Raw genomic sequence first — 244,665 nt, forward strand, 5'->3', positions numbered from 1 at the left:
ACAAGATATTTTTTTGAGGTTTTTTGAATTTTTGTGATAAATTCAACATGGCCGCCAAAACCACTTGAATCATGGGAAATATTTCCATGAACACATAATCAGCTCATTGAGCGGATGTTGTATGCCAAGTTTTGTTTAAATCTGGCAAATCGTTCATAAGTTATAGTGTACTTTCACTTTTTACTAAATCCAAGATGGCTGCCAAAGGAAGCCATTTTTCAAAAATCTGCTTCAGTCACTTTGTGAAGCTATCAACAGAGATACTATATGCCGAATTGTTTTTCAAACAAGCAAGCAGTTTTTAAGAAGATAATTTTTTGAGTTTTTTGCCATTTTTGTTATAAATTCAACATGGCCGCCAAAACCACTTGAATCATGGGAAATATTTTTATGAACACATAATCATCTTATTGAAGGGATGTTGTATGCCAACTTTGGTTTAAATCTGGCAAATTGTTCATGAGTTATAGCGTACTTTCACTTTTTACTAAATCCAAGATGGCTGCCAAAGGAAGCCATTTTTCAAAAATCTGCTTCAGTCACTTTGTAGAGCTATTGTCATAGGTGCTGCAAAGCAAATGTCTAATTACATGAATGAACCATTTTTGAGAAGAAGATTTTAAAAGTTTTTTGTCAATTTTCGGAAAATCCAATATGGCGGCCAAGGTCACATGACCGCTAAAGATTTTATTGCTGATATTTGCTAGACATGAGCCAATGATGCCACACAAAAAAAACGGAAGTTCCTAGACCCTCAGAAAGTGGTGCAATTGAGCACTTCCGGTTTGTGTTCTACCTAAGATGGCGGCCAGGTCATGTGACCTACATGGCTGATTTTGGGGTATGCACCACAACTCATGGCCCTTCATCAGCATGCAAAATGCCTAATCAATCGCAGCATTATTTTTCAAGTTACAGTGCTTTAAAAAACGGTGGAAAAATAATAAGAATAATAATAATAATAATAATAAACATAGCAATTACAAAAGGGTTTCCGACCCATAGGGCTCGAAACCCTAAATATAGCTGCATAGCAGCGATGACGGGTTTCGAGCCTGCGTGGCTCATGACAAATTGCACTTGCTCGATGTGATTATTTGACGAACGTTTCATGTCTAGAATGCAAGATAGCAGACAAACTACACAACATATGGATTTGATTTCACAGGAATATGATAAACTTAATGCAAGGACAAATAGTTCATGAGTTATAGAACTTTTTCTCTTTTACTAAATCCAAGATGGCTGCCAAAGGAAGGCATTTTTAAAAATCTACTTCAGTAACTTTGTAGAGCTATCAACAGAGATACTATAAGCTAAATTGCTTTTCAAACAAGCAAGCAGTTTTTAACAAGATATTTTTTTGAGGTTTTTTGAATTTTTGTGATAAATTCAACATGGCCGCCAAAACCACTTGAATCATGGGAAATATTTCCATGAACACATAATCATCTCATTGAGCGGATGTTGTATGCCAAGTTTTGTTTAAATCTGGCAAATTGTTCATAAGTTATAGCGTGCTTTCACTTTTTACTAAATCCAAGATGGCTGCCAAAGGAAGCCATTTTTCGAAAATCTGCTTCAGTAACTTTGTAGAGCTATCGACAGAGATACTATATGCTGAATTGCTTTTCAAACAAGGAAGCAGTTTTTAACAAGATAATTTTTTGAGGTTTTTTGAATTTTTGTGATAAATTCAACATGGCCGCCAAAACCACTTGAATCATGGGAAATATTTCCATGAACACATAATCATCTCATTGAGCGGATGTTGTATGCCAAGTTTTGTTTAAATCTGGCAAATCGTTCATAAGTTATAGTGTACTTTCACTTTTTACTAAATCCAAGATGGCTGCCAAAAGAAGCCATTTTTCGAAAATCTGCTACAGTAACTTTGTAGAGCTATCAACAAAGATACTATATGCTAAATTGATTGTCAAACAAACAAGCAGTTTTTAAGAAGATAATTTTTTGAGGTTTTTTGCAATTTTTTGATAAATTCAATATGGCCGCCAAAACCACTTGAATCATGGGAAATATTTTTATGAACACATAATCATCTTATTGAAGGGATGTTGTATGCCAACTTTGGTTTAAATCTGGCAAATTGTTCATGAGTTATAGCGTACTTTCACTTTTTATTGAATCCAAGATGGCTGCCAAAGGAAGCCATTTTTCAAAAATCTGCTTCAGTCACTTTGTAGGGCTATGCTCATAGGTGCTGCAAAGCAAATGTATAATCACATGAATTAGCCATTTTTGAGAAGAAGATTTTAAAAGTTTTTTGTCAATTTTCGGAAAATTCAATATGGCGGCCAAGGTCACATGACCGCTAAAGATTTTATTGCTGATATTTGCTAGACATGAGCCAATGATGCGACACAAAAAAACCGGAAGTTCCTAGACCCTCAGAAAGTGGTGCAATTGAGCACTTCCGGTATGTGTTCTACCTAACATGGCGGCCAGGTCATGTGACCTACATAGCTGTTTTTTGGGTATGCACCACAACTCATGGCCCTTTATCAGCATGCAAAATAGCAAATAAATTGCAGCATTATTTTTCAAGTTACAGTGCTTAGAAAAAACGGCGGAAAAATAATAAGAATAATAATAAACATAGCAATTACAATAGGGTTTCGACCCATCTGGGCTCGAAACCCTAATAATAAACATAACAAAAACAATAGGCTTTCAAGCCTGAAGGGACTTGAAAGCCTAAATATAGCTGCAGAGCAGCTATTAACGGCTTTCAAGAAAAAGGAGCCATAACACCATTAAATTTGGGGAAAAAAAGATTGAAGATTTGATTTGTGCAATGTATATAGGTGTAGGTTACACGAAGTTCTGGCCCAATGCCTTCATTGTAGCGCTATTTCCATGTCTCTAACTTCAATAGTGCTCGAGATATTATATGCATATTTAATGAGCTCTATGACCATATATAGTCAACGGATATGTTGGCCAATTCTCTTTTCTATTGCCTTCAATATAGTGTTTGTTCCATGTTTGTACATGGAATAGCGCTTGAGATATTAGAGACATGCATATTAAATGAGTTCTATGACCATATATGGTCAACGGATATGTTGGCCAATTTTCTTTCCCAGTGCCTTCAATATAGCATTGGTACCATGTTTACACTTGCAATGGTGCTTGAAATATTGGAGACATGCATATTTAATGTGTTCTATAACCATATATGGTCAACGAATATGTTGACAATTTCTCTTGTCCAAAGCCTTCAGTATACCGTTAGTTCCATGTTTGTACATGCAATGGTACATGAGATATTGGAGACATGCATATTTAATGAGTTATATGACCATATATAGTCATTGAACATGTTGACAATTTCTCTTGTCCAAAGCCTTCAATATAGCAATGGTTCCATGCCTGTATGTGCAATAGAGCCTGAGATATTATAGATATGCATATTTAATGAGGTATATGACCTTATATGGTCAACGAATATGGTGCCTCATTCTCTTGACCATTACCTTCAATATAGCGTAAGTTTCACGTTTGTACATGCAATAGTGCTTGAGATATAAGAGACATGCACATTTAATGAGTTCTATGACCATATATGGTCAACGAATATTTTGGCCAATTCTCTTGTCCATTGCCTTTAATATACCGTTAGTTTCACGTTTGTACATGCAATAGTGCTTGAGATATAAGAGACATGCATATTTAATGAGTTCTATGACCATATATGGACAACGAATATTTTGGCCAATTCTCTTGTCCGTTGCCTTTAATATACCGTTAGTTTCACGTTTGTACATGCAATAGTGCTTGAGATATAAGAGACATGCATATTTAATGAGTTCTATGACCATATATGGACAACGAATATTTTGGCCAATTCTCTTGTCCGTTGCCTTTAATATACCGTTAGTTTCACGTTTGTACATGCAATAGTGCTTGAGATATAAGAGACATGCATATTTAATGAGTTCTATGACCATATATGGTCAATGAATATTTTGGCCAATTCTCTTGTCCGTTGCCTTTAATATACCGTTAGTTCCATGTTCGTACATGCAATAGTTTTTGAGTTACAAGAGACATGCATATTTAATGAGTTCCAACATGGCGGCCGAACCACGTGACTAATCGAAAATCTGCTTCAGTCACTTTTAATGGCATGACATGTAGAAGGTATATACAAATTTTCAGGCAAAATGGTGCAGCCGTTTCAGAGAAGAAGTCGTTTGAAGTTGGCGGAAGAATAATAATAATAATAATAATAAACATAACAAAAACAATAGGCTTTCAAGCCTGAAGGGACTTGAAAGCCTAATAATAATAAACATTACAAAAACAATAGGCTTTCAAGCCTGAAGGGACTTGAAAGCCTAAATATGCATTTGACAGTATACTAGTGAAACGTTAAAATTCCGCTATAAAGCAACCTGTTGATTTGATATGTTTTTTGATTTTGTTGAGTTTTTGAATCCTGATTTTTTGTGACAAATGATTTAAAAGAACTTTTAAGTTGGAACAAAATTCAAAACATCCTACAAGGAATTTCCTGGAATGCAGTGTTGAAACCAAGAAATCTGATATGGAATCATTGCTAAAGTAAATGTCAGTGTTGGGACAGCGAAAAATGTCAGAAATGACGGACCCTTCATCATCAGAGTCACGATTTTCAGTTTCTTTGTGTATGTCACTTGGCATCACAAAGAGATCTTGTGACTGAGAACAACTAGGACTTTCAACTGAAAAACCTGAAAGCGAAAAAGGTACACTTGATAATAGTGAATAATTAGGCGACTTGGCAGTGAAATCTAAAGATGACGCGAGTCTGACACCGTGGCTGAAGTTTCATTGACTGCGAAGTAGAACTTTCACATAAACATGTGGCGGTGCTACACCAGAGTTTTGGGTTGGTTGATGTGAAGATGGAAGTGGGGGGTTTGAAGGAGGGGTTTGTACCCTCTCTTCATCATTTTATATCATGATTTCTGTAGTATTAATATTGCTTTCTATGTTAGCTTTTTTAGTTCCTGTTTGATTTTCTTTCATTTTATTTAGTTTTTCCCGATTCACTGGCGATTTAGAATGAGCACGTTTCTTATTTGCATTTTTCAATTGGTCACTTTCCATCTTGAGAATTGCTTTCTTCTCTTTCTATGTGTATTTTCAACTTTCTTTTCAATGTCATGTGTGATACTTTTACCATTGTTTTTACCAGTATTATTTGCGTTATTTAATTGTTCACTATTTCTGTTCCGTGTTCACATTTGTGACACGATCATTGTTTTGTGTATCATTAGACTGTGGACAGTTTTTACGTGTGTGTCCGATTGTTTACAAAGAAAACAAATAAATTCATCGGTGGAGATATAAATATTGTACACTTGACCATCATGCTGTATTTAAAAACACAAAACCCTGTCTACGGAAAGACTGAACATGTTTCAATGTCGGCCTTTTACAGCTGAGGGGGATTGTTCGACCACAGCTCATTGCACGACCATACTGGGCAAGGGCACTAACAATGCAATCATTTGGCATGAACGGGAGAACATTTGATAAGATTACCTTGGTAGATGGTCGTATCAACGGCTCTACAGCCACATGTTTATCAGCGATGTCAATACCACTAGAACAAACAAATTCCACCCATGACACGTCAGCTAGAAAAATTACAACAGATCTGTTCATGCGAGAAGCTGCAATGATTAAATTTCCGTTGATTAAATCGGCGAGCGCCTCAACGTACGCTTGAACAGAAACGCCTTTCAATGTTTATGCCGTTTACCTTGCCACACCTAGAAATCAAAACACCCCCCAAAAAGCCAAAATAACCCGGTAAAAGAACACTAATACTTATAAAAAAAATTTACAATATTTACAAATACCTGGCTTGAAAGACGATTCCTGTGACAGCACAGAGAGAACCAAAATCATTAGCAACTTTCAATGACACAGAGCGATGCAAAGTATGCCACATCGCTAGTATAGTATAGTATATTTTATTTGACACTAAATATATATTTAGGTACATGATCTGTTTTCATATATGTTGTGAATTACACAATGTCTCTACCAAGATGTTGGTACATTTCTTTAAGCATCCTTAAGCATTATGAGTATTTAAATAAAACTAATCCAGCAATTGAAGCCAAAATAGTGGCACCACCAACACATCTCATAAAACAAGGCACAGATGGTGTGTATTTCACTGCCCAAGAAAGGGCAGGTTCAACCAATGACTCGTCTACTGACTCTTTCATTGGCTTCTCTATTTCCAGTCCATACTGCATTATTATCTAGAAACAGTAAAAATAAAATGGAAATTATAAAAGATGCATAAAAAAGATCTTAAGATATACAATGTTGAGTGAAATAAGGTCTATATCCATACACAATCATTTTAATATCAATGAAACGCTGTTTACATATTTCGTGAATATGCCTACTATTACTATTAACATTAATCTATTCAATTAATCATAGCAATACTACATTAATTTGACCTCATTACATTGAATACGCTTAAGACACAGATTTCAACCAAAAACTAATCAGGTATGCACATTATCCCAGAACATCTATGTACCAAGTTTCGTTAAAATCTGTTGAACAGTACATGAGAAACCAGTACAAGTAATTGAAAAAAGACACTTAATATGCAAATTATGGCCACTTAATATGCAAATTAGGTAATTGATATCATGGAATTTCAATAAAAAACTAAACATATCTGCACATTTTTCCAAAGCATCAATGTATCAAGTTTCATTAAATCCTATAATTGGTTCTTGAGATATCAGTGGCACAGACACACAGAAGCACCACAGAGAACAGCGAATACCGGTACTCCAACTGATTGCATCGCACACGAGTCAATGACCAACATATATGATTAAATCGTTCCAAACCCATCAATTTCTACAGGATAGTGGTAAGTTTTGTCTAAACTTTAAGATGATACACCATAAATACATTGAACAGTGTGGCATACATTGTACTATAATATAATCAGGTGTGCCACTAATAACTCTGACATATCATTTATATGTCTCAGCAACACACAAACTGTGCAAAGAAGCCTAAATAAACCACAATATATTTAATTTTAACTTTTTATATTTACTACTTACATGTATTTACCCCCCACTATTCAGACTGTGGTACTGTACAGTGTCATCCACTATTTAGACTGTGGTACTGTACAGTACGTACAGTGTCATCCACTATTCAGACTGTGGTACTGTACAGTGCCATGCACTATTCAGACTGTGGTACTGTACAGTGCCATCCACTATTCAGACTGTGGTACTGTACACTGCCATCCACTATTCAGACTGTGGTACTGTACGTGCCATGCACTATTCAGACTGTGGTACTGTACAGTGCCATCCACTATTCAGACTGTGGTACTGTACGTGCCATGCACTATTCAGACTGTGGTACTGTACAGTGCCATCCACTACTTAGACTGTGGTACTGTACAGTGCCATCCACTATTCAGACTGTGGTACTGTACGTGCCATGCACTATTTAGACTGTGGTACTGTACAGTGCAATCCACTATTCAGACTGTGGTACTGTACGTGCCATGCACTATTCAGACTGTGGTACTGTACAGTGCCATCCACTATTCAGACTGTGGTACTGTACGTGCCATGCACTATTCAGACTGTGGTACTGTACAGTGCCATCCACTACTTAGACTGTGGTACTGTACAGTGCCATCCACTATTCAGACTGTGGTACTGTACGTGCCATGCACTATTCAGACTGTGGTACTGTACAGTGCCATCCACTATTCAGACTGTGGTACTGTACGTGCCATGCACTATTCAGACTGTGGTACTGTACAGTGCCATCCACTATTCAGACTGTGGCACTGTACAGTGCCATGCACTATTTAGACTGTGCTACTGGACAGTGCCATGCACTATTCAGACTGTGGTACTGTACAGTGCCATCCACTACTTAGACTGTGGTACTGTACAGTGCCATCCACTATTCAGACTGTGGTACTGTACGTGCCATGCACTATTTAGACTGTGGTACTGTACAGTGCAATCCACTATTCAGACTGTGGTACTGTATGTGCCATGCACTATTCAGACTGTGGTACTGTACAGTGCCATCCACTATTCAGACTGTGGTACTGTACGTGCCATGCACTATTCAGACTGTGGTACTGTACAGTGCCATCCACTACTTAGACTGTGGTACTGTACAGTGCCATCCACTATTCAGACTGTGGTACTGTACGTGCCATGCACTATTCAGACTGTGGTACTGTACAGTGCCATCCACTATTCAGACTGTGGTACTGTACGTGCCATGCACTATTCAGACTGTGGTACTGTACAGTGCCATCCACTATTCAGACTGTGGCACTGTACAGTGCCATGCACTATTTAGACTGTGCTACTGGACAGTGCCATGCACTATTTAGACTGTGGTACTGTACAGTGCCATCCACTATTTAGACTGTGGTACTGTACAGTGCCATCCACTATTCAGACTGTGGCACTGTACAGTGCCATGCACTATTCAGACTGTGGTACTGTACACTGCCTTGCACTATTTAGACTGTGGTACTGTACAGTGCCATCCACTATTCAGAATGTGGCACTGTACAGTGTCATGCACTATTCAGATTGTGGTACTAGACAGTGCCATGCACTATTCAGACTGTGGTACTGTACAGTGCCATCCACTATTCAGACTGTGGTACTGTACAGTGCCATCCACTATTTAGACTGTGGTACTGTACAGTGCCATCCACTATTCAGACTGTGGTACTGTACAGTGCCATCCACTACTTAGACTGTGGTACTGTACAGTGCCATCCACTATTCAGACTGTGGTACTGTACAGTGCCATGCACTATTCAGACTGTGGTACTGTACAATGCCATCCACTACTTAGACTGTGGTACTGTACAGTGTCATGCACTATTCAGACTGTGGTACTGTACAGTGCCATCCACTATTCAGACTGTGGTTCTGTACAGTGCCATCCACTTTTTAGACTGTGGCACTGTACTGTGCCATCCACTATTTAGACTGTGGTACTGTACAGTGCCATCCACTATTCAGACTGTGGCACTGTACAGTGCCATGCACTATTCAGACTGTGGTACTGTACACTGCCTTGCACTATTTAGACTGTGGTACTGTACAGTGCCATCCACTATTCAGAATGTGGCACTGTACAGTGTCATGCACTATTCAGATTGTGGTACTAGACAGTGCCATGCACTATTCAGACTGTGGTACTGTACAGTGCCATCCACTATTCAGACTGTGGTACTGTACAGTGCCATCCACTATTTAGACTGTGGTACTGTACAGTGCCATCCACTATTCAGACTGTGGTACTGTACAGTGCCATCCACTACTTAGACTGTGGTACTGTACAGTGCCATCCACTATTCAGACTGTGGTACTGTACAGTGCCATGCACTATTCAGACTGTGGTACTGTACAATGCCATCCACTACTTAGACTGTGGTACTGTACAGTGTCATGCACTATTCAGACTGTGGTACTGTACAGTGCCATCCACTATTCAGACTGTGGTTCTGTACAGTGCCATCCACTTTTTAGACTGTGGCACTGTACTGTGTCATCCACTATTCAGACTGTGGCACTGTACAGTGCCATGCACTATTCAGACTGTGGTACTGTACACTGCCATGCACTATTTAGACTGTGGTACTGTACAGTGCCATCCACTACTTAGACTGGTACTGTACAGTACGTACAGTGCCATCCACTACTTAGACTGTGGTACTGTACAGTGCCATGCACTATTTAGACTGGTACTGTACAGTACCATGCACTATTTAGACTGTGGTACTGTACAGTACCATGCACTATTCAGACTGTGGTACTGTACAGTGCAATCCACTATTCAGACTGTGGTACTGTACAGTGCCATCCACTATTCAGATTGTGGTACTGTACAGTGCCATCCACTATTCAGACTGTGGTACTGTACAGTGCCATGCACTATTTAGACTGTGGTACTGTACAGTGCCATCCACTATTTAGACTGTGGTACTGTACAGTACGTACAGTGCCATGCACTATTTAGACTGTGGTACTGTACAGTGCCATGCACTATTCAGACTGTGGTACTGTGCAGTGCCATCCACTATTTAGACTGTGGCACTGTACAGTGTCATGCACTATTCAGACTGTGGTACTGTACAGTGCCATCTACTATTCAGACTGTGGCACTGTACGTGCCATCCACTATTTAGACTGTGGTACTGTACAGTGCGATGCACTATTCAGACTGTGGTACTGTACTATACAGTGCCATGCACTATTTAGACTATGGCACTGTACAGTGCCACCCACTATTCAGACTGTGGCACTGTACAGTGCCATCCACTATTCAGACTGTGGGACTGTACAGTGCCATCCACTATTCAGACTGTGGTACTGTACGTGCCATGCACTATTTAGACTGTGGTACTGTACAGTGCCATGCACTATTTAGACTGGTACTGTACAGTACCATGCACTATTTAGACTGTGGTACTGTACAGTACCATGCACTATTCAGACTGTGGTACTGTACAGTGCAATCCACTATTCAGACTGTGGTACTGTACAGTGCCATCCACTATTCAGATTGTGGTACTGTACAGTGCCATCCACTATTCAGACTGTGGCACTGTACAGTGCCATCCACTATTTAGACTGTGGTACTGTACAGTGCCATCTACTATTCAGACTGTGGCACTGTACGTGCCATCCACTATTTAGACTGTGGTACTGTACAGTGCGATGCACTATTTAGACTGTGGTACTGTACAGTGCCGTGCACTATTTAGACTGTGGTACTGTACAGTGCCATCCACTATTCAGACTGTGGTACTGTACATGCCATCCACTATTTAGACTGTGGTACTGTACAGTGCGATGCACTATTTAGTCTGTGGTACAGTACAGTGCCATGCACTATTCAGACTGTGGTACTGTACTATACAGTGCCATGCACTATTTAGACTGTAGTACTGTACAGTGCCATGCACTATTCAGACTGTGGTACTGTACAGTGCAATTCACTATTCAGACTGTGGTACTGTACTATACAGTGCCATGCACTATTTAGACTGTAGTACTGTACAGTGCCATGCACTATTCAGACTGTGGTACTGTACAGTGCAATTCACTATTCAGACTGTGGTACTGTACAGTGCCATGCACTATTCAGATTGTGGTACTGTACAGTGCCATGCACTATTTAGACTGTGGTACTGTACAGTGCCATCCACTATTCAGACTGTGGCACAGTACAGTGCCATGCACTTTTTAGACTGTGGTACTGTACAGTGCCATCCACTATTCAGACTGTGGTACTGTACAGTGCCATGAACTATTTATACTGTGGTACTGTACAGTGCCACCCACTATTCAGACTGTGGTACTGTACAGTGCCACACACTATTTAGACTGTGGTACTGTACAGTGCCATCCACTATTCAGACTGTGGTACTGTACAGTGCCATGCACTATTAAGACTGTGGCACTGTACAGTGCCATGCACTATTCAGACTGTGGTACTGTACAGTGCCATCCACTATTCATATTGTGGTACTAGACAGTGCCATGCACTATTCAGACTGTGGTACTGTACAGTACCATCCACTATTCAGATTGTGGTACTGGACAGTGCCATGCACTATTTAGACTGTGGTACTGTACAGTGCCATCCAATATTTAGACTGTGGTACTGTACAGTGATATCCACTATTCAGACTGTGGTACTGTACAGTGCCATGCACTATTTAGACTGTGGCACTGTACAGTGCCATGCACTATTCAGACTGTGGCACTGTACAGTGCCATGCACTATTCAGACTGTGGTACTGTACAGTGCCATCCACCTTTCAGATTGTGGCACTGTACAGTGCCATGCACTATTCAGACTGTGGTACTGTACAGTGCCATGCACTATTCAGATTGTGGTACTGGACAGTGCCATGCACTATTCAGACTGTGGTACTGTACAGTGCCATCCACTATTCAGATTGTGGTACTGGACAGTGCCATGCACTATTTAGACTGTGGTACTGTACAGTGCCATGCACTATTAAGACTGTGGCACTGTACAGTGCCATGCACTATTCAGACTCTGGTACTGTACAGTGCCATCCACTATTCAGATTGTGGTACTAGACAGTGCCATGCACTATTCAGACTGTGGTACTGTACAGTGCCATCCACTATTCAGATTGTGGTACTGGACAGTGCCATGCACTATTTAGACTGTGGTACTGTACAGTGCCATCCAATATTTAGACTGTGGTACTGTACAGTGATATCCACTATTCAGACTGTGGTACTGTACACTGCCATGCACTATTCAGACTGTGGTACTGTACAGTGCAATCCACTATTCAGACTGTGGTACTGTACAGTGCCATCCACTATTCAGACTGTGGTACTGTACAGTGCCATCCACTATTTAGACTGTGGCACTGTACAGTGCCATGCACTATTCAGACTGTGGTACTGTACAGTGCAATCCACTATTCAGACTGTGGTACTGTACAGTGCCATGCACTTTTTAGACTGTGGTACTGTACAGTGCCATCCACTATTCAGATTGTGGTACTGGACAGTGCCATGCACTATTTAGACTGTGGTACTGTACAGTGCCATCCAATATTTAGACTGTGGTACTGTACAGTGATATCCACTATTCAGACTGTGGCACTGTACAGTGCCATGCACTATTCAGGCTGTGGTACTGTACACTGCCATGCACTATTTAGACTTTGGTACTGTACAGTGCCATCCACTATTTAGACTGTGGTACTGTACAGTGCCATCCACTATTTAGACTGTGGTACTGTACAGTGCCATCTACTATTCAGACTGTGGCACTGTACGTGCCATCCACTATTCAGATTGTGGTACTGTACAGTGCCATCCACTATTCAGACTGTGGTACTGTACAGTGCCATCCACTATTCAGACTGTGGCACTGCACAGTGCCATCCACTATTTAGACTGTGGTACTGTACAGTGCCATCTACTATTCAGACTGTAGTACTGTACGTGCCATCCACTATTTAGACTGTGGTACTGTACAGTGCGATGTACTATTTAGACTGTGGTACTGTACAGTGCGATGCACTATTTAGTCTGTGGTACAGTACAGTGCCATGCACTTTTTAGACTGTGGTACTGTACAGTGCCATCCACTATTCAGACTGTGGTACTGTACAGTGCCATGAACTATTTATACTGTGGTACTGTACAGTGCCATCCACTATTCAGACTGTGGTACTGTACAGTGCCACACACTATTTAGACTGTGGTACTGTACAGTGCCATCCACTATTCAGACTGTGGTACTGTACAGTGCCATCCACTATTCAGACTGTGGTACTGTACAGTGCCATCCACTATTCAGACTGTGGCACTGTACAGTGCCATGCACTATTCAGACTGTGGTACTGTACAGTGCCATCCACTATTCAGATTGTGGTACTGGACAGTGCCATGCACTATTTAGACTGTGGTACTGTACAGTGCCATCCAATATTTAGACTGTGGTACTGTACAGTGATATCCACTATTCAGACTGTGGCACTGTACAGTGCCATGCACTATTCAGACTGTGGTACTGTACACTGCCATGCACTATTTAGACTTTGGTACTGTACAGTGCCATTCACTATTCAGACTGTGGCACTGTACAGTGCCATCCACTATTTAGACTGTGGTACTGTACAGTGCCATCCACTATTCAGACTGTGGTACTGTACAGTACAATTCACTATTCAGACTGTGGTACTGTACAGTGCGATGCACTATTTAGTCTGTGGTACAGTACAGTGCCATGCACTATTCACACTGTGGTACTGTACTATACAGTGCCATGCACTATTTAGACTGTAGTACTGTACAGTGCCATGCACTATTCAGACTGTGGTACTGTACAGTGCAATTCACTATTCAGACTGTGGTACTGTACTATACAGTGCCATGCACTATTCAGACTGTAGTACTGTACAGTGCCATGCACTATTCAGACTGTGGTACTGTACAGTGCAATTCACTATTCAGACTGTGGTACTGTACAGTGCCATGCACTATTCAGATTGTGGTACTGTACAGTGCCATGCACTATTCAGACTGTGGTACTGTACAGTGCCATGCACTATTTAGACTGTGGCACTGTACAGTGCCATGCACTATTTAGACTGTGGCACTGTACAGTGCCATGCACTATTCAGACTGTGGTACTGTACTATACAGTGCCATGCACTATTTAGACTGTAGTACTGTACAGTGCCATGCACTATTCAGACTGTGGTACTGTACAGTGCAATTCACTATTCAGACTGTGGTACTGTACAGTGCCATGCACTATTCAGATTGTGGTACTGTACAGTGCCATGCACTATTTAGACTGTGGTACTGTACAGTGCCATGCACTATTTAGACTGTGGTACTGTACAGTACCATGCACTATTTAGACTGTGGTACTGTACAGTACCATGCACTATTCAGACTGTGGTACTGTACAGTGCAATCCACTATTCAGACTGTGGTACTGTACAGTGCCATCCACTATTCAGATTGTGGTACTGTACAGTGCCATCCACTATTCAGACTGTGGCACTGTACAGTGCCATCCACTATTTAGACTGTGGTACTGTACAGTGCCATCTACTATTCAGACTGTGGCACTGTACGTGCCATCCACTATTTAGACTGTGGTACTGTACAGCGCGATGCACTATTTAGACTGTGGTACTGTACAGTGCCATGCACTATTTAGACTGTGGTACTGTACAGTGCCATGCACTATATAGACTGTGGCACTGTACAGCGCCATCCACTATTCAGACTGTGGCACTGTACAGTGCCATCCACTATTCAGACTGTGGGACTGTACAGTGCCATCCACTATTCAGACTGTGGTACTGTACGTGCCTTCCACTATTTAGACTGTGGTACTGTACAGTGCGATGCACTATTTAGTCTGTGGTACAGTACAGTGCCATGCACTATTCAGACTGTGGTACTGTACTATACAGTGCCATGCACTATTTAGACTGTAGTACTGTACAGTGCCATGCACTATTCAGACTGTGGTACTGTACAGTGCAATTCACTATTCAGACTGTGGTACTGTACTATACAGTGCCATGCACTATTCAGACTGTAGTACTGTACAGTGCCATGCACTATTCAGACTGTGGTACTGTACAGTGCAATTCACTATTCAGACTGTGGCACAGTACAGTGCCATGCACTTTTTAGACTGTGGTACTGTACAGTGCCATCCACTATTCAGACTGTGGTACTGTACAGTGCCATGCACTATTCAGATTGTGGTACTGTACAGTGCCATGCACTATTTAGACTGTGGTACTGTACAGTGCCATCCACTATTCAGACTGTGGCACAGTACAGTGCCATGCACTTTTTAGACTGTGGTACTGTACAGTGCCATCCACTATTCAGACTGTGGTACTGTACAGTGCCATGAACTATTTATACTGTGGTACTGTACAGTGCCATCCACTATTCAGACTGTGGTACTGTACAGTGCCACACACTATTTAGACTGTGGTACTGTACAGTGCAATCCACTATTCAGACTGTGGTACTGTACAGTGCAATCAACTATTCAGACTGTGGTACTGTACAGTGCCATCCACTATTCAGACTGTGGTACTGTACAGTGCCATCCACTATTCAGACTGTGGTACTGTACAGTGCCATGCACTTTTTAGACTGTGGTACTGTACAGTGCCATCCACTATTCAGACTGTGGTACTGTACAGTGCCATGAACTATTTATACTGTGGTACTGTACAGTGCCATCCACTATTCAGACTGTGGTACTGTACAGTGCCACACACTATTTAGACTGTGGTACTGTACAGTGCCATCCACTATTCAGACTGTGGTACTGTACAGTGCCATGCATTATTAAGACTGTGGCACTGTACAGTGCCATGCACTATTCAGACTGTGGTACTGTACAGTGCCATCCACTATTCAGATTGTGGTACTAGACAGTGCCATGCACTATTCAGACTGTGGTACTGTACAGTGCCATCCACTATTCAGATTGTGGTACTGGACAGTGCCATGCACTATTTAGACTGTGGTACTGTACAGTGCCATCCAATATTTAGACTGTGGTACTGTACAGTGATATCCACTATTCAGACTGTGGTACTGTACAGTGCCATGCACTATTTAGACTGTGGCACTGTACAGTGCCATGCACTATTCAGACTGTGGCACTGTACAGTGCCATGCACTATTCAGACTGTGGTACTGTACAGTGCCATCCACCTTTCAGATTGTGGCACTGTACAGTGCCATCCACTATTTAGACTGAGGTACTGTACAGTGCCATCCACTATTCAGACTGTGGTACTGTACAGTGCCATGCACTATTCAGACTGTGGTACTGTATAGTGCCATGCACTATTCAGACTGTGACACTGTACAGTGCCATACACTATTCAGACTGTGGTACTGTACAGTGCCATCCACTATTCAGACTGTGGTACTGTACAGTGCCATGCACTATTTAGACTGTGACACTGTACAGTGCCATACACTATTCAGACTGTGACACTGTACAGTGCCATACACTATTCAGACTGTGGTACTGTACAGTGCCATCCACTATTCAGACTGTAGTACTGTACACTGCCATGCACTATTTAGACTGTGGTACTGTACAGTGCCATCCACTATTTAGACTGTGGTACTGTACAGTACGTACAGTGCCATGCACTATTTAGACTGTGGTACTGTACAGTGCCATGCACTATTCAGACTGTGGTACTGTGCAGTGCCATCCACTATTTAGACTGTGGCACTGTACAGTGTCATGCACTATTCAGACTGTGGCACTGTACAGTGCCATGCACTATTCAGACTGTGGCACTGTACAGTGCCATCAACTATTTAGACTGTGGTACTGTACAGTGTCATGCACTATTCAGACTGTGGTACTGTACAGTGCCATCCACTATTTAGACTGTGGTACTGTACAGTGCGATGCACTATTCAGACTGTGGTACTGTACTATACAGTGCCATGCACTATTTAGACTATGGCACTGTACAGTGCCACCCACTATTCAGACTGTGGCACTGTACAGTGCCATCCACTATTCAGACTGTGGGACTGTACAGGGCCATCCACTATTCAGACTGTGATACTGTACGTGCCATGCACTATTTAGACTGTGGTACTGTACAGTGCCATGCACTATTTAGAGTGTGGTACTGTACAGTACCATGCACTATTTAGACTGTGGTACTGTACAGTACCATGCACTATTCAGACTGTGGTACTGTACAGTGCCATGCACTATTCAGACTGTGGTACTGTACAGTGCCATGCACTATTCAGACTGTGGTACTGTATAGTGCCATGCACTATTCAGACTGTGACACTGTACAGTGCCATACACTATTCAGACTGTGGTACTGTACAGTGCCATCCACTATTCAGACTGTGGTACTGTACAGTGCCATGCACTATTTAGACTGTGACACTGTACAGTGCCATACACTATTCAGACTGTGACACTGTACAGTGCCATACACTATTCAGACTGTGGTACTGTACAGTGCCATCCACTATTCAGACTGTAGTACTGTACACTGCCATGCACTATTTAGACTGTGGTACTGTACAGTGCCATCCACTATTTAGACTGTGGTACTGTACAGTACGTACAGTGCCATGCACTATTTAGACTGTGGTACTGTACAGTGCCATGCACTATTCAGACTGTGGTACTGTGCAGTGCCATCCACTATTCAGACTGTGGTACTGTACAGTGCCATGCACTATTAAGACTGTGGCACTGTACAGTGCCATGCACTATTCAGACTGTGGTACTGTACAGTGCCATCCACTATTCAGATTGTGGTACTAGACAGTGCCATGCACTATTCAGACTGTGGTACTGTACAGTGCCATCCACTATTCAGATTGTGGTACTGGACAGTGCCATCCAATATTTAGACTGTGGTACTGTACAGTGATATCCACTATTCAGACTGTGGTACTGTACAGTGCCATGCACTATTTAGACTGTGGCACTGTACAGTGCCATGCACTATTCAGACTGTGGCACTGTACAGTGCCATGCACTATTCAGACTGTGGTACTGTACAGTGCCATCCACCTTTCAGATTGTGGCACTGTACAGTGCCATGCACTATTCAGACTGTGGTACTGTACAGTGCCATGCACTATTCAGATTGTGGTACTGGACAGTGCCATGCACTATTCAGACTGTGGTACTGTACAGTGCCATCCACTATTCAGATTGTGGTACTGGACAGTGCCATGCACTATTTAGACTGTGGTACTGTACAGTGCCATGCACTATTAAGACTGTGGCACTGTACAGTGCCATGCACTATTCAGACTCTGGTACTGTACAGTGCCATCCACTATTCAGATTGTGGTACTAGACAGTGCCATGCACTATTCAGACTGTGGTACTGTACAGTGCCATCCACTATTCAGATTGTGGTACTGGACAGTGCCATGCACTATTTAGACTGTGGTACTGTACAGTGTCATCCAATATTTAGACTGTGGTACTGTACAGTGATATCCACTATTCAGACTGTGGTACTGTACAGTGCCATGCACTATTTAGACTGTGGCACTGTACAGTGCCATCCACTATTCAGACTGTGGTACTGTACAGTGCCATCCACTATTCAGACTGTGGTACTGTACAGTGCCATGCACTTTTTAGACTGTGGTACTGTACAGTGCCATCCACTATTCAGACTGTGGTACTGTACAGTGCCATGAACTATTTATACTGTGGTACTGTACAGTGCCATCCACTATTCAGACTGTGGTACTGTACAGTGCCACACACTATTTAGACTGTGGTACTGTACAGTGCCATCCACTATTCAGACTGTGGTACTGTACAGTGCCATGCATTATTAAGACTGTGGCACTGTACAGTGCCATGCACTATTCAGACTGTGGTACTGTACAGTGCCATCCACTATTCAGATTGTGGTACTAGACAGTGCCATGCACTATTCAGACTGTGGTACTGTACAGTGCCATCCACTATTCAGATTGTGGTACTGGACAGTGCCATGCACTATTTAGACTGTGGTACTGTACAGTGCCATCCAATATTTAGACTGTGGTACTGTACAGTGATATCCACTATTCAGACTGTGGTACTGTACAGTGCCATGCACTATTTAGACTGTGGCACTGTACAGTGCCATGCACTATTCAGACTGTGGCACTGTACAGTGCCATGCACTATTCAGACTGTGGTACTGTACAGTGCCATCCACCTTTCAGATTGTGGCACTGTACAGTGCCATCCACTATTTAGACTGTGGTACTGTACAGTGCCATCCACTATTCAGACTGTGGTACTGTACAGTGCCATGCACTATTCAGACTGTGGTACTGTATAGTGCCATGCACTATTCAGACTGTGACACTGTACAGTGCCATACACTATTCAGACTGTGGTACTGTACAGTGCCATCCACTATTCAGACTGTGGTACTGTACAGTGCCATGCACTATTTAGACTGTGACACTGTACAGTGCCATACACTATTCAGACTGTGACACTGTACAGTGCCATACACTATTCAGACTGTGGTACTGTACAGTGCCATCCACTATTCAGACTGTAGTACTGTACACTGCCATGCACTATTTAGACTGTGGTACTGTACAGTGCCATCCACTATTTAGACTGTGGTACTGTACAGTACGTACAGTGCCATGCACTATTTAGACTGTGGTACTGTACAGTGCCATGCACTATTCAGACTGTGGTACTGTGCAGTGCCATCCACTATTTAGACTGTGGCACTGTACAGTGTCATGCACTATTCAGACTGTGGCACTGTACAGTGCCATGCACTATTCAGACTGTGGCACTGTACAGTGCCATCAACTATTTAGACTGTGGTACTGTACAGTGTCATGCACTATTCAGACTGTGGTACTGTACAGTGCCATCCACTATTTAGACTGTGGTACTGTACAGTGCGATGCACTATTCAGACTGTGGTACTGTACTATACAGTGCCATGCACTATTTAGACTATGGCACTGTACAGTGCCACCCACTATTCAGACTGTGGCACTGTACAGTGCCATCCACTATTCAGACTGTGGGACTGTACAGGGCCATCCACTATTCAGACTGTGATACTGTACGTGCCATGCACTATTTAGACTGTGGTACTGTACAGTGCCATGCACTATTTAGACTGTGGTACTGTACAGTACCATGCACTATTTAGACTGTGGTACTGTACAGTACCATGCACTATTCAGACTGTGGTACTGTACAGTGCAATCCACTATTCAGACTGTGGTACTGTACAGTGCCATCCACTATTCAGATTGTGGTACTGTACAGTGCCATCCACTATTCAGACTGTGGCACTGTACAGTGCCATCCACTATTTAGACTGTGGTACTGTACAGTGCCGTGCACTATTTAGACTGTGGTACTGTACAGTGCCATCCACTATTCAGACTGTGGTACTGTACGTGCCATCCACTATTTAGACTGTGGTACTGTACAGTGTGATGCACTATTTAGTCTGTGGTACAGTACAGTGCCATGCACTATTCAGACTGTGGTACTGTACTATACAGTGCCATGCACTATTTAGACTGTAGTACTGTACAGTGCCATGCACTATTCAGACTGTGGTACTGTACAGTGCAATTCACTATTCAGACTGTGGTACTGTACTATACAGTGCCATGCACTATTCAGACTGTGGTACTGTACAGTGCAATTCACTATTCAGACTGTGGTACTGTACAGTGCCATGCACTATTCAGATTGTGGTACTGTACAGTGCCATGCACTATTTAGACTGTGGTACTGTACAGTGCCATCCACTATTCAGACTGTGGCACAGTACAGTGCCATGCACTTTTTAGACTGTGGTACTGTACAGTGCCATCCACTATTCAGACTGTGGTACTGTACAGTGCCATGAACTATTTATACTGTGGTACTGTACAGTGCCATCCACTATTCAGACTGTGGTACTGTACAGTGCCACACACTATTTAGACTGTGGTACTGTACAGTGCCATCCACTATTCAGACTGTGGTACTGTACAGTGCCATGCACTATTAAGACTGTGGCACTGTACAGTGCCATGCACTATTCAGACTGTGGTACTGTACAGTGCCATCCACTATTCAGATTGTGGTACTAGACAGTGCCATGCACTATTCAGACTGTGGTACTGTACAGTGCCATCCACTATTCAGATTGTGGTACTGGACAGTGCCATCCAATATTTAGACTGTGGTACTGTACAGTGATATCCACTATTCAGACTGTGGTACTGTACAGTGCCATGCACTATTTAGACTGTGGCACTGTACAGTGCCATGCACTATTCAGACTGTGGCACTGTACAGTGCCATGCACTATTCAGACTGTGGTACTGTACAGTGCCATCCACCTTTCAGATTGTGGCACTGTACAGTGCCATGCACTATTCAGACTGTGGTACTGTACAGTGCCATGCACTATTCAGATTGTGGTACTGGACAGTGCCATGCACTATTCAGACTGTGGTACTGTACAGTGCCATCCACTATTCAGATTGTGGTACTGGACAGTGCCATGCACTATTTAGACTGTGGTACTGTACAGTGCCATGCACTATTAAGACTGTGGCACTGTACAGTGCCATGCACTATTCAGACTCTGGTACTGTACAGTGCCATCCACTATTCAGATTGTGGTACTAGACAGTGCCATGCACTATTCAGACTGTGGTACTGTACAGTGCCATCCACTATTCAGATTGTGGTACTGGACAGTGCCATGCACTATTTAGACTGTGGTACTGTACAGTGTCATCCAATATTTAGACTGTGGTACTGTACAGTGATATCCACTATTCAGACTGTGGTACTGTACAGTGCCATGCACTATTTAGACTGTGGCACTGTACAGTGCCATGCACTATTCAGACTGTGGCACTGTACAGTGCAATGCACTATTCTGACTGTGGTACTGTACAGTGCCATGCACTATTCAGATTGTGGTACTGGACAGTGCCATGCACTATTTAGACTGTGGTACTGTACAGTGCCATCCAATATTTAGACTGTGGTACTGTACAGTGATATCCACTATTCAGACTGTGGTACTGTACACTGCCATGCACTATTCAGACTGTGGTACTGTACAGTGCAATCCACTATTCAGACTGTGGTACTGTACAGTGCCATCCACTATTCAGACTGTGGTACTGTACAGTGCCATCCACTATTTAGACTGTGGCACTGTACAGTGCCATGCACTATTCAGACTGTGGTACTGTACAGTGCCATGCACTATTTAGACTGTGGCACTGTACAGTGCCATGCACTATTCAGACTGTGGTACTGTACAGTGCAATCCACTATTCAGACTGTGGTACTGTACAGTGCCATGCACTTTTTAGACTGTGGTACTGTACAGTGCCATCCACTATTCAGATTGTGGTACTGGACAGTGCCATGCACTATTTAGACTGTGGTACTGTACAGTGCCATCCAATATTTAGACTGTGGTACTGTACAGTGATATCCACTATTCAGACTGTGGCACTGTACAGTGCCATGCACTATTCAGGCTGTGGTACTGTACACTGCCATGCACTATTTAGACTTTGGTACTGTACAGTGCCATCCACTATTCAGACTGTGGCACTGTACAGTGCCATCCACTATTTAGACTGTGGTACTGTACAGTGCCATCTACTATTCAGACTGTGGCACTGTACGTGCCATCCACTATTCAGATTGTGGTACTGTACAGTGCCATCCACTATTCAGACTGTGGCACTGCACAGTGCCATCCACTATTTAGACTGTGGTACTGTACAGTGCCATCTACTATTCAGACTGTAGTACTGTACGTGCCATCCACTATTTAGACTGTGGTACTGTACAGTGCGATGCACAATTTAGACTGTGGTACTGTACAGTGCCATGCACTATTTAGACTCTGGTACTGTACAGTGCCATGCACTATATAGACTGTGGCACTGTACAGTGCCATCCACTATTCAGACTGTGGCACTGTACAGTGCCATCCACTATTCAGACTGTGGGACTGTACAGTGCCATCCACAATTCAGACTGTGGTACTGTACGTGCCATCCACTATTTAGACTGTGGTACTGTACAGTGCGATGCACTATTTAGTCTGTGGTACAGTACAGTGCCATGCACTTTTTAGACTGTGGTACTGTACAGTGCCATCCACTATTCAGACTGTGGTACTGTACAGTGCCATGAACTATTTATACTGTGGTACTGTACAGTGCCATCCACTATTCAGACTGTGGTACTGTACAGTGCCACACACTATTTAGACTGTGGTACTGTACAGTGCCATCCACTATTCAGACTGTGGTACTGTACAGTGCCATCCACTATTCAGACTGTGGCACTGTACAGTGCCATGCACTATTCAGACTGTGGTACTGTACAGAGCCATCCACTATTCAGATTGTGGTACTGGACAGTGCCATGCACTATTTAGACTGTGGTACTGTACAGTGCCATCCAATATTTAGACTGTGGTACTGTACAGTGATATCCACTATTCAGACTGTGGCACTGTACAGTGCCATGCACTATTTAGACTGTGGCACTGTACACTGCCATGCACCATTTAGACTTTGGTACTGTACAGTGCCATTCACTATTCAGACTGTGGTACTGTACAGTGCGATGCACTATTTAGACTGTGGTACTGTACAGTGCCATGCACTATTTAGACTGTGGTACTGTACAGTGCCATGCACTATATAGACTGTGGCACTGTACAGCGCCATCCACTATTCAGAATGTGGCACTGTACAGTGCCATCCACTATTCAGAATGTGGCACTGTACAGTGCCATCCACTATTCAGACTGTGGGACTGTACAGTGCCATGCACTATTCAGATTGTGGTACTGTACAGTGCCATGCACTATTTAGACTGTGGTACTGTACAATGCCATCCACTATTCAGACTGTGGCACAGTACAGTGCCATGCACTTTTTAGACTGTGGTACTGTACAGTGCCATCCACTATTCAGACTGTGGTACTGTACAGTGCCATGAACTATTTATACTGTGGTACTGTACAGTGCCATCCACTATTCAGACTGTGGTACTGTACAGTGCCACACACTATTTAGACTGGTACTGTACAGTGCAATCCACTATTCAGACTGTGGTACTGTACAGTGCAATCCACTATTCAGACTGTGGTACTGTACAGTGCCATCCACTATTCAGACTGTGGTACTGTACAGTGCCATCCACTATTCAGACTGTGGTACTGTACAGTGCCATGCACTTTTTAGACTGTGGTACTGTACAGTGCCATCCACTATTCAGACTGTGGTACTGTACAGTGCCATGAACTATTTATACTGTGGTACTGTACAGTGCCATCCACTATTCAGACTGTGGTACTGTACAGTGCCACACACTATTTAGACTGTGGTACTGTACAGTGCCATCCACTATTCAGACTGTGGTACTGTACAGTGCCATGCACTATTAAGACTGTGGCACTGTACAGTGCCATGCACTATTCAGACTGTGGTACTGTACAGTGCCATCCACTATTCAGATTGTGGTACTAGACAGTGCCATGCACTATTCAGACTGTGGTACTGTACAGTGCCATCCACTATTCAGATTGTGGTACTGGACAGTGCCATGCACTATTTAGACTGTGGTACTGTACAGTGCCATCCAATATTTAGACTGTGGTACTGTACAGTGATATCCACTATTCAGACTGTGGTACTGTACAGTGCCATGCACTATTTAGACTGTGGCACTGTACAGTGCCATGCAATATTCAGACTGTGGCACTGTACAGTGCCATGCACTATTCAGACTGTGGTACTGTACAGTGCCATCCACCTTTCAGATTGTGGCACTGTACAGTGCCATGCACTATTCAGACTGTGGTACTGTACAGTGCCATGCACTATTCAGATTGTGGTACTGGACAGTGCCATGCACTATTCAGACTGTGGTACTGTACAGTGCCATCCACTATTCAGATTGTGGTACTGGACAGTGCCATGCACTATTTAGACTGTGGTACTGTACAGTGCCATGCACTATTAAGACTGTGGCACTGTACAGTGCCATGCACTATTCAGACTGTGGTACTGTACAGTGCCATCCACTATTCAGATTGTGGTACTAGACAGTGCCATGCACTATTCAGACTGTGGTACTGTACAGTGCCATCCACTATTCAGATTGTGGTACTGGACAGTGCCATGCACTATTTAGACTGTGGTACTGTACAGTGTCATCCAATATTTAGACTGTGGTACTGTACAGTGATATCCACTATTCAGACTGTGGTACTGTACAGTGCCATGCACTATTTAGACTGTGGCACTGTACAGTGCCATGCACTATTCAGACTGTGGCACTGTACAGTGCCATGCACTATTCAGACTGTGGTACTGTACAGTGCCATCCACTATTCAGATTGTGGCACTGTACAGTGCCATGCACTATTCAGACTGTGGTACTGTACAGTGCCATGCACTATTCAGATTGTGGTACTGGACAGTGCCATGCACTATTTAGACTGTGGTACTGTACAGTGCCATCCAATATTTAGACTGTGGTACTGTACAGTGATATCCACTATTCAGACTGTGGTACTGTACACTGCCATGCACTACTCAGACTGTGGTACTGTACAGTGCAATCCACTATTCAGACTGTGGTACTGTACAGTGCCATCCACTATTCAGACTGTGGTACTGTACAGTGCCATCCACTATTTAGACTGTGGCACTGTACAGTGCCATGCACTATTCAGACTGTGGTACTGTACAGTGCCATGCACTATTTAGACTGTGGCACTGTACAGTGCCATGCACTATTCAGACTGTGGTACTGTACAGTGCCATCCACTATTCAGATTGTGGTACTGGACAGAGCCATGCACTATTTAGACTGTGGTACTGTACAGTGCCATCCAATATTTAGACTGTGGTACTGTACAGTGATATCCACTATTCAGACTGTGGCACTGTACAGTGCCATGCACTATTCAGGCTGTGGTACTGTACACTGCCATGCACTATTTAGACTGTGGCACTGTACGTGCCATCCACTATTCAGATTGTGGTACTGTACAGTGCCATCCACTATTCAGACTGTGGCACTGTACAGTGCCATCCACTATTTAGACTGTGGTACTGTACAGTGCCATCTACTATTCAGACTGTGGTACTGTACGTGCCATCCACTATTTAGACCGTGGTACTGTACAGTGCCATCCACTATTCAGACTGTGGCACTGTACAGTGCCATCCACTATTTAGACTGTGGTACTGTACAGTGCCATCTACTATTCAGACTGTGGCACTGTACAGTGCCATCCACTATTCAGACTGTGGCACTGTACAGTGCCATCCACTATTCAGACTGTGGGACTGTACAGTGCCATCCACAATTCAGACTGTGGTACTGTACGTGCCATCCACTATTTAGACTGTGGTACTGTACAGTGCGATGCACTATTTAGTCTGTGGTACAGTACAGTGCCATGCACTTTTTAGACTGTGGTACTGTACAGTGCCATCCACTATTCAGACTGTGGTACTGTACAGTGCCATGAACTATTTATACTGTGGTACTGTACAGTGCCATCCACTATTCAGACTGTGGTACTGTACAGTGCCACACATTATTTAGACTGTGGTACTGTACAGTGCCATCCACTATTCAGACTGTTGTACTGTACAGTGCCATCCACTATTCAGACTGTGGCACTGTACAGTGCCATGCACTATTCAGACTGTGGTACTGTACAGTGCCATCCACTATTCAGATTGTGGTACTGGACAGTGCCATGCACTATTTAGACTGTGGTACTGTACAGTGCCATCCAATATTTAGACTGTGGTACTGTACAGTATTATCCACTATTCAGACTGTGGCACTGTACAGTGCCATGCACTATTCAGACTGTGGTACTGTACACTGCCATGCACTATTTAGACTTTGGTACTGTACAGTGCCATTCACTATTCAGACTGTGGCACTGTACAGTGCCATCCACTATTTAGACTGTGGTACTGTACAGTGCCATCCACTATTTAGACTGTGGTACTGTACAGTGCCATCTACTATTCAGACTGTGGAACTGTATGTGCCATCCACTATTCAGATTGTGGTACTGTACAGTGCCACCCACTATTCAGACTGTGGCACTGTACAGTGCCATCCACTATTTAGACTGTGGTACTGTACAGTGCCATCTACTATTCAGACTGTGGCACTGTACGTGCCATCCACTATTTAGACTGTGGTACTGTACAGTGCCATGCACTATTTAGACTGTGGTACTGTACAGTGCCATGCACTATTTAGACTCTGGTACTGTACAGTGCCATGCACTATATAGACTGTGGCACTGTACAGTGCCATCAACTATTCAGACTGTGGCACTGTACAGTGCCATCCACTATTCAGACTGTGGGACTGTACAGTGCCATCCACTATTCAGACTGTGGTACTGTACGTGCCATCCACTATTTAGACTGTGGTACTGTATAGTGCGATGCACTATTTAGTCTGTGGTACAGTACAGTGCCATGCACTATTCAGACTGTGGTACTGTACTATACAGTGCCATGCACTATTTAGACTGTAGTACTGTACAGTGTCATGCACTATTCAGACTGTGGTACTGTACAGTGCAATTCACTATTCAGACTGTGGTACTGTACAGTGCCATGCACTATTCAGATTGTGGTACTGTACAGTGCCATGCACTATTTAGACTGTGGTACTGTACAGTGCCATCCACTATTCAGACTGTGGCACAGTACAGTGCCATGCACTTTTTAGACTGTGGCACAGTACAGTGCCATCCACTATTCAGACTGTGGTACTGTACAGTGCCATGCATTATTTAGACTGTGGTACTGTACAGTGCCATGCACTATTTAGACTGTGGTACTGTACAGTGCCATCCAATATTTAGACTGTGGTACTGTACAGTGATATCCACTATTCAGACTGTGGTACTGTACAGTGCCATGCACTATTCAGACTGTGGTACTGTACAGTGCAATCCACTATTCAGACTGTGGTACTGTACAGTGCAATCCACTATTCAGACTGTGGTACTGTACAGTGCAATCCACTATTCAGACTGTGGTACTGTACAGTGCCATCCACTATTCAGACTGTGGTACTGTACAGTGCCATCCACTATTTAGACTGTGGCACTGTACAGTGCCATGCACTATTCAGACTGTGGTACTGTACAGTGCCATGCACTATTTAGACTGTGGCACTGTACAGTGCCATGCACTATTCAGACTGTGGTACTGTACTATACAGTGCCATGCACTATTTAGACTGTAGTACTGTACAGTGCCATGCACTATTCAGACTGTGGTACTGTACAGTGCAATTCACTATTCAGACTGTGGTACTGTACAGTGCCATGCACTATTCAGATTGTGGTACTGTACAGTGCCATGCACTATTTAGACTGTGGTACTGTACAGTGCCATGCACTATTTAGACTGTGGTACTGTACAGTACCATGCACTATTTAGACTGTGGTACTGTACAGTACCATGCACTATTCAGACTGTGGTACTGTACAGTGCAATCCACTATTCAGACTGTGGTACTGTACAGTGCCATCCACTATTCAGATTGTGGTACTGTACAGTGCCATCCACTATTCAGACTGTGGCACTGTACAGTGCCATCCACTATTTAGACTGTGGTACTGTACAGTGCCATCTACTATTCAGACTGTGGCACTGTACGTGCCATCCACTATTTAGACTGTGGTACTGTACAGTGCGATGCACTATTTAGACTGTGGTACTGTACAGTGCCATGCACTATTTAGACTGTGGTACTGTACAGTGCCATGCACTATATAGACTGTGGCACTGTACAGCGCCATCCACTATTCAGACTGTGGCACTGTACAGTGCCATCCACTATTCAGACTGTGGCACTGTACAGTGCCATCCACTATTCAGACTGTGGTACTGTACGTGCCTTCCACTATTTAGACTGTGGTACTGTACAGTGCGATGTACTATTTAGTCTGTGGTACAGTACAGTGCCATGCACTATTCAGACTGTGGTACTGTACTATACAGTGCCATGCACTATTTAGACTGTAGTACTGTACAGTGCCATGCACTATTCAGACTGTGGTAATGTACAGTGCAATTCACTATTCAGATTGTGGTACTGTACTATACAGTGCCATGCACTATTCAGACTGTAGTACTGTACAGTGCCATGCACTATTCAGACTGTGGTACTGTACAGTGCAATTCACTATTCAGACTGTGGTACTGTACAGTGCCATGCACTATTCAGATTGTGGTACTGTACAGTGCCATGCACTATTTAGACTGTGGTACTGTACAGTGCCATCCACTATTCAGACTGTGGCACAGTACAGTGCCATGCACTTTTTAGACTGTGGTACTGTACAGTGCCATCCACTATTCAGACTGTGGTACTGTACAGTGCCATGAACTATTTATACTGTGGTACTGTACAGTGCCATCCACTATTCAGACTGTGGTACTGTACAGTGCCACACACTATTTAGACTGTGGTACTGTACAGTGCAATCCACTATTCAGACTGTGGTACTGTACAGTGCAATCCACTATTCAGACTGTGGTACTGTACAGTGCCATCCACTATTCAGACTGTGGTACTGTACAGTGCCATCCACTATTCAGACTGTGGTACTGTACAGTGCCATCCACTATTCAGATTGTGGTACTAGACAGTGCCATGCACTATTCAGACTGTGGTACTGTACAGTGCCATCCACTATTCAGATTGTGGTACTGGACAGTGCCATGCACTATTTAGACTGTGGCACTGTACAGTGCCATCCAATATTTAGACTGTGGTACTGTACAGTGATATCCACTATTCAGACTGTGGTACTGTACAGTGCCATGCACTATTTAGACTGTGGCACTGTACAGTGCCATGCACTATTCAGACTGTGGTACTGTACAGTGCCATCCACTATTCAGATTGTGGCACTGTACAGTGCCATCCACTATTTAGACTGGTACTGTACAGCGCCATCCACTATTCAGACTGTGGCACTGTACAGTGCCATCCACTATTCAGACTGTGGCACTGTACAGTGCCATCCACTATTCAGACTGTGGTACTGTACGTGCCTTCCACTATTTAGACTGTGGTACTGTACAGTGCGATGTACTATTTAGTCTGTGGTACAGTACAGTGCCATGCACTATTCAGACTGTGGTACTGTACTATACAGTGCCATGCACTATTTAGACTGTAGTACTGTACAGTGCCATGCACTATTCAGACTGTGGTAATGTACAGTGCAATTCACTATTCAGATTGTGGTACTGTACTATACAGTGCCATGCACTATTCAGACTGTAGTACTGTACAGTGCCATGCACTATTCAGACTGTGGTACTGTACAGTGCAATTCACTATTCAGACTGTGGTACTGTACAGTGCCATGCACTATTCAGATTGTGGTACTGTACAGTGCCATGCACTATTTAGACTGTGGTACTGTACAGTGCCATCCACTATTCAGACTGTGGCACAGTACAGTGCCATGCACTTTTTAGACTGTGGTACTGTACAGTGCCATCCACTATTCAGACTGTGGTACTGTACAGTGCCATGAACTATTTATACTGTGGTACTGTACAGTGCCATCCACTATTCAGACTGTGGTACTGTACAGTGCCACACACTATTTAGACTGTGGTACTGTACAGTGCAATCCACTATTCAGACTGTGGTACTGTACAGTGCAATCCACTATTCAGACTGTGGTACTGTACAGTGCCATCCACTATTCAGACTGTGGTACTGTACAGTGCCATCCACTATTCAGACTGTGGTACTGTACAGTGCCATCCACTATTCAGATTGTGGTACTAGACAGTGCCATGCACTATTCAGACTGTGGTACTGTACAGTGCCATCCACTATTCAGATTGTGGTACTGGACAGTGCCATGCACTATTTAGACTGTGGCACTGTACAGTGCCATCCAATATTTAGACTGTGGTACTGTACAGTGATATCCACTATTCAGACTGTGGTACTGTACAGTGCCATGCACTATTTAGACTGTGGCACTGTACAGTGCCATGCACTATTCAGACTGTGGTACTGTACAGTGCCATCCACTATTCAGATTGTGGCACTGTACAGTGCCATCCACTATTTAGACTGGTACTGTACAGTGATATCCACTATTCAGACTGTGGTACTGTACAGTGCCATGCACTATTTAGACTGTGGCACTGTACAGTGCCATGCACTATTCAGATTGTGGTACTGTACAGTGCCATGCACTATTCAGACTGTGGTACTGTACAGTGCCATCCAATATTTAGACTGTGGTACTGTACAGTGATATCCACTATTCAGACTGTGGCACTGTACAGTGCCATGCACTATTCAGACTGTGGTACTGTACACTGCCATGCACTATTTAGACTTTGGTACTGTACAGTGCCATCCACTATTCAGACTGTGGCACTGTACAGTGCCATCCACTATTTAGACTGTGGTACTGTACAGTGCCATCTACTATTCAGACTGTGGCACTGTACGTGCCATCCACTATTCAGATTGTGGTACTGTACAGTGCCATCCACTATTCAGACTGTGGCACTGTACAGTGCCATCCACTATTTAGACTGTGGTACTGTACAGTGTCATCTACTATTCAGACTGTGGCACTGTACGTGCCATCCACTATTTAGACTGTGGTACTGTACAGTGCGATGCACTATTTAGACTCTGGTACTGTACAGTGCCATGCACTATATAGACTGTGGCACTGTACAGTGCCATCCACTATTCAGACTGTGGTACTGTACAGTGCCATGCACTTTTTAGACTGTGGTACTGTACAGTGCCATCCACTATTCAGACTGTGGTACTGTACAGTGCCATGAACTATTTATACTGTGGTACTGTACAGTGCCATCCACTATTCAGACTGTGGTACTGTACAGTGCCACACACTATTTAGACTGTGGTACTGTACAGTGCCATCCACTATTCAGACTGTGGTACTGTACAGTGCCATGCACTATTAAGACTGTGGCACTGTACAGTGCCATGCACTATTCAGACTGTGGTACTGTACAGTGCCATCCACTATTCAGATTGTGTTACTGTACAGTGCCATGCACTATTCAGACTGTGGTACTGTACAGTGCCATCCACTATTCAGATTGTGGTACTGGACAGTGCCATGCACTATTTAGACTGTGGTACAGTACAGTGATATCCACTATTCAGACTGTGGCACTGTACAGTGCCATGCACTATTCAGACTGTGGTACTGTACACTGCCATGCACTATTTAGACTTTGGTACTGTACAGTGCCATCCACTATTCAGATTGTGGTACTGGACAGTGCCATCCAATATTTAGACTGTGGTACTGTACAGTGATATCCACTATTCAGACTGTGGCACTGTACAGTGCCATGCACTATTCAGACTGTGGTACTGTACACTGCCATGCACTATTTAGACTTTGGTACTGTACAGTGCCATCCACTATTCAGACTGTGGCACTGTACAGTGCCATCCACTATTTAGACTGTGGTACTGTACAGTGCCATCTACTATTCAGACTGTGGCACTGTACGTGCCATCCACTATTCAGATTGTGGTACTGTACAGTGCCATCCACTATTCAGACTGTGGCACTGTACAGTGCCATCCACTATTTAGACTGTGGTACTGTACAGTGTCATCTACTATTCAGACTGTGGCACTGTACGTGCCATCCACTATTTAGACTGTGGTACTGTACAGTGCGATGCACTATCTAGACTGTGGTACTGTACAGTGCGATGCACTATTTAGACTCTGGTACTGTACAGTGCCATGCACTATATAGACTGTGGCACTGTACAGTGCCATCCACTATTCAGACTGTGGTACTGTACAGTGCCATGAACTATTTATACTGTGGTACTGTACAGTGCCATCCACTATTCAGACTGTGGTACTGTACAGTGCCACACACTATTTAGACTGTGGTACTGTACAGTGCCATCCACTATTCAGACTGTGGTACTGTACAGTGCCATGCACTATTAAGACTGTGGCACTGTACAGTGCCATGCACTATTCAGACTGTGGTACTGTACAGTGCCATCCACTATTCAGATTGTGTTACTGTACAGTGCCATGCACTATTCAGACTGTGGTACTGTACAGTGCCATCCACTATTCAGATTGTGGTACTGGACAGTGCCATGCACTATTTAGACTGTGGTACAGTACAGTGCCATCCAATATTTAGACTGTGGTACTGTACAGTGATATCCACTATTCAGACTGTGGTACTGTACAGTGCCATGCACTATTCAGACTGTGGTACTGTACAGTGCAATCCACTATTCAGACTGTGGTACTGTACAGTGCCATGCACTATTTAGACTGTGGCACTGTAGAGTGCCATGCACTATTCAGACTGTGGTACTGTACAGTGCCATCCACTATTCAGATTGTGGTACTGGACAGTGCCATGCACTATTTAGACTGTGGTACTGTACAGTGCCATCCAATATTTAGACTGTGGTACTGTACAGTGATATCCACTATTCAGACTGTGGCACTGTACAGTGCCATGCACTATTCAGACTGTGGTACTGTACAGTGCCATCCACTATTCAGATTGTGGTACTGGACAGTGCCATGCACTATTTACACTGTGGTACAGTACAGTGCCATCCAATATTTAGACTGTGGTACTGTACAGTGATATCCACTATTCAGACTGTGGTACTGTACAGTGCCATGCACTATTCAGACTGTGGTACTGTACAGTGCAATCCACTATTCAGACTGTGGTACTGTACAGTGCCATGCACTATTTAGACTGTGGCACTGTACGTGCCATCCACTATTTAGACTGTGGTACTGTACAGTGCGATGCACTATATAGACTGTGGCACTGTACAGTGCCATCAACTATTCAGACTGTGGCACTGTACAGTGCCATCCACTATTCAGACTGTGGGACTGTACAGTGCCATCCACTATTCAGACTGTGGTACTGTACGTGCCATCCACTATTTAGACTGTGGTACTGTATAGTGCAATGCACTATTTAGTCTGTGGTACAATACAGTGCCATGCACTATTCAGACTGTGGTACTGTACTATACAGTGCCATGCACTATTTAGACTGTAGTACTGTACAGTGCCATGCACTATTCAGATTGTGGTACTGGACAGTGCCATGCACTATTTAGACTGTGGTACTGTACAGTGCCATCCACTATTCAGACTGTGGCACAGTACAGTGCCATGCACTTTTTAGACTGTGGCACAGTACAGTGCCATCCACTATTCAGACTGTGGTACTGTACAGTGCCATGCACTATTTAGACTGTGGTACTGTACAGTGCCATCCAATATTTAGACTGTGGTACTGTACAGTGCCATGCACTATTTATACTGTGGTACTGTACAGTGCCATCCACTATTCAGACTGTGGTACTGTACAGTGCCACACACTATTTAGACTGTGGTACTGTACAGTGCAATCCACTATTCAGACTGTGGTACTGTACAGTGAAATCCACTATTCAGACTGTGGTACTGTACAGTGCCATCCACTATTCAGACTGTGGTACTGTACAGTGCCATCCACTATTCAGACTGTGGTACTGTACAGTGCCATCCACTATTCAGATTGTGGTACTAGACAGTGCCATGCACTATTCAGACTGTGGTACTGTACAGTGCCATCCACTATTCAGATTGTGGTACTGGACAGTGCCATGCACTATTTAGACTGTGGCACTGTACAGTGCCATCCAATATTTAGACTGTGGTACTGTACAGTGATATCCACTATTCAGACTGTGGTACTGTACAGTGCCATCCACTATTCAGATTGTGGCACTGTACAGTGCCATCCACTATTTAGACTGTGGCACTGTACAGTGCCATGCACTATTCAGATTGTGGTACTGTACAGTGCCATGCACTATTCAGACTGTGGTACTGTACAGTGCCATCCACTATTCAGATTGTGGTACTGTACAGTGCCATCCACTATTCAGATTGTGGTACTGGACAGTGCCATGCACTATTTAGACTGTGGTACAGTACAGTGCCATCCAATATTTAGACTGTGGTACTGTACAGTGATATCCACTATTCAGACTGTGGTACTGTACAGTGCCATGCACTATTCAGACTGTGGTACTGTACAGTGCAATCCACTATTCAGACTGTGGTACTGTACAGTGCCATGCACTATTTAGACTGTGGCACTGTACAGTGCCATGCACTATTCAGACTGTGGTACTGTACAGTGCCATCCACTATTCAGATTGTGGTACTGGACAGTGCCATGCACTATTTAGACTGTGGTACTGTACAGTGCCATCCAATATTTAGACTATGGTACTGTACAGTGATATCCACTATTCAGACTGTGGCACTGTACAGTGCCATGCACTATTCAGACTGTGGTACTGTACACTGCCATGCACTATTTAGACTTTGGTACTGTACAGTGCCATTCACTATTCAGACTGTGGCACTGTACAGTGCCATCCACTATTTAGACTGTGGCACTGTACGTGCCATCCACTATTCAGATTGTGGTACTGTACAGTGCCATCCACTATTCAGACTGTGGCACTGTACAGTGCCATCCACTATTTAGACTGTGGTACTGTACAGTGCCATCTACTATTCAGACTGTGGCACTGTACGTGCCATCCACTATTTAGACTGTGGTACTGTACAGTGCGATGCACTATTTAGACTGTGGTACTGTACAGTGCCATGCACTATTTAGACTCTGGTACTGTACAGTGCCATGCACTATATAGACTGTGGCACTGTACAGTGCCATCAACTATTCAGACTGTGGCACTGTACAGTGCCATCCACTATTCAGACTGTGGTACTGTACGTGCCATCCACTATTTAGACTGTGGTACTGTATAGTGCGATGCACTATTTAGTCTGTGGTACAATACAGTGCCATGCACTATTCAGACTGTGGTACTGTACTATACAGTGCCATGCACTATTTAGACTGTAGTACTGTACAGTGCCATGCACTATTCAGACTGTGGTACTGTACAGTGCAATTCACTATTCAGACTGTGGTACTGTACTATACAGTGCCATGCACTATTTAGACTGTAGTACTGTACAGTGCCATGCACTATTCAGATTGTGGTACTGTACAGTGTCATGCACTATTTAGACTGTGGTACTGTACAGTGCCATCCACTATTCAGACTGTGGTACAGTACAGTGCCATGCACTTTTTAGACTGTGGCACAGTACAGTGTCATCCACTATTCAGACTGTGGTACTGTACAGTGCCATGCACTATTTAGACTGTGGTACTGTACAGTGCCATCCAATATTTAGACTGTGGTACTGTACAGTGCCATGCACTATTTATATACTGTGGTACTGTACAGTGCCATCCACTATTCAGACTGTGGTACTGTACAGTGCCACACACTATTTAGACTGTGGTACTGTACAGTGCAATCCACTATTCAGACTGTGGTACTGTACAGTGCAATCCACTATTCAGACTGTGGTACTGTACAGTGCCATCCACTATTCAGACTGTGGTACTGTACAGTGCCATCCACTATTCAGACTGTGGTACTGTACAGTGCCATCCACTATTCAGATTGTGGTACTAGACAGTGCCATGCACTATTCAGACTGTGGTACTGTACAGTGCCATCCACTATTCAGATTGTGGTACTGGACAGTGCCATGCACTATTTAGACTGTGGCACTGTACAGTGCCATCCAATATTTAGACTGTGGTACTGTACAGTGATATCCACTATTCAGACTGTGGTACTGTACAGTGCCATGCACTATTTAGACTGTGGCACTGTACAGTGCCATGCACTATTCAGACTGTGGTACTGTACAGTGCCATCCACTATTCAGATTGTGGTACTGGACAGTGCCATGCACTATTTAGACTGTGGTACAGTACAGTGCCATCCAATATTTAGACTGTGGTACTGTACAGTGATATCCACTATTCAGACTGTGGTACTGTACAGTGCCATGCACTATTCAGACTGTGGTACTGTACAGTGCAATCCACTATTCAGACTGTGGTACTGTACAGTGCCATGCACTATTTAGACTGTGGCACTGTAGAGTGCCATGCACTATTCAGACTGTGGTACTGTACAGTGCCATCCACTATTCAGATTGTGGTACTGGACAGTGCCATGCACTATTTAGACTGTGGTACTGTACAGTGCCATCCAATATTTAGACTGTGGTACTGTACAGTGATATCCACTATTCAGACTGTGGCACTGTACAGTGCCATGCACTATTCAGACTGTGGTACTGTACAGTGCCATCCACTATTCAGATTGTGGTACTGGACAGTGCCATGCACTATTTACACTGTGGTACAGTACAGTGCCATCCAATATTTAGACTGTGGTACTGTACAGTGATATCCACTATTCAGACTGTGGTACTGTACAGTGCCATGCACTATTCAGACTGTGGTACTGTACAGTGCAATCCACTATTCAGACTGTGGTACTGTACAGTGCCATGCACTATTTAGACTGTGGCACTGTACGTGCCATCCACTATTTAGACTGTGGTACTGTACAGTGCGATGCACTATATAGACTGTGGCACTGTACAGTGCCATCAACTATTCAGACTGTGGCACTGTACAGTGCCATCCACTATTCAGACTGTGGGACTGTACAGTGCCATCCACTATTCAGACTGTGGTACTGTACGTGCCATCCACTATTTAGACTGTGGTACTGTATAGTGCAATGCACTATTTAGTCTGTGGTACAATACAGTGCCATGCACTATTCAGACTGTGGTACTGTACTATACAGTGCCATGCACTATTTAGACTGTAGTACTGTACAGTGCCATGCACTATTCAGATTGTGGTACTGGACAGTGCCATGCACTATTTAGACTGTGGTACTGTACAGTGCCATCCACTATTCAGACTGTGGCACAGTACAGTGCCATGCACTTTTTAGACTGTGGCACAGTACAGTGCCATCCACTATTCAGACTGTGGTACTGTACAGTGCCATGCACTATTTAGACTGTGGTACTGTACAGTGCCATCCAATATTTAGACTGTGGTACTGTACAGTGCCATGCACTATTTATACTGTGGTACTGTACAGTGCCATCCACTATTCAGACTGTGGTACTGTACAGTGCCACACACTATTTAGACTGTGGTACTGTACAGTGCAATCCACTATTCAGACTGTGGTACTGTACAGTGAAATCCACTATTCAGACTGTGGTACTGTACAGTGCCATCCACTATTCAGACTGTGGTACTGTACAGTGCCATCCACTATTCAGACTGTGGTACTGTACAGTGCCATCCACTATTCAGATTGTGGTACTAGACAGTGCCATGCACTATTCAGACTGTGGTACTGTACAGTGCCATCCACTATTCAGATTGTGGTACTGGACAGTGCCATGCACTATTTAGACTGTGGCACTGTACAGTGCCATCCAATATTTAGACTGTGGTACTGTACAGTGATATCCACTATTCAGACTGTGGTACTGTACAGTGCCATCCACTATTCAGATTGTGGCACTGTACAGTGCCATCCACTATTTAGACTGTGGCACTGTACAGTGCCATGCACTATTCAGATTGTGGTACTGTACAGTGCCATGCACTATTCAGACTGTGGTACTGTACAGTGCCATCCACTATTCAGATTGTGGTACTGTACAGTGCCATCCACTATTCAGATTGTGGTACTGGACAGTGCCATGCACTATTTAGACTGTGGTACAGTACAGTGCCATCCAATATTTAGACTGTGGTACTGTACAGTGATATCCACTATTCAGACTGTGGTACTGTACAGTGCCATGCACTATTCAGACTGTGGTACTGTACAGTGCAATCCACTATTCAGACTGTGGTACTGTACAGTGCCATGCACTATTTAGACTGTGGCACTGTACAGTGCCATGCACTATTCAGACTGTGGTACTGTACAGTGCCATCCACTATTCAGATTGTGGTACTGGACAGTGCCATGCACTATTTAGACTGTGGTACTGTACAGTGCCATCCAATATTTAGACTATGGTACTGTACAGTGATATCCACTATTCAGACTGTGGCACTGTACAGTGCCATGCACTATTCAGACTGTGGTACTGTACACTGCCATGCACTATTTAGACTTTGGTACTGTACAGTGCCATTCACTATTCAGACTGTGGCACTGTACAGTGCCATCCACTATTTAGACTGTGGCACTGTACGTGCCATCCACTATTCAGATTGTGGTACTGTACAGTGCCATCCACTATTCAGACTGTGGCACTGTACAGTGCCATCCACTATTTAGACTGTGGTACTGTACAGTGCCATCTACTATTCAGACTGTGGCACTGTACGTGCCATCCACTATTTAGACTGTGGTACTGTACAGTGCGATGCACTATTTAGACTGTGGTACTGTACAGTGCCATGCACTATTTAGACTCTGGTACTGTACAGTGCCATGCACTATATAGACTGTGGCACTGTACAGTGCCATCAACTATTCAGACTGTGGCACTGTACAGTGCCATCCACTATTCAGACTGTGGTACTGTACGTGCCATCCACTATTTAGACTGTGGTACTGTATAGTGCGATGCACTATTTAGTCTGTGGTACAATACAGTGCCATGCACTATTCAGACTGTGGTACTGTACTATACAGTGCCATGCACTATTTAGACTGTAGTACTGTACAGTGCCATGCACTATTCAGACTGTGGTACTGTACAGTGCAATTCACTATTCAGACTGTGGTACTGTACTATACAGTGCCATGCACTATTTAGACTGTAGTACTGTACAGTGCCATGCACTATTCAGATTGTGGTACTGTACAGTGTCATGCACTATTTAGACTGTGGTACTGTACAGTGCCATCCACTATTCAGACTGTGGTACAGTACAGTGCCATGCACTTTTTAGACTGTGGCACAGTACAGTGTCATCCACTATTCAGACTGTGGTACTGTACAGTGCCATGCACTATTTAGACTGTGGTACTGTACAGTGCCATCCAATATTTAGACTGTGGTACTGTACAGTGCCATGCACTATTTATATACTGTGGTACTGTACAGTGCCATCCACTATTCAGACTGTGGTACTGTACAGTGCCACACACTATTTAGACTGTGGTACTGTACAGTGCAATCCACTATTCAGACTGTGGTACTGTACAGTGCAATCCACTATTCAGACTGTGGTACTGTACAGTGCCATCCACTATTCAGACTGTGGTACTGTACAGTGCCATCCACTATTCAGACTGTGGTACTGTACAGTGCCATCCACTATTCAGATTGTGGTACTAGACAGTGCCATGCACTATTCAGACTGTGGTACTGTACAGTGCCATCCACTATTCAGATTGTGGTACTGGACAGTGCCATGCACTATTTAGACTGTGGCACTGTACAGTGCCATCCAATATTTAGACTGTGGTACTGTACAGTGATATCCACTATTCAGACTGTGGTACTGTACAGTGCCATGCACTATTTAGACTGTGGCACTGTACAGTGCCATGCACTATTCAGACTGTGGTACTGTACAGTGCCATCCACTATTCAGATTGTGGCACTGTACAGTGCCATCCACTATTTAGACTGTGGTACTGTACAGTGATATCCACTATTCAGACTGTGGTACTGTACAGTGCCATGCACTATTTAGACTGTGGCACTGTACAGTGCCATGCACTATTCAGACTGTGGTACTGTACAGTGCCATCCACTATTCAGATTGTGGCACTGTACAGTGCCATCCACTATTTAGACTGTGGCACTGTACAGTGCCATGCACTATTCAGATTGTGGTACTGTACAGTGCCATGCACTATTCAGACTGTGGTACTGTACAGTGCCATGCACTATTCAGACTGTGGTACTGTACAGTGCCATCCACTATTCAGATTGTGGTACTGTACAGTGCCATCCACTATTCAGATTGTGGTACTGGACAGTGCCATGCACTAATTAGACTGTGGTACTGTACAGTGCCATCCAATATTCAGACTGTGGTACTGTACAGTGATATCCACTATTCAGACTGTGGTACTGTACAGCGCCATGCACTATTTAGACTGTGGCACTGTACAGTGCCATGCACTATTTAGACTGTGGTACTGTACAGTGCCATCCACTATTCAGATTGTGGTACTGGACAGTGCCATGCACTATTTAGACTGTGGTACTGTACAGTGCCATCCAATATTTAGACTGTGGTACTGTACAGTGATATCCACTATTCAGACTGTGGCACTGTACAGTGCCATGCACTATTCAGACTGTGGTACTGTACACTGCCATGCACTATTTAGACTTTGGTACTGTACAGTGCCATCCACTATTCAGACTGTGGCACTGTACAGTGCCATCCACTATTTAGACTGTAGTACTGTACAGTGCCATCTACTATTCAGACTGTGGCACTGTACGTGCCATCCACTATTCAGATTGTGGTACTGTACAGTGCCATCCACTATTCAGACTGTGGCACTGTACAGTGCCATCCACTATTTAGACTGTGGTACTGTACAGTGTCATCTACTATTCAGACTGTGGCACTGTACGTGCCATCCACTATTTAGACTGTGGTACTGTACAGTGCGATGCACTATTTAGACTGTGGTACTGTACAGTGCGATGCACTATTTAGACTGTGGTACTGTACAGTGCGATGCACTATTTAGACTCTGGTACTGTACAGTGCCATGCACTATATAGACTGTGGCACTGTACAGTGCCATCAACTATTCAGACTGTGGCACTGTACAGTGCCATCCACTATTCAGACTGTGGGACTGTACAGTGCCATCCACTATTCAGACTGTGGTACTGTACGTGCCATCCACTATTTAGACTGTGGTACTGTACAGTGTGATGCACTAGTCTGTGGTACAGTACAGTGCCATGCACTTTTTAGACTGTGGTACTGTACAGTGCCATCCACTATTCAGACTGTGGTACTGTACAGTGCCATGAACTATTTATACTGTGGTACTGTACAGTGCCATCCACTATTCAGACTGTGGTACTGTACAGTGCCACACGCTATTTAGACTGTGGTACTGTACAGTGCCATCCACTATTCAGACTGTGGTACTGTACAGTGCCATGCACTATTAAGACTGTGGCACTGTACAGTGCCATGCACTATTCAGACTGTGGTACTGTACAGTGCCATCCACTATTCAGATTGTGTTACTGTACAGTGCCATGCACTATTCAGACTGTGGTACTGTACAGTGCCATCCACTATTCAGATTGTGGTACTGGACAGTGCCATGCACTTTTTAGACTGTGGCACTGTACAGTGCCATCCACTATTCAGATTGTGGGACTGTACAGTGCCATCCACTATTTAGACTCTGGTACTGTACAGTGCCATGCACTATATAGAATGTGGCACTGTACAGTGCCATCAACTATTCAGACTGTGGCACTGTACAGTGCCATCCACTATTCAGATTGTGGGACTGTACAGTGCCATCCACTATTCAGACTGTGGTACTGTACGTGCCATCCACTATTTAGACTGTGGTACTGTATAGTGCGATGCACTATTTAGTCTGTGGTACAATACAGTGCCATGCACTATTCAGACTGTGGTACTGTACTATACAGTGCCATGCACTATTTAGTCTGTAGTACTGTACAGTGCCATGCACTATTCAGACTGTGGTACTGTACAGTGCAATTCACTATTCAGACTGTGGTACTGTACTATACAGTGCCATGCACTATTTAGACTGTAGTACTGTACAGTGCCATGCACTATTCAGATTGTGGTACTGTACAGTGTCATGCACTATTTAGACTGTGGTACTGTACAGTGCCATCCACTATTCAGACTGTGGCACAGTACAGTGCCATGCACTTTTTAGACTGTGGCACAGTACAGTGCCATCCACTATTCAGACTGTGGTACTGTACAGTGCCATGCACTATTTAGACTGTGGTACTGTACAGTGCCATCCAATATTTAGACTGTGGTACTGTACAGTGCCATGCACTATTTAGACTGTGGTACTGTACAGTGCCATCCAATATTTAGACTGTGGTACTGTACAGTGATAACCACTATTCAGACTGTGGTACTGTACAGTGCCATGCACTATTCAGACTGTGGTACTGTACAGAGCAATCCACTATTCAGACTGTGGTACTGTACAGTGCAATCCACTATTCTGACTGTGGCACTGTACGTGCCATCCACTATATAGACTGTGGTACTGTACAGTGCGATGCACTAATTAGACTGTGGTACTGTACAGTGCGATGCACTATTTAGACTCTGGTACTGTACAGTGCCATGCACTATATAGACTGTGGCACTGTACAGTGCCATCCACTATTCAGACTGTGGCACTGTGCAGTGCCATCCACTATTCAGACTGTGGGACTGTACAGTGCCATCCACTATTCAGACTGTGGTACTGTACGTGCCATCCACTATTTAGACTGTGGTACTGTACAGTGCGATGCACTATTTAGTCTGTGGTACAGTACAGTGCCATGCACTTTTTAGACTGTGGTACTGTACAGTGCCATCCACTATTCAGACTGTGGTACTGTACAGTGCCATGAACTATTTATACTGTGGTACTGTACAGTGCCATCCACTATTCAGACTGTGGTACTGTACAGTGCCACACACTATTTAGACTGTGGTACTGTACAGTGCCATCCACTATTCAGACTGTGGTACTGTACAGTGCCATCCACTATTCAGACTGTGGTACTGTACAGTGCCATGCACTATTAAGACTGTGGCACTGTACAGAGCCATGCACTATTCAGACAGTGGTACTGTACAGTGCCATCCACTATTCAGATTGTGTTACTGTACAGTGCCATGCACTATTCAGACTGTGGTACTGTACAGTGCCATCCACTATTCAGATTGTGGTACTGGACAGTGCCATGCACTATTTAGACTGTGGTACAGTACAGTGCCATCCAATATTTAGACTGTGGTACTGTACAGTGATATCCACTATTCAGACTGTGGTACTGTACAGTGCCATGCACTATTCAGACTGTGGTACTGTACAGTGCAATCCACTATTCAGACTGTGGTACTGTACAGTGCCATGCACTATTTAGACTGTGGCACTGTACAGTGCCATGCACTATTCAGACTGTGGTACTGTACAGTGTCATCCACTATTCAGATTGTGGTACTGTACAGTGCCATGCACTATTTAGACTGTGGTACTGTACAGTGCCATCCAATATTTAGACTGTGGTACTGTACAGTGATATCCACTATTCAGACTGTGGCACTGTACAGTGCCATGCACTATTCAGACTGTGGTACTGTACACTGCCATGCACTATTTAGACTTTGGTACTGTACAGTGCCATTCACTATTCAGACTGTGGCACTGTACAGTGCCATCTACTATTCAGACTGTGGCACTGTACGTGCCATCCACTATTTAGACTGTGGTACTGTACAGTGCGATGCACTATTTAGACTGTGGTACTGTACAGTGCCATGCACTAGACTCTGGTACTGTACAGTGCCATGCACTATATAGACTGTGGCACTGTACAGTGCCATCAACTATTCAGACTGTGGCACTGTACAGTGCCATCCACTATTCAGACTGTGGGACTGTACAGTGCCATCCACTATTCAGACTGTGGTACTGTACGTGCCATCCACTATTTAGACTGTGGTACTGTATAGTGCGATGCACTATTTAGTCTGTGGTACAATACAGTGCCATGCACTATTCAGACTGTGGTACTGTACTATACAGTGCCATGCACTATTTAGACTGTAGTACTGTACAGTGCCATGCACTATTCAGACTGTGGTACTGTACAGTGCAATTCACTATTCAGACAGTGGTACTGTACTATACAGTGCCATGCACTATTTAGACTGTAGTACTGTACAGTGCCATGCACTATTCAGACTGTGGTACTGTACAGTGCAATTCACTATTCAGACTGTGGTACTGTACAGTGCCATGCACTATTCAGATTGTGGTACTGTACAGTGTCATGCACTATTTAGACTGTGGTACTGTACAGTGCCATCCACTATTCAGACTGTGGCACAGTACAGTGCCATGCACTTTTTAGACTGTGGCACAGTACAGTGCCATCCACTATTCAGACTGTGGTACTGTACAGTGCCATGCACTATTTAGACTGTGGTACTGTACAGTGCCATCCAATATTTAGACTGTGGTACTGTACAGTGCCATGCACTATTTAGACTGTGGTACTGTACAGTGCCATCCAATATTTAGACTGTGGTACTGTACAGTGATATCCACTATTCAGACTGTGGTACTGTACAGTGCCATGCACTATTAAGACTGTGGCACTGTACAGTGCCATGCACTATTCAGACTGTGGTACTGTACAGTGCCATCCACTATTCAGATTGTGTTACTGTACAGTGCCATGCACTATTCAGACTGTGGTACTGTACAGTGCCATCCACTATTCAGATTGTGGTACTGGACAGTGCCATGCACTATTTAGACTGTGGTACAGAACAGTGCCATCCAATATTTAGACTGTGGTACTGTACAGTGATATCCACTATTCAGACTGTGGTACTGTACAGTGCCATGCACTATTCAGACTGTGGTACTGTACAGTGCAATCCACTATTCAGACTGTGGTACTGTACAGTGCCATGCACTATTTAGACTGTGGCACTGTACAGTGCCATGCACTATTCAGACTGTGGTACTGTACAGTGTCATCCACTATTCAGATTGTGGTACTGTACAGTGCCATGCACTATTTAGACTGTGGTACTGTACAGTGCCATCCAATATTTAGACTGTGGTACTGTACAGTGATATCCACTATTCAGACTGTGGCACTGTACAGTGCCATGCACTATTCAGACTGTGGTACTGTACACTGCCATGCACTATTTAGACTTTGGTACTGTACAGTGCCATTCACTATTCAGACTGTGGCACTGTACAGTGCCATCCACTATTTAGACTGTGGCACTGTACGTGCCATCCACTATTCAGATTGTGGTACTGTACAGTGCCATCCACTATTCAGACTGTGGCACTGTACAGTGCCATCCACTATTTAGACTGTGGTACTGTACAGTGCCATCTACTATTCAGACTGTGGCACTGTACGTGCCATCCACTATTTAGACTGTGGTACTGTACAGTGCGATGCACTATTTAGACTGTGGTACTGTACAGTGCCATGCACTATTTAGACTCTGGTACTGTACAGTGCCATGCACTATATAGACTGTGGCACTGTACAGTGCCATCAACTATTCAGACTGTGGCACTGTACAGTGCCATCCACTATTCAGACTGTGGCACTGTACAGTGCCATCCACTATTCAGACTGTGGTACTGTACGTGCCATCCACTATTTAGACTGTGGTACTGTATAGTGCGATGCACTATTTAGTCTGTGGTACAATACAGTGCCATGCACTATTCAGACTGTGGTACTGTACTATACAGTGCCATGCACTATTTAGACTGTAGTACTGTACAGTGCCATGCACTATTCAGACTGTGGTACTGTACAGTGCAATTCACTATTCAGACTGTGGTACTGTACAGTGCCATGCACTATTCAGATTGTGGTACTGTACAGTGTCATGCACTATTTAGACTGTGGTACTGTACAGTGCCATCCACTATTCAGACTGTGGCACAGTACAGTGCCATGCACTTTTTAGACTGTGGTACTGTACAGTGCCATCCAATATTTAGACTGTGGTACTGTACGGTGCCATGCACTATTTAGACTGTGGTACTGTACAGTGCCATCCAATATTTAGACTGTGGTACTGTACAGTGATATCCACTATTCAGACTGTGGTACTGTACAGTGCCATGCACTATTTAGACTGTGGCACTGTACAGTGCCATGCACTATTCAGACTGTGGTATTGTACAGTGCCATGCACTATTTAGACTGTGGCACTGTACAGTGCCATGCACTATTCAGACTGTGGTACTGTACAGTGCCATCCACTATTCAGATTGTGGTAATGGACAGTGCCATGCACTATTTAGACTGTGGTACTGTACAGTGCCATCCAATATTTAGACTGTGGTACTGTACAGTGATATCCACTATTCAGACTGTGGTACTGTACAGTGCCATACACTATTCAGACTGTGGGACTGTACAGTGCCATCCACTATTCAGACTGTGGGACTGTACAGTGCAATCCACTATTCAGACAGTGGGATTGTACAGTGCCATCCACTATTCAGACTGTGGTACTGTACAGTGCCATGCACTATTTAGACTGTGGTACTGTACAGTGCCATGCACTATTTAGACTGTGGTACTGTACAGTGCCATGCACTATTTAGACTGTGGTACTGTACAGTGACATCCACTATCCAGACTGTGGTACTGTACAGTGCCATGTACTATTTAGACTGTGGCACTGTACAGTGCCATGCACTATTCAGACTGTGGTACTGTACAGTGCCATCCACTATTCAGATTGTGGTACTGGACAGTGCCATGCACTATTTAGACTGAGGTACTGTACAGTGCCATCCAATATTTAGACTGTGGTACTGTACAGTGCCATCCACTATTCAGACTGTGGTACTGTACAGTGGCATCCACTATTCAGACTGTGGTACTGTACACTGCCAGGCACTATTTAGACTGTGGTACTGTACAGTGCCATTCACTATTCAGACTGTGGCACTGTACAGTGTCATGCACTATTCAGACTGTGGTACTGTACAGTGCCATCCACTATTCAGACTGTGGTACTGTACAGTGTCATGCACTATTCAGACAGTGGTACTGTACAGTGCCATGCACTATTCAGACTGTGGTACTCTACAGTGCCATCCACTATTCAGACTGTGGTACTGTACAGTGCCATGAACTATTTATACTGTGGTACTGTACCGTGCCATCCACTATTCAGACTGTGGTACTGTACAGTGCCTCGCACTATTTAGACTGTGGTACTGTACAGTGCCATCCACTATTCAGATTGTGGTACTGTACAGTGCCATCCACTATTCAGATTGTGGTACTGTACAGTGCCATCCACTATTCAGATTGTGGCACTGTACAGTGCCATCCACTATTTAGACTGTGGCACTGTACAGTGCCATCCACTATTCAGATTGTGGTACTGTACAGTGCCATGCACTATTCAGACTGTGGTACTGTACAGTGCCATGCACTATTTAGACTGTGGTACTGTACAGTGACATGCACTATTCAGACTGTGGTACTGTACAGTGTCATCCACTATTCAGATTGTGATACAGTACAGTGTCATCCACTATTCAAATTGTGATACAGTACAGTGCCATGCACTATTCAGACTGTGGTACTGTACAGTGCCATCCACTATTCAGACTGTGGTACTGTACAGTGCCATCCACTATTCAGATTGTGATACAGTACAGTGCCATGCACTATTTAGACTGTGGCACTGTACAGTGCCATCCACTATTCAGACTGTGATACAGTACAGTGCCATGCACTATTTAGACTGCGGCACTGTACAGTGCCATCCACTATTTAGACTGTGGCACTGTACGGTGCCATGCACCATTTAGACTGTGGTACTGTACAGAGCCATGCACTATTCAGACTGTGGTACTGTACAGTGTCATGCACTATTTAGACTGTGGCACTGTACAGTGTCATGCACTGTTCAGACTGTGGTACTGTACAGTGCCATGCACTATTCATACTGTGGTACTGTACGTGCCATCCGCTATTTAGACTGTGGTACTGTACAGTGCCATCCACTATTCAGACTGTGGTACTGTACAGTGCCATCTACTATTCAGATTGTGGTACTGTACAGTGCCATCCACTATTCAGACTGTGGCACTGTACAGTGCCATCCTCTATTCAGACTGTGGTACTGTACAGTGCCATGCACTATTCAGACTGTGGTACTGTACAGATCAATCCACTATTCAGACTGTGGTACTGTACAGTGCAATCCACTATTCAGACTGTGGTACTGTACAGTGCCATCCACTATTCAGACTGTGGTACTGTACAGTGCCATCCACTATTTAGACTGTGGCACTGTACAGTGCCATGCACTATTCAGACTGTGGTACTGTACAGTGCCATGCACTATTTAGACTGTGGCACTGTACAGTGCCATGCACTATTCAGACTGTGGTACTGTACAGTGCCATCCACTATTCAGATTGTGGTACTGGACAGTGCCATGCACTATTTAGACTGAGGTACTGTACAGTGCCATCCAATATTTAGACTGTGGTACTGTACAGTGCCATCCACTATTCAGACTGTGGTACTGTACAGTGGCATCCACTATTCAGACTGTGGTACTGTACACTGCCAGGCACTATTTAGACTGTGGTACTGTACAGTGCCATTCACTATTCAGACTGTGGCACTGTACAGTGTCATGCACTATTCAGACTGTGGTACTGTACAGTGCCATCCACTATTCAGACTGTGGTACTGTACAGTGTCATGCACTATTCAGACAGTGGTACTGTACAGTGCCATGCACTATTCAGACTGTGGTACTCTACAGTGCCATCCACTATTCAGACTGTGGTACTGTACAGTGCCATGAACTATTTATACTGTGGTACTGTACCGTGCCATCCACTATTCAGACTGTGGTACTGTACAGTGCCTCGCACTATTTAGACTGTGGTACTGTACAGTGCCATCCACTATTCAGATTGTGGTACTGTACAGTGCCATCCACTATTCAGATTGTGGTACTGTACAGTGCCATCCACTATTCAGATTGTGGCACTGTACAGTGCCATCCACTATTTAGACTGTGGCACTGTACAGTGCCATCCACTATTCAGATTGTGGTACTGTACAGTGCCATGCACTATTCAGACTGTGGTACTGTACAGTGCCATGCACTATTTAGACTGTGGTACTGTACAGTGACATGCACTATTCAGACTGTGGTACTGTACAGTGTCATCCACTATTCAGATTGTGATACAGTACAGTGTCATCCACTATTCAAATTGTGATACAGTACAGTGCCATGCACTATTCAGACTGTGGTACTGTACAGTGCCATCCACTATTCAGACTGTGGTACTGTACAGTGCCATCCACTATTCAGATTGTGATACAGTACAGTGCCATGCACTATTTAGACTGTGGCACTGTACAGTGCCATCCACTATTCAGACTGTGATACAGTACAGTGCCATGCACTATTTAGACTGCGGCACTGTACAGTGCCATCCACTATTTAGACTGTGGCACTGTACGGTGCCATGCACCATTTAGACTGTGGTACTGTACAGAGCCATGCACTATTCAGACTGTGGTACTGTACAGTGTCATGCACTATTTAGACTGTGGCACTGTACAGTGTCATGCACTGTTCAGACTGTGGTACTGTACAGTGCCATGCACTATTCATACTGTGGTACTGTACGTGCCATCCGCTATTTAGACTGTGGTACTGTACAGTGCCATCCACTATTCAGACTGTGGTACTGTACAGTGCCATCTACTATTCAGATTGTGGTACTGTACAGTGCCATCCACTATTCAGACTGTGGCACTGTACAGTGCCATCCTCTATTCAGACTGTGGTACTGTACAGTGCCATGCACTATTCAGACTGTGGTACTGTACAGATCAATCCACTATTCAGACTGTGGTACTGTACAGTGCAATCCACTATTCAGACTGTGGTACTGTACAGTGCCATCCACTATTCAGACTGTGGTACTGTACAGTGCCATCCACTATTTAGACTGTGGCACTGTACAGTGCCATGCACTATTCAGACTGTGGTACTGTACAGTGCCATGCACTATTTAGACTGTGGCACTGTACAGTGCCATGCACTATTCAGACTGTGGTACTGTACAGTGCCATCCACTATTCAGATTGTGGTACTGGACAGTGCCATGCACTATTTAGACTGTGGTACTGTACAGTGCCATCCAATATTTAGACTGTGGTACTGTACAGTGATATCCACTATTCAGACTGTGGTACTGTACAGTGCCATACACTATTCAGACTGTGGGACTGTACAGTGCCATCCACTATTCAGACTGTGGGACTGTACAGTGCAATCCACTATTCAGACAGTGGGATTGTACAGTGCCATCCACTATTCAGACTGTGGTACTGTACAGTGCCATGCACTATTTAGACTGTGGTACTGTACAGTGCCATGCACTATTTAGACTGTGGTACTATACAGTGACATCCACTATCCAGACTGTGGTACTGTACAGTGCCATGCACTATTTAGACTGTGGCACTGTACAGTGCCATGCACTATTCAGACTGTGGTACTGTACAGTGCCATCCACTATTCAGATTGTGGTACTGGACAGTGCCATGCACTATTTAGACTGTGGTACAGTACAGTGCCATCCAATATTTAGACTGTGGTACTGTACAGTGATATCCACTATTCAGACTGTGGTACTGTACAGTGCCATGCACTATTTAGACTGTGGTACTGTACAGTGCCATGCACTATTTAGACTGTGGTACTGTACAGTGCCATCTACTATTCAGACTGTGGCACTGTACGTGCCATCCACTATTTAGACTGTGGTACTGTACAGTGTCATGCACTATTCAGACTGTGGTACTGTACAGTGCCATCCAATATTTAGACTGTGGTACTGTACAGTGATATCCACTATTCAGACTGTGGTACTGTACAGTGCCATGCACTATTCAGACTGTGGTACTGTACAGATCAATCCACTATTCAGACTGTGGTACTGTACAGTGCAATCCACTATTCAGACTGTGGTACTGTACAGTGCCATCCACTATTCAGACTGTGGTACTGTACAGTGCCATCCACTATTTAGACTGTGGCACTGTACAGTGCCATGCACTATTCAGACTGTGGTACTGTACAGTGCCATGCACTATTTAGACTGTGGCACTGTACAGTGCCATGCACTATTCAGACTGTGGTACTGTACAGTGCCATCCACTATTCAGATTGTGGTAATGGACAGTGCCATGCACTATTTAGACTGTGGTACTGTACAGTGCCATCCAATATTTAGACTGTGGTACTGTACAGTGATATCCACTATTCAGACTGTGGTACTGTACAGTGCCATACACTATTCAGACTGTGGGACTGTACAGTGCCATCCACTATTCAGACTGTGGGACTGTACAGTGCAATCCACTATTCAGACAGTGGGATTGTACAGTGCCATCCACTATTCAGACTGTGGTACTGTACAGTGCCATGCACTATTTAGACTGTGGTACTGTACAGTGCCATGCACTATTTAGACTGTGGTACTGTACAGTGCCATGCACTATTTAGACTGTGGTACTGTACAGTGACATCCACTATCCAGACTGTGGTACTGTACAGTGCCATGCACTATTTAGACTGTGGCACTGTAGAGTGCCATGCACTATTCAGACTGTGGTACTGTACAGTGCCATCCACTATTCAGATTGTGGTACTGGACAGTGCCATGCACTATTTAGACTGAGGTACTGTACAGTGCCATCCAATATTTAGACTGTGGTACTGTACAGTGCCATCCACTATTCAGACTGTGGTACTGTACAGTGCCATCCACTATTCAGACTGTGGTACTGTACACTGCCATGCACTATTTAGACTGTGGTACTGTACAGTGCCATTCACTATTCAGACTGTGGCACTGTACAGTGTCATGCACTATTCAGACTGTGGTACTGTACAGTGCCATCCACTATTCAGACTGTGGTACTGTACAGTGTCATGCACTATTCAGACAGTGGTACTGTACAGTGCCATGCACTATTCAGACTGTGGTACTCTACAGTGCCATCCACTATTCAGACTGTGGTACTGTACAGTGCCATGAACTATTTATACTGTGGTACTGTACCGTGCCATCCACTATTCAGACTGTGGTACTGTACAGTGCCTTGCACTATTTAGAATGTGGGACTGTACAGTGCCATCCACTATTCAGATTGTGGTACTGTACAGTGCCATCCACTATTCAGATTGTGGTACTGTACAGTGCCATCCACTATTCAGATTGTGGCACTGTACAGTGCCATCCACTATTTAGACTGTGGCACTGTACAGTGCCATCCACTATTCAGATTGTGGTACTGTACAGTGCCATGCAGTATTCAGACTGTGGTACTGTACAGTGCCATGCACTATTTAGACTGTGGTACTGTACAGTGACATGCACTATTCAGACTGTGGTACTGTACAGTGTCATCCACTATTCAGATTGTGATACAGTACAGTGTCATCCACTATTCAGATTGTGATACAGTACAGTGCCATGCACTATTCAGACTGTGGTACTGTACAGTGCCATCCACTATTCAGACTGTGGTACTGTACAGTGCCATCCACTATTCAGATTGTGATACAGCACAGTGCCATGCACTATTTAGACTGTGGCACTGTACAGTGCCATCCACTATTCAGACTGTGATACAGTACAGTGCCATGCACTATTTAGACTGCAGCACTGTACAGTGCCATCCACTATTTAGACTGTGGCACTGTACGGTGCCATGCACCATTTAGACTGTGGTACTGTACAGAGCCATGCACTATTCAGACTGTGGTACTGTACAGTGTCATGCACTATTTAGACTGTGGCACTGTACAGTGTCATGCACTATTCAGACTGTGGTACTGTACAGTGCCATGCACTATTCATACTGTGGTACTGTACGTGCCATCCACTATTTAGACTGTGGTACTGTACAGTGCCATCCACTATTCAGACTGTGGTACTGTACAGTGCCATCTACTATTCAGATTGTGGTACTGTACAGTGCCATCCACTATTCAGACTGTGGCACTGTACAGTGCCATCCTCTATTCAGACTGTGGTACTGTACAGTGCCATGCACTATTCAGACTGTGGTACTGTACAGATCAATCCACTATTCAGACTGTGGTACTGTACAGTGCAATCCACTATTCAGACTGTGGTACTGTACAGTGCCATCCGCTATTCAGACTGTGGTACTGTACAGTGCCATCCACTATTTAGACTGTGGCACTGTACAGTGCCATGCACTATTCAGACTGTGGTACTGTACAGTGCCATGCACTATTTAGACTGTGGCACTGTACAGTGCCATGCACTATTCAGACTGTGGTACTGTACAGTGCCATCCACTATTCAGATTGTGGTACTGGACAGTGCCATGCACTATTTAGACTGTGGTACTGTACAGTGCCATCCAATATTTAGACTGTGGTACTGTACAGTGATATCCACTATTCAGACTGTGGTACTGTACAGTGTCATACACTATTCAGACTGTGGGACAGTACAGTGCCATCCACTATTCAGACTGTGGGACTGTACAGTGCAATCCACTATTCAGACAGTGGGATTGTACAGTGCCATCCACTATTCAGACTGTGGTACTGTACAGTGCCATGCACTATTTAGACTGTGGTACTGTACAGTGCCATGCACTATTTAGACTGTGGTACTGTACAGTGCCATGCACTATTTAGACTGTGGTACTGTACAGTGACATCCACTATCCAGACTGTGGTACTGTACAGTGCCATGCACTATTTAGACTGTGGCACTGTACAGTGCCATGCACTATTCAGACTGTGGTACTGTACAGTGCCATCCACTATTCAGATTGTGGTACTGGACAGTGCCATGCACTATTTAGACTGAGGTACTGTACAGTGCCATCCAATATTTAGACTGTGGTACTGTACAGTGCCATCCACTATTCAGACTGTGGTACTGTACAGTGCCATCCACTATTCAGACTGTGGTACTGTACACTGCCATGCACTATTTAGACTGTGGTACTGTACAGTGCCATTCACTATTCAGACTGTGGCACTGTACAGTGTCATGCACTATTCAGACTGTGGTACTGTACAGTGCCATCCACTATTCAGACTGTGGTACTGTACAGTGTCATGCACTATTCAGACAGTGGTACTGTACAGTGCCATGCACTATTCAGACTGTGGTACTCTACAGTGCCATCCACTATTCAGACTGTGGTACTGTACAGTGCCATGAACTATTTATACTGTGGTACTGTACCGTGCCATCCACTATTCAGACTGTGGTACTGTACAGTGCCTCGCACTATTTAGACTGTGGTACTGTACAGTGCCATCCACTATTCAGATTGTGGTACTGTACAGTGCCATCCACTATTCAGATTGTGGTACTGTACAGTGCCATCCACTATTCAGATTGTGGCACTGTACAGTGCCATCCACTATTTAGACTGTGGCACTGTACAGTGCCATCCACTATTCAGATTGTGGTACTGTACAGTGCCATGCACTATTCAGACTGTGGTACTGTACAGTGCCATGCACTATTTAGACTGTGGTACTGTACAGTGACATGCACTATTCAGACTGTGGTACTGTACAGTGTCATCCACTATTCAGATTGTGATACAGTACAGTGTCATCCACTATTCAGATTGTGATACAGTACAGTGCCATGCACTATTCAGATTGTGATACAGTACAGTGCCATCCACTATTCAGACTGTGGTACTGTACAGTGCCATCCACTATTCAGATTGTGATACAGTACAGTGCCATGCACTATTTAGACTGTGGCACTGTACAGTGCCATCCACTATTCAGACTGTGATACAGTACAGTGCCATGCACTATTTAGACTGCGGCACTGTACAGTGCCATGCACCATTTAGACTGTGGTACTGTACAGTGCCATGCACTATTCAGACTGTGGTACTGTACAGTGTCATGCACTATTTAGACTGTGGCACTGTACAGTGTCATGCACTATTCAGACTGTGGTACTGTACAGTGCCATGCACTATTCATACTGTGGTACTGTACGTGCCATCCACTATTTAGACTGTGGTACTGTACAGTGCCATCCACTATTCAGACTGTGGTACTGTACAGTGCCATCTACTATTCAGATTGTGGTACTGTACAGTGCCATCCACTATTCAGACTGTGGCACTGTACAGTGTCATGCACTATTTAGACTGTGGCACTGTACAGTGTCATGCACTATTCAGACTGTGGTACTGTACAGTGCCATGCACTATTCATACTGTGGTACTGTACGTGCCATCCACTATTTAGACTGTGGTACTGTACAGTGTCATCCACTATTCAGATTGTGATACAGTACAGTGCCATGCACTATTCAGACTGTGGTACTGTACAGTGCCATCCACTATTCAGACTGTGGTACTGTACAGTGCCATCCACTATTCAGATTGTGATACAGTACTGTGCCATGCACTATTTAGACTGTGGCACTGTACAGTGCCATCCACTATTCAGACTGTGATACAGTACAGTGCCATGCACTATTTAGACTGCGGCACTGTACAGTGCCATCCACTATTTAGACTGTGGCACTGTACAGTGCCATGCACCATTTAGACTGTGGTACTGTACAGTGCCATGCACTATTCAGACTGTGGTACTGTACAGTGCCATGAACTATTTATACTGTGGTACTGTACCGTGCCATCCACTATTCAGACTGTGGTACTGTACAGTGCCTCGCACTATTTAGACTGTGGTACTGTACAGTGCCATCCACTATTCAGATTGTGGTACTGTACAGTGATATCCACTATTCAGACTGTGGTACTGTACAGTGCCATACACTATTCAGACTGTGGGACTGTACAGTGCCATCCACTATTCAGACTGTGGGACTGTACAGTGCAATCCACTATTCAGACAGTGGGATTGTACAGTGCCATCCACTATTCAGACTGTGGTACTGTACAGTGCCATGCACTATTTAGACTGTGGTACTGTACAGTGCCATGCACTATTTAGACTGTGGCACTGTACAGTGCCATGCACTATTCAGACTGTGGTACTGTACAGTGCCATCCACTATTCAGATTGTGGTACTGGACAGTGCCATGCACTATTTAGACTGTGGTACTGTACAGTGCCATCCAATATTTAGACTGTGGTACTGTACAGTGATATCCACTATTCAGACTGTGGTACTGTACAGTGTCATACACTATTCAGACTGTGGGACAGTACAGTGCCATCCACTATTCAGACTGTGGGACTGTACAGTGCAATCCACTATTCAGACAGTGGGATTGTACAGTGCCATCCACTATTCAGACTGTGGTACTGTACAGTGCCATGCACTATTTAGACTGTGGTACTGTACAGTGCCATGCACTATTTAGACTGTGGTACTGTACAGTGCCATGCACTATTTAGACTGTGGTACTGTACAGTGACATCCACTATCCAGACTGTGGTACTGTACAGTGCCATGCACTATTTAGACTGTGGCACTGTACAGTGCCATGCACTATTCAGACTGTGGTACTGTACAGTGCCATCCACTATTCAGATTGTGGTACTGGACAGTGCCATGCACTATTTAGACTGAGGTACTGTACAGTGCCATCCAATATTTAGACTGTGGTACTGTACAGTGCCATCCACTATTCAGACTGTGGTACTGTACAGTGCCATCCACTATTCAGACTGTGGTACTGTACACTGCCATGCACTATTTAGACTGTGGTACTGTACAGTGCCATTCACTATTCAGACTGTGGCACTGTACAGTGTCATGCACTATTCAGACTGTGGTACTGTACAGTGCCATCCACTATTCAGACTGTGGTACTGTACAGTGTCATGCACTATTCAGACAGTGGTACTGTACAGTGCCATGCACTATTCAGACTGTGGTACTCTACAGTGCCATCCACTATTCAGACTGTGGTACTGTACAGTGCCATGAACTATTTATACTGTGGTACTGTACCGTGCCATCCACTATTCAGACTGTGGTACTGTACAGTGCCTCGCACTATTTAGACTGTGGTACTGTACAGTGCCATCCACTATTCAGATTGTGGTACTGTACAGTGCCATCCACTATTCAGATTGTGGTACTGTACAGTGCCATCCACTATTCAGATTGTGGCACTGTACAGTGCCATCCACTATTTAGACTGTGGCACTGTACAGTGCCATCCACTATTCAGATTGTGGTACTGTACAGTGCCATGCACTATTCAGACTGTGGTACTGTACAGTGCCATGCACTATTTAGACTGTGGTACTGTACAGTGACATGCACTATTCAGACTGTGGTACTGTACAGTGTCATCCACTATTCAGATTGTGATACAGTACAGTGTCATCCACTATTCAGATTGTGATACAGTACAGTGCCATGCACTATTCAGACTGTGGTACTGTACAGTGCCATCCACTATTCAGACTGTGGTACTGTACAGTGCCATCCACTATTCAGATTGTGATACAGTACAGTGCCATGCACTATTTAGACTGTGGCACTGTACAGTGCCATCCACTATTCAGACTGTGATACAGTACAGTGCCATGCACTATTTAGACTGCGGCACTGTACAGTGCCATCCACTATTTAGACTGTGGCACTGTACAGTGCCATGCACCATTTAGACTGTGGTACTGTACAGTGCCATGCACTATTCAGACTGTGGTACTGTACAGTGTCATGCACTATTTAGACTGTGGCACTGTACAGTGTCATGCACTATTCAGACTGTGGTACTGTACAGTGCCATGCACTATTCATACTGTGGTACTGTACGTGCCATCCACTATTTAGACTGTGGTACTGTACAGTGCCATCCACTATTCAGACTGTGGTACTGTACAGTGCCATCTACTATTCAGATTGTGGTACTGTACAGTGCCATCCACTATTCAGACTGTGGCACTGTACAGGGTCATGCACTATTTAGACTGTGGCACTGTACAGTGTCATGCACTATTCAGACTGTGGTACTGTACAGTGCCATGCACTATTCATACTGTGGTACTGTACGTGCCATCCACTATTTAGACTGTGGTACTGTACAGTGTCATCCACTATTCAGATTGTGATACAGTACAGTGCCATGCACTATTCAGACTGTGGTACTGTACAGTGCCATCCACTATTCAGACTGTGGTACTGTACAGTGCCATCCACTATTCAGATTGTGATACAGTACAGTGCCATGCACTATTTAGACTGTGGCACTGTACAGTGCCATCCACTATTCAGACTGTGATACAGTACAGTGCCATGCACTATTTAGACTGCGGCACTGTACAGTGCCATCCACTATTTAGACTGTGGCACTGTACAGTGCCATGCACCATTTAGACTGTGGTACTGTACAGTGCCATGCACTATTCAGACTGTGGTACTGTACAGTGCCATGAACTATTTATACTGTGGTACTGTACCGTGCCATCCACTATTCAGACTGTGGTACTGTACAGTGCCTCGCACTATTTAGACTGTGGTACTGTACAGTGCCATCCACTATTCAGATTGTGGTACTGTACAGTGCCATCCACTATTCAGATTGTGGTACTGTACAGTGCCATCCACTATTCAGATTGTGGCACTGTACAGTGCCATCCACTATTTAGACTGTGGCACTGTACAGTGCCATCCACTATTCAGATTGTGGTACTGTACAGTGCCATGCACTATTCAGACTGTGGTACTGTACAGTGCCATGCACTATTTAGACTGTGGTACTGTACAGTGACATGCACTATTCAGACTGTGGTACTGTACAGTGTCATCCACTATTCAGATTGTGATACAGTACAGTGTCATCCACTATTCAGATTGTGATACAGTACAGTGCCATGCACTATTCAGACTGTGGTACTGTACAGTGCCATCCACTATTCAGACTGTGGTACTGTACAGTGCCATCCACTATTCAGATTGTGATACAGTACAGTGCCATGCACTATTTAGACTGTGGCACTGTACAGTGCCATCCACTATTCAGACTGTGATACAGTACAGTGCCATGCACTATTTAGACTGCGGCACTGTACAGTGCCATCCACTATTTAGACTGTGGCACTGTACAGTGCCATGCACCATTTAGACTGTGGTACTGTACAGTGCCATGCACTATTCAGACTGTGGTACTGTACAGTGTCATGCACTATTTAGACTGTGGCACTGTACAGTGTCATGCACTATTCAGACTGTGGTACTGTACAGTGCCATGCACTATTCATACTGTGGTACTGTACGTGCCATCCACTATTTAGACTGTGGTACTGTACAGTGCCATCCACTATTCAGACTGTGGTACTGTACAGTGCCATCTACTATTCAGATTGTGGTACTGTACAGTGCCATCCACTATTCAGACTGTGGCACTGTACAGTGCCATCCTCTATTCAGACTGTGGTACTGTACAGTGCCATTCACAATTCAGACTGTGGTACTGTACAGTGCCATCCACTATTCAGACTGTGGTACTGTACAGTGCCATCCACTATTCAGACTGTGGTACTGTACAGTGTCATGCACTATTCAGACAGTGGTACTGTACAGTGCCATGCACTATTCAGACTGTGGTACTCTACAGTGCCATCCACTATTCAGACTGTGGTACTGTACAGTGCCATGAACTATTTATACTGTGGTACTGTACCGTGCCATCCACTATTCAGACTGTGGTACTGTACAGTGCCTCGCACTATTTAGACTGTGGTACTGTACAGTGCCATCCACTATTCAGATTGTGGTACTGTACAGTGCCATCCACTATTCAGATTGTGGTACTGTACAGTGCCATCCACTATTCAGATTGTGGCACTGTACAGTGCCATCCACTATTTAGACTGTGGCACTGTACAGTGCCATCCACTATTCAGATTGTGGTACTGTACAGTGCCATGCACTATTCAGACTGTGGTACTGTACAGTGCCATGCACTATTTAGACTGTGGTACTGTACAGTGACATGCACTATTCAGACTGTGGTACTGTACAGTGTCATCCACTATTCAGATTGTGATACAGTACAGTGTCATCCACTATTCAGATTGTGATACAGTACAGTGCCATGCACTATTCAGACTGTGGTACTGTACAGTGCCATCCACTATTCAGACTGTGGTACTGTACAGTGCCATCCACTATTCAGATTGTGATACAGTACAGTGCCATGCACTATTTAGACTGTGGCACTGTACAGTGCCATCCACTATTCAGACTGTGATACAGTACAGTGCCATGCACTATTTAGACTGCGGCACTGTACAGTGCCATCCACTATTTAGACTGTGGCACTGTACAGTGCCATGCACCATTTAGACTGTGGTACTGTACAGTGCCATGCACTATTCAGACTGTGGTACTGTACAGTGTCATGCACTATTTAGACTGTGGCACTGTACAGTGTCATGCACTATTCAGACTGTGGTACTGTACAGTGCCATGCACTATTCATACTGTGGTACTGTACGTGCCATCCACTATTTAGACTGTGGTACTGTACAGTGCCATCCACTATTCAAACTGTGGTACTGTACAGTGCCATCTACTATTCAGATTGTGGTACTGTACAGTGCCATCCACTATTCAGACTGTGGCACTGTACAGTGCCATCCTCTATTCAGACTGTGGTACTGTACAGTGCCATTCACTATTCAGACTGTGGTACTGTACAGTGCCATCCACTATTCAGACTGTGGTACTGTACAGTGCCATCCACAATTCAGACTGTGGTACTGTACAGTGCCATGCACTATTCAGACTGTGGTACTGTACAGTGCCACGCACTATTTAGATTGTGGTACTGTACAGTGCCATCCACTATTCAGATTGTGGTACTGTACAGTGCCATCCACTATTCAGATTGTGGTACTGTACAGTGCCATCCACTATTCAGATTGTGGCACTGTACAGTGCCATCCACTATTTAGACTGTGGTACTGTACAGTGCCATCCACTATTCAGATTGTGGTACTGTACAGTGCCATGCACTATTTAGACTGTGGTACTGTACAGTGCCATGCACTATTCAGACTGTGGTACTGTACAGTGTCATCCACTATTCAGATTGTGATACAGTACAGTGCCATGCACTATTCAGACTGTGGTACTGTACAGTGCCATGCACTATTCACACTGTGGTACTGTACAGTGCCATCCACTATTCAGACTGTGATACAGTACAGTGCCATGCACTATTTAGACTGTGGCACTGTACAGTGCCATCCACTATTTAGACTGTGGCACTGTACAGCGCCATGCACCATTGAGACTGTGGTACTGTACAGTGCCATGCACTATTCAGACTGTGGTACTGTACAGTGTCATGCACTATTCAGACTGTGGTACTGTACAGTGCCATCCACTATTCAGACTGTGGTACTGTACAGTGCCATCCACTATTCAGACTGTGGTACTGTACAGTGCCATCCACTATTCAGACTGTGGTACTGTACAGTGCCATCCACTATTCAGACTGTGGTACTGTACAGTGCCATCCACTATTCAGATTGAGGTACTGTACAGTGCCATCCACTATTCAGACTGTGGTACTGTACAGTGCCATCTACTATTCAGATTGTGGTACTGTACAGTGCCATCCACTATTCAGACTGTGGCACTGTACAGTGCCATCCACTATTCAGACTATGGTACTGTACAGTGCCATGCACTATTCAGACTGTGGTACTGTACAGTGCCATCCACTATTCAGACTGTGGTACTGTACAGTGCCATGCACTATTCAGACTGTGGTACTGTACAGTGCCATCCACTATTCAGACTGTGGTACTGTACAGTGCCATCCACTATTCAGACTGTGGTACTGTACAGTGCCATCCACTATTCAGACTATGGTACTGTACAGTGCCATCCACTATTCAGACTGTGGTACTGTACAGTGCCATCCACTATTCAGACTGTGGTACTGTACAGTGCCATCCACTATTCAGACTGTGGTACTGTACAGTGCCATCCACTATTCAGACTGTGGTACTGTACAGTGCCATCCACTATTCAGATTGAGGTACTGTACAGTGCCATCCACTATTCAGACTGTGGTACTGTACAGTGCCATCTACTATTCAGATTGTGGTACTGTACAGTGCCATCCACTATTCAGACTGTGGCACTGTACAGTGCCATCCACTATTCAGACTGTGGTACTGTACAGTGCCATCCACTATTCAGACTGTGGTACTGTACAGTGCCATCCACTATTCAGACTGTGGTACTGTACAGTGCCATCCACTATTCAGACTGTGGTACTGTACAGTGCCATCCACTATTCAGACTGTGGTACTGTACAGTGCCATCCACTATTCAGACTGTGGTACTGTACAGTGCCATCCACTATTCAGACTGTGGTACTGTACAGTGCCATCCACTATTCAGACTGTGGTACTGTATAGTGCCATCCACTATTCAGACTGTGATACTGTACTGTACAGTGCCATGCACTATTCAGACTGTGGTACTGTACAGTGCCATCCACTATTCAGACTGTGGTACTGTACAGTGCCATCCACTATTCAGACTGTGGCACTGTACAGTGCCATCCACTATTCAGTCTGTGGTACTGTACAGTGCCATCCACTATTCAGACTGTGGTACTGTACAGTGCCATCTACTATTCAGACTGTGGTACTGTACAGTGCCATCCACTATTCAGACTGTGGTACTGTACAGTGCCATCCACTATTCAGACTGTGGCACTGTACAGTGCCATCCACTATTCAGACTGTGATACTGTACAGAGCCATCCACTATTCAGACTGTGGTACTGTACAGTGCCATGCACTATTTAGACTGTGGCACTGTACAGTGCCATCCACTATTCAGACTGATACTGTACAGTGCCATCCACTATTCAGACTGTGGTACTGTACAGTGCCATCCACTATTCAGATTGTGGTACTGGACAGTGCCATGCACTATTTAGACTGTGGTACTGTACAGTGCCGTCCAATATTTAGACTGTGGTACTGTACAGTGATATCCACTATTCAGACTGTGGTGCTGTACAGTGCCATGCACTATTTAGACTGTGGCACTGTACAGTGCCATGCACTATTCAGACTGTGGTACTGTACAGTGCCATCCACTATTTAGACTGTGGCACTGTACAGTGCCATGCACTATTCAGACTGTGGTACTGTACAGTGCCATCCACTATTCAGATTGTGGCACTGTACAGTGCCATGCACTATTCAGACTGTGGTACTGTACAGTGCCATCCACTATTCAGATTGTGGTACTGGACAGTGCCATGCACTATTTAGACTGTGGTACTGTACAGTGCCATCCAATATTTAGACTGTGGTACTGTACAGTGATATCCACTATTCAGACTGTGGTACTGTACAGTGCCATGCACTATTCAGACTGTGGTACTGTACAGTGCAATCCACTATTCAGACTGTGGTACTGTACAGTGCCATCCACTATTCAGACTGTGGTACTGTACAGTGCCATCCACTATTTAGACTGTGGCACTGTACAGTGCCATGCACTATTCAGACTGTGGTACTGTACAGTGCCATGCACTATTTAGACTGTGGCACTGTACAGTGCCATGCACTATTCAGACTGTGGTACTGTACAGTGCCATCCACTATTCAGATTGTGGTACTGTACACTGCCATGCACTATTTAGACTTTGGTACTGTACAGTGCCATTCACTATTCAGACTGTGGCACTGTACAGTGCCATCCACTATTTAGACTGTGGTACTGTACAGTGCCATCTACTATTCAGACTGTGGCACTGTACGTGCCATCCACTATTCAGATTATGGTACTGTACAGTGCCATCCACTATTCAGACTGTGGCACTGTACAGTGCCATCCACTATATAGACTGTGGTACTGTACAGTGCCATCTACTATTCAGACTGTGGCACTGTACGTGCCATCCACTATTTAGACTGTGGTACTGTACAGTGCGATGCACTATATAGACTGTGGCACTGTACAGTGCCATCAACTATTCAGACTGTGGCACTGTACAGTGCCATCCACTATTCAGACTGTGGGACTGTACAGTGCCATGCACTATTCAGACTGTGGTACTGTACAGTGCCATCCACTATTCAGATTGTGGTACTGGACAGTGCCATGCACTATTTAGACTGTGGTACTGTACAGTGCCATCCAATATTTAGACTGTGGTACTGTACAGTGATATCCACTATTCAGACTGTGGCACTGTACAGTGCCATGCACTATTCAGACTGTGGTACTGTACAGTGCCATCCATTATTCAGACTGTGGTACTGTACAGTGCCATCCACTATTTAGACTGTGGTACTGTACAATACGTACAGTGCCATCCACTATTTAGACTGTGGTACTGTACAGTGCCATCCACTATTCAGACTGTGGTACTGTACAGTGCCATGCACTATTCAGACTGTGACACTGTACAGTGCCATGCACTATTCAGACTGTGGTACTGTACACTGCCATGCACTATTTAGACTGTGGTACTGTACACTGCCATCCACTATTCAGACTGTGGTACTGTACAGTGCCATCCACTATTTAGACTGTGGTACTGTACAATACGTAGTGCCATGCACTATTTAGACTGTGGTACTGTACAGTGCCATGCACTATTGAGACTGTGGTACTGTACAGTGCCATCCACTATTTAGACTGTGGCACTGTACAGTGTCATGCACTATTCAGACTGTGGCACTGTACAGTGTCATGCACTATTCAGACTGTGGCACTGTACAGTGCCATCCACTATTTAGACTGTGGTACTGTACAGTGCCATCTACTATTCAGAATGTGGCACTGTACGTGCCATCCACTATTTAGACTGTGGTACTGCACAGTGCGATGCACTATTTAGACTGTGGTACTGTACAGTGCCATGCACTATTTAGACTCTGGTACTGTACAGTGCCATGCACAATTCAGACTGTGGTACTGTACTACAGTATACAGTGCCATGCAGTATTTAGACTGTGGCACTGTACAGTGCCACCTACTATTCAGACTGTGGCACTTTACAGTGCCATCCACTATTCACACTGTGGTACTGTACAGTGTGATGCACTATTCAGACTGTGGCACTGTACAGTGCCACCCACTATTCAGACTGTGGCACTGTACAGAGCCATCCACTATTCAGACTGTGGCACTGTACAGTGCCATGCACTATTCAGACTGTGGGACTGTACAGTGCCATGCACTATTCAGACTGTGGTACTGTACAGTGCCATGCACTATTCAGACTGTGGTACTGTACAGTGCCCTCCACTATTTAGACTGTGGTACTGTACAGTGGCATCCACTATTCAGACTGTGGTACTGAACAGTGCCATACACTATTCAGACTGTGGGACTGTACAGTGCCATCCACTATTCAGACTGTGGGACTGTACAGTGCAATCCACTATTCAGACAGTGGGACTGTACAGTGCCATCCACTAATCAGACTGTGGTACTGTATGTGCCATCCACTATTTAGACTGTGGTACTGTACAGTGCCATGCACTATTTAGACTGTGGTACTGTACAGTGCCATGCACTATTTAGACTGTGGTACTGTACAGTGACATCCACTATCCAGACTGTGGTACTGTAATGTGCCATGCACTATTTAGACTGTGGCACTGTACAGTGCCATGCACTATTCAGACTGTGGTACTGTACAGTGCCATCCACTATTCAGATTGTGGTACTGGACAGTGCCATGCACTATTTAGACTGTGGTACTGTACAGTGCCATCCAATATTTAGACGGTGGTACTGTACAGTGCCATCCACTATTCAGACTGTGGTACTGTACAGTGCCATCCACTATTCAGACTGTAGTACTGTACACTGCCATGCACTATTTAGACTGTGGTACTGTACAGTGCCATTCACTATTCAGACTGTGGCACTGTACAGTGTCATGCACTATTCAGACTGTGGTACTGTACAGTGCCATCCACTATTCAGACTGTGGTACTGTACAGTGTCATGCACTATTCAGACAGTGGTACTGTACAGTGCCATGCACTATTCAGACTGTGGTACTCTACAGTGCCATCCACTATTCAGACTGTGGTACTGTAAAATGCCATGAACTATTTATACTGTGGTACTGTACAGTGCCATCCACTATTCAGACTGTGGTACTGTACAGTGCCACGCACTATTTAGACTGTGGTACTGTACAGTGCCATCCACTATTCATATTGTGGTACTGTAAAATGCCATCCACTATTCAGATTGTGGTACTGTACAGTGCCATCCACTATTCAGATTGTGGTATTGTACAGTGCCATTCACTATTCAGATTGTGGCACTGTACAGTGCCATCCACTATTTAGACTGTGGTACTGTACAGTGCCATCCACTATTCAGATTGTGGTACTGTACAGTGCCATGCACTATTTAGATTGTGGTACTGTACAGTGCCATGCACTATTCAGACTGTGGTACTGTACAGTGCCACGCACTATTTAGACTGTGGTACTGTACAGTGCCATCCACTATTCAGATTGTGGTACTGTACAGTGCCATCCACTATTCAGATTGTGGTACTGTACAGTGCCATCCACTATTCAGATTGTGGCACTGTACAGTGCCATCCACTATTTAGACTGTGGTACTGTACAGTGCCATCCACTATTCAGATTGTGGTACTGTACAGTGCCATGCACTATTTAGACTGTGGTACTGTACAGTGCCATGCACTATTCAGACTGTGGTACTGTACAGTGTCATCCACTATTCAGATTGTGATACAGTACAGTGCCATGCACTATTCAGACTGTGGTACTGTACAGTGCCATCCACTATTCAGACTGTGACACTGTACAGTGCCATGCACTATTCAGACTGTGGTACTGTACACTGCCATGCACTATTTAGACTGTGGTACTGTACACTGCCATCCACTATTCAGACTGTGGTACTGTACAGTGCCATCCACTATTTAGACTGTGGTACTGTACAATACGTAGTGCCATGCACTATTTAGACTGTGGTACTGTACAGTGCCATGCACTATTGAGACTGTGGTACTGTACAGTGCCATCCACTATTTAGACTGTGGCACTGTACAGTGTCATGCACTATTCAGACTGTGGCACTGTACAGTGTCATGCACTATTCAGACTGTGGCACTGTACAGTGCCATCCACTATTTAGACTGTGGTACTGTACAGTGCCATCTACTATTCAGAATGTGGCACTGTACGTGCCATCCACTATTTAGACTGTGGTACTGCACAGTGCGATGCACTATTTAGACTGTGCTACTGTACAGTGCCATGCACTATTTAGACTCTGGTACTGTACAGTGCCATGCACAATTCAGACTGTGGTACTGTACTACAGTATACAGTGCCATGCAGTATTTAGACTGTGGCACTGTACAGTGCCACCTACTATTCAGACTGTGGCACTTTACAGTGCCATCCACTATTCACACTGTGGTACTGTACAGTGTGATGCACTATTCAGACTGTGGCACTGTACAGTGCCACCCACTATTCAGACTGTGGCACTGTACAGAGCCATCCACTATTCAGACTGTGGCACTGTACAGTGCCATGCACTATTCAGACTGTGGGACTGTACAGTGCCATGCACTATTCAGACTGTGGTACTGTACAGTGCCATGCACTATTCAGACTGTGGTACTGTACAGTGCCCTCCACTATTTAGACTGTGGTACTGTACAGTGGCATCCACTATTCAGACTGTGGTACTGAACAGTGCCATACACTATTCAGACTGTGGGACTGTACAGTGCCATCCACTATTCAGACTGTGGGACTGTACAGTGCAATCCACTATTCAGACAGTGGGACTGTACAGTGCCATCCACTAATCAGACTGTGGTACTGTATGTGCCATCCACTATTTAGACTGTGGTACTGTACAGTGCCATGCACTATTTAGACTGTGGTACTGTACAGTGCCATGCACTATTTAGACTGTGGTACTGTACAGTGACATCCACTATCCAGACTGTGGTACTGTAATGTGCCATGCACTATTTAGACTGTGGCACTGTACAGTGCCATGCACTATTCAGACTGTGGTACTGTACAGTGCCATCCACTATTCAGATTGTGGTACTGGACAGTGCCATGCACTATTTAGACTGTGGTACTGTACAGTGCCATCCAATATTTAGACGGTGGTACTGTACAGTGCCATCCACTATTCAGACTGTGGTACTGTACAGTGCCATCCACTATTCAGACTGTAGTACTGTACACTGCCATGCACTATTTAGACTGTGGTACTGTACAGTGCCATTCACTATTCAGACTGTGGCACTGTACAGTGTCATGCACTATTCAGACTGTGGTACTGTACAGTGCCATCCACTATTCAGACTGTGGTACTGTACAGTGTCATGCACTATTCAGACAGTGGTACTGTACAGTGCCATGCACTATTCAGACTGTGGTACTCTACAGTGCCATCCACTATTCAGACTGTGGTACTGTACAGTGCCATGAACTATTTATACTGTGGTACTGTACAGTGCCATCCACTATTCAGACTGTGGTACTGTACAGTGCCACGCACTATTTAGACTGTGGTACTGTACAGTGCCATCCACTATTCATATTGTGGTACTGTAAAATGCCATCCACTATTCAGATTGTGGTACTGTACAGTGCCATCCACTATTCAGATTGTGGTATTGTACAGTGCCATTCACTATTCAGATTGTGGCACTGTACAGTGCCATCCACTATTTAGACTGTGGTACTGTACAGTGCCATCCACTATTCAGATTGTGGTACTGTACAGTGCCATGCACTATTTAGATTGTGGTACTGTACAGTGCCATGCACTATTCAGACTGTGGTACTGTACAGTGCCACGCACTATTTAGACTGTGGTACTGTACAGTGCCATCCACTATTCAGATTGTGGTACTGTACAGTGCCATCCACTATTCAGATTGTGGTACTGTACAGTGCCATCCACTATTCAGATTGTGGCACTGTACAGTGCCATCCACTATTTAGACTGTGGTACTGTACAGTGCCATCCACTATTCAGATTGTGGTACTGTACAGTGCCATGCACTATTTAGACTGTGGTACTGTACAGTGCCATGCACTATTCAGACTGTGGTACTGTACAGTGTCATCCACTATTCAGATTGTGATACAGTACAGTGCCATGCACTATTCAGACTGTGGTACTGTACAGTGCCATCCACTATTCAGACTGTGGTACTGTACAGTGCCATCCACTATTCAGACTGTGATACAGTACAGTGCCATGCACTATTTAGACTGTGGCACTGTACAGTGCCATCCACTATTTAGACTGTGGCACTGTACAGCGCCATGCACCATTGAGACTGTGGTACTGTACAGTGCCATGCACTATTCAGACTGTGGTACTGTACAGTGTCATGCACTATTCAGACTGTGGTACTGTACAGTGCCATCCACTATTCAGACTGTGGTACTGTACAGTGCCATCCACTATTCAGACTGTGGTACTGTACAGTGCCATCCACTATTCAGACTGTGATACTGTACAGTGCCATCCACTATTCAGACTGTGGTACTGTACAGTGCCATCCACTATTCAGATTGAGGTACTGTACAGTGCCATCCACTATTCAGACTGTGGTACTGTACAGTGCCATCTACTATTCAGATTGTGGTACTGTACAGTGCCATCCACTATTCAGACTGTGGCACTGTACAGTGCCATCCACTATTCAGACTATGGTACTGTACAGTGCCATGCACTATTCAGACTGTGGTACTGTACAGTGCCATCCACTATTCAGACTGTGGTACTGTACAGTGCCATGCACTATTCAGACTGTGGTACTGTACAGTGCCATCCACTATTCAGACTGTGGTACTGTACAGTGCCATCCACTATTCAGACTGTGGTACTGTACAGTGCCATCCACTATTCAGACTATGGTACTGTACAGTGCCATCCACTATTCAGACTGTGGTACTGTACAGTGCCATCCACTATTCAGACTGTGGTACTGTACAGTGCCATCCACTATTCAGACTGTGGTACTGTACAGTGCCATCCACTATTCAGACTGTGATACTGTACTGTACAGTGCCATGCACTATTCAGACTGTGGTACTGTACAGTGCCATCCACTATTCAGACTGTGGTACTGTACAGTGCCATCCACTATTCAGACTGTGGCACTGTACAGTGCCATCCACTATTCAGACTGTGGTACTGTACAGTGCCATCCACTATTCAGACTGTGGTACTGTACAGTGCCATCTACTATTCAGACTGTGGTACTGTACAGTGCCATCCACTATTCAGACTGTGGTACTGTACAGTGCCATCCACTATTCAGACTGTGGCATTGTACAGTGCCATCCACTATTCAGACTGTGATACTGTACAGTGCCATCCACTATTCAGACTGTGGTACTGTACAGTGCCATGCACTATTCAGACTGTGGTACTGTACAGTGCCATCCACTATTTAGACTGTGGTACTGTACAGTGCCATCCACTATTTAGACTGTGGCACTGTACAGTGCCATGCACTATTCAGACTGTGGTACTGTACAGTGCCATCCACTATTCAGACTGTGGTACTGTACAGTGCCATCCACTATTTAGACTGTGGCACTGTACAGTGCCATCCACTATTTAGACTGTGGTACTGTACAGTGCCATCTACTATTCAGATTGTGGTACTGTACAGTGCCATCCACTATTCAGATTGTGGTACTGTACAGTGCCATCCACTATTCAGATTGTGGTACTGTACAGTGCCATCCACTATTCAGATTGTGGTACTGTACAGTGCCATCCACTATTCAGATTGTGGTACTGTACAGTGCCATCCACTATTCAGACTGTGGTACTGTACAGTGCCATGCACTATTCAGACTGTGGCACTGTACAGTGCCATCCACTATTCAGACTGTGGTACTGTACAGTGCCATCCACTATTCAGACTGTGGTACTGTACAGTGCCATCCACTATTCAGACTGTGGTACTGTACAGTGTCATGCACTATTTAGACTGTGGTACTGTACAGTGCCATCCACTATTCAGATTGTGGTACTGTACAGTGCCATGCACTATTCAGACTGTGGTACTGTACAGTGCCATGCACTATTCAGATTGTGGTACTGTACAGTGCCATCCACTATTCAGATTGTGGTACTGTACAGTGCCATCCACTATTCAGATTGTGGCACTGTACAGTGCCATCCACTATTCAGACTGTGGCACTGTACAGTGCCATCCACTATTCAGACTGTGGTACAGTACAGTGGCATGCACTATTCAAACCGTGGTACTGTACAGTGCCATCCACTATTTAGACTGTGGTACTGTACAGTGCCATGCACTATTCAGATTGTGGTACTGTACAGTGCCATGCACTATTCAGACTGTGGTACTGTACAGTGCCATCCACTATTCAGATTGTGGTACTGTACAGTGCCATCCACTATTCAGATTGTGGTACTGTACAGTGCCATCCACTATTCAGATTGTGGCACTGTACAGTGCCATCCACTATTTAGACTATGGTACTGTACAGTGCCATGCACTATTCAGATTGTGGTACTGTACAGTGCCATGCACTATTCAGACTGTGGTACTGTACAGTGCCATCCACTATTTAGACTGTGGTACTGTACAGTGCCATCCAAAAGAAAAATTCCAGCGATAACAACAGGGCTCCAGCCCTGAAAGGGCTTGGACCAATAAAAATGTGAACACAATGATGAAATAATGTAAAAATACTAATGATAAAATAATATAACAAGCAGCCTGTCGGCTGAGATAGCTCTGCTGTTAGCAATGCACACTTCAATTAAGAACTGAAGATATCCTTAGAAAATGAACAATATGTATAGTATCAAAGCAATCAGACTTGCTGTTTTCAACAAGAATTCAAAAACGTCACTTTTTACCAAAAATGACAAAAATATTCATTATAATTAGAGAATTGAAGATATCATCATGAAATGAACAAATCTGAGAGGTCTACCTGAGGTACATATATATATAATATCAAAGCAATTATACTTGCGATTTTTAACAAGGAAAAAATATAACTTTTTACCAAAAATGACAAAAATATTCATCAAAATTCGTCGACAGTGGAGCTTATAAATTGACAAGAAAAATCGGCTTGTGGCAAACGACTCTGCTGCAATGGCGCACGATGATTTTGTTTACAGTTTGCCAATCATCTTTGACCTTTAAGGATCTGCTTCTGATTGGCTAAGAATGATATCACTACTCGTGTTTCATCATAGAGGTCAACATTGCATTTTTTATCAGACTGTATGCTCATCAATTGTGGTGAAAGTTATCATTCAGCAAGTTCTGGCTATTGAAATGTCTCGCTTTATGGATATTGCGATGGTCTTGAAATAGGAAGAATTTTTTCCAACGACAGAAGAATAATTTTCATAACAGAAATGCAATAGCTGTGATGAAAGATGGTAAAAAAAAATGAAAGTCTTCAGCATGACATTGCAAAATTGCTGGCCCCAGTTATGAAGAAATATTTTATGAAGCTAAAACAACATGCTTTCAATCACTCTCCCCCCAGGTACGGGTTGCTACGATATTGCAACATTGGTTTTATTGTCGATGACGCAAAAGCCGAATGAGTGTGACACTTGCTTCGTGGCTCTCCATACACTGTAAGATTTGCTTGAATCGTTTCTATAATTAAACACAAACCAAACGATCCTTTTTAGGGCCAGGACATATTTCAAAAAGAGAACTTCCATTTCTGCTTTAATATACATTTTTGTTGACATGCTGGCTGTTATGTTTCTGATAATTATCTTGAAAAAATAAATGTAAACTGCATAAACAGTGGTGAACGTGCTGCTCTATTTATGTCACAGCTATTTCGCATTCACTCCTTGTTTTGTGCAATTGACATGTATATTTCAAAATTTTTATCAGAATCACAACAGCCTGCAAGAAAGTCAACTATTAATACAACGAACAAAAAAAGGTTTATGGTATTTTATTTTATTACAGGTGTAGGTATGCTAGGATATGACCTCAATTTCTTTATTTTATCAAAAGTGGGAGTGGGTGATTGTCCGGGCATGGACTCTTAGCCAGATAAATACTGTATCCAATTATTTGTGCTTCATGAACATGGTGTTAACTCTCTGAACTTGATGTTATTACCTTCTCAGCAGTCATTTGTCCAACTGCAAGTGCTCCATTTATATTATCAGCAGTGGCAAAGTGTACTCTCCCATAGATAGGATCAATGTGCCTGCAATAAAAACAGTTGTAATAAACAATAAATGACAATATACAACAAGCCATGCATGGCACAGTCCCCGTTAGTTATCAAATTTAAGATATATAGTTTTGTTTATAGTAATTTAGCTGGAATATAGCCATGTCAAGAATATGATTTTTTAACATTAAAATTGACATTTGTATCTGATCGTCAAACAAGTACTTGTCCATATTGAGAGATATTGTTCTGGAACAGCATTCAAAATCAGCCATTTTGAATACATGTACATGTATATATATAACATGATGTATAACGAATATATAAAATTTGAACATAATCAGTCAAAGCATCTCAGAGATATGGCTCTAGAAGCCCATTTATTAAAACAAAATCGTGCCAGTCAGCCATCTTGAATCCGATCTGAAAAATAAAATGACGTGCATCAGGAACCCGTAATGTCTAATGTATGTACCAAGTTTGAATGAAATCCATCCATAAATGCCTGAAATATTGATATTTGATGATTTAGCACAAAAATGACCACCATTCGGTCATTTTGAATAGGATTGTCAAACCAATATATCTGAATATCTATGACATGCTTAATGAATATTAAAAATTTGAACATAATCGGTCAAAGCAAGTCAGAGATATGGGTCTAGAAGCCCATTCATTAAAACAAAATGGCCGCCAGTCAGCCATTTTGAATCCGATCTGAAAAATAAAATTGTTTGCATCAAGGTCCCATAATGTCTAATGTATATATCAAGTTTGAACAAAATCTATCTGTAAACAGCTGAGAAATGCTTGATTTTGATGATTTTTTAGCACAAAAATGGCCGCCATTCGGCCATCTTGAATCAGATCATAAAACAAATTGATGTGCATATGTATAATATCATGTATGATGTATGTGTGAAGTTTGATTCGTCCAGGCACTTCTAAGATACAGGTCTGGACGCATGCAAGGACGGAAACACGGACGCACAAGGGTCAAAACATAAGTCCCCCTTTTCGGACTGCGTCTCAATTGGGACTAAAAATTTGAAACCAATCAGACCAATACAATACATATAATTGCTCAATTTCTATTTTTCATGAAATCCAAAAAGGCAACCCAAACCATGTAACCAGCAATAATTTGATGATTTGAGAATTTGATTTCATAAAATTTTTTAATCCTCATTTTATCCAAAATGGTGCTAAAATCATGCGACTGCTAAAGATATTTGTTATGATTTAGCAAGTGCATCAGCCAGTAATGCTACACAAAAAAATCAAGATTCCTAGACCCATAGAAATGATCATTTCTGGGTTTTTGAAAATCAAAGATGCCAGACAATACAACTGACCAATCAGAAAGCTGGAAGCTGTTTGTTGCTGTTGAGACAAGCACCTATGCATATACCCAATTTCAGGACTGTAGTTGCAATTCTTATTAATTTTGTTTACCCACAATGCACTATAAATTGATCCTTTAATCTAGTTCTTCTCAAGAATGATAAGACAAATATTTTGCATGTATATACATGTAGTCCATGATATTGCATAGTTTGATGATCTGAAGCAGTTTCAGGCTTAAACAAGATAAGTCACTGTTTGAATTATGAACCAAACGAAAATGATGTGTATCAAGGTCACGTTACATGTATGTTCAACATACAGAGAAAACAAAAGTTATGATTTTCACCAAAAATGGGTGCAAACCTGAAGATACAATATTCTCCTGTGGAAACATAACACTGAACAAGACCAATCAATTCACATATCTAGGAATCACATTTAACTCAAATGGAACCATGACAAAGACAATGGAACTTCTAACCGACAAAGCCAGAAAAGCCGAAAGAAGCATAGAAGATATATACAACAAACAATACAATAATATAAATTTGAAGACAAAACTTTTTGAGTCCTTACAGCTTCCAATCCTGTTATACGGATCAGAAATATGGGGAATAAACACAATCAAAGAAAGCTTAGAAAGAACTCCTGTTTGCTGAAGAAATACGGATCATGATGTAATATTCAGGAATATTTGAAAATGTTAAACAAATTATGAATAATCTAATAAATAAGGAGCCACCAGTAGTCATCTACACACATAGACATCATATACCTACAATAAGCCTACTTAAAAATATGCATAAAAAGAAACATTAAAAAGAAAACTGAAATAATTCATAAAACATTGGGGAAAGTGAAATGCAACGAAAATAGTGAACAAATAAATACCCAAAATAAACTTATAGGGCATTTAAAAATATTTTAGAAATTTAGTTAACACGGAAAACGTAAAGTAGCAAGAACTATGTAAATTTCTGACAAACAATCACAATCACAATCTACATATCTAAAATTCAAACCACTATCTTAATATCAATATGTGTGTCAATAAATATTATATTTATTTATTTTTAGTTACGTATATTAATAAGGAAGGCATCACAATCTTTAGAGTCCCTTTGATTGGTTCGTATATCCCGAAAATTGACATGGTAAAATTACAACCATCGTACAGCTCAGTACCATAACAAATAATAATTTACGGCAGACTTCTCGTAACTGGGGCACTTCTGGGGCACGTCGCACGCGATGAGTACCAACCAAAAATACACACAGGACATTTTAAGTGGCTCGAAACAAAACCTATTCGCTAATTTTCGTTTCGAAAACATCTACGATGGCTTAAAACCCTGCAGCCCGTCCCGCATGTTTTTTTACCAGGCAGGAGACGCCGGTCAGCGTGGCGTTGCCCCAGTGGTTTCCACTGAGTATCCAGTAGTTAATGCCGACATCACGGTCTATACATTCCACATGAAGCATGGTATTCAGCTTAACCATATTTTCTTTTTTGCTCCATGGCTTAACTTAATAGGAACAGTAACTCGAGCAATAAATGTGCCTTCCGATTTGAGTGATATCGTGCCATGTAATATTCAATAAAAAAAATAGTGAAACAGGAGGCCCAAGCTGAGTGCCCACATATCAGGTAATGGTTTATTGAAACACTTGAAATTCCTCAGAAGGAATTAAAATGGTTACACTAACTGCTAAAACACATATATAAAACATACAAATTTTACAAGAATTACTGTCTAAAGCACAACAATGGTTTAATAAATAAATCAACAGACTACAATTACAAAAAAACTATTAATAAATGTTGGTAATAATATTGGGAAAAAAAAAATAGATGAAATAATAATAATAAAAAAAGCAATAAACAGTAAATCAATGAAAGATGGAAATGAGAAAAAAAGACGTATTAAAGGAGAAAAGTATTTATGTTAATTTACCAGAAGATGTTGCTGTCTAAGGTTCGTGTTATTTTTGATAATTTGGGCAACTGGTATTTGTACATTCAGATTTGTATCACCCATTAATTTTAAAAATTTGTTGTAGTCACTCATATTCGTGAAATTTATAATGTGCTTAGTAATCTCTTCAAATAATGCTTTTCGTGATTTTTCGTAAAAGAGGCATTCAATCATGAAATGGTACTCATCTTCTACTTTGTTATTTGAACACAGTTCGCAGATTCTTTTTCCTATTTCGGTTTTTGGTTTGGTGTACCTCCCTGTTTCAATTTTTAGTTTATGATTGTTCAGACGGAACCTACTTAGACATTCACGTAGTTCGGCATTCTTTATTTTGATCACATAATTTTCTAAAGTAAATTCATTTTTGAAATTTTTATACGTTCTCAGTTTATTTCTTCTGTTATTGTTATTTTGGTTAACATCAGTCCCTATGTTAATTTCCCTTTTCCAGTATAATTTATATATTTTTTCAACTTCCAAACCTAATTTCTTGGTTTCTCTCTCGTTCAGTATAGTTGTTGTTTTGATAATTTGTGGTTGGTTTATTTGAGTTAACAGTGTAGTTATGGCACTGTACCATTTGCTGTTTGTTTGTTCATAATTGCTGCCTCCCTTACCAATTCATTTGATGTATTCATTACTCTGTTGAAGTATTTAATTAATTGTTTGTTGATGAATATGTCAAGTGGGTATTTTCCCAGTTCCCCATAAATACCCAAGATTGATGTGTTCTTCCTGACTCCTAAAACAAAACGACAAAAGTTTAGGTGAATTTTATCCACACTTGATTTGTATGTGCTTTCGTGACCCCAGATGTCACTTCCGTAAACTAGTATGGGTCTAATTAGTTTATCGACAAGGGATAGCATTGTAAGTGGATTTAAATTTGCCTTATGTCCAAGTTTTGCTTTTAAACTAAATAAAGCTTTTTGGCCTTTTAGTTTTAATGTTTTTATTGCCTCCTTAAATTTTCCGTTGGAACTTAATACAACCCCTAAATAGTTGTAGTGTCTAACCACATTAATTTCTTTACTTTCATAGAAGAAGATATTGTTGTCTAATAGACGATTATTTTTATTGAAAACCATTATTTTTGTTTTCTCTGTATTAACAGTCAGCTTCCAGTGTTTTGTGTATTAAGTGGAGAGATTATCTAAGCTCTTTTTCTGAAAGGATGACAATGTCGTCTGCAAAGAGGAGGCACCCAACTTTACTGTTTCCCAGTGTGGGTGGATTACATGTTGCAGTATCAAAAATTCCTGGTAGGTCATTAATAAACAAATTGAAAAGAGTTGGACTTAAGTTACACCCTTGTTTAACCCCAGTATGTGATGTGAATTCAGTTGTTAATCCATCATTAACCTTGACTTTATAGTTTGCTTTACTGTACATGTCTTTTATAATGTTATAAATATTGCCTGTTATGCCAGATTTTAATAATTTTAAAAACATTCCTTCATGCCACACACTGTCAAATGCCTTCTTAAGGTCTACCAAACAAGCATATAGTCTTTTAGGGTTTTGTTTGTTCTTATTTCCTGTAAGATCTTTTAGATTTTTGTTATGATGTAGGTACTTATTAATTATTGTTTTTAAAATGAAGAGGTTGTCTGATTTGCGACAATCTCTCCTAAATCCAAATTGCTTTTTAGAAACAATATTATTTTTTTTCTAGGTATGATGTTATTCTTTGGTTAATTGTACTTGTAAATAATTTCCTTGACAGCTTGATAGGACTATGCCTCTATAGTTTGAAGGATTTCATTTTTTTCCTGATTTAAAAATTGGTACTATATGAAACCCGAGCTCCATGATTTGGGGAATTTATTGCTATTATAAATGATATTAAAAAGTGTTTGCAGGGCATTGATGAGGTGTGATTGGCCGTATTTTAGAAATTCATTTGAAATCTTATTTTCGACAGTTGCTTTGTTATATTTTAATAACTTTATTGCTTTTATGATTTCACTTTGCAGGATTGGTCCATTAATATCTGGATTATCATCCATGTCTCTCTCCAAGGCATTTAGTTCAGAATTAATGTTATTGTTTAGAGTACTATTGTCTTCCGTTGGTGGATTTAGCAATTTATTAAAGTAATTTAACCATTCATTTGGTGTTATTGCATTATGTATTTCATTACTGTTTCTATCATCATCTAAATCTCGTAATAATTTCCAGAATTTAGAGGAATCTTTAAACTCTCAAGTTCATTTAGTTGCAAAACTTTAAATTCATTTCTCTTTTTTTTCAGTGATTTTTTTATATTCCTTTTTAATACAGAAAAATCTGCCTCTAATAAATGGATCTCTTGGATATTTCTTCAGAAGAGACGAAATATTTCTAAACTCTTTTTTAAGTGACCAACAGTCTTGGTCAAACCATAATTGCTTTTTTCTTTTTGGGTTTAGTATTCTTTTTCCTTTTTGGTGTTATTTTTTTCAGGCTTTTGTCAGCTATGAATGAGACTAATGAAATAAAATCAGAAACAGGCTTGGTCGGGTCTTCATAGCTGTAATTTGTGTTGATAAATGTATTAATTTCACCATCCTTTGCCATTTGTAAAGTTGACAAGAATTTATCTTTTCCCTGATCATCCCAAATATATTTTGCTGGCATTGGCTGTAGATTGTAGTCACTATTAACTATTGTAGGTTGTTCAGCCATATTATTTACTTTTAGTGAAAGAGAGATCGAGCAGTGGTCTGAAATGTGTGTTATGTTTTGTATTCTAAAATACTGAATGTCTTTGTACAAATGTTTTGATGTTATTGCAAAATCGACAGTGCTGCTATCTCGTGGGGTATGACAGGTTAGTTTTCCCATGGAATTGCCAATGGTTCGTCCATTTAAAATTACTAGGTTACAGTCGAAACATAATTTAATTAAGTAACGACCAAATTTATTAATACTGCATTTTGAATTTATGTCCTTACTATTTCTTATTCTGAAATCGTCTTCAATATAGCCATCGGGAGTAGGTAAGTACTCACTGTTTTCATCAATAATTGTGTCATTTAGGTTGCTTATATGTGAATTGAAGTCTCCCATAAATAATTTCACTCTCCAAGTGTTCAAATAAATCTGTATCATTATTTTTATATATAGGTGAATTTTCTGGTGGAATATAGATACATCCTATAAACAAGTGTTTACCAGTTGTAAGAACGGATTTATCAATTTTGCACCAAAGGAAATTTGATTTATTGTTGTTTACAACAGTAATGTATTTAGTAAATTTGTTTTTGAATAAGACAGCAACACCTCCTCGCTGGCACTTAGCAGTATTTTTATAACGATCCAAACGAAAAAATTCATAATCAGCTAAGGTGGTTGGCATACGGACCTGATTAGTGCTATGAAGCCATGTCTCTTGTAGACATCATGCGCTGTTACAAATTTAGTAAATTAATTCTCATTCAGTTTGTCTCTACTAAGCCCATTAATATTCCAACTACCTACATAAGGTGTTGCAATAGTGTAAATATAATAAAGCCAGACACCGATTGTTTCCTTTGCTATGTAAAATCAATGTACAGAATACTCGAATGAAACAACTAAAGTAAACTAGGATATATTAGAGCCAATGAATTCGTAATTTCCGACGAAAAGGGGCCAGGAAAAAATACCCCTCATAACAAATCACCGTATTGAGGGGGCAGTGAACAAATGAGACACCGATTGTCAAATTGTTTTGGTAATCATCGCATGTCGATTCATTTCATTTGTACAGGGTACTCTGACACAAAAATAAGGTAAACCAGCCTACTTAGTGCTAATGATTTTGTGATTTCCCACACGAAGAACGTTCTCAGAAATAATACGACATGCTGATCAGCACACCAACAATCGGCACCAAAATTGGTCACAGCTAGCGCTGTCACGGTAAATTCGGTATGTTTCACGAGTTTTTTTCTCTCCAAATCCCAACATATATTTACACATGTAGGCGAATCTTGTCAGCTCTGTGTAAATAGATACTTTTTCTGGGAATGTGCCCCATTTTACGTACGAGAAGCCCTTACACAACGCAGTAGTCATCAACACACATAGACATCCTATACCTACTAATCGACATGATAGCTTCGTAATTTGGGGAAGGTGGGGGTGAAAGTGCACCATGCAAGTTTCCAAATGTGTAAAGGAAAATAAAGGAAAGAAGTACAATTCAATGTTGGTAAGCGATACAAAGGAAATATCTCCTTACGGCAGCGACTTGATACAACTACATTGATGCTGGAGGTCACCATATTTGTTCTCGCGTTCAATAATACGATGATAAATCAGGATTCACAAGTACAACGAATTTACACAATATTTTCCCATGAAATCGAACCTACCAACCGTTTTCATATCTTCAACACTGCCATGGTTTTGGCGAGGATGAATCTCACAATCATTATTTTCTTGACTGGGCTCACACAGGTTTCAATGTTCCGTGGCTTGAATGTAATTGTACACCACACGTGAATGTAAACTAGCTTGCACAGTAATTCGTTTCACAGTCATTGAGGTTATACATTTGTTCAATTACTTATTTATTTATTTACTTATACGATAATAAAAAAATCATACATGTAATTTCTTAGACCTTTTCATAATGTAAACTGATACATTTCATCTCCCGAGCACTTGCTTTGTTTTTGTACAACACACTGGAAATAACAAAATGGCTGACACCATCATAATTGCTGGTCATAAAAAATAGAATACGCATGCGCAACATTATGCAAATTAGTCCACTCACCGATTCCTATTAGTTGTATTCATGCAATTGTGCAGAATAAGATAAATAAACAAATAATTAGAAATACATAAAAGATAGCCCCGCTGTTAGCAATGCACATTTCAATTAAAGAACTGAAGACATCATTAGAAAATGAACAATATGTATAGTATCAAAGCAATCAGACTTACAGTTTTTAACAAGAAGTCGAAAATATCACTTTCTACCAAAAATGACAAAAATATTCACCGAAATTAGAGAATTGAAGATATCATCACGAAATGAACAAATCTGAGAAAGGTCTACATGTAGTATCTATATATGTAATATCAAAGCAATTGAACTTTTGGTTTTTAACAAAAAGTCGAAAATATCACTTTTTACCAAAAATTACAAAAATATTCACCAAAATTAGAGATTTGAAGATATCATCACTAAATGAACAAATCTGAGAAAGGTCTACATGCAGTATCTATATATGTAATATCAAAGCAATCAGACTTGCTGTTTTTAACAAGAAGTCGAAAATATCACTTTTTACCAAAAATGACAAAAATATTTACCAAAATTAGAGAATTGAAGATATCATCACAAAATGAACAAATCTGAGAGAGGTCCACATGTAGTACACCTATATATGTAATATCAAAGCAATCGGACTTGCGGTTTTTAACAAGAAGTCGAAAATATCACTTTTTACCAAAAATGACAAAAATATTCACCAAAATTAGAGAATTGAAGATATCATCACGAAATGAACAAATCTGAGAATGGTCTACATGTAGTACCTATATATGTACTATCAAAGCAATTGCACTTGCGGTTTTTAACAAGAAGTCGAAAATATCACTTTTTACCAAAAATGACAAAAATATTCACCAAAATTAGAGAATTGAAGATATCAACATGAAATGAACAAACCTAAGAGAGGTCTACCCAAGGTACATATACACCAAGTATCAAAGTATTCAGGCTTGTAGTTTTCAAGAAGAAGTCGAAACAGTAAAACATTGACACGGACAACGACGACGGACAATCACTCATATGATAAGCTCCGCTTGACAAAGTCAACAGCGGAGCTAAAAATACTAAATTTTAATTAAAATGTAAAATAAAACAATGAATTGCAGCAGCCAATCATTAGTAACATTCTTACCAAGTTACATAAAAATCATTTTAATGCTTCTTGAGATATAACTTAAATAGCTTAAAATTCACACATTATTATGCAGATGAGCTCATTAATATGCATGGATGTCAACCAAAAAATAATCAAATCTGCACATTGCCCTAGACAAGCTATATACCAAGTTTCATTGAAATCCGAACATTGGTTCTTGAGATATCGATGGAACAGACACACACACACACACACACACACACACACACACACACACACACACAGACACACATACTTGTATTGCTATATGTTCCGAGGACTTCATTGGATTAACTTTTAATATAGTTGAATTAACTTTTAATATAGTTGCGATATGAACTCGATTAAAACACGTTCCTATATAGGGTTGCGTTTTAATTGGAGTTTAATTAAACTCAATTACAATGCAATACAATGGAGAATTGCATTTTAATTAAGTTTAATTAAACAAGAGTTGAATATCCTGTGACTGAACATAGAAATGTTTGCGAAGCTTAGGTTTAGTATCGGGGTAAGGTATGGTACAATTATATTACTGTAAAATCTGTATTAAAAGCCGCGGCTTCTATTAAAATGGTACAATGCAACAGAGGGGATGCGGCTTCTATTAAAGCATCTACACATATGAGAAATGGTGAATTTTTGGTTCTCAATTGTTCAAAACGAATGGGTGCGGCTTCTATTAGGGATGCGGCTTCTAATACAGATATTAATATAACCTGAACCATACCTTCCCCCGATACTAAACCTAAGCTACGCAAAACATATTAATAATCGAATTAAAGTATTAATATAAATTATGTTTTCCGAGGACTATGAAAAAGGTCCTCGGAAGGTGTGTATGTCCTCGGAAGTAGCTATATATCTGTATTTTTTTCCTCGCAACATATAGCAATCCAAGTACACACACACACAGACAGACAGACAGACAGACACACTAACTGCAAAGACTCCCTTTTTGTGCTTCGAACACGGGAGTTAAAAATTGAACAGTGGGATCGTACTTGTATTGAACAATACCATCTAAAATTCTGTCGTTATTTACTGAATGTCAATAACAAATGCAGCAACATTGGCAGCAGAATGTAAAGTGACCGATTACCATTGTTATCAATTATTCAGTACAGAGCAGTCAACTATCAAAACCTGATTGATTCATAATGGGCCAATACCATTGCATATGATGCTATAATGGAACTGAAACAAAATTGTTACATTAAACTGGCTACATTATCTAAATATAATCAAAAACAACTACAATATATTATTTACAATCCAAAAAAGAATTGTAACTTCTTTACGGTTATAATATAAAGGTTATTATTATGTACAATTGAATTTAATGATAATTGAACAGAATCTGTCAATATACTTCTGTGTTCCATTTTCGTATCATAAAACGGTGTGATTCTATTACATTTTTTTGGGTTAAAATATCATTCAGCCATCTCGGATCATGAAACAAATGCTTGTGCGTATGTCTGATACAATGTCACATTTGTTCAGGATTTAATAATTTTCATAGCACACTCATTCAAATTTATATTTTGCTATCTTTTAAGACTGAATAACCAGAGATGGTTTAAGCATCATGAATTGTTCTGCAAAATCACACATGTCACCCCTGTCACTGTCATTGACCAGCAAATAGTGTTACTGTCATTGACCAACAAATAGCGATACTGTCATTGACCAGCAAATAGCGTTACTGTCATTGACCAACAAATAGTGATACTGTCATTGACCAGCAAATAGTGTTACTGTCATTGACCAACAAATAGTGATACTGTCATTGACCAGCAAATAGTGTTACTGTCATTGACCAACAAATAGTGATACTGTCATTGACCAACAAATAGTGATACATTCATTGCACATCAAAGAGTGTTACATTCATTGACCAACAAATAGTTTGACTGTCATTGCCCAACAAATAGTGTTACTGTCATCGACTAATAAAGTGTTACTGTCATTGACCAACAAATAATGATACTGTCATTGACCAGCAAATAGTGTTACTGTTATTGACCAACAAAAAGTGATACTGTCATTGACCATCAAATAGTGATACTGTCATTGACCAACAAATAGTGACACTGTCATTGACCAACAAATAGTGATACTGTCATTGACCAACAAATAGTGATACTGTCATTGACCAACAAATAGTGATACATTCATTGACCAACAAATAGTTTGACTGTCATTACCCAACAAATAGTGTTACTGTCACCGACTAATAAATAGTGTTACTGTCATCAACTAACAAATAGTGTTACCGGTACTGTCATTGACTAACAAATAGTGATACTGTCATTGACCAGCAAATAGTGTTACTGTCATTGACCAACAAATAGTGATACTGCCATTGACCAGCAAAGAGTGATACTCTCATTGACCAACAAATAGTGATACTGTCATTGACCAACAAATAGTGTTACATTCATTGACCAACAAATAGTGTTACATTCATTGACCAACAAATAGTTTGACTGTCATTGCCCAAAAAATAGTGTTACTGTCATCGACTAATAAATAGTGTTACTGTCATCAACTAACAAATAGTGTTACCGGTACAGTCATTGACGAACAAATAGTGTTACTGTCATCGACTAACAAATAGTTTGACTGTCATTGACCAGCAAATAGTGTTACTGTCATTGACCAACAAATAGTGACATTGTCATTGACCAGCAAATAGTGTTACTGTCATTGACCAACAAATAGTGATACATTCATTGCACATCAAATAGTGTTACATTCATTGACCAACAAATAGTTTGACTGTCATTGCCCAACAAATAGTGTTACTGCCATCGACTAATAAATAGTGTTACTGTCATTGACCAACAAATAATGATACTGTCATTGACCAGAAAATAGTGTTACAGTTATTGACAAACAAATAGTGATACTGTCATTGACCATCAAATAGTAATACTGTCATTGACCAACAAATAGTGATACTGTCATTAACCAACAAATAGTGATACATTCATTGACCAACAAATAGTGATACATTCATTGACCAACAAATAGTTTGACTGTCATTACCCAACAAATAGTGTTACTCTCATTGACCAACAAATAGTGATACTGTCATTGACCAACAAATAGTGTTACATTCATTGACCAACAAATAGTTTGACTGTCATTACCCAACAAATAGTGTTACTCTCATTGACCAACAAATAGTGATACTGTCATTGACTAATAAATAGTGTTACTGTCATCAACTAACAAACAGTGTTACCGGTACTGTCACTGACCAACAAATAGTGATACTGTCATTGACCAGCAAATAGTGATACTGCCATTGACCAGCAAATAGTGTTACTGTCATTGACCAACAAATAGTGATACTCTCATTGACCAACAAATAGTGATACTGTCATTGACCAACAAATAGTGTTACATTCATTGACCAACAAATAGTTTGACTGTCATTGCCCAAAAAATAGTGTTACTGTCATCGACTAATAAATAGTGTTACTGTCATCAACTAACAAATAGTGTTACCGGTACTGTCATTGACCAACAAATAGTGTTACTGTCATCGACTAACAAATAGTGATACTGTCATTGACCAACAAATAGTGATACATTCATTGCACATCAAATAGTGTTACATTCATTGACCATTAAATAGTTTGACTGTCATTGCCCAACAAATAGTGTTACTGTCATTGCCCAACAAATAGTGTTACTGCCATCGACTAATAAATAGTGTTACTGACCATCAAATAGTGATACTGTCATTGACCAACAAATAGTGATACTGTCATTAACCAACAAATAGTGATACTGTCATTGACCAACAAATAGTGATACATTCATTGACCAACAAATAGTGTTACATTCATTGACCAACAAATAGTTTGACTGTCATTACCCAACAAATAGTGTTACTCTCATTGACCAACAAATAGTGATACTGTCATTGACCAACAAATAGTGTTACATTCATTGACCAACAAATAGTTTGACTGTCATTACCCAACAAATAGTGTTACTCTCATTGACCAACAAATAGTGATACTGTCATTGACTAATAAATAGTGTTACTGTCATCAACTAACAAATAGTGTTACCGGTACTGTCACTGACCAACAAATAGTGATACTGTCATTGACCTGCAAATAGTGTTACTGTCATTGACCAACAAATAGTGATACTGCCATTGACCAGCAAATAGTGTTACTGTCATTGACCAACAAATAGTGATACTCTCATTGACCAACAAATAGTGATACTGTCATTGACCAACAAATAGTGTTACATTCATTGACCAACAAATAGTTTGACTGTCATTGCCCAAAAAATAGTGTTACTGTCATCGACTAATAAATAGTGTTACTGTCATCAACTAACAAATAGTGTTACCGGTACTGTCATTGACCAACAAATAGTGTTACTGTCATTGACTAACAAATAGTTTGACTGTCATTGACCAACAAATAGTTTGGCTGTCATCAACTAACATATAGTTTGACTCATTGACTAACAAATAGTATTAGACCTAGTATTGTGCATCAGACCTATAATAATAATAATTTTTATTCAAAACGAATATCTACTACAGAGAGTAAATTTATGGTTGTAAAACAAAAACAGAAATATTACTTCACGCAACTAATATCACAGATAGCACATTAAATACATATAACGAGGAGGAAACATAAGCTAATGTTATTGTTTAGGACAAAGCAAAACTGAAGTACAGTTCACTCCACCAAAATCATTAATAAAAATGAAATGAAAATTAGTATAAGAATAAAACTACTAAGCTACTAAATATGCCATTGCATTAAAACTACCTGCAGACTAATTTGATGGAGTTGCTATGTTTCATCTCTTAAGTTCATACTTGTATGTATGAATTGTGCAGTTTGCAGTATTCCTGCAAAGCTTGTCATAATTAATCAAAATTTTTCTTCATTTTCAAGAAGTCAGATTTTTTGTTCTGTATATATTTAAATAATTTATTACGGGGTACGTCATATTTACTGCATTCTATTAAGAAATGGTACTCGTCTTCAATTCATTATCTGTGCAAAGTTTGCATATTCTTTCATTTCTAGCAATTTTCTTTTGCCTACCAGTCTAGTAGTCTGAGTAGATCATGGTCAGAAATTCTAAATTTGCAAAAAGATCGCCTTAATTTTGAATTTTTTTAAATCATTTATAAATAATTCTCTATATTGAAGGTAGTTTTAAATTTTCTGTATGAAGTTAGTTTGTTTGTTGCTTCATTCATTCTGCTGTCATTAAATAATTAAATATTTTTAAAATAATTAACTCTGAGTACCTCCCTTACATTGTATCTTCTTTTCATGTTGTTTTGATGATTCTGAAAAGTTGTATTTTTTAATTAATAATTGGTACAATTAATTTATCAAATAAATTCAATGCTGTGCTAATTTTATAATGTGATAATGTTAATAAAGACTGCTTTAGTGGAAACATAGCTTTCTCTTTTAAAGTATTGGACGCAGTTTTGAATTTTCCATTCAGTGTGATAACTATACCCAGGTAATTAAAACTGTCTACTGTGGCAATTTCATTTCCCTCATAAAACACTGACTTCTTATTCATTGTATGATTTCTTTTATTGATAGGCTTACTGATAGTTTCCAAGAATTGCTGTATATTGCCAGTGCATCTATGCTGCACTGCATAGCTTCCTGAGTCTGTGATAAGATTAGGACGTCATCTGCAAACAAAATGCAGTTTAGTTTTTGGCTGTTTAGTTCAGGGGGGTTGCCATTTGCAGATTTTATTTTTAACGGCAAGTCATTAATGAACAAACTAAATAAAGTTGGACTTATCATTTACAGTTATGTTTAACCCCCTTAAATGAATCAAATTCATTTGTGAGCCCTTTATTTGTTTCAACCTTGTAGGATACTCCACTATACATATTTTTATGAGTTTTATTCCGGTGTATATGTAACATACATATAATTTTTTACTTTTTGAGTATTCTGAATGAATATACTTATCTACTATAGATTTTAGGATAAATAAACAATCTGTAGTGGGTCTATTTCTACGGAAATGGAATTGATAAGGAGAGTATAAATTAATTTTCTCTAAATATTTTATTAATCTATTATTTAGTGTGGCAGCTTACCCAAGCAAGTGGACAAAGCCACTGCCCTGAAATTATCTGGGTCTGATCTTGATCACTTTTTGTGTACTGGTACAATAATGCTACCCTTCCATCCCTTAGGAAATGTTCCTGATTTTAAAACATTATTAAAAACAGCAGTAATTGGTTCCATAAGATAGTTCTGGCCATACTTCATTAATTATTTTGTCTTCGCCAGAGGATTTGTTTAATTTTAATATCTTGACTGTAGCTTTTAATTCACCTATACTACTGTGTATCAGACCTAGTATTGTGCACCAGACTTAGTACTGCGCACCAGACCTAGTATTGCGTACCAGACCTAGTATTGCGTACCAGACCTAGTATTGCGTACCAGACCTAGTATTGTGTACCAGACTTAGTATTGTGTACCAGACCTAGTATTGTGTACCAGACCTAGTATTGTGTATCAGACCTAGTATTGTGTACCAGACCTAGTATTGTGTACCAGACCTAGTTTTGTGTACCAGACCTAGTATTGTGTACCAGACCTAGTATTGTGTACCAGACCTAGTATTGTGTACCAGACCTAGTATTGTGCACCAGACCTAGTATTGTGTACCAGACCAAGTATTGTGTACCAGACTTAGTATTGTGTACCAGACTTAGTATTGTGTACCAGACCTAGTATTGTGTATCAGACCTAGTATTGTGCATCAGACCTAGTATTGTGTATCAGACCTAGTATTGTGTACCAGACCTAGTATTGTGCACCAGACTTAGTATTGTGTACCAGACCTAGTATTGTGTATCAGACCTAGTATTGTGTACCAGACCTAGTATTGTGTATAAGACCTAGTATTGTGCACCAGACTTAGTAATGTGTACCAGACCTAGTATTGTGTATCAGACCTAGTATTGTGTACCAGACCTAGTATTGTGTACCAGACCTAGTATTGTGTATCAGACCTAGTATTGTGTTTCAGACCTAGTGTTGTGTTTCAGACCCAGTATTGTGTACCAGACCTAGTATGGTATATCAGACCCAGTATTGTGTACCAGACCTAGTATTGTGTATCAGACCTAGTATTGTGTACCAGACCTAGTATTGTGTATCAGACCTAGTATTGTGTATCAGACCCAGTATTGTGTATCAGACCCAGTATTGTGTATCAGACCCAGTATTGTGTACCAGACCTAGTATGGTGTATCAGACCTAGTATTGTGTACCAGACCTAGTATTGTGCACCAGACCTAGTATTATGTATCAGACCTAGCATTGTGTATCAGACCTAGTATTGTGTATCAGACCCAGTATTATGTACCAGACCCAGTATTGTGTATCAGACCCAGTATTGTGTACCAGACCCAGTATGGTGTATCAGACCTAGTATTGTGTACCAGACCTAGTATTGTGCACCAGACCTAGTATTGTGTATCAGACCTAGTATAGTGTATCAGACCTAGTATTGTGCATCAGACCCAGTATGGTGTATCAGACCTAGTATTGTGTACCAGACCTAGTATTGTGTACCAGACCTAGTATTGTGTATCAGACCTAGTATTGTGTACCAGACCTAGTATTGTGTATCAGACCTAGTATTGTGTACCAGACCTAGTATTGTGTATCAGACCTAGTATTGAGTACCAGACTTAGTATTGTGTATCAGACCCAGTATTGTGTATCAGACCCAGTATTGTGTACCAGACCCAGTATTGTGTATCAGACCTAGTATTGTGTACCAGACCTAGTATTGTGCACCAGACCTAGTATTGTGTATCAGACCTAGTACTGTGTATCAGACCTAGTATTGTGTACCAGACCTAGTATTGTGTATCAGACCTAGTATTGTGTATCAGACCTAGTATTGAGTACCAGACTTAGTATTGTGTATCAGACCTAGTATTGTGTATCAGACCTAGTATTGTGTATCAGACCCAGTATTGCGTACCAGACCTAGTATGGTGTATCAGACCTAGTATTGCGTATCAGATCTAATATTATGTACCAGACCTAGTATTGTGCACCAGACCTAGCATTTTGTATCAGACCCAGTACTGTGTACCAGACCTAGTATTGTGTACCAGACCTAGTACTGTGTACCAGACCTAGTATTGTGTACCAGACCTAGTACTGTGTACCAGACCTAGTATTGTGTACCAGACCTAGTATTGTGTATCAGACCTAGTATTGTGTACCAGACCTAGTATTGTGTATCAGACCTAGTATTGCGTACCAGACCTAGTATTGTGCATCAGACCTAGTATTGTGTTTCAGACCCAGTATTGTGTACCAGACCTAGTATGGTGTATCAGACCCAGTATTGTGTACCAGACCCAGTATTGTGTATCAGACCTAGTATTGTGTATCAGACCCAGTATTGTGTACCAGACCCAGTATTGTGTACCAGACCCAGTATGGTGTACCAGACCTAGTATTGTGCACCAGACCTAGTATTGTGTATCATACCTAGTATTGTGTATCAGACCTAGTATTGTGTATCAGACCCAGTATTGTGTACCAGACCTAGTATTGTGTACCACACCTAGTATTGTGTACCAGACCTAGTATTGTGTATCAGACCTAGTATTGTGTATCAGACCCAGTATTGTGTATCAGACCCAGTATTGTGTATCAGACCCAGTATTGTGTATCAGACCCAGTATTGTGTATCAGAGCTAGTATTGTGTATCAGACCTAGTATTGTGTACCAGACCCAGTATTGTGTACCAGACCTAGTATTGTGTACCAGACCCAGTATTGTGTACCAGACCCAGTATTGTGTACCAGACCCAGTATTGTGTACCAGACCTAGTATTGTGTACCAGACCTAGTATTGTGTATCAGACCTAGTATTGTGTATCAGACCCAGTATTGTGTACCAGACCCAGTATTGTGTACCAGACCTAGTATTGCGTATCAGATCTAGAATTGCGTATCAGATCTAATATTGTGTACCAGACCTAGTATTGTGCACCAGACCTAGTATTGTGTATCAGACCCAGTATTGTGTACCAGACATAGTATTGTGTACCAGACCTAGTATTGGGTACCAGACCTAGTATTGCGTATCAGACCTAGTATTGCGTATCAGACCTAGTATTGCGTATCACCCTTGTATTGTGTATCAGACTCAGTATTGTGTATCAGACCCAGTATTGTGTACCAGACCTAGTATTGTGTACCAGACCTAGTATTGAGTACCAGACCTAGTATTGTGCATCAGACCTAGTATTGTGCATCAGACCTAGTATTGTGTACCAGACCTAGTATTGTGCATCAGACCTAGTATTGTGTATCAGACCCAGTATTGCGTACCAGACCTAGTATTGTGCATCAGACCTAGTATTGTGTATCAGACCCAGTATTGTGTACCAGACCTAGTATTGTGTATCAGACCTAGTATTGTGTACCAGACCTAGTATTGTGTACCAGACCTAGTATTGTGTACCAGACCTAGTATTGTGTATCAGACCTAGTATTGTGTATCAGACCTAGTATTGAGTACCAGACTTAGTATTGTGTATCAGACCCAGTATTGTGTATCAGACCCAGTATTGTGTATCAGACCCAGTATTGTGTACCAGACCCAGTATTGTGTATCAGACATAGTATTGTGTACCAGACCTAGTATTGTGTACCAGACCTAGTATTGTGTACCAGACCTAGTATTGTGTATCAGACCCAGTATTGTGTACCAGACCCAGTATTGTGTACCAGACCTAGTATTGTGTACCAGACCTAGTATTGTGTACCAGACCTAGTATTGCGTATCAGACCTAGTATTGTGTACCAGACCTAGTATTGTGTACCAGACCTAGTATTGTTTATCAGACCCAGTATTGTGTACCAGACCCAGTATTGTGTACCAGACCCAGTATTGTGTATCAGACCTAGTATTGTGTATCAGACCTAGTATTGCGTATCAGACCCAGTATTGTGTATCAGACCTAGTATTGTGTACCAGACCTAGTATTGTGTACCAGACCTAGTATTGTGTACCAGACCTAGTATTGTGTATCAGACCTAGTATTGCGTATCAGTTCTAGATTGCGTATCAGACCTAGTATTGCGTATCAGACCTAGTATTGTGCATCAGACCTAGTATTGCATATCACACCTAGTATTGTGTATCAGACCTAGTATTGTGCATCAGACCTAGTATTGTGCATCAGACCTAGTATTGTGCACCAGACCTAGTATTGTGTATCAGACCCAGTATTGTGTACCAGACCTAGTATTGAGTACCAGACCTAGTATTGTGTATCACACCTAGTATTGTGTATCACACCTAGTATTGTGTATCAGACCTAGTATTGCGTATCAGTCCTAGATTGCGTATCAGACCTAGTATTGTGTATCAGACCTAGTATTGTGTATCAGACCTAGTATTGCGTATCAGACCTAGTATTGTGTATCAGACCTAGTATTATGTGGCAAATCTAGTATTGTGCATCAGACCTAGTATTGTGTATCAGACCTAGTATTGTGAATCAGACCTAGTATTGTGTACCAGACCTAGTATTGTGTATCAGACCTAGTATTGTGTATCAGACCTAGTATTGTGTATCAGATCTAGTATTGTGCATCAGACCTAGTATTGTGCATCAGACCTAGTATTGTGTATCAGACCCAGTATTTTGTACCAGACCTAGTATTATGTACCAGACCTAGTATTGTGTACCAGACCTAGTATTGTACACCAGCCTTAGTATTGTGTACCAGACCTAGTATTGCGCACCAGACTTAGTATTGTGTATCAGACCTAGTATTGTGTACCAGACCTAGTATTGTGTATCAGACCTAGTATTGTGTACCAGACCTAGTATTGTGTATCAGACCCAGTATTGTGTACCAGACCTAGTATTGCGTATCAGACCCAGTATTGTGTACCAGACCTAGTATTGCGTATCAGACCCAGTATTGTGTACCAGACCTAGTATTGCGTATCACACCTAGTATTGCGTATCAGACCTAGTATTGTGTATCAGACCCAGTATTGTGTACCAGACCTAGTATTGCGTATCAGACCTAGTATTGCGTATCACACCTAGTATTGTGTATCACACCTAGTATTGTGTATAAGACCTAGTATTGTGTATCAGACCTAGTATTGTGTACCAGACCTAGTATTGCGTATCAGACCTAGTATTGCGTATCACACCTAGTATTGTGTATCACACCCAGTATTGTGTACCAGACCTAGTATTGCGTATCACACCTAGTATTGTGTATCAGACCTAGTATTGTGTATCAGACCTAGTATTGTGCACCAGACCTAGTATTGCATACCAGACCTAGTAATGTGTACCAGACCTAGTATTGTGCATCAGACCTAGTATTGTGTATCAGACCTAGTATTGTGTACCAGACCTAGTATTGCATATCACACCTAGTATTGTGTATCAGACCTAGTATTGTGCATCAGACCTAGTATTGTGCATCAGACCTAGTATTGCATATCAGACCTAGTATTGTGCATCAGACCTAGTATTGTGTATCAGACCTAGTATTGTGTACCAGACCTAGTATTGCGTATCGCACCTAGTATTGTGTATCAGACCTATTATTGTGCATCAGACCTAGTATTGTGCATCAGACCAAGTATTGTGTACCAGACCTAGTATTGCGTATCAGACCTAGTATTGTGTACCAGACCTAGTATTGTGTACCAGACCTAGTATTGTGTACCAGACCTAGTATTGTGTACCAGACCTAGTATTGTGTATCAGACCTAGTATTGTGCACCAGACCTAGTATTGTGCACCAGACCTAGTATTGCGTACCAGACCTAGTATTGTGTACCAGACCTAGTATTGCGTATCACACCTAGTATTGTGTATCAGACCTAGTATTGTGCATCAGACCTAGTATTGTGTATCAGACCTAGTATTGTGCATCAGACCTAGTATTGTGCATCAGACCTAGTATTGTGCATCAGACCTATTATTGTGCATCAGACCTAGTATTGTGCATCAGACCTAGTATGGTGTACCAGACCTAGTATTGTGTACCAGACCTAGTATGGTGTATCAGACCTAGTATTGTGTACCAGACCTAGTATTGTGTACCAGACCTAGTATTGTGTATCAGACCTAGTATTGTGTACCAGACCTAGTATTGCGTATCAGACCCAGTATTGTGTACCAGACCTAGTATTGCGTATAACACCTAGTATTGTGTATCAGACCTAGTATTGTGTACCAGACCTAGTATTGTGTACCAGACCTAGTATTGCGTATCACACCTAGTATTGTGTATCAGACCTAGTATTGCGTATCACACCTAGTATTGTGTACCAGACCTAGTATTGCGTATCACACCTAGTATTGTGTATCAGACTTAGTATTGTGTACCAGACCTAGTATTGTGTACCAGACCTAGTATGGTGTATCAGACCTAGTATTGCGTATCAGACCCAGTATTGTGTACCAGACCTAGTATTGTGTACCAGACCTAGTATTGTGTATCAGACCTAGTATTGTGTATCAGACCTAGTATTGTGTATCAGACCCAGTATTGTGTACCAGACCTAGTATGGTGTACCAGACCTAGTATTGCGTATCAGATCTAATATTGTGTACCAGACCTAGTATTGTGCACCAGACCTAGTATTGTGTATCAGACCCAGTATTGTGTACCAGACCTAGTATTGTGTACCAGACCTAGTATTGTGTACCAGACCTAGTATTGTGTATCAGACCTAGTATTGTGTATCAGATCTAGATTGCATATCAGACCTAGTATTGTGTATCAGACCTAGTATTGTGTATCAGACCTAGTATTGTGTATCAGACCTAGTATTGTGTATCAGACCTAGTATTGCGTATCAGACTTAGTATTGTGTATCAGAGCTAGTATTGTGTACCAGACCTAGTATTGTGTACCAGACCTAGTATTATGTACCATACCTAGTATTGTGTACCAGACCTAGTATTGCATATCAGACTTAGTATTGTGTATCAGACTTAGTATTGTGTATCAGACCTAGTATTGTGCACCAGACCTAGTATTGAATATCAGACCCAGTATTGTGTACCAGACCTAGTATTGTGTATCACACCTAGTATTGTGTATCAGACCTAGTATTGTGTACCAGCCCTAGTATTGCGTATCAGACCCAGTATTGTGTACCAGACCTAGTATTATGTATCAGACCTAGTATTGTGTACCAGACCTAGTATTGCGTATCACACCTAGTATTGTGTACCAGACCTAGTATTGCGTATCACACCTAGTATTGTGTATCAGACCTAGTATTGTGTACCAGACCTAGTATTGTGTACCAGACCTAGTATGGTGTATCAGACCTAGTATTGCGTATCAGACCCAGTATTGTGTACCAGACCTAGTATTGTGTACCAGACCTAGTATTGTGTATCAGACCTAGTATTGTGTATCAGACCTAGTATTGTGTATCAGACCCAGTATTGTGTACCAGACCTAGTATGGTGTACCAGACCTAGTATTGCGTATCAGATCTAATATTGTGTACCAGACCTAGTATTGTGCACCAGACCTAGTATTGTGTATCAGACCCAGTATTGTGTACCAGACCTACATGTAGTATTGTGTACCAGACCTAGTATTGTGTACCAGACCTAGTATTGTGTATCAGATCTAGATTGCATATCAGACCTAGTATTGTGTATCAGACCTAGTATGGTGTACCAGACCTAGTATTGCGTATCAGATCTAATATTGTGTACCAGACCTAGTATTGTGCACCAGACCTAGTATTGTGTATCAGACCCAGTATTGTGTACCAGACCTACATGTAGTATTGTGTACCAGACCTAGTATTGTGTACCAGACCTAGTATTGTGTATCAGATCTAGATTGCATATCAGACCTAGTATTGTGTATCAGACCTAGTATTGTGTATCAGACCTAGTATTGTGTATCAGACCTAGTATTGTGTATCAGACCTAGTATTGCGTATCAGACTTAGTATTGTGTATCAGAGCTAGTATTGTGTACCAGACCTAGTATTGTGTACCAGACCTAGTATTATGTACCATACCTAGTATTGTGTACCAGACCTAGTATTGCGTATCAGACTTAGTATTGTGTATCAGACTTAGTATTGTGTATCAGACCTAGTATTGTGCACCAGACCTAGTATTGAATATCAGACCCAGTATTGTGTACCAGACCTAGTATTGTGTATCACACCTAGTATTGTGTATCAGACCTAGTATTGTGTACCAGCCCTAGTATTGCGTATCAGACCCAGTATTGTGTACCAGACCTAGTATTGTGTATCAGACCTAGTATTGTGTACCAGACCTAGTATTGCGTATCACACCTAGTATTGTGTATCAGACCTAGTATTGTGTATCAGACCCAGTATTGTGTACCAGACCTAGTATTGCGTATCAGACCTAGTATTGCGTATCACACCTAGTATTGTGTATCACACCTAGTATTGTGTATCAGACCTAGTATTGTGTATCAGACCTAGTATTGTGTACCAGACCTAGTATTGCGTATCAGACCTAGTATTGCGTATCAGACCTAGTATTGTGTATCACACCCAGTATTGTGTACCAGACCTAGTATTGCGTATCACACCTAGTATTGTGTATCAGACCTAGTATTGTGTATCAGACCTAGTATTGTGCACCAGACCTAGTATTGCATACCAGACCTAGTAATGTGTACCAGACCTAGTATTGTGCATCATACCTAGTATTGTGTATCAGACCTAGTATTGTGTACCAGACCTAGTATTGCGTATCACACCTAGTATTGTGTATCAGACCTATTATTGTGCATCAGACCTAGTATTGTGCATCAGACCTAGTATTGTGTACCAGACCTAGTATTGCGTACCAGACCTAGTATTGTGTACCAGACCTAGTATTGTGTACCAGACCTAGTATTGTGTATCAGACCTAGTATTGTGCACCAGACCAAGTATTGCGTACCAGACCTAGTATTGTGTACCAGACCTAGTATTGTGTACCAGACCTAGTATTGCGTATCACACCTAGTATTGTGTATCAGACCTAGTATTGTGCATCAGACCTAGTATTGTGTATCAGACCTAGTATTGTGCATCAGACCTAGTATTGTGCATCAGACCTAGTATTGTGCATCAGACCTAGTATTGTGCATCAGACCTAGTATTGTGTATCAGACCTAGTATTGTGCATCAGACCTAGTATTGTGTATCAGACCTAGTATTGTGCATCAGACCTAGTATTGTGCATCAGACCTAGTATTGTGTATCAGACCTAGTATTGTGCATCAGACCTAGTATTGTGCATCAGACCTAGTATTGTGCATCAGACCTAGTATTGTGTACCAGACCTAGTATTGCGTACCAGACCTAGTATTGTGTACCAGACCTAGTATTGTGTACCAGACCTAGTATTGTGTATCAGACCTAGTATTGTGCACCAGACCTAGTATTGCGTACCAGACCTAGTATTGTGTACCAGACCTAGTATTGTGTACCAGACCTAGTATTGCGTATCACACCTAGTATTGTGTATCAGACCTAGTATTGTGCATCAGACCTAGTATTGTGTATCAGACCTAGTATTGTGCATCAGACCTAGTATTGTGCATCAGACCTAGTATTGTGTATCAGACCTAGTATTGTGCATCAGACCTAGTATTGTGCATCAGACCTAGTATTGTGCACCAGACCTAGTATTGTGTATCAGACCCAGTATTGTGTACCAGACCTAGTATTGAGTACCAGACCTAGTATTGTGTATCACACCTAGTATTGTGTATCACACCTAGTATTGTGTATCAGACCTAGTATTGCGTATCAGTCCTAGATTGCGTATCAGACCTAGTATTGTGTATCAGACCTAGTATTGTGTATCAGACCTAGTATTGCGTATCAGACCTAGTATTGTGTATCAGACCTAGTATTATGTGGCAAATCTAGTATTGTGCATCAGACCTAGTATTGTGTATCAGACCTAGTATTGTGAATCAGACCTAGTATTGTGTACCAGACCTAGTATTGTGTATCAGACCTAGTATTGTGTATCAGACCTAGTATTGTGTATCAGATCTAGTATTGTGCATCAGACCTAGTATTGTGCATCAGACCTAGTATTGTGTATCAGACCCAGTATTTTGTACCAGACCTAGTATTATGTACCAGACCTAGTATTGTGTACCAGACCTAGTATTGTACACCAGCCTTAGTATTGTGTACCAGACCTAGTATTGCGCACCAGACTTAGTATTGTGTATCAGACCTAGTATTGCGCACCAGACTTAGTATTGTGTATCAGACCTAGTATTGTGTACCAGACCTAGTATTGTGTATCAGACCTAGTATTGTGTACCAGACCTAGTATTGTGTATCAGACCCAGTATTGTGTACCAGACCTAGTATTGCGTATCAGACCCAGTATTGTGTACCAGACCTAGTATTGCGTATCAGACCCAGTATTGTGTACCAGACCTAGTATTGCGTATCAGACCTAGTATTGCGTATCAGACCTAGTATTGTGTATCAGACCCAGTATTGTGTACCAGACCTAGTATTGCGTATCAGACCTAGTATTGCGTATCACACCTAGTATTGTGTATCACACCTAGTATTGTGTATAAGACCTAGTATTGTGTATCAGACCTAGTATTGTGTACCAGACCTAGTATTGCGTATCAGACCTAGTATTGCGTATCACACCTAGTATTGTGTATCACACCCAGTATTGTGTACCAGACCTAGTATTGCGTATCACACCTAGTATTGTGTATCAGACCTAGTATTGTGTATCAGACCTAGTATTGTGCACCAGACCTAGTATTGCATACCAGACCTAGTAATGTGTACCAGACCTAGTATTGTGCATCAGACCTAGTATTGTGTATCAGACCTAGTATTGTGTACCAGACCTAGTATTGCATATCACACCTAGTATTGTGTATCAGACCTAGTATTGTGCATCAGACCTAGTATTGTGCATCAGACCTAGTATTGCATATCAGACCTAGTATTGTGCATCAGACCTAGTATTGTGTATCAGACCTAGTATTGTGTACCAGACCTAGTATTGCGTATCGCACCTAGTATTGTGTATCAGACCTATTATTGTGCATCAGACCTAGTATTGTGCATCAGACCAAGTATTGTGTACCAGACCTAGTATTGCGTATCAGACCTAGTATTGTGTACCAGACCTAGTATTGTGTACCAGACCTAGTATTGTGTACCAGACCTAGTATTGTGTATCAGACCTAGTATTGTGCACCAGACCTAGTATTGTGCACCAGACCTAGTATTGCGTACCAGACCTAGTATTGTGTACCAGACCTAGTATTGTGTACCAGACCTAGTATTGCGTATAACACCTAGTATTGTGTATCAGACCTAGTATTGTGTACCAGACCTAGTATTGTGTACCAGACCTAGTATTGCGTATCACACCTAGTATTGTGTATCAGACCTAGTATTGCGTATCACACCTAGTATTGTGTACCAGACCTAGTATTGCGTATCACACCTAGTATTGTGTATCAGACCTAGTATTGTGTACCAGACCTAGTATTGTGTACCAGACCTAGTATGGTGTATCAGACCTAGTATTGCGTATCAGACCCAGTATTGTGTACCAGACCTAGTATTGTGTACCAGACCTAGTATTGTGTATCAGACCTAGTATTGTGTATCAGACCTAGTATTGTGTATCAGACCCAGTATTGTGTACCAGACCTAGTATGGTGTACCAGACCTAGTATTGCGTATCAGATCTAATATTGTGTACCAGACCTAGTATTGTGCACCAGACCTAGTATTGTGTATCAGACCCAGTATTGTGTACCAGACCTAGTATTGTGTACCAGACCTAGTATTGTGTACCAGACCTAGTATTGTGTATCAGACCTAGTATTGTGTATCAGATCTAGATTGCATATCAGACCTAGTATTGTGTATCAGACCTAGTATTGTGTATCAGACCTAGTATTGTGTATCAGACCTAGTATTGTGTATCAGACCTAGTATTGCGTATCAGACTTAGTATTGTGTATCAGAGCTAGTATTGTGTACCAGACCTAGTATTGTGTACCAGACCTAGTATTATGTACCATACCTAGTATTGTGTACCAGACCTAGTATTGCATATCAGACTTAGTATTGTGTATCAGACTTAGTATTGTGTATCAGACCTAGTATTGTGCACCAGACCTAGTATTGAATATCAGACCCAGTATTGTGTACCAGACCTAGTATTGTGTATCACACCTAGTATTGTGTATCAGACCTAGTATTGTGTACCAGCCCTAGTATTGCGTATCAGACCCAGTATTGTGTACCAGACCTAGTATTGTGTATCAGACCTAGTATTGTGTACCAGACCTAGTATTGCGTATCACACCTAGTATTGTGTACCAGACCTAGTATTGCGTATCACACCTAGTATTGTGTATCAGACCTAGTATTGTGTACCAGACCTAGTATTGTGTACCAGACCTAGTATGGTGTATCAGACCTAGTATTGCGTATCAGACCCAGTATTGTGTACCAGACCTAGTATTGTGTACCAGACCTAGTATTGTGTATCAGACCTAGTATTGTGTATCAGACCTAGTATTGTGTATCAGACCCAGTATTGTGTACCAGACCTAGTATGGTGTACCAGACCTAGTATTGCGTATCAGATCTAATATTGTGTACCAGACCTAGTATTGTGCACCAGACCTAGTATTGTGTATCAGACCCAGTATTGTGTACCAGACCTACATGTAGTATTGTGTACCAGACCTAGTATTGTGTACCAGACCTAGTATTGTGTATCAGATCTAGATTGCATATCAGACCTAGTATTGTGTATCAGACCTAGTATTGTGTATCAGACCTAGTATTGTGTATCAGACCTAGTATTGTGTATCAGACCTAGTATTGCGTATCAGACTTAGTATTGTGTATCAGAGCTAGTATTGTGTACCAGACCTAGTATTGTGTACCAGACCTAGTATTATGTACCATACCTAGTATTGTGTACCAGACCTAGTATTGCGTATCAGACTTAGTATTGTGTATCAGACTTAGTATTGTGTATCAGACCTAGTATTGTGCACCAGACCTAGTATTGAATATCAGACCCAGTATTGTGTACCAGACCTAGTATTGTGTATCACACCTAGTATTGTGTATCAGACCTAGTATTGTGTACCAGCCCTAGTATTGCGTATCAGACCCAGTATTGTGTACCAGACCTAGTATTGTGTATCAGACCTAGTATTGTGTACCAGACCTAGTATTGCGTATCACACCTAGTATTGTGTATCAGACCTAGTATTGTGTATCAGACCCAGTATTGTGTACCAGACCTAGTATTGCGTATCAGACCTAGTATTGCGTATCACACCTAGTATTGTGTATCACACCTAGTATTGTGTATCAGACCTAGTATTGTGTATCAGACCTAGTATTGTGTACCAGACCTAGTATTGCGTATCAGACCTAGTATTGCGTATCACACCTAGTATTGTGTATCACACCCAGTATTGTGTACCAGACCTAGTATTGCGTATCACACCTAGTATTGTGTATCAGACCTAGTATTGTGTATCAGACCTAGTATTGTGCACCAGACCTAGTATTGCATACCAGACCTAGTAATGTGTACCAGACCTAGTATTGTGCATCATACCTAGTATTGTGTATCAGACCTAGTATTGTGTACCAGACCTAGTATTGCGTATCACACCTAGTATTGTGTATCAGACCTATTATTGTGCATCAGACCTAGTATTGTGCATCAGACCTAGTATTGTGTACCAGACCTAGTATTGCGTACCAGACCTAGTATTGTGTACCAGACCTAGTATTGTGTACCAGACCTAGTATTGTGTATCAGACCTAGTATTGTGCACCAGACCTAGTATTGCGTACCAGACCTAGTATTGTGTACCAGACCTAGTATTGTGTACCAGACCTAGTATTGCGTATCACACCTAGTATTGTGTATCAGACCTAGTATTGTGCATCAGACCTAGTATTGTGTATCAGACCTAGTATTGTGCATCAGACCTAGTATTGTGCATCAGACCTAGTATTGTGCATCAGACCTAGTATTGTGCATCAGACCTAGTATTGTGCATCAGACCTAGTATGGTGTACCAGACCTAGTATTGTGTACCAGACCTAGTATGGTGTATCAGACCTAGTATTGTGTACCAGACCTAGTATTGTGTATCAGACCTAGTATTGTGTACCAGACCAAGTATTGCGTATCAGACCCAGTATTGTGTACCAGACCTAGTATTGTGTACCAGACCTAGTATTGCGTATCACACCTAGTATTGTGTATCAGACCTAGTATTGTGTACCAGACCTAGTATTGTGTACCAGACCTAGTATTGCGTATCACACCTAGTATTGTGTATCAGACCTATTATTGTGCATCAGACCTAGTATTGTGCATCAGACCTAGTATTGTGTACCAGACCTAGTATTGCGTACCAGACCTAGTATTGTGTACCAGACCTAGTATTGTGTACCAGACATAGTATTGTGTATCAGACCTAGTATTGTGCACCAGACCTAGTATTGCGTACCAGACCTAGTATTGTGTACCAGACCTAGTATTGTGTACCAGACCTAGTATTGCGTATCACACCTAGTATTGTGTATCAGACCTAGTATTGTGCATCAGACCTAGTATTGTGTATCAGACCTAGTATTGTGCATCAGACCTAGTATTGTGCATCAGACCTAGTATTGTGCATCAGACCTAGTATTGTGCATCAGACCTAGTATTGTGCATCAGACCTAGTATGGTGTACCAGACCTAGTATTGTGTACCAGACCTAGTATGGTGTATCAGACCTAGTATTGTGTACCAGACCTAGTATTGTGTATCAGACCTAGTATTGTGTACCAGACCAAGTATTGCGTATCAGACCCAGTATTGTGTACCAGACCTAGTATTGTGTACCAGACCTAGTATTGCGTATCACACCTAGTATTGTGTATCAGACCTAGTATTGTGTACCAGACCTAGTATTGTGTACCAGACCTAGTATTGCGTATCACACCTAGTATTGTGTATCAGACCTAGTATTGTGTACCAGACCTAGTATTGTGTACCAGACCTAGTATTGCGTATCACACCTAGTATTGTGTATCAGACCTAGTATTGTGTACCAGACCTAGTATTGTGTACCAGACCTAGTATGGTGTATCAGACCTAGTATTGCGTATCAGACCCAGTATTGTGTACCAGACCCAGTATTGTGTACCAGACCTAGTATTGTGTATCAGACCTAGTATTGTGTATCAGACCTAGTATTGTGTATCAGACCCAGTATTGTGTACCAGACCTAGTATGGTGTACCAGACCTAGTATTGCGTATCAGATCTAATATTGTGTACCAGACCTAGTATTGTGCACCAGACCTAGTATTGTGTATCAGACCCAGTATTGTGTACCAGACCTAGTATTGTGTACCAGACCTAGTATTGTGTACCAGACCTAGTATTGTGTATTAGACCTAGTATTGTGTATCAGATCTAGATTGCGTATCAGACCTAGTATTGTGTATCAGACCTAGTATTGTGTATCAGACCTAGTATTGTGTATCAGACCTAGTATTGTGTATCAGACCTAGTATTGTGTATCAGACCTAGTATTGCGTATCAGACTTAGTATTGTGTATCAGAGCTAGTATTGTGTACCAGACCTAGTATTGTGTACCAGACCTAGTATTATGTACCATACCTAGTATTGTGTACCAGACCTAGTATTGCGTATCAGACTTAGTATTGTGTATCAGACTTAGTATTGTGTATCAGACCTAGTATTGTGCACCAGACCTAGTATTGAATATCAGACCCAGTATTGTGTACCAGACCTAGTATTGTGTATCACACCTAGTATTGTGTATCAGACCTAGTATTGTGTATTGAAGATAATATTTGGTAATCGTAGTCCTAAATAACTATTAAAAATAGCTAGACGTTTCGAGCAATGGCTCTTTATCGATAGCATAGAAGCAAGTGTGATAACGTACAGGTAGAACATAGGAACGTAAAAACGCGCATGAACTATAAGTTAGAATCACAAAAAATTCCACAATAGAACAAATAACGCGCCTTAGGTAGTGAGCTCAACAAATGAGTTGAACTGTTTGTTAATACCATGGGGTTCTTTAGTTCCAAGGCGGAATATAGTTTCCTCCTCGACACGCCTGAGCTGATTTTCGTTGCCATTGACAACACATACACCAGAAATAGACATATCTGTAATATTATGTCCACTAGAATTAAAATGAAGTGAAACCGGATAATAACGATTTTTCTGTCTAGTTTGCCGTAGATGCTCAGCAAACCGATCACCCAGTCGACGAACTGTAGAACCAATATAAAGTTTCCCGCATCTAATACATGAAATGCAATATACAACATTCATAGTGATACAACTGAACGGATATTTGACCTCAACATCTCCCTTGGGACCAAATATACGATTAGTGTCTGTAATAAAAGGACAAGTATTACACCTAGGACGATTACACGGGACAGAACCATATTTCTCAGGGTCTCCCCTTTCACCCGTATGCACCAATAACCTCCTTAAATTAGTGTCACGGCGCCAGGCAGTAGTAGGCATTAGTGGAAACGTAGAACTTGTCTCCTCACTGGTCTGTAAAATGTGAAAATGTTTGTACATAATGTTTTTAATCCTGACATTTAAAGGATGGTACGTAAGTGCCAAAATTACACGATCCTGATTGTCACGGGAAACCGTAGAACCAATACAATCAGTTCTTGACATTGACACAACCTTGGCCAATGCTTTCCCAGTGACATTACGAGGATAACCCCGTTTTCTGAAATAATCACATAAAATCCTCGCCTGGTTACGGAAATCAGTATCATCGCTGCAAATACGACGTACCCGGAGTAACTGCGAGTAAGGTATGGAGTCCTTCATTCTAGTAGGATGTGATGATTCATACTGTAAATAACAATGTGAATCAGTAGGTTTTGTGTAGATAGATGTAGAAATGCGATCACCATCTACCTTAGTAGAAATATCGAGAAATGGTAGTGTTATTTCTGATATCTCATGTGTGTATTGGGTATTGTATTGTGTATTGTGTATCAGACCTAGTATTGTGCATCAGACCTAGTATTGTGCATCAGACCTAGTATTGTGCATCAGACCTAGTATTGTGTACCAGCCCTAGTATTGCGTATCAGACCCAGTATTGTGTACCAGACCTAGTATTGTGTATCAGACCTAGTATTGTGTACCAGACCTAGTATTGCGTATCAGACCCAGTATCGCGTACCAGACCTAGTATTGCGTACCAGACCCAGTATTGTGTACCAGATCTAGTATTGCGTATCAGACCTAGTATTGCGTATCAGACCTAGTATTGTGTATCACACCTAGTATTGTGTATCAGACCTAGTATTGTGTATCAGACCTAGTATTGCGTATCAGACCTAGTATTGTGTACCAGACCTAGTATTGTGTACCAGACCTAGTATTGTGTATCACACCTAGTATTGTGTATCAGACCAAGTATTGTGCATCAGACTTAGTATTGTGTATCTGACCTAGTATTGTGCATCAGACCTAGTATTGCGTATCAGATCTAGTATTGCGTATCAGATCTAATATTGTGTACCAGACCTAGTATTGTGCACCAGACCTAGTATTGTGTATCAGACCCAGTATTGTGTACCAGACATAGTATTGTGTACCAGACCTAGTATTGGGTACCAGACCTAGTATTGCGTATCAGACCTAGTATTGCGTATCAGACCTAGTATTGCGTATCACCCTTGTATTGTGTATCAGACTCAGTATTGTGTATCAGACCCAGTATTGTGTACCAGACCTAGTATTGTGTACCAGACCTAGTATTGAGTACCAGACCTAGTATTGTGCATCAGACCTAGTATTGTGCATCAGACCTAGTATTGTGTACCAGACCTAGTATTGTGCATCAGACCTAGTATTGTGTATCAGACCCAGTATTGCGTACCAGACCTAGTATTGTGCATCAGACCTAGTATTGTGTATCAGACCCAGTATTGTGTACCAGACCTAGTATTGTGTATCAGACCTAGTATTGTGTACCAGACCTAGTATTGTGTACCAGACCTAGTATTGTGTACCAGACCTAGTATTGTGTATCAGACCTAGTATTGTGTATCAGACCTAGTATTGAGTACCAGACTTAGTATTGTGTATCAGACCCAGTATTGTGTATCAGACCCAGTATTGTGTATCAGACCCAGTATTGTGTACCAGACCCAGTATTGTGTATCAGACATAGTATTGTGTACCAGACCTAGTATTGTGTACCAGACCTAGTATTGTGTACCAGACCTAGTATTGTGTATCAGACCCAGTATTGTGTACCAGACCCAGTATTGTGTACCAGACCTAGTATTGTGTACCAGACCTAGTATTGTGTACCAGACCTAGTATTGCGTATCAGACCTAGTATTGTGTACCAGACCTAGTATTGTGTACCAGACCTAGTATTGTTTATCAGACCCAGTATTGTGTACCAGACCCAGTATTGTGTACCAGACCCAGTATTGTGTATCAGACCTAGTATTGTGTATCAGACCTAGTATTGCGTATCAGACCCAGTATTGTGTATCAGACCTAGTATTGTGTACCAGACCTAGTATTGTGTACCAGACCTAGTATTGTGTACCAGACCTAGTATTGTGTATCAGACCTAGTATTGCGTATCAGTTCTAGATTGCGTATCAGACCTAGTATTGTGTATCAGACCTAGTATTGTGTATCAGACCTAGTATTGCGTATCAGACCAAGTATTGCGTATCAGACCTAGTATTGTGCATCAGACCTAGTATTGCATATCACACCTAGTATTGTGTATCAGACCTAGTATTGTGCATCAGACCTAGTATTGTGCATCAGACCTAGTATTGTGCACCAGACCTAGTATTGTGTATCAGACCCAGTATTGTGTACCAGACCTAGTATTGAGTACCAGACCTAGTATTGTGTATCACACCTAGTATTGTGTATCACACCTAGTATTGTGTATCAGACCTAGTATTGCGTATCAGTCCTAGATTGCGTATCAGACCTAGTATTGTGTATCAGACCTAGTATTGTGTATCAGACCTAGTATTGCGTATCAGACCTAGTATTGTGTATCAGACCTAGTATTATGTGGCAAATCTAGTATTGTGCATCAGACCTAGTATTGTGTATCAGACCTAGTATTGTGAATCAGACCTAGTATTGTGTACCAGACCTAGTATTGTGTATCAGACCTAGTATTGTGTATCAGACCTAGTATTGTGTATCAGATCTAGTATTGTGCATCAGACCTAGTATTGTGCATCAGACCTAGTATTGTGTATCAGACCCAGTATTTTGTACCAGACCTAGTATTATGTACCAGACCTAGTATTGTGTACCAGACCTAGTATTGTACACCAGCCTTAGTATTGTGTACCAGACCTAGTATTGCGCACCAGACTTAGTATTGTGTATCAGACCTAGTATTGTGTACCAGACCTAGTATTGTGTATCAGACCTAGTATTGTGTACCAGACCTAGTATTGTGTATCAGACCCAGTATTGTGTACCAGACCTAGTATTGCGTATCAGACCCAGTATTGTGTACCAGACCTAGTATTGCGTATCAGACCCAGTATTGTGTACCAGACCTAGTATTGCGTATCACACCTAGTATTGCGTATCAGACCTAGTATTGTGTATCAGACCCAGTATTGTGTACCAGACCTAGTATTGCGTATCAGACCTAGTATTGCGTATCACACCTAGTATTGTGTATCACACCTAGTATTGTGTATAAGACCTAGTATTGTGTATCAGACCTAGTATTGTGTACCAGACCTAGTATTGCGTATCAGACCTAGTATTGCGTATCACACCTAGTATTGTGTATCACACCCAGTATTGTGTACCAGACCTAGTATTGCGTATCACACCTAGTATTGTGTATCAGACCTAGTATTGTGTATCAGACCTAGTATTGTGCACCAGACCTAGTATTGCATACCAGACCTAGTAATGTGTACCAGACCTAGTATTGTGCATCAGACCTAGTATTGTGTATCAGACCTAGTATTGTGTACCAGACCTAGTATTGCATATCACACCTAGTATTGTGTATCAGACCTAGTATTGTGCATCAGACCTAGTATTGTGCATCAGACCTAGTATTGCATATCAGACCTAGTATTGTGCATCAGACCTAGTATTGTGTATCAGACCTAGTATTGTGTACCAGACCTAGTATTGCGTATCGCACCTAGTATTGTGTATCAGACCTATTATTGTGCATCAGACCTAGTATTGTGCATCAGACCAAGTATTGTGTACCAGACCTAGTATTGCGTATCAGACCTAGTATTGTGTACCAGACCTAGTATTGTGTACCAGACCTAGTATTGTGTACCAGACCTAGTATTGTGTACCAGACCTAGTATTGTGTATCAGACCTAGTATTGTGCACCAGACCTAGTATTGTGCACCAGACCTAGTATTGCGTACCAGACCTAGTATTGTGTACCAGACCTAGTATTGCGTATCACACCTAGTATTGTGTATCAGACCTAGTATTGTGCATCAGACCTAGTATTGTGTATCAGACCTAGTATTGTGCATCAGACCTAGTATTGTGCATCAGACCTAGTATTGTGCATCAGACCTATTATTGTGCATCAGACCTAGTATTGTGCATCAGACCTAGTATGGTGTACCAGACCTAGTATTGTGTACCAGACCTAGTATGGTGTATCAGACCTAGTATTGTGTACCAGACCTAGTATTGTGTACCAGACCTAGTATTGTGTATCAGACCTAGTATTGTGTACCAGACCTAGTATTGCGTATCAGACCCAGTATTGTGTACCAGACCTAGTATTGTGTACCAGACCTAGTATTGCGTATAACACCTAGTATTGTGTATCAGACCTAGTATTGTGTACCAGACCTAGTATTGTGTACCAGACCTAGTATTGCGTATCACACCTAGTATTGTGTATCAGACCTAGTATTGCGTATCACACCTAGTATTGTGTACCAGACCTAGTATTGCGTATCACACCTAGTATTGTGTATCAGACCTAGTATTGTGTACCAGACCTAGTATTGTGTACCAGACCTAGTATGGTGTATCAGACCTAGTATTGCGTATCAGACCCAGTATTGTGTACCAGACCTAGTATTGTGTACCAGACCTAGTATTGTGTATCAGACCTAGTATTGTGTATCAGACCTAGTATTGTGTATCAGACCCAGTATTGTGTACCAGACCTAGTATGGTGTACCAGACCTAGTATTGCGTATCAGATCTAATATTGTGTACCAGACCTAGTATTGTGCACCAGACCTAGTATTGTGTATCAGACCCAGTATTGTGTACCAGACCTAGTATTGTGTACCAGACCTAGTATTGTGTACCAGACCTAGTATTGTGTATCAGACCTAGTATTGTGTATCAGATCTAGATTGCATATCAGACCTAGTATTGTGTATCAGACCTAGTATTGTGTATCAGACCTAGTATTGTGTATCAGACCTAGTATTGTGTATCAGACCTAGTATTGCGTATCAGACTTAGTATTGTGTATCAGAGCTAGTATTGTGTACCAGACCTAGTATTGTGTACCAGACCTAGTATTATGTACCATACCTAGTATTGTGTACCAGACCTAGTATTGCATATCAGACTTAGTATTGTGTATCAGACTTAGTATTGTGTATCAGACCTAGTATTGTGCACCAGACCTAGTATTGAATATCAGACCCAGTATTGTGTACCAGACCTAGTATTGTGTATCACACCTAGTATTGTGTATCAGACCTAGTATTGTGTACCAGCCCTAGTATTGCGTATCAGACCCAGTATTGTGTACCAGACCTAGTATTGTGTATCAGACCTAGTATTGTGTACCAGACCTAGTATTGCGTATCACACCTAGTATTGTGTACCAGACCTAGTATTGCGTATCACACCTAGTATTGTGTATCAGACCTAGTATTGTGTACCAGACCTAGTATTGTGTACCAGACCTAGTATGGTGTATCAGACCTAGTATTGCGTATCAGACCCAGTATTGTGTACCAGACCTAGTATTGTGTACCAGACCTAGTATTGTGTATCAGACCTAGTATTGTGTATCAGACCTAGTATTGTGTATCAGACCCAGTATTGTGTACCAGACCTAGTATGGTGTACCAGACCTAGTATTGCGTATCAGATCTAATATTGTGTACCAGACCTAGTATTGTGCACCAGACCTAGTATTGTGTATCAGACCCAGTATTGTGTACCAGACCTACATGTAGTATTGTGTACCAGACCTAGTATTGTGTACCAGACCTAGTATTGTGTATCAGATCTAGATTGCATATCAGACCTAGTATTGTGTATCAGACCTAGTATTGTGTATCAGACCTAGTATTGTGTATCAGACCTAGTATTGTGTATCAGACCTAGTATTGCGTATCAGACTTAGTATTGTGTATCAGAGCTAGTATTGTGTACCAGACCTAGTATTGTGTACCAGACCTAGTATTATGTACCATACCTAGTATTGTGTACCAGACCTAGTATTGCGTATCAGACTTAGTATTGTGTATCAGACTTAGTATTGTGTATCAGACCTAGTATTGTGCACCAGACCTAGTATTGAATATCAGACCCAGTATTGTGTACCAGACCTAGTATTGTGTATCACACCTAGTATTGTGTATCAGACCTAGTATTGTGTACCAGCCCTAGTATTGCGTATCAGACCCAGTATTGTGTACCAGACCTAGTATTGTGTATCAGACCTAGTATTGTGTACCAGACCTAGTATTGCGTATCACACCTAGTATTGTGTATCAGACCTAGTATTGTGTATCAGACCCAGTATTGTGTACCAGACCTAGTATTGCGTATCAGACCTAGTATTGCGTATCACACCTAGTATTGTGTATCACACCTAGTATTGTGTATCAGACCTAGTATTGTGTATCAGACCTAGTATTGTGTACCAGACCTAGTATTGCGTATCAGACCTAGTATTGCGTATCACACCTAGTATTGTGTATCAGACCTAGTATTGTGCATCAGACCTAGTATTGTGTATCAGACCTAGTATTGTGCATCAGACCAAGTATTGTGCATCAGACCTAGTATTGTGCATCAGACCTATTATTGTGCATCAGACCTAGTATTGTGCATCAGACCTAGTATTGTGTACCAGACCTAGTATGGTGTATCAGACCTAGTATTGTGTACCAGACCTAGTATTGTGTACCAGACCTAGTATTGTGTATCAGACCTAGTATTGTGTACCAGACCTAGTATTGCGTATCAGACCCAGTATTGTGTACCAGACCTAGTATTGTGTACCAGACCTAGTATTGCGTATAACACCTAGTATTGTGTATCAGACCTAGTATTGTGTACCAGACCTAGTATTGTGTACCAGACCTAGTATTGCGTATCACACCTAGTATTGTGTATCAGACCTAGTATTGCGTATCACACCTAGTATTGTGTACCAGACCTAGTATTGCGTATCACACCTAGTATTGTGTATCAGACCTAGTATTGTGTACCAGACCTAGTATTGTGTACCAGACCTAGTATGGTGTATCAGACCTAGTATTGCGTATCAGACCCAGTATTGTGTACCAGACCTAGTATTGTGTACCAGACCTAGTATTGTGTATCAGACCTAGTATTGTGTATCAGACCTAGTATTGTGTATCAGACCCAGTATTGTGTACCAGACCTAGTATGGTGTACCAGACCTAGTATTGCGTATCAGATCTAATATTGTGTACCAGACCTAGTATTGTGCACCAGACCTAGTATTGTGTATCAGACCCAGTATTGTGTACCAGACCTAGTATTGTGTACCAGACCTAGTATTGTGTACCAGACCTAGTATTGTGTATCAGACCTAGTATTGTGTATCAGATCTAGATTGCATATCAGACCTAGTATTGTGTATCAGACCTAGTATTGTGTATCAGACCTAGTATTGTGTATCAGACCTAGTATTGTGTATCAGACCTAGTATTGCGTATCAGACTTAGTATTGTGTATCAGAGCTAGTATTGTGTACCAGACCTAGTATTGTGTACCAGACCTAGTATTATGTACCATACCTAGTATTGTGTACCAGACCTAGTATTGCATATCAGACTTAGTATTGTGTATCAGACTTAGTATTGTGTATCAGACCTAGTATTGTGCACCAGACCTAGTATTGAATATCAGACCCAGTATTGTGTACCAGACCTAGTATTGTGTATCACACCTAGTATTGTGTATCAGACCTAGTATTGTGTACCAGCCCTAGTATTGCGTATCAGACCCAGTATTGTGTACCAGACCTAGTATTGTGTATCAGACCTAGTATTGTGTACCAGACCTAGTATTGCGTATCACACCTAGTATTGTGTACCAGACCTAGTATTGCGTATCACACCTAGTATTGTGTATCAGACCTAGTATTGTGTACCAGACCTAGTATTGTGTACCAGACCTAGTATGGTGTATCAGACCTAGTATTGCGTATCAGACCCAGTATTGTGTACCAGACCTAGTATTGTGTACCAGACCTAGTATTGTGTATCAGACCTAGTATTGTGTATCAGACCTAGTATTGTGTATCAGACCCAGTATTGTGTACCAGACCTAGTATGGTGTACCAGACCTAGTATTGCGTATCAGATCTAATATTGTGTACCAGACCTAGTATTGTGCACCAGACCTAGTATTGTGTATCAGACCCAGTATTGTGTACCAGACCTACATGTAGTATTGTGTACCAGACCTAGTATTGTGTACCAGACCTAGTATTGTGTATCAGATCTAGATTGCATATCAGACCTAGTATTGTGTATCAGACCTAGTATTGTGTATCAGACCTAGTATTGTGTATCAGACCTAGTATTGTGTATCAGACCTAGTATTGCGTATCAGACTTAGTATTGTGTATCAGAGCTAGTATTGTGTACCAGACCTAGTATTGTGTACCAGACCTAGTATTATGTACCATACCTAGTATTGTGTACCAGACCTAGTATTGCGTATCAGACTTAGTATTGTGTATCAGACTTAGTATTGTGTATCAGACCTAGTATTGTGCACCAGACCTAGTATTGAATATCAGACCCAGTATTGTGTACCAGACCTAGTATTGTGTATCACACCTAGTATTGTGTATCAGACCTAGTATTGTGTACCAGCCCTAGTATTGCGTATCAGACCCAGTATTGTGTACCAGACCTAGTATTGTGTATCAGACCTAGTATTGTGTACCAGACCTAGTATTGCGTATCACACCTAGTATTGTGTATCAGACCTAGTATTGTGTATCAGACCCAGTATTGTGTACCAGACCTAGTATTGCGTATCAGACCTAGTATTGCGTATCACACCTAGTATTGTGTATCACACCTAGTATTGTGTATCAGACCTAGTATTGTGTATCAGACCTAGTATTGTGTACCAGACCTAGTATTGCGTATCAGACCTAGTATTGCGTATCACACCTAGTATTGTGTATCACACCCAGTATTGTGTACCAGACCTAGTATTGCGTATCACACCTAGTATTGTGTATCAGACCTAGTATTGTGTATCAGACCTAGTATTGTGCACCAGACCTAGTATTGCATACCAGACCTAGTAATGTGTACCAGACCTAGTATTGTGCATCATACCTAGTATTGTGTATCAGACCTAGTATTGTGTACCAGACCTAGTATTGCGTATCACACCTAGTATTGTGTATCAGACCTATTATTGTGCATCAGACCTAGTATTGTGCATCAGACCTAGTATTGTGTACCAGACCTAGTATTGCGTACCAGACCTAGTATTGTGTACCAGACCTAGTATTGTGTACCAGACCTAGTATTGTGTATCAGACCTAGTATTGTGCACCAGACCTAGTATTGCGTACCAGACCTAGTATTGTGTACCAGACCTAGTATTGTGTACCAGACCTAGTATTGCGTATCACACCTAGTATTGTGTATCAGACCTAGTATTGTGCATCAGACCTAGTATTGTGTATCAGACCTAGTATTGTGCATCAGACCTAGTATTGTGCATCAGACCTAGTATTGTGCATCAGACCTAGTATTGTGCATCAGACCTAGTATTGTGCATCAGACCTAGTATGGTGTACCAGACCTAGTATTGTGTACCAGACCTAGTATGGTGTATCAGACCTAGTATTGTGTACCAGACCTAGTATTGTGTACCAGACCTAGTATTGTGTATCAGACCTAGTATTGTGTATCAGACCTAGTATTGTGTATCAGACCCAGTATTGTGTACCAGACCTAGTATGGTGTACCAGACCTAGTATTGCGTATCAGATCTAATATTGTGTACCAGACCTAGTATTGTGCACCAGACCTAGTATTGTGTATCAGACCCAGTATTGTGTACCAGACCTACATGTAGTATTGTGTACCAGACCTAGTATTGTGTACCAGACCTAGTATTGTGTATCAGATCTAGATTGCATATCAGACCTAGTATTGTGTATCAGACCTAGTATTGTGTATCAGACCTAGTATTGTGTATCAGACCTAGTATTGTGTATCAGACCTAGTATTGCGTATCAGACTTAGTATTGTGTATCAGAGCTAGTATTGTGTACCAGACCTAGTATTGTGTACCAGACCTAGTATTATGTACCATACCTAGTATTGTGTACCAGACCTAGTATTGCGTATCAGACTTAGTATTGTGTATCAGACTTAGTATTGTGTATCAGACCTAGTATTGTGCACCAGACCTAGTATTGAATATCAGACCCAGTATTGTGTACCAGACCTAGTATTGTGTATCACACCTAGTATTGTGTATCAGACCTAGTATTGTGTACCAGCCCTAGTATTGCGTATCAGACCCAGTATTGTGTACCAGACCTAGTATTGTGTATCAGACCTAGTATTGTGTACCAGACCTAGTATTGCGTATCACACCTAGTATTGCGTATCACACCTAGTATTGTGTATCAGACCTAGTATTGTGTATCAGACCCAGTATTGTGTACCAGACCTAGTATTGCGTATCAGACCTAGTATTGCGTATCACACCTAGTATTGTGTATCACACCTAGTATTGTGTATCAGACCTAGTATTGTGTATCAGACCTAGTATTGTGTACCAGACCTAGTATTGCGTATCAGACCTAGTATTGCGTATCACACCTAGTATTGTGTATCACACCCAGTATTGTGTACCAGACCTAGTATTGCGTATCACACCTAGTATTGTGTATCAGACCTAGTATTGTGTATCAGACCTAGTATTGTGCACCAGACCTAGTATTGCATACCAGACCTAGTAATGTGTACCAGACCTAGTATTGTGCATCATACCTAGTATTGTGTATCAGACCTAGTATTGTGTACCAGACCTAGTATTGCGTATCACACCTAGTATTGTGTATCAGACCTATTATTGTGCATCAGACCTAGTATTGTGCATCAGACCTAGTATTGTGTACCAGACCTAGTATTGCGTACCAGACCTAGTATTGTGTACCAGACCTAGTATTGTGTACCAGACCTAGTATTGTGTATCAGACCTAGTATTGTGCACCAGACCTAGTATTGCGTACCAGACCTAGTATTGTGTACCAGACCTAGTATTGTGTACCAGACCTAGTATTGCGTATCACACCTAGTATTGTGTATCAGACCTAGTATTGTGCATCAGACCTAGTATTGTGTATCAGACCTAGTATTGTGCATCAGACCTAGTATTGTGCATCAGACCTAGTATTGTGCATCAGACCTAGTATTGTGCATCAGACCTAGTATTGTGCATCAGACCTAGTATGGTGTACCAGACCTAGTATTGTGTACCAGACCTAGTATGGTGTATCAGACCTAGTATTGTGTACCAGACCTAGTATTGTGTATCAGACCTAGTATTGTGTACCAGACCAAGTATTGCGTATCAGACCCAGTATTGTGTACCAGACCTAGTATTGTGTACCAGACCTAGTATTGCGTATCACACCTAGTATTGTGTATCAGACCTAGTATTGTGTATCAGACCTAGTATTGTGTACCAGACCTAGTATTGCGTATCACACCTAGTATTGTGTACCAGACCTAGTATTGCGTATCACACCTAGTATAGTGTATCAGACCTAGTATTGTGTACCAGACCTAGTATTGTGTACCAGACCTAGTATGGTGTATCAGACCTAGTATTGCGTATCAGACCCAGTATTGTGTACCAGACCTAGTATTGTGTACCAGACCTAGTATTGTGTATCAGACCTAGTATTGTGTATCAGACCTAGTATTGTGTATCAGACCCAGTATTGTGTACCAGACCTAGTATGGTGTACCAGACCTAGTATTGCGTATCAGATCTAATATTGTGTACCAGACCTAGTATTGTGCACCAGACCTAGTATTGTGTATCAGACCCAGTATTGTGTACCAGACCTACATGTAGTATTGTGTACCAGACCTAGTATTGTGTACCAGACCTAGTATTGTGTATCAGATCTAGATTGCATATCAGACCTAGTATTGTGTATCAGACCTAGTATTGTGTATCAGACCTAGTATTGTGTATCAGACCTAGTATTGTGTATCAGACCTAGTATTGCGTATCAGACTTAGTATTGTGTATCAGAGCTAGTATTGTGTACCAGACCTAGTATTGTGTACCAGACCTAGTATTATGTACCATACCTAGTATTGTGTACCAGACCTAGTATTGCGTATCAGACTTAGTATTGTGTATCAGACTTAGTATTGTGTATCAGACCTAGTATTGTGCACCAGACCTAGTATTGAATATCAGACCCAGTATTGTGTACCAGACCTAGTATTGTGTATCACACCTAGTATTGTGTATCAGACCTAGTATTGTGTACCAGCCCTAGTATTGCGTATCAGACCCAGTATTGTGTACCAGACCTAGTATTGTGTATCAGACCTAGTATTGTGTACCAGACCTAGTATTGCGTATCACACCTAGTATTGTGTATCAGACCTAGTATTGTGTATCAGACCCAGTATTGTGTACCAGACCTAGTATTGCGTATCAGACCTAGTATTGCGTATCACACCTAGTATTGTGTATCACACCTAGTATTGTGTATCAGACCTAGTATTGTGTATCAGACCTAGTATTGTGTACCAGACCTAGTATTGCGTATCAGACCTAGTATTGCGTATCACACCTAGTATTGTGTATCAGACCTAGTATTGTGCATCAGACCTAGTATTGTGTATCAGACCTAGTATTGTGCATCAGACCTAGTATTGTGCATCAGACCTAGTATTGTGCATCAGACCTATTATTGTGCATCAGACCTAGTATTGTGCATCAGACCTAGTATTGTGTACCAGACCTAGTATGGTGTATCAGACCTAGTATTGTGTACCAGACCTAGTATTGTGTACCAGACCTAGTATTGTGTATCAGACCTAGTATTGTGTACCAGACCTAGTATTGCGTATCAGACCCAGTATTGTGTACCAGACCTAGTATTGTGTACCAGACCTAGTATTGCGTATAACACCTAGTATTGTGTATCAGACCTAGTATTGTGTACCAGACCTAGTATTGTGTACCAGACCTAGTATTGCGTATCACACCTAGTATTGTGTATCAGACCTAGTATTGCGTATCACACCTAGTATTGTGTACCAGACCTAGTATTGCGTATCACACCTAGTATTGTGTATCAGACCTAGTATTGTGTACCAGACCTAGTATTGTGTACCAGACCTAGTATGGTGTATCAGACCTAGTATTGCGTATCAGACCCAGTATTGTGTACCAGACCTAGTATTGTGTACCAGACCTAGTATTGTGTATCAGACCTAGTATTGTGTATCAGACCTAGTATTGTGTATCAGACCCAGTATTGTGTACCAGACCTAGTATGGTGTACCAGACCTAGTATTGCGTATCAGATCTAATATTGTGTACCAGACCTAGTATTGTGCACCAGACCTAGTATTGTGTATCAGACCCAGTATTGTGTACCAGACCTAGTATTGTGTACCAGACCTAGTATTGTGTACCAGACCTAGTATTGTGTATCAGACCTAGTATTGTGTATCAGATCTAGATTGCATATCAGACCTAGTATTGTGTATCAGACCTAGTATTGTGTATCAGACCTAGTATTGTGTATCAGACCTAGTATTGTGTATCAGACCTAGTATTGCGTATCAGACTTAGTATTGTGTATCAGAGCTAGTATTGTGTACCAGACCTAGTATTGTGTACCAGACCTAGTATTATGTACCATACCTAGTATTGTGTACCAGACCTAGTATTGCATATCAGACTTAGTATTGTGTATCAGACTTAGTATTGTGTATCAGACCTAGTATTGTGCACCAGACCTAGTATTGAATATCAGACCCAGTATTGTGTACCAGACCTAGTATTGTGTATCACACCTAGTATTGTGTATCAGACCTAGTATTGTGTACCAGCCCTAGTATTGCGTATCAGACCCAGTATTGTGTACCAGACCTAGTATTGTGTATCAGACCTAGTATTGTGTACCAGACCTAGTATTGCGTATCACACCTAGTATTGTGTACCAGACCTAGTATTGCGTATCACACCTAGTATTGTGTATCAGACCTAGTATTGTGTACCAGACCTAGTATTGTGTACCAGACCTAGTATGGTGTATCAGACCTAGTATTGCGTATCAGACCCAGTATTGTGTACCAGACCTAGTATTGTGTACCAGACCTAGTATTGTGTATCAGACCTAGTATTGTGTATCAGACCTAGTATTGTGTATCAGACCCAGTATTGTGTACCAGACCTAGTATGGTGTACCAGACCTAGTATTGCGTATCAGATCTAATATTGTGTACCAGACCTAGTATTGTGCACCAGACCTAGTATTGTGTATCAGACCCAGTATTGTGTACCAGACCTACATGTAGTATTGTGTACCAGACCTAGTATTGTGTACCAGACCTAGTATTGTGTATCAGATCTAGATTGCATATCAGACCTAGTATTGTGTATCAGACCTAGTATTGTGTATCAGACCTAGTATTGTGTATCAGACCTAGTATTGTGTATCAGACCTAGTATTGCGTATCAGACTTAGTATTGTGTATCAGAGCTAGTATTGTGTACCAGACCTAGTATTGTGTACCAGACCTAGTATTATGTACCATACCTAGTATTGTGTACCAGACCTAGTATTGCGTATCAGACTTAGTATTGTGTATCAGACTTAGTATTGTGTATCAGACCTAGTATTGTGCACCAGACCTAGTATTGAATATCAGACCCAGTATTGTGTACCAGACCTAGTATTGTGTATCACACCTAGTATTGTGTATCAGACCTAGTATTGTGTACCAGCCCTAGTATTGCGTATCAGACCCAGTATTGTGTACCAGACCTAGTATTGTGTATCAGACCTAGTATTGTGTACCAGACCTAGTATTGCGTATCACACCTAGTATTGTGTATCAGACCTAGTATTGTGTATCAGACCCAGTATTGTGTACCAGACCTAGTATTGCGTATCAGACCTAGTATTGCGTATCACACCTAGTATTGTGTATCACACCTAGTATTGTGTATCAGACCTAGTATTGTGTATCAGACCTAGTATTGTGTACCAGACCTAGTATTGCGTATCAGACCTAGTATTGCGTATCACACCTAGTATTGTGTATCACACCCAGTATTGTGTACCAGACCTAGTATTGCGTATCACACCTAGTATTGTGTATCAGACCTAGTATTGTGTATCAGACCTAGTATTGTGCACCAGACCTAGTATTGCATACCAGACCTAGTAATGTGTACCAGACCTAGTATTGTGCATCATACCTAGTATTGTGTATCAGACCTAGTATTGTGTACCAGACCTAGTATTGCGTATCACACCTAGTATTGCGTACCAGACCTAGTATTGTGTACCAGACCTAGTATTGTGTACCAGACCTAGTATTGTGTATCAGACCTAGTATTGTGCACCAGACCTAGTATTGCGTACCAGACCTTGTATTGTGTACCAGACCTAGTATTGTGTACCAGACCTAGTATTGCGTATCACACCTAGTATTGTGTATCAGACCTAGTATTGTGCATCAGACCTAGTATTGTGTATCAGACCTAGTATTGTGCATCAGACCTAGTATTGTGCATCAGACCTAGTATTGTGCATCAGACCTAGTATTGTGCATCAGACCTAGTATGGTGTACCAGACCTAGTATTGTGTACCAGACCTAGTATGGTGTATCAGACCTAGTATTGTGTACCAGACCTAGTATTGTGTATCAGACCTAGTATTGTGTACCAGACCAAGTATTGCGTATCAGACCCAGTATTGTGTACCAGACCTAGTATTGTGTACCAGACCTAGTATTGCGTATCACACCTAGTATTGTGTATCAGACCTAGTATTGTGTACCAGACCTAGTATTGTGTACCAGACCTAGTATTGCGTATCACACCTAGTATTGTGTATCAGACCTAGTATTGTGTACCAGACCTAGTATTGTGTACCAGACCTAGTATTGCGTATCACACCTAGTATTGTGTATCAGACCTAGTATTGTGTACCAGACCTAGTATTGTGTACCAGACCTAGTATGGTGTATCAGACCTAGTATTGCGTATCAGACCCAGTATTGTGTACCAGACCCAGTATTGTGTACCAGACCTAGTATTGTGTATCAGACCTAGTATTGTGTATCAGACCTAGTATTGTGTATCAGACCCAGTATTGTGTACCAGACCTAGTATGGTGTACCAGACCTAGTATTGCGTATCAGATCTAATATTGTGTACCAGACCTAGTATTGTGCACCAGACCTAGTATTGTGTATCAGACCCAGTATTGTGTACCAGACCTAGTATTGTGTACCAGACCTAGTATTGTGTACCAGACCTAGTATTGTGTATTAGACCTAGTATTGTGTATCAGATCTAGATTGCATATCAGACCTAGTATTGTGTATCAGACCTAGTATTGTGTATCAGACCTAGTATTGTGTATCAGACCTAGTATTGTGTATCAGACCTAGTATTGCGTATCAGACTTAGTATTGTGTATCAGAGCTAGTATTGTGTACCAGACCTAGTATTGTGTACCAGACCTAGTATTATGTACCATACCTAGTATTGTGTACCAGACCTAGTATTGCGTATCAGACTTAGTATTGTGTATCAGACTTAGTAGTGTATCAGACCTAGTATTGTGCACCAGACCTAGTATTGAATATCAGACCCAGTATTGTGTACCAGACCTAGTATTGTGTATCACACCTAGTATTGTGTATCAGACCTAGTATTGTGTATTGAAGATAATATTTGGTAATCGTAGTCCTAAATAACTATTAAAAATAGCTAGACGTTTCGAGCAATGGCTCTTTATCGATAGCATAGAAGCAAGTGTGATAACGTACAGGTAGAACATAGGAACGTAAAAACGCGCATGAACTATAAGTTAGAATCACAAAAAATTCCACAATAGAACAAATAACGCGCCTTAGGTAGTGAGCTCAACAAATGAGTTGAACTGTTTGTTAATACCATGGGGTTCTTTAGTTCCAAGGCGGAATATAGTTTCCTCCTCGACACGCCTGAGCTGATTTTCGTTGCCATTGACAACACATACACCAGAAATAGACATATCTGTAATATTATGTCCACTAGAATTAAAATGAAGTGAAACCGGATAATAACGATTTTTCTGTCTAGTTTGCCGTAGATGCTCAGCAAACCGATCACCCAGTCGACGAACTGTAGAACCAATATAAAGTTTCCCGCATCTAATACATGAAATGCAATATACAACATTCATAGTGATACAACTGAACGGATATTTGACCTCAACATCTCCCTTGGGACCAAATATACGATTAGTGTCTGTAATAAAAGGACAAGTATTACACCTAGGACGATTACACGGGACAGAACCATATTTCTCAGGGTCTCCCCTTTCACCCGTATGCACCAATAACCTCCTTAAATTAGTGTCACGGCGCCAGGCAGTAGTAGGCATTAGTGGAAACGTAGAACTTGTCTCCTCACTGGTCTGTAAAATGTGAAAATGTTTGTACATAATGTTTTTAATCCTGACATTTAAAGGATGGTACGTAAGTGCCAAAATTACACGATCCTGATTGTCACGGGAAACCGTAGAACCAATACAATCAGTTCTTGACATTGACACAACCTTGGCCAATGCTTTCCCAGTGACATTACGAGGATAACCCCGTTTTCTGAAATAATCACATAAAATCCTCGCCTGGTTACGGAAATCAGTATCATCGCTGCAAATACGACGTACCCGGAGTAACTGCGAGTAAGGTATGGAGTCCTTCATTCTAGTAGGATGTGATGATTCATACTGTAAATAACAATGTGAATCAGTAGGTTTTGTGTAGATAGATGTAGAAATGCGATCACCATCTACCTTAGTAGAAATATCGAGAAATGGTAGTGTTATTTCTGATATCTCATGTGTGTATTGGGTATTGTATTGTGTATTGTGTATCAGACCTAGTATTGTGCATCAGACCTAGTATTGTGCATCAGACCTAGTATTGTGCATCAGACCTAGTATTGTGTACCAGCCCTAGTATTGCGTATCAGACCCAGTATTGTGTACCAGACCTAGTATTGTGTATCAGACCTAGTATTGTGTACCAGACCTAGTATTGCGTATCAGACCCAGTATCGCGTACCAGACCTAGTATTGCGTACCAGACCCAGTATTGTGTACCAGATCTAGTATTGCGTATCAGACCTAGTATTGCGTATCAGACCTAGTATTGTGTATCACACCTAGTATTGTGTATCAGACCTAGTATTGTGTATCAGACCTAGTATTGCGTATCAGACCTAGTATTGTGTACCAGACCTAGTATTGTGTACCAGACCTAGTATTGTGTATCACACCTAGTATTGTGTATCAGACCAAGTATTGTGCATCAGACTTAGTATTGTGTATCTGACCTAGTATTGTGCATCAGACCTAGTATTGCGTATCAGATCTAGTATTGCGTATCAGATCTAATATTGTGTACCAGACCTAGTATTGTGCACCAGACCTAGTATTGTGTATCAGACCCAGTATTGTGTACCAGACATAGTATTGTGTACCAGACCTAGTATTGGGTACCAGACCTAGTATTGCGTATCAGACCTAGTATTGCGTATCAGACCTAGTATTGCGTATCACCCTTGTATTGTGTATCAGACTCAGTATTGTGTATCAGACCCAGTATTGTGTACCAGACCTAGTATTGTGTACCAGACCTAGTATTGAGTACCAGACCTAGTATTGTGCATCAGACCTAGTATTGTGCATCAGACCTAGTATTGTGTACCAGACCTAGTATTGTGCATCAGACCTAGTATTGTGTATCAGACCCAGTATTGCGTACCAGACCTAGTATTGTGCATCAGACCTAGTATTGTGTATCAGACCCAGTATTGTGTACCAGACCTAGTATTGTGTATCAGACCTAGTATTGTGTACCAGACCTAGTATTGTGTACCAGACCTAGTATTGTGTACCAGACCTAGTATTGTGTATCAGACCTAGTATTGTGTATCAGACCTAGTATTGAGTACCAGACTTAGTATTGTGTATCAGACCCAGTATTGTGTATCAGACCCAGTATTGTGTATCAGACCCAGTATTGTGTACCAGACCCAGTATTGTGTATCAGACATAGTATTGTGTACCAGACCTAGTATTGTGTACCAGACCTAGTATTGTGTACCAGACCTAGTATTGTGTATCAGACCCAGTATTGTGTACCAGACCCAGTATTGTGTACCAGACCTAGTATTGTGTACCAGACCTAGTATTGTGTACCAGACCTAGTATTGCGTATCAGACCTAGTATTGTGTACCAGACCTAGTATTGTGTACCAGACCTAGTATTGTTTATCAGACCCAGTATTGTGTACCAGACCCAGTATTGTGTACCAGACCCAGTATTGTGTATCAGACCTAGTATTGTGTATCAGACCTAGTATTGCGTATCAGACCCAGTATTGTGTATCAGACCTAGTATTGTGTACCAGACCTAGTATTGTGTATCAGACCTAGTATTGTGCATCAGACCTAGTATTGTGTATCAGACCTACTATTGTGCACCAGACCTAGTATTGCGTATCAGACCCAGTATTGTGTACCAGACCTAGTATTGTGTATCAGACCTAGTATTGTGCACCAGACCTAGTATTGCGTACCAGACCTAGTATTGTGTACCAGACCTAGTATTGCGTATCACACCTAGTATTGTGTATCAGACCTAGAATTGTGCATCAGACCTAGTATTGTGTATCAGACCTAGTATTGTGCATCAGACCTAGTATTGTGCATCAGACCTAGTATTGTGCATCAGACCTAGTATTGTGTACCAGACCTAGTATTGTATACCAGACCTAGTATGGTGTATCAGACCTAGTATTGTGTACCAGACCTAGTATTGTGTATCAGACCTAGTATTGCGTATCAGACCCAGTATTGTGTATCAGACCCAGTATTGTGTACCAGACCTAGTATTGTGTACCAGACCTAGTATTGCGTATCACACCTAGTATTGTGTATCAGACCTAGTATTGTGTACCAGACCTAGTATTGTGTACCAGACCTAGTATTGCGTATCACACCTAGTATTGTGTATCAGACCTAGTATTGTGTACCAGACCTAGTATTGCGTATCACACCTAGTATTGTGTATCACACCTAGTATTGTGTACCAGACCTAGTATTGTGTACCAGACCAAGTATTGCGTATCACACCTAGTAATGTGTATCAGACCTAGTATTGTGCATCAGACTTAGTATTGTGTATCAGACCTAGTATTGTGCATCAGACCTAGTATTGCGTACCAGACCTAGTATTGTGTACCAGACCTAGTATTGCGTATCACACCTAGTATTGTGTATCAGACCTAGTATTGTGCATAAGACCTAGTATTGTGTATCAGACCTAATATTGTGCACCAGACCTAGTATTGCGTATCAGACCCAGTATTGTGTACCAGACCTAGTATTGTGTATCAGACCTAGTATTGTGTATCAGACCTAGTATTGTGCACCAGACCTAGTATTGCGTACCAGACCTAGTATTGTGTACCAGACCTAGTATTGCGTATCACACCAAGTATTGTGTATCAGACCTAGTATTGTGCATCAGACCTAGTATTGTGTATCAGACCTAGTATTGTGCATCAGACCTAGTATTGTGCATCAGACCTAGTATTGTGCATCAGACCTAGTATTGTGTACCAGACCTAGTATTGTGTACCAGACGTAGTATGGTGTATCAGACCTAGTATTGTGTACCAGACCTAGTATTGTGTATCAGACCTAGTATTGTGTACCAGACCTAGTATTGCGTATCAGACCCAGTATTGTATACCAGACCTAGTATTGTGTACCAGACCTAGTATTGCGTATCACACCTAGTATTGTGTATCAGACCTAGTATTGTGTACCAGACCTAGTATTGTGTACCAGACCTAGTATTGCGTATCACACCTAGTATTGTGTATCAGACCTAGTATTGTGTACCAGACCTAGTATTGTGTACCAGACCTAGTATTGCGTATCACACTTAGTATTGTGTATCAGACCTAGTATTGTGTACCAGACCTAGTATTGTGTACCAGACCTAGTATTGTGTACCAGACCTAGTATTGTGTATCAGACCTAGTATTGTGTACCAGACCTAGTATTGTGTACCAGACCTAGTATTGTGTACCAGACCTAGTATGGTGTATCAGACCTAGTATTGCGTATCAGACCCAGTATTGTGTACCAGACCTAGTATTGTGTACCAGACCTAGTATTGTGTACCAGATCTAGTATTTTGTACCAGACCTAGTATTGTGTATCAGACCTAGTATTGTGTATCAGACCTAGTATTGTGTATCAGACCTAGTATTGTGTATCAGACCCAGTATTGTGTACCAGACCTAGTATTGCGTATCAGATCTAATATTGTGTACCAGACCTAGTATTGTGTACCAGACCCAGTATTGTGTACCAGACCTAGTATTGTGTACCAGACCTAGTATTGTGTATCAGACCTAGTATTGTGTATCAGACCTAGCATTGCGTATCAGACCTAGATTGCGTATCAGACCTAGTATTGTGTATCAGACCTAGTATTGTGTATCAGACCTAGTATTGCGTATCAGACCTAGTATTGTGTATCAGACCTAGTATTGTGTATCAGACCTAGTATTGCGTATCAGACTTAGTATTGTGTATCAGACCTAGTATTGTGTACCATACCTAGTATTGTGTACCAGACCTAGTATTATGTACCAGACCTAGTATTGTGTACCAGACCTAGTATTGCATATCAGACCTAGTATTGTGTATCAGACCTAGTATTGTGCATCAGACCTAGTATTGTGTATCAGACCTAGTATTGCGTATCAGACCTAGTATTGTGTACCAGACCTAGTATGGTGTATCACACCTAGTATTGTGTATCACACCTAGTATTGTGCATCAGACCTAGTATTGTGTACCAGACCTAGTATTGTGTACCAGACCTAGTATTGTGTACCAGACGTAGTATTGCGTATCAGACCTAGTATTGTGTATCAGACCTAGTATTGTGTATCAGACCTAGTATTGTGCATCAGACCTAGTATTGTGTATCAGACCTAGTATTGCGTATCAGACCTAGTATTGTGTACCAGACCTAGTATGGTGTATCACACCTAGTATTGTGTATCAGACCTAGTATTGTGCATCAGACCTAGTATTGTGTACCAGACCTAGTATTGTGTACCAGACCTAGTATTGTGTACCAGACCTAGTATTGCGTATCACACCTAGTATTGTGTATCAGACCTAGTATTGTGCATCAGACTTAGTATTGTGTATCAGACCTAGTATTGTGCATCAGACCTAGTATTGCGTACCAGACCTAGTATTGTGTACCAGACCTAGTATTGCGTATCACACCTAGTATTGTGTATCAGACAAGTATTGTGCATCAGACCTAGTATTGTGTATCAGACCTAGTATTGTGCACCAGACCTAGTATTGCGTATCAGACCCAGTATTGTGTACCAGACCTAGTATTGTGTATCAGACCTAGTATTGTGCACCAGACCTAGTATTGCGTACTAGACCTAGTATTGTGTACCAGACCTAGTATTGCGTATCACACCTAGTATTGTGTATCAGACCTAGTATTGTGCATCAGACCTAGTATTGTGCATCAGACCTAGTATTGTGCATCAGACCTAGTATTGTGTACCAGACCTAGTATTGTGTACCAGACGTAGTATGGTGTATCAGACCTAGTATTGTGTACCAGACCTAGTATTGTGTATCAGACCTAGTATTGTGTACCAGACCTAGTATTGCGTATCAGACCCAGTATTGTGTACCAGACCTAGTATTGTGTACCAGACCTAGTATTGCGTATCAGACCTAGTATTGCATATCACACCTAGTATTGTGTATCAGACCTAGTATTGTGCATCAGACCTAGTATTGTGTATCAGACCTAGTATTGCGTATCAGACCTAGTATTGTGTACCAGACCTAGTATGGTGTATCACACCTAGTATTGTGTATCAGACCTAGTATTGTGCATCAGACCTAGTATTGTGTACCAGACCTAGTATTGTGTACCAGACCTAGTATTGTGTACCAGACCTAGTATTGCATATCACACCTAGTATTGTGTATCAGACCTAGTATTGTGCATCAGACTTAGTATTGTGTATCAGACCTAGTATTGTGCATCAGACCTAGTATTGTGCATCAGACCTAGTATTGCGTACCAGACCTAGTATTGTGTACCAGACCTAGTATTGCGTATCACACCTAGTATTGCGTATCACACCTAGTATTGTGTATCAGACCTAGTATTGTGCATCAGACCTAGTATTGTGTATCAGACCTAGTATTGTGCACCAGACCTAGTATTGCGTATCAGACCCAGTATTGTGTACCAGACCTAGTATTGTGTATCAGACCTAGTATTGTGTACCAGACCTAGTATTGCGTATCAGACCCAGTATTGTATACCAGACCTAGTATTGCGTATCAGACCTAGTATTGCATATCACACCTAGTATTGTGTATCACACCTAGTATTGTGTACCAGACCTAGTATTGCGTACCAGACCTAGTATTGCGTACCAGACCCAGTATTGTGTACCAGATCTAGTATTGCGTATCAGACCTAGTATTGCGTATCAGACCTAGTATTGCGTATCAGACCCAGTATTGTGTATCAGACCTAGTATTGTGTATCAGACCTAGTATTGTGCATCAGACCTAGTATTGTGTATCAGACCTAGTATTGTGTATCAGACCTAGTATTGCGTATCAGACCTAGTATTGCGTATCAGACCTAGTATTGCGTATCAGACCTAGTATTGTGTATCAGACCTAGTATTGTGTATCAGATCTAGTATTGTGCATCAGACCTAGTATTGTGCATCAGACCTAGTATTGCGTATCAGACCTAGTATTGTGTACCAGACCTAGTATGGTGTATCACACCTAGTATTGTGCATCAGACCTAGTATTGTGTACCAGACCTAGTATTGTGTACCAGACCTAGTATTGTGTACCAGACCTAGTATTGCGTATCAGACCTAGTATTGTGTATCAGACCTAGTATTGTGTATCAGACCTAGTATTGTGCATCAGACCTAGTATTGTGCATCAGACCTAGTATTGTGTACCAGACCTAGTATTGTGTACCAGACCTAGTATTGTGTACCAGACCTAGTATTGTGTACCAGACCTAGAATGGTGTATCACACCTAGTATTGTGTATCAGACCTAGTATTGTGCATCAGACCTAGTATTGTGCATCAGACCTAGTATTGTGTACCAGACCTAGTATTGTGTACCAGACCTAGTATTGTGTACCAGACCTAGTATTGCGTATCAGACCTAGTATTGTGTATCAGACCTAGTATTGTGTACCAGACCTAGTATTGAGTACCAGACCTAGTATTGTGCATCAGACCTAGTATTGTGCATCAGACCTAGTATTGTGTCTCAGACCTAGTATTGTGCATCAGACCTAGTATTGTGCATCAGACCTAGTATTGTGTACCAGACGTAGTATGGTGTATCAGACCTAGTATTGTGTACCAGACCTAGTATTGTGTATCAGACCTAGTATTGTGTACCAGACCTAGTATTGCGTATCAGACCTAGTATTGCGTATCAGACCCAGTATTGTGTACCAGACCTAGTATTGTGTACCAGACCTAGTATTGTGTACCAGACCTAGTATTGCGTATCACACCTAGTATTGTGTATCAGACCTAGTATTGTGCATCAGACCTAGTATTGTGTATCAGACCTAGTATTGTGCATCAGACCTAGTATTGCGTACCAGACCTAGTATTGTGCATCAGACCTAGTATTGCGTACCAGACCTAGTATTGTGTACAAGACCTAGTATTGCGTATCACACCTAGTATTGTGTATCAGACCTAGTATTGTGCATCAGACCTAGTATTGTGTATCAGACCTAGTATTGTGCACCAGACCTAGTATGGTGTATCACACCTAGTATTGTGTATCAGACCTAGTATTGTGCATCAGACCTAGTATTGTGTATCAGACCTAGTATTGTGTACCAGACCTAGTATTTTGTACCAGACCTAGTATTGCGTATCACACCTAGTATTGTGTATCAGACCTAGTATTGTGCATCAGACCTAGTATTGTGTATCAGACCTAGTATTGTGCATCAGACCTAGTATTGCGTACCAGACCTAGTATTGTGCATCAGACCTAGTATTGCGTACCAGACCTAGTATTGTGTACCAGACCTAGTATTGCGTATCACACCTAGTATTGTGTATCAGACCTAGTATTGTGCATCAGACCTAGTATTGTGTATCAGACCTAGTATTGTGCACCAGACCTAGTATTGCGTATCAGACACAGTATTGTGTACCAGACCTAGTATTGTGCATCAGACCTAGTATTGTGCATCAGACCTAGTATTGTGTATCAGACCTAGTATTGTGCATCAGACCTAGTATTGTGCATCAGACCTAGTATTGTGTACCAGACCTAGTATTGTGTACCAGACCTAGTATGGTGTATCAGACCTAGTATTGTGTACCAGACCTAGTATTGTGTATCAGACCTAGTATTGTGTACCAGACCTAGTATTGCGTATCAGACCCAGTATTGTGTACCAGACCTAGTATTGTGTACCAGACCTAGTATTGCGTATCACACCTAGTATTGTGTATCAGACCTAGTATTGTGTACCAGACCTAGTATTGTGTATCAGACCTAGTATTGCGTATCAGACCTAGTATTGTGTATCAGACCTAGTATTGCGTATCAGACTTAGTATTGTGTATCAGACCTAGTATTGTGTACCAGACCTAGTATTATGTACCAGACCTAGTATTGTGTACCAGACCTAGTATTGCATATCAGACTTAGTATTGTGTATCAGACCTAGTATTGCATATCAGACTTAGTATTGTGTATCAGACCTAGTATTGTGCACCAGACCTAGTACTGCGTATCAGACCCAGTATTGTGTACCAGACCTAGTATTGTGTATCAGACCTAGTATTGTGTACCAGACCTAGTATTGCGTATCAGACCCAGTATTGTGTACCAGACCTAGTATTGTGTATCAGACCTAGTATTGTGTACCAGACCTAGTATTGCGTATCAGACCCAGTATTGTATACCAGACCTAATATTGCGTATCAGACCTAGTATTGCATATCACACCTAGTATTGTGTATCAGACCTAGTATTGTGTACCAGACCTAGTATTGCGTACCAGACCTAGTATTGCATACCAGACCCAGTATTGCGTACCAGATCTAGTATTGCGTATCAGACCTAGTATTGCGTATCAGACCTAGTATTGCGTATCAGACCCAGTATTGTGTATCAGACCTAGTATTGTGCATCAGACCTAGTATTGTGTATCAGACCTAGTATTGCGTATCAGACCTAGTATTGCGTGTCAGACCTAGTATTGTGTATCAGAACTAGTATTGTGTATCAGACCTAGTATTGTGCATCAGACCTAGTATTGTGTATCAGACCTAGTATTGCGTATCAGACCTAGTATTGTGTACCAGACCTAGTATTGTGTATCAGACCTAGTATTGCGTATCAGACCTAGTATTGTGTATCAGACCTAGTATTGCGTATCAGACTTAGTATTGTGTATCAGACCTAGTATTGTGTACCAGACCTAGTATTATGTACCAGACCTAGTATTGTGTACCAGACCTAGTATTGCATATCAGACTTAGTATTGTGTATCAGACCTAGTATTGCATATCAGACTTAGTATTGTGTATCAGACCTAGTATTGTGCACCAGACCTAGTACTGCGTATCAGACCCAGTATTGTGTACCAGACCTAGTATTGTGTATCAGACCTAGTATTGTGTACCAGACCTAGTATTGCGTATCAGACCCAGTATTGTGTACCAGACCTAGTATTGTGTATCAGACCTAGTATTGTGTACCAGACCTAGTATTGCGTATCAGACCCAGTATTGTATACCAGACCTAATATTGCGTATCAGACCTAGTATTGCATATCACACCTAGTATTGTGTATCAGACCTAGTATTGTGTACCAGACCTAGTATTGCGTACCAGACCTAGTATTGCATACCAGACCCAGTATTGCGTACCAGATCTAGTATTGCGTATCAGACCTAGTATTGCGTATCAGACCTAGTATTGCGTATCAGACCCAGTATTGTGTATCAGACCTAGTATTGTGCATCAGACCTAGTATTGTGTATCAGACCTAGTATTGCGTATCAGACCTAGTATTGCGTGTCAGACCTAGTATTGTGTATCAGAACTAGTATTGTGTATCAGACCTAGTATTGTGCATCAGACCTAGTATTGTGTATCAGACCTAGTATTGCGTATCAGACCTAGTATTGTGTACCAGACCTAGTATGGTGTATCAGACCTAGTATTGTGCATCAGACCTAGTATTGTGTACCAGACCTAGTATTGTGTACCAGACCTAGTATTGTGTACCAGACCTAGTATTGCGTATCACACCTAGTATTGTGTATCAGACCTAGTATTGTGCATCAGACTTAGTATTGTGTATCAGACCTAGTATTGTGCATCAGACCTAGTATTGCGTACCAGACCTAGTATTGTGTACCAGACCTAGTATTGCGTATCACACCTAGTATTGTGTAACAGACCTAGTATTGTGCATCAGACCTAGTATTGTGTATCAGACCTAGTATTGTGCACCAGACCTAGTATTGCGTATCAGACCCAGTATTGTGTACCAGACCTAGTATTGTGTATCAGACCTAGTATTGTGCACCAGACCTAGTATTGCGAACCAGACCTAGTATTGTGTACCAGACCTAGTATTGCGTATCACACCTAGTATTGTGTATCAGACCTAGTATTGTGCATCAGACCTAGTATTGTGTATCAGACCTAGTATTGTGCATCAGACCTAGTATTGTGCATCAGACCTAGTTTTGTGTACCAGACCTAGTATTGTGTACTAAGACCTAGTATTGCGTATCAGACCCAGTATTGTGTATCAGACCTAGTATTGTGCATCAGACCTAGTATTGCGTACCAGACCTAGTATTGTGTACCAGACCTAGTATTGCGTATCACACCTAGTATTGTGCATCAGACCTAGTATTGTGCATCAGACCTAGTATTGTGCACCAGACCTAGTATTGTGCACCAGACCTAGTATTGCGTATCAGACCCAGTATTGTGTACCAGACCTAGTATTGTGTACCAGACCTAGTATTGTGTATCAGACCTAGTATTGTGCACCAGACCTAGTATTGCGTACCAGACCTAGTATTGCGTACCAGACCTAGTATTGTGTACCAGACCTAGTATTGCGTATCACACCTAGTATTGTGTATCAGACCTAGTATAGTGCATCAGACCTAGTATTGTGTATCAGACCTAGTATTGTGCATCAGACCTAGTATTGTGCATCAGACCTAGTATTGTGTACCAGACCTAGTATTGTGTACCAGACCTAGTATGGTGTATCAGACCTAGTATTGTGTACCAGACCTAGTATTGTGTATCAGACCTAGTATTGTGTACCAGACCTAGTATTGCGTATCAGACCCAGTATTGTGTACCAGACCTAGTATTGTGTACCAGACCTAGTATTGTGTACCAGACCTAGTATTGCGTATCACACCTAGTATTGTGTATCAGACCTAGTATTGTGTACCAGACCTAGTATTGTGTACCAGACCTAGTATTGCGTATCACACCTAGCATTGTGTATCAGACCTAGTATTGTGTACCAGACCTAGTATTGTGTACCAGACCTAGTATTGCGTATCACACTTAGTATTGTGTATCAGACCTAGTATTGTGTACCAGACCTAGTATTGTGTACCAGACCTAGTATTGTGTATCAGACCTAGTATTGTGTACCAGACCTAGTATGGTGTATCAGACCTAGTATTGCGTATCAGACCCAGTATTGTGTACCAGATCTAGTATTGTGTACCAGACCTAGTATTGTGTATCAAACCTAGTATTGTGTATCAGACCTAGTATTGTGTATCAGACCCAGTATTGTGTACCAGACCTAGTATGGTGTACCAGACCTAGTATTGCGTATCAGATCTAATATTGTGTACCAGACCTAGTATTGTGTATCAGACCCAGTATTGTGTACCAGACCTAGTATTGTGTACCAGACCTAGTATTGTGTACCAGACCTAGTATTGTGTACCAGACCTAGTATTGTGTACCAGACCTAGTATTGTGTATCAGACCTAGTATTGTGTATCAGACCTAGTATTGCGTATCAGACCTAGATTGCGTATCAGACCTAGTATTGTGTATCAGACCTAGTATTGTGTATCAGACCTAGTATTGCGTATCAGACCTAGTATTGTGTATCAGACCTAGTATTGTGTATCAGACCTAGTATTGCGTATCAGACTTAGTATTGTGTATCACACCTAGTATTGTGTACCAGACCTAGTATTGTGTACCAGACCTAGTATTGTGTACCAGACCTAGTATTATGTACCAGACCTAGTATTGTGTACCAGACCTAGTATTGCATATCAGACTTAGTATTGTGTATCAGACCTAGTATTGTGCACCAGACCTAGTACTGCGTATCAGACCCAGTATTGTGTACCAGACCTAGTATTGTGTATCAGACCTAGTATTGTGTACCAGACCTAGTATTGCGTATCAGACCCAGTATTGTGTACCAGACCTAGTATTGTGTATCAGAGCTAGTATTGTGTACCAGACCTAGTATTGCGTATCAGACCCAGTATTGTGTACCAGACCTAGTATTGCGTATCAGACCTAGTATTGCATATCACACCTAGTATTGTGTATCAGACCTAGTATTGCGTATCAGACCTAGTATTGTGTCCCAGACCTAGTATGATGTATCAGACCTAGTATTGTGTATCAGACCTAGTATTGTGCATCAGACCTAGTATTGTGCATCAGACCTAGTATTGTGTACCAGACCTAGTATTGTGTACCAGACCTAGTATGGTGTATCAGACCTAGTATTGTGTATCAGACCTACCAGACCTAGTATTGTGTATCAGACCTAGTATTGTCTATCAGACCCAGTATTGTGTATCAAATCTAGTATTGTGCATCAGACCTAGTATTGTGTATCAGACCTAGTATTGTGTATCAGACCTAGTAATGTCTATCAGACCCAGTATTGTGTATCAAATCTAGTATTGTGTATCAGACCTAGTATTGTGTATCAGACCTAGTATTGTGTATCAGACCTAGTATTGTGTATCAGACCCAGTATTGTGTATCAAATCTAGTATTGTGCATCAGACCTAGTATTGTGTATCAGACCTAGTATTATGTACCAGACCTAGTATTGTGTACCCCAGGGGAGTATTCTTTCATAGAAGCAAACATTCACATCCATTTTTTTTGGTTACCGACAGAAATAGACATTGATGAGAACGTACCTTGCATAGCCAGTAATAACACCAGGAGGATAAAAGGGGCTATGACCACCACCGATGAATGGTGTCCCAATCCATGCAAATTCCAAATAATTAATTGGCTGTGTAGATAAACATGTATAGATCAATCAGAAAATCATAAATTTGCACACAAAAAACTGTCAATGAAAAGGTCCCTATCCATTTTTTTATAACTGTGTGAATTATAAACAATGAAAGATGGTAAGGAGAGTAGCAACATTATTTAAATATCATTGAATCACAAAATATTTATACACAAGTACATATCTAAAATATTTATTTATCAGCTGAAAGAATTGTTTGTAAATGATTACCTGTAGTGCATCTTCTGATTTGAATATTTTAGAATACAGTTTGCACAATGCTGCTTTCCTGGAGAAAAAAAAACAAACATACAATGTGGTAATACAAAAATTAATTTCAAGTCAATGTCAAAATTATTCATTACATTCAAATCAAAAACTTTTCACTTTAAATTATATGCATCTGGTGAAGTAGCTTGTTGCCAACTCAGACAATTAAACCACTAATATATATTATATAATATAATTCCCTTTATCATAGTTTGTTTCAATATGCATTGTCATAATTAATTTGAATACAAACAAGTTTTGAAGTTGAACCAACAGTCTACCGAATGTCCTTAAAAGATGTAAATATCTTACAAAAACATTAGTGCCTTATTTGTTTAATTATTTTAAGAAACATCATTTCCAGTTTTATTCAATATAGTTCAGATATTTTAGTATAAAAACAAATGCCTCATCGCAGAAAAAAAGTGCTGCATTTAGACATGTATAGATTCATAAAACATGCAAGATACCAGAAAATCAAAAATTAATAATTCACTGAGAAAAATATGAACTGCCTCATTGTGTGACTACTGTATTATATAAAAGTAAAAAAAAAACACCCTTTATGAATAGCTATCATGTTGCAAGCTCTGCTTTGTATGCAAATCAACTTAAATAGTTAGTTGGTGTCCAGTGGAGGGAGAAGTCAACAGTACTGTTGCCTCCTGATAAACTACATCTTCAAACACAGCAATCTTTGTTTTTGAAGTGCGTTTTTAAACTAGTATTATAAAAACTTCATCATTCTGTTCTAATAGCTGAAACATATTCCTGTGAGTTTCCATTTGTCGAATGAACTGTTTGTCAAATACAGAATACATATAATTTAGAACAATTTTCTTTTCAAAATGTGGATGAAACATTTTGCTTTATATGTATTATTTTTGTATTGTTTTTGATTTGATAACTTTGGACTAAACAGATTTTTTATTAGCTTCAGATCTTGATCAAAGTTTGGGACCCAATTCATAGGAGTGCTTATATTGATTTTCTGACATCTTGTTTTCTGTAAAAATTTTATTGTAGGTTTGGTAGGTTTGTAAATGTGTATCAGAATGTGCAAAAACTCTCTCCATGAGTTGGTTTTGAAACCCAGTCAAGTATTCCCATGGGATTTAGGAGATACATTACCAAGGATATTATTACAAGATAAATGATTTGCTTCATTGAACACAGACAACAATGCATATTTCCACTGAGATCAGTGACCTTTGAATGTGTATCACCAGTGATCAGTCAAGCAGAAACAGTCAAAATATGTTATCAAATTTTCTCAATTTTTGCATGATATTTTCATACAGGACATCTGTTGTTCATACTCAGGGAAGACTTTATACTGATGAATAAGGTGACCAAGTTTGATAAAGTTTGGAATAGAATTAGTAAAGTTATTATGCACACAATAACAAATATTAACGATGACATCAATGGCGACAACAACGCCGGACAGAAATTTTTTTCCCTTAATATACTTTTCCCTTCCATCTTTGATGTTACGGGCAAGGTAAAAATGGGACCAAGAAATCAAGAAGACCACGAAGATTTTTCGGCAGTTTTTTAAGGTTTTATTTTAATCTTTTCTGATGCCTAAAAGTTTTGCCATAGTCACTGACGCCTATTCAAGAATATTGATGTTTATTGCGACTAGCGTAAATGGGTAAATCAGACAAATGGGTAAGCATCGTTTCGACAATGAGCTGTTATTCCTGTAAACAATGTTTAATTTTTCTTCGAATGCTCAGTTTATCTTTTGAAAACAACTAATTTTTTTATTTAAAAACAAATTATGCTGCTTTCCTATCAAAATCTAAGCCAAAAGATTGTACAACAACATCGGCAAATCTCTTCTGTGCTGCATTCAATAACATTAACATATTTAAATGAGCTATGGTAATTTGAACACATTGGCATCATCCATCATTTTCATTGGTTAATTATCGATTTGACCTATCAGGTCAAAGAACACCGTCCCAGGTCAAAACATGGCGGATATTCATAATTCGCTTACAATTAAATAAGTTGAAATTTATTTGCATTTCATAAAAATTCAACGAATTAATTTTTTTGCATGTTATTATAATCATTACTAGGTAATAATCAAATAATCAACAATTGTGAAAAGCCGTATGTTCGGATTGCGCTGCCGCAATCATTTGCTACTAAGCATTTTTATTTGAAACTTTTTTTAGAATATACTTTCGTTACTAATAAAATGAAACAAAATAATTATATTTGGCGCACAAGGTTCGTTAATGTGATTTTTCAGAGAAAGATGCGCGGTTTACTTTTTAATCCAGCAAGAAAAAAATATATAAAATTTTAGATTAGCTTCTGCAAATAGTTTCTTTTGTTTTGGGTGGTCCAACTGCCGGCATTGAAAATCGGCGTAGGTGCATTTTTCAATGAAAATATAAGCCCTCTAAAAATATTTGAACCCTAAATAACCACCCAGGACGATTTTTCGGATGGGCGAATTTACGGCAGAATCCGGTATTTGATGCTATTTTAAGTATTGAATACCCTTTCCTTTAACCGTTTTCAACAACATTTTATTTATATCCATGGGACTGAGCATTGATGTTCAATAATATGATATGAATAAACTGTAGCAATGTTTTCATCAAATTCACTGGTATTGATAATGCTATAAATTAATGACTGATAAGGCTACCATCAAATCAGTGGACCAACATACACGAGACATGTACCTACCTCTCCTCTGATGATTTCTGGTTCCAGGATATGGCTTTACCACCAGGAATGTAACTAAAAATATAAGCAGCATCCTCATAAAGTCACACATATTATAATAATAATAATGTACTGTCTTAAAATATATACTCTTCAGCTCCATAATAACATAGGCTATGACTATTTTCACATTGTTATGGTTCATGTACATTTCTTTGCAATGAAGTAAATGTTGAGAAAAGCAATGAAATACAAACTAGTATTAACAAAACAAAAACATCTTAATAGGTGGAATTAACTAAAGTAGAGCTGGTCTTGTCTGCTTCTCAATGTAGTTGTGGCGCTGCATCCTGTTCCATATGGGACTCATAGCGACATACACAACACATGTGAAATACATTGTTTGTCATTTACATAATGTTCATACTGCATGATGACCACCGTCCTTTTCAAATATACTGAATGAGTGTATATGCATATTAATTTCAATTAAATGTGATATCCTACCTTAATAATGCTGGATATGATCCATCTGGTTTAGTGTCATTAAGAATAAAGTTAACAGGCTCAGTATCATCAATAACAATACAGGATCCATGAAAACCTGGGGAAAACAATAGGAAAACAATAGGAAACAATATAATCAGTCAACATTATTACGACCTTGCACATTGACAATATTGACAGTAAACAACAATCATGGAACCTTGAAATAGCTCTGCTGTGAGTATCCTCTTCAAATCAAAGTTACTAAAATGTTCGGCACAACAATATATTAATTATTCGCCATGGTTATTGTTCTTACATCCATGGTAGTTGCCATGGTTATTGCTCTCACATCCATGATAGTTTATCTATAGTACCAACATACCATGTATGAAAGAAATTTTAAAACAGCATGATTTACCAAAAATTACAAAAATACTTGCCAAAAATCAACTTAACTGTACATAAAAAAAAAAAAAATTAATATTCATGTTCCTCAAAATTTAGTTTATATATTGTATAAATCTCAATGTCCCTCATAGAATACTATAACATGAATTGTATAAATGATAGCAAAGCACATATCTAAGAAAAACTTGGCAACAAATATATTTGCTTACATACATACATACATATACTGTATTGATCTTAATGTACCTTATAAAATAATATCCTATGAATTGTAAAAGTTTCCAAATAATTATGCAGTGTCAGCAAGATTCCAGGGACAGCAGTGACGACCACCAAAATACATGCAGAATAAAAAATCATAGCATAAAGTGCAGGACTGAACCATTCTTAATGAGCATGCGTGAGTGACAACACCTCTCCTTTGTTAGCTCCGCCGAGACTTGAGCTCAAACTTGATTACTTTGTGGTTATACTGGTCATAATGCCTAAATAACTTAATAACTAAGTTTATCATCGAATACCAAAATGACAAGCGAAATACCAGCAAGAAATACACATTCAAAGGGAAAGAAAATCACTGACTACGGAATAATGCCAACATCGAAAGCAGTGGATGACATGGAACGCGAGGCAACACATGGGACTGATGGTGAAGAAAACATACAAGAAGAGTTGGGTGAGTCTACTGAACATGACAATATCGATTTTAAAACATTTGTTTGCCAATGTCTTCGTCGGATGGAAAATAAATTAGACTCGTTGCTAAAGACTGTGCTACTTTAGTGAATCGTGTTGTCATGCTTGAAGAACAATACTCTGAAACTATAGCAATCACCGATGAGTTAAAACATCGAGTTGATGATTTAGAAGAAGAGACTATACAACTCAGAACAGAAAACAAGAACTACAAACATCAAGTACAAATGTTTAAAACTGGAAATCACAACTTGAAAGAGGATGTATTACAATTGAAACGGTATTCGCATAATTACAACCAGCGCTTTTGTGGTATTAAAGAAACGCCAAATAAAAACCCAACGGAGCTGGTTGCGAATATATTAAAGGAGCGCTTTAATCTTGATGGGGAAAATGCGGTAATAGAAAATGTCCACCGTGTTAAAATGCGCAAATCTGTCAATGGTCATCGCCATATACTAGTAAAATTTATCTACCGACCACAGCGCTATGCGATTATGAAATTAGGCAAAACAGGCTTTGAAAGACACACCATTATATATAATGGAAGACCTTCCGCGGGAAGACTTTCTTTTGAAGAAAAAGCTCCGGCCGATTATGGACTCTGCTTTTAAAGCTGGGAAGAAGCAATTTATCCGCCGAGGTCAACTACTGTGGAATACTTTATTTTCACTGGAATTAATTTTCGCTGAAAAGGCTTTTTGGGCATTTTGTATGGAATTTATTTTCACTGATTTTTGATGAGTTTAATGTGAAATATAGGAAAAAAAGTATATTCGCTGGATTTTATTTTCACGAAATCATCCCTTCAGCGAAAATAGCAATAATAAATTCCAAGCGAAAATAAAGTATTCTGCAGTATATATAGACGGAAAACTATACAACCACAAAGAATCAACCTAAATAACATTATATAACTTTTGAATATAACAATGAGCTTTAAAAACAGAATTGTTTTATAGGAGTAACATGCTTTTTTGTTTTACTTTGTGTGTTTGAAGCTGTGTCGTTGTAGACGTGACTCTTTCTTTATTGTAACAGTTTTTTATTTGTTGTGTGTTTAATTTTTTCTTTTTTTCTTGCAGACCGAAAATTTTTCGTTGTATCATGTAACAAGCTTATCGGAATGTGTGGAGGGTGCGCCACCTAGTAATGCATAATGTTTAAATTTTGTCTCTGGAGCTTTTGTTACTTAATCAGAAACACAGTGACGGGATTAAAGGGATATCTATTGGTGGACAACAAATTAAAAGCTCAGCCTATGCCGACAATCTTACCTGCTTTGTCGCAGATGTAAAATCGGGCGAAAATCTTCTCTCTCTTTTTAACAAATTTGCACTGGTTTCAGAGTTAAAGGTCAATTATGAAAAAACTGAAGCAATTTGGTTGGGCAGATGGCGCTTCCGTCAAGACAGACCGTTCGGGGTGAAATGGCCTATGTCTCCTATCAAAATTGTGGGTGTCTTCTTTTCCTATGATGCTAGAGCAGCATATGAAATGAACATAAATATACCAATAAAGTGCTTAAATAGTGTGTTGCAATGCTGGTCTAGACGTAGTTTGACAATTATTGGCAAAATTCAGATTATTAAAACTTTTGTTATTCCAAAATTACTATTTATTTTCAACCATATTCCAATTCTACAACGGGATATTAAACTCATAAATACTAAAATATATACATTCATATGGCAAGGACACGATAGAGTAGCACGCAGCACACTGATAGGAGACATAGGCCAAGGAGGTTTGGGTATGATTGATATACATGCAATGCAAAAAGCCATTAATGTTGGGTGGGTAAAACGATACCTATTTCCTAAATTTCACCCTTGGAAATTATTTTTTACCAATTACCTGGAATATGTGGGAGGAGATTTCATTTTTAAATGTAATTTTTCTGTTGACTTACTCAATGTTAAACTCCCATTATTCTATTACACTTTACTAAAACAGTGGAGTGAAGTTGGGCTTAATAAAAACATCTCGCATGAATATGAAATCATATGGAATAACAAAAATATCCTCATTCAAAATAAAAGTATTTTTTTACAGAGCGTTTTTTAATGCTGGAATAATTTATATTGCAGATATATTTGACACAAATGGTAAAATTAAAAATTGGGCTAATTTCCAGGCACTAGGGCTCAATTATGTTCAGCTACTTCAGTGGTATGGCATTATCTCTGCACTGCCATTAGACTGGAGGAATAGTCGTGCAATTTGTGTACGTCCAGAGCCTCCTATTAGTCTAGTCACCGGTGAACAAATAATTATACTTGAAAATACCACCCAAAAGCAATTACGTAAGCTGTTCACCTCCCATGTTTTTACAACACCCAAAAGTCAACTCTTTCTTAATACTTTGACTATAGCTCTCTTGTCGCTTATGAAAGATTTGTATAAATATGCTGGGATCACCATAAATTGTGACAAAACGGAAGCAATGTGGCTGGGAAAGTGGAAGAATCGCAGAGATAATCCGTTCGGGGTTAAATGACCAACATCACCAATCAAAATTGTTGGTACGTTTTTCTCGTACAACAAAAATAAAGCATGTGACCTTAATCTATCAGGATTATTAAACTCTGTCAAGTCCATACTAAATTGGTGGTTATCTCGAGGACTCACTATAATTGGTAAAATAACAATTTACAAATCCTTAATAATTCCAAAATTGATATACCTATTAAACTCTATCTATATAGAGCCGTTTGATATGAAGACTATTAACAGTATAATTTATAATTTTATTTGGAAAGGACATGATAGAGTTGCTCGAAACACGATAAATGGTGATGTTGGCCAAGGTGGGTTAAATATGATTGGGATGGTCGATATGTATAAATCTCTAATGGTGAAATAGTTACTGTAAACAACTCTATTTAAATGACAAAATAAATCATCCATGGAAGTTATTTCTGAATACATATTTGGGACCTGTCGGTGGAAAACTAATCTTTAAATGTGATTATAAAGTTGATCATCAACCGATTGATATTTCAGATTTCTATATTACAATGTTAAACATTTGGTCAGAGATAAGACCATCAAAAACTCTTCATAGCTCTGAGAAAATAATCTGAAATAACTCAAATATTTTAATTAACAACAAAAGTTATTGGGAATTTTACTCGCATGGAATTTTGTACATATCTGACATTTTTAACGATGAAAAAGCGATAAAAACATGTGATGACTTGATTCTATTAGGCCTTTCTCCAATTCAATTATTAAAATGGAGAAGCGTTATTTCGGCAATCCCATCTAAATGGAAGCGTGACCTTCCTAAAATCGTACGCCCCGAACCCCCAATTTCAGTTATTATCAAAGAAATTCTAACTCCACTCAGCGACTACGAAAAGTTTTCTCAAATCTTAGCTTTGTTCCTCCAATTAGTAAATTTCATTTTCAGCAATTATTTAAAATTGATGAATCAGAATGGAAATTTTTCTTTAATCTCCCCTTTGTTGCATGTTTGGATACCAGACTTCAAGAATTCCAGTGGAAACTTTCGCATAACATCATCTATACAAACTGAACATTGTATCATATGACACCACCACGAGTACAGTCCAGTCGTTGTACCTTTTGTGGAACAGCAGAGGAAACCATTTTACATATATTTGTGAATTGTTATGTTGTTAAGTCTCTCTGACGTGGTTTTCTCAATAAATGGGGTCATCAGCTGGGCGCTCCCTCTGCCCTTACCGATAAGCAAATTTTGCATGGTGACCAAGATTTCAACATTTTATTGAATCATTTGATAATGTTAACAAAAAAATTCATATGTGACAGCAAGCTTAAAAAATATCCTCCAACACTGAACGGCTTACACGTCAACATGACGCATATTAAGCAGATTGAAGAATACATTGCTAAAAGAAACAACTGTATAGACAATTTCAACAAAAAATGGGGAATATTAAAATACTTATTGATATATATAATCACCTCATTTATCTAGTCACTTTTTCGGCCTGGTCTTGCTTTTATTGTTTTGTCTGTAACTATTTTTTTTGTCTGTATTTTTTCTGTGTATTGTGAATTTGTTTGTGCATTGAAAATAAAATTAAAAGTGCAGGACTGAACAATTGTTTACCTTTGAGGTGAACGGAAATTACTCGCTTTTGAGGGTGTCATAATAAGCTATGAAAAAGTGAAGACCTTGAAGTACTTTTTGTACTTTAATACAAAGTTATTTTTTGTTCGATTGCCTAATGCATTCAGGTTCATGTACTGCAAGTTAGAGTGCACATACTTAAACAGCCATCCCTCAGCAATCAATTCAGCTAAGGTATTTTCTGTGTCGAATCACTAAATATCTGGTTCTCATTATCAGTAGTTAAAGTTTACCCCATATCTTGAAAATTGCACTTGCTAATGACACCAAAATTTAACTTTTTAACCACAAGAAAAACACAATTTTAGGTAAAACAAGTCATTGAAAATGACACAGTCCCCGTTAAGTTCTCTTTGTGCTTGTCATATTAAAGCGGAGGGGTTGTCGCGAGCGTGTCCTTGAAACTTGAGTTCCAAGTGGCGTATACAACAGTTTATTAACATCAAAACACGTGTTCCGTGTAGTAGTAATATGGGCAAAAATAAAAACAGCCGTTATTCGGTCATCTTTGATCTGATTATGAAACACACTGATATGTATGATGTATGTTCCAAATACGAATGAAAATGGTACATAAATTGTGGAAATATAGTAGTAAGGCCAAAAAGTCAGATTTTGAAACAAATTGTCATGGACATGCATCGTAACATGTATAAAGTACATGTATGTGCCAAATTTGAATGAAAACTGACAGAGCACGTCCAAGATTCCGCATAACAAAAAAAAAAATGCCTGCCAGTTGACCATCTTTGATCCAATTGCAAAATAAATCGTCATGGACATGTATCCTAACATGTATAATCTATGTACCAAGTTTGAATGACAACTGACAAAGCATGTCCAAAATGCAACATTTTCAAAAAACAAGATGGCTGCCAGTCGGCCATTTTGAATCGAATTGCTAAACCACTGCATGTGCATATGTCCCACATAAGGTACTAGAAACATACAAAGAATGAACGGAATCAGTCTACAGGAAATATGACTCTGGACAGACTGAGGGACGGAAGGACACATGGACAGATGGACAAACTCAGGAACTCACGGATGGTCGGGGACATGTTATCCTAACATGTATGATCTATGTACTAAATTTGAATGAAAACTGACAAAGCATGTTCAAAATACGACATTTTCAAAAAACAAGATGGCTGCCAGTCGGCCATCTTTGACCCAATTTTGAAATAAATTATCATGAACATGTATCCTAACATGTTTAATCTATGTACCAAGTTTTAATGAAAACTGATAAAGCATGTCCAAAATACAACATTTTCAAAAAATAAGATGGCTGCCAGTCGACCATTTTGAATCGAATCGCTAAACCACTGCATGTGCATATGTCCCACATAAAGTACTAGGCACATGCAAAGAATGAACGGAATCAGTCCAAGGGATTCTAAGATACGACTCTGGACAGACATACAGACGGACGGACAAACGGAGACCGAATTATAAGTCCCCGTTTTCGGACTTCGTCCGAACGGGGACTAATTAAATGAATACAGATAAAAAATGTACCAAAATCGAACTTGGCTGAGATCTCAAACTGGTTTATATCCAAGTTTGAAAGAACAAGAATAAGAATGATCAACATTTTCCCCTAATATACCTTGACTTGCCTCTACGATAAGGACAGGACAAACAATTCCATAAACTTGATTTCTATTATTACGGTGTACCAACCTTTTGTTTCCCAGAATGCAGTTTTGTAGTAAGTTACTGTTTTAATAACTGAACCCATAGGAATTCTTTGGACTGCTTGGTTATGAATGGCTGGTAATGGCGGTGAATATAAGATACATTGACGCATTGGAACTGGTGCTGTACATATCACATAGTCTGCCTGCCAAGAAAATACCATTGTACAGCATATTTAAAGCCGGGGAGTCATCACCTGTGTATGCGTCAGATAGCATAGCCTTTGTATTTTTAGTGTGTATGGTTATCATTGCTTGGGACTCAATTCTTGTGCATGCGCAGGTGGTGACCCTCCCACTTCAAGTTAGTGAACTCCAATGTAAATATCAAAATACATGTAGTAGACTAGATTGCAAATACTATACAGTCAAATTGGTATCAATGCAACCACCTTTGGTATCATGGGACCATGTAAAGACCATCCTTCTTTTACACTGAATGCAAAATTATAATTTACATCACATTGAACTGAGAACACATTATGCACTGTCATTTTAATCAAGACATTGCTATAACATACAGTATGCACTGTCACTTTAATCAAGACATTGCTATAACATACATTATGCACTGTCACTTTAATCAAGACATTGCTATAACATACATTATGCAATGTCACTTTAATCAAGACATTGCTATAACATACATTATGCAATGTCACTTTAATCAAGACATTGCTATAACATACATTATGCACTGTCACTTTAATCAAGACATTGCTATAACATACATTATGCACTGTCACTTTAATCAAGACATTGCTATAACATACATTATGCACTGTCACTTTAATCAAGACATTGCTATAACATACATTATGCACTGTCACTTTAATCAAGACATTGCTATAACATACATTATGCACTGTCACTTTAATCAAGACATTGCTATAACATACATTATGCACTGTCACTTTAATCAAGACATTGCTATAACATACATTATGCACCGTCACTTTAATCAAGACATTGCTATAACATACATTATGCACTGTCACTTTAATCAAGACATTGCTATAACATACATTATGCACTGTCACTTTAATCAAGACATTGCTATAACATACATTATGCACTGTCACTTTAATCAAGACATTGCTATAACATACATTATACACTGTCACTTTAATCAAGACATTGCTATAACATACATTATGCACTGTCACTTTAATCAAGACATTGCTATAACATACATTATGCACTGTCACTTTAATCAAGACATTGCTATAACATACATTATGCACTGTCACTTTAATCAAGACATTGCTATAACATACATTATGCACTGTCACTTTAATCAAGACATTGCTATAACATACATTATGCACTGTCACTTTAATCAAGACATTGCAATAACATACATTATGCACTGTCACTTTAATCAAGACATTGCTATAACATACATTATGCACTGTCACTTTAATCAAGACATTGCTATAACATACATTATGCACTGTCACTTTAATCAAGACATTGCTATAACATACATTATGCACTGTCACTTTAATCAAGACATTGCTATAACATACATTATGCACCGTCACTTTAATCAAGACATTGCTATAACATACATTATGCACCGTCACTTTAATCAAGACATTGCTATAACATACATTATGCACCGTCACTTTAATCAAGACATTGCTATAACATACATTATGCACTGTAACTTTAATCAAGACATTGCTATAACATACATTATGCACTGTCACTTTAATCAAGACATTGCTATAACATACATTATGCACTGTCACTTTAATCAAGACATTGCTATAACATACATTATGCACTGTCACTTTAATCAAGACATTGCTATAACATATATTATGCACTGTCACTTTAATCAAGACATTGCTATAACATACATTATGCACTGTCACTTTAATCAAGACATTGCTATAACATACATTATGCACTGTCACTTTAATCAAGACATTGCTATAACATACATTATGCACCGTCACTTTAATCAAGACATTGCTATAACATATATTATGCACTGTCACTTTAATCAAGACATTGCTATAACATACATTATGCACTGTCACTTTAATCAAGACATTGCTATAACATACATTATGCACTGTCACTTTAATCAAGACATTGCTATAACATACATTATGCACTGTCACTTTAATCAAGACATTGCTATAACATACATTATGCACTGTCACTTTAATCAAGACATTGCTATAACATACATTATGCACTGTCACTTTAATCAAGACATTGCTATAACATACATTATGCACTGTCACTTTAATCAAGACATTGCTATAACATACATTATGCACTGTCACTTTAATCAAGACATTGCTATAACATACATTATGCACTGTCACTTTAATCAAGACATTGCTATAACATACATTATGTACTGTCACTTTAATCAAGACATTGCTATAACATACATTATGCACTGTCACTTTAATCAAGACATTGCTATAACATACATTATGCACTGTCACTTTAATCAAGACATTGCTATAACATACATTATGCACTGTCACTTTAATCAAGACATTGCTATAACATACATTATGCACTGTCACTTTAATCAAGACATTGCTATAACATACATTATGCACTGTCACTTTAATCAAGACATTGCTATAACATACATTATGCACTGTCACTTTAATCAAGACATTGCTATAACATACATTATGCACTGTCACTTTAATCAAGACATTGCTATAACATACATTATGCACTGTCACTTTAATCAAGACATTGCTATAACATACATTATGCACTGTCACTTTAATCAAGACATTGCTATAACATACATTATGTACTGTCACTTTAATCAAGACATTGCTATAACATACATTATGCACTGTCACTTTAATCAAGACATTGCTATAACATACATTATGCACTGTCACTTTAATCAAGACATTGCTATAACATACATTATACACTGTCACTTTAATCAAGACATTGCTATAACATACATTATACACTGTCACTTTCATCAAGACATTGCTATAACATACATTATGCACTGTCACTTTAATCAAGACATTGCTATAACATACATTATGCACCGTCACTTTAATCAAGACATTGCTATAACATACATTATGCACCGTCACTTTAATCAAGACATTGCTATAACATACATTATGCACCGTCACTTTAATCAAGACATTGCTATAACATACATTATGCACCGTCACTTTAATCAAGACATTGCTATAACATACATTATGCACTGTCACTTTAATCAAGACATTGCTATAACATACATTATGCACTGTCACTTTAATCAAGACATTGCTATAACATACATTATGCACTGTCACTTTAATCAAGACATTGCTATAACATACATTATGCACTGTCACTTTAATCAAGACATTGCTATAACATACATTATGCACTGTCACTTTAATCAAGACATTGCTATAACATACATTATGCACTGTCACTTTAATCAAGACATTGCTATAACATACATTATGCACTGTCACTTTAATCAAGACATTGCTGTAACATACATTATGTACTGTCACTTTAATCAAGACATTGCTATAACATACATTATGTACTGTCACTTTAATCAAGACATTGCTATAACATACATTATGCACTGTCACTTTAATCAAGACATTGCTATAACATACATTATGCACTGTCACTTTAATCAAGACATTGCTATAACATACATTATGCACTGTCACTTTAATCAAGACATTGCTATAACATACATTATGCACTGTCACTTTAATCAAGACATTGCTATAACATACATTATGCACTGTCACTTTAATCAAGACATTGCTATAACATACATTATGCACTGTCACTTTAATCAAGACATTGCTATAACATACATTATGCACTGTCACTTTAATCAAGACATTGCTATAACATACATTATGCACTGTCACTTTAATCAAGACATTGCTATAACATACATTATGCACTGTCACTTTAATCAAGACATTGCTATAACATACATTATGCACTGTCACTTTAATCAAGACATTGCTATAACATACATTATGCACTGTCACTTTAATCAAGACATTGCTATAACATACATTATGTACTGTCACTTTAATCAAGACATTGCTATAACATACATTATGCACTGTCACTTTAATCAAGACATTGCTATAACATACATTATGCACTGTCACTTTAATCAAGACATTGCTATAACATACATTATGCACTGTCACTTTAATCAAGACATTGCTATAACATACATTATGCACTGTCACTTTAATCAAGACATTGCTATAACATACATTATGCACTGTCACTTTAATCAAGACATTGCTATAACATACATTATGCACTGTCACTTTAATCAAGACATTGCTATAACATACATTATGCACTGTCACTTTAATCAAGACATTGCTATAACATACATTATGCACTGTCACTTTAATCAAGACATTGCTATAACATACATTATGCACTGTCACTTTAATCAAGACATTGCTATAACATACATTATGCACCGTCACTTTAATCAAGACATTGCTATAACATACATTATGCACCGTCACTTTAATCAAGACATTGCTATAACATACATTATGCACTGTCACTCTTATCAAGACATTGCTATAACATACATTATGCACTGTCACTTTAATCAAGACATTGCTATAACATACATTATGCACCGTCACTCTTATCAAGACATTGCTATAACATACATTATGCACTGTCACTCTTATCAAGACATTACTATAACATACATTATGCACTGTCACTCTTATCAAGACATTGCTATAACATACATTATGCACTGTCACTTTAATCAAGACATTGCTATAACATATATTATGCACTGTCACTCTTATCAAGACATTGCTATAACATACATTATGCACTGTCACTCTTATCAAGACATTACTATAACATACATTATGCACTGTCACTTTAATCAAGACATTGCTATAACATACATTATGTACTGTCACTTTAATCAAGACATTGCTATAACATACATTATGCACTGTCACTTTAATCAAGACATTGCTATAACATACATTATGCACTGTCACTTTAATCAAGACATTGCTATAACATACATTATGCACTGTCACTTTAATCAAGACATTGCTATAACATACATTATGCACTGTCACTTTAATCAAGACATTGCTATAACATACATTATGCACTGTCACTTTAATCAAGACATTGCTATAACATACATTATGTACTGTCACTTTAATCAAGACATTGCTATAACATACATTATGCACTGTCACTTTAATCAAGACATTGCTATAACATACATTATGCACTGTCACTTTAATCAAGACATTGCTATAACATACATTATGCACTGTCACTTTAATCAAGACATTGTATAACATACATTATGCACCGTCACTTTAATCAAGACATTGCTATAACATACATTATGCACTGTCACTTTAATCAAGACATTGCTGTAACATACATTATGCACTGTCACTTTAATCAAGACATTGCTATAACATACATTATGCACTGTCACTTTAATCAAGACATTGCTATAACATACATTATGTACTGTCACTTTAATCAAGACATTGCTATAACATACATTATGCACTGTCACTTTAATCAAGACATTGCTATAACATACATTATGCACTGTCACTTTAATCAAGACATTGCTATAACATACATTATGCACTGTCACTTTAATCAAGACATTGCTATAACATACATTATGCACTGTCACTTTAATCAAGACATTGCTATAACATACATTATGCACTGTCACTTTAATCAAGACATTGCTATAACATACATTATGCACTGTCACTTTAATCAAGACATTGCTATAACATACATTATGCACTGTCACTTTAATCAAGACATTGCTATAACATACATTATGCACTGTCACTTTAATCAAGACATTGCTATAACATACATTATGCACTGTCACTTTAATCAAGACATTGCTATAACATACATTATGCACCGTCACTTTAATCAAGACATTGCTATAACATACATTATGCACCGTCACTTTAATCAAGACATTGCTATAACATACATTATGCACTGTCACTCTTATCAAGACATTGCTATAACATACATTATGCACTGTCACTTTAATCAAGACATTGCTATAACATACATTATGCACCGTCACTCTTATCAAGACATTGCTATAACATACATTATGCACTGTCACTCTTATCAAGACATTACTATAACATACATTATGCACTGTCACTCTTATCAAGACATTGCTATAACATACATTATGCACTGTCACTTTAATCAAGACATTGCTATAACATATATTATGCACTGTCACTCTTATCAAGACATTGCTATAACATACATTATGCACTGTCACTCTTATCAAGACATTACTATAACATACATTATGCACTGTCACTTTAATCAAGACATTGCTATAACATACATTATGTACTGTCACTTTAATCAAGACATTGCTATAACATACATTATGCACTGTCACTTTAATCAAGACATTGCTATAACATACATTATGCACTGTCACTTTAATCAAGACATTGCTATAACATACATTATGCACTGTCACTTTAATCAAGACATTGCTATAACATACATTATGCACCGTCACTTTAATCAAGACATTGCTATAACATACATTATGCACTGTCACTTTAATCAAGACATTGCTATAACATACATTATGCACTGTCACTTTAATCATGACATTGCTATAACATACATTATGCACTGTCACTTTAATCAAGACATTGCTATAACATACATTATGCACCGTCACTTTAATCAAGACATTTCTATAACATACATTATGCACCGTCACTTTAATCAAGACATTGCTATAACATACATTATGCACTGTCACTTTAATCAAGACATTGCTATAACATACATTATGCACTGTCACTTTAATCAAGACATTGCTATAACATACATTATGCACTGTCACTTTAATCAAGACATTGCTATAACATACATTATGCACTGTCACTTTAATCAAGACATTGCTATAACATACATTATGCACTGTCACTTTAATCAAGACATTGCTATAACATATATTATGCACTGTCACTTTAATCAAGACATTGCTATAACATACATTATGCACTGTCACTTTAATCAAGACATTGCTATAACATACATTATGCACTGTCACTTTAATCAAGACATTGCTATAACATACATTATGCACTGTCACTTTAATCAAGACATTGCTATAACATACATTATGCACTGTCACTTTAATCAAGACATTGCTATAACATACATTATGCACTGTCACTTTAATCAAGACATTGCTATAACATACATTATGCACTGTCACTTTAATCAAGACATTGCTATAACATACATTATGCACTGTCACTTTAATCAAGACATTGCTATAACATACATTATGCACTGTCACTTTAATCAAGACATTGCTATAACATACATTATGCACCGTCACTTTAATCAAGACATTGCTATAACATACATTATGCACCGTCACTTTAATCAAGACATTGCTATAACATACATTATGCACTGTCACTCTTATCAAGACATTGCTATAACATACATTATGCACTGTCACTTTAATCAAGACATTGCTATAACATACATTATGCACCGTCACTCTTATCAAGACATTGCTATAACATACATTATGCACTGTCACTCTTATCAAGACATTACTATAACATACATTATGCACTGTCACTCTTATCAAGACATTGCTATAACATACATTATGCACTGTCACTTTAATCAAGACATTGCTATAACATATATTATGCACTGTCACTCTTATCAAGACATTGCTATAACATACATTATGCACTGTCACTCTTATCAAGACATTACTATAACATACATTATGCACTGTCACTTTAATCAAGACATTGCTATAACATACATTATGTACTGTCACTTTAATCAAGACATTGCTATAACATACATTATGCACTGTCACTTTAATCAAGACATTGCTATAACATACATTATGCACTGTCACTTTAATCAAGACATTGCTATAACATACATTATGCACTGTCACTTTAATCAAGACATTGCTATAACATACATTATGCACCGTCACTTTAATCAAGACATTGCTATAACATACATTATGCACTGTCACTTTAATCAAGACATTGCTATAACATACATTATGCACTGTCACTTTAATCATGACATTGCTATAACATACATTATGCACTGTCACTTTAATCAAGACATTGCTATAACATACATTATGCACCGTCACTTTAATCAAGACATTGCTATAACATACATTATGCACCGTCACTTTAATCAAGACATTGCTATAACATACATTATGCACTGTCACTTTAATCAAGACATTGCTATAACATACATTATGCACTGTCACTTTAATCAAGACATTGCTATAACATACATTATGCACTGTCACTTTAATCAAGACATTGCTATAACATACATTATGCACTGTCACTTTAATCAAGACATTGCTATAACATACATTATGCACTGTCACTTTAATCAAGACATTGCTATAACATATATTATGCACTGTCACTTTAATCAAGACATTGCTATAACATACATTATGCACTGTCACTTTAATCAAGACATTGCTATAACATACATTATGCACTGTCACTTTAATCAAGACATTGCTATAACATACATTATGCACCGTCACTTTAATCAAGACATTGCTATAACATACATTATGCACTGTCACTTTAATCAAGACATTGCTATAACATACATTATGCACTGTCACTTTAATCAACACATTGCTATAACATACATTATGCACTGTCACTTTAATCAACACATTGCTATAACATACATTATGCACTGTCACTTTAATCAACACATTGCTATAACATACATTATGCACTGTCACTTTAATCAAGACATTGCTATAACATACATTATGCACTGTCACTTTAATCAAGACATTGCTATAACATACATTATGCACTGTCACTTTAATCAAGACATTGCTATAACATACATTATGCACTGTCACTTTAATCAAGACATTGCTATAACATACATTATGCACTGTCACTTTAATCAAGACATTGCTATAACATACATTATGCACCGTCACTTTAATCAAGACATTGCTATAACATACATTATGCAGTGTCACTTTAATCAAGACATTGCTATAACATACATTATGCACTGTCACTTTAATCAAGACATTGCTATAACATACATTATGCACTGTCACTTTAATCAAGACATTGCTATAACATACATTATGCACTGTCACTTTAATCAAGACATTGCTATAACATACATTATGCACTGTCACTTTAATCAAGACATTGCTATAACATACATTATGCACTGTCACTTTAATCAAGACATTGCTATAACATACATTATGCACTGTCACTTTAATCAAGACATTGCTATAACATACATTATGCACTGTCACTTTAATCAAGACATTGCTATAACATACATTATGCACTGTCACTTTAATCAAGACATTGCTATAACATACATTATGCACTGTCACTTTAATCAAGACATTGCTATAACATACATTATGCACTGTCACTTTAATCAAGACATTGCTATAACATACATTATGCACTGTCCCTTTAATCAAGACATTGCTATAACATACATTATGCACTGTCACTTTAATCAAGACATTGCTATAACATACATTATGCACTGTCACTTTAATCAAGACATTGCTATAACATACATTATGCACTGTCACTTTAATCAAGACATTGCTATAACATACATTATGCACTGTCACTTTAATCAAGACATTGCTATAACATACATTATGCACTGTCACTTTAATCAAGACATTGCTATAACATACATTATGCACTGTCACTTTAATCAAGACATTGCTATAACATACATTATGCACTGTCACTTTAATCAAGACATTGCTATAACATACATTATGCACTGTCACTTTAATCAAGACATTGCTATAACATACATTATGCACTGTCACTTTAATCAAGACATTGCTATAACATACATTATGCACTGTCACTTTAATCAAGACATTGCTATAACATACATTATTGACTGTCACTTTAATCAAGACATTGCTATAACATACATTATTGACTGTCACTTTAATCAAGACATTGTTATAACATACATTATGCACTGTCCCTTTAATCAAGACATTGCTATAACATACATTATGCACTGTCACTTTAATCAAGACATTGCTATAACATACATTATGCACTGTCACTTTAATCAAGACATTGCTATAACATACATTATGCACCGTCACTTTAATCAAGACATTGCTATAACATACATTATGCACCGTCACTTTAATCAAGACATTGCTATAACATACATTATGCACCGTCACTTTAATCAAGACATTGCTATAACATACATTATGCACTGTCACTTTAATCAAGACATTGCTATAACATACATTATGCACTGTCACTTTAATCAAGACATTGCTATAACATACATTATGCACTGTCACTTTAATCAAGACATTGCTATAACATACATTATGCACTGTCACTTTAATCAAGACATTGCTGTAACATACATTATGCACTGTCACTTTAATCAAGACATTGCTGTAACATACATTATGTACTGTCACTTTAATCAAGACATTGCTATAACATACATTATGTACTGTCACTTTAATCAAGACATTGCTATAACATACATTATGTACTGTCACTTTAATCAAGACATTGCTATAACATACATTATGCACTGTCACTTTAATCAAGACATTGCTATAACATACATTATGCACTGTCACTTTAATCAAGACATTGCTATAACATACATTATGCACTGTCACTTTAATCAAGACATTGCTATAACATACATTATGCACTGTCACTTTAATCAAGACATTGCTATAACATACATTATGTACTGTCACTTTAATCAAGACATTGCTATAACATACATTATGCACTGTCACTTTAATCAAGACATTGCTGTAACATACATTATGCACTGTCACTTTAATCAAGACATTGCTATAACATACATTATGCACTGTCACTTTAATCAAGACATTGCTATAACATACATTATGCACTGTCACTTTAATCAAGACATTGCTATAACATACATTATGCACTGTCACTTTAATCAAGACATTGCTATAACATACATTATGCACTGTCACTTTAATCAAGACATTGCTATAACATACATTATGCACTGTCACTTTAATCAAGACATTGCTATAACATACATTATGCACTGTCACTTTAATCAAGACATTGCTATAACATACATTATGCACTGTCACTTTAATCAAGACATTGCTATAACATACATTATGCACTGTCACTTTAATCAAGACATTGCTATAACATACATTATGCACTGTCACTTTAATCAAGACATTGCTATAACATACATTATTGACTGTCACTTTAATCAAGACATTGCTATAACATACATTATGCACTGTCCCTTTAATCAAGACATTGCTATAACATACATTATGCACTGTCACTTTAATCAAGACATTGCTATAACATACATTATGCACTGTCACTTTAATCAAGACATTGCTATAACATACATTATGCACCGTCACTTTAATCAAGACATTGCTATAACATACATTATGCACCGTCACTTTAATCAAGACATTGCTATAACATACATTATGCACCGTCACTTTAATCAAGACATTGCTATAACATACATTATGCACTGTCACTTTAATCAAGACATTGCTATAACATACATTATGCACTGTCACTTTAATCAAGACATTGCTATAACATACATTATGCACCGTCACTTTAATCAAGACATTGCTATAACATACATTATGCACCGTCACTTTAATCAAGACATTGCTATAACATACATTATGCACCGTCACTTTAATCAAGACATTGCTATAACATACATTATGCACCGTCACTTTAATCAAGACATTGCTATAACATACATTATGCACCGTCACTTTAATCAAGACATTGCTATAACATACATTATGCACTGTCACTTTAATCAAGACATTGCTATAACATACATTATGCACTGTCACTTTAATCAAGACATTGCTATAACATACATTATGCACCGTCACTTTAATCAAGACATTGCTATAACATACATTATGCACCGTCACTTTAATCAAGACATTGCTATAACATACATTATGCACCGTCACTTTAATCAAGACATTGCTATAACATACATTATGCACCGTCACTTTAATCAAGACATTGCTATAACATACATTATGCACTGTCACTTTAATCAAGACATTGCTATAACATACATTATGCACTGTCACTTTAATCAAGACATTGCTATAACATACATTATGCACCGTCACTTTAATCAAGACATTGCTATAACATACATTATGCACCGTCACTTTAATCAAGACATTGCTATAACATACATTATGCACCGTCACTTTAATCAAGACATTGCTATAACATACATTATGCACCGTCACTTTAATCAAGACATTGCTATAACATACATTATGCACCGTCACTTTAATCAAGACATTGCTATAACATATATTATGCACTGTCACTTTAATCAAGACATTGCTATAACATACATTATGCACTGTCACTTTAATCAAGACATTGCTATAACATACATTATGCACTGTCACTTTAATCAAGACATTGCTATAACATACATTATGCACTGTCACTTTAATCAAGACATTGCTATAACATACATTATGCACTGTCCCTTTAATCAAGACATTGCTATAACATACATTATGCACTGTCACTTTAATCAAGACATTGCTATAACATACATTATGCACTGTCACTTTAATCAAGACATTGCTATAACATACATTATGCACTGTCACTTTAATCAAGACATTGCTATAACATACATTATGCACTGTCACTTTAATCAAGACATTGCTATAACATACATTATGCACTGTCACTTTAATCAAGACATTGCTATAACATACATTATGCACTGTCACTTTAATCAAGACATTGCTATAACATACATTATGCACTGTCACTTTAATCAAGACATTGCTATAACATACATTATGCACTGTCACTTTAATCAAGACATTGCTATAACATACATTATGCACTGTCACTTTAATCAAGACATTGCTATAACATACATTATGCACTGTCACTTTAATCAAGACATTGCTATAACATACATTATTGACTGTCACTTTAATCAAGACATTGCTATAACATACATTATTGACTGTCACTTTAATCAAGACATTGTTATAACATACATTATGCACTGTCCCTTTAATCAAGACATTGCTATAACATACATTATGCACTGTCACTTTAATCAAGACATTGCTATAACATACATTATGCACTGTCACTTTAATCAAGACATTGCTATAACATACATTATGCACCGTCACTTTAATCAAGACATTGCTATAACATACATTATGCACTGTCACTTTAATCAAGACATTGCTATAACATACATTATGCACTGTCACTTTAATCAAGACATTGCTATAACATACATTATGCACCGTCACTTTAATCAAGACATTGCTATAACATACATTATGCACCGTCACTTTAATCAAGACATTGCTATAACATACATTATGCACCGTCACTTTAATCAAGACATTGCTATAACATACATTATGCACCGTCACTTTAATCAAGACATTGCTATAACATACATTATGCACCGTCACTTTAATCAAGACATTGCTATAACATATATTATGCACTGTCACTTTAATCAAGACATTGCTATAACATACATTATGCACTGTCACTTTAATCAAGACATTGCTATAACATACATTATGCACTGTCACTTTAATCAAGACATTGCTATAACATACATTATGCACTGTCACTTTAATCAAGACATTGCTATAACATACATTATGCACTGTCCCTTTAATCAAGACATTGCTATAACATACATTATGCACTGTCACTTTAATCAAGACATTGCTATAACATACATTATGCACTGTCACTTTAATCAAGACATTGCTATAACATACATTATGCACTGTCACTTTAATCAAGACATTGCTATAACATACATTATGCACTGTCACTTTAATCAAGACATTGCTATAACATACATTATGCACTGTCACTTTAATCAAGACATTGCTATAACATACATTATGCACTGTCACTTTAATCAAGACATTGCTATAACATACATTATGCACTGTCACTTTAATCAAGACATTGCTATAACATACATTATGCACTGTCACTTTAATCAAGACATTGCTATAACATACATTATGCACTGTCACTTTAATCAAGACATTGCTATAACATACATTATGCACTGTCACTTTAATCAAGACATTGCTATAACATACATTATTGACTGTCACTTTAATCAAGACATTGCTATAACATACATTATTGACTGTCACTTTAATCAAGACATTGTTATAACATACATTATGCACTGTCCCTTTAATCAAGACATTGCTATAACATACATTATGCACTGTCACTTTAATCAAGACATTGCTATAACATACATTATGCACTGTCACTTTAATCAAGACATTGCTATAACATACATTATGCACCGTCACTTTAATCAAGACATTGCTATAACATACATTATGCACCGTCACTTTAATCAAGACATTGCTATAACATACATTATGCACCGTCACTTTAATCAAGACATTGCTATAACATACATTATGCACTGTCACTTTAATCAAGACATTGCTATAACATACATTATGCACTGTCACTTTAATCAAGACATTGCTATAACATACATTATGCACTGTCACTTTAATCAAGACATTGCTATAACATACATTATGCACTGTCACTTTAATCAAGACATTGCTGTAACATACATTATGCACTGTCACTTTAATCAAGACATTGCTGTAACATACATTATGTACTGTCACTTTAATCAAGACATTGCTATAACATACATTATGTACTGTCACTTTAATCAAGACATTGCTATAACATACATTATGTACTGTCACTTTAATCAAGACATTGCTATAACATACATTATGCACTGTCACTTTAATCAAGACATTGCTATAACATACATTATGCACTGTCACTTTAATCAAGACATTGCTATAACATACATTATGCACTGTCACTTTAATCAAGACATTGCTATAACATACATTATGCACTGTCACTTTAATCAAGACATTGCTATAACATACATTATGTACTGTCACTTTAATCAAGACATTGCTATAACATACATTATGCACTGTCACTTTAATCAAGACATTGCTATAACATACATTATGCACTGTCACTTTAATCAAGACATTGCTATAACATACATTATGCACTGTCACTTTAATCAAGACATTGCTATAACATACATTATGCACTGTCACTTTAATCAAGACATTGCTATAACATACATTATGCACTGTCACTTTAATCAAGACATTGCTATAACATACATTATGCACTGTCACTTTAATCAAGACATTGCTATAACATACATTATGCACTGTCACTTTAATCAAGACATTGCTATAACATACATTATGCACTGTCACTTTAATCAAGACATTGCTATAACATACATTATGCACTGTCACTTTAATCAAGACATTGCTATAACATACATTATGCACTGTCACTTTAATCAAGACATTGCTATAACATACATTATGCACTGTCACTTTAATCAAGACATTGCTATAACATACATTATTGACTGTCACTTTAATCAAGACATTGCTATAACATACATTATGCACTGTCCCTTTAATCAAGACATTGCTATAACATACATTATGCACTGTCACTTTAATCAAGACATTGCTATAACATACATTATGCACTGTCACTTTAATCAAGACATTGCTATAACATACATTATGCACCGTCACTTTAATCAAGACATTGCTATAACATACATTATGCACCGTCACTTTAATCAAGACATTGCTATAACATACATTATGCACCGTCACTTTAATCAAGACATTGCTATAACATACATTATGCACTGTCACTTTAATCAAGACATTGCTATAACATACATTATGCACTGTCACTTTAATCAAGACATTGCTATAACATACATTATGCACCGTCACTTTAATCAAGACATTGCTATAACATACATTATGCACCGTCACTTTAATCAAGACATTGCTATAACATACATTATGCACCGTCACTTTAATCAAGACATTGCTATAACATACATTATGCACCGTCACTTTAATCAAGACATTGCTATAACATACATTATGCACCGTCACTTTAATCAAGACATTGCTATAACATACATTATGCACTGTCACTTTAATCAAGACATTGCTATAACATACATTATGCACTGTCACTTTAATCAAGACATTGCTATAACATACATTATGCACCGTCACTTTAATCAAGACATTGCTATAACATACATTATGCACCGTCACTTTAATCAAGACATTGCTATAACATACATTATGCACCGTCACTTTAATCAAGACATTGCTATAACATACATTATGCACCGTCACTTTAATCAAGACATTGCTATAACATACATTATGCACCGTCACTTTAATCAAGACATTGCTATAACATATATTATGCACTGTCACTTTAATCAAGACATTGCTATAACATACATTATGCACTGTCACTTTAATCAAGACATTGCTATAACATACATTATGCACTGTCACTTTAATCAAGACATTGCTATAACATACATTATGCACCGTCACTTTAATCAAGACATTGCTATAACATACATTATGCACTGTCACTTTAATCAAGACATTGCTATAACATACATTATGCACTGTCACTTTAATCAACACATTGCTATAACATACATTATGCACTGTCACTTTAATCAACACATTGCTATAACATACATTATGCACTGTCACTTTAATCAAGACATTGCTATAACATACATTATGCACTGTCACTTTAATCAAGACATTGCTATAACATACATTATGCACTGTCACTTTAATCAAGACATTGCTATAACATACATTATGCACTGTCACTTTAATCAAGACATTGCTATAACATACATTATGCACTGTCACTTTAATCAAGACATTGCTATAACATACATTATGCACTGTCACTTTAATCAAGACATTGCTATAACATACATTATGCACCGTCACTTTAATCAAGACATTGCTATAACATACATTATGCAGTGTCACTTTAATCAAGACATTGCTATAACATACATTATGCACTGTCACTTTAATCAAGACATTGCTATAACATACATTATGCACTGTCACTTTAATCAAGACATTGCTATAACATACATTATGCACTGTCACTTTAATCAAGACATTGCTATAACATACATTATGCACTGTCACTTTAATCAAGACATTGCTATAACATACATTATGCACTGTCACTTTAATCAAGACATTGCTATAACATACATTATGCACTGTCACTTTAATCAAGACATTGCTATAACATACATTATGCACTGTCACTTTAATCAAGACATTGCTATAACATACATTATGCACTGTCACTTTAATCAAGACATTGCTATAACATACATTATGCACTGTCACTTTAATCAAGACATTGCTATAACATACATTATGCACTGTCACTTTAATCAAGACATTGCTATAACATACATTATGCACTGTCCCTTTAATCAAGACATTGCTATAACATACATTATGCACTGTCACTTTAATCAAGACATTGCTATAACATACATTATGCACTGTCACTTTAATCAAGACATTGCTATAACATACATTATGCACTGTCACTTTAATCAAGACATTGCTATAACATACATTATGCACTGTCACTTTAATCAAGACATTGCTATAACATACATTATGCACTGTCACTTTAATCAAGACATTGCTATAACATACATTATGCACTGTCACTTTAATCAAGACATTGCTATAACATACATTATGCACTGTCACTTTAATCAAGACATTGCTATAACATACATTATGCACTGTCACTTTAATCAAGACATTGCTATAACATACATTATGCACTGTCACTTTAATCAAGACATTGCTATAACATACATTATGCACTGTCACTTTAATCAAGACATTGCTATAACATACATTATTGACTGTCACTTTAATCAAGACATTGCTATAACATACATTATTGACTGTCACTTTAATCAAGACATTGTTATAACATACATTATGCACTGTCCCTTTAATCAAGACATTGCTATAACATACATTATGCACTGTCACTTTAATCAAGACATTGCTATAACATACATTATGCACTGTCACTTTAATCAAGACATTGCTATAACATACATTATGCACCGTCACTTTAATCAAGACATTGCTATAACATACATTATGCACCGTCACTTTAATCAAGACATTGCTATAACATACATTATGCACCGTCACTTTAATCAAGACATTGCTATAACATACATTATGCACTGTCACTTTAATCAAGACATTGCTATAACATACATTATGCACTGTCACTTTAATCAAGACATTGCTATAACATACATTATGCACTGTCACTTTAATCAAGACATTGCTATAACATACATTATGCACTGTCACTTTAATCAAGACATTGCTGTAACATACATTATGCACTGTCACTTTAATCAAGACATTGCTGTAACATACATTATGTACTGTCACTTTAATCAAGACATTGCTATAACATACATTATGTACTGTCACTTTAATCAAGACATTGCTATAACATACATTATGTACTGTCACTTTAATCAAGACATTGCTATAACATACATTATGCACTGTCACTTTAATCAAGACATTGCTATAACATACATTATGCACTGTCACTTTAATCAAGACATTGCTATAACATACATTATGCACTGTCACTTTAATCAAGACATTGTTATAACATACATTATGCACTGTCACTTTAATCAAGACATTGCTATAACATACATTATGTACTGTCACTTTAATCAAGACATTGCTATAACATACATTATGCACTGTCACTTTAATCAAGACATTGCTATAACATACATTATGCACTGTCACTTTAATCAAGACATTGCTATAACATACATTATGCACTGTCACTTTAATCAAGACATTGCTATAACATACATTATGCACTGTCACTTTAATCAAGACATTGCTATAACATACATTATGCACTGTCACTTTAATCAAGACATTGCTATAACATACATTATGCACTGTCACTTTAATCAAGACATTGCTATAACATACATTATGCACTGTCACTTTAATCAAGACATTGCTATAACATACATTATGCACTGTCACTTTAATCAAGACATTGCTATAACATACATTATGCACTGTCACTTTAATCAAGACATTGCTATAACATACATTATGCACTGTCACTTTAATCAAGACATTGCTATAACATACATTATGCACTGTCACTTTAATCAAGACATTGCTATAACATACATTATTGACTGTCACTTTAATCAAGACATTGCTATAACATACATTATGCACTGTCCCTTTAATCAAGACATTGCTATAACATACATTATGCACTGTCACTTTAATCAAGACATTGCTATAACATACATTATGCACTGTCACTTTAATCAAGACATTGCTATAACATACATTATGCACCGTCACTTTAATCAAGACATTGCTATAACATACATTATGCACCGTCACTTTAATCAAGACATTGCTATAACATACATTATGCACCGTCACTTTAATCAAGACATTGCTATAACATACATTATGCACTGTCACTTTAATCAAGACATTGCTATAACATACATTATGCACTGTCACTTTAATCAAGACATTGCTATAACATACATTATGCACCGTCACTTTAATCAAGACATTGCTATAACATACATTATGCACCGTCACTTTAATCAAGACATTGCTATAACATACATTATGCACCGTCACTTTAATCAAGACATTGCTATAACATACATTATGCACCGTCACTTTAATCAAGACATTGCTATAACATACATTATGCACCGTCACTTTAATCAAGACATTGCTATAACATACATTATGCACTGTCACTTTAATCAAGACATTGCTATAACATACATTATGCACTGTCACTTTAATCAAGACATTGCTATAACATACATTATGCACCGTCACTTTAATCAAGACATTGCTATAACATACATTATGCACCGTCACTTTAATCAAGACATTGCTATAACATACATTATGCACCGTCACTTTAATCAAGACATTGCTATAACATACATTATGCACCGTCACTTTAATCAAGACATTGCTATAACATACATTATGCACCGTCACTTTAATCAAGACATTGCTATAACATACATTATGCACCGTCACTTTAATCAAGACATTGCTATAACATACATTATGCACTGTCACTTTAATCAAGACATTGCTATAACATACATTATGCACTGTCACTTTAATCAAGACATTGCTATAACATACATTATGCACTGTCACTTTAATCAAGACATTGCTATAACATACATTATGCACTGTCACTTTAATCAAGACATTGCTATAACATACATTATGCACTGTCACTTTAATCAAGCCATTGCTATAACATACATTATGCACTGTCACTTTAATCAAGACATTGCTATAACATACATTATGCACTGTCACTTTAATCAAGACATTGCTATAACATACATTATGCACTGTCACTTTAATCAAGACATTGCTATAACATACATTATGCACTGTCACTTTAATCAAGACATTGCTATAACATACATTATGCACTGTCACTTTAATCAAGACATTGCTATAACATACATTATGCACTGTCACTTTAATCAAGACATTGCTATAACATACATTATGCACTGTCACTTTAATCAAGACATTGCTATAACATACATTATTGACTGTCACTTTAATCAAGACATTGCTATAACATACATTATGCACTGTCCCTTTAATCAAGACATTGCTATAACATACATTATGCACTGTCACTTTAATCAAGACATTGCTATAACATACATTATGCACTGTCACTTTAATCAAGACATTGCTATAACATACATTATGCACCGTCACTTTAATCAAGACATTGCTATAACATACATTATGCACCGTCACTTTAATCAAGACATTGCTATAACATACATTATGCACCGTCACTTTAATCAAGACATTGCTATAACATACATTATGCACTGTCACTTTAATCAAGACATTGCTATAACATACATTATGCACTGTCACTTTAATCAAGACATTGCTATAACATACATTATGCACTGTCACTTTAATCAAGACATTGCTATAACATACATTATGCACTGTCACTTTAATCAAGACATTGCTGTAACATACATTATGCACTGTCACTTTAATCAAGACATTGCTATAACATACATTATGCACCGTCACTTTAATCAAGACATTGCTATAACATACATTATGCACCGTCACTTTAATCAAGACATTGCTATAACATACATTATGCACCGTCACTTTAATCAAGACATTGCTATAACATACATTATGCACCGTCACTTTAATCAAGACATTGCTATAACATACATTATGCACCGTCACTTTAATCAAGACATTGCTATAACATACATTATGCACCGTCACTTTAATCAAGACATTGCTATAACATACATTATGCACTGTCACTTTAATCAAGACATTGCTATAACATACATTATCCACTGTCACTTTAATCAAGACATTGCTATAACATACATTATGCACTGTCACTTTAATCAAGACATTGCTATAACATACATTATGCACTGTCACTTTAATCAAGACATTGCTATAACATACATTATGCACTGTCACTTTAATCAAGACATTGCTATAACATACATTATGCACTGTCACTTTAATCAAGACATTGCTATAACATACATTATGCACTGTCACTTTAATCAAGACATTGCTATAACATACATTATGCACTGTCACTTTAATCAAGACATTGCTATAACATACATTATGCACTGTCACTTTAATCAAGACATTGCTATAACATACATTATGCACTGTCACTTTAATCAAGACATTGCTATAACATACATTATGCACTGTCACTTTAATCAAGACATTGCTATAACATACATTATGCACTGTCACTTTAATCAAGACATTGCTATAACATACATTATGCACTGTCACTTTAATCAAGACATTGCTATAACATACATTATGCACTGTCACTTTAATCAAGACATTGCTATAACATACATTATGCACTGTCACTTTAATCAAGACATTGCTATAACATACATTATGCACTGTCACTTTAATCAAGACATTGCTATAACATACATTATGCACTGTCACTTTAATCAAGACATTGCTATAACATACATTATGCACTGTCACTTTAATCAAGACATTGCTATAACATACATTATGCACTGTCACTTTAATCAAGACATTGCTATAACATACATTATGCACTGTCACTTTAATCAAGACATTGCTATAACATACATTATGCACTGTCACTTTAATCAAGACATTGCTATAACATACATTATGCACTGTCACTTTAATCAAGACATTGCTATAACATACATTATGCACTGTCACTTTAATCAAGACATTGCTATAACATACATTATGCACTGTCACTTTAATCAAGACATTGCTATAACATACATTATGCACTGTCACTTTAATCAAGACATTGCTACAATGTATAACATACATTATGCACTGTCACTTTAATCAAGACATTGCTATAACATACATTATGTACTGTCACTTTAATCAAGACATTGCTATAACATACATTATGTACTGTCACTTTAATCAAGACATTGCTATAACATACATTATGCACTGTCACTTTAATCAAGACATTGCTATAACATACATTATGCACTGTCACTTTAATCAAGACATTGCTATAACATACATTATACACTGTCACTTTAATCAAGACAATGCTATAACATACATTATACACTGTCACTTTAATCAAGACATTGCTATAACATACACTATGCATTGTCACTTTAATCAAGACATTGCTATAACATACATTATGCACTGTCACTTTAATCAAGACATTGCTATAACATACATTATGCACCGTCACTTTAATCAAGACATTGCTATAACATACATTATACACTGTCACTTTAATCAAGACATTGCTATAACATACATTATGCACTGTCACTTTAATCAAGACATTGCTATAACATACATTATGCACTGTCACTTTAATCAAGACATTGCTATAACATACATTATGCACCGTCACTTTAATCAAGACATTGCTATAACATACATTATGCACCGTCACTTTAATCAAGACATTGCTATAATATACATTATGCACCGTCACTTTAATCAAGACATTGCTATAACATACATTATGCACTGTCACTTTAATCAAGACATTGCTATAACATACATTATGCACTGTCACTTTAATCAAGACATTGCTATAACATACATTATGCACTGTCACTTTAATCAAGACATTGCTATAACATACATTATGCACTGTCACTTTAATCAAGACATTGCTATAACATACATTATACACTGTCACTTTAATCAAGACATTGCTATAACATACATTATGCACTGTCACTTTAATCAAGACATTGCTATAACATACATTATGCACTGTCACTTTAATCAAGACATTGCTATAACATACATTATGCACTGTCACTTTAATCAAGACATTGCTATAACATACATTATGCACTGTCACTTTAATCAAGACATTGCTATAACATACATTATGCACTGTCACTTTAATCAAGACATTGCTATAACATACATTATGCACTGTCACTTTAATCAAGACATTGCTATAACATACATTATGCACTGTCACTTTAATCAAGACATTGCTATAACATACATTATGCACTGTCACTTTAATCAAGACATTGCAATAACATACATTATGCACTGTCACTTTAATCAAGACATTGCTATAACATACATTATGCACTGTCACTTTAATCAAGACATTGCTATAACATACATTATGCACTGTCACTTTAATCAAGACATTGCTATAACATACATTATGCACTGTCACTTTAATCAAGACATTGCTATAACATACATTATGCAGTGTCACTTTAATCAAGACATTGCTATAACATACATTATGCAGTGTCACTTTAATCAAGACATTGCTATAACATACATTATGCAGTGTCACTTTAATCAAGACATTGCTATAACATACATTATGCAGTGTCACTTTAATCAAGACATTGCTATAACATACATTATGCACTGTCACTTTAATCAAGACATTGCTATAACATACATTATGCACTGTCACTTTAATCAAGACATTGCTATAACATACATTATGCACTGTCACTTTAATCAAGACATTGCTATAACATACATTATGCACTGTCACTTTAATCAAGACATTGCTATAACATACATTATGCACTGTCACTTTAATCAAGACATTGCTATAACATACATTATGCACTGTCACTTTAATCAAGACATTGCTATAACATACATTATGCACTGTCACTTTAATCAAGACATTGCTATAACATACATTATGCACTGTCACTTTAATCAAGACATTGCTATAACATACATTATGCACTGTCACTTTAATCAAGACATTGCTATAACATACATTATGTACTGTCACTTTAATCAAGACATTGCTATAACATACATTATGCACTGTCACTTTAATCAAGACATTGCTATAACATACATTATGCACTGTCACTTTAATCAAGACATTGCTATAACATACATTATGCACTGTCACTTTAATCAAGACATTGCTATAACATACATTATGCACTGTCACTTTAATCAAGACATTGCTATAACATACACTATGCATTGTCACTTTAATCAAGACATTGCTATAACATACATTATGCACTGTCACTTTAATCAAGACATTGCTATAACATACATTATGCAGTGTCACTTTAATCAAGACATTGCTATAACATACATTATGCAGTGTCACTTTAATCAAGACATTGCTATAACATACATTATGCAGTGTCACTTTAATCAAGACATTGCTATAACATACATTATGCAGTGTCACTTTAATCAAGACATTGCTATAACATACATTATGCAGTGTCACTTTAATCAAGACATTGCTATAACATACATTATGCAGTGTCACTTTAATCAAGACATTGCTATAACATACATTATGCAGTGTCACTTTAATCAAGACATTGCTATAACATACATTATGCACTGTCACTTTAATCAAGACATTGCTATAACATACATTATGCACTGTCACTTTAATCAAGACATTGCTATAACATACATTATGCACTGTCACTTTAATCAAGACATTGCTATAACATACATTATGCAGTGTCACTTTAATCAAGACATTGCTATAACATACATTATGCACTGTCACTTTAATCAAGACATTGCTATAACATACATTATGCAGTGTCACTTTAATCAAGACATTGCTATAACATACATTATGCAGTGTCACTTTAATCAAGACATTGCTATAACATACATTATGCAGTGTCACTTTAATCAAGACATTGCTATAACATACATTATGCACTGTCACTTTAATCAAGACATTGCTATAACATACATTATGCAGTGTCACTTTAATCAAGACATTGCTATAACATACATTATGCACTGTCACTTTAATCAAGACATTGCTATAACATACATTATGCACTGTCACTTTAATCAAGACATTGCTATAACATACATTATGCACTGTCACTTTAATCAAGACATTGCTATAACATACATTATGCACTGTCACTTTAATCAAGACATTGCTATAACATACATTATGCACTGTCACTTTAATCAAGACATTGCTATAACATACATTATGCACTGTCACTTTAATCAAGACATTGCTATAACATACATTATGCACTGTCACTTTAATCAAGACATTGCTATAACATACCATGGGTAAATTAACTAGCAAGCAGGCTAAGCTGGTTACAACTGCTATTTACTTGCATGATTGAATAAAATAATTAGTGTCAAAGAAAATGCTTCTACATTTAAATATGTCACAATATCAGATTGAACCAATGATTGTATAGTAATGCCATGGGTTTTCAGCTGCTGTTGATAGATTAGACAGTTTAGTTTGCAAACTTATTTAATAAATGATGTTAGGAAATGTGTTGGCAAAAGCATTGGAAATGGTTTGGGTGCACTGGCTGGCACAAATATGAGAGTCTGTGATTGATTTGTGAATGATCCCACATATAAACATAGCAACATTGAAAAATCAATTCTGGATAAAAGGGAAATAAAATATATCAAACATGCTGGAGCCAAGGAAGCGATCCACGACTACTGCCAAGGATGGTACACATGGTTGAATGAGTAAGAATGAATGTATTGAACTGGAATGAGCTAATTGGAAATGTACATACAGTAACCATGTTGTAAATTCAAATGTTTGCTTGCCCATCTTTCCATCCCAGGGATAACCTAACAGGCTTTCAAAGAATGACATCTTTCCATCCCAGGGGTGACCTAACAGGCTTTCAAAGAATGACATCTTTCCATCCCAGGGGTGACCTAACAGGCTTTCAAAGTATGACACCTTTTCATCCCAGGGGTGGACTAGCAGGCTTTCAAAGTATGAAACTTTTTCATCCCAGGGGTGACCTAGCAGGCTTTCAAAGAATGACACCTTTTCATCCCAGGGGTGACCTAAAAGGCTTTCACAGAATGACATCTTTCCATCCCAGGGGTGACCTAAAAGGCTTTCAAAGAATGACATCTTTCCATCCCAGGGGTGACCTAGCAGGCTTTCAAAGAATGACATCTTTCCATCCCAGGGGTGACCTAAAAGGCTTTCAAAGAATGACATCTTTCCATCCCAGGGGTGACCTAACAGGCTTTCAAAGAATGACATCTTTCCATCCCAGGGGTGACCTAACAGGCTTTCAAAGAATGACATCTTTCCATCCCAGGGGTGACCTAAAAGGCTTTCAAAGAATGACATCTTTCCATCCCAGGGGTGAACTAGCAGGCTTTCAAAGTATGACACCTTTTCATCCCAGGGGTGACCTAAAAGGCTTTCAAAGTATGACACCTTTTCATCCCAGGGGTGACCTAAAAGGCTTTCAAAGAATGACATCTTTCCATCCCAGGGGTGACCTAGCAGGCTTTCAAAGAATGACATCTTTCCATCCCAGGGGTGACCTAACAGGCTTTCAAAGAATGACATCTTTCCATCCCAGGGGTGACCTAGCAGGCTTTCAAAGAATGACACCTTTTCATCCCAGGGGTGGACTAGCAGGCTTTCAAAGAATGACATCTTTCCATCCCAGGGGTGACCTAAAAGGCTTTCACAGAATGACATCTTTCCATCCCAGGGGTGACCTAACAGGCTTTCAAAGAATGACATCTTTCCATCCCAGGGGTGGACTAGCAGGCTTTCAAAGAATGACATCTTTCCATCCCAGGGGTGACCTAACAGGCTTTCAAAGAATGACACCTTTTCATCCCAGGGGTGGACTAGCAGGCTTTCAAAGAATGCCACCTCAACAACTAGGTAATGCCAATGGAATTACCTCATAAACATCTCCGTTCTCTGTTTTCAGGATAACTCTGTTTTCATCTTGTGATATATGCTGTACTGGACAGTTGAGCATTACTTTAGCATCAACTTTACTCATCATCTTTTCACAGATCTGCTGAGCACCTCCAATGCACATTGCACCCTGTAAGACAAGAGTCAAATGAGTTGAAAGTAAAACTATTAACTAGAGATTGTAAAAGTCCTCTTGTTGTGGCTAAAAGATGCAGATCAGAGAGTTGAGCAAATTATGCCCAGATATAAATCATCAGATCAATACTGGGTGACTGATATTAACAGAAATAATGATTTATAAATTAAAAAAAACAAACATTTACATTTGTTTGAATTCTGAAAATTATAGAAAAATTGAAAAACCTTTCTTTGAAAAATTAGCAGCCTGTCGACTGAGATAGCTCTGCTGTTATCAACGCACATTTCAATTAAAGATAACATCAGAAAATGATCAATATGTATAGTATTAAAGCAATTAGACTTGCCGTTTTCAAAAAAAAAATAACTTTTTATCAAAAATATTCATTAAAATTAGATAATTGAAGAACAAAATCATCACGAAATGAACAAATCTGAGAGAGGTCTACCTGTAATACCTATCACTGGGCAAAATCGTTGATATACGATTGTATACGCAGATATACATTTTGTGTATATTCACGGTATACATTTAGTATACGCAGATATGATTACGTATACAAATCGTGGAATATACGTACATATGCGCTACGTATTGGGTGGCACGCAGCGTAAACGTACGTATTTTACATGCATTCTCGTAGTACAATTAACGTTGTTTTACGAAGTCTGTATATTTACGCATACATGGAGAATACTGTGTGCGTGGAATTGTCCGGTTTTATTTGGGATCGCGGCCGCCAGTAGTTATAATAAATAATTACCGGAACCGTGGACTCGCACGGCATCTTGAATCGATCTAAAAACATCTCCTGTTTTGCCGAGTGCATGTAATTGAGAAATGGCTATGTATAGGTACAATTTAGAAACGCTTGTTCCTAATTTCTAAATTAAAAAAAAAAACATATTTCCTGACTGAAGTGTACCATCGCTTTGATATTAACGTGACGTGACGTCTTCATTTGTCTCACTATACACTGGTGAATTCGAACACAAGGCAGGAAATTGCACAATAGAGTATACGTTGATTAATTGCAATATCATTCGCAAGCCTGAATCACCGTCCCGTTGAGGGACGGTGCCTGAATGAATGCGAACAATACGAGGTGTGAATATTTTGGCGAGTGTTAAAATACTTTCCACTCGGGTCGTGTGCGTGTTTCTTGGGGCCGGCTTGTGGTCTCATACACGTGAATGTTGGCCGATCGGTTCCGGCACGAATGGCATTTTGGTAAGAATAGCCACAAAGTCCATACCAAGAAAGTGAAATGAATTCTCACTGAGACACATGTAACAAAATTGGTCGAATTTGCAGTCATCGTCATTTCTATGGATCGTTTGATCACGGAGTTTTCATTTCTATTCTATTTACCATCGTACGCTGCGTTATTTTCAGAATACGATCTATATCACTACAGTCACTCTACTAGTAGTCGGAACACATACAGTGAACAACGCTAAACATCGCATTTTCATTTCAAACAACTATGAATATTTCTGGCTAGTATTCTTTGCAGTGACGTTTCAGATTTGCGAACACAATTCTCATTGTCTTCGTTGAACCATAGACAGTCTATAGTTGAACCTGCTATGTGGTACTTGGCAACATATAAGGAACTGTGTAAATGTTTGTGAAAACTAGACTAACGATTCATGTTTTAGTGCATTCACATCACGTGACATCGATTGACATCAGTTAATTATTCATGCTTAGCAGCGCAACGGTTTACCAGTTCATGTTTTTTTTTTGTACCTTTATTCAACAAAATCTTAATTTTAACTTTAATTATTGTCATAAATACAACATTGAATAACTGCAGTGATATTCATAGTCACATACATCTACTGTTTACTGCAGCGAGAATTGCAAAGAAATAATTCATATTGTTTAGAAGCCTATTTATACTTGGGTCACGACGACCCTTTTCCGAATCTGTCTGTAAACTTGTATTTTGTTATCCGGTTTCATTTATAAATGTAAATAAATGTTTGTCTCTTACTATCATTTGAATTCCTAAATACATTTTTAATTTTTACTAGAAATGTTCCGTTTTCCATATGGTGTACGTGAGAGATACTCGTGGTAGAGTGTCCCACAATTCTTTGCGCGAACGGGCGTCCGTAGAACAATGTCCAAAATAATGAGGGCGCAATACACTGGTTGGACGTTATCATTATGGGCTGAGTTGGAACCGTCATCACTAACAAATCAAACACTACGTTTTTAGTACGTACAGAATAGTAAAATAACAAATATCTATACTACTGGTGGAAATAAAATAATAATCGAACATGATGAAACTGTGAAATGTCGAATTTCGCAATCGCACACCCCTACTAACAAAATGCTATACGCTAACGTGACTGAAGTGATGAGCCCTTTTGAAATCAGTTACGTAATTGTTGCATTAATCCAGGAACAAGATGTCCCATTTCCATCATAGTTGTCGATTGTCTGACGTTCAGGCTGATCTCAATCCCCATCTCATCTTCACCAAGTCGAAGTTTATTCGGAAGTTTTGATAGATCTCGCCCACAGTCTTCAAGCATCTTGGATCACCAACATTATGCGATCTTTAGTTCCAACAGTAAATCGTTTGCGCAAGGAAGTCATGGCTACATCAAAACAGACAGAAGAAAGCGTGCTATTTTAAAAACCGAAACCAAGTCACCACCACAAGAGAATAATATCAACCCTTTTAGAAGTTCAGAAAATCAGCGTGTCCGGATTAAACCTGCAGTATTTGTGTAAGTTGTGTTTAACTTTCAGTCGATGTAGCGTGTCTAGCTGTGTTATTTCAAACAAGCATAGAAATGTCATTGTTCAATTTTTCTCACGTAGTTCATACCATTTCATCATAACTATTATAACTTGTATTCAGTGGATCGATTTTGATTGTAGCCTGTAAATCGCTATATACGCAATTTTATTTTATGTGTCAGAAAAAACGTAAGTATGCGAAAGTCGAAAATTGATATCCGATCTAATTAATTGACCTCTTCACCCAAATTACTAGTAATTCATGTTGGCCTGGTTATACCATGTGATGTCCGTTGTTCCATGCTTTTGTCTGATCCTTCATTGTTTTCAAATGGCTCTACTCAAATTGAGAAAGGGCTCAGGCTGTTCAGCAATTAACCGATACAGGCTAGTGTAAAGTGGGCTTTAGACTTGCATACAGTCTCTTGTTTTATTTTTTTATTAAATAAAATATGGTAGTGTATAAATGGCGATAGCGGTAACCCAACTTTCGTTGTAACCCGGCGATCGCCATTTACACGCTCCCACTACCAACGAAGAAGCTACGACGCGATCCTCGAAACGTTGCCTGAACCTATCACAAACAAGAACAGACAATGAATTTTCAGATTAACACCTCTGTCCCCCCCCCACGCTGACCAACGTTTCCCCACACCATGGAAGGTTAGTACCTTCCATGCCCACACTAACGAAAAAATCTTTTGTCTTCTACTGACTTTCTGTAAGCAAGTGTGGGTGGATGTAGTCATATAGGACTAATACTTCATACCAACTTGCATTTTAACAACAGTATTATGTGGCATAATATTTGAGGCAAACATTTGAAATCACGGGATATGACCATTGCAATTATTTTTTTTCACGCTCTCTTATTTATAATTTTTTTTTATTTTTTCTTGAATGTGTCAACGTTTGTTCCAGCTACAGCTTGCGTGCATTTTTTATTCTTGGTGATTGGCTTGCGTTTTCTTAACAAATGTTTCATCCCTATAATTTTAAATATAAAATACATAAGTTATTACTACAATGATTAGCACGTTTTGATTTCGAGCGGGAGGTAGGTTTGAATCTCATTGCCCACTGTTGAGTCGGTAATATATTGAGTAAAAACTGTCCAGGTCACCAAACATTATAATACAACACCTTTTCCGATTCAAATTTGCTTGACAAACCTCAATTAAACTGTTACATATTCTATTTTAGGTACTGTTACCAGAAAATGACAGAGAGAGACGAGAGTGTTTTTAGACAGCTTGGAAGAAAAAGAAAGAACCAAGGAGGAGATGAGTAAGTGTTAATTTATAGTTTTTATAATTTTGAATTCGTTTTATTCAAGCTTGTTAAAATAGCAGTAATAATAAATATAGTGTTAGTTATAAATAACATTTCTATCATTGCAGCTGATGGAATGTCGGGAAAAGAAGTTAAAGAGGAAGAACAAGAGATGGTGACGAAAGTTGTGGACCTTATGATGTCAGATGAGGAAGACGGCGAAGAAGATCGGAAATGAATGTCCATTGTGAGGTCTCCGACATTCAGATCATGGCACTGAACGACTTGATTTTGGATTAAGACAACCAAGTGGCAAGGAGACAACCGACCCGCATGCTCCAGAAATAAGTAAGACCACCATGTACCTGTCAAACCCCACGTGATTGCCCTAAGTTTTGATGACCAGCGTGATTTTTTTCTGATTCCTACCCAAATGAACCCTTTCAATATTTTTAGCTTATAACTGGAATTTTATTTCTTTTGTTTCATTGAATTTATAAATTACTTGACATTAAATGCATTAATTGTTGAATTTCGTTATTTCTGTAAAAGAAGTCCACTAAATTTAAATCACTTGAAATGAACCTATTTTTCACCTTCAATTAAATTGAAATTAAAACCCCATATGATTTATTTATGTAAGTCGAGGAAGATTTGTGTACGTGTAAGTGTGTGTATTGTTATTACAAATAAATACTTAATCACTTGAATCACAAATGTCTGTATTTTATTTCCACCTTTGTAATTACCCAAAAACAACTCCTCAGTATTAATTAACACGAACTTGCATTAGTTGCAATGTGTTATCGTTGACCGTATATCTACTGTAAACGTTATTTCCGATTATGAACTGTTCACGTTGCCCTGGTCCTACTTGTGTTGAACATCAAGTGGCCAAATATTTCATTGTGAATCACCTCCCGCGTTTGATTTCCTGTGGTATGCGATCTAGGCTGATGCAAGTCACGGTAGGACAGTCACTTGTAACTTACAGATAAAGAAAGGGTTAATGCCTCATTGCTGGTCCTGTGTTCATAAAAAAAACGTCTGATCACTGGGATGGCCATGGGTGTGGCAATAACCATTTCTTTATCTTTACATGTATATGACTGTAACAGGAGCTCGTGATATTGTTAGGTTGTTGTATTGTGTTTATAAATAAATGTAATACACGAGTATTACTATCGATACTTTATTTATAAACAAAATACTAGTACCTAGAAAAATTACATGCACGTGCGGCGCCCAAGAACCAAATTACTACGTGAATGATTAACCGGAAATGAAGCATGACCTAAAATATGTGACCTGTATGCAAATATTCCTGAAAAATCAGTCAATAGCATGCGCTTTAAATATGCCGAGTATACGCAAAATATACGTAGATCTATGCCGATGTTAATTGTGTGCACTGGTTTATTGCGTGACCGTATACGCTACGTTTACGTTGATCTGCGTCAGTATTAACTCTGTGCAGTGGTTTATCACGTGTCCGTATATACTACGTATACGTAGGAATACGTTAGACAGCATTGTTCTGCATTAGGTGTACGTTAATGCGCGCACTGTATACTTCCGGTCTCCGTAAATACACTGCAGCTGTGTATATTTACGTATCAGTATGTTCCGAATGTGTGAATATACGTTGCGTATTCCCCGTACATACGTTGAATGTACGTGTGCGCTGACTAACGTATATCTTCGAATATCGGGAATATACGTGTGCGAATACGCTAATGTACCCGCCGTATACCAACGATTTTGCCCAGTGTATGTAGTATATTTAATATCAAAGCAATTAGACTTGCAGTTTTTAACAAGAAGTCGAAAATATCACTTTTTACCGGAAAAAAAAAAACTAAAAGATTCAAATTTTGCAGAGTATTCTGTTTTGTGAACTGTGGGCAAAATACTTCCATGAGCTGTACGTAGTTCAATTACAGCCAAAACAAAGTCAGCTTGGACATTTAAGTTGTGAGACGCGACAAAACAAACATGGCCAGAACAAACTAAACACAGTCAAAAGTGCCGACCACACGAGTGAGCAAAAAAAAATCGGAAAGCAGCAAGTGGTCGGAAATTAAGCGTTAAGCGGTCAGGAAAAAAACGATAAAAGCGGGAGGTTGGGCGGAATGAGTACTGTACATATACACCATGTATCAAAACATTCAGTCTTGTAGTTTTCAAAAAGAAGTCGAAAAAGTAAAACATTGACATGGACAACGACAGACAATCACTCGACAAAGTCAGATGATTGCTTTCATCTGATCACTGATTATTGATATGTCTATAGATCGATAGAAAGATAGATAGATATATAAACAGACATGACATGACATACAAAGTATGCACCAGTTAACTGTAAATTGAAGCTAAAAACTTGCCTCATTTTAACACATCAAGTCAAGGCAATTTTATTTAAAACAACAAATGTGTTTAAATGTCATTTCACCTAGAATATATTTAAAACCAAAATGATCAATGAAATGCCTTTGCCACAGAAACAAATAGTCTCTAAAGTCAACATGACTTATAAGGAAATGTAAATTACAAGCACAATTAAGTATCTTGCACAAACAACATGAATTGATACTATTAGCACAAACAACATGAATTGATACTATTAGCACAAACAACATGAATTGATACTATTAGCACAAACAACATGAATTGATACTATTAGCACAAACAACATGAATTGATACTATTAGCCCAAACAACATGAATTGATACTATTAGCCCAAACAACATGAATTGATACTATTAGCCCAAACAACATGAATTGATACTATTAGCACAAACAACATGAATTGATACTATTAGCACAAACAACATGAATTGATACTATTAGCCCAAACAACATGAATTGATACTATTAGCACAAACAACATGAATTGATACTATTAGCCCAAACAACATGAATTGATACTATTAGCACAAACAACATGAATTGATACTATTAGCACAAACAACATGAATTGATACTATTAGCACAAACAACATGAATTGATACTATTAGCACAAACAACATGAATTGATACTATTAGCACAAACAACATGGATTGATACTATTAGCACAAACAACATGAATTGATACTATTAGCACAAACAACATGAATTGATACTATTAGCACAAACAACATGAATTGATACTATTAGCCCAAACAACATGAATTGATACTATTTGCACAAACAACATGAATTGATACTAATAGCACAAACAACATGAATTGATACTATTAGCACAAACAACATGAGTTGATACTATTAGCACAAACAACATGAATTGATACTACTAGCACAAACAACATGAATTGATACTACTAGCACAAACAACATGAATTGATACTACTAGCACAAACAACATGAATTGATACTACTAGCACAAACAACATGAATTGATACTACTAGCACAAACAACATGAATTGATACTATTAGCACAAACAACATGAATTGATGCTATTAGCACAAACAACATGAATTGATACTATTAGCACAAACAACATGAATTGATACTATTAGCACAAACAACATGAATTGATACTATTAGCACAAACAACATGAATTGATACTATTAGCACAAACAACATGAATTGATACTATTAGCACAAACAACATGAATTGATACTATTAGCACAAACAACATGAATTGATACTATTAGCACAAACAACATGGATTGATACTATTACCACAAACAACATGAATTGATACTATTAGCACATACTATTAGCACAAACAACATGAATTGATACTATTAGCACAAACAACATGAATTGATACTATTAGCACAAACAACATGAATTGATACTACTAGCACAAACAACATGAATTGATACTATTAGCACAAACAACATGAATTGATACTATTAGCACAAACAACATAAATTGATACTATTAGCACAAACAACATGAATTGATACTATTAGCACAAACAACATGAATTGATACTATTAGCACAAACAACATGAATTGATACTATTAGCACAAACAACATGAATTGATACTACTAGCACAAACAACATGAATTGATACTACTAGCACAAACAACATGAATTGATACTACTAGCACAAACAACATGAATTGATACTACTAGCACAAACAACATGAATTGATACTATTAGCACAAACAACATGAATTGATACTATTAGCACAAACAACATGAATTGATACTATTAGCACAAACAACATGAATTGATACTACTAGCACAAACAACATGAATTGATACTACTAGCACAAACAACATGAATTGATACTATTAGCACAAACAACATGAATTGATACTATTAGCACAAACAACATGAATTGATACTACTAGCACAAACAACATGAATTGATACTACTAGCACAAACAACATGAATTGATACTACTAGCACAAACAACATGAATTGATACTACTAGCACAAACAACATGAATTGATACTACTAGCACAAACAACATGAATTGATACTATTAGCACAAACAACATGAATTGATACTATTAGCACAAACAACATGAATTGATACTATTAGCACAAACAACATGAATTGATACTATTAGCACAAACAACATGAATTGATACTATTAGCACAAACAACATGAATTGATACTATTAGCACAAACAACACGAATTGATACTATTAGCACAAACAACACGAATTGATACTATTAGCACAAACAACACGAATTGATACGATTAGCACAAACAACACGAATTGATACGATTAGCACAAACAACACGAATTGATACGATTAGCACAAACAACACGAATTGATACGATTAGCACAAACACGAATTGATACTATTAGCACAAACAACACGAATTGATACTATTAGCCCAAACAACACGAATTGATACTATTAGCCCAAACAACACGAATTGATACTATTAGCCCAAACAACACGAATTGATACTATTAGCACAAACAACACGAATTGATACTATTAGCACAAACAACACGAATTGATACTATTAGCACAAACAACACGAATTGATACTATTAGCACAAACAACATGAATTGATCCTATTAGCACAAACAACATGAATTGATGCTATTAGCACAAACAACATGAATTGATGCTATTAGCACAAACAACATGAATTGATGCTATTAGCACAAACAACATGAATTGATACTATTAGCACAAACAACATGAATTGATACTATTAGCACAAACAACATGAATTGATACTATTAGCACAAACAACATGAATTGATACTATTAGCACAAACAACATGAATTGATACTATTAGCACAAACAACATGAATTGATACTATTAGCACAAACAACATGAATTGATACTATTAGCACAAACAACATGAATTGATACTATTAGCACAAACAACATGAATTGATACTATTAGCACAAACAACATGAATTGATACTATTAGCACAAACAACACGAATTGATACTATTAGCCCAAACAACACGAATTGATACTATTAGCCCAAACAACACGAATTGATACTATTAGCCCAAACAACACGAATTGATACTATTAGCACAAACAACACGAATTGATACTATTAGCACAAACAACACGAATTGATACTATTAGCACAAACAACATGAATTGATACTATTAGCACAAACAACATGAATTGATGCTATTAGCACAAACAACATGAATTGATGCTATTAGCACAAACAACATGAATTGATGCTATTAGCACAAACAACATGAATTGATACTATTAGCACAAACAACATGAATTGATACTATTAGCACAAACAACATGAATTGATACTATTAGCACAAACATGAATTGATACTATTAGCACAAACAACATGAATTGATACTATTAGCACAAACAACATGAATTGATACTATTAGCACAAACAACATGAATTGATACTATTAGCACAAACAACATGAATTGATACTATTAGCACAAACAACATGAATTGATACTATTAGCACAAACAACATGAATTGATACTATTAGCACAAACAACATGAATTGATGCTATTAGCACAAACAACATGAATTGATGCTATTAGCACAAACAACATGAATTGATGCTATTAGCACAAACAACATGAATTGATACTATTAGCACAAACAACATGAATTGATACTATTAGCACAAACAACGTGAATTGATACTATTAGCACAAACAACATGAATTGATACTATTAGCACAAACAACATGAATTGATACTATTAGCCCAAACAACATGAATTGATACTATTAGCACAAACAACATGAATTGATACTATTAGCACAAATAACATGAATTGATACTATTAGCACAAACAACATGAATTGATGCTATTAGCACAAACAACATGAATTGATGCTGTTAGCACAAACAACATGAATTGATGCTATTAGCACAAACAACATGAATTGATACCATTAGCACAAACAACATGAATTGATACTATTAGCACAAACAACATGAATTGATACTATTAGCACAAACAACATGAATTGATACTATTAGCACAAGCAACATGAATTGATACTATTAGCACAAACAACATGAATTGATACTATTAGCACAAACAACATGAATTGATACTATTAGCACAAACAACATGAATTGATACTATTAGCACAAACAACATGAATTGATACTATTAGCACAAACAACATGAATTGATACTATTAGCACAAACAACATGAATTGATACTATTAGCACAAACAACATGAATTGATACTACTAGCACAAACAACATGAATTGATACTACTAGCACAAACAACATGAATTGATACTACTAGCACAAACAACATGAATTGATACTATTAGCACAAACAACATGAATTGATACTATTAGCACAAACAACATGAATTGATACTATTAGCACAAACAACATGAATTGATACTACTAGCACAAACATGAATTGATACTACTAGCACAAACAACATGAATTGATACTATTAGCACAAACAACATGAATTGATACTATTAGCACAAACAACATGAATTGATACTATTAGCACAAACAACATGAATTGATACTACTAGCACAAACAACATGAATTGATACTACTAGCTTAAACAACATGAATTGATACTATTAGCACAAACAACATGAATTGATACTATTAGCACAAACAACATGAATTGATACTATTAGCACAAACAACATGAATTGATACTATTAGCACAAACAACATGAATTGATACTATTAGCACAAACAACATGAATTGATACTATTAGCACAAACAACATGAATTGATACTATTAGCACAAACAACATGAATTGATACTATTACCACAAACAACATGAATTGATACTATTACCACAAACAACATGAATTGATACTATTAGCACATACTATTAGCACAAACAACATGAATTGATACTTTTAGCACAAACAACATGAATTGATACTATTAGCACAAACAACATGAATTGATACTATTAGCACAAACAACATGAATTGATACTATTAGCACAAACAACATGAATTGATACTATTAGCACAAACAACATGAATTGATACTATTAGCACAAACAACATGAATTGATACTATTAGCACAAACAACATGGATTGATACTATTAGCACAAACAACATGAATTGATACTATTAGCACAAACAACATGAATTGATACTATTAGCACATACTATTAGCACAAACAACATGAATTGATACTATTAGCACAAACAACATGAATTGATACTATTAGCACAAACAACATGAATTGATACTATTAGCACAAACAACATGAATTGATACTATTAGCACAAACAACATGAATTGATACTACTAGCACAAACAACATGAATTGATACTACTAGCACAAACAACATGAATTGATACTACTAGCACAAACAACATGAATTGATACTACTAGCACAAACAACATGAATTGATACTACTAGCACAAACAACATGAATTGATACTATTAGCACAAACAACATGAATTGATACTATTAGCACAAACAACATGAATTGATACTATTAGCACAAACAACATGAATTGATACTACTAGCACAAACAACATGAATTGATACTATTAGCACAAACAACATGAATTGATACTACTAGCACAAACAACATGAATTGATACTACTAGCACAAACAACATGAATTGATACTATTAGCACAAACAACATGAATTGATACTATTAGCACAAACAACATGAATTGATACTACTAGCACAAACAACATGAATTGATACTACTAGCACAAACAACATGAATTGATACTACTAGCACAAACAACATGAATTGATACTATTAGCACAAACAACATGAATTGATACTACTAGCACAAACAACATGAATTGATACTACTAGCACAAACAACATGAATTGATACTATTAGCACAAACAACATGAATTGATACTATTAGCACAAACAACATGAATTGATACTATTAGCACAAACAACATGAATTGATACTACTAGCACAAACAACATGAATTGATACTATTAGCACAAACAACATGAATTGATACTATTAGCACAAACAACATGAATTGATACTATTAGCACAAACAACATGAATTGATACTATTAGCACATACTATTAGCACAAACAACATGAATTGATACTATTAGCACAAACAACATGAATTGATACTATTAGCACAAACAACATGAATTGATACTATTAGCACAAACAACATGAATTGATACTACTAGCACAAACAACATGAATTGATACTACTAGCACAAACAACATGAATTGATACTACTAGCACAAACAACATGAATTGATACTACTAGCACAAACAACATGAATTGATACTACTAGCACAAACAACATGAATTGATACTATTAGCACAAACAACATGAATTGATACTATTAGCACAAACAACATGAATTGATACTATTAGCACAAACAACATGAATTGATACTACTAGCACAAACAACATGAATTGATACTACTAGCACAAACAACATGAATTGATACTATTAGCACAAACAACATGAATTGATACTATTAGCACAAACAACATGAATTGATACTACTAGCACAAACAACATGAATTGATACTACTAGCACAAACAACATGAATTGATACTACTAGCACAAACAACATGAATTGATACTATTAGCACAAACAACATGAATTGATACTACTAGCACAAACAACATGAATTGATACTACTAGCACAAACAACATGAATTGATACTATTAGCACAAACAACATGAATTGATACTATTAGCACAAACAACATGAATTGATACTATTAGCACAAACAACATGAATTGATACTATTAGCACAAACAACATGAATTGATACTATTAGCACAAACAACATGAATTGATACTATTAGCACAAACAACATGAATTGATACTATTAGCACAAACAACATGAATTGATACTATTAGCACAAACAACATGAATTGATACTATTAGCACAAACAACATGAATTGATACTATTAGCACAAACAACATGAATTGATACTATTAGCACAAACAACATGAATTGATACTACTAGCACAAACAACATGAATTGATACTACTAGCACAAACAACATGAATTGATACTATTAGCACAAACAACATGAATTGATACTATTAGCACAAACAACATGAATTGATACTACTAGCACAAACAACATGAATTGATACTACTAGCACAAACAACATGAATTGATACTACTAGCACAAACAACATGAATTGATACTATTAGCACAAACAACATGAATTGATACTACTAGCACAAACAACATGAATTGATACTACTAGCACAAACAACATGAATTGATACTATTAGCACAAACAACATGAATTGATACTATTAGCACAAACAACATGAATTGATACTATTAGCACAAACAACATGAATTGATACTATTAGCACAAACAACATGAATTGATACTATTAGCACAAACAACATGAATTGATACTATTAGCACAAACAACATGAATTGATACTATTAGCACAAACAACATGAATTGATACTATTAGCACAAACAACATGAATTGATACTATTAGCACAAACAACACGAATTGATACTATTAGCACAAACAACATGAATTGATACTATTAGCACAAACAACATGAATTGATACTATTATCACAAACAACATGAATTGATACGACTAGCACAAACAACATGAATTGATACGATTAGCACAAACAACACGAATTGATACGATTAGCACAAACAACACGAATTGATACTATTAGCACAAACAACACGAATTGATACTATTAGCACAAACAACATGAATTGATACTATTAGCCCAAACAACACGAATTGATACTATTAGCCCAAACACGAATTGATACTATTAGCACAAACAACATGAATTGATACTATTAGCACAAACAACATGAATTGATACTATTAGCACAAACAACATGAATTGATACTATTAGCACAAACAACATGAATTGATGCTATTAGCACAAACAACATGAATTGATGCTATTAGCACAAACAACATGAATTGATACTATTAGCACAAACAACATGAATTGATACTATTAGCACAAACAACATGAATTGATACTATTAGCACAAACAACATGAATTGATACTATTAGCACAAACAACATGAATTGATACTATTAGCACAAACAACATGAATTGATACTATTAGCACAAACAACATGAATTGATACTATTAGCACAAACAACATGAATTGATACTACTAGCACAAACAACATGAATTGATACTATTAGCACAAACAACATGAATTGATACTATTAGCACAAACAACATGAATTGATACTATTAGCACAAACAACATGAATTGATACTATTACCACAAACAACATGAATTGATACTACTAGCACAAACAACATGAATTGATACTACTAGCACAAACAACATGAATTGATACTATTAGCACAAACAACATGAATTGATACTATTAGCACAAACAACATGAATTGATACTATTAGCACAAACAACATGAATTGATACTACTAGCACAAACAACATGAATTGATACTATTAGCACAAACAACATGAATTGATACTATTAGCACAAACAACATGAATTGATACTATTAGCACAAACAACATGAATTGATACTATTAGCACAAACAACATGAATTGATACTATTAGCACAAACAACATTATCATTTAATTGAAATGTTGATACTTACATCAACTTCTTCTGTAGTTGGTATACAGACCATAAAGTCATAGAAAAGAATTGTATGTTTCTTGTAAAACCACATTATATATAGTAGTGATATCTCTTCAGGTTCCACACAAAATGTTACACGTATCAACGCAGCAGCTATGCACTTTGCAGTTCTGTGTATATAAATGAAAAATCAGACATTTCAAGAAAACCTTTCCTAAGACAAGTTTTATAAGAAATAATTTAGCATTTGATTTGCTGATAAGATAAAATATCTAGCATAAAGAAAACAAAATCTTGATGTTTCCCAAACTTTATTTTCAGAAAGTTCAAAACTGTGAAGAGTTTTTAAAATATTTAATTACCAAACTGTATTAATTATATAATTTCTATTATTTTGAGCACAGGTAAGACCCTGTACCGAGACATAGTCGCTCCGCCCCATAGACGTCCATAAAATGAACTAATTAAAATACCTGTCAGATCTAACCACTATCATGATGATTTAAATAGTACAATATGACATACCTAGTATAGCATATCAGATCTAACCACTATCATGATGATTTAAATAGTACAATATGACATACCTGGTATAGCATATTAGTTCTAATCACTATCATGATGATTTTAATAGTACAATATGACATACCTGGTATAGCATATCAGATCTAACCACTATCATGATGATTTAAATAGTACAATATGACATACCTGGTATAGCATATCAGATCTAACCACTATCATGATGATTTAAATAGTACAATATGACATACCTGGTATAGCATATTAGTTCTAATCACTATCATGATGATTTAAATAGCACAATATGACATACCTGGTATAGCATATTAGATCTAACCACTATCATGATGATTTAAATAGTACAATATGACATACCTGGTATAGCATATTAGATCTAACCACTATCATGATGATTTAAATAGTACAATATGACATACCTGGTATAGCATATCAGATCTAACGACTATCATGATGATTTAAATAGTACAATATGACATACCTGGTATAGCATATTAGATCTAACCACTATCATGATGATTTAAATAGTACAATATGACATACCTAGTATAGCATATCAGATCTAACCACTATCATGATGATTTAAATAGTACAATATGACATACCTGGTATAGCATATCAGATCTAACCACTATCATGATGATTTAAATAGTACAATATGACATACCTAGTATAGCATATCAGATCTAACCACTATCATGATGATTTAAATAGTACAATATGACATACCTGGTATAGCATATTAGTTCTAATCACTATCATGATGATTTAAATAGTACAATATGACATACCTGGTATAGCATATTAGATCTAACCACTATCATGATGATTTAAATAGTACAATATGACATACCTGGTATAGCATATCAGATCTAACCACCATCATGATGATTTAAATAGTACAATATGACATACCTGGTATAGCATATTAGTTCTAATCACTATCATGATGATTTAAATAGTACAATATGACATACCTGGTATAGCATATTAGATCTAACCACTATCATGATGATTTAAATAGTACAATATGACATACCTGGTATAGCATATCAGATCTAACCACTATCATGATGATTTAAATAGTACAATATGACATACCTGGTATAGCATATCAGATCTAACCACTATCATGATGATTTAAATAGTACAATATGACATACCTGGTATAGCATATCAGATCTAACCACTATCATGATGATTTAAATAGTACAATATGACATACCTGGTATAGCATATCAGATCTAACCACTATCATGATGATTTAAATAGTACAATATGACATACCTGGTATAGCATATCAGATCTAACCACTATCATGATGATTTAAATAGTACAATATGACATACCTGGTATAGCATATCAGATCTAACCACTATCATGATGATTTAAATAGTACAATATGACATACCTGGTATAGCATATTAGATCTAACCACTATCATGATGATTTAAATAGTACAATATGACATACCTGGTATAGCATATCAGATCTAACCACTATCATGATTATTTAAATAGTACAATATGACATACCTGGTATAGCATATTAGTTCTAATCACTATCATGATGATTTAAATAGTACAATATGACATACCTGGTATAGCATATTAGATCTAACCACTATCATGATGATTTAAATAGTACAATATGACATACTTGGTATAGCATATTAGTTATAATCGCTATCATGATGATTTAAATAGTACAATATGACATACCTGGTATAGCATATCAGATCTAACCACTATCATGATGATTTAAATAGTACAATATGACATACCTGGTATAGCATATTAGATCTAACCACTATCATGATGATTTAAATAGTACAATATGACATACCTGGTATAGCATATTAGATCTAACCACTATCATGATGATTTAAATAGTACAATATGACATACCTGGTGGTATAGCATATCAGATCTAACCACTATCATGGTGATTTAAATAGTACAATATGACATACCTGGTATAGCATATTAGTTCTAATCACTATCATGATGATTTAAATAGTACAATATGACATACCTGGTATAGCATTTCAGATCTAACCACTATCATGATGATTTAAATAGTACAATATGACATACCTGGTATAGCATATCAGATCTAACCACTATCATGATTATTTAAATAGTACAATATGACATACCTGGTATAGCATATCAGATCTAACGACTATCATGATGATTTAAATAGTATAATATGACATACCTGGTATAGCATATTAGTTCTAATCACTATCATGATGATTTTAATAGTACAATATGACATACTTGGTATAGCATATTAGTTCTAATCGCTATCATGATGATTTAAATAGTACAATATGACATACCTGGTATAGCATATCAGATCTAACCACTATCATGGTGATTTAAAGAGTACAATATGACATACCTAGTATAGCATATCAGATCTAACCACTATCATCATGATTTGAATAGTACAATATGACATACCTGGTATAGCATATCAGATCTAACCACTATCACGATGATTTAAATAGTACAATATGACATACCTAGTATAGCATATCAGATCTAACCACTATCATGATGATTTAAATAGTACAATATGACATACCTGGTATAGCATATCAGATCTAACCACTATCATGATGATTTAAAGAGTACAATATGACATACCTAGTATAGCATATCAGATCTAACCACTATCATGATGATTTAAATAGTACAATATGACATACCTGGTATAGCATATCAGATCTAACCACTATCATGATGATTTAAATAGTACAATATGACATACCTGGTATAGCATGTCAGATCTAACCACTATCATGATGATTTAAATAGTACAATAAGACATACCTGGTATAGCATATTAGTTCTAATCACTATCATGATTATTTAAATAGTACAATATGACATACCTGGTATAGCATATTAGTTCTAATCACTATCATGATGATTTAAATAGTACAATATGACATACCTGGTATAGCATATTAGATCTAACCACTATCATGATGATTTAAATAGTACAATATGACATACCTAGTATAGCATATTAGTTCTAATCATTATCATGATGATTTAAATAGTACAATATGACATACCTGGTATAGCATATTAGTTCTAATCACTATCATGATGATTTAAATAGTACAATATGACATACCTAGTATAGCATATCAGATCTAACGACTATCATGATGATTTAAATAGTACAATATGACATACCTGGTATAGCATATCAGATCTAACCACTATCATGATTATTTAAATAGTACAATATGACATACCTGGTATAGCATATTAGTTCTAATCACTATCATGATGATTTAAATAGTACAATATGACATACCTGGTATAGCATATTAGATCTAACCACTATCATGATGATTTAAATAGTACAATATGACATACTTGGTATAGCATATTAGTTATAATCGCTATCATGATGATTTAAATAGTACAATATGACATACCTGGTATAGCATATCAGATCTAACCACTATCATGATGATTTGAATAGTACAATATGACATACCTGGTATAGCATATCAGATCTAACCACTATCACGATGATTTAAATAGTACAATATGACATACCTAGTATAGCATATCAGATCTAACCACTATCATGATGATTTAAATAGTACAATATGACATACCTGGTATAGCATATCAGATCTAACCACTATCATGATGATTTAAAGAGTACAATATGACATACCTAGTATAGCATATCAGATCTAACCACTATCGTGATGATTTAAATAGTACAATATGACATACCTGGTATAGCATGTCAGATCTAACCACTAACATGATGATTTAAATAGTACAATAAGACATACCTGGTATAGCATATTAGTTCTAATCACTATCATGATTATTTAAATAGTACAATATGACATACCTGGTATAGCATATTAGTTCTAATCACTATCATGATGATTTAAATAGTACAATATGACATACCTGGTATAGCATATTAGATCTAACCACTATCATGATGATTTAAATAGTACAATATGACATACCTAGTATAGCATGTTAGTTCTAATCATTATCATGATGATTTAAATAGTACAATATGACATACCTGGTATAGCATATTAGTTCTAATCACTATCATGATGATTTAAATAGTACAATATGACATACCTAGTATAGCATATCAGATCTAACGACTATCATGATGATTTAAATAGTACAATATGACATACCTGGTATAGCATATCAGATCTAACCACTATCATGATTATTTAAATAGTACAATATGACATACCTGGTATAGCATATTAGTTCTAATCACTATCATGATGATTTAAATAGTACAATATGACATACCTGGTATAGCATATTAGATCTAACCACTATCATGATGATTTAAATAGTATAATATGACATACCTGGTATAGCATATCAGATCTAACGACTATCATGATGATTTAAATAGTACAATATGACATACCTGGTATAGCATATCAGATCTAACGACTATCATGATGATTTAAATAGTACAATATGACATATCTGGTATAGCATATTAGTTCTAATCACTATGATGATGATTTTAATAGTACAATAAGACATACCTGGTATAGCATATCAGATCTAACCACTATCATGGTGATTTAAATAGTACAATATGACATACCTAGTATAGCATATCAGATCTAACCACTATCATGATGATTTGAATAGTACAATATGACATACCTAGTATAGCATATCAGATCTAACCACTATCACGATGATTTAAATACAATGTAGTACAATATGACATACCTAGTATAGCATATCAGATCTAACCACTATTATGATGATTTAAATAGTACAATATGACATACCTGGTATAGCATATCAGATCTAACCACTATCATGATGATTTAAATAGTACAATATGACATACCTAGTATAGCATATCAGATCTAACCACTATCATGATGATTTAAATAGTACAATATGACATACCTGGTATAGCATGTCAGATCTAACCACTATCATGATGATTTAAATAGTACAATATGACATACCTGGTATAGCATGTCAGATCTAACCACTATCATGATGATTTAAATAGTACAATATGACACACCTAGTATAGCATATTAGTTCTAATCATTATCATGATGATATAAATAGTACAATATGACATACCTGGTATAGCATATTAGTTCTAATCACTATCATGATGATTTAAATAGTACAATATGACATACCTAGTATAGCATATCAGATCTAACGACTATCATGATGATTTAAATAGTACAATATGACATACCTGGTATAGCATATCAGATCTAACCACTATCATGATTATTTAAATAGTACAATATGACATACCTGGTATAGCATATTAGTTCTAATCACTATCATGATGATTTAAATAGTACAATATGACATACCTGGTATAGCATATTAGATCTAACCACTATCATGATGATTTAAATAGTATAATATGACATACCTGGTATAGCATATCAGATCTAACGACTATCATGATGATTTAAATAGTACAATATGACATACCTGGTATAGCATATCAGATCTAACGACTATCATGATGATTTAAATAGTACAATATGACATATCTGGTATAGCATATTAGTTCTAATCACTATCATGATGATTTTAATAGTACAATAAGACATACCTGGTATAGCATATCAGATCTAACCACTATCATGGTGATTTAAATAGTACAATATGACATACCTAGTATAGCATATCAGATCTAACCACTTTCATGATGATTTAAATAGTACAATATGACATACCTGGTATACATGTAGCATATCAGATCTAACCACTATCACGGTGATTTAAATAGTACAATATGACATACCTGGTATAGCATATCAGATCTAACCACTATCATGGTGAATTAAATAGTACAATGACATACCTGGTATAGCATATTAGATCTAATCACTATCATGGTGATTTAAATAGTACAATATGACATACCTGGTATAGCATATTAGATCTAACCACTATCATGGTGATTTAAATAGTACAATATGACATACCTGGTATAGCATATCAGATCTAACCACTATCATGATGATTTAAATAGTACAATATGACATACCTAGTATAACATATCAGATCTAACCACTATCATGGTGAATTAAATAGTACAATATGACATACCTGGTATAGCATATTAGATCTAACCACTATCATGGTGATTTAAATAGTACAATATGACATACCTGGTATAGCATATCAGATCTAACCACTATCATGATGATTTAAATAGTACAATATGACATACCTGGTATAGCATATTAGATCTAACCACTATCATGATGATTTAAATAGTACAATATGACATACCTAGTATAGCATATTAGTTCTAATCATTATCATGATGATTTAAATAGTACAATATGACATACCTGGTATAGCATATTAGTTCTAATCACTATCATGATGATTTAAATAGTACAATATGACATACCTGGTATAGCATATCAGATCTAACGACTATCATGATGATTTAAATAGTACAATATGACATACCTGGTATAGCATATCAGATCTAACCACTATCATGATTATTTAAATAGTACAATATGACATACCTGGTATAGCATATTAGTTCTAATCACTATCATGATGATTTAAAAAGTACAATATGACATACCTGGTATAGCATATTAGATCTAACCACTATCATGATGATTTAAATAGTATAATATGACATACCTGGTATAGCATATCAGATCTAACGACTATCATGATGATTTAAATAGTACAATATGACATACCTGGTATAGCATATCAGATCTAACGACTATCATGATGATTTAAATAGTACAATATGACATATCTGGTATAGCATATTAGTTCTAATCACTATGATGATGATTTTAATAGTACAATAAGACATACCTGGTATAGCATATCAGATCTAACCACTATCATGGTGATTTAAATAGTACAATATGACATACCTAGTATAGCATATCAGATCTAACCACTATCATGATGATTTGAATAGTACAATAAGACATACCTAGTATAGCATATCAGATCTAACCACTATCACGATGATTTAAATACAATGTAGTACAATATGACATACCTAGTATAGCATATCAGATCTAACCACTATTATGATGATTTAAATAGTACAATATGACATACCTGGTATAGCATATCAGATCTAACCACTATCATGATGATTTAAATAGTACAATATGACATACCTAGTATAGCATATCAGATCTAACCACTATCATGATGATGTAAATAGTACAATATGACATACCTGGTATAGCATGTCAGATCTAACCACTATCATGATGATTTAAATAGTACAATATGACACACCTAGTATAGCATATTAGTTCTAATCATTATCATGATGATTTAAATAGTACAATATGACATACCTGGTATAGCATATTAGTTCTAATCACTATCATGATGATTTAAATAGTACAATATGACATACCTAGTATAGCATATCAGATCTAACGACTATCATGATGATTTAAATAGTACAATGTGACATACCTGGTATAGCATATCAGATCTAACCACTATCATGATTATTTAAATAGTACAATATGACATACCTGGTATAGCATATTAGTTCTAATCACTATCATGATGATTTAAATAGTACAATATGACATACCTGGTATAGCATATTAGATCTAACCACTATCATGATGATTTAAAGAGTATAATATGACATACCTGGTATAGCATATCAGATCTAACGACTATCATGATGATTTAAATAGTACAATATGACATACCTGGTATAGCATATCAGATCTAACGACTATCATGATGATTTAAATAGTACAATATGACATATCTGGTATAGCATATTAGTTCTAATCACTATCATGATGATTTTAATAGTACAATAAGACATACCTGGTATAGCATATCAGATCTAACCACTATCATGGTGATTTAAATAGTACAATATGACATACCTAGTATAGCATATCAGATCTAACCACTATCATGATGATTTAAATAGTACAATATGACATACCTGGTATACATGTAGCATATCAGATCTAACCACTATCACGGTGATTTAAATAGTACAATATGACATACCTGGTATAGCATATCAGATCTAACCACTATCATGGTGAATTAAATAGTACAATGACATACCTGGTATAGCATATTAGATCTAATCACTATCATGATGATTTAAATAGTACAATATGACATACCTGGTATAGCATATTAGATCTAACCACTATCATGGTGATTTAAATAGTACAATATGACATACCTGGTATAGCATATCAGATCTAACCACTATCATGATGATTTAAATAGTACAATATGACATACCTAGTATAACATATCAGATCTAACCACTATCATGGTGAATTAAATAGTACAATATGACATACCTGGTATAGCATATTAGATCTAATCACTATCATGGTGATTTAAATAGTACAATATGACATACCTGGTATAGCATATTAGATCTAACCACTATCATGGTGATTTAAATAGTACAATATGACATACCTGGTATAGCATATTAGATCTAACCACTATCATGGTGATTTAAATAGTACAATATGACATACCTGGTATAGCATATCAGATCTAACCACTATCATGATGATTTAAATAGTACAATATGACATACCTGGTATAGCATATTAGATCTAACCACTATCATGATGATTTAAATAGTACAATATGACATACCTGGTATAGCATATTAGATCTAACCACTATCATGATGATTTAAATAGTACAATATGACATACCTGGTATAGCATATTAGATCTAACCACTATCATGATGATTTAAATAGTACAATATGACATACCTGGTATAGCATATTAGTTCTAATCACTATCATGATGATTTAAATAGTACAATATGACATACCTGGTATAGCATATTAGATCTAACCACTATCATGATGATTTAAATAGTACAATATGACATACCTGGTATAGCATATCAGATCTAACCACTATCATGATGATTTAAATAGTACAATATGACATACCTGGTATAGCATATTAGATCTAACCACTATCATGATGATTTAAATAGTACAATATGACATACCTGGTATAGCATATTAGATCTAACCACTATCATGATGATTTAAATAGTACAATATGACATACCTGGTATAGCATATTAGATCTAACCACTATCATGATGATTTAAATAGTACAATATGACATACCTGGTATAGCATATTAGATCTAACCACTATCATGGTGATTTAAATAGTACAATATGACATACCTGGTATAGCATATTAGTTCTAATCACTATCATGATGATTTAAATAGTACAATATGACATACCTGGTATAGCATTTCAGATCTAACCACTATCATGGTGATTTAAATAGTACAATATGACATACCTGGTATAGCATATTAGTTCTAATCACTATCATGATGATTTAAATAGTACAATATGACATACCTGGTATAGCATTTCAGATCTAACCACTATCATGATGATTTAAATAGTACAATATGACATACCTGGTATAGCATATCAGATCTAACCACTATCATGATTATTTAAATAGTACAATATGACATACCTGGTATAGCATATCAGATCTAACGACTATCATGATGATTTAAATAGTATAATATGACATACCTGGTATAGCATATTAGTTCTAATCACTATCATGATGATTTTAATAGTACAATATGACATACTTGGTATAGCATATTAGTTCTAATCGCTATCATGATGATTTAAATAGTACAATATGACATACCTGGTATAGCATATCAGATCTAACCACTATCATGGTGATTTAAATAGTACAATATGACATACCTAGTATAGCATATCAGATCTAACCACTATCATGATGATTTGAATAGTACAATATGACATACCTGGTATAGCATATCAGATCTAACCACTATCACGATGATTTAAATAGTACAATATGACATACCTAGTAAAGCATATCAGATCTAACCACTATCATGATGATTTAAATAGTACAATATGACATACCTGGTATAGCATATCAGATCTAACCACTATCATGATGATTTAAATAGTACAATATGACATACCTGGTATAGCATGTCAGATCTAACCACTATCATGATGATTTAAATAGTACAATATGACATACCTGGTATAGCATGTCAGATCTAACCACTATCATGATGATTTAAATAGTACAATATGACATACCTAGTATAGCATATTAGTTCTAATCATTATCATGATGATTTAAATAGTACAATATGACATACCTGGTATAGCATATTAGTTCTAATCACTATCATGATGATTTAAATAGTACAATATGACATACCTAGTATAGCATATCAGATCTAACGACTATCATGATGATTTAAATAGTACAATATGACATACCTGGTATAGCATATCAGATCTAACCACTATCATGATTATTTAAATAGTACAATATGACATACCTGGTATAGCATATTAGTTCTAATCACTATCATGATGATTTAAATAGTACAATATGACATACCTGGTATAGCATATTAGATCTAACCACTATCATGATGATTTAAATAGTATAATATGACATACCTGGTATAGCATATCAGGTCTAACGACTATCATGATGATTTAAATAGTACAATATGACATTCCTGGTATAGCATATCAGATCTAACGACTATCATGATGATTTAAATAGTACAATATGACATATCTGGTATAGCATATTAGTTCTAATCACTATCATGATGATTTTAATAGTACAATAAGACATACCTGGTATAGCATATCAGATCTAACCACTATCATGGTGATTTAAATAGTACAATATGACATACCTAGTATAGCATATCAGATCTAACCACTATCATGATGATTTGAATAGTACAATATGACATACCTAGTATAGCATATCAGATCTAACCACTATCACGATGATTTAAATAGTACAATATGACATACCTAGTATAGCATATCAGATCTAACCACTATCATGATGATTTGAATAGTACAATATGACATACCTAGTATAGCATATCAGATCTAACCACTATCACGATGATTTAAATAGTACAATATGACATACCTAGTATAGCATATCAGATCTAACCACTATCATGATGATTTAAATAGTACAATATGACATACCTGGTATAGCATATCAGATCTAACCACTATCATGATGATTTAAATAGTACAATATGACATACCTAGTATAGCATATCAGATCTAACCACTATCATGATGATTTAAATAGTACAATATGACATACCTGGTATAGCATGTCAGATCTAACCACTATCATGATGATTTAAATAGTACAATATGACACACCTAGTATAGCATATTAGTTCTAATCATTATCATGATGATTTAAATAGTACAATATGACATACCTGGTATAGCATATTAGTTCTAATCACTATCATGATGATATAAATAGTACAATATGACATACCTAGTATAGCATATCAGATCTAACGACTATCATGATGATTTAAATAGTACAATATGACATACCTGGTATAGCATATCAGATCTAACCACTATCATGATTATTTAAATAGTACAATATGACATACCTGGTATAGCATATTAGTTCTAATCACTATCATGATGATTTAAATAGTACAATATGACATACCTGGTATAGCATATTAGATCTAACCACTATCATGATGATTTAAATAGTATAATATGACATACCTGGTATAGCATATCAGATCTAACGACTATCATGATGATTTAAATAGTACAATATGACATACCTGGTATAGCATATCAGATCTAACGACTATCATGATGATTTAAATAGTACAATATGACATATCTGGTATAGCATATTAGTTCTAATCACTATCATGATGATTTTAATAGTACAATAAGACATACCTGGTATAGCATATCAGATCTAACCACTATCATGGTGATTTAAATAGTACAATATGACATACCTAGTATAGCATATCAGATCTAACCACTATCATGATGATTTAAATAGTACAATATGACATACCTGGTATACATGTAGCATATCAGATCTAACCACTATCACGGTGATTTAAATAGTACAATATGACATACCTGGTATAGCATATCAGATCTAACCACTATCATGGTGAATTAAATAGTACAATGACATACCTGGTATAGCATATTAGATCTAATCACTATCATGGTGATTTAAATAGTACAATATGACGTACCTGGTATAGCATATCAGATCTAACCACTATCATGATGATTTAAATAGTACAATATGACATACCTAGTATAACATATCAGATCTAACCACTATCATGGTGAATTAAATAGTACAATATGACATACCTGGTATAGCATATTAGATCTAATCACTATCATGGTGATTTAAATAGTACAATATGACATACCTGGTATAGCATATCAGATCTAACCACTATCATGATGATTTAAATAGTACAATATGACATACTTAGTATAACATATCAGATATAACCACTATCATGATGATTTAAATAGTACAATATGACATACCTGGTATAGCATATCAGATCTAACCACTATCATGATGATTTAAGGTAGAGATGCAGTTTATTTGGCTTGCTTTTTGATTGAGTAATTAAACAATGAAGATGGTATTATATATCCAACATGTTATATATTTTCTGAAAGCTTATTATACAAACTTTGTAAAACTTTTCTTTATTTTAAATATCCAGAATGCGTTTTTGATTTTGGGTCAAAAATATGCTTTTTTGGACAAAAGTGGTTTAAAAAAAATTAGCTCAAAAACTTCAAGTCCGTTTGTGGGTAAAATTACATCACTGGATACCTTGGTATACTACTAATTCAAATGCGTCCACTCATCTCTCTAACGGCTTTCAAAGTCGCATAGCATGACCTCAAAGTTAACTCTTTTCTATTTTTGCATAATTTATATATCCATGTTAATTGCGGACTTGTTATTTTTGTTCCACTCGTCGTAATAAACTGTCCGGACGCATTTTGAAGGGGGAACACCTTGTCAATAATGAGTGAAAATTTCGAGGCAAATGGCCAAAGCGTCTATCAGCTATTTTAATTTAAATCCCAAGAATTCACCAAAAATAGAAGACGAGGAAAAGGCTAATTTGCATATTTGCGCGTTAAACCGGGAATTACTGCTTTGTCATACTTTGTCATACTTTCTAGACTATTACAATTGAAAGTTAACGTATAGACAGACATTTTATGTAAAATTGTTGGACCAGAACAACTGCTCTTGAATATATAAATCAGAAACACGTCATTCATACCAGTGTTTTGATGGAGTCGGTAAAAACACGTGTCAATGCCCAGTAAACATGACGTCATCTCATGAATAATTAAACAGGGGGCGGTCCTAGGAAGGTGACTTTTTATCACGATCAAAACATCATGGCTTCTCTTCGATGTATTTTCAATAAAAAATCTACAAGTATTTCAGAGCCTATGGTTTACCGTGAAAAGTACAAAGTGGGATATTAAATTAATTATCCTTGATGATTTTATGTAGTATTTAGAACCAACTCCAGGAAGCGAACGCACAATAATGAATAATCGCGTAATCCTAGAATCGAAACGCGAGACACAGAAGTTTTGTTCAGCGTTTCCAATCCCATTTTCCCACTGCAACATATTTGTTAAAAGAAATATTTGAATTCTGTTCGTTTTTTAAGGAGGCAATTTTTTTATTTTTTTCGATTTTGGTAACGCCTTATTCAGGGATTTTCTAAGACAGTCGCAGACAATCAGCGCACGGATGTACGTACAAAACATGCTTTTGTACTACCGGCGACGGTCGCTGCAAGGAGAGAGCTCCAGCTCCTAACGTAAAAGTTTTAAAATTTCGACCGGTTTTAAATAATTTTTGTTGGAAATCTGACATGACATGAGTGCAAAATTAAGGTGCATTTTCGAGCAGTCGAATTTTTCTGAATAGAAATCAGCAAATGAAAAAATAGGAGTGCTAAACAGTGTGCTCGTTAGTTTAAAAAAAAATGGAATGTCCGTCAAATTGACGTAAACTTCCCCATTTTTCACGGAAAAAGCAAAGGTTGTGGGCGAGTTGCAGGCTAAAGAACTCAAAAATCAAAACAAAATCATCAATCAGTAAGTATTATGACAAGGAAAACAAAACATCAGACGCGGAGAAGCGGTCAGCGCGTCAAAAGAGTTGTTAATGTATCAAGTTACCTCTGTGATTTATTTTTCATTGAAATTATTTGCTTGTTTTCAATTAATTTTAGCGTACCTTTGCAATTTATTTTAGCATTGTCAGTTGTTTGCTTCATTGAATTAAACAGAGTTCGTCCGGTTGCAAACAAAGCTGTCTCGCACCACCTAGCACCTAGCATTGGACAAAAGATACACGAAAGTTGTATCTCCCCGATCCAGTGCAATATATCCGGTTAGAATCAAAGCTCACGTGTCCCTTATTTAAGGGACCAGATTCTGCCGTAAATTCGGGATGGGATTTAGAAAAAAAATAGGACTTTTAAGGTGTATTTTGGCGTCATTTTCGGACATTTCAATCATTCCTGATGCCTAATATAGAGTCTAAGTTTTACCGTAGTCATTGACGCCTATTCAAGAGTATGATGTTTATTGTGACTAGCGTGAATGGGTAAGCTTTGTTTCGACAATGAGCTGTTATCACTGTGAACAATGTTAAATTATTCTTCTTATGCTCAGTTTATTTTTTGAGAACAATTATTTAAAAATAAAATCTCTCAGTCAATCAGAAACTCGGATTCACGCCTTCAGGGAAAGTCACGTTTGGACGCTCACATCGATTTTGTTTTTCGTTCGGCGGGCTGATGCCTTCAGTGTAGCTTTTGCCTTTTCCGACATAGAAATCATCTGAATCTTCTTTCTACCTCTCTTTCTTTTCACACCACGCATAATGTAATGATAAAAATTAGGAAAAAACGCTGAGGAAATATAATGTTTGGTTAGCTAGCGAGCGATAACTGATTCGAGAATAATTGCACATGCGCGTGAATTGAATGAACTATGACCCGTACAATCTCGATATGCATATTGTCAATCAAAGGTCCTGTTATTTGCTTACTCATGCAAATTAGGCAATTGGACATAAACATTGCCACGTGTGAGTGTTTTTTATTTTTAACCAGAAAATAAACAGCAATTTTAATGGTGTTCCAATAAGAATTCATTGGTCAAATTTTCACAGAATGTTCTTTAGATAAAAATCTATATATAAAACGAAAAAAACTATTTTTGATTGAAATTCACAAATAAACTGCATCTCCACCTTAAATAGTACAATATGACATACCTAGTATAGCATATTAGTTCTAATCATTATCATGATGATTTAAATAGTACAATATGACATACCTGGTATAGCATATTAGTTCTAATCACTATCATGATGATTTAAATAGTACAATATGACATACCTAGTATAGCATATCAGATCTAACCACTATCATGATGATTTAAATAGTATAATATGACATACCTGGTATAGCATATTAGTTCTAATCACTATCATGATGATTTAAATAGTACAATATGACATACCTAGTATAGCATATCAGATCTAACCACTATCATGATGATTTAAATAGTATAATATGACATACCTAGTATAGCATATTAGTTCTAATCACTATCATGATGATTTAAATAGTACAATATGACATACCTAGTATAGCATATCAGATCTAACCACTATCATGATGATTTAAATAGTATAATATGACATACCTGGTATAGCATATCAGATCTAATCACTATCATGATGATTTAAATAGTACAATATGACATACCTAGTATAGCATATCAGATCTAACCACTATCATGGTGATTTAAATAGTACAATATGACATACCTGGTCCAACATATTTGATCTAACCATTGCTTAGCGGTCACTGAATCCCACTGCTTGGACAACTTAGCGTCCCAGGGTGCATTGCAAGGTACCTGGAAACCAAATACAACAACATTCTATTTTCATAAGTGTCTTCCTCCAAAAAAAAGTTAATGATGTTCTGTACAATAATAGATTATGCCATGGTTACTGCTCCCGCAATTTTTTTCCATATCACACCCATGGAAGTTATTATTGTTGTTGCCATGGCAATTACAAATGTTATTATATAGTTGAAAATTTCATAGATGTCCACTCATGGTACCCACACATACCAAGCTCTAAGCATTTGAGATAGAAGTCTTCAGGGACAGCCCTCAAATTTGTCACTTTTTCTCTAGGGACCATTGGTAAACAAGTGAAAATTGTTGGTAGATATATCTATTTTTACATAAATGAAATTTTTTTGGTTTGCAGTAATTTATGATTAGGTATTCATGAAAAGTTATCATATCAGTTGGGTTTCGTGGGGAGTAGGCCTTTGCCGCAGTAACTGGTCCTTTCAGCGTTGTTGAAAATTAATGTTTTATGTTTCTTTAATAACTGCCACTATTCTGGGAATACCATCCTTAGACGCTATTAATTTGCCCTTATGATTTGTGCAGTTGCTCTGGCAGGAGTTCCAAAATAAGACCTATGCTCTGATAATGCTCCTAGTTTCAAAGACCAATAAACATTATCATTATGTTCTTATTTCAAAACAGAGCCGGTTAGGGTGATTTGTGGTTTCTGTGTATGTGTGATTTGTGGTTTCTGTGTATGTGTGATTTGTGGTTCCTGTGTATGTGTGATTTGTGGTTTCTGTGTATGTGTGATTTGTGGATTCTGTGTATGTGTGATTTTTGGTTCCTGTGTATGTGTGATTTGTGATTTCTGTGTATGTGTGATTTATGGTTCCTGTGTATGTGTGATTTGTGGTTTTTGTGTATGTGTGATTTGTGGTTTCTGTATGTGTGATTTGTGGTTCCTGTGTATGTGTGATTTTTGGTTTCTATGTATGTGTGATTTGTGGTTCCTGTGTATGTGTGATTTGTGGTTTCTGTGTATGTGTGATTTGTGGTTTCTGTGTATGTGTGATTTGTGGTTTTTGTGTATGTGTGATTTGTGGTTTCTGTGTATGTGTGATTTGTGGTTCCTGTGTATGTGTGATTTGTGGTTTCTGTGTATGTGTGATTTGTGGTTTCTGTGTATGTGTGATTTGTGGTTTCTGTGTGATTTGTGGTTTCTGTGTATGTGTGATTTGTGGTTTCTGTGTGATTTGTGGTTTCTGTGTGATTTGTGGTTTCTGTGTGATTTGTGGTTTCTGTGTATGTGTGATTTGTGGTTTCTGTGTATGTGTGATTTGTGGTTTTTGTGTATGTGTGATTTGTGGTTTCTGTGTATGTGTGATTTGTGGTTCCTGTGTATGTGTGATTTGTGGTTCCTGTGTATGTGTGATTTGTGGTTTCTGTGTATGTGTGATTTGTGGTTTCTGTGTATGTGTGATTTTTGGTTTCTGTGTATGTGTGATTTTTGGTTTCTGTGTATGTGTTTTTTGTGGTTTCTGTGTATGTGTGATTTGTGGTTTCTGTGTATGTGTGATTTGTGGTTTCTGTGTATGTGTGATTTGTGGTTCCTGTGTATGTGTGATTTGTGGTTCCTGTGTATGTGTGATTTGTGGTTTTTGTGTATGTGTGATTTTTGGTTTCTATGTATGTGTGATTTGTGGTTCCTGTGTATGTGTGATTTGTGGTTTCTGTGTATGTGTGATTTGTGGTTTCTGTGTATGTGTGATTTGTGGTTTCTATGTATGTGTGATTTGTGGTTCCTGTGTATGTGTGATTTGTGGTTCCTGTGTATGTGTGATTTGTGGTTTCTGTGTATGTGTGATTTGTGGTTCCTGTGTATGTGTGATTTGTGGATTCTGTGTATGTGTGATTTTTGGTTCCTGTGTATGTGTGATTTGTGGTTCCTGTGTATGTGTGATTTTTGGTTTCTGTATGTGTGATTTGTGGTTTCTGTGTATGTGTGATTTGTGGTTCCTGTGTATGTGTGATTTGTGGTTCCTGTGTATGTGTGATTTGTGGTTTCTGTGTATGTGTGATTTGTGGTTCCTGTGTATGTGTGATTTGTGGATTCTGTGTATGTGTGATTTTTGGTTCCTGTGTATGTGTGATTTGTGGTTCCTGTGTATGTGTGATTTTTGGTTTCTGTATGTGTGATTTGTGGTTCCTGTGTATGTGTGATTTGTGGTTTCTGTGTATGTGTGATTTGTGGTTCCTGTGTATGTGTGATTTGTGGATTCTGTGTATGTGTGATTTTTGGTTCCTGTGTATGTGTGATTTGTGGTTCCTGTGTATGTGTGATTTTTGGTTTCTGTATGTGTGATTTGTGGTTTCTGTGTATGTGTGATTTGTGGTTTTTGTGTATGTGTGATTTTTGGTTTCTGTGTATGTGTTTTTTGTGGTTTCTGTGTATGTGTGATTTGTGGTTTCTGTGTATGTGTGATTTGTGGTTTCTGTGTATGTGTGATTTGTGGTTTCTGTGTATGTTTGATTTTTGGTTTCTGTGTATGTGCGATTTTTGGTTTCTGTGTATGTGTGATTTGTGGTTTCTGTGTGATTTGTGGTTTCTGTGTATGTGTGATTTTTGGTTTCTGTGTATGTGTGATTTGTGGTTTTTGTGTATGTGTGATTTGTGGTTTCTGTGTATGTGTGATTTGTGGTTCCTGCGTATGTGTGATTTGTGGTTCCTGTGTATGTGTGATTTGTGGTTTCTGTGTATGTGTGATTTTTGGTTTCTATGTATGTGTGATTTGTGGTTCCTGTGTATGTGTGATTTTTGGTTTCTGTGTATGTGTGATTTGTGGTTCCTGTGTATGTGTGATTTTTGGTTTCTGTGTATGTGTGATTTGTGGTTTCTGTGTATGTGTGATTTGTGGTTTCTGTGTATGTGTTTTTTGTGGTTTCTGTGTATGTGTGATTTGTGGTTTCTGTGTACGTGTGATTTGTGGTTTCTGTGTATGTTTGATTTTTGGTTTCTGTGTATGTGTGATTTGTGGTTTCTGTGTATGTGTGATTTGTGGTTTCTGTGTATGTTTGATTTTTGGTTTCTGTGTATGTGTGATTTGTGGTTTCTGTATGTGTGATTTGTGGATTCTGTGTGATTTGTGGTTTCTGTGTGATTTGTGGTTTCTGTGTATGTGTGATTTGTGGTTTCTGTGTGATTTGTGGTTTCTGTGTATGTGTGATTTTTGGTTTCTGTGTATGTGTGATTTGTGGTTCCTGTGTATGTGTGATTTGTGGTTTCTGTGTATGTGTGATTTGTGGTTTCTGTGTATGTGTGATTTGTGGTTTCTGTGTATGTGTGATTTGTGGTTTCTGTGTATGTGTGATTTGTGGTTTCTGTGTATGTGTGATTTGTGGTTTCTGTGTATGTGTGATTTGTGGTTTTTGTGTATGTGTGATTTGTGGTTTCTGTGTATGTGTGATTTGTGGTTCCTGTGTATGTGTGATTTGTGGTTTCTGTGTATGTGTGATTTGTGGTTTCTGTGTATGTGTGATTTGTGGTTTCTGTGTATGTGTGATTTGTGGTTCCTGTGTATGTGTGATTTGTGGTTCCTGTGTATGTGTGATTTGTGGTTCCTGTGTATGTGTGACCCTTTTGATGTTTAGCCTAAGGCAGGATATGAACTCGAGTCTACCGGTCATGAGTCTGATGCAAGCTACTTTGATTTCAATTCAACTACATGTATTTTTTGTGTAATTGCCGAGAATAAAAAAAAACAGTCAGCAAAATTGTAAAAACAAAAGTTTAAATTTAAAAAAAAATGAAAGAAATAGCATAATTTTACCTGGGATGACAGTAGTTTCAATGTCCTAAAGAAATTGTTCAAATCCATTTTGATAAAAGGATTCCATATTGGAAACGTTGATTTATATGCTGTTGTTCTGCCCTGAATAACGACACAAAATAAAGTTTAATGACAAAATAAACGAAGAAATTACAAATGTATAATATATTTGCTCTAATAGTAGTGCAGTGGTAGAGCTACAAATGTAGGTGTTTCTATGGTAACATAAGTCATATTTTTATAATTTAGTATAAACAATGAATATAGTTTTCCATCAGAGTGATCATCAAATGTATATCAAACAATCAGTTAAAAAAAATGTCAAGGGTAAATTCCTGGAAACACATTTTAATTCTTTGATTCCTAGTGCAAAAATGGTTTTAATTCAATCAGATTCAATCTGAGTTGTATGTAGATATAGGCTCTATTTTATTCTATATATACTTTTTTATTGTTATTTTTGTTACATGCAATGTGTTTTTTTGTACTTGCTGTTCTTATCAATACAATAAATATAAAAAAATGGCAACTATTATAGCAGTTGGCAATCAAAGATTGAAAATAAAAAAGACTAACTCTGATAATGTCATGGATCCAAGGCTATTTAAATCGGTCCTACTATTTAACGCCCGGACACGCGAGGGAGTGTCCGGGCACGCGCGGAGGCGAACAGGGGGGAATACCTAACGCGCGGGGCAGCGGCAGCAATCCTTGTACTGTACAATATTCGTTTATGCTCAAAATTTGAACCGGAGTGGCGAATTCGAGCAGCTAACCACACTTTTTATGATCGACGCCCGGGCATTCCGGCGAGTCGAGTCCGCCATGTTGTTTACTAATTTTGGTTAGCGTTTAACAATAGGACAATACCATTCGATCCATGGGGGTGACGGTACGGTAAATATCGTGAACGGTACAGAGTTCGGTAAATCTTGTGTACGGTACAGAGGGGATATGTTCGTCCAATGTTTTTATACTTTGTAATGTAATTCAAACAAATAAATAAAAAACGTATATTCGTAGCCATGGACAAGACTTAAAATGTAATCAACCGTTTTATTCATCCATGATGTGTACAAAGATCGTATATTTTGTAAGTGTATAAAGCATTTTCCACATTAAGCTTTCAATATAGATTCTTAAACACAAAATATCAAATATATCTTTAAGTGTAAAAATCGATTTTTTTATTGTAAATGGTAACTTCCTGTAAAAACTTAAGATGCCTTTTTTATTTCCTGTACCAGTCACCCACCCCCTGTCCCCACTCTTACAGCATGCGGTAAATTTCTTAATGTACACGCAGTTTACGGTAAACCTGGTTTATACCTCTTGTCGAAAACACAGAGTTTGGTTAATCTCGTGCACAGTATAGCGTACGGAATATGTTACGTTTCGTCCACATATTTCAAAGTGTTGACGCCGCGACACATATTCAGCTGTGATTGACACTCTATTGCACAACTACAACAGAGAGGGGAACATACACTGTCCCTAATTCAGTTCAACCACGGTCACTATTTTTTAGTAACCGTGGTTCAACCCAAGCAAGGCACGTTTTTTTTTCAAATAAACATGACATACCAAATATGATGAACTTGTGTAATTCAGAAAAAAAAGGTTGTCATTTGTTCCGGCTTGGAGCCTGATGGTAAGGGAAAATATTTACATAACCAGGGCGAGTTGCGTCGAGAGACAAAGCATTTTTTTTTTTAAATCAGTGTATGACGTTGCTTTTAGTTTGAACAATTTAACTTGCCGACATGATAACATCTTCTTTTCAGAACTATTACAGAGTTATGACATTGTCTTCGGTGTGGACGATTGAACTTGCCGACATGTTAATGTTTTTTTTTTTCAGAACTATTACAGAGTTATGCCATTGTCTTAGGTGTGAACGATTGAACTTGCCGACGTGTTAATGTATTTTTTTCAAAGCTATTAGTGTTATGCCATTGTATTCAGTGTGGACCATTGAACATACCGACGTGATAATGCCGTTCTTTGGAACTAATGGGAGGCATGCGCAATTGTACTTCCCCGTTAATATTTTAACTTGGAGTTCTGATACTGCATTATAGCGACAACGAAAAACACGTTTATCATAGCATTGTCAATTTCGAATAATTTTGAATACAAATATTTTCCACTAGGGCGGGGTGTCTGTCTATTTACTATACATGTTTTAATTTTCGTTTTAGTTGACTTGTACTTATTTTTAATAAAAATATTTTCTAAAAGGGCGGTTTGTTTACTATACATGGTTTTACAGTGGGCGCAAACAAAGCGAGACTTTCTTAGCGGCACTGTTTTGAAAACGATTTGCTACATTTTGCGACAATCTCACTTTTTCTTGCAACACTCGATTATCGACAAATTATGTTTGGTCTCGATACGTATTATGGCTGAGTGGTTGTCTGTTTTCACATTGTAACATTATAACATTATATAGACGACCCCACCACAGCCCGGCGTACCTCCATAGACTGTACGCAGGACTACCTAGATCCATGATACGATACAATATAGAAATGAGAAACATGTTTTTTTCACATGAGGTAAATAATTTCCGCGTAACTACGGGAGTCTCGCCACACTTGCACAAACTTTTCCTGTCCTTGTCCTTCGACAATGTCGGCACATTCGTAGGACTGTCACCCCCATGGATCGAATGGTATTGTCCTATTGTTAAACGCTAACCAAAATTAGTAAACAACATGGCGGACTCGACTCGCCGGAATGCCCGGGCGTCGATCATAAAAAGTGTGGATAGCTGCTCGAATACGCCACTCCGGTTCAAATTTTGAGCATAAACGAATATTATACAGTACAAGGATTGCTGCCGCTGCCCCGCGCGTTAGGTATTCCCCCCTGTTCGCCTCCGCGCGTGCCCGGACACTCCCTCGCGTGTCCGGGCGTTAAATAGTAGGACCCATTTAAATTAAAAGGTTATACAGAAATAGATGGCATAGTTGGCTGCGACATAAAACAAAATTAATTAACAATCCATGATTAATGAGAGTTTATATTAGACAAAATGATAAAAATAACAAGAATTAATTGAAGTAGATAATGATTAAATATAAACCTACAACAGCTCAAGCAGCCAAGTTTCAGATTCGTCTTTCTCTTTAGTGATACGTTATGGACATTAAACAATACATAATAAAACAATAGTCTTGGGAGAGATATAACCATGCTAATCAGGAAATTTATCAAAACAATTTGGGCCTCTAGGAAAGAATTCAGAGAACGTGGTCTAATAGCTTTGTTCAAGTATAAATGACCGGTTGGCTTTTTTCTTGTTTCAAAGGCGAACAAATATTATTATAACAACTGTCATCGTAATGCCATAAGTTACAGCATGCCGTAATTTCACAGGGTATTTTCATCCTACCATATTAGCAAATGTGAATTCCGAATATGGAACTAATAACAAATATTATTATTATAACAGCAACAACATCACTTGGTTGTGTATCGTCTTTTGTTGCTTAGTACACGTACATCTCTATGCAAACTCACTCTCTATATACAACAAAGTACTATGTACTACGAGTGGTGAATAGAATTAATTATGTACCTGAGAGTAGTAATCTGTGTTCTATGGGTGGTGAATAGAATTAATTATGTACCTGAGAGTAGTAATCTGTGTTCTATGGGTGGTGGATAGAATTAATTATGTACCTGGGAGTAGTAATCTGTGTTCTATGGGTGATGGATAGAATTAATTATGTACCTGGGAGTAGTAATCTGTGTTCTATGGGTGGTGAATAGAATTAATTATGTACCTGAGAGTAGTAATCTGTGTTCTATGGGTGGTGGAAAGAATTAATTATGTACCTGAGAGTAGTAATCTGTGTTCTATGGGTGGTGGATAGAGTTAATTATGTACCTGAGAGTAGTAATCTGTGTTCTATGGGTGGTGGAAAGAATTAATTATGTACCTGAGAGTAGTAATCTATGTTCTATGGGTGGTGAATAGAATTAATTATGTACCTGAGAGTAGTAATCTGTGTTCTATGGGTGGTGGATAGAATTAATTATGTACCTGAGAGTAGTAATCTGTGTTCTATGGGTGGTGGAAAGAATTAATTATGTACCTGAGAGTAGTAATCTGTGTCCTATGGGTGGTGAATAGAATTAATTATGTACCTGGGAGTAGTAATCTGTGTCCTATGGGTGGTGCATAGAATTAATTATGTACCTGAGAGGAGTAATCTGTGTTCTATGGGTGGTGAATAGAATTAATTATGTACCTGAGAGTAGTAATCTGTGTTCTATGGGTGGTGGATAGAGTTAATTATGTACCTGAGAGTAGTAATCTATGTTCTATGGGTGGTGAATAGAATTAATTATGTACCTGGGAGTAGTAATCTGTGTCCTATGGGTGGTGAATAGAATTAATTATGTACCTGGGAGTAGTAATCTGTGTCCTATGGGTGGTGCATAGAATTAATTATGTACCTGAGAGTAGTAATCTGTGTTCTATGGGTGGTGGATAGAATTAATTATGTACCTGAGAGTAGTAATCTGTGTCCTATGGGTGGTGGATAGAGTTAATTATGTACCTGTGAGTAGTAATCTGTGTTCTATGGGTGGTGAATAGAATTAATTATGTACCTGAGAGTAGTAATCTGTGTTCTATGGGTGGTGAATAGAGTTAATTATGTACCTGAGAGTAGTAATCTGTGTTCTATGGGTGGTGGATAGAATTAATTATGTACCTGAGAGTAGTAATCTGTGTTCTATGGGTGGTGCATAGAATTAATTATGTACCTGAGAGTAGTAATCTGTGTTCTATGGGTGGTGAATAGAGTTAATTATGTACCTGAGAGTAGTAATCTGTGTTCTATGGGTGGTGAATAGAATTAATTATGTACCTGAGAGTAGTAATCTGTGTTCTATGGGTGGTGAATAGAATTAATTATGTACCTGAGAGTAGTAATCTGTGTTCTATGGGTGGTGCATAGAATTAATTATGTACCTGAGAGTAGTAATCTGTGTTCTATGGGTGGTGAATAGAGTTAATTATGTACCTGAGAGTAGTAATCTGTGTTCTATGGGTGGTGGATAGAGTTAATTATGTACCTGAGAGTAGTAATCTGTGTTCTATGGGTGGTGGATAGAGTTAATTATGTACCTGAGAGTAGTAATCTGTGTTCTATGGGTGGTGAATAGAATTAATTATGTACCTGAGAGTAGTAATCTGTGTTCTATGGGTGGTGGATAGAGTTAATTATGTACCTGAGAGTAGTAATCTGTGTTCTATGGGTGGTGGAAAGAATTAATTATGTACCTGAGAGTAGAAATCTGTGTTCTATGGGTGGTGGATAGAATTAATTATGTACCTGAGAGTAGTAATCTGTGTTCTATGGGTGGTGGAAAGAATTAATTATGTACCTGAGAGTAGTAATCTGTGTTCTATGGGTGGTGGATAGAATTAATTATGTACCTGAGAGTAGTAATCTGTGTCCTATGGGTGGTGGATAGAATTAATTATGTACCTGAGAGTAGTAATCTGTGTTCTATGGCTGGTGGATAGAATTAATTATGTACCTGAGAGTAGTAATCTGTGTTCTATGGGTGGTGCATAGAGTTAATTATGTACCTGAGAGTAGTCATCTGTGTTCTATGGGTGGTGAATAGAATTAATTATGTACCTGGGAGTAGTAATCTGTGTCCTATGGGTGGTGCATAGAATTAATTATGTACCTGAGAGTAGTAATCTGTGTTCTATGGGTGGTGGATAGAGTTAATTATGTACCTGAGAGTAGTAATCTGTGTTCTATGGGTGGTGAATAGAATTAATTATGTACCTGAGAGTAGTAATCTGTGTTCTATGGGTGGTGAATAGAATTAATTATGTACCTGAGAGTAGTAATCTGTGTTCTATGGGTGGTGGAAAGAATTAATTATGTACCTGAGAGTAGTAATCTGTGTCCTATGGGTGGTGCATAGAATTAATTATGTACCTGAGAGTAGTAATCTGTGTTCTATGGGTGATGGATAGAATTAATTATGTACCTGAGAGTAGTAATCTGTGTTCTATGGGTGGTGGAAAGAATTAAGTATGTACCTGAGAGTAGTAATCTGTGTCCTATGGGTGGTGGAAAGAATTAATTATGTACCTGAGAGTAGTAATCTGTGTCCTATGGGTGGTGCATAGAATTAATTATGTACCTGAGAGTAGTAATCTGTGTTCTATGGGTGATGGATAGAATTAATTATGTACCTGAGAGTAGTAATCTGTGTTCTATGGGTGGTGGATAGAATTAATTATGTACCTGAGAGTAGTAATCTGTGTTCTATGGGTGGTGGATAGAATTAATTATGTACCTGAGAGTAGTAATCTGTGTTCTATGGGTGGTGGATAGAATTAATTATGTACCTAAGAGTAGTAATCTGTGTTCTATGGGTGATGGATAGAATTAATTATGTACCTGGGAGTAGTAATCTGTGTTCTATGGGTGGTAGATAGAATTAATTATGTACCTGAGAGTAGTAATCTGTGTTCTATGGGTGGTGGATAGAATTAATTATGTACCCGAGAGTAGTAATCTGTGTTCTATGGGTGGTGAATAGAGTTAATTATGTACCTGAGAGTAGTAATCTGTGTTCTATGGGTGGTGCATAGAATTAATTATGTACCCGAGAGTAGTAATCTGTGTCCTATGGGTGGTGAATAGAATTAATTATGTACCTGAGAGTAGTAATCTGTGTTCTATGGGTGGTGGAAAGAATTAATTATGTACCCGAGAGTAGTAATCTGTGTTCTATGGGTGGTGAATAGAGTTAATTATGTACCCGAGAGTAGTAATCTGTGTTCTATGGGTGGTGAATAGAGTTAATTATGTACCCGAGAGTAGTAATCTGTGTTCTATGGGTGGTGGATAGAGTTAATTATGTACCTGAGAGTAGTAATCTGTGTTCTATGGGTGGTGGAAAGAATTAATTATGTACCTGAGAGTAGTAATCTATGTTCTATGGGTGGTGAATAGAATTAATTATGTACCTGGGAGTAGTAATCTGTGTCCTATGGGTGGTGCATAGAATTAATTATGTACCTGAGAGTAGTAATCTGTGTTCTATGGGTGGTGGATAGAATTAATTATGTACCTGAGAGTAGTAATCTGTGTCCTATGGGTGGTGGATAGAGTTAATTATGTACCTGTGAGTAGTAATCTGTGTTCTATGGGTGGTGAATAGAATTAATTATGTACCTGAGAGTAGTAATCTGTGTTCTATGGGTGGTGAATAGAGTTAATTATGTACCTGAGAGTAGTAATCTGTGTTCTATGGGTGGTGGATAGAATTAATTATGTACCTGAGAGTAGTAATCTGTGTTCTATGGGTGGTGCATAGAATTAATTATGTACCTGAGAGTAGTAATCTGTGTTCTATGGGTGGTGAATAGAGTTAATTATGTACCTGAGAGTAGTAATCTGTGTTCTATGGGTGGTGAATAGAATTAATTATGTACCTGAGAGTAGTAATCTGTGTTCTATGGGTGGTGAATAGAATTAATTATGTACCTGAGAGTAGTAATCTGTGTTCTATGGGTGGTGCATAGAATTAATTATGTACCTGAGAGTAGTAATCTGTGTTCTATGGGTGGTGAATAGAGTTAATTATGTACCTGAGAGTAGTAATCTGTGTTCTATGGGTGGTGGATAGAGTTAATTATGTACCTGAGAGTAGTAATCTGTGTTCTATGGGTGGTGGATAGAGTTAATTATGTACCTGAGAGTAGTAATCTGTGTTCTATGGGTGGTGAATAGAATTAATTATGTACCTGAGAGTAGTAATCTGTGTTCTATGGGTGGTGGATAGAGTTAATTATGTACCTGAGAGTAGTAATCTGTGTTCTATGGGTGGTGGAAAGAATTAATTATGTACCTGAGAGTAGAAATCTGTGTTCTATGGGTGGTGGATAGAATTAATTATGTACCTGAGAGTAGTAATCTGTGTTCTATGGGTGGTGGAAAGAATTAATTATGTACCTGAGAGTAGTAATCTGTGTTCTATGGGTGGTGGATAGAATTAATTATGTACCTGAGAGTAGTAATCTGTGTCCTATGGGTGGTGGATAGAATTAATTATGTACCTGAGAGTAGTAATCTGTGTTCTATGGCTGGTGGATAGAATTAATTATGTACCTGAGAGTAGTAATCTGTGTTCTATGGGTGGTGCATAGAGTTAATTATGTACCTGAGAGTAGTCATCTGTGTTCTATGGGTGGTGAATAGAATTAATTATGTACCTGGGAGTAGTAATCTGTGTCCTATGGGTGGTGCATAGAATTAATTATGTACCTGAGAGTAGTAATCTGTGTTCTATGGGTGGTGGATAGAGTTAATTATGTACCTGAGAGTAGTAATCTGTGTTCTATGGGTGGTGAATAGAATTAATTATGTACCTGAGAGTAGTAATCTGTGTTCTATGGGTGGTGAATAGAATTAATTATGTACCTGAGAGTAGTAATCTGTGTTCTATGGGTGGTGGAAAGAATTAATTATGTACCTGAGAGTAGTAATCTGTGTCCTATGGGTGGTGCATAGAATTAATTATGTACCTGAGAGTAGTAATCTGTGTTCTATGGGTGATGGATAGAATTAATTATGTACCTGAGAGTAGTAATCTGTGTTCTATGGGTGGTGGAAAGAATTAAGTATGTACCTGAGAGTAGTAATCTGTGTCCTATGGGTGGTGGAAAGAATTAATTATGTACCTGAGAGTAGTAATCTGTGTCCTATGGGTGGTGCATAGAATTAATTATGTACCTGAGAGTAGTAATCTGTGTTCTATGGGTGATGGATAGAATTAATTATGTACCTGAGAGTAGTAATCTGTGTTCTATGGGTGGTGGATAGAATTAATTATGTACCTGAGAGTAGTAATCTGTGTTCTATGGGTGGTGGATAGAATTAATTATGTACCTGAGAGTAGTAATCTGTGTTCTATGGGTGGTGGATAGAATTAATTATGTACCTAAGAGTAGTAATCTGTGTTCTATGGGTGATGGATAGAATTAATTATGTACCTGGGAGTAGTAATCTGTGTTCTATGGGTGGTAGATAGAATTAATTATGTACCTGAGAGTAGTAATCTGTGTTCTATGGGTGGTGGATAGAATTAATTATGTACCCGAGAGTAGTAATCTGTGTTCTATGGGTGGTGAATAGAGTTAATTATGTACCTGAGAGTAGTAATCTGTGTTCTATGGGTGGTGCATAGAATTAATTATGTACCCGAGAGTAGTAATCTGTGTCCTATGGGTGGTGAATAGAATTAATTATGTACCTGAGAGTAGTAATCTGTGTTCTATGGGTGGTGGAAAGAATTAATTATGTACCCGAGAGTAGTAATCTGTGTTCTATGGGTGGTGAATAGAGTTAATTATGTACCCGAGAGTAGTAATCTGTGTTCTATGGGTGGTGAATAGAGTTAATTATGTACCCGAGAGTAGTAATCTGTGTTCTATGGGTGGTGGATAGAGTTAATTATGTACCTGAGAGTAGTAATCTGTGTTCTATGGGTGGTGAATAGAATTAATTATGTACCTGAGAGTAGTAATCTGTGTTCTACATGTATGGGTGGTGAATAGAGTTAATTATGTACCTGAGAGTAGTAATCTGTGTTCTATGGGTGGTGAATAGAATTAATTATGTACCTGAGAGTAGTAATATGTGTTCTATGGGTGGTGAATAGAGTTAATTATGTACCTGAGAGTAGTAATCTGTGTTCTATGGGTGGTGAATAGAATTAATTATGTACCTGAGAGTAGTAATCTGTGTTCTATGGGTGGTGAATAGAGTTAATTATGTACCTGAGAGTAGTAATCTGTGTTCTATGGGTGGTGAATAGAATTAATTATGTACCTGGGAGTAGTAATCTGTGTTCTATGGGTGGTGAATAGAATTAATTATGTACCTGAGAGTAGTAATCTGTGTTCTATGGGTGGTGAATAGAATTAATTATGTACCCGAGAGTAGTAATCTGTGTCCTATGGGTGGTGAATAGAATTAATTATGTACCTGAGAGTAGTAATCTGTGTTCTATGGGTGGTGAATAGAATTAATTATGTACCCGAGAGTAGTAATCTGTGTTCTATGGGTGGTGGATAGAGTTAATTATGTACCTGAGAGTAGTAATCTGTGTTCTATGGGTGGTGAATAGAATTAATTATGTACCTGGGAGGAGTAATCTGTGTTCTGTGGGTGATGGATAGAATTAATTATGTACCTGCATGGGAGTAGTAATCTGTGTTCTATGGGTGGTGAATAGAATTAATTATGTACCTGAGAGTAGTAATCTGTGTCCTATGGGTGGTGCATAGAATTAATTATGTACCTGAGAGTAGTAATCTGTGTTCTATGGGTGATGGATAGAATTAATTATGTACCTGAGAGTAGTAATCTGTGTTCTATGGGTGGTGGATAGAATTAATTATGTACCTGAGAGTAGTAATCTGTGTTCTATGGGTGGTGGATAGAATTAATTATGTACCTGAGAGTAGTAATCTGTGTTCTATGGGTGGTGGATAGAATTAATTATGTACCTAAGAGTAGTAATCTGTGTTCTATGGGTGATGGATAGAATTAATTATGTACCTGGGAGTAGTAATCTGTGTTCTATGGGTGGTAGATAGAATTAATTATGTACCTGAGAGTAGTAATCTGTGTTCTATGGGTGGTGGATAGAATTAATTATGTACCCGAGAGTAGTAATCTGTGTTCTATGGGTGGTGAATAGAGTTAATTATGTACCTGAGAGTAGTAATCTGTGTTCTATGGGTGGTGCATAGAATTAATTATGTACCCGAGAGTAGTAATCTGTGTCCTATGGGTGGTGAATAGAATTAATTATGTACCTGAGAGTAGTAATCTGTGTTCTATGGGTGGTGGAAAGAATTAATTATGTACCCGAGAGTAGTAATCTGTGTTCTATGGGTGGTGAATAGAGTTAATTATGTACCCGAGAGTAGTAATCTGTGTTCTATGGGTGGTGAATAGAGTTAATTATGTACCCGAGAGTAGTAATCTGTGTTCTATGGGTGGTGGATAGAGTTAATTATGTACCTGAGAGTAGTAATCTGTGTTCTATGGGTGGTGAATAGAATTAATTATGTACCTGAGAGTAGTAATCTGTGTTCTACATGTATGGGTGGTGAATAGAGTTAATTATGTACCTGAGAGTAGTAATCTGTGTTCTATGGGTGGTGAATAGAATTAATTATGTACCTGAGAGTAGTAATATGTGTTCTATGGGTGGTGAATAGAGTTAATTATGTACCTGAGAGTAGTAATCTGTGTTCTATGGGTGGTGAATAGAATTAATTATGTACCTGAGAGTAGTAATCTGTGTTCTATGGGTGGTGAATAGAGTTAATTATGTACCTGAGAGTAGTAATCTGTGTTCTATGGGTGGTGAATAGAATTAATTATGTACCTGGGAGTAGTAATCTGTGTTCTATGGGTGGTGAATAGAATTAATTATGTACCTGAGAGTAGTAATCTGTGTTCTATGGGTGGTGAATAGAATTAATTATGTACCCGAGAGTAGTAATCTGTGTCCTATGGGTGGTGAATAGAATTAATTATGTACCTGAGAGTAGTAATCTGTGTTCTATGGGTGGTGAATAGAATTAATTATGTACCCGAGAGTAGTAATCTGTGTTCTATGGGTGGTGGATAGAGTTAATTATGTACCTGAGAGTAGTAATCTGTGTTCTATGGGTGGTGAATAGAATTAATTATGTACCTGGGAGGAGTAATCTGTGTTCTGTGGGTGATGGATAGAATTAATTATGTACCTGCATGGGAGTAGTAATCTGTGTTCTATGGGTGGTGAATAGAATTAATTATGTACCTGGAAGAAACAGTACTATAGGAAGAAGATATAATAATAACATACCTTGGAATAGTAGGCTAAGCTATGTTCAATGGGAGAAAGGTGAAATATATCAATTTGTAATTCTTCACATAATTCAAACACTTTCTCATCAAATGGACCCATAAACTGACCACCCAGGTCGCAATAGTCACCTGATGAACCCTGCAAAATGTTAGCATAGACAATAATAGACACTTCAAAGGACGTGCATGCATGCAAAAATGCAACAAGCAATTGATGCTCAATTGTTTCAATAATAAAATATATACCAGTATGAGCTGAACTTTTTGTTATATTTAACATATCTTTGAATTCAAATAATACTGAGCCCAAAATGCCCCTTGTGATATCATATAGACATATATATGGGTTATTATATTATGAAAGTTATACTATATGGATATGGAAACAGTTGTAAAATTAAATTTTGGTTAACAACAATTAATTTGAAGCTATCAATCAATTTATTTCCTAAAATATGTAAAAGAAAATGCACAATAAATTAAGAGAAGGTTTAAATGTCTTTCAAAAGCAGTGGGTTCACCCACCATGCATTCACATTTTATGTAAATAAACAACATTTGAATGACATACAAATATTTCACTAAGTGCAGTATAATTTCAGCCATATTGCATGCATGTTGTCATGGCAACCACTTCCCTTTTAATTGTACATTTTTAAATATGTAATTTGAGTAAATGTACATTAATCTCCTTTCAAGGGTGAATATGAATATTGTAAACTTTCCCTGCTAGCAATTTTATGGCATTCTTCAAGATAAAATGCTGACAATTTGTGTCATATGAGAAATTTTCACTGCTACAAAATTTCACAAACTCACGAAATTCATTAAAATTTGTCTTGATTAAAACGGTAAACACTTTTATTTCAGTGCACAAATTAAGACATGTTACAGCCAACTAAATTTAATTTGCTGGTTGTGTCAATATCAACAGTTGGAATTACATCGCAAGAAATTTTCTTTGCTGCAGAAAAAAGTGTACAAATAATTTAATATTCTATCAAACATACTTTATGAGTGAGCAGTCTTCCTCCAACTCTACTATCAGCTTCAAGTATGACAACATCTATGCCTTTTTCAATCAGGATTTTGGCTGCCATCATGCCTGTAGAAAGTCACAAAAGGTTTGGGCAGTGATGAATTGACACAAATTCTAACTGTTCAACATTTCACACTTAATTATATGAAGAAATAGTACTATTCCAATCAATTAAGAACACATTTCTTATATATCTATCTACAGTCATTTTCTGGGGAATCTTTTGAGCAGATCTTTATTTCGGAAGCCTTATTGATTTAGTTAATTTACGTTGGCATAATTTACCTGCCGAGTTGCCGCCAGTTGTGCAGTTGAGTTGAAAATTCTCAGTAATCTATATGTAATCTATTGACATGAGCTTAGATTTACCAGAACAGTAGATGCATGTAGTATACTCATATTGATCATCATAATAAAGAACTGGAAGGTTACATTGGTGTTTTGCATTGGGTTACTGGGGCAGCTACAGCCAAAACTCAACAGTCAACAATTTCTGAAACTATAGACATTGCTGTATACAAAAATGTAGCTCTCAGGTGTCACAGCCAATGAGAATAGTGGGATATCGAATAAGACTCAATCTGCATACCGAAGAAACTTTGCTTTAATTTGCAATTTTGGTTAATAATTTCAGTGTCAATTTTAGGATCTGTGTTATTAGCAGGTTTGACATCTGTACTTGGCTTACCCATGTGCTCTGTGCTTTCCTGTTTCGGTCATGATTTTTGTTTACCACACTCCCAACCAAATAGTGAGCGTTTCTGCCCTTTCAAATCGATTGTGAAATTAGTTCCATTAGTCAAATTTGATACAATTTAATAGTCTCTTTTCAGATATAGCTGATGAGGTCATCACACTGACAGACATTAGTCCACATGACAATGAAGTGCCACCAGAGGCACAAATGGGATTGGCTAGTATTCCCATTGAAAGCCAAACTGAGGAAGAGACAAGTCAACTGCAGAGGTCAGACAGAACAAGGAAACTTACAGAAAAAGGCAAAACAGTATAGAAGTGGAGTACTATCAAGAAAATTCTGGGAAAAACATTATGATTTAATAACTGCACAGAAACTTGTAACTGAGCCAACCATAGACGAAGAGAAATTGACAGCAGTCAAATTAGATATTGAAAACTGCTTAGAAATATTGCAAGCTGTGGTTGAAGAGCATTTTAGTGTCCTGCCCGGTGAAGAGAGTACAGTGTTGGAAAAAGCTCTTGACAAGATTTCTGACAGCTCCACACAGGCCATCAATTTAATAAAGTTCAAATGGTATTTAACAACAACAAAGATTTCATGCCAAGATTCCATATCAAGCAAGAGCAATCAGAAATTCTTTCCAAAACTTCAAACAGAAGTCGCAGCAGAGGTAGCTGCCTTGATAAGCATGTTGGTAGCCCAAATACCGGTACTCCTGAACAACAAACAAGAAATGATAGAAAAAATTGAGTTTGAAAATAAAGAAGCTTCAATTGGAAACATAAAGGAAAATGTCAATTTGAGACAGGAATTAGAAAAACAAAAACTAGCTGCCGAGTTAAAGGCAGAAGAAGCAAAATTGAAAGTGTATCGTGATGAAGAAGATGACTCTGATTCAATTAGCAGCACATCTCAACTGTCAAATAATGTGCCTGATCTTAAGCACTTGTTCACAACTGTAAAGAAGGAAACAGGACCTGAGAAATGCGCTCCTTTAACATCCTTCACCAACAAACATGAGCAATCACCATACACCAAGAATGTGAACAGAGACACTCAAGCTTACCTACCATCTTCAGGGTTGATGGCAGAAACACACACTGCATATTGCTCCCAAGCAGAATTGTTTGCCAGGACAATTGCTATGAGCCGTCTACCTATTCCTGAACCCCAAGTCATTACTGGAGATCAACTTCAATAACCAGATGGGATAATGTCATTTACTACTTTAATCAAAAGTAGAGGCATTCCACAGGTTGAGACAATCCAATATCTGAAATGTTATTTAGGTGCCAATTTGGAAACCCTTTGTCATTACAGAAGCCTTCAGATCAAAGTTTGACTTGTGGCAAAAAATCCAAACCAAGTACAGAGAGAGTGTGGATGTTCCCTTTTTTTTATAAGAAATATTGTAGTCTTTTGAAGCAAAACAATTTAATGTAATGGAACCAGATGGTACTCATACTTACAGGAAGTCGAATGGTTACTCTCGCTCAAAACCCTCAAGAAGGTCTTTAGCGACTACAGTTCAAGTGAGTTTCAAGATGGCGGAGTGGTAAGACGTGTCGTGTATGGTCTCCGCAATTTATTTTCTGAATTAACACTATTAGTCTAGCAAATGGTCTTTAATTGGAATTGCTACTTTTATAGTAACATTACCGTCAACTCACATACTTGGTAATATTGTGCTTTATGAAACCTAGGAAAGGGAAAAGACGTAGAATTGCATCGCCTACAAGCCCAACCAACGTGTTGAATATGACGTCAATGGAAACCGTGAGTACTGAGAAAGTGGATGTTTGTGGTCAAACGCAAGGTACAACCATGAACGATTTTCCCAAACTTAGCTCCCCAGAGTTGAAAATTTTAGCCGGCATTCTCACGAAGCAGAACTGTGATTTGGCTGAACAAATTTCAAAGGTTAAGAACGAGTTAACGGCGGAAATCGCAACTATAACAGGAAAGTTGGAAACTAATACCACCGACGTGGCTGATTTGAAAACAAAGGTTAATGACATTGATAAAGGTGTTGAACACCTGCATGCAGAGAATGAGTATTTACGTGCCTTATTACTCAAAGAGCGTTGTGAACGTACAGTAGCTCAGATACAATTAGTAAGATACAGTCGCAAAACAGATGTTATTTGTCGTGGGATACCCTGTGAAAGCGACGAAGATATAGAACAAAAAATTCACGTTCTTTTCAAGGAACGGTTAAAACTCCCCTCTGTCGAAAGGATGAATTTTAGTAGTACCCAGTACACACCGCTTATCTAAGTCTACCATGGACCGACCACGGCCCCCAGTTCTGGTACGATGTCTTACTATTAAGGACAGGGATGAAATTCTTGGTCGCGGGAGAATGTTGAAGGACTCTAATATCACTATTCATGAACATTTACCACCAGCGCTACAAAAAGCTTGAAATAAATTACTACTGGCATTCTACAATGCAAAAAAAGGACAGTTCGAAAGTTCAGATCAAAGTGCCACCAAGAGACACCTGCGCCCTGCTAATCGTCGATGGTAAAATAATCAAGAGAGTTGACTCTGCTGAGGATTGAGTCATATTATTTATAAATAATTCCGTAGTAATATTTACTTTGTTTTTAATGCTAGTTTATTACTGTTTATGGAGACCAACCCGAATATGATGATATTATTTGTTTCCGTCAATTTGTTGTGTTTCTTTATGTTACTTTCAATTGTGCAAAGTGATAATATGTTTATTTTGCTTTCTTCTATCAGTCGTTTATCTCTTGGTATTTTGTTGTACTTGTTGTTTTGTTACTTGTCTAGTAGTAAGATACATACGTGTAATACAATTCGCCCCATGCAATGCTCGTTCACAGTAGTTAAATATTTTCCCCATTACCAAATTTGGTATGGACCACTCATATTATATAAAACATGTATTAGAAATGAAACAATTAAAAGTCGGAATTGCATCTGATAATTGTAATGGTTTGGCTAATACCGACAAAAGATGGGGAATATTTACATAGTTGAAAGGGAAACCTCACAATATATTTTGTTTACAGGAGACTCACTCAGTGGCATGTAACGAACGTTATTGGAAATCAGATTGGGGGGGCCGAAATAATATTTAGTCATGGTGCAACCAATCAATGCGCGGTAGCTATTTGCTTGAAAAACAACTTTTCATATGTAATTAACAATATTAGACACGATACAGATGGTCAGTGGATTATGGCCGACATAGCAGTTGATTCACTTCGTTTTGTTTTGTTTTGTTGTGTTTATATGGACCTAATGTAGACAGTCCTGATTTTTTTTGATAGTGTTAACTCAAATCTTAGTGAATTTTGTGAACATACTTTAGAAGTAATTGTCTGTGGAGATTTTAATACCGTGTTTAATGAATCTATTGACAGAGCGGGTACTAATTTACATAATTATCACCCAAAATCACGAGATAGTACTAATAATTTAATGTTCACTTGGGATGCAATGGATGTTTGGCGATTACGCAACCAGACCTCTAGACGGTATTCCTGGCGAAGGGGGACAAGAGCTAGTCGAATTGATTATATTTTGATTCCTTTCTCCTTTGTAGCAAAGGTTACTATGGCAACTATAGGTGAACAGCTTCGTTCTGACCATTGTTTAATATTTGTCTGTATTGAAACTAGTATTTTGTAGCGTGGTAAAGGGTATTGGCACTTTAATACTTCACTTTTGAGTGACAGTGAATTTCTCAACCAGTCGAAGCAATTTATTACAGAATTTTTTGAAGTTAATACTGGGACCTCGACTCCACACAATGTTTGGGATGCTTTTAAATGTGCATTTAGAGGTCATTGTATAAAATATAGTTCATATAAATGTAAGCAATATAAAGAAAGGGAAAAGAAACTCCTAGACGAAATCAATAAATTACAAAATTTAATTGACTCTGTAGATATCCCTAATGTCGACAGTTTGCAAGAACTCGCAATAAAACAGGATGAACTACAATCATATTATTCAATGAAAACAGCCGGTCTCACTATCCGTGCGAAAGCACGCTGGATGTTAGCTGGTAAACGACCAACTAAGTATTTTTTAAATTTAATTCAAAGGAATTGTTCTCGAAAGAATCTAAAACAAATTATCACTCACAAATGGTACGATAATTAGTAATCCGGAAGATATTCTAAACGAGGAAGTGGACTTTTATAGCAAATTATATTCTTTGGATGAAGAAGTTGAACCATCAGAGAAAGATTATGGTGAATTTTTCCCTGTAAATTACAATTCTGTTAGTGAATCGAAAAAGTCATTGTGCAAGGGTATGATCACAGTGTCCGAGTTACGTAATGCAATCAACTCTTTTCCACCTGGGAAATCACCTGGTTTAGATGGTACTCCGGTGGAAGTTTAGAAGTGTTTTTTTACACAGATAGCCCCCAACATGCTTCACTGTTTTGAATATTCATATGAATGCAGTCAAATGTCATTGTCACAAAAAACCGGGCTACTAACTTTGCTTCTCAAAAAGGATGCCCAGGGCAAAGACAAAGACCCAGTGTTTTTAAAAAATTGGAGACCACTAACTCTTTTGTGCTGTGATGTCCGTATCCTTGCAAAATGTCTTTCTCTTCGTGTGAAACATGTGATCTCAGATATTATTAATGAAGACCAAACTGGGTTCATTCATGGTCGATTTATTGCAGACAATATTCGAAGGTTGCTGGAAATTATTGATACGTATGAAAAAAATGATGAACCGGGATTGGTCTTTATAGCTGATTTTGAAAAAGCATTTGATAAGTTGAGATGGGATTTAATTATAAAAAGTTTAGAATATTTTAATTTTGGTCAATCATTTGTAACCTGGGTGAAACTCATGTACCGGGATATTAGTAGCCGTATAATCAATAATGGTAATATTTCAATGCAGTTTGGTCTCTCCCGTGGTGTTAGACAGGGTTGCCCCATGTCACCTTACCTGTTTATCATTTGTGTTGAGCTTTTGACCAACAGAGTGAGACGCTGTGACAAAATTTAAGGTTTATATACAGGTCCCATAGAGAATAAGATCTCTCAATATGCGGATGACACGAATTTCCCGACGTATCCTTCCCACGAATCACTTAACTCGTTGCTAAGTATTTTGTCTAATTTTGCAATTATTTCTGGGTTGAAACCAAATTATGATAAATGCAAAGTCTTGAGGGTTGGGTCTATAAAAAATACAAACTTCACTATTGAAACATCTCAGCCTGTAACCTGGGCTGACGGTTCTGTTGATGTGCTTGGAATACATCTTCCTGTTGATTATTCACAAATAACTACATTAAACTTTAATTATCGCATTGAAAAAGTGAGAAAGTTGTTGCAGTCATAGAAGGGCATGGGTCTGACAGTATATGGTAAAATAACGATTATAAAATCTTTGGCGATTTCGCAATTTACTTACTTGTTTATGTCTCTTCCCTCCCCGGACGCGGCTTTTTTAAAAAATATGATAATATAGTTTTCCAGTTTTTATGGGGAGGTAAACGTAATTGGGTTAAAAAAGACGATGTATACAAACCATATGATAAAGGTGGCCTCAACCTAACCAATTTAAGAGAATTCAATGCTGCATTAAAAGCAGCTTGGATTCCGAGACTTTATTGTAATACAAAGTCTTTCTGTAGTGTATATTACAAAGCCATACTAGGTCAATTTGGTGGTATTTTACTCTTCTTCGCAAATTTAGAAAAAAAAGACCATAGTACTCTCGACCCATTACCCTCCACTGTTTTGAAAGAAGTTATTTATCCATGGCTGCAATATAACTATACCCCAATTGATAAAATAGATAACATTTTGAAGGAAATAATTTGGAACAATTCCATTGTACGCATCAACAGTGACCCTATTGTATGGAAACAATTTATAGATGCTGGTATTATCTTTATCAATGATTTATTCTGTGAGACATGTACATTTATGAAATATGATGAATTTATTGTAAAGTTTGGTAAGTTATGTACACATCACGAGTATAATCAGTTGGTATCAGCCATCCCATCTACTTGGAAAAAAACAAAGCCGAATAATGAAAAGATTTGGGTATGTATGCCAAATATGCGCAAAAAAAACATGGTTAACAGGTGATAAAATTAACAGAGATATTTACACGTATTTATTGAATTTGCATAGTTCAAATGATATCCCCTTGCATATTAAACACTATTGGCATGACATTCTTGACTGCAGCATTCCGTGGAAAATAGTGTTTTTGCTTCCTTACAATGGATCCCAAATTAAGACATTTTCAATACAAGCTTATTATGAAATTTTTGCCATCAAATCGTCTTCTTCACTCAAGGAATATGATTGATGATCCTGTATGTACGTTTTGTAAGGAAGTAATAGAGGACTATTTTCATCTCTTCTGGGATTGCGTTTTTATTTCAAAATTCTGGTCATGCGCATTACAGTGGTATCGTACTATAACACATTCCAGCATATCATTAAATGCAATGAAATGTATCCTTGGTGATGTCGAAAACCATGCCAATATATTATTTAATGCATTTCTCCTGATGGGTCGATACTACATCTATCTTTGTAAAATATTGGGAAATAGTATCAACATGAATTGTTTTAAGCTGTATGTTAAATCTGTGTATACTGTTGAAAATCAAAGTGCATGAATGAACGGAAAGCAATCTGAGCTTGTGGGGTGGGGTGCGTTTGTACAATACTTTTAAATATAACTACTAGTTGTGAACTCTTTCTTCGTTTGTCTGTACATGGGTACACTTTTCTTTTTCTGTACAATGTCGTGTATTTATGTGGTTATCTTCTAAGAAAAAAAAAAACTTTTCCCAGAGAACCATGGACCAAAGAGACTTTATAATCATGAAAAAAGACCTCTGTTTTGGATGTTTTGGAGAAAGTCACATGTCAACACAATGCTGACAATGCAGATCTGCTGACTCCTAAGCAGGACTGCCCAGTTGGTTTGTTAATTGGATACAACTGCCCAAGTGCTTTAGCACCTCAGAATTGCGTCTTAGGCAGTGGCAACCAACCATATGATGTAGAAACTAAACTCAATACGTGACGTATGTATATAAGACACCAGTAAAAGAAGTCACCATTGCTGATTTACTAGTAGAAATAGACTTCAGAGATGAAGATCATATACATAAGTTTAAAAAAATCATATGAAATGGTATTTGGCAGAGGGAAGATGGGTATTATGAGATGCCGCTACCATTTAGGAATGGAAAACCTCCACAGTTACCAAATAATCGTCAAGCAACCATGCATCGTGCTATAGGCTTGTTGAAACAATTCCAGAGAAAACCAGAATATCAAAATATTACACCACTTTCATGAGAGAGATTCTAAGGATAGATGATGTGGTAATGGTCCCTCATGATGAGCAACTGACATCAACACCATGGTATATACCTCATCATGGAGTATACCATCCCAGAAAACCAAATAAAGTGAGAGGTATTTTTGATTGCTCGTTACCAGGGTTTAAGCTTGAACAACCACCTTTTATTGTCAGGCCAATATACCATAATTGCTCTATTAGTAGTGCATGTATTAAGGTAGCCAGACTCTTATTTGTGTTACGATTCTCACATTTATTTATTTATTGATAAAATGTACTTTAAATTTTCATCTGATAAAGTCAACATAACATAGAATGTCATGTACCGGGTATGTTGGTTAAAATGTACATTTTCTGAACCCTTACCAAATGTGCAAAAAGTATACAACTTCTGAATAAATTTGTACATTTTATGTATAATTTTTGTATACAGGAAGTACCCTATATTATGAATAGATTTGTATACAAAAAGTATGCAAATACTATGCAAATAGTGTACAAAAAATGGACTTTTGTATACAAGAAGTATCCCATATTAGGAACACTTTTGTATACAAAAATTGTACAAAAATCAATTCATAAAATGGGCATTTATTTAAAAATAATAAAATTTAACTTCATTGTGTGTTTCATTTGCCCCAGTTCATGGTCATATTACACAACAGCATGTATTTGTATTTACCCATACTTACATTTAGAATTCAATTTATCAATTGTTTACGCTTACCAGACTAACCATGGTACATTCATTACAACCTATATTGTATCTGTTTGACATATATGTGAGCAAAGGATGTACAACAAACAGATTGTGATGAGTGTAATACTGATTTATTTCATTGTATTTTCCTCAACTGATAATGACAAAACTGGATATATAATGGAAAATTAAATTAATTAATATTCAATTAAATTCCATATTTTTGTACAGTTTATGTATACATATTTTGTATTATTGGGCCTAGTTTATTTAGTTTCTAAGTTTATTCAGATTCTAAGTCAAATTTACTAATGTAAATAGTACTAATGTGAGTGCTGTTCACCTTTCTTGAGTGTGCGAGGGCGCTGTTCACCCTTGAGTCTTATTTATATTTTCACAGTTTCTGCCATTTTAGCTTTGAAATTGATCACTTTCAGACTATCGACCTCAGTGTAAATGTTAAACTAGTTTCGAGACCCTTTGAAAGTAGAAAGACATAAACTTGCAGTCAAAATAATAAGAAGCTATTTAACTGACTATTTAATTTTTCATTTTACTGACATGTTCTTATTACCATATTTTCTTGCAAGTTGCAAAACATGGTCATACATGTCATTGCTACGGCATTCTAAATGTGCGGTTTACTGTTGATCGTGAAGCCCGTCCAGCAGGAATTATTTCAGAGCAAATGGTGGCTGCTAGGATGATATCAAGTGTAGATGAAGGGAGAGAAAGTGTCAGTTTCTCGCTCTAGTATCAAATTTTTAGCAAATCATACATTTCAGTGTAGCAATCTTCCTGTACATTATATTTTGCCAACCAATTCATGTACAACTCGTACAAGTCCCGGTCACTACTACAATTTCCATGGCAGCAATGTTTAGTTGTAACCATAATGTCCAATAACAGTCCTTTCTTAGTAATGTCAGACGATAAATGAAGTGGAAAGTAACATGCGACGAGGCTTCAACAGGTCACATACCACTAATTGAAACTCCATAGACAACAATGTTAACATATGACGAGATTGCTTTATGAAAATGATAAACAAAATTGAAAACATGGCTCAAAAATGGGAAATCAACATGCCAGTAATCAACCACATGAAAAAAACATGTTGGCCAGCTCAAACTCTTACAAATCTCAGGTAAACAAGACACACCTACTGTGTTTGGATTGCACCTAGAGAAATCACTGGAGAAACACCAAATACACACAGAATACTAGTAAACCCACAGGTACACAGCCTCAGATGTTGGTCTCACTTTTGACCCAGGTGATCACGCCCTCAAACAGGAAGCACCCGAGAAAAAAAAATATTTAAAACATTTCATTGGCTACGAACGGTCATTGGTTGATTAGTTGTATGAAACTAAAACTTCACAACACTGTACGCAATTCAAAATGCGTACACAGATAACCCTGATCAATGCTATTAATAGAAAATTACCAGTATACTTTTTATTTACAAAAGTGATTTCACAGCATTTTACAATTTTTGTCATTACATTGAATATTTTTCTCATTTTTAACAAATGTGTACACTTCCTGCTGCATCTTTGCCAGCCATAGTTCGTATACTCAGTCATCACTTCAATTTTACATCAAACACTGAGCATAATTAACTAGAATGGAAACAAAAAAATAAGTAAATCATAATAATTAGAATACTGTAAATATCTATAGCAAACAATGCAACAATTTAATCTCAAACTGATTTTAAATTATATAATGGAGCAAAAAAAATATTTCCTGGTGAATTGCGATGTGTTCCAAATAAGAAGAAATATTTCATTTCAGATCGATCAATTACATGAGAGGTTGATGCATTTTGCGGAATACTAGTATTTACAGCTACGGCTTCAATACCGTAGACGGAAAAAGTTACCGGTGTTCGGTCGAACCGGTGGAAAAAATCGTCACTCCTAGAATAACCACGCAAAATAACGACCTAAACTGAAAACTATTTTAGCCATTATACAGATAAACTTACCGAAAAGTCATGTTTTTCTCGATCGTTTTCATTGCTAACATCGGTATAATCCGCCACTTTATTTGAGTTTGCGTATGACCTGGCTCATACCGGCGACGTCATCGGGAGCTCTATAGAAGGAAGTCCAGGCACCACGACGAACGAAATAACTCACAGCAAAACAAAGTGACCTACAGAACTGCTGCTAATAACACGCTGCCCCAAACACAGGACGGACAACTTTGTCAAAAAACATAAGATCGTTTCTATGTTTATTAGGGGATCATACCTGTACATCCAGCACCCACGACAGCTACCGATGTTTTCACTTTTTCCTCCATATTACTGAATTTCTTTTCACGGGATGCGATACTGAACACGGAACACGCTTTACACCATCCGACAAATGGCGGAGGTGTACACCACTTCAATGATGAATGTTTGATACATAGAGGGCGCTTTTTAAATAACTAGCAGAAGATTCACGATCCGCTCTGTCAATGTACCTATACCTCTTCCTTAAAAATTTAAGATTAAAAACCTCGGAATGGCCCGAAGCTTGAGTGTGGACACAAAATTAGTATTTTTTTTCCGATATTTTTGTTCCACCTAAGGTGAAAGTTTAAATTTTAGAAATCATGTCTTGAGAGCTGCATTGCATTTCTTGATGGACATGTACCTATGTTTGTTATATTGTATTTTCTACACGATAATAATTTGTTTTATTCTAAGTTATCTTGTTACTGAAAATGTAAATGTGCGTAAATAATGTCAGGGATTTTCTCATGTATATTAGTTTGCACTGTAAACCAATTGACCTATGTGACAGTGATATGTAGTTGACATTCTGATATCACCATGAAGTGTGTTCTAATCACATGGTTCAGAATATGCAAAAAATGTGCGTTTTAAATCAATCTTTAATTGGAGAACTATCAAGTTGATTGCTTTGATATTGATGTGTTGGTAATCCGATTTTATTCTATATTAAATTACCCCTACATCTGCCCTGCCCTGTGGCCATTCATTATTTCATTCTCTTTATCACAGTTAAACTTTCAAAATACGAGCTTAATGTATTAAATTGAGTTGAGGGCGTACTAGGACAAATGGGAAATTGGAATATTGGAGTCAAGTTTCATTATCCATTATTTCATCTGTTTTCAAGATAAACAAAAAACCCAACTTGCGAGATTTGATACAAGGTAGCAAGCTGAAAACTAAAAAAGTCTAATTTGGAGTCATCTACATTGGGTGATCAGTTAATAGAATGTCACCTCTAATATTACGGCGTTATCTATTGGCCGGAAGTTGAAATATGTCGACATGACTTGCATAGAACAGTACGAAGCACGGTGGTTGGGGTTGGTACGTCCAGTATGTTGGTTAATATCAAGGTGTAGGAGGAAATACTGGAAATAGAACTACCGGTTAGAGTTGGTAGACTCAACGTTTTTTTTTTTTAATGAATGACCGGTTTCAAGAACGAAGCATGTATCTGGTAGAGGTGTCGAACAACGTAACTGTATGACACAGATCGCGAGTAATATGACGCTGTACTCGTTACACTGGTTTTATATATTGTCTTTTGTTGCTAATAAAATGAATACAATGTCACAACATTATGAATAAAACAGTTTCGCGGTTACAAATTTAGTCCGCATAGGAATTGAACAATCTATTGAAGGTCGTATCAAGACCAAACTGAAAAGAAAAATCATGGAAACACAGTACGTAATACCGCTGTATTCAGAAGAATTACTCCGCATTACATCCACGAAATAAATTTGGAGGTGAAGCATTTACTGGAAATAAACTGACAAGGTGACATGCCCTCTACCCCAATACCCATTTTGAAATGTTGTTGGTTGATCCCTAGCCCCACAATGTTTTGACTGACATCGGATATGTCGGTCCCTTTGCGTATACGTCGAAACTTGGTCGGGTCCTACCAATCCACATTGAATATTGAAATTTTGATTTCAACATATCAATTTTCAATTTAGATTTGTGCGCCATACACTCGACAATGTTGAATTCATCACATATTGTGATATGTTCATAGAGACGTTCGTAAATAAATAATAAATGGCCGTATTATGTGCCACAGCTAATGTAATTTTCTATAACGTACCTTAATGTACCACTATCAAATTTATTTATTTCATGACGATTTCATTTTTATCGTTATTGTTGGTAAACAAATAATATTGTCTGACTTATTATTAAAACTATCAAACCGTTTGGTTTGATATTCAACGTAGGTAGGTTGAATTTGTATTGGATTTGCATGACGATATCAATAATCATTTTTTAATTCCCACCAACCTGGTTGCCTTAATGAATACTAGTATGTTCTTATAGGACATATTTGGAGTTGGCGGCATCGTACGCAGGAGCCGAGACATTTCTTCAATATGGAAACGATTCAATTAATTTTTGCACCAAGTTGCATTGATGTTGTCATGACGATGCTATGGGGCGACGCCCTCACTGGCGGAGTCCACATGCCGTCATGACAACGCATGCAAAGTATTTAGACTATTGGTTGAACGATCAACACTGTCGTTTATAAAAATGGGGGGGGTTCTAGCGTATTAAGTTAGAAGAGGACCGGGGGCGTATGGTGACGATTGTAGTTGTAATAAATATCCGGCTATACTATATTACTGGTGTCCTTATGACTGAATGGTGCGTATAAGTGTCGAGCGATCCTAGTGTACCACTCACTGCCTTGCGAGTTACCCATTCCCCGTTACAACCACTTCCCGTATATTCAACCTGACGAACCATCCACCCATAACAACCCCTGATAGACGAAACCCGCATTGTTTACACTAGACAACCATTCTTCATGAAAAAATCGCGAAACTGGCAAACACAAAAATGTTCATTCGGACAAATATGATTCGGTCGAAATGATTAAGTTTAAATATAAACACAACGCCGTGTTGAAAAACGATTGGTTCCCGTTTAACATATTGTGAAATTAAACGATGACCTGTTTAATAAAGTACGTAAGCCTCAGACTGTATTACTAGTCTGAGCGTAAACAGAGTAAGGACCTGACTAAGGTGATACATTGAACCGAGTGTTTGATTGTTACGGTTATCAAGTGACGAACGTGGTAGAAACATCATAAGAAGTAGAACTTCCATCGGTCACATATTGCGGTTTTAGCGAAGTGGAGAATACATGGGTAAAGTGCACTTCGAGGATATCGGAATCGAGATGTATCCAAGATATAAAATACGCAGCTACGAGGGGCGTTAGTCTATTATCACTACTGAAAATGAAAGTGGTTGCGTGTCTCAGCAAAGTGATAAGTTCACATATTCATTGTTACAGTATCACATTAAAGTTCTGGGAGATTGTAACAAACTTTTTTTGTACGCGTTTCCCGCCTTTTCTTGTCACAAATTCGACGAAGTAATAGATAAGTTCACTGAAATAGCGTCGGTAAATAATTTGGTAGATTTCATGCAAACTTAAATGGTACATATGCTTAATTTACTAACCGAACACCTCCTTACACCTGGAAAATTGAGTATCTAGAGGAATTACTGCTTTGTAAACCACTGATTCATTTGAACCTTTGGGGAGCGATTGCCGACACAATTCATAAGACAATCGGTTTTATGCCCCAGTGTATCTTGTGAGTAGCGCCCTCGCCGGCCGAACGACATCAGACCTCACTCACTGTTTGGTTTGAAGCACCGCAGGCGTAACTCACACGCCATTATCCTCGGGGGCGGAGCTACGTCACAAGACGTTCCACGTTGCTACGACGCGCACCACTGTACATGCATTTCTATGGGCTCTGTGCGCGCTGCTGTGGAACACCGGTCGAGCCGGTGAAAATTCGAGAAAACAACACAAACTCAACTTTGAAGTAATCCCGAACAACCAAATTTATATATGTTACACACGTAGGGCTAATCTTGTTACACTGTTCAGGAGAGTCTCAACAATCATCCCAAAATACCGTTTTCTGCGAGTTTTGGGCCATTGTTTTCACCGCCTCCGGTTGCCAGGCGGTGAAAATGCCCGGATGTTCGCCCCACAAGATTATCCGTAAATTACCCATCAACTCGCTTACTGTTAAATTGATCGATGATCTCCGTTCTTAGCGAAGCGTTCAGTGTAGAAAGTGAAGATTCGGAAATTATCCGCAAACTTGAATACATGTACAGAGCGAAACAATTTAACGCTGATCTAAGCAACTTCTGCCTGTTTGGATGGCATCTAAAGAAGCCCTTGAGCTGTTTAATGATTGTGGTTGTAATAGTTATGAAGCATTTATGCATCTGATATATCACAGCTTGGATTACCAAAGGAGTACGTAGACAAGATAAAAGAAAATCAAAATGTAATGACATATGTCAATGCAAAAGACAAGGTGTAGCAGAGGAGAGTCGATTGAAACTCGTTAAGGTAGAGATGCAGTTTACCTGACAGGTATTTTAATTAGTTAATTAAGCAACCAAGATGACCTCTCTTGTCCAAAAAACTATATATTTTCGGAAAGCTTATTGTATGAATTTAAAAATTTTGTAAGTATTTTTGTTATGGACACTGTAGTTTGAAATATGCACAAAAATATGTTGTTTTTTTTGTCAAAAATTATTTTAAAAAATAGCTCCTAAACCATGCCTCTGTTTCCTGTCAAAATTGGTTTGCGGGAACATCTGTTTACTATGGAGAAAGTGCCGTCTTGAAAACTGTCTACCAGTTGTCAATTTTGCTTGGCAGCAGCTCAAACTACACTAATTCAAGTGTATGCATAAATTAACACCCAGACTAGTTGTCTGTACGATTGTTGCAACACTGTTCAACCCAAAACAATGCCCCGATGGCGTTTTGAAGATAAACACATTGTCAATCATTTGTGAAAATTTCAAAAGAAAAGGTCAAAGAGTCTAGGAGCTATTTTTTTGAAAGTTCTGGGATGTGCACTAAAAAGAAACTGAGATAATTGCTAATTTGCATATTTTATAGTTAAGTAAAAATATATGCTGATTTACATCGCCATTGGATTTAACAGAGTTCCACTAATGATTTTAATTTCAAATTTTCATAGAATGTTCATACAGATGTTCATACAATGCCATAAAAAATTTTAAAAAAGTAAAATTTGTCAAAATTTGCAAAATAAACTGCATCTCTACCTTAAATCGTCGAAGTTTTTAGGGAACATGCTTTTCATTACACAAAGTCATTGTTCAAGGATATATTAATAATGTTGAAGAATATGCGATGGTATTTTTTTTCAATTTAGTGGCTGCTGACTCACGAAATGTTAATGAAATGTTTATTGACTAATTATATCTCTTTTTTAATTTATTTATCAACTACTAACTAACAAATCAACTAACTAATTTATGTATATTTTTTGTTCTCTAAATAACTAGATAGAATCCTGATAGCATCTTAGTAAAAGTCTCACTATCAAAGAAATGAATTGAAGAGAAAAATGGCACTTACACGCACCGATGAAATAAATGAATTGAAGAGAAAAATGGCACTTACACGCACCGATGAAATAAATGAATTGAAGAGAAAAATGGCACTTACACGCACCGATGAAATAAATGAATTGAAGAGAAAAATGGCACTTACACGCACCGATGAAATAAATGAATTGAAGAGAAAAATGGCACTTACACGCACCGATGAAATAAATGAATTGAAGAGAAAAATGGCACTTACACGCACCGATGAAATAAATGAATTGAAGAGAAAAATGGCACTTACACGCACCGATGAAATAAATGAATTGAAGAGGAAAATGGCACTTACACGCACCGATGAAATAAATGAATTGAAGAGAAAAATGGCACTTACACGCACCGATGAAATAAATGAGTTGAAGAGAAAAATGGCACTTACACGCACCGATGAAATAAATGAATTGAAGAGAAAAATGGCACTTACACGCACCGATGAAATAAATGAATTGAAGAGAAAAATGGCACTTACACGCACCGATGAAATAAATGAGTTGAAGAGAAAAATGGCACTTACACGCACCGATGAAATAAATGAATTGAAGAGAAAAATGGCACTTACACGCACCGATGAAATAAATGAATTGAAGAGAAAAATGGCACTTACACGCACCGATGAAATAAATGATTGAATCATGAGTTACGATGTCACGATACGTGTCTCTGATTTATCTTTTTTTCTAACGAACACAAATGTCATACATGTTGTAAAATATCCCATGTCCTTTTTTCAACATACATAATAATCGTTATTGAACTATAGTGACATCGCATCGAATAGTGACATCGCCCTCACATGTACACCATGGATGTTGTACGACAAAGTTTGCAGTTATAATCGACACGTTATTATACAATTAATACAATTAATACGAGTATTTGTTATTTAAAGTTTTACGTTTTGAATATTAATAATCACAATTGTATAATCGTTATGTGGAATATTAATATTACAATATTTTTTGTTTTATTAAAGATAAAATTTTGTTTTTGTACTTCTCTAACTGTATCTTTTGTATATTATATGTATGATTGATTGATTGATTGATTTTGAATGAATCAAAAATCATAAAGGTGCAGTTTGTCGCCGATTGTCTTTATCTCCGATTTTAGAAATTGTGTCAGTTAACCTCTGGCGTTCAATTCTCTCAAGGTCGACTTTGTACGCTGAAATCTGTGATCACGATATTACGCCGCATTCGTTACATCGTCCATCTAAGAACCTAAAACCAACTCTTTTACAACCGTCGGTCGTACACTTCAAATGTTTACGAGCATGTCGTTTCTCGTTGATTTTCAACATTTTACGACAATAATATTGACAAAGTCCTTCGGTTTTAACAGTGGTGTACATGTCGCAATGTTGTTTCTTGCATTTTAATCTCTTCCGTGTTTGAATCGATGCGCACAACTCCATCTCAGTGACTATAGAATGAATGATAAACAGACCATTAATATTAAATAATTGCGTGAATCTTAAATGTCCGATACAACTGAATAAATTTATATTTCGACTTTATTTGTATTCGTTCGTTGAATTAAATTGTTTTTATTAATGTGACTGCCGAAACAAAATTAGCACACGTTCGTATAGAGGTTTCGTTTGTTTTATTATTTTCCCCTCTTTTCATTTAACGAAGTATTAATTAGATTAGAATTCATTTAAATGTGAGTTATTTGACCGATACGACACGCTTTCGTCGTCTGTTGGTCTTACAACAGCCACCGTGAAAGTTATGAATGGTAAAATTGTAGACCATTCGATCATCTAAATAATGCTCTATCTATGTGATGCGCCCTCAAATAACAGAACGTTAACATATTAGTCTTCATCGCCAGAGGGCGTATTACTCACTTCGCTGCCTCCCGGTGTTCTTTGCGCAAGCGACAGAAGACGCATGGTGACCCATTCAATCCTTGAACGCGATTGGCCAATTGCTTTTTGGCTGGCTAAAAAGTAATATTACTGGCATTCAATCGGTAAATTGGTGCGACATCGTTCTAAAATATAGAGCGGGAATTTTTGTTTACTTGCTCTAACGTTGCGCGATAAAAAAATGCTTCGTCTGTTATAATACCTGTGTCTTCTGTCGCTTGCGTGTCGCATTGACCGCAGAGAATCGGCGAAATGCTGAACCACATTTTTTGATGTTTCAATTTGCAGAAAATCTAAACCGAAAACGTTTTCGATTTATTTTTCCGATCATAATGTTTACAAAACAAAAATCATCCGATTTCGACAACCTTACAGAGGAAGTCCCGCAATGTCTTCACTGAGAACACAAAACAATTTACAACCTTCTATTGTATGAAGCAAAAGTTATCTCTATAGCCTAAACAAAAAATATAATAATAATACAAATGCGTAGCGTTTGTATCTGAGAGTGTCCCTACAGGTTTGATCAATATCGATAGATATTCATTTCTAACTAACTTATTCGCCCGACTTTAAATGCAGCAGAATACCATGGTTTCGGACATTTGAAGAAGTCGCTCAAAAGACCCGAAAGTAAATAATTTCTACGCACACTACTAGTACATAGTGAAAGTACTACTGATGCTTGTTGTTGTTTTTTCTCCGATAGTTGCATATATGTACACATAGAAGATACAAATACACTAACTGTCGCATTGTAGACTACGTGTCATACAAATCTGATTTAAACTTTCCCACCCAGTGTTTTCTTTGCACTGTATTTAATATAATGAATACATTTGTAGAGCAGCTTCTTGCAATAAACGGTAATTGATCCAATAAATACAGCGGATCGAAACAATGTTTTTAATACTGTTAAAACTACTCGCACTAACTCCGCTAAGTTACTATTCATCAATTGCGAGTGAAATAAACGTAAATAATGGCCAATCAAAATTACATTCTGACGATAACAAGATAGCGTGAGGTTCCATGAGGTTTAAATCGATTAAACGACAAATGTTTCTATCCATTATACCGGTCAATTGGACTTCGTGCCAAAAGTACTCGTTTAATCACGGTTACTAGAAAAAGTAAGCGTGGTTTAATGATCTCCAAAACACCTTGACGAAATCGTAAAGCGAGGGTCTGAAGAAAACCGTGGTTGTATGACGTCACGTTGAAACATTAGACTCAGCGATTTAACAAAAGATTTTTTCCCTAAACATGTCTCAATACTATTGCGCCTCTGTAACGAACAACCAGTTAACCAGCAATCGAGACGTTCAGTTCATATTGTAGTATGATGTATGAAGGCGTCCAGTTCTATGACCCCCCCCACACACACACACCTTGATTCAATTTTTTTCAATACATGTACCTTTTTCACCGTAGCACGTTTATTAATATTTGTTTGTATTTGACGAGCTCATGTGTATCTGATATGAACTTGGCTTCAATCAGCATTGGAAAATAGGCTAGTCACACATATATTATTAATCCTCAGTGTTGTGAAATTATAGATTAATGTACCCAGTAATTACATCATCCCTGATCGTTTCTCTCATTGAGTTTTATTTAAGATTAACGGCGTGTATTCCCACACGTTTGCACTACTTGTGTCGCTGTTTTCTGTGTGAGCTTATTTTATTTGGGGAATTTATTACCTCCGTCAAAAAGGTTAAGTTTTGGATTATGTTTTCTTTCAAACATAAACCGAACGATCAGATTTTTAGTTGCTATGATTTTTTTCAAAAGATTATACGCCATTGCCATTTAGAGTCATCCTCTGATTATTTGAGTGAAGAAACCTAAAGCCCACGATGTGAAGCCACGAGTCACAGTGACTATCGCCCACGATGTGAAGCCACGAGTCACAGTGACTATCGCCCACGATGTGAAGCCACGAGTCACAGTGACTATCGCCCACGATGTGAAGCCACGAGTCACAGTGACTATCGCCGACGATGTCAAGCCTCGAGTCACAGTGACTATCGCCGACGATGTCAAGCCACGAGTCACAGTGACTATCGCCGACGATGTCAAGCCACGAGTCACAGTGACTATCGCCCACGATGCCAAGCCACGAGTCACAGTGACTATCGCCCACGATGTCAAGCCACAAGTCACAGTAACTATTGCTCTAGATGTTGAGACACAAGTCACAGTGACTATCGCTGACTATGTCGAGACACGAGACACAGTGACTACCGCCCACGATGTCGAGACACGAGTCACAGTGAGTATTGCTCACGATGTCGAGACAAGAGTCACAGTGACTATCACCCACGATGTCGAGCCACGAGTCACAGTGACTATCGCCCACGATGTCAACCCATGAGTCACAGTGAGTATAGCCCACGATGTCGAGACACAAGTCACAGTGACTATCGCCTACGATGTTGAGACACGAGTCACAGTGACTATCGCCCACGATGTCGAGACACGAGTCACAGTGAGTATTGCTCACGATGTCGAGACACGAGTCACAGTGACTATCGCCCACTATATCGAGACACGAGTCACAGTGACTATCGCCCACGATGTCGAGACACGAGTCACAGTGACTATCGCCCACGATGTCGAGACACGAGTCACAGTGAGTATTGCTCACGATGTCAAGACACGAGTCAGTGACTATCGTCCACGATGTCAAGCCATGAGTCACAGTGACTATCGCCCACGATGTCGAGCCACGAGTCACAGTGACTATCGCCCACGATGTCGATCCAAGAGTCACAGTGACTAACGCTCACGATGTTGAGACACGAGTCACAGTGACTATCGCCCACGATGTCGAGACACGAGTCACAGTGAGTATTGCTCACGATGTCGAGACACGAGTCAGTGACTATCGTCCACGATGTCAAGCCATGAGTCACAGTGACTATCGCCCACGATGTCGAGACACGAGTCACAGTGACTATCGCCCACTATGTCGAGACACGAGTCACAGTGACTATCGCCCACGATGTCGAGACACGAGTCACAGTGAGTATTGCTCACGATGTCAAGACACGAGTCAGTGACTATCGTCCACGATGTCAAGCCATGAGTCACAGTGACTATCGCCCACGATGTCGAGCCACGAGTCACAGTGACTATCGCCCACGATGTCGATCCAAGAGTCACAGTGACTAACGCCCACGATGTCGAGACACGAGTCACAGTGACTATCGCCCACGATGTCGAGACACGAGTCACAGTGACTATCGCCCACGATGTTAAGACACGAGTCACAGTGACTATCGCCCAAGATGTCGAGCCTCGAGTCACAGTGACTATCGCCCACGATGTCGAGCCACGAGTCACAGTGTCTATCGCTCACGATGACGAGCCACGAGTCACAGTGAGTATAGCCCACGATGTCGAGCCACGAGTCACAGTAACTATCACTCACGATATCGAGCCACGAGTCACAGTGACTATCGCTCACGATATCGAGACACGAGTCACAGTGACTATCGCCCACGATGTCGAGCCACAAGTCACAGTGACTATCGCTCACGATGTCGAGCCACGAGTCACAGTGACTATCGCCCACGATGTCGAGACACCAGTCACAGTGACTATCGACCACAATGTCGAGACACGGGTCACAGTGACTATCGCTCACGATGTCGAGTCACAGTGAGTATATAGCAAAATTTCGTTTCTATTTATACCG

At 38.1% G+C, this 244,665-nt stretch overlaps 1 protein-coding gene across 2 annotated transcripts; it reads right to left on the reverse strand.

The window, feature by feature from the left end:
* Positions 1-5,971: 5,971 nt before the first annotated feature.
* Positions 5,972-234,008, reverse strand: LOC102802556 (amine oxidase [flavin-containing] B-like). Of its 2 annotated transcripts, XM_085498622.1 has the most exons (14): positions 233,866-234,008; positions 222,831-222,925; positions 221,819-221,959; positions 209,903-210,004; positions 206,032-206,123; positions 189,689-189,842; positions 174,446-174,595; positions 146,949-147,108; positions 140,054-140,150; positions 139,568-139,621; positions 136,817-136,874; positions 136,485-136,582; positions 74,152-74,242; positions 5,972-6,284 (listed from the first exon to the last, which is right to left on the reverse strand). In XM_085498622.1, exons 1-14 carry the CDS (start codon positions 233,915-233,917, stop codon positions 6,099-6,101), a joined length of 1,530 nt encoding a protein of 509 aa, XP_085354748.1. In that variant the 5' UTR covers positions 233,918-234,008; the 3' UTR covers positions 5,972-6,098. The 2 variants fall into 2 exon arrangements, with proteins under 2 accessions (XP_085354748.1, XP_085354749.1); XM_085498623.1 differs by lacking the exon at positions 174,446-174,595.
* Positions 234,009-244,665: the final 10,657 nt, after the last annotated feature.

This window comes from Saccoglossus kowalevskii, chromosome 4 (genome assembly GCF_978046115.1).
Source record: "Saccoglossus kowalevskii chromosome 4, keSacKowa6.1, whole genome shotgun sequence".
NCBI lineage: Eukaryota > Metazoa > Hemichordata > Enteropneusta > Harrimaniidae > Saccoglossus > Saccoglossus kowalevskii.

Bases quoted from the DNA above. Each gene is read 5' to 3' on its own strand.
- LOC102802556 (XM_085498622.1), bottom strand. From the start codon at position 233,917: ATGGAGGAAAAAGTGAAAACATCGGTAGCTGTCGTGGGTGCTGGATGT. The intron at 147,109-174,445 runs GTAATTCCATTG...TTTTCTTGGCAG, and splicing joins AGAACGGAGATGTTTATGAG to GCAGACTATGTGATATGTAC. The intron at 6,285-74,151 runs GTAATAACATCA...TACTGTTTCTAG, and splicing joins GACAAATGACTGCTGAGAAG to ATAATAATGCAGTATGGACT.